We start from the raw sequence: 288,358 nt of genomic DNA, 5'->3' as shown, positions 1-288,358 counted from the left end.
GGTGAGTTGGTAAACAGAGGCCGACTGAGTGAGCCTCCACTTCTGAGGTGCAAAGTTTGAAGTAGGCAGCATAAAAAAGCCACCATTTACTGAGCCCCTACCATGTGCCAGGCGGGACACTGGGCACTTTACGCACATAAGCTCACTTAACTTTCACAGATATTATTCTCCCCCATTTGACAGTTGAGAAAATGGATTTTACAGCGATTAGGTAATTTACTCTAGGAATAGTCAGTGCTTCCCAATCCCTAATGTGCAAAAGAATCCCCTGGGGGGATAATCTAATGCATATTTGCATGGAGCAGGTCTGGGGTGAGGCCTGAGAGTCCGCATTTCTAAGAAGCTCTCAGAGGCTGCTGATGCTGCTGGTGTGCAGACCATGCTTTGGAAGGCCTCAGTTCCACCCCTGAGATTCGACTTGCCTGTTCTGAGATGGAGGGCAGCATCGCTACTTTCTAAAAGCTCTAGGGATCTTTTATAAACAGAGTGGAGATGATGGGTAGCTTGGACCCCAGCGAGGGCAGGAAAGTTGGAGAGATGAACTGATACAGAGATACTCAGTTTTGAATACTTCAGCTAAAACAAACTTTTTAAAAAGAAAAGAGTAATAAAATTTGAAATAATATAAAAGTTTATACAATAGAAGAGAAAAATCCTTCATTCTTCACATAGTATGAAGAAGTTTTAAAATATCAAATCAAGCTATCCCTGCACACATATGCAACAATTTCCCAACTCGGTGACGGGCCGTGAACTTCGTTGGTCGTCAGTACACGCAGCTCTATTTCGTCCTTATTGACACTGCATTGTATTCCACAGCACGGTTAAACCATAATTCATCTCGCCAATCCCTATGGGTGGACACTCAGTTGATGCTAATTTTTCAGTTCTACAGATGATGCACATATCCATGGGTATGTGTACAAGTTGGTCTGTAGACTAGACTTCCAAATGCGGAATTGCTGGCTTATTTAAATAGTTACTCTCAAATCGTCCTCCAAAGGCTCACTAAATTAATGAGACTCCTACTAGCATATATAAAAATGCCTCCTTTCCTCACCACCTTGTAACTATTAAGCATTATCAATCTTTTTTTTTATAAACGGTTTTTTTTAAAGATTTTAGTTTTTTCCTTTTTCTCCCCAAAGCCCCCAGATACATAGTTGTATATTCTTTGTTGTGAGTCCTTCTAGTTGTGGCATGTGGGACGCTGCCTCAGCGTGGTTTGATGAGCAGTGCCATGTCCGCGACAGGATTCGAACCAACGAAACACTGGGCCACCTGCAGCGGAGCGCGTGAACTTAACCACTCGGCCACGGGTCAGCCCCCATTATCAATCTTTTCGATATTAACCAACCCAAGAGATGAAAAATGGCTCGCGTGAATGTTTTAATTTGCAAGTCATGATGAATGCATGAGTTTGAATGTCTTCTAATATATCTATTAGACTTAAGCGTTTCTTCTTTTCTGGGTTGCCTATCTATATCTTTTGCCCTTTTAGCTATTTGGTTGCTTACCTTTTTATATTAATCTTTTGTCTATTATATATGCTACTAAGATTCTCCTCCCAGCCTATTGTTCATTTTTCAAGTTGTTTTACAATGTTTTACAGGAGTGTTCCAGTTTGTATAGTGAAGACTGTCATTTTCTTTTATGATTTCTGAGTTTTACTTCTCATTTAGGAAAGATTTCCTCATCCCAAGGTTATCCCTGGTTTTTCCATTTACTACTTGCATCGATTCGTCATTCATTAATCCATATGCACAGTTATATGTTACTTATGACCTGAAGTACAGCTCTCACTTTGTTTTCTTTACTTTCAATACCATTCTCGGCATGATTCATCTGATAGGCAGGCGTTACTCCAGGATTGGGAACGCCTCCTTTATCACCGAATCAGTCCTGCACCTACAGTCCGATGTCCTCTTTCATCTCTTTTCTTTTTTCTGTGACTTTTTTCAAAGCTGTTATAATTTCTGCAGTGTTATAGAACTTTTGGAAAGAAAGTCTTCCCTCATTATTCTTTCATTTTCCTTTCTTTTTTAAACACATTTCTTCTCTACTCTTTTCCAGATGGATTAAAATTCCCATGTCAGGTTCTTAAGCAAAATCTCAATGGAATTTTTACTGAAATTATTTTAATGGTCCACTAATGTGGGGAGAATCGACATTTTTATAGTATTTAGTGTTCCATGCAGAAACAAAGTATGTCTCTCCATTTATTCACATATATATATATTTTTAAAATTTTCTTCACAAACATAAAGCTTGCACATTTCTTGTTTATTCCTGGTTAGTTTGGGTTTGGATGAGTTGATTCGTTTTCCCTTATATAATTTATTACATTATCTATTATATATGTGTATATATATATATTTTGACATGTCTTTCCAAATCATTCTAATTGGTTATTGATGAAAGTATGACAGCCACGGTCATATATTTAATAGATGATTAAATGTATGATTTAAATATATTTATCTTCTACTTAACCAGCTTACCAGACTCATAAGTCCTAAAAATTTAATTGTTTGTCTTTGGAGCTATGGAGCTTTGACTTTTACAAAATTCACTTATTACAGTTTCCCTTTTAAACTATGAAACTAATAAGTATGCAATAGAGAAAATTAGAAATGTAGGGAAAATTTACCCCGACAACCAAGGACAACTATTATTATCATTTTACTTGTATCCTTTTCATTCTTTTTATATTTGCATCGCTTCTTCTACATAACTGTAATCACGCAGCGTAATTACCTGGGTATATTTTTTAAAAGAATAAATGCATTCAATATGGCAAAACCGTTTGGCTGGAGGTTTATTTGTTTTTAAGGAACCATGCGCTCCTCTCTAATGGGCAGAGATGCTAATGTAACTTGTGTTACTGAGATTCCTGACTTCTGTGCCGTCCCTTGTGCTGCTGCCAGCCTGGCCGCTGGCGTCGTACCACCCAATCATAGTTCAGCGGAACGAAGCCGTCTCCCCCTCGTACCACACACAGCTGCCGAAGTCACGGCACACTCAGCTGGTCCGTTTCAGGCTTCGGCCGCATTCCTCTGACAGCGCAGGTGATGTGGAGGTTGCTAGGGGTTAGACCTCCATTGAAAAGGCTGACTACTTCATGACAGAATAGAGATTTCCAAAGAACGTTTTCAAAAACCATTTCTCACAGGGCTCCCATTTATAGAAAGGTGTATATGGTTTGGGTTTGGATGGGTGGACTTGCTTTTGCTTTTTCTTCTGTTACTCTAAATCTGATTCCCTCACTGGTTCATTCGGTCACCTATGTGGATTGCTCTTTCATTCCTTCAGCTTTCTACTCAGTCACCTTAACAAAGAGGATTTTTTTGGCCTACTTACATAAAATAGGAATCCCCACCCTTATCCCCCTGCCTAGATAGTTCCAAGGATTTTAAAGGCCTAGCAGGGCTTCACGCGTACACCGTGAACACCCCAGTCAGCCTGTTCCAGCTCCCTCCCGGCTCCTCCCCAAAAGCTACCTTTGACCTCTGCTTGGGCCTAGAGGTACACACATGGGTGGCATGCTCCATTTATGGAAGGCTGAGGCCCACGTGGGCCCTGCCTTCCAGCAAGGAATTCCAGGATCCTGGGCAACCTGGAGTATCATGGTGGGGGAGTGCCGTGGGCTCCAGGTAGGCATGACCCCTTGGTCTCCAGACTCCCAACCTCTTGGGAAAGGGTGTGGCTGAAGGAAGCCAGGGAGCCCTTTAAAGTCAGGGCCATGGGTGTCTCTTGCTGAGCCTAAGGGTCGTTGTGCCCCTTGGCACTCCCTATCTCCTTTATTCTGTGGAATATTTTTCCATTGTACTTATCCCTCTCTGAGCTTATATTTTTAGTTATTTATCTCTCTTATTATAGTCAGCTCTATGAGGAAGGAACTTAATTTTGCTCGCTGCTTTATTTCCAGCACCTAGAAGTGTCCTGAAGTAGGCAGGTGCTTAATCAGTATTCGTAGAATGAATGAATAAAGGTTGAACTATTTTGAATAACATACATGGCATTAGTGGAGGGGCTCACACATCAATCATATGATGTCTGAAAATTTACTTCTTTTTGTGAGATGGCAGAGAACAATACAATTGCATAGAGCAGCAAACGGGACTCTGCACTGTCCCCTAGCTGCCCATCTCTGTCAGCCTTAGTTAAATGTCCTGTCTCTATGTAACACGTAACTGTGAAGTTGTTGTGAGAGCTAAATGAGACACCATACAGGTCTAGTCTGATTATTTTCCAATTGTTCCAATTCGTTTGCTGAAAAGCCCAAGCTTTCCCCATATATTAGAAATGCTTCCTTATTAACAAATATTAAATGAATGTAAACTGATTCTCATAAATACAATGCTCTATCGATCTATTGATCTATTCCTAAGCCAAATATCACACTGTTAACCATAATGGCTTTAGAGCATGTTTTCATATTTGTGGTGGCAATTGCTCCCTCGCTGTTTTGTCACAAGTTCCTTTGTCTATTCTTGCCAATTTGATCTTCCATATGAGTTTTTTAACAAGTTTGAAAAATTCTGTAAGAATTTTTATCAAACTCTTATAAGTTTGATTGGCATTGTATTTACTTTATGGGTTAATTTGGGAAGTACTGACATCTTTGAATTCTGAGTCAATCAATGCCTTCATTTAGGTCTCCTTTTTATCCTTCAGGAAAGGATCTTGACATTTTTTCTTTTTGGTACAGTGATACACATTTCCTAGGGGTATTATTTTTGTGGCCTTTTAAAAAAACTGTCATATCTTTCTTCCATTACCCTATCTAGTTGATTGTTGCTGGTTGTAGTAGATATTTCTAGTCACCTCCTGTTTCTTCCTTTCTACCTTCCTTTTTCCTTTCCAGCTGAAAACTTACCTTTTCCAAATATCCTTGGTCATGTGGGCACTCAACTAAGCTCCGGCCAATGAGCTGGCAGGGGAAGTTTGATGTGGAATTTCCAGGAAGTCTCCGTCCTGGGAGGGGAAGAGGGAAAGAACACGTCCTTCATTTTTAGGAGGATGTCTGTACTGGAGGTAAATGAGCTATCGCTTTGTTTTCTCTGCTGAATACTACATTTCTCTAGTCAGGTATTCCAAGTCTTTTTGAACTAACTTACTTTATGTTTTTCTAGAAAACTGTCTTAAAAATTATACAGATCTTTAAGTTTATTGACTGTAATATGCTCTTATAATTGTTTTATTCCCCCCTCTATTTGTCGCTATAAACTCTTTTATCCCTAATCTTCCTTGCACATTCTCTCTTTTTTGTTTTGTTTGCCAGATTAGACTTGCCTATTTTATTTCTCTTTTCAACATTTGATTTTTAAGTGCTCTTCATTTTTTCTTTAGATTTCCCATTTGGTTGATTTATGCCTTTTTTCCCCTTCCTTCATCATTTTCTTTCTTCGATTTTCTTTGTTGTTATCTTTTCGTTTCTGAGTTTTGTGCTGGATTCACTTATTTTGTTTTCCTTATTTTCCAGTTGTGATATATACAGTTAAAGCTGTACGTTGCACTTCAAGCAGGATTTTGGCTACATGAGACGGCAACCATGAAGCACTTAGAAAAGTCCTGGCGCACAGCAGGCGCCCCCTTTTTAAAGTGTGCTTTCACATATCACATAACAAGTCTTTCAAATTAAGCTTCCTAAAGTAACATTGTCTTATCTTGACTGAACATTTTCCTAGTGATATTTCCATGTTTATTTATTTATCACCAAATTAAAGAAGAAATTCTTTTCTTCCCGTGATTTTTATTTATTTATTTATTTTATGTGCATTTTTTTTAGTACTAAAGACTTTATTTTTTTAGAGCAGTTTTAGGTTCACAGCAAAATTAAGAGGAAGGCACAGAGATGTGCCATATGCCCCTTGCCCCCACACGTGTAAACCTCTTCCATTGGCAACATCCCCCATCCGAGTAGTACATTTGTTACAATTGATGAACCTATATTGCCATGTCATAATCGCCCAAAGTCCATAGTTTACTTTAGGGTTAACTCTTGGTGTTGTGCATTGTATGGGTTATTTTTGTTGTTTCTTTTTTATTCCTTCCCAACCTTGGCTGCTCTTTAGAATTACCTAGGCATGACCTGGCATACCTGATACCAATGTTTCAAACCAAACCAATTATATCAGAATCCTTATATCAGAATCTCTAGGCATGAAACCTAGACATCAGGTATTTTAAAGTTCCCCAGATGATTCCAAGGTACATCCAAGGTTGAGATTTACATTGATCTTAATTCCCCGTCCCATCTCTCCTAATCATAAACTATAGCTATTCGGAACAGCAAACAGTCTAATAAAATGAGCGTAGGTAAATATAATGCAGACCTTTTAATACTTTATGTAACACTCTGGCAGTGTTTACTCATTGACATTGGAAATCCATAATATGTAATTGAACATTATTCTAAAAGTATAAGTCAGTTTCCTCAGGAATTTGGCAGACTTATTATGGGGAAAAGAAATTGAAAGGGTGGATAGATTTTCAGGCTAGTTCAGGGAAGCCTGAATAACCCACACTGTAGCTGAAATATTTATTTAAACAGAAGTTTGTTAGGCACAACCAAACTGAAAGACATAGTTTATTTTCTCAAAGGGTAGTGGTCAAGGACAAGCAGTTTTAATTAGAAAACAAATAGGTAAAGAGAGAGCTGGATTTTCCAAGGTACTTTGTTGTATAATTATTTTCCTAGTCTTTGAAAGGTACATCTTGGTGTGGTACAAGCAGAATGGTCGTCCAGAGCTGGGGAAGTCCAGGATTTTAGGTCCAGCTTGATTAACTGCTGTTTAGATGAACTTGGCAGGTGTCTAAATTCTCTGAGCCTTGATAACTTTAAACATAAAATGGGGAAAATCTACCTTGGAGGATTCTTTAGAGGTTAAATGGCACTTAGCAGATGCTTCGTAGAGTTTCCATAAGAAATTGATAGCATTGTTTCTTATTTATCATTATTTAAACCTAGGACATCGCCTTTTTCTTTGCCATAGTGATAGCTCCGGGACCATTCACCAGCCACGATGACCTGTGTAGCCAAGAAGAAAGAGAAACGCTGCATTGGTTGCTGTTGAATTCAGATTATCTAGGGTTTTGCTAAGCCTTGGGGAGGCATTGTGCAACCAGAATTTCATATGCGCAAGCTTTTAAAGACAAAAAGTCGAGTTATACACCTTTGTGATTGCTTTCTTTGTAAAAGCTTGTATATATTATATAAGGCATTTAGAGAGGCTTTCCTTTCTTTGATTATTTTTCTGGCCAGTTTGAATTCAGAGCTAAAATATACCTAGAGTAGCTTTTTTCCTTGTTGCAACAAATGGGAGTCATCCTGTGAGGAGTAGAAAACTATTATATGTCAGCAACTCACTAAGACTGTGAAGCCGGACGGATTTGAGGAAGGTTGATGCCATCCCAGATCCACTGTAGATTTCCCTCTAAATGAAAAGCAGAATGAGGTACTAAGGAACTGTTTAATTTACATTTGTACGTAAGACTTACAGGAGAGACATAAAGAGTTAGAGACCTTATAACTGAACTATAGTAATTCTAGTATTGGGCTGCAATTTGATTGTGGAATGCAATACTCTTCTACAACCCTGGCCCAAATTTACATAGCTTTACTGGCATGAGTGAGTAGTTACGACAGAGTCTGAACAGGCCACCAAAGCCTAAAATATTTATTCTCTGGTCTGTCACAGAAATAGTTTGCTGACCTCTGGTCTAGAAAATCATGCAGGCAGCTCTGAAAAAAAAAAAGGCTAAGATCACTGAGAGCCCATAACGTCCCAGCATTGCCACAGACCATTATTCATTTGTCATTTCATTTAGTCCGAAGAATAGTGCAGGATAAGATGCATTTTCCCTATGTTCACAGGGTAAAAAACTGATTCTCAAGACTGAGTCAAGCTTGCATGGCTAGTGAATAATGGGACTTGAATTCCAGTCCAAGTCAAGTCTAATGCCAAAGTCCTTTTACTTCTTTCAACAATATTTCTTACTTCTGGGTGTGCAATGTCAAAAAAAAAAAGAGTCCAATTTCTGGATTTATGTACAGTGAGATGTGGCCCAATGTCAAGAATACCAATAGCAGGCATTCAAGCAAAGGGAGCCATGAAGAACTGAAGGTAGGATTCTGGGCTGATGTTAGAAATAAGGATACTGGAATCTTGGTGAAGCAGGAGGCAATCAAAAGGATATGAGTTCAGAGGCTCTAGGGTGAAAGCACACTAGGGCTGGGAGGCAGAGGAGGATGCATTTGGAGTTCTCCTGGGATGCTCCAGCTTCTAACCAGACTGGTCATCAATATGACCTTTGCATGCCTAGCCAGTCAAAGGATCTTTCCGTTAGACTATTAAGGGTGAATTGACATGTAAGGAATTCAAATTCTAATCACTGCATAAAAAGATTTTTGGACCATAACTACATATTTTCCAATCGTCTTTCTTGATTTCACTATCAGCTAACAAAAACCAGCCGGAGAATATGGAATGTCTTATCAATGTCACTGACCCTACAGCTGAGATATGGTGACGGCTCTGTCTTGGCCTCAGGGGGAAGCTTGGTGAAGTCACTTTGAGTCCAGGGTCTGCAACTGAACTTTGGAGTCTGACGAATGGTATTTTCACCAGTTTTCCTAGTGGTCATCAGGATTTAATGGGCAGATTCATCTTAAGTAAAGTCAACTGACCGACGAATCCTACTTCAAATTTACAGCAGAGTGGAACAGAAGGCGCACGCCTATGGGTCATGACCCTCATCCCCTGATCCCCTGGATGTCATTCGTATTTTGCATTCTTCTAGACTGCAGGTAGACCCCCATCCTTCTGTGACACGTTCACACTGGATGTTATTCTAAAATGCTCTGTGAGAACTCTGGAGTCAGATCCAGGGTTTACATTCTGGTTTCCTTACTTTCAAGCCCTATGACCTGCAAAAGTGGCTATCGAATCTCTTTAAGCCTCAGTTTCCTCATCTGTAAAATGGGAACAATAATAGTAATTACAGCACATGACTATTGTGAGGCTTAGGTGAGAAGATACCCGAAAACAATGCTTAACACAAAGCCTGGCCCATAGTAAACACTTAAAAATGTTGGCTTTATTTGCACATGTATTTATCCATTTTAAAGGAGTTGAGAGGACCCTTCTCCTCCCACCTTAGTATTAGCAGCAGCATTAGAAGTTCTCTCTTAGGATATGAGCTCTGATAGTGGCTATTTTTTCTGATGGTGACTATTTTCTACAATATTCATTCCTATAAACCTCTGAAATTGGAGTTAAATTTTTTGATGATGTCGCAAAATTAGAGAGTATTTCCCATGTGTCTGGAGGTAAATACATGCTGGTCTTCCCTCTAGATAAATAACAGCACCTACGGGCAGTCATTTCCTACAGAATAGCTGTTGTACTCTCCATTTCTCATGTATGGAAACTGAGGTCAGAGGTTAGGGGCTCTATACTAAAAATGTTAACAACTTTTGGGAGTTGGGATTACATATTTTTTTAGTGGTTTTCATTATTTTTCTATATTATCTGAATATTTCATAGTGAACATATATGTGTTTTTGTGATCAGAAAAATAAAAAAAAACTATTCCCAACTTAAAAATGAGAATTTTCCCAGGTCACAACAAGTAAGTGGGGTAGATTGGTTTTGAACCTGTCTCGGGTAATAAAGCCCATGTTCGTCCTTTCTGTCACGAATTCAACAACTACTCACTGGTTGTCTCCAGTGCAGCATGCCAGGCACTGTCCTTGGAGTAGGGGAAACAATGAACGAAACAGGCAAAAGTGTCTGCAGTCATGGAGAGCATGCAGGGAGAGAGAGACGAGAAGTCACACGTACAGACCATGTATCAGAGGGCGGTCAGTGCCATGTAGGAAAAGAAAACAGAGCAAGGGGATAAGGAGTCACGGGCAAGACAAGATTCAGCCAGGCCTGTGACTGAGAGTGACTGCACCACGGAATCTACTTTGTTTGACATGGAATGTCAGATAAATTAGTAGTTTGTATTGTATAAAAATGCTTGCATGGCTGCCATGCAACTAACAAACAAACAAAAAAGTATGATATTCAACATTTTCTCCATTCATCTACAATGAGCTTAAGAATGCTTTTAGGAATCTGGTCAATTCTAAATATATTTTTAAATAAATCAGACACGTGTACTATCCAAATCTGCTTTTGGTTTCCCTTGCATTACAAATAAAATCTAAATGCCGATATCAAAATAATAGTCCATGCAACAGATTGACTGTGAAACTCAAAATAGAACCTAAATTCTGAATTAATGCGTATTAAGAAGGGCCAAACCAAGACACTAGCTATTGAAAAACTGAGGTAGGCACGCTCAACAGTCTACCTCTAAGCATTTCTTCTAAGTCTCTCGTGCAACGGACTACATCCTCTCTATACAAGTGTTGATGGCTACTTTTGAGTTTACACAAAAGAATATATGGGGGGAAAGTTAATAAATTAAAAAAAAAAAAAGACTAACGTGTCTTACTTGTAGAGCCGGCATTATATAAGGTAAACATCATACTGGCCCATACCACAAAGTCCGTGTGAAAACTTCACATTTGAACATGTTGGTATGCGTTATTTGCTAATCTGTATTTCTGTAAACATTTCCAGACACACTCATGTGATCTTGACACACTGAACATGGCTTGCCTTCCTGCCTCCAACTCAAACAACGTAAGTGATATATCCAAACTGCTTTGAATTGTCCATAGAAACTATACGATGAACGTTACTGGCATTTGTGGAATGCAATAACAACATGATGATAGTGATACGATTTGAAAAGAATACCAACTTGTACACAGCATTGTATGTATATGGTTGAGAGAAGATAAACATTTAAGGAAAAGGTCTTTTTCAGTGGGACTTATCTGATCTTTTGACACTAACCATTAAAATTCCAGTAGCACAGGGCCATTGTCACCAGGGAGATGAGAGCTGAAAAGCTTACCTTCAAAGTGCAAATTTTAACCCCAGAGTGTCCTTAAAGAGTTAGATGAAAAATACTAGGTTTCACTTGTCTAAACAAAATAATGAGCTTTAAGAAGCATTTTACCCTGGTAAAGGTGATTTCAGTTTCTTGGTAAGAAGAAAAATTCTTTAGCAGCAAATATCACTTGCCCTTTCCCATGCACAAAACCACTGGTGGTGGGAATGGAGATGCCCTTATCTATGAATTATCTAATAATCCTCACCACTTTCTTTAGTATTTAAATTAGTTGAACCATCTAATTGAAATATCAATAAGTACTTCCTTTATCCTAGTCACTCTCTGCCCTCCTACTTCCCAGACATCCTGGAGGAAGCCCAATAGTCTCATACTTACGTTTTCTAGGCCTCAAAACAGGCCATTGAGGACTTGCTCGACTGTGATAAAATGGACACCTAAGGTGCACTTTCCGATGCTCCATTTTTTCCACCCAGATGAATGAATACTCTTGCTCTGGAGCATCAGATCCAGAGGGCAGAGGCCTCTCTGAGGAGATGACATTTGAACTGAGCAATGAATGACAAGCAGCGGTGCTGAAAGGCGTGTTCCAGGCAGAGGAAGCAGCACTTCCTCCTCCAGCAGGTGGCTCTCTCCTGGGCGGGCTACGAGATAGACAGTCAGTCCTAGTGACCTTCCATGGTCCCTTTCCCCCAAGGGATGTTTATGCCAAATGGTGGGTGTATAGGGTACTCCTCTACTGCCCCTTCTCAGCCCTGCCCTCTCTCTCAATTCTCCCTTCCCTTGTTCAGCCTGACACAGATCTATTTAAAGAGAGGAAAAGAGAGGCAAGACTCCCTTCCTGTCCAGAGTTTGGGGAGAAGAGACTACTTCCCTTCTCCCTCCTGGTCATCTTCCTACAGAAACTGAAGTTAGGAGCGGGTGGGTTGGGGAGCAGAATGGCTTGCTCTTGAATTGGAGCTTCTCCAGCAGCCCTGCGGAGCGGTGGCTGGCTCCAGCTGCTGGATGTGGTGGTGCCTTTTCCCTCTTCTTTGCGTCTTAGCATAATTCCCTACAACAGGAAAAAGTGTTTACTTGATACCCTATTACTCTGGTATAATAGCTTTCATCTTGGGAGTATTGAGACGTTGGGCGGGTGAGATCTAGGGCGTGAGGAAGATTATATATTTGTTATTCTGTGAGCCGCTCAAGGTATGAAAATTAGATGACTTTGCCATGTGGCTGCAATCACACGAGTGGCCGATGCTAGGAGTGAACTTGGGACATGAGCTTGGGCTTCTATCCTTGCTCAAGTGGAAATGAGCAGAAATGTCTACAAACAGCAGCTGAAAATGTTCTAAGTCTAAATGAGGCTTTTGCCATTTGGAAGTGAGCCACCTGTTTAGCTGAAGAATCTTAAAAAGATAATCCCAAGGGAGCAGAAGTATTTATACATTTGAATAAGTCAGGGTTCATGGGTGGAATAAAACAAACAAATTTGTGAGTTTTAGAGCCACTATTTATCAGGAGTTGGTGGAGATTTCATTTTTTTTTTCCCCTTCAAGCCATTTAAACAGGCTTCACTTCTCTTTTGCCTCACTTATAAAGGGTCTCACTTAATTCATTAGCATAACTCCATCTGACTGGAAGTTTTCTAAGTGGTGATCTCAGCTGCAGGTTTCAATATTTAAAAACACTGTGTGGAGCGTACTCAGACCTGTGCCCACAAAAGCAGCAAAGAGGACAATTGGTTCTAAGGAGCTGATCAGACTGAGGACATCCCCTACTAATAGACACAGTGGCAGACGCCAGAAGAGTCCTCTGAACGTGTGCCCTTCCTCGCTGGGAGATGAAATTCCAATTGAGAGAGCCGAGCTGTGCAGCTGGACAGAGTTTGACAAGGGCAAGACATTCCCAAACCTTATCTTGGCTATCTTCTATGGATTTCTAGAATATTACAAATGGAGAACCAAAATTATTTGCTCACAGCTGGCATGAAGCTGAGGCATCTTCATTTGTTGCAAATAGCTTGCCAATGCTAAAAAAAGAATTCGTTTCATCGGTAGCTTAGATTGCTGATTAAGGAGACTCCAACTTAAGCTGTTTAAAACAGTCACACTAAAATTAACCAAATAGCCATGTTACTTTAAAAGTAACATGTAGTAGTAGGCAATCAATAAATATATGCTGAATGAAAGAACAAAGCTGTCTTAATTGATGTTTATAAGGTGAGCAAGGAGATGCAAGAAGATGGGAAGCCTGTTGGATTTAATCCTTGTGATTCGAGGGTTTGCTGACGCCAGCTCTGTGACACAGCATCTATTCAGTTCAATCCGAAAACCCAAGAGTGACTCTGGATTGCTGTTCCCCACCCCATCCTGTTCCTTGCAATCTACCAGCAAGTCCTGCCAGGTCCACTTCCAAAATATAAGCAAATTTGCCTCTTCCTCCATCTCCGCTGCCCCAGCCGACTCCAGGAATGGGTCTTCCACTCACTGCGTCCACTCACACTGCTCTTAGCAGTCATATAAACAGCCCCATGTCACTTCTCTGCTCGGAGCCCTTCAGTGGATTCCCCTCATCAGAACCCACAGGGCCCTTCATGATCTGACCTCCGCCTCCTTCTCTCACCTCTTCTCGTACCTTCTACCCCCTTGCTCAGTGCCCTTCAGGCACATCAGCCTGCTTTGTGTTCTTCAAACAAGCCTTGTGGCCTTTGCACTTGCTGTTCCCTCTGCCTTGAATGTTCCTCACATGGCTCACTGATTCTTCTGACTCAAGTCACAGCTCAAATGTCATATCCTTAGAGATGCCCTCCTGGACTCATTAGTCACTACTCAGGCATTCTTTATCAAGATGCCATGCTTTATTCCCTTTATAGCATTGATCTCAATCTGACAGTCTTTGTTTATCTGCTTACTGTTGTCCTCTAATGGAAGCAGTGATGTTATCGGTCTTATTTACCGCCGTATCCCAGCACCTATAACTAATGTGTTCACTAAATGAAATGGATGTTATTTTCCCCTGCCATTTTCTTCTATTTGGATTGTGACCCAAAACACCCACAAAAGTGTAACACGTGATGGGTGATAGGAGATCATCTCCTCCCATGCCTTCAAGTTGGGATGGGGAAGTGGAGGTTGGAGTTCCAAGGCTACTTGCCCAGCATCACACAGCTTACCAGGGGCAGAGGCCAGAATAAAGCCAGGTCTCATGATTCAATCTGGCACCCTCTCTGCAAAAACTATGGACAGGGAAGGCTCCAAAACAACTGGAGCCTGCACTGGAGTGAATAGTAAGAAGGAATGTATGATGAAAGGTAGAAGGAGAGTCCAGGAAGAAAATATAAGCTCTCTTAAAATAACAGGGATAGGTAACAAGATCCCAACAACAAAAAACGGAAAATAGGTGTGTGGGGAAGAGTAGGCATTATTATCAGCAGTGGAAGTAATGACTACCTCTGCTGAGTTCCATACTGGGGCTCCATCACAGGCAATGTGTGTGTGGAAAGGGTGTGGCGGCTTCTCTGTAAGACAGCAGAGAAGGGGGGCACCGTGGCAGGCTAGAGGGCATACCCTGCTGGCAGACAGTCACATTCACTTCTTGAATGCTGTTCTGGACAAATATAAACCTCTTATGAGGCTGGATTCAGCCCAGCAACAGTCAGTTTGAGTCCCCTGATATAAACCCTCAGAATCTGGTTGTTCTTGGGTTATACCAAATAAACAATGAACTTGAAGAGTGGTCCAGCGCCGAGCAGATCTACTCTATGGGAAAAATGATAGAAAAAGCCATTGGGTTGCTTCTAAATCTAAGTCATCTTCTCTTTCTCCCAAAGCCATGCCCAGAGTGTGACAAATAAGTGACTGTTCCATCTGAAAACGACTCAGGCAAAGGAGAGAGCTAGCTTGTTGCTAGAGCTCCATAGTTTGCACTCTCTAGACACACGCCTGTGCACACACACACATTCTTTTTCTTTATATGGCTCCAGACTGTGACAGATTGTGTCAGGGCCTTGAAGATTGTCAAATAATCTGGAAAGAGGTCATCCCCTGGCCCCCGGGGCGAGATCCCAGAATTTGTCATGAGTTAGGAAGGAAATCAGGATTGGGTTGGAGAACAAGGGCAATGAAAAGATCAGGGGAGGGGCCTAGACATTAATATCAAGGATGGATGTAGCGAAAGAACTCAGAAGGCTAGCAAGTAACTAAAGGGAGAACTCTTTACGTTCAAGGATCTTTGGAAGATGAGAAGACTATTCAGGGTTTCATCAATTAGTCAACTTGAGTAAGGTTTAACTTATCTTCCCTCTGTAATAGGATGTGGGAGGGTCTGGATAAAAATAAAACAAAACTAGTCAACAAAAAATCTTTTCAAGGAACCCACTGAAGTAATACCCGCTTTCTTTGCAGGTCAACCTGAGCTCAGAGGAATTTTCTGAAAAATAGCAATACAAGATCCTAAGCCTTGGCTTATTTTTGGTGGAAAAACATTTGGAGTACAAAAGAACTTCCTCTAACTCATCGTATTGATAGACAGTCATCGCTGCTGTTAAGTTTCAATTCAATTCATAGACGATGAATGTCTTTAATAAACTCGGAAGGAGGAAAGTTAGAGTAACGATTGCTTTACAGCAGGCGGAGCTCCTCCTGCAAATCCTTCCTCTCCTGCCCTACCCCCTAACATAATACATATGGTAGCCTGGTGGTCTCTGTTCTTCACTTTTACTGCCCATTTGACAATGTAGATAAGACCCCAGGCTCCCAAGCCCAGTGAGGAGGTTGTCCACGTGGAGGGGTAGCCTGTTATGGGGTTCACAGCCCAATCAGGGTAAAGAGGTCTATCTACCCTGAAGCAGCATGAGCTGGGGAGTCGGAGCCCAGGGGAAGGGAAGAGGGCATAGGCTTGGCTCTGGGTGCTGTCACCCAAGCAGAGTGAGGAGGGTGGCCATTCAGGGGGTGGCTCAGGGCAGGCTGGTGAAGCACAGGCAGAGTGAGGAGAGCTCCCACTCGCCAGTGGGATCCAGCATGGGAGTGGAAACAAGGGTAGGGTGAAGAGAGCATATGTGGGGAAGAAGGGGTGGCAACAATGAGGACTTACAGAGAGGGGGTTGATTAGATCAGTCAACATCGAGAATAATGGGCATGCAGTTTCTCACTGTCATGAGGGGCACTATACATATGGAAAAGGAGAAAAACAGAATGAATCCTGTGGCCTTTGATTGGAACTGGCATTATTGGTGTAAACTCATTGTATGTATCCACATAACTAGCTAGAGAGGGCTCTGTCCATTGAGAGCCTGGGAACAGCGCAACTCCACGAACAATAGGACTCTAACTTCTAAACACCATTTTCTGCTAAAAGGAACTGAGGTTCATTGGAGAAATGGCTGATTCCAGGGCCAGGGCAAGAAAAATACAGCCAGCAATTACCATGTTTTTGTATTCACTTTTTTTTGGAGGTCTTCCACCATTATAATATTCTTGTTCTAGAACAGCCTATATTCTATTGTTCTCTCTTCCTCCAGCCTAGCACACAATAGATTCTTCAGTATAAATATCTGTTGAATGAATGCATAAATGGCACGTTTACTTTCATCTTTGGGATGCCTATTTTTAAAATACAGAAGGCTTCAGGAAACATTTACCTTAAATTGTTGTGAATTAATACTTCCTTGTTCAATATTTGAACAGGAATATTATTTTCAGCTAATTCATTACTTAGAGTATGACGCAGACGTTGGATCAGAATGCATACCTATTGAACACTTTGGGGGAAGAGGGAAATTACAGAAGTCAAGATTTTCTGTCTTTACAAAAACTTAGGGAAATTCTCCAAAATTTTAATTTCAGTGGTAAGTTAAAGAATAGTTTAGTTAATTTTCATTTCACTCAATTATCAGTCTGGGCCAAGAGATTTTCATGGGATTTTTCACATGCTCAAGTCTTGCATATTATTCAGGAAACTTTCCTTTTTCTTTCAAAGTCAACTGCCATTGATAATTCAGGTCTATTGGGAGAACAGGCAAGTGGAGAACGCCAGACTATGAAGCAGTCGAACGGAGAAGCACACCTGTTCCTTCTTGCGTCTCTCTCTTGGTTAATGGCACTGCCATCTGCCACCTAAGACAGAAAACCATTGGTTGTTTCAGGTTCCTCCTTCTCCTTTCTGCCTCCCACAAAACACCCACATACACACAATGGAACCTGTCATCTTCTCATTCTCACCTCTTAAATCTCTCTCCTCTCTGCCTGGGGCCAGTTCATCGGCAGGCAGCCTGCACAGTGGTGCAGGACCCAGCTCTCAGCGGGCCCCGTACTTGGGGTTTAATGCTCTGCAGTGTTGTCTTGAAAGTCTTAATAATTTTATCTCCGAATTTCTGTTTTGTACATGAAGTCTATCAGGACAATGGAACATGCTCCAGGGGCCGTGGAGCTTGGGTGTGCGAGTGGTCCTGCCCCTGCTCTCTCAAGCCCCTGGTGCACAGCCTGTTCCGCCATCCTCACTCTGCCCAGGGTCCTGGGTGCGGGCCCAGGGAGGGTCAAGGTCAGGCATGAGTGAACTGAGGCATCTTGTGGGGGGTGGGGATGGGCATGGTGGTTGTTGTCCCTGACTGGGGCTAGAGGCCTATGGTGCATCTGGGAGGTGGCCAGTCAGAGGCGGTCTCTTGGTGGGAGCAAGTTTGCTGTCCACCCCACCCAGTACCGAGCGCCTCCCGGCGCAGCGGGTTAAGATCCCTGAGTTACCTCTCTTTCTGAGTCAATAGCAACTTGAAGGCAAGTTCTATTTATTTCTTAATAGTCATTAATTTATTTATTCAAATACTATTTGTTGGTTGGCCAGCATGTCCTAGGCACTTTTAGGCTAAGAATACAATGAGTAACAACAGAAAAATAAGTGGGTTCATGGAGCTACAATTTAGTCATGGAGATAGAACCTTACTAAGAGAATCACATAGTAGATTAAATTCCAACTGAGGGAGGAGCCTTGAAGGGAGCCTCTTGCGGGTCTGATCTAGTTAGAGGAAACAGAGGTGGCATTCCTAAGAAAGAGACGGTGAAGCACGGAGCTGAAGGATGAATAGGAGTCCACTAGGCAGAGCCTGGGGAGAGAGATTCCAGCATGTGCAAAGATCGTGTGGTGGGAGGAGATGTGGAAGGAAATGAAATGAGACCTGTGTAGCTGGAGCTGAAGGCGAGATGAGAAAGTGTGAAAGGAGATCAGAGAGGCAGGTGGGGCTAAATTTTGTGCAATGCACATGCAAGGAGTAAAGAAAAATAGACTAAGCAGAATTCCAACATACTTTCCAGCGATAAACTTAAAAAACATCTGGATAATACCAGCATGGATGAGAGTGTGGGAAACGTGTTCTTCTAGAATGCTGGGGGACTCCTTTCTGGAGGATAATTTGGCAAAGTGTCTTATAAGCCTTCCCATAAAATCCTTTGACACAGAGTTCTATGTCTAGGAACTTAACTAAAGAAATAACCAGCTGAAGGCACTAAGATGGTGGTATTTAGACTTTGCATGAAAGAGAATTTTACAAACGGGAGGTTGCTGCTTCTTTTCTGTTTCTGAAGGAATCACTCTTAATTTTTCTTTCTGACTATGCAAATCCATTTATCTGAATAGATATTTTTTTCTGCCTGTGTCCATAACAAAGTAAAAATAAAAGAAAACGTTAGTTTAGTTGGTATCTTCGTTGATTCCAAATATGATAAGGCCATTAGTTAAGAATATGGAGATTTAAGAAAAAAAGAATCCAAACCACCAGTCTTGGTGGATCTTGCTATTTCAGGTGCTGTTGGGGACTCACAAATCACTGCCGGTCTGTGGCAACTGTTTTAAATAATGTGATTTGGCAGCTTAGGCACTGTGTTGCTTATGCTTGCAAGTAACATGGCTCAGTTTTCCTGCCTCATCTAATATGGGGCCCCTGGCAGACGGATTATGAGCCTTCAGGTCTACAAATATGACTTCTTAAAGTGATTGAAGTGTGGCTCCGCACCTTTTGGAATGCTGGCAAGAAAGAGGGTTGTAACTATCAGCCTGAGTAGACACAACCGTGTTAATATTCAGCATTGTGGGTTTCTGCAGGGCTCTAGTAAACCGTAAATGAGCCCTAACTCGGCTCTAGGATTCAAGAACACGAGTCTGTCTGCTTCTGACATTTACCTAACCAGGAAACAAGAGAGAAATTAACTTCTCTGAGCCTGTTTCCTCATCGCAACTTGGAGATTAATAATGATATCATCCCATCAGGTTGTTTAAGGGATTAAACAAGCTCATACAGATAAAGAACCAAAAGCCATGCCTGGGTCACCATAAGCTCCAGACAGCGTTAACTATCCCTATCCACAACAGCGAGATGCCATGAGAGATGAAATTTTGCAAGCTAAAAGAAGTTTTCAATCTCCTGGGAGAAAAATGCTGTTACTGAAGAAAAGGGAGACACGTCTAAGTGTACCCTTGAAATTCCTGCTTCAAGCAAGCCAGTCTTTTTGTTGTTAGCCAAAAAAGGACAGAAGCAGAATTGCTAGTTTCCAGGCACGAGAGGAAGGAGGCCCACGTGGCAGACGTGGGGGTATGAGAAGTGGCTGGGACTAACCATATGGTCCTGGAGGGAAGGCCGTGCGCGGAAAGTTCGTGGAGGCAAATTTAAAGGAAGGAAACTTTGGCTTGACATAAAGAATGAATGGTTGCCTTGGAAGAAGTCATCTCCAGGTTGCCACAGGTGACATGATTTGCCAGTAAGCACAAAATCCTCAAGAGTCTTCTTTCGTGTTAGAGGGTCTATGTCTTTTCCCTGTGGTTACTCGACATCTTTCAAAGAGACCATTTGTGAGGTTCAGTGCACAGACCCTGCAGTCAGAAATGCCTGGATTTGTGTCCCACCTCTGCCTCTCTCTTAGCTGTGCTAAAGAGAAAGGCCACAGGCCCCTAATGGCGTCACTTGTGCTAAAGCCCATGATTCCAAGCCTAGATTTAATATTAAACTTAATTGCAGTGTCGACCTTCCCCAGAAATGTAATCTTAATCAACCGGTCTGGAATTTTCTGGTCAGTACCAATGAGGTAACCTGTCACGTGGGCCCTCTCCATCCCCCAGAGGAAAGAGAGGCAACCTACCTGATAGAACACTTGCCCGTCCTTCCCCGCAAAGGGAAGATGTCCTGGCCCCAAATAATCCTTTCTTTGCATTGGCTAGTAACTTCCTTGTCCCACCCTTCTTCCTATGAAAGCCTTCCATTTTGTGCAACTCCTTAGAGTATCTCTATGCTTGCCAGGTGAGATGCTGCCCAATTCATGAATTGCTTAATAAAGCCAATTAGATCTTTAAATTTACTCGGTTGAGTTTTGTTTCTAATAGATTTGTGACCTCAGGCAAGTTAATTAACCCCTCTGTGCCATGGATTATATTAACTTCAATGAGCTGCGGTGAAAATTGAGATAATCTACATAAAGTGTTTCAATATTGACTCTCACTTGCCAAAATGCTAACTATTATTATGTGTATTGTTATTTTTTTTCATCTTCCAGTCCCTGGATCCCTTGCTATTTTTATAAATACCCAGCACCTTTCTGGGTTCTCTTTTTTCCTTACCAAACTTGGGGCCCATTTACTGTCATTTTACAGTAATAGCCTCCAACACTCTGGATCCTCTGCTATCATGACTCAAAGGTTGGTTGCTGAAATGGAGTGGGTGCCATGAGAATTAGACTGCATGTCTATGTTGTCAAATGAGACATCAACATTTCTGCCATGATGTCAAGCTAATCCTATTTGAGAGCACCAGCTCATCAGATGGACCTGGGTTCAATGCTGGCTCTGGTGTTTGACAGTTTACGTGGCCTTCGACAACATAGTCTCTCTCTGCCTCAGTTTGCTCATCCGTCAAACTGGACTCGATATCTGCTGTGCTGGACATCTTCCGTGTGTTCCTCCACATGTCGCTCTGTGCTTTTCCACTCTGTTCTGTGCCCCAGCAGGCATCAATAAGCTCCATTGCCCTCTGGCTCCCTACGGGTGTACCCAGAGATCAGTTCACACATCCGCCTCCCAGGAAGGCACACATCGGTTCAGACTTCTTCAAACACAGCTCTAATGTCACTACTGTGCGCAAAAAAAGCTTTCCCATGGAGTAAGTCTAAATTTGTAGCATGTAATTTTACATAGTTCCTGATCTGACAGAGTCTAACTGTTATCCTCTTGATGTGCCCTCATGCCAATGAAACAAAACTCCTCACTCACTATTTCCTGAACACGTCCATGCAATTCCCTACCTTTGTGTGTCTGCCTTTGCTGTTCCCTGCTGGTTCCTGACTGTCCATGACTAACCCTACCCTTTGCTCAAGGCCTGGCTCAGATGCCTTCCAGGCATTCCCCGCTCCGCTCCCAAACACGGGAACTGCTCTCTTGCCAGAACTCTCGTATCACTGTGTGTAGCCTTCTTTCCGCACTTGATCACTTCCTGCTTGTTTTATTTCTCATATTGTTTTATTATATATTTTTTATTTATAATTATATTTATAATTGCATGTTTTATTTACCATGTTGTTTTGTAAGTTCCGTGGGGGAAATGTCCTTTATTTTACTCATCCTGAGCACCCCACCATAACTTGCCCATGGAGGCTGTCTGACAAACACTTCATGAATGGCATGTGTGGTTTTGCCGAAAGAGTGATGCAAGCTAGCGTTATGAATTTACCTATATGTACAACACTTTTTAAAACAAGTACTTCTTTTGGGTGCTGGGTTCTTCAGCTATCTGAGTGTTGTCTTTCCTTACAGTACTGCCCAGGTGAAGGAATAAATACACCTCTAGTCTCTCTTCTGGATCATTGCTACTTATAGTTCATGACAAAACACTGTCTAAAAAGGCTCGCCAGGGGTAACCCTGTGTGAATGATGATATTCCAGAACAGATGGTAGGCTCTGGGGGAGGGGAACGTGTGAAAGGGAAATTTTCACTCTCCACCTGCTGACCAGGAAAAATAGAATACATCCTCTGCATCACTGTCTTTGATCATCCTCTTAACGTTAGGACACACCATGATGAATTAATGCTTGTGATTCAGCGATAAATTCAGCCAAGATGTATCGGACTTGTACTATGTGTCCTGACACTGCCACAAGCTTTGGAGGGGATACCAAGGACTGGAGGCAGGGTCTCTGCTCCTAATTTATTGCTCAAGCTTACACGGGAAGATCTAAACACTACCATCCATGGCAAGAAGGCAAAGGGATGGGTTCATTATTTGACAACTCTCTGCCCTAAAGTCATCCATGAGTTGAAAGTATTTTAATATAATTTGAGGTCACATTATGTGAGCTAGATTCCCCATGACTGACTTACTCTCTGGGAAGAAATAAGGTTCCTTTAAGGTGGCCAGGGGTAAAAATAGCTTACCATGGACTTTAAATTTGGGCTAAATATTTCATCTTTTACAAAATAAGCTTCAGTGGTTACCTGCCCTTCTGACTCCAGCCTGACCCTTTACTTCTATCCCTCAGCTCAGAAACTCAAACTGTTGGGGGCCAGCCTGGTGGCGCAGTAGTTAAGAGTGCACGTTCCGCTTCTTTGGCCCGGGGTTCTCGGGTTGGGATCCTGGGTGCGGACCTTCCCATCGCTTGTCAAGCCATGCTGTGGCGGCAGGCGTGCCACATATAAAGTAGAGGAAGATGGGCATGGATGTTAGCTCGGGGCCAGTCTTCCTCAGCAAAAAGAGGAGGATTGGCAGCAGATGCTAGTTCAGGGCTAATCTTCCTCAAAAAAAAAAAAAAAAAGAAACTCAAACTGACACCGCTGATCGTGGCCAGTTGATGGAAGTGCCTGGAATGGTCTTGGATCCTGTGGGGAGACTACAGAGGCAAGGCACCCTTCTAGGGCTGCTGCTGCTGGTGGGAGAGAGAAGCCAGTTGGGCTATCGAATACCCAGCGAGTGGACCACACGTCCTCCTTTCCCCTGAGCTTCCATTTAACTGGCATTTAAAATTCGTTTCCATCATCTCTGCCTTGGAAATGAAGAAATGAAATTTCACATTTTTATTGTCCCTTAATCTCCTGGTAACTGCTTGATTCTTGCTCTTTTTTTCTGTTTTCCCACAATCTACTTCATAGGGTGGTTGGGAAGATGAGCTAAAATAGGTTAAAGTGCTTAGTATGAGAGCACACAGTCAGCCTGCAAAAATCCTAGATGTTATATGTGAAACTCATCACCTGTCCCTCTGTGTCTCAGCTCATTAGCTCCTTGAGAGCAGAGCATATATGTGAATCCTCCTTGTTAAAACCCCGCACGAGGCATCAACGAGTTCTTCACTTCCTAGTCTTTAAGACTATCTGATGACATATCCTAAAAAAGTACTTTTTAATAATAACTGCTAGAAATTAGTCCTCTTCCTTTTTTATCCCCACACGTTTATGGTGAATGCCCCTCAATCCAGCACCAGCTGGCTCAGGGGAGGGGACCCTTGAGTTCTCCACCAGCAGGGCCGACCTGCTCAGAGCTGTGTTTGCGTGGCTCAGGCAGGGCCTTGCCTTTGTCACAGATGAACAGACATCAACTCTTGCAGCTGCTCTAATGGCCCCGTCAAAGGAAAGCCATCCTAAAAATAGACTCAAAGGGAACAAATGGCCGGCCTGATAGACTATTTTGAGGTGCAAGAGTGGAATCAAGTAGATGAGAAGCATATAGAGTTTGGAGAAGTTTGGGGGTGTGATTTTTACAACAAGGCTCAGTTGGCCAAGTTCATGGCTCCAAAAGGTTAGATTAAACACATAAAGTTGCCAATATTAGATACAACCTAGTGTTTTACAGGATGCTTCCTCTACACAGCCAAGTCTTCGGTGTCTTAGGGACACAATTTTAAAAGTTTTTGTAGTAAACCTCAGCCCTTTAAAATGGTGTCAGGGGCCTGCAAGTGTTCTCTTGAGAACATTTAGCTCCCTGAGCTCTGTTGGGGCCCAGGGCAGGCCACCCTGAGATATCCCACAGTGGCATATTGATTATTTTGAATTAATGCCACTTGAGAAGCAAAAAGGCCATTCTGACCACCCATCTCTGCTCTGTCTGAAAGCAGGAAATCCATCTCCCCTGTGGAAGGTGCTCTCCCTGCATCCTGATCTCCAGGGCTGGGGATTCAGGGCCGAGAGCCTGTAGAAACAAACCTTGCGAATTCACTAAAGTCTGCTTATAGTAAATTCCTCACTAATTACGTACCTCAAGCCTAAGTTTCTTTGTCCTGTCATTCTTCACGAATTTATCATTTCTGTGTTTAAAAGATACATATATATACTGCCTGCTTTGTTCACTCTCTGAGCATCGTTTCTCTATGGTCTCCAATACGTAAGTATTAAACTGGGTTTTTCTCCTATTCATTGGGTCTTGTGTCAATTCCATTATTAGCCCAGCCGTAAGAACACAAGAAGAGGAGAGGGGAATATTTTTCCCTCTCTGACAGCTCCTAGGAACTCTTGATATGACCATGATACAAACTGAGCTCTAGCCAAATGCATCACACCACCCTGGACTTTACCCATGAGCTCCCAGCCTAAAGCCTTGCCCAGGAGTTCCTCTCATTTCTGTGGGTTTCCATTTTCCCTTCTCCCTCAGTAAATTGGAGGAAATCTAAATGAGAGGTAAGCAAATCAAATAGAGTCAAGTCCATTTGCGTGGGCTGACATTATCCGCAGAAGCCCCTAGCACCATGTCTAGAACCACTGTCATAACTAGACATCCTGTCTTACTACAGATGGGTTTCTGTATCCACACATTTAGTTCTACTTCTGTTTCTGTAAGCAGCTTCTGCTTGTTTGTTCCACATGCCAAAATGCAGCCAGGCAATATCTCTTGGCAGTAGAATTAAGGGTCTTTTTTTGGAAGATTATCCCTGAGCTAACATCTGCCACTAATCCTCCTCTTTTTGCTGAAGAAGACTGGCCCTGAGCTAACATCTGTGCCCATCTTCCTCTACTTTCTATGTGGGATGCCTACCACAGCATGGCATGCCAAGCGGTACCAAGTCCTCACCCGGGATCTGAACTGGCGAACCCCGGGCCGCCGAAGCGGAACATGGACACTTAACTGCTGTGCTACTGGCCCGGCCCCTAATGCTCATTTTTATCGTCTTATTTGTCACCATCAGGAGTCTCTCCCTGAAAGTGCCTTATCAGGAGAGTGGATCCTGCTAACTGGATGGCCTCTTTGTCTGTGGAGCACCATGATTGATGGGCCATGGAAGCCTGGGAGTGAGAATGTGGAACTGTCCATGACTCTGCTTTACAGAAGACCCCCCAGGGAAATCCAGAAGGAAGTAGGGGAAAAGACCAGTCCAGCACCTCAGAGGTGCTGCTCTGGCAACTTCCTCAAAATCACCTGAGTCATCCTCCTGTGCCTGGGACTGATGGGGTTGGCAGAACATTCCATGTGGGGTGTTCTGAGCCTGGACCAGGACTAGTGTAGAACCCCAGCTTCCCTTGGGCCCTGGCCCCTCTTTCTCACTTTTGGGGCACTCTCTCATCCTCTACCTCACATCTTGCACGTGTGGAGTTAACCACATGCCCTGAGGAGCTCAGGGACTGCTTGCCTGTGGGGTCTCCTGGGGTTCCTGAGGTCGGGCCCTGGTTCTAGAAGGGAGGCTTGGTGAGTGGGTCATCTCCACTGTCCAGCACAGCATTTCTCTCATGAATTGCATGAGACTGGACGGCCAGCATGGGGCTGACATGCTGATTTTGTGTGACTCCAATTGTTTATACAGACAAGGCCCCTGCAAAAGATATTTGTCCTCCCCCCCAACCTCCCTCCACTCACCCTAGGGCTGGTCCTGGGGAAGACAAGTGAGAGGAAGGAGAAAGGAATGGGAAAGCCAGAAAAAGGAGGGTGCCAAGTTGACAAAGGGCCTGAGAGAAACCAAGAAACTCAGCTGAGAAGGAGTCTAGAGACTGCCTGCTAATAACATACAATTAATGATAGCTAATATTTACGCAGTATCCTTATCATGGCCAGACGTCTAAGAACGTTGCATTTACTGACTTGTTCAATCCTCACAACATCCCTAGGAGGTAGGAGCTATGACCACCACAATTTACAAAAGAGAGAGGGCGAGGAAGGGAGGGAAAAAGGAAGGAAGGAAGGAAGGAAGGGAGTGGGAGAAGAAAGGAAGAAAGGAAAGAATTGAGGCCCAGAGAAATTAGGTAACTTACCCAAGATCACACAGCAGCTAGGAAGTGGCAGAGCTGGGGTTTGGTTCATCGGGTTGACCCCAGAGCCTGTGGTCTGAAACACTTGGCTATATGTGTACAATATGGATTTTTAAGTTGTTGACTGTATGGCGTGTGATACGACCACTTCCCATTGTCCCCACCTTTCCAGTAAATTCTACTATACTCTTGAATGACTTGTTATTTTTTAAATTTTGCTTTGTTTAGAAACCAGTAAAGAGGCTTTTTCTTGTTTAGATCTATAAAGTGAAGAAGCAGGAATGCCTGGGCAGCAGTGAACGTGCGACAATAAGACGTTCTGGAGTTCAGAGAAACCTTTGGGAAGACCCATGTAAAAGGGAAAGACAACACCTCAGAGAGTTTAACTGAGAAGGTTTAATGAAGAAAAAGGGTGGGGGAGGCAGAGCTCAGGGAACCCCCCAGGGAAAGTGAGGCCCCCAGGCACTGGCAGTAGAGAGAAGGCTCTGTGCTCCTGGGCCTTGGGGCAGGGGGAGATAACTGTGTTACCCAAGTCCACGGAGCCCTCGGGACCTGGCAGACAGACTGCCTGCCTAGAGCCATGACTGTAGAGTGCAGAGCCCTGGGAACACAGGAAAGAAGTGGAGGGAATAAATATTCCTTCCTCTTTCTCCTTCCACGCTCTGATTTCCTGCAGGTGTTTCCGTTGGCCAAACCCAGCCAAGAAGCCGGAAGGTGAGAGCCCTGCTGATGCAATTGCAAAGGTCAGCCTCCGGGGACACAGGGCAGGCAGAGGAAGATGGAGGAGGAGACCCAAACAAAAATAACTCACACTGGAATTGGGACTTCCACAAGCTCTGGAATTGGAGGTTCTAGAAAAGTTCCCTATGATCTCGAGGGGGGGACCCCAGCTGATACCTGGGTATCCTTGTCTTCCGATATTTCTATAGTGAACAAGTGTGTGCGTGTGTATGTGTGTGCATGTAGAAAGATAGTAGTTTGGGTTTGGGTTCATGCTCTGTCTAGGTTGGGTTTCAGACGTTCTTAGATTTCACCAAAAGTGCAGCTATATCCTAGGGAGAATGGACTCTGTGAAGGGATGTGCTTGGGCTCCCAGGAGTCCGTGTACATCCTGAGGCCTCTCTGTGACTGAGAACACCACTTGTGGCTGTCTGAGGCAGTGTGCCAATCCCAGGGCTTGGCCAAAAACATCAGCTTCCTGAGGCTAATGGCCAGGCATCACGCACCTCTCTGGTGTCCCGCCACCTCTGGACCAGACCACTGTCAGAACAGCTCACAGCACTCAGATGCAGGTGATACTGATGAGCATGGCATCTGCTGACTATTTCTGTGTCAGCCAAAGTGTTCTCCAGAACACCGCTCAGCTCATATAAGGGAGACTACTTCATGATTCATTATTTTTAAAAATTGTATAATGTTGTCTGTAATCTTAACATGCCATGTAAGTGACGCATGATTCTCACTTGACTGGTTATTTTAGGTGAAATCTTCATTGGAAATAGGGGTTGCTTTTACATTTCACTAGCCATTTTTTTTAAACTGAGGTAACATTGGTTTATAACATGATATAAATTTTGGGTGTACATCATTATATTTTGACTACTGTATAGACTACATTGTGTTCAAAAGTCTAGTTGCCATCTGTCACCATATACATGTGTTCCTTGACCCCTTTTGCCCCTCTCCCTCCTTTCTTCCCTTCTAGTAACCACCGAGTGCCCACTGATGGATGAATGGATAAAGTAGATGTGGTATATATACACAATGGAATATTATTCAGCCATAAAAAAGATGAAATGTTGCCATTTGTGACAACATGGATGGACCTTGAGGGTCTTACGCTAAGTGAAATAAGCGAGAGGGACAAAGTCAAATGCTGTATGATTTTACTCATGTGAGGAAGACAAAACAAAAACAACAACAAACACATAGATACGTACATAGATTTCACTAATCCGAAGACAAAGAGAACTTTTGGGGGAGGAGGAGATTTTCTTTCAGAATACATTTCTCCTGCATAGACTTTCATTTATTATCCTAAAAGCCTAATAAGATCTAATTGTTTGGACTTTACTTAACATCATTTGAAATCAGAATTGCTACCTTTTGAAATAGGGTCAATATTATATTGATCACAATAAAATGTGGCTGCCATCTTGTGGTTTTCTCTCTACTCTGTAAACCTGAAATTTAGAATAGGGAATATAGTTAACAGTTTTTAGCAAGTAAATTGTTGTTAAAGCCATAAAAACTCATTTGCAAGAAGTTATTTTACCAGAAAATGCCAGGGGGCTGTTGCCCATCCTTTTGTTAGAGTGAGATGATGATTCGCTCCTTGAGGATGGAGAAATGATGGAGTTAGATTGTTGATCCGGTTTTGTGGAGTAGGCTTCGTCCAGACTCCAGTGGCAGTATTAAAATCTTGTGGTTTTGCTGAAGCCTTCTAGCACTTTCTGCTATTATTTCAACTAAACCACGTAAGTGAGTGTTTCACTTGATTCTGATCTTACTTCTGCTTGATATAGTGAAAAGTCCCTGATAACGTGGCTAAGGAGGTGTTCCACGATTCTGTGGTGTAATGCGATGCCGCCCTGTGATCTAGGAGATTATCTTCAAAATGCCTGGAGTGTTATTTCATTCTTACTTTTTCCAGAGAAGGAGCGTTGGCCCTGGATGCTAGGGTTTTCTTGCCTTTTTTTATCCATTTGTTTTTCAGTGCTACTTAGCATCTTGGCTTTGGCTCTGTGGTTATTTTAAGGCCACTGTTGTCCACATGCCTCTCAGTGAACTCACCCAACCTCTTAGAGTCATCTCCCAGCCCCAGAGACTTCCCAGAGGACGGGGCAGTGCAGAACAGGCCGGAGAAGCCGGAGGAGAGAGAATGAGAGGACCAGGTATTCTGCAGTGCCATCCCACTAAAACCATCCCTGTGAAGGATAAATTCCAGCAAACGTGCCTTTCAAGGCATTGCTGAACTTTCAAGATATTAAGGTAATCCCTACAGGCAAAAATCTTAGCCATAAAAAACAAACCAGAAACTAGCACGGGAGCCAGGGCCGTCCTGGGAGCCAAGGCAAAGCTGGAGCTGGTCTGTTGTGCTATTGTGCATGCTTCCTACACCCGAGTCATCTCAGGCAATGTCCGCAAACAGAAAAATGTCAGTGAAAAGTAGCAGTCTCTCTGGCTTATACGTGATGATCCCACCCCTGAGTGTGAAGGCTTTGTGCCACAAGGAGCAGTAGCCTCCCCTGACACCGTGGTGGAGGATTCCCCAGCATCCATGAAATGCATTCACCACAAATTCTCACTCTTGGCTTAGTTTGGTCCTTTGTTCTGTCCTAGAAGTCCTAACTGGATGAGTCTCCTCCATGTTTGTGCAAAACGAAACATCCTAGACAATGACCCAGAGCGTCTGCCCCTGGCACCACTGCATTTCACACAGAGCCTGCAGCTGCTGCTCCACTGGCAACTTCCGAGGACGCGGGCCCTCCGACCCTCTCTATAGACTCGGCCCACCACAACCCTTCCTTTCTCTCCTCCATCAAGCTACTTTTCACCTTGTCTATACGTAAAGGTCTATATTTACTGGCATATTTCTTATTTGTTTGGCATTTAATACGCGGTTCTGTTCATATTTTTATAAGAATTTGTATTCTGTTTGTTCCCAGGTGATGGAGTCTCACTGATTGAGCTGCCTGTCTCTTTTTTCCCCCATAAGCCATGTTGTTTTTAATGTATGATATTACAGAATGTGAGGTGCTTATTGTAGGAATATATACATACATCAAGTCTTGGTGAAAGCCCTGGAGCACTGGGGGTGAAGGACCATGGGCAGGGGATGGGAGGGCAGACTGGGTCTCCACAACGTGGGGAAGCTAAACCTGAGACCCCCCCACTCCCCAAACAGCCAGGATACCTGCGGAGGCCACATTCTCGGTGGAAGGGAAAATCCACCTTGGCACAAAGGCACCAACAAAGAAAACTGTTGGTGAGAAAAAAGTGATGATGACAACAATAGTAATTTCCTCTCCAAGGATCTGTAGGCCAAAGCTTGCTCTTTCAAGGATCTGGGATTTCAATTCACACTAACCACCTAGTCAGAGATACCCAGAACCTAGAAATGAAGTGACCCCAGGAGAGTGGAACCCCTGGTACCCAGGCACATCCTCTCTGGAGAGAAATATCCTCAAGCACGGTCCCACAGGTTATCAAAATATGACCCATAAGGAAAAGATTATCAAATGCTCTAGGAAACAAGACATCATGAGTGAGACTCAGCAGAAACACAAAAAACGGTTCTAGACCCCGTAGGATTTCAGATATTGGAATTATAAGATTTAGAACAGAGGAAAATTATTCACAAAATACATACTTACAGAGGGTTTACACATTTTTTGTATTACATTTTAAAATAATTATTTTTTTCCTTATTTTTTGAGGAAGATTAGCCCTGAGCTAACATCTGCTGCCAATCCTCCTCTTTTTGCTGAGGAAGACTGGCCCTGAGCTAACATCCGAGCCCATCTTCCTCTACTTTATATGTGGGACGCCTACCACAGCATGGCTTGCCAAGCGAGGCCATGTCTGCACCCAGGATCCGAACTGGTGAACCCCAGGCCGCCGAAGTGGGACATGCAAACTTAACCGCTGCGCTGATTATAAAGACAAAACCAAAATACTAGACAATAATAGTATGTCAACTGGAGTGATTGGACTTAAAGCATTTTGAGACCCTTGTATTGTTTGGAAGCAGAATCAGTATATTTTATTTTACTTAGAACTTTGTTAAATTATGTATTAAATTTTAAAGGTAACCACTAAAAGAATAAAAGTAGAGTGTACAATGTATAAAGAGGAGAGTGAAAAAAAAAATAATCCAAAAGCCATCAAGTAGGAAAAAAAACACGAAAAGAATAACAAAGAGATTGCATAAAAAGACGGCAGAAATAAATATAAGTTCATCAGGAATCACAGTAAATGGACAATATACCATTTTTTTTAAACCTCAAAAAAGAATGCTTCTAGTTGTAAAAGTGCCTCCACCCTCCCGTGTGTGGCCTCAGAGCAGGCCCCTCGCATGGTGCTGCAGGAGCAGGGGTAGTAACCTGGCCTGTCACCCTGGCAGTTGCTTAAGGACCAACCATCACCTCAAGGTGTCTGGCTTGAGGTGGCCGTCAGCCAGCGTCTGCGTGTTCATCATGGCAGTAGAAGACAATGGCAGTGTTTCTCTATTACAGTATCTTTTAGAATGCTTGTTTCTCAGCTCACTCTGTATTCAACATAAAAAAGGAAACATGCCTCTGAGGAAAACAAGGAAGCGGGGAACTTTGGGTTCCAAGGAGGAGAACATCCAGAGGGATGCAGAGCAACCGCCAGAACACCCAAAGAATGTGAAGGATGCTTCAAAATCTGAGAGCAAATCTTACTCTAGAGCAGATGATAGAAATGAAGGGACAGTAAATCTTGAAAAAGTGGGAGGATTTAAATGTTGGCTATCCAGATAGTCAGGACAAAGGAGAAATTTCTTTTAATGATTTTTTTTTTTATTCTAAGTTACTAAAGCAAAGAGAAGACAGAATTAATATTCTGGTGAGGGATGAGGCTTTGAGCACTTAGAAAAATATTCCCCGAGCTTTCATGGATTTTAAGACAAAGAAAGCAAGGCTTTGCTGATACTTTTTCTTTTAACTCCTACTTAACTTAAGATAATGTTTCTAATAAAACAAAAAGGATAGCTTATCCAAGTTTAAAGCAGAAATGAGAAGTTCAGTCTATCCCATTTTAATGACTTCGCTCACCTCGGTTCCCAGAGATTTCAGCCATCACCATGTACGTCCCAGAAACAGCCTGAAACACATGGTAAAGAACTGGGGTGCCACCAAGTGGGGGAGCCTGTTCCTGCTCTGCTCTCCAGGAAGTAGAACCGATTTTTGTATTTCCAGTGCTCAACCTTTGGAAATTTCCTCTTTTTGACATGAAAGCTCAAATCCAAAGTCATACTTTAAACATCCCAAACTGGCTTTTCCTGTTGCTATTTTCCACCAACAAATAGGTGTTGGCACTCACTGGTACTCTGCTGTGGACATCTTGAGAGTCTTGTCATGCAAGAAATTCATCTCAAATTGGCTTACATCCCAAATCTGCATTTATTTGCTCCTTCATCTAGGAAGTCCAGCTGTGGAACGGGTCTCAAGGACTCCCAGCACTGAAGTGATGCGTGGTACAACGGAATCTGAGCCACAAAGCAAGCCTTGCTCTGCTGCCTCCTCACGCTCACGCTCCGGGCCCCGTACACAGGTACACAGGTAGCTCCTCCCCAGGGAGGGACCAGCATTGTTACAGGAGGGAGGCCAGGAGAAAGAAACAGTCAGCGTTTATCTTTTCAATATTTTAAAATTGTAAACATATTTTAAAATCTCATAACAGAGATTTTGAAAGACAGAGCTTTTGATCTGCAAAAGCAGAGATTTTTGAGGAAAAAAAGGCTTTTGAGTATCAAAAGAGCTAAACCCTGAAGGACTCATCAGGGGTTAGGGTCTGTGCCTTAAACAGTAGCTAGGAGAAGAAATAGTTGATCCTGACCCTGTGGACTAAATCAGGATTGTCCAGATGTAGAGGCGGAAGGAGGAAGGATGGAGCGTGATCTGGAAGGAGGGTGGGGATCCTGCGAAGGCAGGGTGCACCTGGAGGGACTTCCCCAAGAGGAAATGGAGTCAGCCCTCAGACACCGCCAGGCTTCTGCTCCAGCAAGATTTGAGACTCAGCACCTGGATTGAATCTCCCACTGAAAAGAAAATACATATACTTTAAACAGTCTTCTCAAAAGCATTGATGACCTGGAAAAAGAGTAAAAAATGCTCAGGACAAAAGCTACAATAGAAACATGGAGTGACAAGAACATAGAAGCTGCTCTCGCCAGGGTAGTAAATGTGAGCTTTGAGTGTTAAGGGATTTGCCAGTTATAGGGCACGCCAGGAAAAGCCTCATAAAATAGGCATCATCACCCTATAAAGATAGGATTCCCAAAGAGCCATACCCCTTCCAGGACCAACTTCATACTTTCTGGAGCCCAGGGCAAAATGAAAATGTGGGGCTCCTTGTTCCAAATTATTAAGAATTTCCAGATTATGACAGCAGAGCATTAAACCAAGAATGGGGCTCTTCAAGCTCACTGCCCTGTATGAACCCTTGTGAAAGGGGAACTGGACAGAAGCTGGACCCCACCAACCCCAACAGACCATCTTTCTAAACATCCACAGCCGAGCACGCATGTGGGTTTGCAACCTAAATTCATACTATCAGAGTCATCCCAAAATACCTCCAGCCAAGAATTTCATGTGAAGGAGAACTGGGTTGGTAGTGCCACAAGGAGTTGGACAGAAGCAAAGGCAAGTCATCTCTGGTGAAATTCAACTTCAATCCAAAGACCAAATCAATCCCCTACTTAAAGTTTCAAGTAAAAACCTTTCACAGTAGCACTCATGAAATACACAAGCAAGCAAGGCATCATGAGAAGGACCCAATAGAAATAAGGAGACAGTGAAAAATACGTGCAAAGCCTTTTCTATTGTTAGCCTTATCAGACACAGAATATTAAAAGGTAGTATAATTTTTTTTTTTTAATTAAGGTCCTGGTATGACACTTCACTATAGTTTTGCGAGATGTTACCATTGGAAGAAACTGGGTAAAGGGTACATGAGATCACTCAGATTATTCCTTACAACTACACAAGAATCTGAAATGATCACAAAATAAAAAGTTTAACTCTAAGTTTAAGGAAAAACTAGAAAATATGCACAGTGACTAGGATTATAAAACAGACAAACAAGTGCCTTTGAAAAAAAGTAAATATAGAACTTCTAGAATGAAAAGAAAAAAGAAAATAAAAACTTGCAGGCTGAAGAAAGAACTAGTGAACTAGAAGAATGTTTCAAAGAAATTTTCCAGAATGCAGCAGAGAGAGAAAGCGATGGAAAACCTGATAGAGAGGATAAGAGAAAAGTAGGACAGAGTAAATAGATCTAACACATCTAATTAGAGTTCTTAATGAAGAGGAGAAAGTTAGAATGGGCAAGAGGAAATTCCTAAAGAGATGACAGCTGAGAATTTTCCTCCACTGGGGAAGGACACTAATCCACACCTAACATGCCCAATAAAAATATGCAAGAACACAGCCTCCACGGTAAGGAGAGGATTACTTCCAAAGAAACAAAATTAGGTGCGGACTTTTGGATGATACATTTAGAACCTTCCCACACAAATTGAAAACCTTTCAATGGTCTCCTATCAGATTTTGGACAGAGACCAAAATATTTTGCTTGGTCCACAATGCCACGCCTAATCGTCTTCTTCAGGAGCCACGGTCCCTTCAGCAGCCTGTGCTCCATGGCGTTCTTTCAGTTTCTTGTGTAACTGCTCTATTCCCTCCTGGCTGGGGACTTGAGACAGGACATTCCCTCTGCCTGAATCACTTCCACTCTCCCCTCCTTCACCTGGTTAACTGCCTCTCAGCCTGCAGGGCTCAGATATCATGTCCGTTCGTTGGGGAGTGTAGTGTCTAGTCTAACATTTGTTAGATTTTGTGTCTGTTTTTTGTTTGTTTTACAGCCCAACATCTGACCTCCACTTCCGACTCAGGGAGATTCTTATAAATTATATCCTTTGACTGATAAGGCTTCAAACTTAATATTCAGAATAGCTATTAGAAAGTATTCAACATCTGTGATATGACTACATACAAATGAAACTTGTTTTCTGGTGTGGTTTAACGAAATGTCTCATTACTGAATAGTGAGGGTTTTGTAACTTTTTTTAAGTCAAGAAAACATATTTTTCTCATGTGAAGTACAGTCGGTCCTCCGTATCCTCTGGTTCCCCATCCACGGATTCAACCAAGACGGCTGCGTCTGTACTGAACACGTACAGACTTTTGTTTCTCGTCATTATTCCCTAAACAATACAGAATAACAACTATTTAGAAGGCATTTACATTGTCTTAGGTATTATAAGTAGTCTAGAGATGATTTAAAGTATACAGGAGGATGTGCATAGTTTATATGCAAATACTATGCCATTTTATATAAGGGACTGGAGCATCCTCGGATTTTGATACCCTGGGGGTAGAGGGATTGGGCGGGCAGTGGGGGGTGGGGTCCTGGAACCAATTACCCGCAGATACTGAGAGACTACTATACTCTATCTTCAAATATTCTAAATTCCAATGTAAATTCAGTTGGAGTGAAGTATTCATGTGAAATACCTTTATATGGCTGCAAGGCCACTTAGGATCAAGAAGTCTCTCTTCCTTTTACATGTACAAAGAGTGGAGAGGTATTATATCCCGGAAGCATGCCAGCATCTTGTTTCTCAGTGTTGAAGTACCACAATCAATCGTTCCTCTGAATTTTCAAAGCAAGATCACTTAGTCTCCAAATACCTATGGGTTTGGCTCAAGAACAAAGATCTTTGTTTGGGGTACTCTGGGAACATTCAGTAAGTTTTCAGGTGGAGAGTGAAATGCAGAATTATTAATATAAATAATGCTTTTGATCAGAAGCCTGAGATAGGGAAACAATCTGAAATCCTTTTCACTCTTTACCTTTTCTACGATATCTGTTGAAAAGGCTATTTGTACAAAAACCCTTCAAGAGCAACTTCTAGAAGATAGTTTTTAAAATAATGAATATTTATTTGATTTTCAATCCAGAGATGTATAAAAACAAACCAAAACATGGACCATGATCTCCCCATGCATTTAACCCATTTATAAATTTAATCTGTACAGAACCGCACAAAATGAAAAGTTAAAGGATTCTCCCCAACCTCACTCTCTTCTCTCTAATATTCCACGATAAAAAAGCATGTATCCTAAAACAGGTCTCATTTATAGATATATACATATTTTTGTACAGAAGCCAGTATAGTATGCTGTTCCGCAGCTTGCCTTTTTCATTTAGCAGTATCCAAGAAAGAATTAATACTGAGCAGTTCTAACTGTATGAATCATGGGTTTATAATAAAAGAGAATAAAAACTTTAGGACCATTAAAAAGAATGATATTTTGGCCCAGCCTGAAAAACACTAGAGGGAAACAGCATTTTCAGATAACTTTTTGGACTGCCTTTGTGGCAAAAAAGGGCTTGGTTCAGAGTACAGGTTTTGGAGGTAAATCTTTCCATATTTGAATTCAAGCTGTAGAATCTATCAGTTATGTGGCCTTGGGCAAATAACCTCCCTTAGCCAAAAGGTTCTTACCTAAAAAATGGAACAAGCAGCCCCTAGATTATAGGGTTGTTGTGAGCATTACTGAGACCATGTATATAAAGTACTTACTGCTGGGATCACATAGTAATCCTTCCAAAATTGTCATTTAAAAAAATATAGGCACATGGGAAACCTCCATTTTCCACACTAGCCTTAATTCCATCTTCCAGGAAAACCATGTGGGTCTTCAGCAGTAACTCCTTTCAGACTTTGCATCATGATTTACTGTCAAGATAATGTCTTGTCCACTATAGGGCAGTTTCCTTGCACTTCAGTCATGACTAAGTCATTCTCATTTACATCTGAATCTTCTTTTTTACATTTTTTGCAAGAAGCAATTCCTCTGGTTTGGCAGAAAACAGATTGTACCCATTAGTATGCCTTCAATGAATGGCAAGTCACAGAGGAGCCCAACTCCAACAGGTGTCTGACTGGGCACGGCTGTGGTTCACGCTGACCTGTCGCACATGAGGAAGTGCAGGTTTGGAACAGAGAACATGGAAGCAGAGTGGGGAGATGGTGAGTTTCATCTTAGTGTGCAGAGTTCAATGTACCTGCGGGAAGATATCCAATAAATGGGTGGACTCTTGGTTGTCAGCCTAGGAGAAAGACCTAGTTGGGGATATGAATTTTGGAGTTATCAATACACGGGAGAATACACCCAGAAAAAGATACCTGGAGAACAATTCTTGATTCAAAAAGATAGGGCAGAGTCTGCAAAGAAGGCTGGGAAGACATGGTCAGAGAGTGGGGAGGAAGATCAGAAGTTTAGTTCCCAGAAACGAATGGAGAACGATGAGTTTAGGAATGAAGAGTGCTCAGCAGTGCCAAATGCTGCAGAGAGGGTGGGTAAGTAAAGAACTAAACGATGTGGGATTTTCATCACCCCACCAAGATCCCTCATGCTGGATCTCGATAATGGTGTATACGTTCTGACACCAATTCTCTCACACCATCTTGGTTTCCAAGAGTTCAATTCAATTCTGACACTAAATACCCAGAGTTAGCACAGACCCCACAAGTTAACACAAGCCCCCCTTCAGATGCCAGCTGAAATTCTTAGGTAGCATCCTCAAGCTACCTGCACTTCTGCCTACAGCTGATACAAATTCAGGAGTTCCCATGATTCCCCTCAGGTTTGATAATTCGCTAAAACAACTCACAGATCTCACTAAAAATGCTATACTTCCTAAGACAGTTTTACTATAAGGGATAAAACTCAAAGACAGCCAAATGTAAGAGATGACTAGAGAAAGGCATGGGGGTAGAGGGACGGATATAGAGCTTCCATACCCTCTCTGGGTGTGCCACCTTCCCAGCACACCTGCGCAGCACACTCCATCAACTTGGAAGCTTGCTGAGTACCATTTTGCAGGGTTTCTGTATGGTGTGTCATTAAGTAGGCATTACTGGTTGAACCACTGGCCACGTGATTGAACCCAATCTTTAGTCCTTCTCTCCTCCTCCTGAAATCAGTGGGGTGATGCTGAAAGTTCCAACCCTCCAAACACGTGGTTGGCTTTTTTGGAAAGCAGGCCCCATCCTGAAGCTATCCAGGGGTTCTGCCCTGAGTCACCTCATTAGCATAAACTCAAGTGCCATCAAAAGCTTGTTAAGAACAACAAAAGACACTCCAACCACTCAGAAAATTCCCAATTCCTGAGCCTTGTGCCAAGAACAGGGGGACACAGACTTTTTTAATACCACAGAGTGGTTTATGAATATCTATGTGCAGGGTCAGTCATTGGAGCATTGTTCGACAGCAAAAGATCGGGGAAAATATTATCTGTCCTAACAGGAGACTGGTTAGAAATTATGGCATGTCAAAGAAGGGAATAACATGCAGCTTTAAAAAATAGAATGAGGGAGCTTTCAATACGCTGATATGAAAGATCTAAAAGCTATATTGTAGCAAAGTATGAAAACTTTGTATATTATAGTATGCTTTGTATAGTAGGTTACCTTTTGTACAGAACTGGGGAAAATGGTAATCTGTGTTTGCACTCGCTTGTGTCTGCATAGACAGGATGTAGAAACAGTGGCTACTTAGTGTCTGTGTGTGTGGAGGACTGGGCAAGGGGGAGAATTGTAGGGAAGAATTTCCACTGGATATATGACTATTTTTATTTTTTACTGTGGTTTTATAATCATATAAATATATTGTCTGTCCAAAAATTAATTTTAAAAATTAAAATAAAAAAATACTTCCTTATTGAAGAAAAATGGTATAGGCAGAGGATGAAGTGAGGATGGTAGTTTTGACCTCTGCAGGGTATTAGAATCATATGTGGGGCTTCTGAAAATAATCTATGTTACATCTGAGCTTAGTTAAAGGACCACCTGTTTTAGACATCATAGAGCTGCGTGCTGGGCTGTTGGTAGGCAAACTGGCACTACCCCTCCTCAGGTCAGGGCCGTTTCCCAGGATCCTCTCCACTCTGTGGTTCTGGGCTAGAGCTGCCAAGAGAGGAGCTTGAAGGAGGGCAGATGTGGGCAAGAGGCCATTACTCTTGGAGGTGATGCTGAGACACTGACCCACAGACCCAGAGGGGACACCTTGTCCTGGCTATCCTCTCCTCCTCGTCCAGCTTGTCTTCCCAGCTGCCAATCTGACCACCCAACAGCAGCTGGCCCTTGGCTGAGGCCCACGCCAGCGGGAGTTTCCATGGTGGAGGAAGTTTCCACAGACCTCTCTGTGAGCTCTTCCTTGGTGGTCCCACCTCCGTGGCTGACACACAGCTTCTCACATGCTCCCACAGGCTGCGACCCACGCGCCCAGCTGGTGCAGCCGCCTGTGTTGGTTAGTGACTGTTTCTGTTCTCCACCAACTCTCCATCCAGACCTCGCTCACCTCCCCAGCTCCTCTCATCTTCTGGAGGCCCCGACGTCAATATTAAACCCAACATCCCTGTGAGACTTGCAGTGGCTCTGTTTGCCTGTCTGAACTGTGATACCTGCCATTTTAAGTTTGACTGTGGTAGGAAAAAACCAAAAGAGCTTGGTTGAGTTCTTAGGGACAAAGACATCTGCTAATGTTCACTAGACAATCTCCAAACCTTTAAGACAGCAGTCATAAAGCTGTGTTTATTGGGAATAAAAGCTTGAACTTGGCCAGCAGACAAACTGGCTTCATCAATTAATAACTATGTCATCCTGGGCAGCTTATTTAATCTCTCAGAGCCTCATATTCCCCCTCCATAAAGTGTGGAATTGATCATCCCTTGCTCATAGAATTGTTTTAAAGCTTAAATGAGATAATTCATGGAGTGTTTAGTCCCTGGCACAAAGTTAAAACAAACAAACAAACAAAGAAAAACTACCATCCTAGGTCTGAGAGTTTCTGGGAATAGTGAAGAAAAATATCCTAAAAATATCTTTGCTTAACCTAACTACACATGCTTGATCAAGAATTTTTAAAAGACCTTTACAAATGGACAGTTAAAACTGACAACGGAATAAAGAAAATCCTTAAAGGAGATGCATGCACACATACAGCACAGACGCAGAGAGGGAACTGGGCACCGAAGCCACGGGCTGCTCTCAGGACGTCTCTCCATCTACTGGGGCCTGAATTTTAATAGCATCCTGGGAGGCAGGGCTGCATGGAAGACAGGGGCAAGGACCAGGGACCTTGTAAGGTGAATATTTGGATGAGAGAGCCCCAGTTAAGCCAGAATCCCAAAGGGCTGCCCCACAAAGGTTAAAAGTAAGGAACCTTGCTGGTCTTCACCTTTCCTCTAAGTAAAATGGAAAAAAAAAAAAACCCTCTCCTAAAAATGTAAAACAGGAGCCAGCTCCCAAGCGGGTCTGGAGCTCAAACTCACACTGCCTGCATGGCCCCCCCCCCCCCAAATCCCAAGCCAAGGATGTGAAGTTGCACCAGGCTAGTGGCACTGCCATGCCCTGTGTTCCCAGCCAAAGCAGAAACAAATCCTTTTTGGAGACACAACCACCAACCCAGGCATCAAAGCATTCCCGCAGATAATGTTCCAAGAACTATGAACTCACAATGAAAATAATTTTTTTAAAAAAATAAACAAGAAACACAGCCCTATATGCAAGAGTTAGCTGAGACAACCTGCTCAGCAATTAGGTCGACAGAGATTTCAGATACTGAAATTAGTGTTTATAAAATAGAAATGTTTTAGATGTTTGAAGAGAGAAATTTGGAAATCAAAATTATGAGTAAAAGAAGAGACTATCAACTGACAAGGTAGATTTAAACAGGCATATTGTACACCTGCCCACTTGCACGCAGGAAACAAGTGAAAATAAATTCAGTGGATGGATTGAACAGCAGATTGGGTGCAGGCAAAGAGAGAATTGGTGTGCCGATCCGAAGAAATTACACAGACCGCACTCCAAAGAGACAAAATAAATGGAAAATATCACAGACAGGTTAATAAAACAAAATAGATCTAACACCGAAGTCCAAGAAGGAGAAAAAAGGGAACGGGGGAGAGGATATTAGCTAAGAATTTTCTAAAAGTCATGTGATATGTGACATGATGGGATGTTCCATAGATTCAGGAAGCCTGAAGCACCTCAAGTTAAATAAATAAAAAGAAATCCTCACAACGCACATAATAAAATTTTATATTATCAAAGATAAAGAGAAGTTCTTAAAAGCAGCCAGAGAAAGACAGATTACTTACAAACAACTACACTTAGACAGAGAGCAACTTCTCAATGCCATGGTTGTTGTGAAGACACCATACCCACGTACCAGCCAGCAGCCCTTGTCATTCTTTGGGGACCGCCCACACTGGACTGCAGGGTCCCCAGGTGGACCTCTGCACACACAGTGGGAAGGATTTTCAAATGGCTTGTTTCAGGCGAGTGTGACTATGTTCAGTCTGATGTCTTCCCTGGAAGTCTGACCAGAAAGCTTTCTATCAGCTGATTCCCTGGCTCTCTGGTTTCCCATTGGGCTCAGCCAATGGGGAACCCAAAAGGAGCCTGGAAGGTGGGAGAAGAGTAGAGTCAGCATTGTTGTTCCCCTGGGTCCCTGTGCAGTCACCTGGGGCTGGCTGCAACCTGAGGTCTCTGCTCCTCAGAAGGTGGCCTTCTCTCCGACTCTCTCCTTCAGTGTTCCCATTACTACTCCCCGGCTTCGCCCTGGCTTCAGGGGTAACAACTGCTCTGCTGCTAAAGCTCTGTGTTACCTCCTGCCCTGTCTCTTGTGGGTCCCCCACACCTTTCCCACACATTAACAAAGAAACCCTCCTGGAATTATGCTAACTTGGGGGGCCACCTGTTTCCTGTTGGGACCCTGCCTGAAACCCTTTCCAGCTTCTTCAGGGCACTGTGGACACTCTTTCAGAGTCAGAACTCACTTTTCTGGCTTTTGATTCTCTTTTACAGAGCTCTGTGCTCAGGGGAGAAAGGTTCAGTAGAGGCTGATGGAGGTGCCAGCCTTACAAAATATGAATATACAATATGTGCTGACTACAAGCCTGCCTTGGACGTACTCTATTTCCATCCGAAATGAAATGAAGAAGGTTGAATACTGCTATAGCCCTTCTGGAGCCACTGTCTGGGTGGTCCACACGTAGTTGGTTTCTTGGGCTAGTTCTCATGGGAAACAAACCCATCTCTGGTTCCCTTTGAGCTTGCGGCATGAAATCAGGGCAAGTGTGGGGAATTATTGCAAGTGTTTCACGGGACCTAGGAAAGCTAGCGTACCCCGTGAGTAGCTAACTTTACATCCCTGAAGCGATGTGTGCCATGCCTCTGTTGAGGTAAACCGCTTTTTCAAGTAACCTCAAAATTCCCTTCTTCTCTCCTTATCTCTAAAGGAGTCTAGCGTCATGTTCACTGCGGGAAAGTCTCCTCACTCAAGTTGTTGAAAGCAAATGCTACCTTTTCCTTTGGTTTCTACTCTTTTCCTCCTGGCAAAATTCCAGAGGAACTTCCTTGCTGGAGACTTTGTTCCGTGCCTGCTTTCTTAGGAGCCACCGGGCTCCTCGACAGCTGCTAAAGTACTGAGCTGCCAGCATCCTGCGCTTGTGCTGCTGCTCTGCCCCGCCCTCTCGTGGCGAAAACGTGTCAGAGCAGTGGCTCCTCCTTGAGCGGCACCAGGCTGCCAATGATGCCTTCAGCCCTGGCTATTTCTCAACGTCTTCCTCCCTGTCCGTCGAGTTCTTGCTTGATGCAGCTTTCTTGCCAGAAGAGGATCAACTTTAATGGACAACAGCTGTCTTGGACCCTAATTTGAGTCAAAGTGCCCAAGAAATGCAGGATGTCCTGCTGCATAGACTGTGCCACTTTGGAGTAACCATCGTGGGATCTAGCCCTTTTGACGGCAGCCTCCAGTTCAGCACACCGGAGGAAGGACTGAAAGCTGTCACAGATATGGCAGGGCCAGATCCCCCTCTTCACCACCACTGTATCTTTCTCTATCCTTCTCTCACTCTCTCTGCTGATGGGGAGTGTATTAGTCAGTCAGGGCTCTCCAGAGAAGCAGAACCAATATAAAGAAAATGAGATTTATTATAAGGACTTGGCTCATGCAATTATGGAAGCCTGAGAAGTCCCAGGATCTGTCATCTTCAAGCTGGAACCCCAGGAAAGCCAGTGATGTAATTCCAGTTTGAGTCCAAAGGCCTGAGAACCAGGACCGCTGATGGTGTTAGTCCCAGTCCAAGGGCAGCAGAAGACCAGGGGCCCCGCTCATCCTTCATGCAGAGAGAATTCAACCTTCCTCTGCCTTTTCATTCCATTCAGGCCCCCAGTGGATTGGATGATGCCCACCCACACGGGGAGGGCCACCTGCTTTACTCAGTCCACCAACTCACATGCCGATCTCCTCACAGACACACCCAGAAATAATGTTTAATCAGATATTGGGCATTCCGTGGCCCAGTCAAGTTGACACATAAAATTGAACATCACAGGGAAGAATTATTTGGAAAGACAAGTAACATGACACAATAAAGTGATGCGTTAGTGTGATAATGAGAGGAGGTAAATGGTAGCAAGAGAAAAGTTTGTCAGGTTTGTAGATGCTCTAAGATGAAGAATTCAAAACTGCTAACTGTCCCCTCACATACTTCATAAGATAGCACAGTAGAGTCTGCCATCGAAAGTCCAGGATGAAGCTGACGGGGAGCTTCAGAGACGGGGGCATCTCGCACTGTTGTTCAGAGACGAGGCTGGGACCCCCAGGGAAGGGCAGAGAGGTACCCAGAGCATCCTGAAGGGAGGACAAAAGAGAGACCAGCAGGAGGAGCTGTCAGATGTCCATCTGAGGGGGACTCTTGGGAAATTAAAAGGTGACTCATGAGAAAAGTGAAAATAAATATTTTGCAACAGTTTCTACCCTCTGTGCACTCATTTTTATTTTAATGTTATTTTCTGTGTGATAACAGATTTTACCCACAAACCATTCCAGGTGCTGAAGGTGCAAGTAAAAGTTACGTAGAAGGAAAAGGTCCAACTCATTCCTGGTGCTCGAGAGGAGCGTGAGGTTGCCCATATCCCCGACTGGAAGTTTGTGTTTTCCCTATGAAATGTTGCCAGCGTATAACTCAATGGGCCTCTGCCCTGACTTCATGTTAGAATAATCTAGAGAATTTTCAAAAATTAAATCAGAATGAGGGAGGGCCGGTGGGGCTGGAGACGTGCGTGTTTTAGAAGATCCCTGAGGGGCTGGCCCCGTGGCCGAGTGGTTAAGTTTGCGTGCTCTGCTACAGGCGGCCCAGTGTTTCGTTGGTTTGAATCCTGGGCGCGGACATGGCACTGCTCGTCAAACCACGCTGAGGCGGCGTCCCACATGCCACAACTAGAAGGACCCACAACGAAGAATATACAACTAGGTACCAGGGGGGCTTTGGGGAGAAAAAGGAAAAAAAATAAAATCTTTTAAAAAAAAAAGAAGATCCCTGAGTGATTGAAGGTGAGGCTGGGCCTGAGAGCAGGAGCACTTGGCACTCCCAGCACATTTGGTGGATGAGGTAGACGTTTTGGTGAAGTGGGGACATGTTCTAACACGATTCCTCCGAGGACACCATCCCCACATACCAGCCAGCAGCCCTCCTCATTCCTTGGGGACTGGTGGGCGGGGTTCCCAGGTGAACCCCTGCACACATGATAGGAATGATATTCAAATGGCTTATTTCAGAGCAGTGTGGTTATCTTGCTCTCTTCCTAAGTTATTTTTAATCCCAAACCTTCTGAAACCTAGATAAGTTCATGGTTAAAAAACAATGTGTTTTTTGGTACTAGCTGTTGGCTTTTTGCTCTTACTTTGCATTTGGATTTTTTTCTGTCATATATTGTTATACTGAAAGCACTCTGTCAAAAACACATCTCTCTTTCTGCCTTGTCTTTCTCCATCACCCAGTGATCTCTGACTTGGTCTGTGAGCCTCCAGCACACTCAGTCATGGGGTCTGTAGGAAATACTGCCTGCTCACCCCACCCCCAAATCATTGCATTTAGGACGCTGAAGTCTCTTGATTAATTCGCTTGTCTGCCTGGCTGCCTAGACCGTAAGCCTGGAGAGGGAACCGATGAGGAGCTACTCGTGTTTATTTCCCCGGTGCCCAGCACAGTCTCTGGCACACAGAAAGGGCGGAGATATTGTAATAAATGAAAGTTATCAAAGGCAAGAATCTTGTGTTCCAATGAAATACTAACTTTCAATGCAATTCAGGTAGTACTTACCTGCCTGTCCCTCTGCCCTGAACCTTTAGAAGCGATTCACAGGGTGATGAAGTTAAGGAGGGGAGAGATTTTAAAGTCTGCTCAGCATTTAGCCCTGAGTTCTTTGTAGCTTTTTCAACTTCCCCTCTGGAGAAAGTGCTGGAAAGCTGAAGTGGTCTGCTCCGCCCTCTAGTGGTGGCCATATTGCAGAACACCGTCAAAGGATATCTTCAGGAATTGATACAATGTAAAAGCTCTCCAGATGAGTATTGTAGTATAACAATCTGTGTATTACACAGCCAGTTATTATCTCAGCCTCCTTTTGCAGTTTTGTTGTTGAGGAAGATTGTCCGTGAGCTAACATCTTTGCCAATCTTCCTCTATCTTTGATGTGAGACGCTGCCACAGAGCGGCTTGATGAGTGGTATGTAGGTCTGCGCCCAGTGTGCAGGCCCGGGAATCCCTGGCCACCAAAATGGTGTGTGCAAACTTAACCACTATGCGTGGGGCCAGCCCCCTTTTGCTTTTTTTTTTTTTTTTTTTTTTTAAATAAGAGATTGGGGGTTCTTTGGTCAAGGGTCTGTAGTCATACTCAACAGGAGGACCTCCCTGGAAAGGAGTTTGTGTTTAAGAAGACAGTCCTCACCTCTGTAAATGTTGGGGGCCCCAGCAGCATCCCACAGGCCACTTCAAATGTTTTCCTTCTTCCGTACCCCAGATATTTTCCCACATGGTAGGGGGGCACCTGTGCAGATCAGGCTTGGTAAAGCTCCAGGATTATAGGCCCTTAGGGTAAATATTCATATAAAATTCTACAGTAATAGCCCAGTGTAGCCCAGTACAACCCACAATGCATGCTGAGTATTTAATCAAGGCTCATTGACTTCGAGTTGTTTCTGAGTTTTATTGTTGTTGATAGTGGTGGCAGGTGGTAATTTTTTGTTTGTTGGATTTTTTAATTCAATCAGGACAATACAAAGCTGTTGCTGGGGCTTTGGGGAAGAAATGTAGAATCTCACTGAAGCCAGCAGCTTTCTCGAACCTACCATGTAAAATCTGTAGATAAGGGAACAGGACATTCTGATTCTGATCCGACCTTTTTAAAGATAGGGACTCCATGGAAAATGAGGGACAGAAGGGGAAAGAACGTAGAATCTGCAGAGTGAACAGCGCTGTTGCCTACGGACTGCATGTTTTGGCAAGTTGCAAACACTTTCTCCGAATTGCAGGCACGTTTTTGAGTCCCGACAATGTGGTTCATGATGCAATTTGTAGTCACAGTTTCCTTTAGAAAATGATGATGTTTAAGGACATCTTGTAATTAGGTCAAAGGAAAACAGTGTTTATACTCTGAGCTGAGGATAGGCTGTGGGTCTGTTCTCATTAGCCCAGTGGTTGATTCACCGATGCCAAGTGTCTGTTGTTAAGGAAGACATTAGAGCAGTTCCCCAGGTAACAGTCGACAAGGGGTTTCTTTAGAACAGCAGTTCACTTGGGCAAATGAGGATGACAAACTACAGCCTAATCCCGTCTGATGAAATATGTACCTGATTCTTCTCACCTTAAAACCCATTGGGAGAAAATAGAGATTTTCCCAGCAAATGTGTACAGTGAGGCCCCTGGAAATATGCAAGTATTCACAGATAAAAGTATTAGACCATGCACTTTGAGCAAGTACCAAAAGCAAGGTTAAAGAGAGAAAGCTCTAATTGCAATGTTAGATCACAGCCGACTTCTCAGAGCCGGAGGCTAGAGTCACAATAGGCTGCAGTGGGAATTCTGGCTCCATTTTTTGCTCTCATTTTGAGGAATTAAGGCTTTGACCGAAATGCTAATTGTGAAACAAGTCTCCTTGTGAAGCCATAGGGTTCCACTTTCTCCCTGGCCCAGGGAGATTAAAACGATCACATTTTAATGTTATGAAGCACAGTTAGGAAGCCCCTTTCTGGTAAAGCTCCACAATCCTGTGAAAAGTGTCAAAGGAGATTAACGAATGAAAAAAGGGAACTTCACCTTGTATCTCAAAGTTGAAGGATGGAGTAGAAAATTAACCTAACTGCTGCATATTCCTGCTGCACAAATCCCTCAGTCCATTCTTTTTTGAGAAAGACTAGGCCTGAGATAAGATCTGCCACCAGTCCTCCTCTTTTTGCTGAGGAAGACTGGCCCTCAGCTAATATCTGTGCCCACCTTCCTCTATTTTATGTGGGATGCTACCACAGCATGGCTTGATGAGCAGTGCTAGGTCTGTGCCCAGGATCCGAACCAGCAAACCCTGGGCCACCAAAGTGGAGCGTGCAAACTTAACTGCTACACCACCAGGCTGGGCCCCCTCAGTCCATTCTTGATAACACACACGCACACACCCCTCTTTTTGTCTTTCTAGCAGAGTATGTTTCCTTTCTGGTGTTTCTTTATGTGGGAGGCATGTAAGGAGAGAAAGGATTGTCTAAGTGGAGCGAACAGGCTGTATTTAATAACTTCAATCCTTTTGCCAAAGGCGTATACCTGGATACAGCATGACTCTGACCTCATAGTGAATCAGTAAGCTCAGACATGAACCCAAACCAAAGCTCTCGTCCTCAGTGCCCCAGTGTCCCTCCCGTCCAGCTGCCCACCCTCGTTCCTTGCTTCTCTTTACTACCCTCCGTTGGCGTCCTCCTCCTGAAGGAAAGCTGACTTTGGGATCACTTCCCTTCTCTACCTGCCTGTCTTGGCTCAGGACTGATGAGAAAGGGCTGGAGAAAATACCACATGGATAATCCAGTTTTGAGTCTGGAAGATTCTCTCTAATGCAGTTTTCTGCTGCCCGTCGAAGAATCTCAAAAGATCCCCTATTTCCTGCCCACCTTTAGTCCTGTTGTGAGAAAGGGGAAGGTCAAATGAGCTATTTCCCATTTTAAAATGTGGGTTCCTGAGGGTGAAAATCTGTACAGAATTGGCCTTAAGTGAAATTGTGAAAAAGGCATTTGGTGTCTTCCCTCACCTTTTAGCATCTCCTCCCTCCTTTTCGCCCCTCCCTCCAATTCCTTTTCTTCCCTGGTTTATTCACTGCAGAACCTCTCAAGAGCAAGTTCTCAGCCAGCTCTCAGCCCTTCCACCTGCCGGCTCTTTAGACCCCGGTAGGGTCCTGAAGCACACTGCATTTCAATAAGGGTCTTAATTCCCAGCAGTGACAAGCTGGTGGGTAGGTAGAGACCCTGTCTGTCCCCTGGGATCAAGCCCGTGTAAAGCCTGCCTTGGGAGGAATACGGTCAAGTTCTCCCTGGAAAGGTCAGTTGCTCTGAAAGCCTGTTCTAAGACTCTGCTCCACCACCAGCATAACCTGCAAAATATGGATTTTCTTTAAAGAGAAGATTGACAATAGTTACCCATGTGAATTTCTCGTTGTCTTTTTGGTCTCAGAGGGATTTATTATTTTTTATTAATTTTTATTGAGTTTCTGATAGTTTACAGCCTTGTGAAATTTCAGTTGTACATTATTGTTTGTCAGTCGTGTTGTAGGTGCACCCCTTCACCCTTTGTGCCCACCCCTCACCCCACCATTCCCCTGGTAACCACTAATCTGTTCTCTTTGTCTACATGTTTAACTTCCACATGTGAGTGGAGTCATACAGAGATTGTCTTTCTCTATCTGGCTTATCTCACTTAACATAATTCCCTCAAGGTCCATCCATGTTGTTGTGAATGGGATGATTTTATTCTTTTTTATGGCTGAGTAGTATTCCATTGTGTATATATACCATATCTTCTTTATCCAATCATCAGTTGATGGGCACTTATGTTGCTTCCACGTCTTGGCTATTGTAAATAATGCTGCAATGAGCATAGGGGTGCATAGGACTTTTGGAATTGCTGACTTCAAGTTCTTTGGATAGATACCCAGGAGTGGGATGGCTGGGTCATTTGGTATCTCTCTTTTAAATTTTTTGAGAAATCTCTGTACTGTTTTCCGTAGTGGCTGCACCAGTTTGCATTCCCACCAGTAGCATATGTGGGTTCCTTTTTCTCCACAACTTCTCCAACATTTGTTACTTTTTGTTGGGGTTATTTTTGCCATTTTAATGGGTGTAAGGTGATATCTTAGTGTAGTTTAGATTTGCATTTCCCTGATGATCACTGATGATGGACATCTTTTCATATGCCTATTGGCCATGCATATATCTTCTTTGGAGAAATGTCTGTTCATGTCTCCTGCCCATTTTTTGATTGGTTTGTTTGATTTTTTTGTTGTTGAGTTGTGTGAGTTCTTTACGTATTATAGAGATTAACCCTTTGTTGGATATATGACTTGCAAATATTTTTTCCCAATTAGTGGGTTGTTTTTTTTGTTTCAATCCTGTTTTCCCTTGCCTTGAAGAAGCTCTTTAGTCTGATGAAGTCCCTTTTCTTTATTCTTTCTATTGTTTCCCTTGTCTGAGAAGACATGGTGTCCAAAAAGACCCTTTTAATACTGATGTCAAAGAGTGTGCTGCCTATATTTTCTTCTAGGAGCCTTATGGTTTCAGGTTTTACCTTTAGGTCTTTGATCCGTTTTGAGTTTATTTTTGTGAATGGTGAAAAAGAATGGTCAATTTTCATTCTTTTACATGTGGCTTTCCAGTTTTCCCAGCACCATTCGTTGAAAAGACTTTCTTTTCTCCATTGTATGCCCTCAGCTCCTTTGTCAAAGATTAGCTGTCCATAGATGTGTGGTTTTATTTCTGGGCTTTCAATTCTGTTCCATTGATCTGTGCACCTGTTTTTGTACCTGTACCATGCTGTTTTGATTACTGTAGCTTTGTAGTATGTTTTGAAGTCAGGGATTGGGATGCCTCCAGCTTTGTTCTGTTTTTCTCAGGATTGCTTTAGCATTTTGGGGTCTTTTGTTGCCCCATATGAATTTTAGGATTCTTAGTTCTATTTCTGTAAAGAATGTCGTTAGGATTCTGACTGGGATGGCATTGAATCTGTAGATTGCTTTAGGTAGTATGGACATTTTAACTATGTTTATTCTTCCAATCCATGTGGATGGAATGTCTTTCCATCTCTTTACGTCATCATCAATTTCTTTCAGGAAAGTCTTGTAGTTTTCCTTGTATAGATCTTTTACTTCCTTAGTTAAATTCACCCCAAGGTAGTTTATTCTTTTTGTTGCAATTGTGAATAGTATTGTGTTCTTGAGTTCTTTTTCTGTTAGTTAGTTATTAGAGTATAGAAATGCTACTGATTTATGTAAGTTGATTTTATACCCTACAACTTTGCTGTAGTTGTTGATTATTTCTAAAAATAAACCCCAGTGGTTCTTTGGGGTTTTCTATATGTAAGATCATGTCATCTGCAAACAGCAAGAGTTTCACTTCTTCCCTCCCTATTTGGATTCCTTTTATTCCTTTCTCTTGCCTAATTGCTCTGGCCAAAACCTCCAGTACTATGTTGAATAAGAGTGGTGATAGAAGGCATCCTTATGTCATTCCTGTTCTCAGGGGGATGGTGCTCAGTTCTTGCCCATTGAGTATGATGTTGGCTGTGGGTTTGTCATGTATGGCCTTTATTATGTTGAGGTAATTTCCTTCTATCCCCATTTTGCTCAGAGTTTTTATCATAAATGGCTGTTGGATCTTGTCAAATGCTTTCTCTGCATCTATTGAGATGATCATGTGGTTTTTATTCCTCAATTTGTTGATGTGGTGTATCATGTTGATTGATTTGCAGGTGTTGAACCATCCCTGTGTCGCTGGTATGAATCCAGCTTGATCATGATGAATGATCCTTTTGATGTATTGCTGAATTCGGGTTGCCAAAATTTTGTTGAGAATTTTTGCATCTATGTTCATCAGCGATATTGGCCTGCAGTTCTCCTTTTATTGTGCTGTCCTTCTCAGGTTTTGGGATCAGAGTGATGTTGGCCTCGTAGAAGGTGTTAGGAAGTGTTCCATCCTCCCTAATTTTTTGGAAGAGCTTGCAAAGGATAGGTATTAAATCCTCTCTGAAAGTTTGGTAGAATTCCCCAGGAAAGCTGTCTTATCCTGGGGTTTTATTCTTTGGGATGCTTTTGATTGCTGTTTTAATCTCTTTCCTTGTGAGTGGTCTGTTCACATTGTCTGTTTCTTCTTGACTCAGCTTTGGGAGGTTGTAAGAGTCTAAGAATTTATCCATTTCCTCTAGGTTATCCATTTTCTTGGCATACAGTTTTTCGTAGTATTCTCTTATAATCCGTTGTATTTCGGTGGAGTCTGTTGTTATTTCTCCTCTTTCATTTCTGATTTTGTTTATTTGAGCTTACTCTCTTTTTTTCTTTGTAAGTCTGGCAAAGGGTTTGTCAATTTTATTTATCTTCTCAAAGAACCAGCTCTTTGTTTCATTGATCCTTTCTACTGCCTTTTTTTGTTTCAATAGCATTTAATTCTGCTCTGATTTTTATTATTTCTCTCCTTCTGCTGACTTTGGGCTTTGTTTGTTCTTCTTTCTCTAATTCAGTTAGGTGTAATTTGAGATTGCTTATTTGGGATTTTTCTTGTTTGTTAAGGTGTGCCTGTATTGCGATGAGTTTCCCTCTTAATACAGCTTTTGCTGTATCCCATATGAGTTGATATGGCATGTTATCATTTTCATTTGTCTCCAGGTATTTTTTGACTTCTTCTTTAATTTCTTCAATGATCCATTGTTTGTTCAATAGCATATTGTTTAGTTTCCACATCTTTGTCCCTTTCTCAGCTCTTTTCTTGTAATTAATTTCTAGCTTTAGAGCATTATGATCGGAGAAGATGCTTGTTATTATTTCAATTTTTAAAAAATTTACAGAGGTTGCCTTGTTTCCCAACATAGGGTCTGTCATTGAGAATATTCCATGCATACTTGAGAAGAACGTGTATTCTGCTGTTTTTGGATGGAGTGTTCTATATATGTCTATTAAGTCCAACTGGTTTAGCTTTTTGTTTAATTCTACTGTTCCTTGTTGATTTTCTGTCTGGATGATCTGTCTAATGATGTGAGGGGAGTGTTGAGGTCCCCTACTATTATTGTGTTATTTTTGATATCTTCTTTTAGGTTTGTTAATAGTTGCATTATGAACTTTGGTGCTCCTGTGTTGGGTGCATAGATATTTATAAGTGTTATTTCTTCTTGATGTAGTGTCCCTTTGATCATTATATATTGCCCCCTTTGTCTCTCTTTATCTGCCTTATCTTGAAATCTACTTTGTCTGATATAAGTATCATGACACCTGCTTTCTTTTGTTTGCCATTTGCTTGGAGTATCATCTTCCACCCCTTCACTCTGAGCCTGTGTTTGTCATTGGAGCTGAGGTGTGTTTCCTGGAGGCAACAAATTGTTGGATCTTGTTCTTTAATCCCTCTTGCCACTCTGTGTCTTTTTATTGGAGAGTTCAATCTGTTTACATTGAGGGTGATTATTGATGTATGAGGGCTTAATGCTGTAATTCTGTCACTCGTTTTCTGGTTTTCCTGAATTTCCTTTGTTTCTCGTCCTGTGTGTTTTGGTCTACCCATTGACTTCTGCAGTTTCTTATGCTGTGTTTCTTAGCTTTTTCCTTATTTATTTTTTGTGTCTCTGTTCTGCTTTTTAGTTTAGTGGCTATCCTGAAATTTGTATTCAGAATCTTGTGCATAATATAGTCCATTTTCTGATGGCCTCTTATTTCCTTAGTCTAAACTGATTCAGTCCCTTTCCTCCTCCCCTCCTAAGTTATTATTTTCATATCTTATTCCCACTTGTGTTGTGAGTTTGTGGTTAAAGTGACAAGATTGTCTTTGTCTTTGGTGTTTTCCTTCCCTTTATCCTAATGCTATAGTTGAATATTTGCTATCCTATTCTGATTCTATCTATTTGTCTCCTTACTCTGTGTTTTGTGACCCCTTTCTCCCTTTTTTTCTTTTTTCAGGTAGGAGGGCCTTCTTCAGGATTTCTTGGGGGGGGGGGTCTCATGGCTACGAAGTCCCTTAGCTTTTGTTTGTTTGGGAAAGATTTAATTTCTCCCTCATATCTGAAGGATATTTTTGCTGGATAGAGTATTCTTGGCTGCAGATTTTCATCTTTTAAAGTTTTGAATATGTCATTCCATTCTCTCCCAGCTTGTAAGGTTTCTGCAGAGAAATCTGCTGAAAGTCTGATAGGGGTTCCTTTGTAGGTTATTTTCTTCTGCCTTGCTGCCCTAAGTATTCTTTCTTTGTCATTCATTTTTGCCAGTTTTACTACTGTATGCCTTGCAGTAGGTCTTTTTACACTGACAGATCTAGGAGAGCTGAAAGCTTCCTCCACACACATTTCTCTCTCATTCCCTAGATGTGGGAAGTTCTCTGCTATTATTTCTTTGAGCACGCTTTCTGCTCCATTCTCCTTCTCTTCACCTTCTAGGATACCTATAATTCTTATGTTGCATTTCCTCATTGAATAGTCTAATTCTTGGAGACTTTCTTCATTTCTTTTTAGTCTGAGTTCTCTCTCCTCCTCTGCCTGGAGCCATTCAACCTGTCTATCTTTGATTATGCTGATTTTCTCCTCTATGGTGTCCACACGAACATTCAGCAAATCTGTATTTTGTTTTATCTTTTCCATTGTATTTTTCATCTCTAGTATTTCTGATTAATTCTGCTTTATAGTTTCAATCTCTTTTGTGAAGTAGCTCCAGAACTCATTGAATTGTTTCGCCATATTTTCTTTTACCTCATTGAGTTTTTTGACAATAGCTATTCTGAATTCATTGTCATTTAGTTTACTTATTTCTGAGTCTTCAGGACATAATTCTGGGTATTTATTGTTTTCCCTCTGGTCTGGAGATTTGATGAATTGCTGGATGCTGGAAGTACGATTTTTCTGCATTGTGAGATTATTTGGTTGCAGTTACAGCCTATAGCCACTAGATGGGGGCCGAGAGCCACGTATTCTGAGCCCTCCACCTTCAGCCGACATGGCACGGCACAGCGCTGGTGGGGGAGGGGGGCATTTTCTCTTGCACTGAGACCCAGGTTTCCCCATCAGCTCTTGCTATCTGGTCTTCTGGGGTCTTGGCTTGATGAGGTCACCCCATCTGAAAGCTTTTGCCTGGTTAGAGGGCTTCTCTCTAGGCTGCAAGGGCGCTAGGGAGTCCTGGGTGATCTTGCAGATGCATGACCCCTCCCCCACTCCTTCCCTCATGGAGTCTACTGTGGTGGTGATCCCAGTCTTTAGGGGAGGGAGCGAAGTTCTCTCTTACCTAATTCCAGCTCCTCTGAGGGGGGCTCCAGCCTCTCCGCCCTCTGTCGTTTGGCTGCTGTGACTCTCCGAGGATGCCTGTGCTATTAGGATATTTTTTGTTGGAATATGGTTGCTCCCTTTTGTTGTATGTTGGAGAGGAGAGAGTCCTGGGCAAGCTCATTCTGCCATGATGCTGACGTCACTCTCAGAGGGATTTCTTACTGATTTAATCAAGTAGCTACTGTTTCAAGGAACACAACATTTTTTTCAGACACAATTCCCTCAGATTGGTTTAAATTAAGGAACAAGCCTGGGCGTGCAAAGATCTGTATTCTTATTCTTATCTGCCACTTGGTCGCTGTGTGACCTTGAGCAAGTCCATTCATTCTACAAACATGAGTGCCTGCCGTGTGCCAGGCCCTGGGATAGAATGGCGAGGAAGGCACGGAAAATCAACCCGAGAAACAGGCATTTACAATTGGCTCTAAAGGATGTTTGTCAGTGACACCCAAGAACAGAGAGGATGAAGATCTAAGTTTGTCTGGAGGAAGGAAGGCCTTTCACAAAACAGGTGGAATTCCAGCTCTCGTGCTGTGCAATCCTCTCTCAGCTGCACCAGACCACGAGTTGTTTTTTTAAAGATTGGCACCTGGGCTAACAACTGTTGCCAATCTTTTTTTTTTTTTTCTGCTTTATCTCCCCAAACCCCCCTGGACACAGTTATATATCTGAGTTGCATGTCCTTCTAGTTGTGAGATGTGGGACGCTGCCTCAATGTGGCCTGACGAGCAGTGCCATGTCCGCGCCCAGGATCTGAACCCTGGGCCGCTGCAGCGGAGCGCGCGCACTTAACCACTCGGCCATGGAGCCAGCCCCCAGACCAAAAGCTTTTTGAGAGAACCTACTGATTTGAAAACTATACATTTCACTTCTATTGGTGAAGATAGTTACAATTTGATCATGCACATGTGACTTCCAAAGTCCAAGGTAACAAATGTCAGTATCTCCCAACTAATGGAAAGACTTTAGAACACTCTAAGCCAGTACTCTTCTCCATCTGGTTTTAATTCCACCCTACTTTCATAAACACAAGTCAATCATTATTATTAGGTCACTTCATACAATCAAGGCCTATTTAGAATGATCTAAATCTTCAGTAATTTCTTTGCTTACTATATCTTTTTGCATTCACTCCTTTCTTTGGAGTTCATTCTTGTTCTTCCTGAAGTAGAAGGCTCTGTTAGGAGTGCACTCTCAATTATTATTTCAAGGAGAGTTTAGGGGGGCATAGAATTTCAGGTTGATGACTATCTTCTTTCAGCACCTTGAAGATAGTGCACTGTCTTCTGACTTACTGTGTTGCTGTTGAGAATTCTTAAATTAATCTAATTATTGTTCATTTTGTGTAATCCAACTTTTCTCTCTTTTGCTTGGTAAGATCTTTGTCTTTGAAATTCTGCTGTTTCGCTACAGTTTGTTTAGGAATGGATTTGTTTCTATTTGTCCTGGTCAGGACTTCTTGAACTTTCTGAATCTTATGTGTTTCATACATTTTGGAAAATTCTTGGTCATTCTACCTTCCAATGTTGCCTCTTCCCTATTTTTATATATATTTCCCTTCTGAAACTCCTGTTAGATACCTTTTCATCTTATCCTCCATGTCTCTTCATCTCTTCATATTTTTCATCTCTTAATCTCTCTGTGATTCTGTCTTCCAGCTTGCTAATACTCACTTAGCTCTTTCTAATCTGTCTATTGAGTTTTTAATTTTAGTGCATACATTTTTCATTTATCTGTATTGTGTTTATTTTGTCATCTTTGCAGGCTTATTTTTCTCCTGTTTTCTACTGTTTTATGTCTTTAATTCCTAGGCACCCAGAATACTGTTTACAGCATCTGCTGATTCCTGCCCAATATAACTTGGGTGTTTTACAATTTTAGATTGTGAATTTATATCCCACGAGCCTTTATCTGTGACGGTTCTGTGAGGCCTGGATGAGAGGCGTGGTCCTTCAGCAAGGCTGTACATTTGCCTCTGTCAGATGCCCCAGGGGTTAAAAAAACCAGGATCAATTTTCACATGAATCACTCACATTGGGGGTTCCCAAGCCACAAGTGCGAGTACCAAACCCCTGTGCAGGCAGGTCTTGGTTATGAATTCTCAGAGGAGACTTTCTTCTTCCTCACTCAGAACCCAACTGGAATAAACAACTTTCTATCACTTCCCAGTCAGTGAGGGGGTTCATTTAAGGACCTCTCCCTCTCTGGAAATAGAGTTAGTCGAGTCCCGTTCCAACTCCCAGCCTTCTCGGAGCCAGGGCCTCACCTCCTGTCTCCAAATGTATTTTACACGCCAAGCTTTGCTGCTGGGATGGACACCTTCTTCCCTCTCCTGCTTCCTCCCAGGACACCCACAACCTCCCTCCTCTGAGCTGTTAGGTTTTCAGTTCTCTTTTCAGCTTTACTCCTGAACATTTCCCATACTCTCTTGTAAACTCAGCTATGTACTTACAAGTATGTTTGGTATAATTCATTTTATAATTGGAAGCTCCACCATTTCCTATTTCATTAGAAATGTGCATCCCTGTATACTCTAAGAACTAGATCACAGAAGAATTTTTAAGTAGGTTAAATCATTTTGTTATGTGACAGTCTGGCCATATTAGCTGGCATGTGTGCTAAAGAGAATTAGTCATGGCTAACACACTACTACCTCAAAAACTGAGAACGGGGGACTGTAGTGGATAGAGAACTAAACTAATGCCTTTTGAGGAAGAGGTTAGCAGAGAATTGTACAGCTGAAGGGGGCCTTGGAGATTAATGTATTCATTCATCCATCAGTTATCTGCTGTATGTTTACTGTGACCCAGAAACTGCTGGGGGTTCAGCTCCTCCTCTTATAAATCTCCCCTTCTGGTGGGCAGCCATGGACACAGTGAACAGCACACAAATGATTAGTTAACATAGTTGCAGATGGTGATAAGAGCGTGGAGAAATTGCGAGACTGGGAGGTATTCACTCCCATGAAGAATTAACAGTTGGGCTGACCCTAAACAATGAGAAGGAGATGGCCATGAAAGGAGCTGGGGAATTGCTTCTGGCAGGAAACCTGCCTGCAATTCAGTGTGCAGAGAGCATAGGGAACCCTGAAACCAGAGCAGACAGAGTCCCAGGAACACAGAACCCAGCCTGGCCAGAGTGGGCCCAGTGTGCGCTCCGATCATCCCTCTTTTATAGTCCCCAGACTTTCACATGCCACTGAGCCTCTGGCCAGCTGTCCTGCTCAGCCTCACCTTTAAGCAAGCTTCCATCTACCGCATCCCATAACTGTGAGCCCATACGAGCCATGAGGATACCGCGACACCTGCTTCTGGGGCGCTCTGGACCTCTTGCTCCAAATCCTCCAAGCCTCTGCCATTAATGACTCCATCGCTCAGTTCTCACACCTGCTGTTTTTATATAATTCTGTTTGTGTTCACTCAAATAACCACTAACTATGTTCTGGTATCAAAAATCTGAAATTCCCTATTATGGTTTTAGAAAACAAAGAAAGTGCTTCATAGGTTGATAGAAAAATCTCTAGCTTTAAAATTGTAAATTTGTAAAATTGTAAAATTTCCACACACTTTTGTTATGCATAGATCTATACAGCTCTGCTTCAAGTTAACGAGAACAAATACATACACATATATGCATACATACATGTACTTATATGGTAGTATTAAAAGAAAAAACGGGAATGTTATCAAGTCTTCCTTCTCTTATAATATTAGTGATTAATAACTGTATACTCTTAATAGTTTTAAAATTATTATTTCCTTGATTTCACTTTATTTTCATAATAATATGTGAGGTCAGCAGCATTATTTCCCTTCTTTTAATTGTAAAAGAAAATTGGTTGAAAGCTGAGTCCACAAGGGGGACTGATGATGATGTCGCAACAGAAAATATTCCTGAGAATGGAGTAAGGGTGGAGAGTGCAGTCCATCTGGCTACTAAGAGAACAGGATCAACATTTACACCTTAATTTGCATTCACTCAATATTTTAAATAGCTATGTAATTTCCTACTATTAGTAGGAAGGCTGCCGTGCATGAGTTTTCTTTTAAAATAAACATTCATTGACCTAGATTCATTATTGAATACCAAAATAAAAATTTCAATTTTTATACTTAGTCACATATGATTTTATCTTCCGAAGTCTTTCTGTAAGGAATCAAGGTCATTTTTGAATTCTACGATGGGATATATTTCTGGGACATTAATCACATTAGATGGAGTTATTTTCATTAATCCTTTCTGCAGCAACTGAAAATAGACCTAGAGATGAGTATTGAAAACCTTAAGCTTAGACATGACAAACAGTGGGAGTTCATGAAACAGTGGGAGACATGAAAACCAGTCCAGTGGGAGAAGCATCCCAACATAGCGGTGTCTTCCCAGGGCACCGTCTTCACTTAACCTCAGTCTCAGGGCCGCCAATGGAGCAGCTCTTTGCAACGTTAGCATTTGTCAAGTGCCTTTTCTCAGTAACAGTGTTGCCTCCGTGCTGTCACCGTCCTGCCCATCCTGTCACACTCCTCAAAACACACTGCAGGACAAGTTAGAAGGTGGGGAACTGAGGAGCTTTCTGATGTCTCTACGTTGCATTTCGAGTTCACTCTAATTGAGTCTCTTTACATTTAGTCCTTGATGGCAGTGTGTTCAGTTCCAGGCTAGTTGCCCATAAAATATATCAGTCACGAAAATAAATTGCTATGGAATCACACATATTTGATTTCTAACCATCCTTTGTCTAGCCAAGCTTTGGGAGGGCAAAAAACTTAAAAGAAAAATTGCTGTTAGAAGTAAAGTAATGATCAGAATATCAGGTCTCACAATCATCCTCTCCTCATTTAGTTTTAGGTGTCACGGAGACAGACCAAAATCCCAGCGGCCATTGCCATGTTGATTGGACAAAATTTTGGAAACAGAGACAATGTCTGTCACAAAGAACTGGGGAGAGCAGCGGGACGGGGTATGACCACTGGGCTGGGTTGGCTGGTAAACTTCTCCTATACTCACACGCTTCTCCTTTAGGGCAGAACTTTGAATCTTGAAGAAGGAAAAATATTATAGAAGTTAGGAATTTTCTAGATTGATAATAGCTACTGTTTACTGTGGACAAGTGCATGCCAAGTGCTTTATATGTAATCTCTCCTCTAACCCTCACAACCGCCCAGCGAGCCTCTTTTTACCTCTCTTAGCCCCTTTTACAGAAGAGGAGATGCAGGGGTAGGGAAGTGGAATTTGTGCCTCAGGTCATGCAGTCAAGAAGGACCTGGGGCAGGGCTGGAACCCAGGCACTTCCCCCCCAGGGCCTGTGTGCTGAGTCACCAGTAAATGGAACGCCGTGTGCCCATTACGTGCAGGGCATCTTTCTGGGTATGCCCTGGGGAATCTTATATTCTACTAAAGAAGAAACTCAAGAGTCTGGGAGGAAGAGGCATGACGCCAAGTCCAAAGTCTTTTGTCTAGTCCTCACAACCCTTTATTTTGTGATTCAACTGACTTATCGAACCTAATCACCCACCACCTACCATTTCCTCATCTGAACCCTGGACTCATTGTGATGCGTCTAGAGAAGCCCGCACTGTCGAACTGTCGCAGCAGCTTCCTGCCTTTGTTTACTTGACTATAATATGCTCTTCTCTGTTCCCCACACAAAGCAGTTTTTCTCTAGGAGAATCCTATCAACTCTTCACAGAGCTCTCCCTACACCTAAATTCACAGTGCTCCTTCCCTCCTTTTTCCTTTTGTGAGGAAGATTGGCCCTGAGCTAACATCTGTGCCAACCTTCTCTGTTTTATGTGGGATGCTGCCACAGCATGGCCTGGTGAGCGGTGCCAGGTCTGTGCCCAGGATCTGAACCTGCGAACTCTGGACCACCAAAGCAGAGGGGTGAACCTAAGCACAACACCATGGGGCTGGCCCCCTTCCCTCCTCTTGCAATAATGACTGTGAGCCAGGCATTATTCTGTATGCGTTACATCTATCTCTGCAGCAGGCCTTCAGGATACCTAGAAGATGGGTGGTCCAGGGAGAGGGAATGGAGACTTCACAGGCCCCAGGGCAGGAGTGTGTTAAGCGTGTACCAGATCACATGGAGGCCAGCAGCATCTAAGAGCAGTAGAGCAGACATGAGCTGTGTGAGTCTAAGGCCGGCAATCTTTCCATCTCTCAGGCTCCCTTGATAACTCAACACACGCACTTGCCCAGTGGAGTGGGTCTTTGGAATCTTAGCACTCTGGTTTTCAACATCACATGTAACCCAAACTGGCCATGGTTGCCATGGAGAGTAGAGGGAGCTTGCTCCCTCTAGGGCTGGCAGGAAAAAGATGGGGAAAAGTGATTGGGACTCAAAGGGAGAGTATGAGTGAAAAGGAGAAAAAGGAAAAGGGACAGTTTTATATATACATGCACAGAATAAATGGGAAGTAACCAGCAGAATCCTGATGTAGATCTATTCAAAATAAAGGGTCAAAGAGAAGACTCTACCAGGAAGATATAACAATGATAGTTTTGTGTGGACCTAATAACATAGCCTCAAAATATACACACAATATTTTCTGAACTAAAAGGAGAAAGAGACAAATCCATAGTCATAAAAGGAGGTTTTAACACACTTCTTTCACTAAAGGATATAAATAGAACGAGCAGACAAAAAAATAGTGAAAATGTGAGGATTTGAACATGATTAACAAATTTGATGTAACTGATATATACATATTGAAAAGTGCACCCAACAACTGCAGGCTACACGTGTTTTTTCAAGTACATATAGAACATAATAAAAAATTTCACCACGGGGGCCAGCCCTGTGGTGTAGTGGTTCAGTTCATGTTCTCAGCTTCTGTGGCCCGGGGTTTGCAGGTTCTGATCCCGGGCACAGACCTACACACCACTCATCAAGCCATGCTGTGGCAGCATCCCACATACAAAATAGAGGAAGATTGGTACAGATGTTAGCTCAGGGACAATCTTCCTCACCAAAAACCCCCCAAAATTTGACGATATACTTGGCCATAAAGGAAGTCTCAACAAATATCAACTGAAATAATGCAGAGTATGTTCTCTGACCAAAATGTAATTAAGCTACTAATAAATAACAAAAACATCAATACAAAGATCCTACAATTTTAGAATCTAATATTACATTACTAGATAACCCCATCTATCAAACCAAAAATCACAATAGGAATTCGAATATATTTTTAATTGAACACATTAAAAATATGACATATCAAACCTTGTGGGCTGCATCCAAAGCTAGGCTTCAGAGGAAATTTACAGGCTTAAATGCATCTCCTAGAGAAGTAGAAAAGCTGAAAATGAATGATCTAAGTGTCCATTTCAAGAAGTTAGAAAAAGAACAGCAAACTCAAAGAAAGTAGGGAAGGTAAATAACAAAGAACAAAGCAGAAACTAATAAACAGAAAACAAAGGTAATACAAAAAACCAAACTTTTATCTGTTCTAAAAGTTCTATCTTTAAAAAAAAAGACCATTAAATTTACAAGCACCTGTCCAGTCTGATAGAGAGAGAGAGAGCACGTGTGCGAGAGAGCAAATAAACAATTTCAGGAATGAAAAAAAGAGTCATTAAAAAGATCATAAAATGTCCATGTGAATAATCTTATGCCAATAATTTTGAAAATTTAGATAAAATTGACAAATTCCTAGAAAATCCATTGTATCAAAATTGACACAGTGGGGGCCAGCCCCGCGGCCAAGTGGTTAAGTTTGCGCGCTCTGCTGTGGCAGACTAGGGTTTCGCCAGTTTGGATCCTGGGTGCGGACATGGCACTGCTCATCAGGCCACACTGAGGCGGCGCCCCACATGCCACAACTAGAAGGACCTGCAACTAAGATATACAACTATGTACGGGGCGGGGGTGGGGGGGCGTTGGGGAGATAAAGCAGAAAAAAAAAAAGATTGGCAACAGTGTTAGCTCAGGTGCCAATCTTTAAAAAAAAAAAAATGGACACAGTAAGAAATGGAAGAATTTGAATTGTCTTATATCTGTTAAAGGATTTGAGCCTATAATTAAAATCTTTCCAGCCTAGAGCTTCACTAGGGAATTCTCTCAAACATGTAAAGAAGTAATAACATCAGTCTCAAACAAACTTTTCCAGAGAACAGCAAAAGAAGTACTTTTCATGAGAGCCACATAACCTTGATACCCAAACCTGACAGTCACAGACAAGAAAAGAAATTACAGGCCATTCTGTCTTACGAATGTGCACATAAAAATTCTAAAAAATAATAATGAATCAAGTCCAGTGATAGATAAAAAGAATAATATGTCATGGAAAACTGGGTTTCCTTCAGATATACAAGATTGGCTTTAAATTCAATGTACTTCACCACAGAAACAAAACAAAAATCACATGATCATCTCAATAGATGCAGAAAAAGCTCTTGAGAAAATTCAACTAATTTGTAATAAAAACTCTTGCCTTCCCAAAAGCATCTAGAAAAACCCACAAGAAAAATCATACTTATTAAATATTCAAAGCTTTTCCCCTAAAATCAGGAACAAGCCAAGGATCACTAGTTCTATCTGATATTATGCTGGAGGTTCTAGCCAGTGCAACATGATAAGAAAAAACGTAATAAGCCTTATTAGATTGGAAAGGGAGAAATAAATCTCTCACTACTCATATAATTTCATACGTAGAAAAACCTAAAATATCTACAGATAACCTATTAGAATAAGAGAATTGAACAAGGACACTGGATACATGTCAATAAACAAAATCATGTATTTCATTTCTATACATAATTAAATCTCCATAAATTAGCAACAAGCAATTAGAAAATATGTTAAATGCAATACCATTTATCAACAGTATACAAAAATCATATGTCTAAGAACCAACATAAAAAAAGTATGCAAGATCTCTCCACAGAGAACTAGAAAACAGGAGAAATTGAAGGAGATCTAACTAAAGGAGAGATATAGTATGTTCATAAAGTAGATTAAAATTTTAAAATGTTGTTTTGTTACCACTCCATGAAGTAATGGCGCAAATCGCAACAATTCTATCATTGCTCAGGACTCTACAGATTGGCTGGGGACTCAGATGGACAGTTCTGAAGGTCTCACTTGGGGTCTCTCACTGCCCCCCAACACACACACATACACACACTCAACATACATTCACAAACTAGGGATAGGATAACCAAAACAGATAGACGCTTGTATCCAAAAGGAGGGAATGAATAGGAGGCACAGAGCAGTCATTGATCCATAGCAATTCCAAAATCCACTGAGCGCATGTTGCCAGCATCTCTGCTCCATAGCTCTTTGCTCCACCCTTTAGAGAGTCCTCTGAGACATCTGTCTTTCCATTAGAAATGACCTATGTTTGTAGTTGAGAAAACTTCTCATCCTGCTTCCTCCCCATAGAAGTTTAAGGACCCAGAGGCCTCTTTCATCTTGAAATGTCTGTGTCTGAGCTAACACAGCTCTTTAAAAAAATTTGTGGGTTTCCAATGTATCAAATGATAAACTGATTCCCCAGATAAAAGTTGCTCTCTACTTTTCTGCTTCACTTCCCTATTGCTCTTTAACACACTCCCAAAACTAAATGGCTTAACATGACAAGAGTTTGTTATTTCTTATGATTCTGTGTGCTGTGTGGAAAATACTGATAAATTTGACCACATTGAAGTTATAAAGAAGTCTTAAAAATGAGTAGCAGACAACCTTAGAAAAAAGAGGAGAAGTATAACCAGAAACTTCAGAAAACAGGATGTCTAAATGCTTAATAAATAAATGAAAGAAAGTTCAACTTTATTAGTAATCAAAGAAATTAAAATTAAAGCCACGATGATAGGGGCCAGCCCCATAGCAAAGTAGTTAAGTTTGCGTGTTCAGCTCCAGCAGCCTGGGGTTCGCTGGTTCGGATCCTGGGTGCGGACCTACACACCACTCATTAAGCCATGCTGTGGTGGGATCCCATGTAGCAGAACTAGAATGACCTACAACTGGGATATACAACTATGTACTGTGGGCTTGGGGAGAAAAACAAACAAGCAAACAACAAAAAAACTACAATGATACCCAAAAGGACAGCTAAAATAAAAAACCCAATTTTAAGCAAAATTGCTGGTGGGCATATCAATTTGTACAACCACTTTGGAAAACTGTTTGTCAGTATCTATTAAAGCTAAACATATAACACAATTCCACTTTTAGGTCCACGTCCACCAGAAATTCACATGTACGTCTGCACAAAAAACATGTGCATAAATTTTCATAGAAGAATTATTTTAGTGCCTCAAAGTAGAAATGACCCTAATATCCATCAGCAATTTAAAAGCACAAATCAACACATGTGATATAGTCATAAATGAGCTACTGTACAGCAAGGAAAATGAGTCACTGCTATACACAACATGGATAAATCTCACAGACTACAGTAAGCAAAAGAAACCAGACACAGAAAGTACATATTGTGTGATTTCATCTATATAAAGTACTAGCTAGTGGAGAAACTTCTCACGCTCTATTTCTTGGCCAGGTGATGGCTACACCAGTTGTTCTTTCAGTAACAGTTCACTGAGCTATGCACCTTCAGCAGAAGCTTATTTTAAAAAGGAGATGTTTTAAAGTTTTAATTCAGTACAACATACAAAGGGGAATGATCTGTTCTCCCTGGGAGAGGCTTCCTAGCTAAGTTACAAATGAGGAGGACATGTACCAGGCCAGCCAGGGGGAAGGAAGGATTCTGGGAGCAGGGATTCCTTGAATCATGGAATGAAAATGCGGAACGGTTTGCCATAACTGGGGCTCCGCAAGAAATTTCATACAATGGCCTAGAAGGAAGGGAAGATGAGATGAGATGGAAGAGAAAGGAAAGGTCCATGCCAAGTAATTCAGATTTTATCAGCTGTAGGAAGACAGAGAGGTTTTGAGCATGGAAGCATAGGTTGTGATTTGCATTTTTTTTTTTTCTTGAGGAAGATTGGCCCTGAGGTAACATGTGTGCCAATCTTCCTCTACTTTATGTGGGATGGTGCCACAGTGTGGCTTGACAGGCGGTGCTAGGTCCATGCCCAGGATCTCAACCTGCGAAACCCCTGCCACCAAAGTGGAGCACAGGAACTTAACCATTACACCACAGGGCTGGTCCCCCTGATTGGCACTTTTAAGCAGCAGGCTGACTGCAGGATGGACTGGCAGGGAATGCCTGGTTAATTGTGTGCACCACCATGCCCCTCTTTCCTAGTTCTCCTTGACTCAGCTCCAAAGGCTGAGAGGTCAGATCGTGGCTCCAGAACACAGTGAGGCAGGCTCACAGAGGCACTCCGTCTCACCCTGTGTCCTCGAGCTCATTAGCACCAGAAAATCACAGGGTGATCAGAAGTGGGTGACAGGTCTCAAATTCTCAGTGAAAATTGCTTCACTGAAGTGTCTTAATGGTGATGACTGAATGATTGTCCAAAACCCCAAATACCAGAAAAGACACGTACACGCTAAAGGACCTGCCTCTGCATTAATTTGCTACGACTAGCTTTTCCTGTCCTTCAGGTCAAAACTAGCTATCCTAGGCTTTTCCTCCTCAAAACTAGTTATACCTGCTAGAATACTTTACCTCCTATAGCTGGATTGTTAAAGACATGCTTTCCCTATAATTGCAGACTGAGAAAATCCACCCTGTCAAAGTCACGCAACTGAGAACCCAGCAAAGATAGAGATGTTCGATCTCACTTTTCATCAGAGGAATGCTAATGAGGATGAAGTATTACTTCACAGAAATCACGTTGGCAAAGATTTTAAAGGCTGATGATGCAACCATGGGAAAAACGAAACTCATTACACTGCAAATGAGAGTGGAAATTGATTTGACGGTTCTGGAGCGCAATTTGTTAACACCTTCCATAGCTAAAGATGCACCCACTCATCAAGCCAGAAATGGCACTTCTGGGTAGAAACTGCAGAAATTCTCAACCTCTCTAATGAAAAACCAAGTATTTAAAAAAAAATTTCCAACCTGTTGAAGATCCATATTCTTATGAAATACAATAAAAATTAATTCATGAAACAAATGAAATTTAAAAGCAGACATTCAAAATACAAGCCTGAATAATTTTTTATTACTAGATTCAGTAGACATAAAAGTACTCAGTTGAATCACTTGAACAGTTTCTAAATGCTTATTCTCAATTTCTGTACTGTCTGTCAGGAGCTGGTAACAGTCCGCAGTCCACAATTTGAGGAGTGCTGCCCTCAGTAATTCTAGCCCGCAGGAACAAGGAGACGCATCTAAAGAAGAACGTTCTTTGCAGCATGGTTTTAAAAATTAAAAAATTTAAACTCACCACCATAGGGGAAAATAACCATTATAGTCATACAATGAAATACAACACAGCAATTAAAATAAATAGACTGGATCTACACATATTAACATGAGTAAATCTTGAACCAAAACATGGAGTGAAAAATAATTGTCAACAGAATCTATCTTCTATGACACCATTTATATAAGGTTCAAAAATACTCAAAACAACAGTATACAAAGGTCTTATAGAGATGAATATATTTATTAAAATTAAGGAATGGAAGATTATACACAAACTTTAGGACAGTAGTTTTCCTTTGGGAACCGTGAGAAGGAATAAGAGATTAGGAAACTTGATTGTATCTGTAATGTTTTATTTTTATAAAAAATTGAAACAGATATTGTATAATGTAAATATCTGTTAAATCTGGGTATTAGGTACATGAGTGCCATGTTAGTTCCCTTTAAAAAAAAGTGTTTGAATTATTTCATAATTTTTAGTTTAAAAAGGCAATTGGAAACAGTTCAAGGAAATTCACTAATCTTTGAAAATTGAAAAACTTTTAAGTGTCATAGTTTATTTGGCCAGAATACATTAAAACCTAAAATCAGTTTTAGGTTTACAACAAAATGGAGGGGAAGATATAGAGATTTCCCATATGTCCTCGGCCTCCACACATGCAACCCTCCCCCGTTATCAACATCTCCCACCAGAGTGGTACCTTTGTTAGAACTGATGAACTTAATACTGACATACACAGTCCATAGTTCATTCACCTTGGAGTATGGACAAATGTATTAATTGTGTACTTTTCGTTTGAAAGTTCTGTCTTAAAACTGGAATACTTCACAGACTTGGTAGGGATAATGGAAAAAGCTGCCCCCTTCCGAACACAAAATCTGTGTCCCGGTCCCAGCTCTTCCCGAACTAACCTGCGTGAATATCAGCTAGTCTCAAATCACAGAAGGAAACCGAGAGCTCACCTGCTCCAACTTCCCCATTACAGAAGAAACTAGCTCAGAGAGGCAGTGAATTGACCACGGGGTTGGACATTTTCTCCGTCAGAAACATTTAGAAACAAACAAACAAAACCACAGTATTGTAACTTCTCCTTGTTTCTACAAGTCTTGATTTCAGACTTTTAAAATCCAGGGGGCCCTCGCTGCTGCTTCTCTAAAACTCAGCTGAGGAATCTCTGCTCCACAGGAAGCAGGAAAAGAATGCTGACTTCCGCCGCCTTTGAAGGCGAGCAGAGCCTCGTGTGGATTCCAGCTTTGTTCTGTGCTGTGCACTGTGTGACCTTGGGCCCACCGTTTGCTCATCTCTAAGTATGGGGAAGAATAAGTTACAAGTCCCATGTAGTGTCCCTGGCACATGATGGACACAATGAGTGTCTAATAAATGTTATTTTCTTTCACCTCCTTAATGGCTAAGGCACAGAGCGTAAAATGACTCCATGCCTGCCTGGGGGTGGTAAGACAGACATGTTACAAGTAATTGCAATAGAGGGAGACAAGAATCAACCTAGATACATTCGGAGTACTCTGAGGTAATTGAAAAGCAGCAAGTTATTACACTACGGTATGTTGCCATTTAACACATCTGGGTTTCAATGTATTCACTTACAAATTGGTCCTGTTTACTATTCTGCTGATTTAACAAGTGAGAGCATAAAAAGTGGAAGTCTAGGTATGTCACAAAGCATAACAGCAATATGAGGCATTGTGCGTCACCTTGTCCCTCAGAACTGTGTGGTAGGCAGAATGCCCTTTCAAAGATGTCCACCTCCCTATGATACACAGCGAGGAGGAATTAAAGTTGCACGTAGAATTAAGGTTGCTAAGGCTGTTCTTAAAATAAGGAGATCATTCTGGATTATCTGGTTGGGCCTAATATAATCATAGGGTCCTTTAAAAGTAGACGAAGGAGGAAGAAGTTCAGAGTCAGAGAAAGTTTTGAAGATGCTACACTGCTGGCTTTGAAGATGGAGGAAGGAACCACAACCAAAGGAATGTAGGTAGCCTCCAGAAGCTGGGGAAGGCAAGAAAACAGATTCTCTCCAAATTTCCAGAAGAAATGCAGCCCTGCCAACAGCTTGACTTTAGCCCATTAGACCCATTTCAGACTGCTAACCTCCAGAACTGTAAATAATAAATTTGTGCTGTTTTTAAGCCAGTAAATTTGTGGTAATGTTTACAGTGGCGATAGGAAACTGATATAAACCACAACCCCAATACTTTGAAGACAGCAGCATGAAGAATGGGCTAGTGCAGGAGGCAACATAGAATGAGTCCTCCTTTTCTTCTTTTAAATTTCACTGTCATCAAACTGGAGACACTGGATTAAAATGGCCCTTTCATGGTCAATCTGGGCCTAGAATCAGCAGGATAAGGCCTTTCATTAAATTTCCTCCAGATCTATGTAGCTCTGGTATGCATAAGGCTGTGCTCATCTCTGTACAATAATGACCCCAGTATGTTCCATGACAGACACTGAGCATGGATACCCCAGAACAGCCCCAACTCTCATTCCTCAGAACATTTCCTTTAGGCCACATATTGTGCACTAAGGTTCCTTTATTTCTCCTGATCCTTATTTCAGATGTTTAGATCCAGCTCATCTACATTCCATTTCTTGGCATGTAGATCAAAGGTCTATCTCTCCCGTGGAAAATTGAATTTTGGGTCCTAGTTCTTCACTTCCCTGTAGTAGCATCCCCACCCACATCATGGAAAGGTGGAGTATGCGCCCCTCTCCCTTGACTTCGGGCTTGGCCATGTGACTTGCTTTGGCCAATGGAATTTTAGTGACTGCAGCAAGCGCAACACTTGAACTATTTTTGCACAGTTGGACTCTCTTGCTCTGTAGTGATCCACTATGAGAATATGTGGTCCAAGGGGGATGAGAGCCAGGTGGAGCAGATCTGAACCCAGTCTGCAGCTTAGAGCATGGAGCCCAAAGCCTGGAGTCCAGCAAAGACCAGGGAACCGGCCATCGTTTTGCAGACCAACAGCCTGAGGATTATCTTAAGTCACTACATCTTTGAGTGATTTGTTGTGCAGCATTATTGTGGCAACAGCCGACTGATAAATCTCCTACATAAAAGCTTTTCTAACAATTCTCAAGTAGAACTGACCATATCCTCTTTTGTGCCCATTTTACTGTTACAGATTTATATATCTGTCTCCCCAACTGGACTTAAGCTTCTTGTGGGCAGGTACCAGGTGTTATTTGACTTTGCATTTATGATCCTCAGCATGATGCCCCAAATACAGCAGGCCCCTCCATTTGTTTGGTTTTTTTTCATGGAAAGATACAATTAAACAATGGACAAATGAATGAATACAAGGAACACACTATTCTAAGTCTGTGACCTTGAAGGAGGGGCAGTGAGAAGAAGGAGAAAATCACAGAATTCTGGGCTGCTGCAAATGTCATCAACACATAAGGGGCCAGGCTTTGTTGGTAGACTGAATAAATCATATTTTTTAAACATATGTGTTCTGTTTTTCAGGTATTTATAAATACTAGTGCAATTAATGAAACAAATTTATTTCAAAATAATAACAAATGTGTAGTTGCTTATCATTATGTATTTCCTCAAACGATGTATAAAAAAAAAAAAAGACCAACTCACCTCATATGAGGAATGAACAGTTTTGACATTAAAAAGAGGCCTTCATATTCCAAAATGGTGGGAACTGCTGTGCTAGACTATTCCTTTGAAAGATGTCATGGAGAATTCAGGACTGTGCTGTCTTTCTTGCTTGTTAACTGGTAGTCCACATGGCGATGATGTGGCATGTCTGCCCGCCTTATTCTCTCCTGAACCTCCAGGTCACTGCGCATTTACATCATAAGGGCAGGGCTGCTGTCAGACTTCAAGACACCTCAAAGAAAATTACAAGCTTTCATTCTTTCTCCACCTTCCTATCACAAAAGCTTTCACATCACTGCATTTTCCAACTCAGCCTTGGGTTGTAATTATAGTCATTGCCATAAGAATTCTTCCAAAAGAGGGGCTTATTTACCAGGGAGAAACTCACATACACAAAAGAAAAGACTGCCAGCACAAGAATACTGATTGAACAGTGATAGTTTAAAACATGAAAACTACACACTGAATGTGGCAGTGAGTTGACTTAAACCATGTGCCTTCCTGTCCTAAATATTTATAGTAGCAAAGAGGTTTCTGTGCAACTGGTGAAGCCCTTTCTTTCTCTTTGTGTGTTTATTTCCTTTCATTCTAATTCATTTAAAAGCAGACATCTCTAATCTATGGCTAGAATACTGGATAGAAACATTTAGGGGTTTAAAGCATCTTATGGGGACTGAGAGTGGAGGTTGAGGAGGGCAAAGCAACAGACAAATAGTGACTTCACTTAGAATCTTTATCTACTCACAAGTGATTTTCATGGTCTTGACTTAAGCCATGATGAAGACATAGCTCTCTGGGGCTGATAGAACTAATAGGAAATTCTGGAAAGGATAGTAGATAAATATTTGTTGAGGAATATGTGAATGAATAAGTGGTTGAATGAATGAATGATTAAATGAACGATGAATACTTCAGCCTAACCTTCTTGACTCTCATGCTCCCTTAAGCATCCTATACAGTATTATGGAAATCAACTGCTTGCTGGTTCCCAAACATCATGCTTCCTCCCACTGTAACTTCTGGCTCCTGTCTCTCCCCAGGCAGCCCAGCAAAGCCTGGCAAGCTCCTACTCAACCTTCATGTCACAACTCAAGCTCCATGCTCTGGCAATATTTTATACACATATAATGGCACAAAACTCATTATGTTGCAATTTTCCCACCTCAAGTGCAGGAACTATGCATTTTAATCATTGCAGCTAAGCAATTGGCCTGGTGCCTGACACATCACAGGTATTCAATTAGTGATCAGTGAACAACCTTTATACTATTGGACTCTTCCAGTGGCTTCCAAATCAGACTATAAATTACTTCACTGCAGAATGATCTCGTCTACAATTCTTCATTTCTGTCTTCCTTTCCTGGCACACATTAGTCCCCCACCCTGCCCCAGAACTGATCAAACAGCAAGAGGAGTCAGAACAGTTCTGGGTGCTGGGGTTAAGAGAAGGGAGGGAAGCCCACCGGAAGAATTTTAGCTGGGGATGACATCATCAGATTTACCTGTGAGAAAGAAACGTCACAGTTGAGTGAGAATCACGTTTCGAAGTTACACAAGAAGGTCATTGTGCTATTCCAGAAAAAACTATTAGAGATTATTACAGATCTTAACTAAGATTAGGGCAGTGGGAATAGAGTTAGAATATATCTTATGTATTTCAGAGATACAACTTACAGGATTTGATGGCTGACTGAAAATGGTACAAAGGACAGAAGGAGTCTAGATTGACTTCACAGTAGTTAACTTTGGCAAATTGTGTCCTTTAATACAACGGGGGACTACAGGAGGAACAGGTCCACTGGCAGAAGGGAGGAGGGCCTTGAGTTCACTGTTGCTTTTATTGCAAAAGAGGAACCCATGGATCGTCCGGAAGACAACTATCCACCAGTGGCCAGTTGTCACAAAGCTCAGCAGAGCAATCTGGACGGAAGATACAGATTTCAGAGTCATTAGCCAGCAAGTAGAAGTAGAAGGTTAGGTGATGACCCACTTTGCTCAAGGATATTGTACGGAGCAGAAGTTCTGGTGGAGGGCTGCGGTGGAAAGGAGTTAGATGGGAATTTCCCTCCCTGAAAATGTCAGGGTTCACTTAGATGCCATGCTTCCCATTGCTACATATTTGCAGTAGCAGTTTCAAAGATGTGAGAATTATTGGGAGTATAGCACCTTCCCCATAGGGGTGGCTGTGTGCAATCTGAAAGCTCCTTACGTGTGTCTGATATAATCTCCCATCTTGAGACCCACTGCGGAACACACTTCTATAATCACACTGGACACATCTATTGACATAGTTGACTCTCCTACTAGATTCGGCACCATGTGAGGGCAGGAATGTCATCTGGGCTCAAATCTATATCCCCAGTACTTAGCACAGGGTCTAGCACACAGGTATTCAAATGTTTTATGAGTCAAATGACCTCATTTATTGTTGATTTCATGAGGTCTGGTTTGTCACTGACATTTCAAATGTGAGAAAAGGAGGTTCCACAAGATTAAGTAATGTGGTCATGTCACACAGCTAATAAGTGGTTCAGCAAATACCTTGCCCCGGCGTCAATCCAGTGTACTTCCACCACAGCACACTGCCTCTGCTCACTCCTAAATTGGCCACCACCATCACAGGGCAGGACAGGAGGGTGACTTAGCAGCTAGCTGTAGCATTTCTGGAAAGACTTTTCTGAATTAAACTCAAAGTGCCCTCTAAGATTTGTGCAGTCTGCCTTCTCTCTCTCTACTAACAGGCCTCTTAAAATACCAGGTGAAGAGAAGAGGAAGACAGGGGCTATTTCAAATTGGACTCACTGTAGAGAGACACTCAGGCTAGCTGGGAAAAGAGAAGAAATGACGAATGGAAGAAGTATGTGGCATAATTCTTGATACGCCTCACCCTTTTATCTGATTAAATAGGAGTTTGTTTTCACATGTTTCTTGTATGAACAATATGATTTTTCAAACAGGAAATTAAAACCTTTGCTGCTCTTTAGCACTCTTAACCAGAAAACTGATACGTGGATGCTGTATTTAACATATAGGATATATACTAAGAAAAAAGAAGACAATGCTGAAAAAGGAGTCGGGGCTGGAGAGGACATTTTATGATTGAAAAGTATAGAGTGGAGCAGCTTGAAGACCCAGCTGTTCTGTGGTTGCTGAGCAAACAGCCCCTGACTTGGAAACACCTCACACCTACAAGATGACTTCGCCTCTCCGCTGCCTGGAACTCCTCCAGGAAAGCGGCTGTGAAAGACCTGGCAGCTTCCAGAGAGCCTGCAGATCTAAGAGTGGTGGAAGGAAGACCCTTTCCTTTCTCAGTCTCCTGGAGAGTGATTCTGATCTGAGATCTGTCTTTCTGAAATAAGCTTCAATTAGGAAGAAGTATAAGCCATTAGGAGGGTAAAAGGCCAGTCATCACTCAAACTTGATTGGCATTAGTGTCATCAATTTGCTTTCTAACAAACAGTAGAGCCTCCAAGGGCAAGGGGGTGAGGTTGGAGGTGTGCGGCCCACCCTGCCTGCTCCTCCAAGTCAGGGAATGTGGGTGGGCATAATGCTACCTGAGGATCTAAAGGACAGCAGTAACAATGAGGCAGGAGAGGAAGACACAAAGAAAGAAGGGTGCCACAGGCCAAATCTGCCAGTATAGAAAATTCACTAAGGGTTGACCACGCACCGAGAAATGGGAAGGGACCCTCTTTCTCCTTTAGTGCAGACCTGGAAGCCTTCCCGAGCTCCCTCTGCTCCAACTCTCCTTTCCCTTCTCTGTGCTTGAGGACTCCTTGTTCATCCTTTTCCTATAATGGCTGTTTTTGTAGTTGTCTGAATGGACCTCTTGATTTAGGCCCAAGAAGGGAAATAACACTTCATGTGAATCAAACTACTGGCTGCTTTAAAATGATCTCATTTCAATCTTATAACAATCCTGTATGGCAAGAACTATTATCATTACCAGAAAACCAGGGCTTAGAAAGTTAAAACACTTTGTTCAAACTCACAAAGCATCAAGGAGCAGAGCAGAAATTCAAATCCAGGTCTGTCTGAATCCACAATCTTTCCTCCAGAGACGGGGGCCCAGAATAAAGTCTTGCACATTGTTTTCCTCTCAGAGTACCCAGCATGGTAACTTGCATATGGTAAGTGCCCAACACATATTTACTGAATTGATTTTGAGTTTGTCAATCTTTTTTTTGGGGGGGGGTGTCAATTTTTACAGAATTGACCTCATGGTCAATGGGAACATATGTTAGTCGGATGTACCAGTCACTATTCTTGTCTACCTTCTCAGGGTCTCTCAACGGCCTCATCCACACACTATGCTCTACTCTACTCCAGATATGGATGAGAGCCCACATTTCAGGACATTGGACCTGGCCACCTGGGGCCTCTGAAGGGCCAGATGACATAATACTGAAATGTAGGGGAATTCGTCCCTGTGGGATAAAACTCAGTCAAGGGTAAGTGGGGGAGAGGAGAGAGCGGGCAGATAAACTTTGTCCTTCTTTTCTTGCAACCCTCGTGGAGAAAGCCCTGATGCTGGGGGGCAGAACCACGTTCAGCAAAATGCTGGGCTTTCTGAGCTCGTGGGGAAGTAGCGGCCAGCAGGCAGCTCATTGCCTCCCCTGGCCTTGCATTCTCCCTTATCTCCCTTCCTTTTTTTCTCACCTGCACTGCCCTGGGCTTGTACCTCCCAAGTAAACTGTCAGCACTAAGACAAGAAACAAAGAGAGACAATATATGTCCTAATAAGAATAATCCAAAAAACTCTAACAAACACGTTCTTATATGGACCTAGTAAGAGAGACATCAAATCTATTTATAAAGGAAAAAATTGATGCCACATGGAGAGATTGGCAAACTCTAAATCAAAGTGGGAGATTTGCATACACCTTTCTCGGAGGCTGATCGATTTCAATACTCCTCCCTTTGAAGCTGAGAGAGCAAGCAAAAGAAAATAAAAGGTAAGTCTGTACCAGATTTAAATGAGAAAAAGGATGCAAAATAACTTTGAAAACCCAAAGGAGCCTGGAAGCCTGTTGAACAACCATAACATAGTTTTTATGGAAATATAGGTTTGGAAATGTGAAAAAACACCTGTATTTTAGGACATGACAACTTCATAAGTAGGGGAGAGCGCAGTCCTCAAAGTCAGGGTGCAGAACTGTGGCACCTATGATTCCCATGCCCAGCTCCTCAGCGGCCCCAGGCTCATGATTCACTCTACAAGGAAAATCTCCCAAGAACCTAAACCCTGCAGGTCAAACCACACGGTGCTGTCGGAATAGAAGGCAGGGCTTCGCAGACGTGGGGTCTTTGCCCCCAGCCTCCCACTTCTTTAACTCTCTCCGTGTGATGAATCTCTACTTCCCAAACAAAGTCAACTCAGAGTGCTACCAGGGAGCTGTGAGAAAGTTGTTTTGATGCTAATACTTTTACAGAGTCGTGCACTGGAAAGTCTTGTGCTCTTTTACAAGTGAACAGCGTAAAATTTCACCCCATTGTGGGGGATCAAAATTGGCCACCCTAAAATTTGTCTCTTTGGCTTGATTATTTTTCAGAACAAAAGACTCTGAAAGAAACTCTGACCTTTTCCCACAACTGCCTAAAAGAATTTAAGATAGAAGGCCTGTTCCAGGAAGGAGCTAATACCATAAGTTAACCGTAATGTAATGTAAAATGTGTCTCTCAGGTCACATTGTCTCTAGTTGGTCCATTTGCATTTCCATCCCCATGTAAATTGCCTTCCCCTCCTTGAGGTCCCAAACCACTACCCACAACATCCTCTTTTGTCTTTAGCTAAAAATGGTATGTAAAGTGGCTGCTTTGGCCATTCTGTGAGTTGCTCAGTTTTCCTGGGTTTCTCCCATGTATACATGTTATAAAGCTTGATTAGATTTTCTGTTATTCTGTCTCATGTCAATTTAATTTGTAGACCAGCCAGAAGGACCTAGAGGGTAGAGGAATTGTCTTCCTCCCCTATACTGTCATAGTTTTTCTCTTCTACTCTATATTGTTGCTATTAATTTAAATTCCTTTCTACCTGAACTTGTTATATGGAGTTTTCCGATGACACATTAATTTAAAAAACACCTGTTATTTTTTCCTCATTATGAAAGCAATACTTGCTCACTGCAGAAAGCTTCATAAATACAGAACAGCAGCAGAAGAAAATAAAACTCATTCATTATCCTACCACCCAGTGGTGGCCCCTCTTACATTTTATTTGAACCCTGTGCCAACTTTCTGAAGCTTACTGACTAGGTTCGTAGGCCTGGCCTTTTCCTCTCACTTCCATCCTTTCTTTCTGTCCTTCTTGTCTCTCTCCCTTCCCCATTTCCTTTACATCTGCTATTCATCACTAAATAACAAACAGTTTGACAATATGAAAATTGTAAATCTCATTATAAATATTGCATTAACTCAGAAGATTTAGGTGTAACAGATCCACAGTGAAGACACGAATTTGTCAGTCAGATTTAATATTAAAGGTAACTACTAGCACAAGTCATCTGAGCTACGAATTGGATGAGAATCAGGAAAGAATCAGTTTCTGGGGTCACCCCCAAAGCTCGCTTTTCCCCAGCTCTACAAACAGTGTTGGCAGTCCGGACCTCTCTAGAGCAAGGCTCTCTTGTTTACTGTGTCCTAACAATAATGGTACAGAGCAAATAGCACTTACTATGGGCCCCACCCTGTTAGAAGTGCTTCATATGTGTTAATTCATTTCGTTTTCACGATAATCCTGTGATAGAAGTACTGGTGCCATCACTCCCATTTCGAGTGATGAGGATAGCCAGGCACAGCAAGATTAAGCGACTTGCTCAGTGTCTCAAGGCTGATAAGAAACAGAGCTGGGATTTGAACCCTGGCAGCCTGTTTCCAGAATCTGTAGCTTCAAACTACTATGCTGTGCTGCATCTAAAGTGCTTTCATATCCTTTAAGTTGTAATTTCCACAGCACAGGATGTAAGAGATAATTTTAGGTGGTTCATGGAGAAATTTTTTAAAGTACCATGTATTTACTTTAACGTGTGTTAGGAAAACGATTCTTGCACAAGGGGGATGTCACAAATGTTTTCAATTTCAAGAAAAATATTAAGTAAATAACAGTACAAATAGTATGTAAAGGTTGCAAAAATAATAAAAGTTGGGGCTGGCCCAGTGGCGCAGTGGTTAAGTGCGCAAGTTCCACTTCTAGGCAGCCTGGGGTTTGCTGGTTCGAATCCCAGGTGCAGACATGGCACCGCTTGGCACGCCATGCTGTGGTAGGCATCCCACATATAAAGTAGAGGAAGATGGGCACGGATGTTAGCTCAGGGCCAGTCTTCCTCAGCAAAAAGAGCAGGACTGGCAGTAGTTAGCTCAGGGCTAATCTTCCTCAAAGAAAAAAAAAGACAAAAATAATAAAAGTGACATGCTAACGAAATCTGGGAAACACTGTTAATTTAAAAACCAAACCAAGATCCCACCTCCATGCAGCACCTGGGGGAGATTTCCCACCAGCGGAGCGGATCAAAGATGGCGGGTTCTAGTTCTTGGTCAGTATGTATCCTGTTAGCACTGTGAGTGAGGCCTCTCTGATTGAACTTTTTTTTTAAAAAAGTAACATCCTTTATTCTCCCATAAATTATAATCCTATTAATTTATTAGATATTTCCTGCCTTGAAAAATGGCCAGTCCAGGTTTCCTAGACGGAGATTCTACCCAAGGAGCAGAAGAAAGCTGACAGTTATTTCATTACTATCTTTACTATACTTTCATTGACTTTCAGAGAAATCAGTCAGAAATCATACAAGGTTGTGTGTGGTTTTTGTAAGCAGTGCCTCGGCTGTGGGCTGGGTTGCACGAGAGGCATATAGCGCTGCCCTCTCTGAGGGCATCTGCCCCAGAGGAGTGAGGGCCAGGAGGATGGTGTCTCGGCAGCTCAGATGACCACTTGCAGTGGATAAACTACACACGTGTTTTGTCTGCCCTGCCTTTAAATTTACGCTTTGATGACTTGATGCCATAATCCTATGAAGCTCTGGGCTACATAGAAGTTGAAGACGGTTTTTCAATTTTTTACAAAGTCCGCTTTATGACAATGCAGGAGGCATTTTTTTCTCTAGTCTCAGTTACAGGAACAGACTTTTATTTTAGGAAATTGTGAATACACTCATTGTTTTGATACAACAAAACTTACAGCCCAACTAGTAGCCTTCTGTCTTAGTAATTAGCAGCTTTTATGTCTCAGATATACAGAACCCATAACATGCAGTTTTTGACTTCTGCTTCATCTCATCATTTTTCCACTTATTTTTCATTTGGCTTATTTTCGTTATTCTTTTATTCAAAATTTTATTTTCTTCTGTGGCACGTATATCCATATAATCCATTTTATATCTTGTGTGGAACAAAACAGAATGTAAATAATAAGATTATTATTCCCCAAATACTAAGTATTAAATAGATTATCACTTAAATCAGTAAAGGCAGAAAAACTGTAGAAAACTGTAGAGAACTCTTTTTTACTGCCAAACTCAATTAATTTGGCTTTGTGGGCCAAACCTAATTTACAAGTCTTTCCCGATCCCACTCCCAGAGGTACATATTCCCAGTGCATTTGACAGCATGCTTGTCCCTTCTCTGCTTTATGTCTTAATAACTGAACTAATTGCCTGGGTGTGGAGCCACTGTAAGCAAACTTATCCATTTCTTTTCTCTATCACCGCCTGACCTATTTTCGACGGTGTCTGGGTATTTGTAGTAATATGCATGATTCTCTTGTTCTATTAAAGTTCACGGTCATTCTAGATCATAGATCTATTTAAAGTTTAAAGAAATAGTTGCTAAAGAAATTCACAGTGCAAAGAAAGAGGTAGAAAAACCAGAGTGCTAATCCCAACACTTGCCTCAGACTTGTGTGCGAAGGCCTAAATAAACATCTTCGCCATGTCTTTGCAAGACTATTTTCAGCCTTTTAATTAAACTGTCAGCGGTGCTTTTTAAAAGCCCTGCTCCACCCTCTGTCCATTCTGAAATGAAGGGAAGTTGCATATACACCTCGAGACTTCAGGGACTACGTTAGACTCGAGTTTCAACAGTTGCGGACATGGGGAGTTCATTTGTGAGCTTCCGGGTATCTACGAACCACCTCCTATTGTATGCAGAAACTTTAAGGATAGAAAAATAGGCCTTAGCTTTCATTAGATTCTGAGGGTACTGAGATCTAAGCATGCATTCGCTGCTCTAGAGCAATTGAAGGAATGGTTATGCTCCTTCAGTGAACAATGCCCTGAACATCTCATCCTTTGACATGGAACCAGCAGTACTCTCTCTCCCAACTTGATTCAACCAAACAGTTCTTAAACTCCCTCATCTTCAAGGCACTTGTATGTCCATTGGGAAAACAAGGATAGTTCTGGTCCAGCCCAGGCCTTCCAGGAGTTACAGTCTGATCAAACCTTAATGTGCAAGAGAATCAACTAGGGATCTTATTCAATTGCAGATTCCGATCTAGTAGTTGTGGAGTGAGGCCCAAAATTCTCCATTTTCTTAGAGAGAAAGAATAATTATTAGTAGTATCAAATAATTTATATGTGCGCCTGACTTTAAGCAAAAAAACTCAATGTTGGTCAGTCTAGATTTATTAAACAGGTAAACCAGGAGCCTATCATTTGTTGTATTAAGGGATGTACCATTTAGCACGTGGGTTCCCATACTTTGCTGCACATTGGAATGTCCTGGGAATCTTTAAAATCTGCTGACCCCTCGCCTCCCCACCCCTAGACAGGCCGATTTAATTGGTTAAGGGCGCAACCTGGGCAGGGCACGGGGACTTTGATTAGCTGCCCAGGTAATTCTAATGGTAAACAACGTTTAGGAGCCACTGATGTAGCAGCTACCACCACTGTCTTTGAATGTCATAACATCTGAAAGTGATTAGCAAGGGTATGATAGAAAACTTACCTGCCCGAACCCTGAACCTTCTACTGGAAGGGACTGTCTGAGCTTTCAACAAAGACATTTCATGCTATCTTCTGGTGATTTCTCCGAAACCTTTTCTAGGACTTAACTGTTAAACTTTTCTACTGTGATAAAGGCCAATCTTGATAGTCAGGCAAAGTCAGAAGAAATTAGTTGTTTAGGGTAACATAAAATCTATCTTATAAGTAAAACCCTAAATGGTACAAAAGACCAAAAATACATATTAAAATAGGTAGGATCCTAAAAATGTGTTCTGGACCCAGTTCCCAACTTGTGGAAGTGGTTTTTCCCCACACCAACATGCAGTTCTCTGGACATCAGTTGGGTATCCTATAATTCGACTCAATTCTGACACTGTCTATCTGGAGATAACATCAGATGGCACAGGTTAAGGGCTCAGCCCCACAAGACAGCACCCCTGCCCCCACCCCACCCCCAACTTCAGATGCCAATTGACTGCCCAGGCTTCTAACAGACCAGCTGTAGATCAGAGGTTACAACAACCCCAGCCTCGGGTTCAATTAATTTGCCAGAGTTGCTCACAGAACTAGGAGGAACATTTTACTTACTAGATTACTGGTTTATTATAAAAGGATCTATCTCAGGAATAGACAGATGGAAGAGACACACAGGGCAACGTATGGGGAAAGGGCACGGAGCTGCCATGCTTTCTGAGCATACTGCTCTCCCAGTACCTCCAAGTCTTCACCAACCTAGAAACTCTCTGAATCCTGTCCTTTTGGGTTGTGATGGAGGCTTCGTTACATAGCCATGATTGATTGAATCATTGGCCGTTCACCATTGATTCAACCTCTAGCCCCTCTCCCCTCCCTGGAGCTGGTGGGGGGAGGAAGGGGGTTGGGGGATGGGGCTTAAAGTTCTAATCCCCTAATCAAATGATTGGTTCTCCTAGCCATGCGCCCCCAACCTCAGGTGCATTCCAAAAGTCATTCATTAACCTAACAAAAGACATCTTAACAGTTCTCATCACTTAAAGAAATTCCAAGGGTTTAGGAGCTCTGTGCCAGGAACAGTGGATGAAGACCAAATATGTATCTTATTATAAATCACAATATCATAGATCCATATGAAAAAGTAATAAAACTTCATTGAGGTATACAACAGAAGATTCAAATGAATGAAACAAGATCGTGTGTTTCTGGACAAAAGGACTAGAAATATAATGTCATAGTTGACTAGAGGGACTAAGGAGTCAGACTCCTGTTTGGATCCCAACTCTTCCATTTATTAACTGCATCCCAGCACAAGGAGCCCTGCCCGTCTGGAGTGATGAGATTTCTAACGTTCTGGTGTATCAGTGGGTCCAACCCTGCACTGCAGCTTTGGGGGCACACTATGGAAGGGAGTGGGAGAGCTGTGTCACTCTACAACTGCTTCCTTCCTTAGCAAGCTTGCAACCACTCTGCTGCCTGCCATGCATGGTCCATTGTCATGTGAGCACAGTTAAAAAGAGTAAGAGAGGCTTATCAGAGAGTGGACACAGAAGCTTGACTCAGCCTGTGGGCAACCAAAAGGCCTAACAAACATTTCTGTAGATTTACGCTCATTACTGGCTCAGGGCTTAACCAGCACAAGATGGCATGTTTTACCAGCCTTTTTTATTTTGCACTAAGTAACATCATCAGAGAAACAAATGCCTAACATAATACAGTTGGCTGTAAAGCAACTTGCAGCCTTCCCCTTCTGTGGAAAGCTCCAGGGTTTGACCGAAAACTGCTTCATAAAATGGCTCAAAGACCCGCGGGCTTCTTAGCTGCTCAGAGCTGAAGTGTGCTTCCGCTTTTGCCAGGCTTCTGACCTTGTTTCAGTAGAAGAAAGGGGCTCTCCTCAGCTTGCGGCCTTCCCCTCCCAGAAGGTCATTAGCCTTTAATAGTGAAGCTGGGTACCTGAGGGGTGCTGTGGATATTAAAACAATTTGCTGTTTTCCTGTTTAACCTGAGGGGTGACTCAGGGGTCTCGAGGATTTGTGATTCTGTTTTGCAGAAGAAAGAGAATGCCTTCAGGGAGGTTGCAATCACTGTGGCCAGCCCTGCGCAGAAGTTGAAGCCCAGAAGTCAGATTGCCCAGGGGCTTATCGGGACGACCCCTTTGTTTCCCTGAAGCTCCTCCTGCCAAGCCCCTTAGCTCTATAAACCCCCCTGCTTTTTGTTCTTGGGAAGGCAGATTCGAGCAAACCCAGGCTCCTGCCTTACCGTTTTGGCCAATTTGAAGAAACCTTTCTCCATCTTCAAGCACCAAGGTCTCAGTGTTTGGCTTGCTGCGCATCGGGCACACGGACTTGAGATTGAGAGGTTTGGTATCAATTTTGGTGAACCAGCCAGGAGTCTTGTGCCTGTGGATGGATAGCCCTGGTGGGGGTGTGAGTGGTCAGGGATCCCAGCAGCTGCCCAGGTGTCTTTGCCCCGGGGGGACTTCCCCTGCTGCTCCCCCCACTTCCCACTGGCATTAACCACCCTTAGTGCAATGCTCACTTGGAGTGGGGAAATGCAATGGACTTTGGACCTTGGTCTACTTTTTGTCCTTGTGTGGATGCATTTGTCTTGTATGTGAGTACTTTTGGTTTTGCTCTGCTGGGTGAGTCATCACGGCATGCGAGGTTGAGAGTTCAGTGTGTCTCCATTTGCATTTTGTGTGGTGAGTGAGGAGGGACCCTTGTTTGGGAAAGATTCAGGGAATTGTTGGACTTTACCTTCTGTTTTTGTCCTGCAGGAGACGGATTTTGTCTTTGTGTAGGTGTATTTACCTTGAGGGTGTGTGCATAAGTTTGTTGGTTTGATTGAAATGGGCAAGTCCTTAGGGTTATCGGTAGCGATGGTGGTGCAGAGGGGAAGGTGGCACGGATGTGGCTTGGGCTGGCCCGGTGCTCCCTGCCCCATCACAGCAGCAGCAGCCTCAGCCGCAGAAGTGATGGTGGTGGCGGGGATGGTGGCCTGAGGGCAGGTGGGTGCCTCTGTGCTTGGCCTGGCTCAGCTGAGGGGCCATGAGTGGTGGTTGCAGTGTCAGCAGTGGTGGAAGAGGCTCAGCACCCAGTCACTTCACTGCGGACTGGACACCGGGCTGGAGCCAGAAGAAATATGTCCCCGGGTCAGAAATTCGTGGGCCTAGTGGGAGGGCTGTGCCAGGGACTGACCATGAGTGGAATCCCAATGACCTTGAGGATTAAGAAAAGCTAGGACATTTTCAGGGTCTGTGTCTGAAATTGAGGTCCAACAAAGCCCTGAGGAAAACCCCTCCACCTTTTTAACCAGAGGTTATGGGACTGCTTTGGGCGATATATCCTGAGGCCCAGGGTGGTACAGTGCTTCTTAATACCTGTTTCACATCTGTAAGTGCTCCAGACATCCGTAGGAAACTCCACAAGTTGGCTATAGGTCCTGATACTAATGCTGCACAGCTAGTAGAGGCTGCTTTTGGGGTGTTCAACTGGAACGAAGCTGAGGAAAAGAAGGATAAGAAGATGCAGAGACAGGCAGATCTGCTCACAGTGGCCTTCCAGACTGTTCAAGGTAACCCTGTCACTGAATAATTGCAGCCAGGAACTCAATGGTGGGTTTGGAAGCATTTAACTGTTTAAAAGATGCAGTCACCCACCGCTCTGAACCAGACCAGGCCCCACCACAGGAGCCGAGGCCTATGACCTTTGCCTCATTTTTAGTGCTAAGATCTCCACCCCAGGAGGAGCTTAGGCCTTATTACCATGACCTATCTTACCACAACCTGCAGTGTCTGTGGAAGCAGCTTTGCCAGCTGAGCCTGTGCAAGTGAATACCTACGGCTCCCTTTTGAATATTCATTCGCCATCTGAAATAAAAGGCCCTGCTGTCCTGTGTTCAGGGCCACCATGACTTTGGCTATGATTCCACATGGCCTCCTATTTGCTGCAAATAAGTTCTACTTTGTGTGACAACTACGTTTGGTGGGGAGTCTGATTTTAACTCTGCCAGGAGGCGAATCCACTTCTGGCTCAGTAACAACCTGAGGGAGAGGAAGAAGATGCGTGGGTGAGTGATCCCAGCTTCTACTGAGGGACCAGAAAGCCAACAACAAAGTTGGGGGTTAATCGGTGTGCATACTGCGAACAGGAAGGGCATTGGCAGGGGGACTGTCCGAACCGTCCCCAGAGAGGGAAGCGATTGAACAGGACCAAGCCATGGCAACTTCCCTTGACTACGGACGAGATGTGATGGGGCCGTGGGACACCCTAGTTGGCTCTAGGAGCCCTGGGCGACCCTGGCAGGAAGAGGAGAGCCTGTTGACTTTTTGCTCAATACTGAAGCCACATTCTAGGTGTTGAACACCCAAAAGGGAAACCTTTCTGAAGGAAAGTGTGACATAAAAGTGGTCTCAGGAAAAGGAGAGATTGAAACGTCTCCGGAGCCCTTGACCTGTGAAATAGGATAAAAAATGCTGAAGTATTCTGTTCTGTATGTACCAGAATGCCCTGTTCCCCTTCTAGGGAGGGACATGCTACCTAAGTTAGGGGCATCAATAAGCTGGGGTCAAGAGAAAATAGAGATCCAAGTTCCCAAAAGTCAGGGAGTGGAGCTCATGGCCCTGTTACAGGATACAGCAGCACCTTCTCACTGTCCGCCTCCCTCCACTTCTTTCTATCACCAAGGTCCCCCTTATCTTAAAGGGCCTACTTTCAATTTTCTTTCCCGTTTAAGCTGTCACTGTTTTTCCTCATGCCTTCTCCAGTTTCTACTCCCTTACCTCCATTTATCACTAAACTCTTTGCCATTTGACTTCTGCTGAAATGTCTCTTTTCCAGTGAATCAGGGACCTGCTAGGGAGCCCTGGACCCCTCCACCACTTCCTCCCACCTGGGACTCTCTCCTCCTGGTTCCTCTCACATTCCTTCTTTGTTTTATGATTGGCTCCTCTTCCCATAGTCTGTATGTGGACAAGTCCTAGGATTCTGGCCTCTTTCTTCCTCCTTAACTTGTGCTTTCTCTCTGAACGAGGGTAAAAGCTTCCACTACTTAAGCCCTATACTCTGCACAGCACCAGTCTAGTTCCACAGCTCCAGCATGAACTTGTTCAATTCCAGCTCTGCTCTTTCAGCTGGGGAAATAACTTAACCTGCCTGTCCTGATTGGGCCTCAAGGTACCCATCATTCTCTGATCGCCCTCCTTCCCAACCCTAGATTATAATAATTATTATAGTTACAAGTTAATGAGCACCCACGATGTGCTATAGATCACCTATTTAATGCCAATGATATCCCAATGAGGCAAGTGTTTTTATTCCTGTTTTATAAATGAGGAAACTGATGTCAGTGACACAACTTGCCCACATTCACCCAGCAGAGCTGGGACTCAAGGCCAGCTCTAACTGAACCAACCTATTAGCTTTGATGCTTTTAGAATACTTGAGGATAATGGTTAAATGCCATGACAGCTGATGCTAGATCAACTGGGTTCCTACCCTGGCTCTGCCACTTGCTAGCTAGTGATTTCAAACCCGATCCTTAACCTCCTCTGTGCCTCAGTTTCCCAATTTCTGAAATGGAGATAATACTAGTGCTCACCCCTCAGGGTGCTCTGAAGTCTTAATGAATGCAAAGCACTTAGAACAGTGTCTGGCACAGAGTAAGTGCGACGTAAGTGTTAGCTATTAGGTTCTTATTCAGCATTGTCACTTCTTGTCACCCCTGTTTCTTTTTAATGAAGTGACCATTCTTGCATTGATCTTTTGTTGCATCCACAACATCCTTTTAACAAATAATGTCAATATTTTGGTGAAAACCAGTATTTGGTTTTCAAAGACACCTCCACCTCATCATTGCTTGTTTATTACTTCTTGATTGGAAAAAAGTAGAATAGTTTCCTAACTGGTCTACTCTCCTATAATTTAATATTTCTCGAAACAGTGCAAAGACCACCTGCATCAGAATTAAAGGGAGGACTTGTTAACAGTGCAAATATTTGGATCCACACTTACAGATAGTGATTCAGTGAGTCTGGGGTGAGGTCCAGTAATCTGAATTTTAACAGAGTCCTCAAATGACTTTTATGTATACAATTTTGAGGACTACTGCTGTTCATCCCCCCTGCAGAGGGACATGTGGCTTATTTCCCAACTGCGTGCAGCTTGTGTCAGTGGTTGATAAACCCGGCTGGATGTCAGAATAACCTGAGACTTTTCTAATTAAATTTTCATGTTCATCAAAGCAAAATATGCTCGTAAATTAAAAAGTCAAACAATACTACATGGCATATAATTTAAAAAACCACAACCCTTGATCCATCCCCACTCTGTCTGGATTTCTACTTCCCATAGGCAATCACTTTCAGCTCTGTTAGCAGTTTCTTTCTAGATTCTTAAGTGTGCATATATGGCTATTTCTTCATTTCCCAATTTTGGACATTATCTACATCCATTGTGTTATGGTAGGTGAGGATACAGCTCGCCTGCCTCCACCTGTCTCCCTCCCCCACCCTCAACATCCACACACACGCTCACCCCCATCCCCCTCCACACAACACTCTCCCAACCCCACGTCTTCTCCTGGGGGTGATACCACGATTTTTGGTTGAAGCTTTATTTGAGTGGTTGCATCGTGATGACATTTTTGTCTTCTCATGAGCCATGAGGCCAGATGCATTGGGCCAGTTACCTAACCCCTGTATGCCTCACAAATCTCATCTTTAACATGGGGGCGATAACCACAGCACTTATCCAAGAGGATTGTTGTGAGGAATAAATGATTTAATACATGAAAAGCACTTAGAACAATAACTGGCACATCGTAAGTGATTAATAAAATTTAGGTATTTTTATGATGTTTATTACCTATAAATAATTAAGGCCTAAACTTTCCAATGGAAGCTTAAGCCTTTGTAATTTAGTCATTCATATCAGGAAAAAGATCAGTTTTATTTCTATATCAGAGTCATTCCCCCTGGTCCCCCCCAGGGCCCCTCTCTCCCACCCATCTGAGTGATTGCACCCAAAGCCGGCCACAGGGCTGTTACCCTGGCACTTCCTTTCATCATCATCCTGAGAATTCTCTTCACCTCCCCCGTAACCTTATCTCCCACCAGGGATGGGGCATGGGATCAGCCAGCAGCAGTATGTGGGTTTAAGAGGCTATCAGGAGGGAGCGAGGATAAAGGTGTTGGACCTGCCAGATTTAAATGAAGCTGGGAAGCTCTTAAAAAAGGTTTCCAATGCCCCAGCAAAGACATTCTGGGTCTACAAATTCACAGATGGGGCTCAATAACTTGTATTTTAAAAATTTCTCCCAGGTAATTTTGATGTAAAACAGAAAAGACCAGATTCCTAATAATGCAGCTCCCATTAGAGGCTCTCAAGTCGAGACTAAAATCCTGAAATCACTTATTTCAGTTATTTGTAAGACTCTCAAAAGAAAAGAGACAGGAGCAATAGAAGAGTTTGTTGTTTGTGCCGTGGAATGGATTCCCACTCCTAGCGCCCCTGCGTATAGCAGAGAGGAACCCTGCCCCGTCTTTCTGCGCCATCCTCTCATCTTCCAGCACCGTTTCAGACAATGCTCTGCTGCTATTCATAGGGTTTTCATGGCCACTCTTTTTGGAAGTGGGTGGCCAGGTCCTTCTTCTTAGTCTGTCTGAGTCTGGAAGCCCCGCTGAAACCTGTCCACCATGGGTGACCCTGCTGGTATTTGAAATCCTGGTGGCAGAGCTTTCAGCATCACAGCAACAGTACTTGCCACAGTATGACAACTGGCAGACAGACGAGTGGTGTGGTTCCTTGACCAGGAAATGAACCTGGGCTGTGGTGGTGACAGCGCTGAATCTTAACTATTAGACCACCAAGAGAAGACTAAATCATTAGAGAAAGGTTAAAGAGTCATAACCTAATAAGGAAGGGGAGAGGTGCAATTACTCTAAACATTCTAGGGTAAGGAAAGCTACTGAATTTAACCATGATACTTAGCTGTGAGCTTCCTTGCAACCAAAGGAAAGAAAAGATTACACGAATAGACTAAGTGACTAGAAATTAACAGAAGCATGCTAGTTCATCTGGAAAGAGGTCACTTCATCCATGTGTCTGCTCACAAATTTTAGCATGTCTTATTTCTACCAAGATCATCTTTAAAATGAAAAAATTAAGGAGTAGCTCCAGAATCCTTAACGGTTCTGGGTTAAAAATTTTCCTGGACCTATACCTATACAGAGCTCCCAAACTGCCTTACATCAAGGGAGACTCTTGGAAGTTTCCTTTGAATCCTCAAAGTATTTGACCAAACAAGAGAAGCTTCTGGCAACTGAACCTGTATTGATTGTCAGAGTGAGAGAAAATCAGAAATACCCTCTGTGGATTTTCCTTTGGTCTTTGGGCGATCTTCCTCCTCTTCCTCCATCCTTGAGCATCTGCACTGCTAACCCATTAGTTATCTATCAAACATCTATTGAATGCTGACAGTGCCCCAGTCACTGGGCCAGACACACAATGACATCAATAGTGGACTCTCAGATATAAATAAAACTGCTTTATGAGAATGGGATATATTAAGCCTGAGTGAAATTGCAAAATGATGAAGACAGGCTCTGTGGCATTTCCTTCTCCTTTCATTATCCTTCTTGGCAGGAACCCCACCTCTCTGCCAAAGGCTTAGGTCTTTGTTGCTGTTCCCTCGATTTCTGAAGCAGCTAGCATGTTAGATGAAGACCCTGCCTGATACTGCCACTGTCTGTCGTCAGTCAAATTGTTTTGCCACAAAGGGTTTCAGTGTCCCCAGCTGTAAGTGAGGAGTTGTGTTGAGGTTGTCTGGAAGATCCCATCAACCTCTATCAGTGTATAAGGATCTTAAGCCCCGGAGTAATCATCGTAGAGGGAACTTTTGAAATAAAGCAGTCTTAATGGTAGTTGACTTGCTATTAAATATAGGTTTCCAAAATATCTTACTCTTAAAAGCAAATCAACAGGTGAATAATGTGGCATAATGGCACAACTTCTTATTTTTTATCAGTCTGCTTCTAGTATTTTTAAAGTTACCTGCTGTGAATTAATTGGCATTGTGTAGTCTATTATACAGAATAAAAGCATTCTCCTCTCCATTTTCCCTTTAATTGGTTAAACTCATTAGGAATCTCTTTGGATAACTCTTTAGAAAAATAAGTAAGATTAAGAACTTTATTTCTATTATACATTCAGGCAAGGCAGAGATTTGGGGAGGCTTTTAAACGACAGAATGAAACAATGGAATGTAGCTACCAAGCTGAACACAATCCATATCGGTACGTTATCATTTACAGCAGTGATTCTCAACTGGAGACAATTTTGCCCCTCACCCCCTACCCCAGGGGACATCTGGTAACGTCTGGAGACATCTTTGGTTGTCATGGCTTGGGACAGGGGTGCTATTGGCATATAGCAGGCAGAGGCAGGGACGCCCCACAACAGAGTTATCTGATCCAAAATGTTCACAGCGCCAAGGTGGAAGAACCCTGATTTTGAGATCCAGACAGGGTGGTTCAAACCTGCCTTCTAGTTTCTAAACTGAAGTGCATCATGGGTGTATGGACTGAGTTCTTGTTAAAACCAAATAAAAATAAAAGTCACCACATGGAGCCTCTCTAAATTTCATAGGGATAGAGTTGGTGGCATTCAGCTGATGGTAATGTAATCACCACTTCTGACTTTATTTTGGAACACAGAGCTTAATTATATACAAGAGCACCCATGGTGAGAAAAGAAAATTGTCATGATGGTACAAGAAGAAATAATCACCCCCCACAGTCCTGGAAAAGTTTTAACAACAAAAGTGGTAGCCAGCGAAAATCAAAGCAGATAACTGTCACCCTGTTCCTAAAACAGCTGAACCCTCCTGGAGGCAACTGCCATCAGCAGGCTGTGTCAAAAGGACCTTGTCAAGTCAAGGCTGTAATTGCCAACAGGTTCCCTGGGCAAGAGGGGGAGAGAAAGAGCTGAAAAATTTCCATCACCCTGTGAATTGCTCTAACACAGAGCACAAAGGAGAGGAGGATGTGACAGCTCTGAAGCAGACAGTTGCTCTAGGTGAGCCAGGAACAGAGTGACCCTGCGGATGTTTAATGAGCCCAGAAGAGGACACTTTGCTCCACTAGATGTAGACTGTTTTCCCTAAGAATTCGTGACTCGGTGTGCAAATGTTTTTGAGTAAGATGTCTTGCAATTTCTGTCGGTTGTTTATAAATACATTGCAAAATGTACAGCTTTGTAGAATTACGGCCTGTTAGAAATATAAGGAGATAAAGAAATTAATGGTGGATGCTGTTCATTCTTGCATAGGACAGAAGAGGGAAGATCATGAAATGTGGTGAGCATATCTAACATTAGGGACCATTGGGTCAGCGAATGACAGGTACCTTCCCTTTCTTCCTCCACACCGGAAAATGCATCAAATTACTTAGTGTTGCCTCAATGCTCTTCCAGGAGATGAAAAAGGATGGGAGGTAAGAAGCTAAGAATGGAGGAAATGTGGCTGGTGGTACAGAGTTTTTGGGGGGAGGCACACACGTGGGGAACAGACCAGACCCTGGAATGGTTTCCAGATGCTGATTTCCCAGGTTCCCTGGTGAGAGGCCAGGAGTGGGGGTACATATGTCCCAGCCATAGCCCAAATGCAACTGTGTCTAAATTAGAGAAGAGGCCCCTTCCTCAAGACGCTTTTCTGCTGTCTTCCAGAAAATTGTCATAACAGTTATACAACTACAGTAACCACCATGTCAAGGGCCCGCCCCAGAGCTGTGCAAAGAATGATCTTCAAAATCATAAAGAAGGAGCTCTGGTGAAGGTACCAATGGTCATCAAAAGCAGAAATTTTAAAACCAGTGGTCCTAGTTCATTTCTAGTTCATGAGAGAGAGCTCTTTCTTTATAGAACACAGCCAACTAAACAATTTAGAAGGAAGGATAGAACTAGGAAAAGAATATTTTTCAGCTCCCATTGAAATAACTGATGGAGGCAAGGATCATCAATGAACGCGAAAACTACTAGATAAAGGGTTAGTGAGAACAAAATTTCTGCGGTGCTTTAGTTTCACCCTACAAATTATTATTTTTTTAAAGAAACAAACATCTTTTTTACATTTAACTCAATATATTTTTACTTCTTTATACACTGTAATCATATACCGCTGAACTAATGTTATTTCTAAAGCATACACACAAAAAAATAAATCTAAAACAGTGAAATAAAAATTAGAAAGGTAATTATAGATTTTTCCCCTCACATTCCAAATTATTGTCTTTCATGCACACTTTTGAAAGCATCAATTTAGTCTATCTATTATTTTGTGCCTGGAGAAGGTGCAAAAGACCAAGCATTTCTCTGAGTATTGAATTTATTGGTCAAAGCAGAAGAAATAAAAGACACGGTACAAAAACTAGAAAAGAGTTCAAGTCTTCCAAAAGCAGCTCCTTCACACCACCACCAAATGGTGAAGATCAATCTTTCTGCCTTGAAGAGAGCTAAATGTGTTATTTCCTCTGTTTCTCCCCATTTCTAGAGACACCAGATGTGGTTATGACTTTTACGCTTTTCTCTCCATTCCACATGTTCCATGTGCTGCTCATTTGGACCATTTGCTTTGGGTTCATGCCGTTCTGTTGCATCTCCCCTGCATTCCCTCTCCTGGACTTCTGCTCCCACCTCAAGCTGCCAGTCCATTTCAGAGCAACTTGTTGCATTATCAAGACAGAGAAAGTGGGCCACTCTTCAAAGAATGGGGACAGAGAGGACCAGAGACGGCATCTACACGCTGTAATGTACTTAAGGAGTGAAAGATGGGTATTTGGGTTTTTTCCAAACACATCTTTATAAAGGAGGAATCTGGTGGTCACCACCTTAACCAAGTAACCACATTCAGCATCACTAATCTCCTGAAGTGTTGCAAAATGAAGTACACAGCATCACTTAGGAAGTACCCTTACCAAAAATGTCTAACCTGAGTCTAGTCTAGCCTTTATACCTACTCTCCTTTTCATAGGAAATACAAGAGATAAAGAAACAAATATCATTAAGAGGAGTCAGATCCAGAATGTAGCTCCAGTCTCTGACAAAGTTGTTGCCAAAAGTAACGATAATAACAACTTAATCACTTTGTTGGCCCAAATTAAAGAACATACTGTTAATATGTTTCTGCAGTTGTGACGGGTGAATGGCAGCACCTATCTTGAAAAGTCTCCTGGCCAAAATGCTATACATCTTTAAATATTTGATCATCATTTTTCAGATTATTTTTTCTTTCCTCTACATTCATGAAAGTTCAAAATACATTTACTTTGTTAAAAATATATATCAAACAATATAAAAGCTTACAGTGAAAGACAGCCATTGCTTATACTCATCACTACCCATCTCCCAGAAAGAAGGGACATTTTAACTAGGTTAATTCTTCCAATCCAAGAGCACAGAATATCTTTCTGTTTCTTTGTGCCTTCTATTTCTTTAGACAATATTTTATAGTTTTCAGTGTACACATCTTTCAGCTCTTTGGTTAAGTTTATTACTAGGTATTTTATGCTTTTTGTTGCAATTGTAAATGTGATTGTAGTTTTAATTTCTCTTTCTTCTACTTCGTTGTTAGTGTATAGAAACACAACTGATTTTTGTATGTTGATTTTGTATCCTGCAACTTTACCGTATTCATTTATGATTTCTAAGTTTTTTGGTGGAGTCTTTAAGGTTTTCTATATATACAATCATGTCATCTGCAAATAGTGACAGTTTCACTTCTTCCTTTCCAATTCAGATCCCTTTTATTTCTTTTTTCTTGCCTGATTCTCTGGCTAGGACTTCCAATACTATGTTAAATAAGAGTGGTGAAAGTGGGCCTCCTTGTCTGGTTCCTGTTCTTATAGGGATAGCTTTCAGTTTTTCTCTGTTGAGAATGAAATTAGCTATGGGTTTGTCATATTTATTATGTTGAGGTACTTTCCTTCTATACCCATTTTATTCAGAGTTTTTATTATAATGCATGCTGTATCTTGTCAAATGCTTTCTCAGCATCTATTGAGATGATCACGTGATTTTTTATGTTTCATTTTGTTAATGTAGTATATCACATTGATTTGCGGATGTTGAACCGTCCCTGCATCCCTGGAATAAAGCCCACTTTATCACGGTGTATGGTGTTTTTAATGTATTGTATTTCATTTGCTAGTATTTTGTTGAGGATTTTTGCATTGATGTTCATCAGTGATATTGGCCTGTAATTTTCTCTTTTTGTGTTGTCCTTGTCTGGTTTTGGTATCAGGGTAATGTTGGTTAGGAATGAGTTAGGAAGCTTCCCCGTCTCTTCAATTTTTTGGAAGAGTTTGAGAAGGATGGGTATTAAGTCTTCTGTGAATGTTTGGTTGAATTCACCAGGGAAGCCATCTGGTCCTGGGCTTTTATTTTTTGGGAAGTTTTTGATTACTGTTGATCTCCTTACCGATGATTGGTCTATTCAGATTGTCTATTTCTTCTTGATTCAGTTTTGGAAGGTTGTATGATTCTAAGAATTTATGATTTCTTCTAGGTTATCCAATTTGTTGGCATATAAGCTTTCATAGTATTCTTTTCTAATCTTTTGTATTTCTGAGGTGTCCACTATAATTTCTCTCCTCTCATTTCTGATTTTATTTATTTGAGCCTTCTCTGTTTTTTTCCTTGGTAAGTCTAACTAAAAGCTTGTTAATTTTGTTTATCTTTTCAAAGAACCACCACTTAGTTTCACTGATTTTTTCCCATTTTTTTTTTGGTGTGTGTGAGGAAGATTGGCCCTGAGCTAACAGCCATGCCAGTCTTCCCTACGTTATATGAGATGCAGCCACAGTGTGGCTTAACGAGTGGTGCTAGGTCTGTGCTTGGGATCCGAAACTGTGAACCCTGGGCCACTGTAGCAGAGCACATGAACCGAACTACTATGTCACTGGGTTGGCCCCATTTCTAATGTTTTTTTAAGTTTCTATTTCAATTATTTCTTCTGTGATTTTTATTTCCTTCCTTCTACTGATTTTGGGCTTTGTTTGCGCTTCTTTTTCTAGTTCCTTTAGGTGCACTGTTAGATTGTTCATTTGAGATTTTTGTTATTTGTTGAGGTAGGCCTGTACTGCTATAAACTTCCCTCTTAGAACTGCTTTTGCTGTCTCCCATACATTTTGGCATGTCATATTTTCACTTTCATTTGTCTCCAGATATTTTGTGATTTCTTCATTGGCCCGATCATTGTTCAGTAGCATTTTGTTTAATCTCCACCTATCTGTGGTTTTTCTGACTTTCTTCCTGTAGTTGGTATCTACTTTCATACCAGTGTAGTCAGAAAAGATGCTTGGTATTATTTCAATCTTCTTAAATTTACTGAGGCTTGTTTTTGGCCTAATATGTGATCAATCCTGGAGAATGTTCATTAGCATTTGAAAAGAATGTGAATTCCATGGTTTTTGGATAGAGTGTTCTGTATATATCTTCCAAGTCCACCTGGTCTAAAGTGTCATTTAAGGCCGCTGTTTTCTTATTGATCTTTTGTTTGGATGATCTATCCATTGGTGTAAGTGGAGTGTTAAAGTGCCCTCGTATTATTGTGTTGTTGTATATTTCTCCTTTTATGTCTGTTAATAATGCTTTATATATGTAGGTGCTCCTATGTTGGGTACTAGATATTTACAAGTGTTATAACCTCTTGTTGGATTGTTCCCTTTATCATTATGTAGTGCCTTTCTTTGCCTGTTGCTATAGTTTTTATTTTGAAGTCTATTTTGTCTGAGATGAATATTGCTATCCCAACTTTATTCTCATTGTCATTTGCATGGAACATCTTTTTCCATGCCTTCACTTTCAGTCTGTGAGTGTCTTTAGATCTGAAGTGTGTCTCTTGTATGCAGCATATATATGGGTCTTATTTTTTTATCCAATCAACCACCCTATGCCTTTTGATTGAAGCATTTAGTGCACTGACATTTAAAGTAGCTACTGATAAGAATTTACTTATTGCCATTTTGTTACATTTTTCTGGGTGTTTTAGTAGTTCTTCTCTGTTCCTTTCATCTTCTCTTGCTCTCTTCCCTTGTGATTTGATGGCTTTCTTGAGTATTATGTTTGGGTTCTTTTCTCTTACTTTTTGTGTATTTATTACAGGTTGCAGGTTTGTCATTACCATGAGTTCATATATAATAAACTTAAGGGTTCATATATAATAACCTACGTATATAGCAATCTATATTAAATTGACGGTTTCTGTAGTTTGACTGCTTGCTAAAAGGTCTACTCTTTTACTCCCCTCCTCCCACATTTTATGTTTTTGATATCATATCTAACTTTTTTTGTGCATGTGTTTCCATTACCCTCTTATCATGGAAACAGATAATTTTAGCACTTTTATTAGCATATTAGCATATTAGCTTCACAGGTGGTTGATCTGCTACCTTTACTGTATATTTGCTTTTACCAGTGATTATATATATATATATTTTTTTTTTTTGATAATTTCCTTATTCCTATTTGTGGTCTTCCCCTTTCCACTTAAATGAGTCCCTTTAGCATTTCTTTTGTTTGTTTGTTTGTTAGTGATTTTGCTGGTTTGTTAGTGATAAACTCCTTAAGTTTTGCTTGTCTGGGAAACTCTTTATCTCTCTTTCCATTCTGAATGACAACTTTGCCAGGTAGAGTATTCTTGGCTGTAGGTTTTTTCCTTCCAGCACTTTAAATATATCATGCCACTCCCTTCTATCCTATAAGGTTTCTGCTGAGAAGTCAGCTGATAGCCTCATGGGGTTTTCTTTGTATGTCACTTCTTGCCTTTCTCTTGAGCTTTTAGGACTCTCTCTTTAGTTCTTGACATTTTAATTATAATGTGTCTTGGTGTGGACCTCTTTGGGTTTATCTTTTTTGGTGCTGTCTGTGCTTCCCATACCTGGATGTCTGTTTTCTTCCTTTGGTTAGGAAAGTTTTCAACTATTATTTCTTCAAATAGATTCTCTGCCCCTTTGTCTCGCTCTTCTCCTTCTTGGATACCTGTAACACAGATGTTAGTGCACTTGATGTTGTCCAAGAGGTCCCTTAGACTGTCCTCATTCTTCTTCTTTTCTCTTTTATCTGTTCAGCTTGGGTGATTTCCTCTAGTCTTTCATCCAGCTCGCTGATCTGTCCTTCTGTATCATCCACTCTGCTATTGAGTCCCTCTAGTGAATTTTTCATTTCCAGTATTGTATTCTTCATTTTTGACTGGTTCTTTTTTATATTTTCCAGTTCTTTGTTGAAGTTCTCACTGAGTTCATCCATTCTTCTCCCAAGATCAGTGACCATCCTTATGACTATTAGTGTGTATACTTTGTCAGGTAGATTGTTCATCTCAGTTTTGTTTCTGAGGTTTTGTCCTGTTCCCTTACTTAGAACGTATTCCTTTGTCTTCTCTGAAATGTAGTTTCTGTCTCTCTGAGGTGGACAGGGAGAAGGAGTGGGTCGTAGTTCAAATACCACAGACTCTTTTTGTTCTCATCAACTTTTAGTGGGTTTTCTTGAATAAATGTGTATTCATTTGCTCTATGCCCTTAAGACAGTCTCCAGAGAGTGTCAATGGTTTTTTTTTTTTTTAATATTTTATCTTTTTCCTTTTTCTCCCCAAAGCCCCCTGGTACATAGTTGTATATTCTTCATTGTGGGTCCTTCTAGTTGTGGCATGTGGGACGCTGCCTCAGCATGGTCTGATGAGCAGTGCCATGTCCGCACCCAGGATTCGAACCAATGAAACACTGGGCCACCTGCAGTGGAACGTGCGAACTTAACCACTAGGCCATGGGGCCAGTCTCTTCAATGGTTGTCTTTTGAAAATAATTTTCACAAGTTTTGCTGAGCAGCATGTCTGTGGAGCCCTTTACACTGTCATGTCAGAAGCCAGAAGTAGAACTCCAATTATCATCTTTTCTTATTGCCATTAAGGCTCTTTTTTTTTTGGTTGTTATCTTGGTTTCTCTACTTAAAATTGGAGGACTTCCTGAAATGTCTTGTGATCTTTGATTATCCATTCGTGTTTAAAATTGAGGCACTGAAAAGCTGATCACTTTACAGAAGGGCAAGTGCAGAACTGGGGAGACGAATGTGAGTCACTTACAGAATTTGCCTCTAAGTTACTGCACACTTTATGCATTCAGGATAGAATATAAAACAAAGCCAAAAGCCAGAAGTCTGGAGGAAGGGTAAGTGTGATAATCACTTCATCTTTCCTAGTTGGAACAAATCAATACTGTGCAACTGGGAAAAATATAGCCATCTCCCACCCCTAGTATTCTCCCTGACACTCTCCAAACCTGAATCATTTCAATAACCATTTTTTCTTAAATTTTAGAAGGGTCTTTCAGGAATCAATATCTTATGAGTAAAGAAACATTTACCTGAGTTTCAGTAATTCCTTTAATTTCCCTCTGGTTAAGTTAAAACAAAATCACATTAAACTTTTTTCTTAAAAAATATTATGGGTAGTATTATCCTACCTTTACAAAATATTTTCCATCCAGATATGTTTATCTATCTATCTATATTGCTAATATATCTATCAACCTTCTGTCTCTATATACGGATAGAAAGAAGTCTGTAATAATGTTTACCAATTACTAACGCTGGTTATTTCTCAGTGGTAGGAACTGAGGTGCTTTATTACTTTCCTCTTTTTTATTTTTTGTATTGATTGACATTTCAAATAATAAGCATGCATCATTAAAAAAAGCCAATACAGGGGCCAGCCTGGTGGTATAGTGGTTAGGTTCTCATTCTCCGCTTTGGTCGCCTGGGGTTCATGGGTTCGGATCCTAGGTGTGGACCAGCACACCGCTCATCGGGCCATGCTAGGGTGGTATCCCACATACAAAAAATGGAGGAGGATTGGCAATGGATGTTAGCTCAGGGCCAATTTTCCTCACACACACACACACACACAAAATGAATACAAGAATGGTGAATCTAATCAAGGCATCCTCTACCAAGATTTAAAAAAAAAAAAAGTCAATACAATGGAAAAGCAAAACTTAACCCACTAACAGAGCCAATTGCCAAAGAATCAGGGCTGGGCCTGAGGTGAAGCAAGTGAGGAGCCTTGGGTGCAAAATTGTGGCAGGTCCTCCCTCGCAGGGTCATATAAGCACACCCTTGGCTCCTCACTTGCCTCACCACAGGCCTGCATAGCCAAACATCAGGAGCACCAGCAGATCAACGTAGGTGAAAAATAGTGTGTTTGGAATTCTGGGTAGATGAGTAAAGCATACTCTCCCTTTCTTATAAATGACCTTTTAGTATTTTTTAACAGTCTGCAAAAGAAATCATAGGCTTTACACTTCAAAAGTTAATTGATCAGACACTCTGAAACTAACCAACACCTAGTCTTCCCATTTCTTTCCTCTTCCTCAATTCATCACGAGTGAGTGTGTCGCAGGCTCTGGCCATGGAAGGGCACAGAGGGGCGTGCTGCTGTCTGTACCCACATCTTCATTTCCTGATCAACCCAGCTGAAACAGCACAATACCTTCCTTTGTCTTTCCAGCCCATTTTCCTGCTTGAATGTCTCCGTAGCAGTTATCACATTCTGAAGGTATTCAGACTTTATGTATGTGGTTTTATTTTGTATGAGTTGATTGCCTGTCTTGCCTTACTAGAAAATAACTCAGCAATGCTACCCTCATGGAAGCGTGATGGTGCACAATAGCTTTCCCTAGGATTTGCTGAACGCAAGAGTTAATGAGTTCACTGTACCTTCACTGAATGACTGTGGACCTGATGCTGTTAGGACAACATGAAGAGGAATAAAATGCCCAGTCTTTACTTCCTACGGAGAGTCCACATGCCAGCCTTCCTCCCCGCCTCTGCTCCCAGCAGTGTTCATTTGTCTCACAAAATCACTATCTCACAAACACATACCTTTTGTTTTTATTCCCCTTTTCCTTTTCTCATATTCTGTTTCTTTTTTTTTTCCTGCCTTCAACTCTTGCCCAATTACTGCAGGGAAATATTTTTTCATCCCTTAAAAAAATATTCTGACCAATGAGCATAAAATGTAGTATCAGTAATTACACATTTATTAAGAGAACGTCAAATTTGAAGAGAAAACAGTGACATGGTATTAATTGTGAACAGCTATGAAGTGTTTGCTCTAGACCTGACTCTCTGCCAAGCAATTTATGTGCATAGCCTCATCGAGTAAGAGCAGATAAGGAAACAGTGACGGCAGCAAGAAGTAACTTGTCAGGTCCCAGAGTCAATAACTGGTCTGAACCCACGTCAGTCTGATTCCAGAGCCCGAGCCCTTCCAGGGGAATCAGAGAGGCTGTGCTGTTCATTTCTGATGGAACCCTTCTGTGAGGTTTGCCCTCCATCCCATTCCCACACTACAGGTAGCTCTCTTCATGTTCCCACAGTGCTCTGCTCATTCCTTCCTTCAGCTCTTATCACATAAAATGTTAGGTATGTGTCTGAAAGGTTCAGCTGGTATGTTATCACTCATTACCAGTGTTATGAAGTATGTGCTCTCCTTGTTCATTGCAGTTAGAGTTGTAATAGAAGCAGGAGCTTCATATATATATATACACACACATATGTATATGGTGTGTATATACATATATATATATATATATACACACACACACTAGAGTTCTGGTGTCTGCTACTTACTAGCAGTATAAAGTTGAGCAAATTATTTAATCCTTCTGAACCTTTGGTTACTCACATGGAACGTGGGGATGATGATGCCAGTGTTACAGTGTAATGAGAACAACCTAACATGGACCTGTGAGGTGCCTGGCATAGCGTCTTGCACAGCAGCAAGCTCTCTTCTCTTTCTCTCTCCTGTTCAATCCCTGCCTACCTTGATTCTGACTCTTCCACTGCACCTTATATGGCATTTTAGCCATGTTATATATTAACTGTTATGGTTTGTATTAGTTATCTATTACTGTGCAACAAATGACCCACATGTAGGAGCTTAAAACAGTAAATATTTATTATCACAAAGTTTCTGTTGGTCAGGGATCTGGGATCAGCTTAGCTGGGTGGCTCTGGTTCAATCTCTTATGAGGCTGCAGTCAAGATGTCAGCTGGACCTGCAGTCATGTCAAGGCTCAACTGGGGGAGAATGTGCCTCCAAGTTCACTCATGTGGCTGCTGACATGCTTCAGGAGATCTGCCTCTAAGCTCACGCATGGGGCCTCTCTATAGGGCTGTCTCAGGCCATGGCAGCTGGCCTTCCCTAGAACAAGCAATCCAGGAGACAGTGAGAGACAGCACCCAAGATGGAAGCCATAGTCTTTTTATAATCGAGTCTCGGAGGTGACAGCCCATGATTTTTGTTGTACTTTTACTCATTAGAAGCAAGTCAATAAATCCAGCCAACACTGGAAAGGAGGGAATGATACAAGAGCATGAATACCAAGACGTGGAGATCACTGGGGCCATATGAGTCTGCCTACCACATGGTTTAAATGGTCTTACAGAGCTAGCCTGGGGATTGCGATATGTCTAATCATATTTCACTACTTTTATAAAGAAGTTAGTCTTGTCTTTATATAAGGGACTTAGACACTTTAGGAACAAAAGCATTGCTAAGCAGGGTAACTGGCTATACCAGGAGAGCTTCAATATACTCCACAAAATAATAATAATAACAATATGACTTCTTTTTCCTAGTCTTACAAGTTATCACATCATCTGTAACTTTCAATTCCCACTCTACGAATAATTACACTTTCCTCTGAGTCGGTTTGTTGTTTCTTAAGAATCATTTCCCCTTTGGCTGTATCCTTGTTATATTTTCCACTTCCTCCTCTTTGATCTATACACACACACACATACAGACACATGCAAGCATGCACACACACTCCAGCTTCCTTCCTCAGGGAGCGCCAAGATCAGGTAGGCAGTCATGGGGAAACAGAAATACCACTCCCAGCTACATTTAAAGGGCGACTTGTTTATTAGCCCCAGCTCAGTCACAGTGTGCTCCAGCAACTCCCCCAGGTGGAGCATCCTGCCTCTAGATGACCTGCTCCTCTTTCCCCTTTCTCCTCCTGCCGCCCTTAGTCATGGCTCTGCCTACTTACATTCGCCTCCCAAGAGCGATGACATAGGTCAAATGCGATATTGGTATCCTTTCAGGTTTAAAAGAAAGATGATATAAATACTAAAATATGTATGATTTAACTAGTAAAACGTCATAAATATTAAAATTTCATTGTCTAAATATTAAAACACTTATTTTATATAAATATTACCTGCTTGGAGATTAAAAAGGTAGATCCAACAATGGAGGTTTGACATTTTGTGTTTTTTCATTTCTATGAATTATTGAGTATTTTATTGGAGACAGTATTTAATTACTGGGTTATCTATGACTGCCAATCACTCTACTAAACACAACAATTTCTGCTTTTGAAGTATTCTTTCTCTTTAAAGTGGAGAGAAAGGAGAAGCAAGATGAATAGATCAAGAAAGGAATATAAGAGGCTCTGGTCAAGTGAATATTCTAAAGCAAACAGATTTGATGATGACAGTCACACGGGGAAGGAGGAGAGAAAAAGTGATAATGGAAGAACTGAGGTGCACTGGCTGTGAATCATGAAGGAGAGAAAACGTTTATTACAGAAATGAGAACTGATAGGATCATTTATTGTGATGGACTTTCCGTCATTTACTTTTGCTAACAGGTATAGTAAGAGAACATTTTTAGGAAGAAGAATCATAGACATTTTAGAGTTGTCAGAGACCTCATATACTGTCATCCCATCTGCTCTGGTTAGAGATGAGAAACCGAGGCACAGAGGAGGTGACTCTTCTGATATCTGATGTTATTTTGTTGAAGAGCCAGGACCAAGAGTCTCAAGTGTTGAGACTCACTTAATTCCTAACTTGGTGACTTTTATTCATAATTGGACTTTACGGTCTAGAAGAGAATTGGTTTAGGTTTTTACTTATAAACATGAAGTTTCCTATTTTCTATATCACTTAAGACATTTAGAAACTGAAATAAATCTGTTAAGTGAAATTTCCTTATATTCTATGTGTGCATGGATTTTAGCAAGTTGTGCTTTTAATGTGAATTTTCCCCAATTCTAGTTACACAGCATGTCTAAGAGAGATTAAAACTATCTGGTGAGAGTTCATGTTCTGATTGATTCAGGACTTTCAAAGATTGTGTCTTCACAGCTGTTTGTCAACTGTTCTCAAAAAACATAACGTCGTATTCAAGACTAACACAGTTACACTTAGCTTTGTGCATTAGATTTGTACCTACAAAATTGCATGCAACTTAATATTTGGTAAATAAAATTCAATTTCAATGAATTAAAATAATGATCTATTTAGACCCTGCAGTAAACCCTTTTGGCAAAGTAACAAATCCTGAGGCAGCAGGGATCATCTCCCCATTGAAATTTGCTATAAGACTAGGTATCCTCATGCTTGATTTTCTTAAAACAGGACAATCTGTGGTGTTGTTCTCCTATAAATTGACTCAACTTATCCTAATGATAGACTTATGATAATATCAGATACTGATATTTCTACCCAAACACTTTAATGTTTGCCTCTTTCAAGGTGTTAGTCTAATTAATAAAAAGAAATGTATTTGTTTACAAGTTACTCACATATTAAGAAACTAAAATTTTTACAAATTGATGCTCTTAGAAAACATTTCTCCCTTGTGTTTTATGGAGAAAAAAAAGAGAAATAAACAAGATTTTTTAGTTGACCCAGTAATGGAAAGTAGTAAGAATATGTTGGAATTGAGGAGACCTCTTGGTGGTCTCTGAAGAAATATAATTGAATAAAATCTAAGTATTGTACTTAAAAATATATATATTGATCTTATCCTTTTAAATTTTTTAAATTAATATAATTGAGAAATGAAAAATAAGCCATCTGGTACTCTAAAACAGTTAAAAAATTTTTTTGTAATTGTCTGCCTGAAAGTTCAGTTTTCTTTCTTTCCTCTAAGAAAGCTTTACTGGGGGGGCCAGCCCTGTGGCCGAGTGGTTAAGTTTGTGTGCTCTGCTTCGGCAGCCCAGGGTTTTGCCAGTTCAAATCCTGGGTGCAGACACGGCACCATTCACCGAGCCACGCTGAGGGAGCATCCCACATGCCACAACTAGAAGGAGCCACAACTAAAAATACACAACTATGTACCGAGGGGCTTTGGGGAGAAAAAGGGAAACTAAAATCTTTAAAAAAAAAAAAAAAGCTTTATTAGAATTCCGATCTAAGATGGCAACATAGGAGGCTCCTGAACTCACTTCCTCCCCTGGAGACACTAAAACCAAGTAATTTCCTCTTTAAAAAATCCAGAAACTAGCTGAGCAGCTCCTTCATACCAGGAGAACAAGAAAATACCACATTGAAATGGCTCTTGGCACACCCTCAATTTCTGAGAGCCAGAAAGAATAAAGAAGGTGGCTTGGACAATCACAAAGGTTTGAGAGGCAACCAAGAGCTCAGGCCAGGCTGAATGATAATGTTAATCTCTTACACAAGACCATTCTGTCAAGACTGAGAAAAGCAGCTGTTTTATCTAATGCACAGAAACCAGTACAGAGAGTCAAGGAAAATGAAGAAATAGAGGAATATGTTTCAAACAAAAGACAAGATAAAATTCCAGAAACAGAACTTAATGAAATGAAGATAAGTGATTTGCCTGATACAGAGTTCGAAATAATGGTCAGAAATATGCTTACTGAGGTCAGGAAAACAATGCATGAACAAAGAGAGAATTTCAATAAACAGATAGAAAATACAAGAAAGTACCAAAAATATAACATAGAGCTGAAGAATACAACACATAAAGTGAGAAATTCAACAGAGGGGTTCAACACAAGACTGGATGAAGCTGAAGAAAGGATCAAAAAACTCGAAGGCAGGGCAGTGGAATTCATCCAATAAGAGGAGTTAAGAAAAGAAAAAAGAAGGAAGATAACTTCAGGGACTTATGTGAAAACATCAAGTGGACCAATATTCACATTATAGGAGTCCCAGAAGGAGAAGAGAGAGAGAAAGAGGCAGAAAACCTATTTGAAGAAATAATGGCTGAAAACTTCCCTAACCTGGGGAAGGAAACAGACATCAAGATCCAGGAAGACCAGAGTTCCAAAAAAAGAAAAATTCAAAAAGACCCACACCAAGACACATTATAATTAAATTATTAAAAGTTAAACACAAGGAAAGAATCTTGAAAGCAACAACAGAATACCTACTTGTTATGTACAAGGGAATCCTTATAAGACTATCATCAGAATTTTCAGCAGAAACTTTGCAAGCCAGAGAGAATGGCAAGATATATTCAGAGTGCTGAAAGAAAAAAATTGTAATCAAGCATACTCTACCTGGCAAAGTTGTCCTTCAGAAATAAAGGGGAGATTAAGAGTTTTCCAGACACGCAAAAGACAAAGGAGTACATCACCATTAGACCAGCCTTACAAGAAATGTTAAAGGGATTTCTTTAAGCTGAAATAAAAGAGCGCTAATTAGTAAGGGCAAATGTATGAAAGTATAAATCTCACTGCTAAAGGTAAATATATCATTAACTTTAGAATAATCTAATGTTGTAATGGTGGTAGTTAATCACTTTTAAACCTAGTATGAGGGATAAAAGACAAAAGTATTAAAAATAACTATGACTATAATAATTTGTTAAAGGATTTATAAGATAAAAAGATGATATTGTAACATCAAAAATAAAAAAGGTGGGGGGTGGAGAGTAAAAATGTGGCACTTTAGAATGTATCTGAAGTTAAGTGGTTATCACTTAAAAATATAGTGTTACAAATACAAGATGTTTTATGTAAGCCTTATGTAGCCACAAAGCAAAAACCTATAGCAGTTACACAAAAGATAGAGAAAAAGGAATCTAAGTGTACCACTACAGAAAATCATCAAATCACAAAGGAGGAGGGCAAGAGAAGAAGAAAGGAACAAAGGAATTACAAAAGAATGAACAAAATGGCAATAGTGAGTCCGTACCTATCAATAATTACTTTAACTGTAAGTGGACTAAATTCTCTAATCAAAAGACATAAAGTAGCTATGTGGATAAAAAAATAGCACCCAACTGTAAGCTGCCTACAAGAGATTCACTTCACTTTTAAGGATATACACAGACTGAAAATGAAGGGATGGAAAGACATGTTCCATGCAAACGAAAACCAAACAAGCAGGGGTAGCTATACTTATATCAGACAAAATAGACTTTATTTTTTATTCTTATTTTTTTCTGAGGAAGATTAGCTGTGAGCTAACATCTGCCACCAATCCTCCACTTTTTGCTGAGGAAGACTGGCTCTGAACTAACATCCATGCCCATCTTTCTCTACTTTATACATGCAATGCCTGCCACAGCATGGCTTGCCAAGCAGTGCCACGTCTGCACCCAGGATCTGAACCAGTGAACCCTGGGCCACCAAAGTGGAATGTGCAAACTTAACTGCTGCGCCACTGTGCTGGCAACAAGACAAAACAGACTTTGAGACAAAGACTGTAATAAGAGGCAAAGAAGGTCATTACATGATGATAAAGGAGTCAATCCAACAAGGGGATATAACTTTTGTAAATATTTATGCACCCAACATAGGAGCACCTATGCTTTAAACATAAAAAGCAAATATTAACAGAACTGAAGAGAGAAGTACACAGCAATACAATAATTTTAGGGGACTTACATTTAACAATGGGTAGATCATCCAGACAGACAATGAATTAAGGAAACATTGGACTTAAACTACATGTTAGATCAGATGGACTTCGGCATTTACAGAAAATTCTATCCAACAGCAGCAGAATACACATTCTTCTCCAGGGAACATGGAATATTCTCCAGTTTTGATCATATGTTAGGTCACAAACAAGTCTTAATAAATTTAAGAAGACAAATTATAGCAGCATCTTTTCTGACTGCAATGGTAGGAAAGTAGAAATCAATTACAAAAAAACCCTAGAAAATCCATAAATACGTGGAGATTAAATAACATGCTACTGAACATCAGCATGGGTTATGGGTCAAAGAAGAAATAAAAGACAATTAAAAAGTTACTTGAGACCAATGAAAATGGAAATATTACATACTAAAACATACGAGATGCACCAAAAACAATTCTATGAAGGATGTTCAGAATAATAAGTGCCTACATTAAGGAATAATAAAGATCTTAAATAAACAATCTAACTTCACAACTCAAGGAACTAGAAAAGAAAAACAAACAAAGCCCAAAGTTAGTAGAAGGAAGGAAATAACAAAGATCAGAGTGGATATAAACGAAATAGAGACTAAAAACACAGCAGAAAGGATCAATGAAACTAAGAGCTGGCATTTTGAAAAGATAAACGAAATAGGTAAACCTTTAGCTAGACTTACCACAAAAAGGAGAGAGAGGATTCAAATAAATAAAATTATAAATGAAAGAGGAGACATTACAATTGATATCACAGAAATAAAAAGGATTTTATGAGACTACTATGAATAATTATACATCAACAAATTGGACAACTGAGAAGAAATGGATAAATTCCCAGACACATACGACCCACCAAGACTGAATGATGAAGAAATAGAAAGTCTGGACAGACCAAATACTAGTAAGGAGATTGAATCAGTAATAAAAAACTTCTTAACAAAGAAAAGTCCAGGACTACATGGCTTCATTGGTGAATTCTACCATTTAAAGAAGAATTAATACCAATCCTTCTCAAACTCTTCCTAAAACTGAAGAGCAGGGAATACTTCCAAACTCTTTTTACAAGGCCAGCATTACCTGGATACCAAAACCAGACAAGGAGACTATAACAAAAGAAAATTACAGGCCAATATGCCTGATGAACAAAGATGCAAAAAACCTCCACAAAATATTAGCAAACAGAATTCGACAATACATTAAAAGGATTATACACTAAGATTAAATGAGATTTACTCCAGGGATGCAAAGATGGTTCAACATCTGTAAATCAATCAATATGATATGCCACATTAACAAAATGAAGGATAAAAAATCATATGATTTTCAATAGATACAGAAAAAGCATTTGACAAAATTCAACATACATTCATGATAAAAGCTCTCAACAAACTGGGTACAGGGGGAACATACCTCAACATAATAGAGTCCATATATGACAAGCCCACAGTTAACATCATACTCAACAGTGGAAAACTGAAAGCTTTTCCTCTAAGATCTGGAATAAAACCAAGATGCCCACTCTCACCACTTTTGTTTAATATAGTACTAAAAGTCCTAGCTAGATCAATTAGGGGAGAAAAAAACCAAAAAGCAATCAAACTGGAAAGGAAAATGTAAAACTGTCTCTGTTTGAAGATGACATGTTATTATATACAGACAACCCTAAAGACTCCACCAAAAAACTGTTAGAACTAATAACAAATTCAGTAAAGTTGCAGAATATAAAATCAATAGATTAAAATTAGTTTTGTTTTTATACAGTAATAATGAACTATCAGAAAGAGAAATTAAGAAAATAATCCCACTTCAATTGCATCAAAAAGAATAAAATACCAACGAATAAATTTAACCCAGGTGGCGAAACATTTGTACACTGAAAACTACAAGACATTGATGAAAGAAATTGAAGAAGACTCAAATAAATGGAAAGATATTCCATGCTCATAGGTTGGAAGAATTAATATTGTTAAAATGTCTATAATAACCCAAACGATCTACAGATCCAATGCAATCCCTATCAAAATACCAATGGCATTTTTCACAGAAATAGAGAAACAATCCCAAAATTTGTATGGAACCACAAAAGATCCCAAATAGCGAAAGCAATCTTGGAAAGAAGAACAAGGTCGGAGGCATCACACTTCCTGATCTCAAACTATATTACAAAGCTATAGTAGTCAAAACAGTAAGGTATTGGCATAAAAACAGACATGTAGATCAATGGAACTGAATAGAGAGCCCAGAAATAAACCCATGCATATATGGTCAATTAATTTACGACAAAAGAGCCTGGAATATACAGTGGGGAAAGGAAGTCTCTTCAATAAATGATGTTGGGAAAACTGGATAGTCACATGCAAAAGAATGAAACTGGACCCCTATCTTACACCATACACAAAAATCAACTCAAAATGAATTAAAGACAAATTTAAGACCTGAAACCATAAAACTCCTAGAAGAAAACATAGAGCGTAAGCTCCTTGACATTGGTCTTGGCAATGACTTTTTGGACTTGACACCAAAAGCAAAGGTAACAAAAGCAAAAATAAATAAGTGGGACTACATCAAAGTAAAAAGCTTCTGCATGGTAAAGGAACCAATCAACAAAATGAAAAGGTAACCTACACAATGAAAGAAAATATCTGCAAATCACATATCTGATGAAGCATTAATATCCAAAATATATAAAGAACGCATACATCTCAATAGCAAAAAAGCAAGCAATCTCATTAAAAACTGGGCAGAGGAACTGAATAGACATTTTTCTAAAGGAGACATCCGAATGGCCAACAGGTCTACAAAATGGTACTTAACATCACTAATCATCAGGCAAATGCAAATCAAAACCACAATGAGATATCACCTCACACCTGTTAGAATGGCTATGATAAAAAAGACAAGAGATCTAAGTGGCGAGGATGTGGATAAAAAGGAACCCTTGTGCACTGTTGATGGAAATGTAAATTGGTACAGCCTCTATGGGAAACAGTATGGAGGTCCCTTAAGAAATTAAAAACAGAATTACCATAAGATCCATCAATCTCACTTCTAGGTATACATCCAAAGGAAATGAAAACAGGATCTTGAAGAGATATCTGCACTCCCATGCTCATTGTAGCATTACTCACAATAACCAAAATATGGAAACAACCTAAGTGTCCGTCAATGGATGAATGGATAAAGAAGATGGGGCATAAATATGCAATGGAATATTATTCAGCTACAAGAAAGAAGGGAAGCCCGCCATTTGCAACATGACAGACCTTGAGGGCATTAAATAGCTGATACCACAGGGTGGCGGAGGGGTTAATTAACCAGATGATTGAATCCTTTCACAGTGTATATCAAATCACTACAATTTACACTTCAAATACCCTATAATTTTCTATGTTCATTATACCTCAATAAAGCTGAAGTTTAGAAAAAATCTTTATCAATAACTTCACAACATTCTATTTTGACAGGGCTTAAAAGGTGTTACTTCTCCAATCAAGTTTGCACCAATTTCAGGGATGGTACAAACTTGACTGGGGAGACAGGACATCTTCTAGGGTTATTTTAGTTAACTGATCAACATACTTTTATTAATAGCGGTAACTGAATTGTCCGAACGGCATTGCTCATTAGAAGGAGCGCAGTTCTGTTTACTGATACCTTTTTCTCTTATTTTTATCAAGCAGGGCTTCGCCTTCAGTGAAGACGTAGTGTCTATACTGATTTAATTTATATTGTAGGAACCATAAGTATAAAATAAGAGTGATATCAGGCTGATCTGTATGATCTTCTTATATCCTTTGTGGATCAAGGTGGAAAATAAAACACCCGTGTTTATTTCAATGAATAAAAAATACATTTTGATCAATTAGGATGATGCATATTATGGCTGTTTTAAACTAAAAGGTATTATACAAATGCAAAGCATTGCACAACCTGAGGCAAGTCAGCTTGTGAGCCTCCTCTAGGCTTCACCCACCATGTTTCTATTCTGTTGGAGAAGGAGACTGTCCAGCTGCAGCAGAGGCCTGGAAAAAGATGGATTCTGTGGCAGGTGCTTGTTTCGATTGGGCTCCTCTGGCGTAACCTCTTTCATGTTGAAATACTTTGCAGTCTCATTTCTACCAATCCAGTAATTTATATATAGTTTATCCAAACAGCGTACTCACATGGCAGGCTTTCTTTTGGCTGGTAATTGAGAAAAGAATATTGACAGTGACTAATGCCTAATGTGTAGCTTTCTGCAGTACAGAAAGCTCTTTCCACTCCATTAATCCACAATTTTCTCAATAGCTTTTTGGGGCAGGCAATTTTCCATCTCTTTTGTAAAAATAAAGAAAATAAATATTGGAGTTAATATGATTCATCAAAGATCTCATCGCTAGTAGTGGCAGATGCAAAAATTCAACACAAAATTATGAGTTCTAACACCACTCTACACAACAGATAGTGTTTGGCCTATTTCCACCAAGGCAAGATGCTGTTCAATGTTTGACTCATCATTAGCACATTTATTAGGAGATTGAGAAAAACAGAAGAGCAGAGTAAACTCAAACTGCTCATTTGTAACTTCTCTGAATGGAGGAGTAGATTAAAATCTCCATAATGTGAAATTTTGGATTGTTCACATACTATTACAATCTGAGAAGCTGAATAAATAAATGATTATAATTAATAAAAAGCAGAGAAATGAAAAGGGAACCTACAGAATAGGAGAAAAATTTTCAAAAAATTTATTGGATAAGGCGTTAATGTCCAAAATATAGAAATAACTCATACAACTTAACAAAATAACAAACAATCTGATTACAAAATGGGCAGAAGATCTTGATAGACATTTTTTCAAAGAAGACATATAGATGGCCAAGAAGCACATGGAAAGATGCTAAACATCACTAAGTATGAGGGGAATGCAAATCAAAACCACAATCAGATACCACCTCACACCTGTTAGAATGGCTTTTATCAAAAAGATAAAACATATGTGTTATTGAGGACGTGAAGAAAAGGAAACTCTTGAACACTGTTGGTGGGAATGTAGATTGGTTCAGCCACTACGAAAAACAGTATGGAGGTTCCTCAAGACATTAAAAAGAACTATCATTTGTTCCAGCAATTCCACTCTGGTATTTATCTGAAGAAAACAAACCTGTTACTTTGCAGAGATATATTCACCCCTATGTTCATTGCAGCATTTTCACCATAGCCAAGATATGAGAGCAACCTAAGTGTCTATTGATAGAAACACAGATAAAGAAGATGTGGTATATACATACAATGGAATATTACTCAGCCATAAGAAAGAATGTAATCTTGCCATTTGTGACAATATGGATGGACCTAGAGGCTATCACGCTAAGTGAAATAAATCAGACAGAGAAGGACAAATAGTACATGATTTCACTTATACATGGAATCTAAAAAACAAAACAAATGAACAAACAAAACTAAACAGACACAGACTCATAGATACACAGAACAAACTGGTGGTTGCCAGAGGGGAGGGCAGTGAGGGTGGGGTGGGGAAAATAGTGAAGGGAAATAAAGGGTACAAACTTCCAGTTCTAAGACAAATAAGTCATGGGGATGTAATGTGCAGCATAGGGAATAGAGTCAATAATATTCTAACAACTTTGTATGGTGACAGATGGTACTAGACTTATCATGGTGATCATTTTGTAATGTATATAAACATCAAATCACTATGATATACATCTGAAACTAATAGGATATGTGTCAATTATTCAATTAAAAAAACAAAATGAAGTTGTATTTCATATGGGCTTAATGGTAACTTGAGATAATAGAAGAACCAGTAAACTTGAAACTAGATCAATATATATTACCCTAGATGAACAACAGAGAGAAAATAACAATGCAGGGGAAGCAGAACCACAAGGATATTGGGACAATACTAAAAAGTCTACCATTTTTAAAATTGGAGTATCAAAAGGAAAAAAGAAAATCGGGCAAAAAAAATTGAGGGAGCAATGGCCAAAAATATCCTGAATTTGGTGAAAGTTCTAAGTTTATAAAGTCAAGAAGCTCAATAAACCCCAATCGGGATAAAGAAAGACATATAATCAAGTTGCTAAAAACCAAAGAGAAACAGAAAAGCTTGAAAGCAGACAGAGAAAAAAATGATACATTCCATACAAGTTAGCATCAATTTGAAATATTGCTGACTTCTCATAAGAAACAATGGAAATCAGAAGAAAATGGATAATTTTTAGAGTGCTGAAAGACTGTCAACCTAGAATTCTATATTCACTGAAAATGTCCTTAAAGAGTTAAGATGAACTCAAGACACTTCAGATTAAAGAAAACTAAGAGAATCTACTGCCAACAGACCTTCACTGAAAGGTGAAGAGAAATGATATCAGGTAGGAATGAAGAACACTGGAAATAGTAAATATGTGAGTAAATATATAAAAGACTTTTTTTCTTATTCCTTTAAAATGCATATGACTGTTTAGAGAAAAATTACAAAATTTTGTTGTGGGATTTATAACATATGTAAATATAATACATGTAAAAACTATAATGTAAAGGACTGGAGAGGTGGCAAATGATCCTAGACAACTGAAGGCCCCAATGTTTTACAAGAATTGCTATATTTACTCCAAGTAAACTATGAAAATTTAAGGATGCGTAGTCTAATTCCCAGAGCAATCATGACAGCTAGAAAGCCTACAGAGAAAATGAGATTATAAAATAAGTTTATTTACTCAAAAGATGGTGGGGAAGGAAGAACAGAGGACCAAAAGTCAGATGGTACAAACACAAAACAAATAATAAAATAGCAGACTTAATCCAACGATATCAAGTATGATATTAAATGTAAATGGGCTAAACCTTCCAAATAAACAAGGAATGGGGGATAGAATTTTCATGTAATAGTAATGGGAAATCAAAGAGATTTTAGGGTGGCGACTTTGGTTCTGATTTCAAAGGTTGTTGAATTCTGAACCAGATTGTGTAGGCTCTCAGGTTTCTCAGTTTGGGTGTCCTTTCCTTACAATAGGGATATATAATCTCTATAAAATACCCTTAAATTCAGGTTTGGAGAAGCAAAGGTTGGGATCGGAGTTCTTCCTCTCCTAGAGGGCTTTAGGATTCTTGTGCAAGTTTCTTCCTAGTATCCCGCATTAGTTATAATAAGATTTAATTTGCCTATTTGACTTGCATATAAATACTTCAGAGGGTCACTCAAGTGATCCTTTATTTTTCAGAAAAGATCAGCTTTTCTAGATGAAGAAGAAAATAGTACTATGACTGTTCTAATTTCCTTGATAATTGCCTTTCTTCCAGGAAGACCGAAGACTCTGTCTTGTTCCTTTTTGTCTCCCCAGCAAATTAACCCAGTGCTTGCCACATTACAGGTGCTCAAAAAGTAAATAATACAACATGACTCCTAGTCCAGAAGTAATTTACAACTGCCTGTTGGGTACATTTACCTGTATACTGTTTGTTAACTTTTAAAATTAATTTTATTGATATATAAATTTTATATAATAAAAGTTTCCCGTTTTAACTGCACAGTTTGATGAGTTTGATGAATGTATATACTCATGTAACCACCACTGCAATCAAGATATAGAATACTTCTATTTCTATTATCCTAAAAAGTTCCTTCATGCCTTTTGCCATTAGTCTTACCCCCAGCATCTCCTCCCAAACCTTGGCTGCAGGTTCCCACTGATCTAGGTTGTGTTACTTTATATTAGCTTACATTTCCTGGAATTTCCTAGAAATGGAATCACACAGAATGTACTCTTTCGTGTCTGGTTTCTTTTGCTCATTATAATGTTTCTGAGATTCACCCACATTGTTACACGTATTAGTAGTTTTTTCCTTTTTATTGTGTTATTTCATTGTTTCGATATAGCACACTTGGTTTATTCATTCATCTGTTGATGACTATCTGGATTGTTTCCAGGTTTTGGCTATTATTAACAAAATTGCTGCAACATTTGTACATTAGCCTTTGTATGAGCATACGTTTTCATTTTGTGTGTGTGTAAATACTAGAGGTAGAATGGCTGCATTATTAGGGTAGGTATATGCTTATAAGAAACTTCCAAATTGTTTTCCAAAGTGGTTTTAACATTTTACACTCCCACCCACTTTCCACTTCCAGTTGCTCCATATCTTCACTAACACTTGAGACTGTCTGTCTTTTTATCTTTAGTCCTTCTAGTGGAGATGTGGTGGTGTGTCACTTTAAAAGGCACATGCTCAGACCTCTGAATCCCCATTCTACCCCTATCTTACCACTTTAAAGTGGACTTACACTTTAAAAAAATTAATGACAACATTATGCTAAGAAAATTCAAGCTAGACTAACAACAACAACAACATTAATTGGGCATTTATCATTCTCCTAACCCTAAAGTGCAAGCTTCACAAGAGCAAGACTTACCTGTCTGGTTCTTTGTATCTTGCACAATGCCCGGTGCATAGCATGTACATTTATTAGTTATCGTTGTATAATAAATTATTCCAAATCTTAGCAGCTTAACAACAAAAAACCATTGTTTCACAGTTTCTGAGGATTATGAATCCAGGAGCAGCACTTAGTCGGGTGGTCCTGGGTCAGGGTCTATCATGAGGTTGCAATTAAGCTATTGTCTAGTGCTGCAGTCATGGAAGGCTTGACTGGGGCTGGAGGATTGGCTTCCAAGATTATTCACTCACTTGGTATCGGCATGAGGTCTCATTTTCCAGCTGGCTGTTGTCAGCAGTCCTCAATTCCTTGCCATGTGAACCTCCCCGTTGGGCTGCTCAACACAGCAGCTGGTTTCCCCAAAGTAAACCAAGTGATTGGGCTCTCTTGGAGTGGTCCAAGAGAGACAAAGATAGAAGCCGATTACACAGACCACCCAGGAGACAGGAATGGTTGGGGGCCATTCTGAAGGCTGGCTGATACAATGCATAGTGAATATTTATTGATTGAACTGATGTGTACCTGACACTCTACTGAGCACTTGGTTTACGTTGTCTCATTCAATCCTGACAACAACCTATGGACCATTGTCCTCATTTGAGAGATGATAAAACTGAGGCTTCTAAAAGTGAAGTAACCTGTCTAATTTTACAAAGCTATTAGGTGGCAGAGCCAGAGTTGAAGGCCAGACCTCTGTAGCACCAAAGGCTATGAAAAATGGTTCACAGTGAAAACGAATGAACTGTACTATCCCCCAAAGAAATTGATTTAGATGGTCTTTTAAATTTTGTTGATATTGAGTCAAACTCACTTGTACATGGGGTAAGGAACTAGAAATTATATCAACAGGGAAACCCTAAAACTCTTCAGGATGAAGAATTGGTTCCCCATTCTCCAATTGATAAGGTGGTGTTTTCATTTTTTCTCTCTTACCAGATTAATGTTTTAAATTCTTGGCGGATCCTCGGAAACAAGGAAGGTCAAGAATTCTGCCACTGACTTTCTACAGAGTCAGCACAAGTTTGATGACCATTTAGTGCGCATATGGCGCTGTGGTAGTTACAAGGATCTACAGAGCAAGCGAGACAGTACCTGATGCCCAAGAGGTCACAATCTCCTTGGGATTGGTGATAACACGGGCAAGCGTAAGTGCCATGGAGAGGCACACAGGGAATGCTTACTGAGGCTTGAATTCTTAAAAAGACCAGCCACATCTTTAAAACACATTTAGTGTTTCACTAAAATAATCTAGCGTGGAGGAAGACTGGCGCAGATGTTAGCTCAGGGAGACTCTTCCTCATACACACACACACAAAATAATAATCTAGTGTGATAATCTCTGGAAGTCAATCGAAGATTAAGATGAGGGAGCCAGGCCTTTATTTTCATTTTTTTAAAAAGCAGTTGGAAAGCTTGCAAAGAGAGTGACTTGCTTACCATTCTAGACTCAATCTCTCAGTCAGGAACCAGTTTTCCATTAAAAGTGGCACAAAATGGGTTTCTGGAATGCAAGAATGAAGGAAGAGCGGCTAAGGTTCAAAGTTCAGGTAGCCTTCCGTGAGAATGTAGAAATCAAGCCAGGCAGGCCAAATAAAAGAGAGGGCGGAGGGGGCAGAGCGACGGAGTTTACAGATTGACGGGAATTAGAGAGTTAAGGTGACAATGCTGGGGTAGAAACCAAACGGACAGGGCAGTGTGGTACTGAGACCCACCCTCACCGGGAAGAAAGGAGCCCCTCCAGTGGAGTTGAAATGATGAAGCACGCCACTCCCCACTCATCCGGGAAACTGTCTTGTGCACAGTTGAAACTCAGAGGAAAGTCTGCGGAGCCACATACGCCTTGCATAAACTAGTTAAAGATCAAAATTTGCCTTGGCCACTGAGCATGCTCAGATTTCAGCCTTCTGCAGAAATGTGGGTTCCGTGGCTCCAGATTTTAGCTTTGGCAGCTCGGGGGCAGGAGAGGGAATGAGAAAGCCCGAGTGTTGTCGTGGCAGTGGCCACAGGTGGAATCTGATGTTTGAGTACACTTGAAGGAAAAGGTGTGAGGACTAGGCGGCGGCCGGATGGGGCGTCAGAATAGACCTCGAAAAAACACTCCCGCAATGTGACTGGCTTTGACTTGGTCGGCAAACCTCCGTGAAGGAGCCAGTTTGGTTATTCCGAAATAGGAAGTCTGATACAAACAGTTCCAGGAGAAGAGGGGCAGTTCCGTTCCGGCCCTAGTCCGTGGATATGAATCAGGGTCGAAGGAATGGTCGTTATCACCCAATAGCAAGCCTCCTGGGTCCTCTCCAGCTACTCCTTCTTAGGCTGCAACCTACCCTTTGTAAGAGACTGGGTGTTGCTGCAGAAACGCGAGCCAGATGAAGGATGCTCACCTGGCAATCCCCGCGCGACCTGCCCCACCTCTCCCGCTCCTCCCGCCTCCCCAGCCCAGACTAGTCGCCCAGGGCCAACATCTGGCCAGGCTGAAACAGGCTCACAAACTCACCTTTGCCAGCTCGTTTCTGCGTTTGGGCTCCTGAGAGGGTGCATCCACATCTAGGAGAATCTCGCAGACTCTCTGACTCCTAGGCTTTTGGTGGCATGGGGAGAGGGATTTCCTATTATCACGCACACACACAATGAATGATTCCTGAAGATGTGCTCCAGGTCACACAGCCTGCAGGCGGTGCCCGCGGGCCGGGGGGTCACGGCCGGACTGGGCGCCGCAGGTGCTGGGGGCGGCGCGCCCACGGCTCGGGCTGCTGTGCAGCGAGCGCGCAAGTGGCCGAGGAAGCAGCGGCCAGGGCGGTGCAGACACCTCCAAACCCCGCCGAACGCCCTGGCTCGAGGCGCCCACGGCGCGCGAGGTACGCTTCGGGGCGGTCCTGCCTGACCCCGGAAGAGAAAGTCGTTTTGGGGAAGGGGAGCGAAGGGAGGAGAGCGAGTTAAGTACAACTAAAAATCAAAGTTGTTTTGCCCCGCTCAGTCCGCCTCTCCCCCGCCTCCTTTTTGGCCCAGACTCCTTCCGAGGCGGGCTTCCTCCGAGGGCCCGACGCCCCCTCTGTCCCAGGCTGAGTTGGCGTACGGGAGCGCCCGGCCCCAGGTTCCCGGCCCCTCTGCGGATCCAGGTCTCCGGGAAAACCCGGAGCGGAGCATCCCCCGGGCCTGGAAACGTCCTCGGCGCGCGCCCACTGGAGCGCATGCTCAGTCGCGCGGCGGCCGCGAGTAGGAAGCTCCGCGCGGCAGTAGCGGCGGCGGCGGCGCGGCTGGAGGGCAATCGGGCCGGCGGGCGGGCGCGCTGGGACGCGGCGGGGTTCCCGCCCGAGGTTCCGGGGGAGCGTTTCGGAGCGCGAAGGCCGGCGCGAGGAGCGAGCGAGCACCGGAGCCCACGAGCGCGGAGCGGGCAGCGGGCGGAGCGGAGCCGCGGGGCGGAGCGGGCTCGGAGCCCGGGTCTCCGCGGCTCGGACCGGGCGGCGGGGGCGGCGATGTTCCACTGCATCCCCCTGTGGCGGTGCAACCGTCATGTGGAGAGTATCGACAAGCGCCACTGCTCGCTGGTCTACGTCCCCGAGGAGATCTACCGCTACGCCCGCAGCCTGGAGGAGCTGCTGCTGGACGCCAACCAGCTCCGCGAGCTGCCCGAGGTGAGCGTCCGGCCTCACCTGCGCGCCGGCCGGCCCTCGCCCCCTCCTCTCCTCGCCTCTCCTCCAACCTCCAACTCCCCCCTCGTCCTCTCTTCCACCTCCAGACTTTGGCGCGTGGGTCCCGCGGGAACCACCTCTACTTGTATTCACCTGCTTCTTTCTCCCCTTCACTCCCCCAGACCCCACCCCCGCAGTGAAAGTTCCTTTTCCTTTTGTACAAAGCGACTTAGTTTTATCTAAGTGGTCACTAGAGCTCGTGCGACTGGGGAAACGTTCTGGGCTGATAAGTAGTTTAGATACCCGTGTAGGTACCAACACTTAAGTGCCGGGGCGGCTGGGGAGCCGGGTGGCTGGGCTGTTCCCAGCTGGAAGGACCCAGCGCGGCATCCCGCTCCTGGGGCCGACCCCTCGCCGGGGCCCTCTCCGCTTTGGCCAGGGCAGGTCCGGGAGGAGGTGGGCAGCTCGCAGGTGGGCAACCTCACTGCATGGGCATCTTCCGAGGAATTTGCTCCGGGCCTTATCGCTGGTGAGCCTTGCTCGGAAGAGCTGGAGCTCGGCCGGCCTGCCTTGGCTCCCGGACCGGCCGCGAGGTGGAGAGGGGCCAGGAGGTGAACTGTGCCCCGGGAGCCGTGGGCAGGTGCCCAGGTGTCCGCCCCCCCCCCCCCCCCCGCCCCCTGCCTGCGTGGACCTGTTGCGTGGAGGGAGCCGCGGGGAACGTCGGCAGAGGCTCTTCGGGGGGCGGCCAGCCTTGCAGCCCCCTCTCCCGGGGCGGCCGCGTTCAGCCTGCCGACTTCTGTCCCTGCAGTGATGCGCTGCCTCTTGCCAACTGTTTACGTAAATTCATCATTGTGCTGCGGGGACACATGCTGATTGTGCTTTAACCGGAGGGTCGGGGACTCGAACTCTTAACGTGCGAGCCGGCCTCGGGAACCTGGCCTGAGTAAACCCTTCAGGAGGAAGGGCTCCCCAGTCCAGGGGCGTGGAGGAAGTCTCTGTGCGGTAATCTACAGGTGCGCAGGAAGTAGGGAGCCAGCTGGGAGCGAGTGGGAGAGGACCTACAGGCCTGAGCATCGGAGCTCAGATAGCTTGCCTGGCCTTTCAGTGAACACAAAGCCAAGAGCTTGTCCCAGAAACACTGGTCAAATGTTCTGGCTTGTTAGAATGACCTGAGCCATTCTTCAGCGCTGACAGAGTGTCTTCAGAAGCAGAACGGTGTGTTTTTCTCAGCATTTCGAGTGTTGTTATTCTTCTTGGATTTACTTTCCCTGCTTCGTGTGGAATTGATTGGATGGTTTGCTCTCTGTAATCAGGGAGATTAACCTCACCGGGATCTTTGCAAAGCTCCCCAGGCTTTATTTAGCTTAGAATCAGAAAAGCCATCCAGTTCCCTCAGGCATTTATTATTTTACAGGCATTTTCAAACATGGTTTTGTCTGGCTTTCAGCTTCCTTAAATTTGACTTAAAAGTCATAAGCTTATTTACTGCCTTAGGTTGGAATAAGTTTTAGGTATTGCTACCGCGAGAAATATAAAATATGTAATTTAATGCTTTTCAAAGGCTTCAGAATGAAGTTATTAAACATTGAGTGAAAAGCTATTAAACTAGAAATGTTTCAGTGCTCTTTGTGGTGTTTTTGTTTGTTTTCTTTTGTAGAACTGGAAGATTGCCTTTGCTTTGGCTTTTCACTCCCTTCTGCAGAGTTTGTGGGTTTTCCTGTAATGTGGGGGAATTCAGTTTGGTATGGGAAATTATGGGTTTTAGATGTGTCAGGTATTTCTACTGATTCTAGATGGAAACTTCTCAGAAGCTCAAAATAGTGTGATAGCACTCTCTAAAAGCGGTAGGTAAACAAGCTTTTCAAAGGCTGGAGGTGGTCTTGCTTATGGGTAATTATTGCTCTTACAGCTCTTAAATTAGTTTTATAGATTTTAGGTTGTGTAAAGTCTATTTCTGCCTGATTTATGGTGCCTGGGTGTGTATTAGCCAGACATGAACCACCACCTCGAAGGCACAGATATTTCATTCACAGTTAAAGTCTGTCCTTGGCACTCCGTGGTTTCACCTCTGAGATCTGTGGAACTCATTAGCACGCTCACGTCTGTCCCTGCCACCTCCCCAACCCTGTCTCCTTACCTGCCACATCCCCAGTGGGTCTCTTTTGCTGACAAACCTCCGAAGCCCTTATGGGGGTGGCCATACTGGCCGGCTGTCCTTTTTCTGTCATTTATTTGGAAGCAGCCAAAGGGGAAGCCGGCACCTCCCACTCCTCCAGCAGAAGCTCTGTGCAGGCTTCAGGCTAGTGAAAAGCATCTCCTCTCCACTCCAGGAAGGTCTGCAACCTCTGATTTGCTCCAACCCGCTCATTTTACAAATTGTGGCTCAGAATTGAAGTGACTTTTTAGGGCTGTCCAACTGGTTAGAGGCAGAGTTGCCGGTCACCCCACTGTTCACGTGTCCACCAACTTTAACAGCTTTGGGCACCCAGCAGGAGTCTGGCCTTTTGGGCTTTTCACACCCATCAAAACCTGAGTTATTTAGCTGTTCCTGTTTTGCTCATGCCATTCAAACTTGGCCTCCGTCAAACCTTTACTGACCGTTCATTATTTGCTAGTTGTTGGGATGTAGGGATTAAAGGGGCTCTGATTCGTAGGAGCTGTTCGCGGCTTTGCAGGGAGACAGGTGACTGTAATACCGATGTGAGTGTGGGTGGAGCGGGCACCACAGCTATCAAACTTGCTGGTTACTTACCTAATCTAACCTTTTGCTGAACCTGCACCCCCATCCTCCACAGTGACTCCGCCTTGTGGTAGCCTCTCCACGCTGCGCTTGTGCAGGAAACGCTCCGGCCGCTCACCTTTAGCCTGGCCCAGGTGGGTGAAAGTCTCATCGCCCCTTTTCCATCCGTCTACCCCTCCCACCTTCCCCCAGCTCCATCCCTTTGGGATGTGTATTAAAGACAGTCAAACTTCAACCTCCTAGAGATGCTGGTGTGTGTACGCTCACCCTTGTGTGCGCAGAGCCTGGCACCCAGTAAATCCTGCTCCACACACAGCCATTTATCTGTTGAATGATTGTTGCCGAGTCAGATACAAATCTTCCTCCTCTGTTTCTTTCTCTTACGTAAGCATGTCACTGCTCCGGCATCTATCCTTTTCTAAGTAATCAGAGAATATTCAAGTTGGAAATGATTTTTCAGGGCTCTGTAGCTGGTTAGATGCAGAGTCGCTGGTTGCTTCAGGTTAGAAGTGACTTCAGAAGTGAAGATCAGCTACGTGGGGACGTTGTTTTGTCTTCCCCATGATCCCTGGCTTTCCTCCGTACTTCTTAGCGTTTCTGACATCATCGGTTTTCCCCTTGACATGCACTCTTTCTTGAATACCTTCAGATATCTGTGTTTTCCTGTGATCTCTCTGGCACCAATACCGTGCCTAGTCTATTGGCAGCAGATATTTTGTTTGAATGCTCTCCAGCCTGTATGGCTTAAAAATTTGAGTTTCATCTTGTCACCTCCTCTTGATTAGAGTTCAGTTGATCTTTTGATGATTGCCAGATGACGTTACTTCAAATATCTGCCCCACCCGTCGTTCTTTCTCATATCCTGCTTTAGTTTTTTTCCTAGCCCTCTGAGCACTTATCACATCCTAATTCCAGACTGTATATTGCTTACTTGTTCTTTGACTGTCTCCCAGCTAGAACACAAGCTCCCTGAGGGCCGGGATGCTTTTGTTCACAGATGAACCTAGGACAGTATCTGGTCCACAGTGGACGCTCAGATGCTTGTTGATGAAAGCATCCTCACGTGGGTTGTCATGGGTTGGTTGCTGCTGTTTCTTAGCCGTCGTAATTGCCCTTCCTACTGTCTGACGTCCGCTGTACACCCGTCTGTTGAAACTAGTCATGAGACAAAGTCATTCAGAATTCAGTGGTCTTGTCTTGCCAGTCTTTGTTCTCCATCTTCTCTCTGCTGGGCACCTTTGACTGTCTTATCTTTTTGAAATAATTTTTATGAATTGTAAACATAATTTTTATGACTGTGACTTCAACATGTCCAGCTGTGATCTGTTGAGAGGCTATCCACCCACACTTGGAACAAGTCCCTTTTGTCTGAAACCCACCATGTTTCAGTTTAGGTCTTGTCTCCTGAACTGGCTTCTCTTCCCAACAGTTCCATTTCTGCGGTGGGACAGCCATTCTTCCTGTCTTATTGGTTCATGGATGTACCTTCTCCTCTCCATCTGTCCTGTCACTAAGTCCTGTCATTTCTTCCATCAAAGTGCCATCTTTTCTCTTTCTCAGTCTCTTGCTGCCACCTGGCTAGTTTCCCCTGGATTCACACTGTCCATTGCTGGTTGTCTTGTGCCAAGGCCCTTTGGGCTTGTCTTGAAGGAGCAGAGCAGGGCAGCTGGAATTAGCTCAAATGCTGCTCCAACACTTGGATACTTTCCTCGGGCCTCCATGTTGCCACGTGTTACAGCAGAACCTGTTTTATAGGGCTATTATGGGGACTAAAGGGATAATGCATGCGAAGCACTTAGAGTTCGATATAAGATATCTAAGATCTTTCTAGATGCTGTGACGAGACACTTTTATTATTAAACAATGTTTCTTGAACTGGAGTTTGAAGACATTGTCCTGGGAGTTTGTAACTTTTTAAAACCAGAGTTAAATTTATAATGTTCTTTTTAATAATAATTTTAAATCACAAGTTTCATAACATCTAGATGAACTTACAAATGAGTCGTGCCATATTAAGGTTTTACTATGAGTGTTTGAGCCCACCTTTAGTTGTCTCGAGCTAAGGGGGGAAAAACAGATGTGGACCTATTGCAGAAATCATGGGTTTGGGTCAGCTGGTGGCTGGAAGTTGCATGAGCAAAGGTTTCACGGCAGTTTGTTAGAGAAAAGTGACGGGCAGCTAAAGGGATCACAGAGCCCAGGCTGGTGCAGGCATGTAGGATTGCAGGCATACAGCACTGCTGGGCACTTGCTCCGAGGTAGTGTCGTACCGTTGAGAGCAGCCATGCGGTGTCTGTAAAATTGCATCATCATCATCTGTCATGTTAAATTACTGTTGAGTTCTTGTTTATTGGTATTTATCAGATTTTTAAATCTTTCCACCTTATAGTTTTATAAGAGCTAAAACGTAGGGAGGACATTCCTAGTTATATCTTTGGATATACTTAAATAATATTAGAATGAAAATAACTTAAGTCAAAGCTTAGGAGGAAGGGAGTCCAAGAGAGTATTTTCCCTTTATTGTGGTGATCTACACTTTTCTCAGGTTAGGGAAACAGTTCTCATTTCTCAGATATCCTGTTGTGCTACCCAGTTTAGCACTTAATTGTTTGTGATTCTTTTATGTGCGTGTCCAAACCCCCTTCTCCTCCAGCCCTCTTTTACAGGCGAAGAAATGAGACCTAGAGAATTTGTAGTTTGCCCAGGTTAGCGGAGAGTAGAGCCTCTGATGATGAAACATTTAGCGAGTATCTGCTACATATTAATAATGATGATAATAGCCACCACTTACTGAGACTTTACTGAGCTCCAAGCATTGTATTAAGTGCTCGACAGAAATTATTTCTCTTAAACTAACAGCACGGTTTAGCCATTATAATCTCAGTTTTGCAAATGCAGAAACTGAGACGTGTTTACAAAACTTATTGAAGAAGCTTGTTTAAGAAACTTGGTCATGGTCAGTTCTGGAGCAAGTATTTGACTCCAGCTCCGTGTATGCATTTACCGCCTGGGAGCCGGGAGGCCTGGCGGTGTGACAGTCTTAGGAGGGAGCCTCTGCAGAATGCTCGTGACAGCTTTGAGGAATCTCACACTCTCTGAGGAGCTGAGGGAAGACGTTAGAGTGGTGACATTCACACTAGACTGGAAGGGGGGAAAAAGCATATTGTTGCTGAAACCAATCCTTCCCAGGTGGCTAGAATGAGGGGTACAGAGTGGCTAGACAGGGACCTGGGGCCAGATCACAAAAGGGCCTTGTTAGTTTTGCTAAGGAGGTGAACTCTGCCCTGTAAGCAGAGGGGGGCCATGGACGGTGTGTAAGCAAGGATGCAACACAGCTAGATCCTTGTTTTAGAAAGATAATTCTGCGGCAGAGTAAAGGATGGAGTCCGGGAGAATAGTTAGGAGCCTGTTGCAGTGGTCTAGGCCAGAGGAAACGACACAGCACCTGTGGGGATGAACAGGGGGAGATGGCTCCATCAAAGATGTTAACACTGGGTGTTTCCTGTCCTCGGGTCCTGTGCTCTGTCTACTGTGCCACCTTCCAGGTACTGACCATCAGAGGCATTTCATCAACACTTGTAGGACTCCAAATACAAAACATTTTCCTCCTTTCTGTGGACATATATTCCTCGATTGTGGGGTGTGTCTGCATTTAGGTTGTAAATTGCTCGCTAAGCAGTGGGAAGCTTTGTCTGTAGGCCTTGGCTTAGGGGACAATGAGCAGCCAGATGTGTTATGGATGGGAAGAGTTTGTTATTTTTGGGTTTCAGATAAATTTGGTCATCAAGTTTATAAAAATGCACCCACAATAACGCTGGTAACCCTGGGTTTTATTTTTCTGAGTAATATGAATGCGCACTATGTGTGTTCAGCACCGCGCTCTTGAGTTTCATCATCTTCTCCTGATGCTTGAAAAGACTAATATTTGGAGAATTTTTATTAGTCTAGAGTAACTTGGAAGTAAACATGTTCCTGGCGTGTCTTTTTTAAAAAGTAGCTCAAGGCTTTGAGAAAAAGTAAAACTATTCATTTAGTAAGACTTTTCTAGAGTTGACTAAGTTGAGTCATGCCTTCAGTCTGGTAAAATAGCAAAGCGAGCCTGCTTCCCCAGGCCCCCTCCCCTCTTTGCAGGGCCTTCCGGTGAGACGGCGGCCCCTGGAACCCTCCTTACAGCCTTCCAGTGCCTCATCCTCTCGGCCAGACTTTGCAACTTTTGTACTGTGATAAGTAGGTACTTGGGATTTCCTTAAAAAGGACTCTTGACCACAGGCTTGAAATTTTGGGGGTAAAACATAGCTGATATTTACACAAGGGGGTCAGAAATAGCAGTGTAAACATTTCTTAGCCATGATGACAAAAATCCCAACCGTCTTCTTGCTGTGCCGTGGAACAGAAGCGTTGGGTTCTTGTAGGTGAGGATCCGGTGAGCGTCGCGGGCTCTTTGCTCCCAGAAGTCCAGGGAAAGTTTGCCTATTTTAAGACTCAACTCGGAACACAGGATTAGAAATGTTTGTCCTGGGCTTCATGTGATGGTTATGAGGGATGATGAGATCATGGCCAGATCTTAGTAAATGCATAGAAGAAACTTCTGGATGTCTGTTTACTTTCTTTTGGGTGTTATTTAGTGGACAGGAATGGTAATTTACTATTGCATGTGGTATTTTAGAAGATCTAATGTTGTATGTTTGTGTGTGTATGTGTACATGTATCCAGTGTAAAATACTTTGAACTCCTAGACGTACGGTGGAATGTTTAAAAGTAATTTTTTTGCTCATCATTATTTTGAAGAATTTCCTTTTCTAGGCTGTAACGTCTAGATTCCAGACAATTTGACTCAGTTGGAAGAAATTTGGTGTTTTACTTTCCAAGAACCGCAAGGAATGGATTTGTCTTGTGGATAGAAGGACTGAAGGAGGTGTTACACCTGCTTATGGTGTGTGCCAGCCTGATTCCTGGATAGTGTGGCCAGATGGAGAGAATTCTGTCTATCCTCACCACTCTTATCACCTTTCCTTCTGCAGTCCACACCCGCTTCTTGGGAGAAGATAATCGGGGGGGCTGTCAGCTGACTTGTCGTGGAAACTAGGAGCTGGAGTCAGATGAGCAGTTATGAAGGCTAGAGGCTTCCGACCCCCTGAGCATATGATGTGGGCCCTGACTGCTTGACTTGAGTTAGAAGATGCTGAGACCTCTGAGGCTCATGCTGTTAGTGCAGCCGGCCTGACTTTGGGCCATAATGTGGCCTTGTTTTTACCACATTACAGGAGTAATATCTGTTGGATGCTTAAAAGATTTCAAAGAATTGAAAAAAGTGACAGTTTCATTGATTCCCTCAGAGTGATACCAGCCATTAGCAATTTTAGAATATATTCTTACAGATTTTTTTTCTTTTCACACACCACCATGTATATTATTATTGTTAAAACAAAAAGAGGACTCTTACTATATAAATTGCTTTGTTGCTTGCGTTTATTGCTTAATACTGTGTCTTGGACATCTTCCGCATCAGTGTGTATGGATGTATTTTAGCATTGATTCTGATGCTGCAGTATTCCATTGTATTGGGTAGAACATGATTGGTTTATTTAACTGTTCTCTGATTGCTGGACATGTAAATTGTTTCTAATTTTTTGCAACGATGAACTATGCTGAATTAAATGTTCTTATATGTACCATTGTGCATCCCTTAACGACAGGGACACGTTCTGAGAAATGCGTTGTTAGGCAATTTTGTCATCGTCTGAACGTCATAGAGTGCACTTACATAAACCTAGATGGGATAGCCTACTACACACCTAGGATACATGCTACTAATCTTAGGGGACCACCTCGTGTGTGTGGTCCGTCATTGACTGAAGCATCATTGTGTGGTGCCTGACTATATTACTTTGTACACCTGTGCAAATGTTTCTTTAAGATAAATTTCAAGAAGCAGAATTGTTGAATGAACGTATACACTTGATGAATTTTAATAGATGTTGTTAGATTGTTGGAGTTTTTTTAAAAAATCAGAGTTGGATGGAGGCCTAGAGATTGTAGAAATCTCCTCACCATAAGCTAAGGAAATGAAAGTCTGGGGAGCTAACGTGATGTGTCAAAGCACAACGAAAATAGGTGCTCTGCATCTCCAGCTCCTGACTACAAGCCCTGTGATCTTTCTGGGGGCTGGAAAAACAGGCCTAGAGATTGGTTCTGGCATCTCTGCCCCCTTTATCCTTGAACTGTGACTCTTTCCCCTCGGCCTGGAAAAGCCGTCTGGTCGGCTCTAGTCAGTGAGTCAGATATTTGTTCTGGGTCTTTGGCAGATCTTCAGGTAGCCCACCCACTTTAGTCGGGAGGTGAGGTTTAGTGTCTTGGAATTCCTGACGGAGCTCAGTGTCGCACAGCTCTGCACACCAGGAGTTGCCGTGGACCCCTGGAGGAGGCTCGGGGTGCCCGGGGAGCAGGACTCTTGTTTTCACTGAAGGTAGGTGCAGATGGGCTGGGGGCCAGGCCGTGCAGACAGGGAGCTTTTGTGAGGCAACACAATGTCGTGTTGTGGAGTGGAGACCCTCACTCTGGGTTGCCTTGGTCTGTGTCTGGAGCAGAAGGGCAGGATGGTGTGCAGGATGTGGGGGGACTCGCTGGTTGGGCATTAACTTGGTGTGATCTTGCCTCCTCCAAATCCTTTCTCAACACTTGGCAGAGTGATCTTTTTAAAACACAAATGTGATGAGTGACTTCCTGATGCAGTGGCTTCTCACACCTGCAGGATTTAACCTGGCAGCATTTTTGTCCTCTCCTGCCTCTTCCACCTTATCTTCCATCTCTTTCCAGCTTGAACTTTGTGTTTCAGCAGCCGTTATCTGCCCTTAGTTACCGACGTATCATTTCATGCTTCTGAGTCATCATTTTTATTACTCTGTCTACCGTGAGTTACTCTTTCTCTACTTCTTTGTCTGGCTCATTGCTCTTCATCCCATGGGATACAGCTCAGGAGATAACAGTCCTCCGGGAAGGCTTCCCGTCCCTCCTCTCTGGTCTCTGGGGACACCTGGCTCATTACTCCTACCTCTTTGTAATTATCTCTGTGCCCCGTCAAAGCAAGTTCCTTAAAGCTACACACCTTTTCTTCTTGCATTCCTGCTGCCTAACTGGGTGGTTGGCACAGAGCAGACGTTTAATACATATTTGAGCAGCATTCTTGGGAAAGGTTTCAGGCCTGTTGGGAGTGGATTTAGAAATGGATTTGGGCCAGACCCATAAGTGAGAGCTTGAAGACTGTTCCAAGAAGAGCTGGGCTTTCTGCAGCCCTTGCATGCATGGGTGGTGTCCTGATGGAGTGAAATCAGCACTGGCCTGGTAGTCAGCCCTGGGTTCTTGTCCTTGCTGTGTTCAACACTAGCATTGTGACCTTGGGCAAATCACATAATCCCTTGAGCCTCAGTTTCCTTATCTGAGTGACGAAGGGATGGTGTCAGTGAAGTTCAAGGTCTCTTTGACTTCTGACCTCCCTGGATGCTAATTTTATGAAATTCTATGACTTGATGCTACAATGCTACCCTTAGGAGAGCAGGCCCACAGTTGTGCGCATGCTCTGTGAGTTTGCTCACTGAGGGTTCATAGAACCACAAGCCTGGGCTTAATCATCATAATCAAGGATTCGATAATAAGGAGAAGCTGTTCCAAGTACTTACCCTGCTGTGGTCAGTTGCTGATTCCCAGAACCAATTAAGGGAAAAAGATCAGCAGATTTTCTTTGGTTAAAACACACACACCCCCAACAACCTTTGAACACTGAGTTTTTTCCCCCGTGTCAGTTGCATTTTCCCAGCTTTTAGAAGTGAGGTAAAAGGGGCAACTTGGCTGGGACTTTTTGTCTGTGTATTAAATGAACTCAAGCAATTCAGAGGTGATTGTTTGAAGCTGCACTTTGGGTTGATTTGAGTACCGGAAAGACTGTATTTTGGGAAACTTAGTTTGGGGACTGGTGATTAAGAATATCTGTTTGTTAATATCAGGCTGAGGTGGCTTTTCAAGGAGTGCATTAGGATCAAAGGCTACAGCTTTCTCCTCTCCTGCTGAATGGTTGGCTTCCTGTCTAGATGTTGGTGCCAGGCTGCCCAGGCAGCAGGATCCAGGAGTGGGGCCTGGGGACAGAGCTCTGCCGGCTCCTGGCAGACACTCCCTCTTCCATCCATATTTACTGAGTGTTGGCTGTGCTTCCGGCATTGTTCTGTCTAGCAAGGCAGATATCTCTCCTTGTCCTGATGGAGCTTCCATTCTAGGTAAGGGAGACAGCCAGTAAGTGGATAAGCAAACGAGACTTTAGAGAGTGATAAAAGCTGCAAAGAAATAGGGAACTGTGGTGGAGAGTCAGTGACCCCAGGAGGTGGCCTCTCTGAGGAGGTGACATTTGCCTGGATCTGGAGAGGCAGCTGTGTGAATATGGCAGAGGTCCTTGCATAGGCTCAGGGATGAGCTTAGCAAACTAATTCATCTGTGTCCCAGTGTCCTCAAAATAAAGCTATTTATGTAAAATGAAGTTACGGTTGTTGTGAGGAGTAAATGAGTTAATCACAGGAAGTGTTCAGAACAGTTCAAGGCACAATGCTCAAAAAATGTCTGCTGTCTTTATTATAAGCATCATTACCCATAATGCATCTCGTAAGTTCCAGGTCCCATAAAAACTTCTGACATGCCCCAACTCAAGCACTTACTACTTCCTAAACTGCTCTATTCCCTTTTCTAGTCCTCCCTAACCCAGTAAATGGCTCTGCCATCCCCCCTATGATAAAACCAAAAAACTACATCCAGTACATCAGCAGGTCTTGTTGACTTACCCCCAAGATCTGTCTCATTACTCATTGCTGCCGCCCTAGTCCAAGTCACCGTCAGCTCTTCTCTAGAACCTTTCAATAAGAAACCTCCTCCCCAGGTCTCCCCACTTCCTGGAGCTCTTCCTCCATGCAGACTAATCTCTAACCAGCAGCCGAGTAAACTTTCTAAAAGTGTTAACTACCTTACGGGCTTATGATCTGCCATACTTGAACTGACGAAAAAAAATCCACACTCCTCATGGGGTCTCCGAGCTCCTACATCCATGAGCCTCCGCCTTGTCATCTTCATCTTGATTTCCTGCTCCCTCCCTGTTATACTGAGCCTTCCAGCCTCACTGGCCTTGATTCTGCCCAAAAACTTGCCAAGCCTTCCTTCCTCAAGATCAAACACGGGGAGATCATGTTATCTGCGCCAAAAGCCACCTGATGGGCCAGGGGTTGTGTCCATTCTGTGAAAGGGAACAGAGAGAGACCCATGACCCCTGGGTTATTTTTGCCTCATTAAGAAAAAGAGCACTGAGCTGAAACATCGTTTTAAGAATTAGGTCATCAAATATTAATGTGCTCACTCAAGCATAATCTTTAAAAGAAGATTAGTGGCATGCATTCTTTGGTACTGGATTCCTTACCTTCAGGAAGTCACACAGCTGTATCCTTACACTCTCTTAAACTAAAAGCACATCCATTTGGGGAACGATGGGAGTCTTACAGAGCATACTGAGCTCTGGTTTTATCGTAGCGCCGCCCCCATTATAATTCTGCTCGTAATTATTCAGCGATTGTACTGTTTGTCCCTGTTCTCAAAGCATGATATCAAGTGATTATCTTATGGGGCAGTTGTTAGTCTTGACTGTGAAGGTCAGTATTATAAAGAGGTTCTGACGTACTTTCTGGAATGGTATGTATTCCAGTGCTGCTACAAATGGATGCTAATAAGATCAAGTTAATAGAAAATAAGCATTTTACAATAGACTCACCTTACCTAATAGCATGTTTTCGTTGTGCACATACCTCGATTCTTGATAAGTTGGCTCTAAAATGGCAAGAGGAGGGAGGGGAAGGCGTTCTGTATGCCCCGCGTCTCTGCTGGCTGTAGTCACCGAAGATGCATTGAGGCAGGAGAAGAGCTGCCCCCCGCCCCATGACTGCTCTCCACGCATACCCAGCCCCGCCCCTCTTCAGGAACTTGCTGCTTAAAAAGAACATTTGTCTGAAGATGTTTTTCTAAAGTAGATGGAGCAGAGGCTTATTGCTTGTGAAGTGTAATTTCTGTAGTGTTTTAAAATTTGTATATTCTAAAATGTTTGATTTCCATTTTCAGGTTTAGGTCCCAAGTAAATCTGGCCCCAGGGAGGTGTCGGGAAACTTCTGTGGTTTAGTTCACAGGTCGTTTCCCCTTGTGGGGGGGTTCAGCCCTGGAGAAACAGGAGTGTGTCTGGAATACCCTTGACTGCAGACAGCGGACAGCTCAGCCTGTGCTGCGGGTGCATGGAGGAGGCGATTGTGACCCCCCACGTCAGGAAGCCCGCAGGAAGGCGTTTGAGGATCGATGTGGCAGGCCAGCAGTGCCAGCACGGGTGTGGCTCCAGTGGGACCTGCTGGGTCTCCTGCTGCAGCTCTTCCCTGGTGGCATCGCCAGGAAAGGCACAGGCAGAGTCTCGGGCCAGCCTCTGTCCTGGGCAGCAGGTAGGCAAGGAGGGCGAGGGCTAGGAATATGGGGTAGGGCACGGCTGTGGGGTGCAGTGTCGGCTGGAAGAAGCAGAGGGCAGACAGTCCTGCGAGCCCACCCGGCTCCTGCGGGCCCCTTTCGTCTGTCCGTACGTCCGAAGACTGGGTAGTTGTCACGTCTGTTTCCAGTTTAACCCTGTGTCTTCTGCCAAAGACACGGGGACCGTCCGCTCTGGGAAGGCCTCTAGCAGGAAGGATTTCTGTTTCAAAGTAGTCTTTACAAAAAGCTTGTATATGCAGACATTTTTCCTAGATTTTATTCTCACTGTGTATGAGAGAAGTTTTGTGAGAGAAGAAAGACGTAAGTAAATAGGGTATTATCAAGATTAAATTACAAAATGCACTTATTTTCTAAACTGTTAAATCCTAATGTGCTTTCTGAGTACTTTGTAATTGTTAAATTTCTATGCCTTCCTGGTCTCGCATTCTCCAGACCTCTGTGCCTTTGCCGGTGCCGTGTGCTCTGCTCGGAATGCTCTTCTCCAATGCAGATACCGCCGCCTCTGTGAAGCCCTCCCAGCTCTGCAGTCACATCCATGTCTCCATGCTTCCCCCATCCCCTCGCAGCTCACTTCTCTCAGGGTCAGTCTTAGCTGTGCCTCTGTTTGTTCCCCTCAGTTTGTCATCAGGGACTCATTTTATGTGTCTCTGTCCCACGCATTGGGGAATTCAGTGCCTTATTCACAGGACATGCTGAAAAAGTGTCTGTTGCATTGAAAAAAATATTTAGTTTTTTTTTTGCAGTAGTTTAGATACATAAATCCTCAGATATTTCTCGTTGTGTCACTACTCGATGATGCCAGCATCCAGCCCCAGTTTGGTGGCCATCCGTATCTGCTGTCTCGGAGACAGGGCGGGTGCACTGGTGTGCTGTCGACCTGAGAGGGAGGGAGGTGGTGCTGGCTGAGTCAGCACATCCTGCTGGCAGAGGGTCAACAGTAGCCCAGAAAGATAACACATCATTAGTCATGTTGACAGAAGGACAGTCCCCTCCCTCCTGCTCCTAGTCGAGGTGTTAATGAGGAGTAAAATGGCCAAAAGGCAGGAAGCTTTGCTGAAGCCAGGGCTTGGGCCGCCCACACCCCGGATAACCTGCCCTCACCTTGAACGGTGTGCAAGCAACCTGTTACCATTTGGAAAAGACCAGTGGCGGCTCTCTGCTGCCTGCCTGCAGCGTTCCAGATGCGCGACCAGGCACCTGCACAGAATTTCTTTGGTCCCCAGTCAGCCTTATGTGGGAATGTTTTTAAAAGTTCTATTTTCCAGATGAGAAAAATGAGGCCGAGCCCTTGCCTCAGGTCACTCAGGTGGGAAATGACCAGGCTAGGGTTAAGTCCAGGTCTGCCAGGCTCCAAAGGCTGATGCTTTTTCATGCAATCTGCTGTTGGCACACCTGGTCAGGTGGCAGCCTGAGATCATGGTGCAGCCAACATGCATTGAAGGCCCACCGAGTTATTAGGCTCCGGGATGCAGGAGTGAGTGATGGTCCCTGCCTCTAGGTGTCAGAGTTGAGTGGTGGCATCAGACCCCTGAGCAGATGGTGGTGAGACTGGGGTTGTGGAGCTGGGGGCAGAGGCTTCCTGGAGGTGGAGGGCAGGGGGCACAACACAGCCCAGCGTTGTTGGAGGCCTGGGGTTTAAGGAGGAGGTGTCAGGGGCAGGCAGAAGTCCCATCATGGGTGGCCATGAATGCCAGGTTAAGGAGCTTGGCCTTTTTTTTGTGGGTGGGTGTGTGTTGGTCAACCAAGTTTGAGCCCAGGAGTGATTGTCAGAGTTGACTTCAGAGAGCTCAGCCTGGTGGCAGCTTGTGGATGGGTTTGACGGGGAACAAGACTGGAAACAGAATATTTCAGAGGCCAACGGGCAGGATTCGGTGACTGACTGGATTGGAAATGGAGAGTCTGTTGGTCGCAGGGGTCAAGGATAACATCTGAGCTTTGAGTTTGAGTGACTGGCTACCACCCTCAGGATTGGAGGAATGAGGGAAAGGATGCGTGTGGATAAACAAAAGATCAAGTGGTGGCTTTAGTTTTCTCAGTGAAGGACAAAATAAGGCAGTCAGTCCGGTGAGGGAGGTGAGGTTGAGTAGCGGGTACCTCTGGGGTGGTGAAGGTGGCGAGGGAGGGCTGGGGGAGGGAGCTGACAGGCTTGGCCAGGGTTGGCATGAATTTTTGGTTCATGGTTTTTTGGGTTTTTTTCCCTGTAGAGTGCTCTTCTCTTCAGGCCTTGAGTAGAGAAAGGTGGATTGTAGGAGCCTGTCCACCTACGGAAGAGAGGTTGGCAGGATGAGAGGGTGTGAGGCAGTCGAGGTTTCTGATGAGAAAGTATTTGGGATGCTGTTTAGAGAAAGAAGGGAGTTCTAGCAAGGGGTGGATGGTCAGAGAGCAGATGCGACAGCCGGGATAGTGGGAACGAGGGCGTGGGAGAGGTCGTGGCCAGGTCCGGAATATTGGAGTTGAAGATGTGTGAAAGGAAGCAGCTCTGGGCGAGGTCACTATTCCAGGGTGTGACCAGGAGTGGACGGTGATTCACGGTGGGTGTGAAGGTCATCAGCCTTGGGGACGCCCAGGAGCTGCAGGCCTTGCTTGTTGGATAGATCAGCTCCATCAGAGTCTACCGCGTCAAGCACCTGCGGCAAGGGCACGTGGCATCGTAAGATGAGGGGTCTAGCTGTAGACAAAGCTTCGTCAAGCCAAAGAGCACGTGCCTCATCTGAAGAGGACAGTGTCACCTGCCACAGCCCAGCACTGTCTGGGGGGCATGGGTCTTACTGCTTCACTCAGCGCTTTTTTTTTTTTTTCCTGGAAATCAAAATTTTTATGCGAAGCCTCCTGATTTTTAAGTGTTGACATCTTATTCAACAATTTAAAAAACTCACTGTGTATCCAGCATATAGGTAGGCTTTGGCTGTGTGGGCTGCCTGTTCGTGCCATCTGCTGTACAAACCCCAGGACAGTGGCCGGAGATGGGTGGGAGGCCACTGTGGACTGGAGCCCACTGTCTGGCTACCTTCCTGGTCATCTCATTCCTTTTGGAGGATGGAGGTTTTCAAGATAAAGAGCTAACTAGCTAATTAGTTTTTCAGTGGGAGCTAATGGGAGATGATAGTAATCTGAAGCCTGTGGCTCAAGTGAGCTGTAGATTGTGATAAAAATTTGCTAGCTCCTTCTGAAACTCCTGCAGCCTTACCATCCTTTTCTCTCCAGAGAGCATTTCTCTTTGCGGCTCTTAGTTTTTTTCTTGGTCCATACTTCCTTGTTTGCTAATTCACAGCATTTTCTTTCCTTACCCTTTTTTTCTCATCTTTCTGTCTTTACTCGTCTATCTCCAATTCATTTTCTTACATGGTTTAGCTCCAGTCAGTTGGTTAAAGTAATGGATAGATCAAAAAAAGTTTTTGTATTGGTTCAGCAAAATTTTATATTCTATTTTTCTTAGTTTTTAAACTCAGTGAATTAACTATGTGAGTTGCAATTACAGGGAGTGAAACTTCAGCACTTGCACATCCAAATGCCTCTTTTGCCCTTCAAATTAATCACTTTGTGGGTTTTACTCAAATTTCAAAACACTCTTTGTCCTCGGGCCATCTGCACATAGCTTTGACCATCACCAGTGTTTGCAAATCTTTGTCCCTTTGAAGGGACATTTGATGGTTGAGACAGGCTTAGAACTAAGTCTAGAGAATAAGGTTATGGCTCGGCCCGGGAAGTACCGTAGTTCTGTGTACAAAGGGGATGTGGCCGTGAAGCGGTGACACAGTGTCTGCTGTGCTGCTCAGCGATCCCCAGGGTGGTGGCTCCACACGGGGAGGCGCACAGATATCTGAACAGCGTGGCCTGCGTGCAATCTGTGCCATTATCTCCCACTTTTTCGGCATGGCTTTAAAGACTTTGTGTCCAGACACACTGAATTTGTTAAGTGACTAACAGTTAAATTTTCCCATTTCCAAAGACGTTTTAGTGAGACCTTCAGATAGTCTTTTGGAGATAGATGTACAATTTCTATTGGCCTTTGGAACACTGAGATAAGACATCGAGACCTGCAGTACTGTCTTTCTGGGCCTGGTGAGCTCTGGAACCTCTGGATTAGAAACCCTTGGGATCTGGTTCCCTAAATGATGGTTTTAATGAACGATGTGTGTGTAGTTGAATGTCGATGTGACTGTTGAGCAGCACACGCACACAAGTCAAGCTCATTGCCAAACCTGTATGTGTACGTCTGTTGTGTATCTGTGAAAGAACCAGGCTGCTTGTCCCTGGAGGCGGCACCACAGAAGCTTGGACGTGGGTCTTTATCGGATGGCCCTGGTCAGTCCTTTTAAAACATGTGGATTCTGCAGCTCCACCTCCAGAGATTCTGATTCGTTCTGTGGGGCTGGAGTAGGGGTGGGACCAGGAATCTGTAGTTGGAGCAAGTGCCCCTGGTAAGTGATGCTGGTGGTCCTGCGGCCACACTATGAGAGACAGTGGTGTAGTGGGCTTTGGGGTTGAACGGACTTAGATTCATGTCCTGCCTGTCCACCCCTTGCTGGTTAAGTGATCTTGCAAAGTCTCTGAGCCTCAGATTTCTCATCTTTTAAGTGAGAATGGTGATACTGTCAAGGGAGGGCGGTTAATACACATAAAACCTGAGCTCTGTTTGGCATATACGTTATGTTAATTACCTCTGGTTGGGAGTAAAGGGTCCCCACCCCTACTCTGAATTTCCGGCGTATTTGTCAGAGGGGGTGTGTAACCCCTGAGGATGAGGATCGCATTTTATACTTTTTCCTGTGTTCTAGAGTCCAGTACTTTGTGGGGCGTGTGGATGCTGGGGGCCCCTTGGTTCTGTTTATCGCTCGTGTTTATGGTGCAGCATGTAGTTCCAAGTCCTGAGAGTCACCACAGGCCCCATAATTGGCCACGACGTGAGATTTGCCTGCCTCTTCTCCTTCTCTACCTCGGGGCTTCTTCCTCCCACGTGCTTGCATGCACACACACACACACACACACACACACACACACATACATCTGTGCTTGTTCTGAGGAGCTGCATCTGAGGTCTAGCTCAGGTCCAGTCCTCTCCTCTCAGGTCACTGAAATGTGGTGACATTTGTCTGTGGACCTGGCCTGAAAGGACTTTCGAGTGGGCCTCTGCTTGTTACACCTTCAGGGAAGTTAGGGCGTCAGTGTTCGGTGGGCTAACGTAGGTCACGTTCTCCTTGCCCCGGTCCGCAGGCACACGGGGACAGGGTTCACTGTGCCCAGACAGTCGTCCCTGTGCCACTTTTTGTCTTGGCCACGTGATCTTGATCTTCCTGGAAGACAGGCGATTCAGTTTTTACACAATGTTTTATTTTTATTTGTTTTTAATGCTAGCTCTGAAAAATAATGCCTTGGTTTTGGCCTGTGGTGCTGTCAAAACAAAACACTTCCTGTATCCAGGACCTGAGCAGGTTTAACGAGTACCGGAGCATGCTGCTGCCTTTGGTTTTCATCTCCCTTTTGTAACTTTTGAAGTGGAATAGCCCTGCATTCTTTTCTTGCTAATCATTTAAAGTTTTAATTGAAAGTTTTGCTTTTATAACATGAGCTCTTTGGCAAATGCACGAAGGTGTGTCTAATGTCATTCTAATTTCAGAAGCCGTTTTTAAGTAAGAGGCTTTAATCTTCAATGCTTTTGACAGTGGGCTATTGATTAATATTTTTAGCATGTAAATTATGGTGAGGACAGTACCAAAGGGCACCCTTTTTTTTACTTGTTTGGTATGTTTCCTCCTTCTTGGCTTGGTAATTATATTCGGTATAATTCAGGCTTGCACTACAAATAGATGTCGAGTCTATATTCTCTCCTTATTATGCAGTAATAATTCTGTGTTCATTACCTGATGGAATATATAGATGGATTTTAGGAGTCCATCCCCTTGATAGCTCCCCCAACGGGCCCTTGAATGTTATACAAAAGAAACACGTGGGGAAAGAGAAATCACTGGGATGGAAATTCTAAGTGCTTGGTGATTATAGAAATCAGCAAAAAGCCTTTTTGTGTTCGTTTTGAGTTACCAAAATCAAAGGAGAGCTAAATTTGTAGTCATTGCTTTTGAATATAGCTTCATTACAATAGAATATATAAATAGTATATTAAAGTTCTTTATTCAAGATTTTAAGTATTTTCCCGAGTACTTTGTATGCTAAATATTTCTTTGGAAGTAACCTCATGAGGACTAGAGGGAAGCGGAGTGGGCAGGGATGACATCCCTTCTTTCCTGTTCTTTCTGACCCCTTCCACTGCTTCTTGTGAATGCTTTCATACACGGCCAGCAATCTGAAACAGTAGGAGCGCCCTCTAAAAATCCAGCTCTCTTCCCCTTTAAAAGCGTTTCAACACACTAGTTTCATGTTAATAGATTAAGACAGAGAAGATAGAATTTTAGTTAGTGCTTCAACTTTAAGCTAAAAAAATTCATTTGAGTTGATATTTTTGATATTGGCAATAAATTTTGGAGGGGGGGATACTTTTCATTTTTTCACCCCTGATTACAGAAATGGTTTTGATGCCCATTTTGGAAACCTTGACAAATACAGAAATGTTTAAAGAGGCAGAAGAAAAGTTTCCATAATCCCACCTCAGATTGTAGCCCCTAATTTCAGTCAGAGGTAGCGATTGTCCGAGCCTTGCCTGCACGCCAGCTCCCGAGGGGCCCAGACGGCATCCTCCACCCTCCAGCATCTTTGTGAAGGAAGCCACACAGGTCTTTTTCTCTCTTGGGCTCTGAGCTCCTTAAAGGAAGGGGCTGCCTTAATTTTATATCCCTGGAATCTAGGGTAATGTAGGTACTCAAAATGATTAAGTTTAAACTAAATTCCTTGCATTTTAAGTTCACGTCATTTAATTCTGTAAAGCCAGTGCTCTACGGTCAGGACTTCTTTTTCTGAAATGTCTACAGATATTTTAAAGAACATTTTATATTTTCAATGTGTAATATATAGAAATGATAAAACATTAAGAACCCACAAAAAGTGTGTGCAGTGAAAAGTGGGCGTCGCCTGCGTCCGCCCCCCAGGCCTGCGCTTCCCTTCTGAGGAGAAAGCCCTTCTTTTATTACTTTATATCTTTCCAGAGAGTCTGTGCATATACAAACATTAACACAAATTATCTCTTAAAAAACCTGCCTTTGGGGTGTGGGGCAGTGGTGGACATGTGAGTGACATGACCCTTTTGGAAGCCATTCCAGCAGGATCTATTAAAATTGAAAATCTAGCCCAGCAATTCCAGCTCTGGTATTCTGTTTTAAAAATAGGAATACCAGTGGGTCAGGATATACATGGGAGCATTTTTATTAATGCATTTTTGTGGTGGTGAAAAAAAAAGGAAAAAGAAGTAAAGCGAACGCCTGTCAGGGTAATGGTTGGCTAAATTGTGATGTGTACATGCCTTGGCCGGGGTACAGTCTGTACAGAGATGAGGTAGAGCTTTACTAATTGGTTGTCATGGAGGAACTTTCTTGATGTACTTTTATGTAAGAAAAGGAAGATGCAGATAAGATTGTACAGTGTCTCCTTTTTACAAAACAATGATAAACCTATGTGACTATGCGTGTAGGTAAGTTTATGTGCGATGTGATGAGAAGAACGAACAGGAGTTAAGTCAAAAATGCTTTCTAAATTGTTTCTTCTTCTTTTTTGCTGTGCCCTTGAGTCTTTCCCGGCACAGACATCATGGTCATTGAAGTGATCTGCCAAATCTACTTCCTTTCGCTTCTAGGAAATGGCAGTGGGTACTTAAATCCTCACTTTTCGTGAGTGCTTTTATCCTTTGAGGTGTGAGTCATCCAAGGCAGAGTGTAAGAACTCACGCAGAGCAGCTAAATGCTTTGGTCCCACACGGATGTCTTGAGTTTGAAGTTGTCGGGGAGGGCAGTGACCCTGCCAGTAGCTACGAGTGCAGGACCGCGGAGGACTCGACAGTTAACTGCGTGCAGGCTGAGAGGCTGGAGAAGTGGCATCAGTGACCCATGTGGGGGCTGATCAGAGCCTGGATTAAAGCCTGTAGGATCAGAAAAAGGAATTGCTGAGTGCTGTGGAAGAGGGACACAATGAAGGGTCAGATGAAAGCTGGGCTGTCTTGTCAGAAGGGTGAGTGAAGTGGCAGAGTGATGAGATGATGAAGATTAAAAACGGAAAGACAGTTCTGAGAAAGGATGCTCAGATATCTGTTCCAGGTTTACGTCTCAGCACATCCCTTTGTTGCCCTGCACGTTTATCTTCTCCTCCTTTCCTGGATTTGTGCTTCTGGCAGGCAGCACTAGGAAGCAGTGGGAGGTAGATGTCATTCAAGGGGGCCTTGAAGAAGATGCATGTGCCTACTCTCTCTTCATAGAAGTGCCTAAACGTTTACTGAGTGAATACCTAGTCAGCCCTGGGAGAGAACTCTAAATTGTTGTTAGCACAACCCTAAATTATTTAGTCTTGGATTAAGAAGGTACCTTATCTGCTCAGACATGTGTATAGGCGTCCAAAACCTCCACTCTGGACCAAAGAAATGTCAAGCCAGTTGGAAGGAATGAGGGCAGTGGGGGCTCTGCATGTGTTTGAAGGAATATTTGCCACCATCCTCTCTGCCCTTGAATCTGTCCTCCCCTCCCTTCTATATAATCTCGTCTTCAATTAAAAAGTTCTACTTCACTTCTTCTGCTTAGTTATGCTCCTACAGAAATGCTACATTTCACCAAAGTCCTTTTGAGAGTGCAGTACCCTAAATGAGATTTCCCAGCCAGGGCACAGAACCATCACCTCCTTCATTCTGGACATAGTGCTTTTATGAATAGAGTCTTAGAGCGTGCAAACACATGTAAACTTTTGGATTCATACTGAGCTTCTAGTTTAGTTAGTATGTATAGTTTTTGGCATATAACTTTTGGACTCACATTTAGCTTTATACTTAAATCTACCGCCAAGTCTTAGTCTTGCATGTCGCCTTGGGCCAAGCCTCCGTTAGTCTGTGCAGAATTTTAGGTTTGTGGATCCAAATGCAAGACTTCACAATTTAATCTCCTTCGATTAGCACATTAGCTCTACTCTAGCTGCCTTTAAAGAGATCTTTTTCCACTTGGTTTTCATGTGACTTACTGGTTAGTTTCAAGAACCCTGAAAATGAAATAAACGTGTCATCAAATGGAGAGAAGGTAGGAGCTGGAGACTGAATTTAGACTACTGTTCAGCTATTGGCTAGTTGTAGGACCTTCAGCAAATTACTCACCCTCTCTGAACTTCCATCTCCATTCTGTTTCCTTGGTATAAAATGGAAAAATCTCTCTCACACAAGCTTGTTATAAGGGTAAGATGAGTCCATGCATGTAAAGCAGCTAGTAGGGAGCTTTGCACATAGTAGGTACACTATGTGATGAATGTCAGTGTCTTAAATTCATTAGTTAAAATATTGAACAGTGTGAAGCCCTGCATCATACCCCATAGTCATTGCAGCAGGTGGATAATGAGCTTACTGATCGGCATTCTTGAGTTGACTTTGTTCAACCAGTTTTGATTTTCCCCGTTTTATCCTTCAGCCCAGGCCCTCCTTTTTGTCCAAGATACCATAAGAAGTGTTATTACATACCTTGGTGAATTCAAGATGCTCTATTTAGGATGTAGGAAATTGTTCACGATGTAATATTATATGAAAAAGGCAAGACATTGAAATGTACATAAAGTAAAATCACAATTTGGTAAAAAAATTTTTTTAAAGTCAAGTCGCTATGACCAGGGGAGGGAAGAACAAGGCAGCCCACTAAAGTGTCAACACCGTTATTACAGGCCCTGTGGGCTCTTGTCTCCCACAGCAGCAGCCACCTAGAAGGATCTCCTTAAGGATCTGTTGACTAGTTCATTCTTTCTCTAGGTGTCAGAGCTTGTTTTCTCTCTCTCATTCTGAGAACACTTAAGAATCTGTCACCTGCACCAAGCTTTCTTTGAAGAACTGAAAGCAAAGATGATTATTTTTTCCTTTACTTTGTGCCTGTTGTAATAGGCAGAGATCACTGTTCAGCTTTGACTGCAGAAAATCCTTTGTGTTAATGGCTGGGCATCATGTGAATGCCCTGTGGGTTCCCGTGTGTTTGTCTTGGACCCGGAGCAGCTTGCTTTGCTAACATCTGCTTTTTCTCTCTGGACAGAGCCGAGTACAACTCTCCTGGTCCCTAGCATAGGCATTTGGCCTCCATGGGCCCCTTCCTTCATAAAAATATTACCAGTTATATTTTATGACTGAGTTAGACAAATATAGTTCAGGCAGGATTCATTATTATTATGTTCATGTTTTTCTTTTGATCTTAAAATAACTTCAGAGCATCCTGGACCTTTGGTACTGTGCCTTCCATGCCTAACAGCTAAGTGGCCGGGCTCAGGGACTCCGTCGTGCTTGTCACCGAGGGCCCCCACTGCACATGAGGGGCACAGGGTTGATGACGGCGGCCTCTCACCAGTTTGTATCCTCATTTACCCTGAGAATATTGGATGGTCCCGATTACTATCTGAGAAGTAATCACTTGCTTTTCTCTTCTTAATACATTCTTTCTACTCTTTCCTGGGTTATGGTGCCTTGGTAGCCTTCCACAGATTCTGTGCAGATTCCTGCACTATTAAAGATGCCTGTAAAGGGGGCATTCTTCAGTAGGTGCTCTGGCCCATGTTATCAGTGCTACATCGCGAGACTGATTTTATAAAGTCTTAGAAAGGTGTCAAGGTTAATGCTTTGCCTTCTAATGCTAGGCTTAAAAATTTATGTATGTATTTTTTTATGTTGTGAGATTGTTCTGTTCTTTTCCTTTTTGAATGGGACTGGTCAAAAACATTTAGGCTTTGTCAGTGATTGTGTTGAAATAAAACTTGTTAAAGAAAATACAATTACTGCACTCACCGTGAACTGAAAGATGGTTTCTCTTTGTTCTTACCCCAGCTGTATATTTCTCGGTCCTATAAGAACTGCTTGTCTGTTGTTCAGGTGTCGGGTGGCTTGTAGGGAGCACAGATCCTTGACACAGAGAACAGGGCGATCAAGGGAGGAAAATTGAAGAGGAGCTGGGGAGGATCCAGCAAATAGCCAAGGCTCAGATGCCAGAAAGAGACCACGGCATGTGGTTTAAACTTGCCTCTTGAGTGTGTAAGCAGATGGGCCACACTAAAAGAAAGGCCCACAAAAAGCCAGAGAAAGTACGCTTGAATGAAGTACACTTTTGGAGTGGAAGAGGTCAGGGAGCAATAAGGTGAGGTTTATTCCATCAGTCCTGCTGTAGCCTAACCTGGGAAGGCAGCTTCGGCGTTTTGAGAACCAGGAGCACTGTTGGCATTTCCGTTATCCTCGTAAGTGCCTTTGAGCACCGAAATGTGTCTTCCTAAAGGTTGCAAGTCAGGGCGAGTTTTCAGGGCTCATCTATATGGTTGCCAGGCAGGAGCCGGGTCTGACCAGACACGTGGACAGTGGAGCGGTTGGTTCACATTTTGATTGTGGTTCACTCAGGATTATCAGACAAATGGCCACCTCATCTCTCCTAGGCAAAGTATTGAAATCTCATTGACTGTAACTTAATTCTCTCTCCAGTTTTTCCATTCCTGGTCCTGGTATCTTATGCTTCTTCATAATGTGAGGGAAGAATGGCCACACAAAGAATTCATTCTCTGTGACTTCTTGTTCTTGCAGACATTTAACCCGCATATGTATTCCTGGGAGATGCAAGCTTGTTCCCATCAGCAGGGAAGGCTGGGCACTGTTAGGGTGTGAGTTCCCGGGTGCTAGAAGGGGTGTTTGGGCAAGCGCTGTCATGTGATGCATCCTCTGGCTCTCCCAGCTCCGCCATCACAAATACACACAAATAGATTGGATGCTGGGCTGCATCTCCCCAGTTCAAACAAAATTTGGAAGGTTTTCCGAATTCTCCATTTCCCCTGATCTTCACTGTGATCCTGTCCTGCCAGAGTTAAAGCCGTGGTGGTCTGTTCTTGGTCTGAGACATCATAGCACTTCATTCACATATGTCATTGCCACTCATAATGCGGTTCTCGTCTCTGAGACTTGTTTTTTAAATTTAAAAATAGAACAAGAAGATTCTATTAGCGTGGAAAATACTGATAGGAATCAAAGTTCTTTGTAACTCGTGAAGGAGGCCGTGAATCCTCTCACGAAGAACTCAGTACGTTGCAGCACACAACCTCGGGAAAAAGCCAAGGTGTTGATAATGTCTCGCCAAACTCTTTTTTCTCCTTCCTTCCAGTATCCACGAAAAGTGGTGCTGTGGGTTTGCGACCTGACTCGGTTAGTGCTTCCTTCTTTTCTTCTGACTCACCAACGGATGCGCCTTCGTGTTCTAACTGGAATTTTGGAATGCCATCTTCTGACCCCAGATAACCTGTAGATTGCTTTGCTGCTTCTGACAAATACTGTACTTGGTGCTAGTTAATTATAGGCCAAGTGCATATCACAAGCTGTTAGCTGAGAACCTTGGTAAGTTTTGAGCGGGAGGAAGAGAATATGCAGGGAGATTAAACTTGCCGAGTCTTAGGGTCAAGAAGGCACTTTCTAGATTAACCACCCATATGATTCATCGGTTCTCTTCATAAAATCGTACTCAGTAGTCATCTGGCCTGAGCTGGAACAGAGAAGTCACTGTATACCCAGGGGACTCTGTCACGTTTTAGTTCAACAGATAGAAGGACATTTTTCTTTCTTTAGTTTCCCGTTATTGGGCCACACTGAGCACATCTGGTTCTTTGACCATGTGACAGGCCTTCAGATATTCATAGGGCATTTGATGTTCTCTGCAAATCTTCTCTCCTGACTCCCTTTCAGTTCTTCACGGGGTCTGCCCAGGTCTCGTCACTAGCCGTGTTGTTCCGGTTATTCTGTACCGAGCGTGTTCCAGTGTCCTGTGCAGTACTCATTTTTGCCTGGCAACCATACATGGGAAGCAGTGTGAAATTTTCCTTGGACGTTTGATTTGTGTGGTTCTTAGGTACAGTTCACAATGACAGTAGGTTCCAAATCCTGACTCTGCCATCGGGGAGGGATGCACTTTTGATGTGGAGTTTTGTGGGTCTATGTAGAGGCAGAAATCTTTGAAAAGTGTCCAGCTTCTAAAATTTGGCTGCCTTACCTTAAAAATGTGACTATATAGAAGCCTGCTAATTTGGGCACCCAGTCAGTCCTCTTAGGCTGGGGAACAGGGATGCCATGTTGGCCTCTCCCTCTGCCGTTCCGTGAGCTCTATTTACGCTGTTTTGAAAATTAACACTAGGAGTTGGCAGACAAGCCATTGGTGTGGAAGATAGGGAGTCTTGTAAATATTACAGATGTGCTTTCTTTTCCTGGAGGTCCAGAAACAGGGTAGGGAGCTCTCCAAAGTTGATAGTGGCTTCAGAAAAAAAGTGTTCTTTAGGCAGTAGCGCTAGAAATTGTACAATGTCAGCATTCCGAAACAGAGAGAGAGTGGCAGTCAGTGAGGAGCTGGCAGACCGTCACATGAGGAGGAAGGGAGCTGGGTTCTGGTGTCAGCGCTGTCCTCTAACCAGCTTGTTTCCGTAACTCTGAAACCAGGTCTAACACTGTGTCTCCCAGACTAGGCTGCTCCTCCGAATCACCTGGGGAGCTTTATAAACCGACATTCATCGGCCCCGCTGCATGCCTGCTGGGTCAGACATCTGAGGATGCTGTCCAGGAATGTGATGCCTATGCAGCAGACTAAGAAGCAGTTTGCAGGGGCAAGAACTGGTTTGCAAGGGGACACGGGATGGGCCAGCCTTTAGGAGCATAGACTAAATAGGCTTTAAGCTATTCTCCAGCTCTCAAATTATGAATTCGCTATTCTTTTGATTGTACTTTCTGTGATGTCGTGGTGTGTACTCATCTGTTGGCTTCCTCCTATGTTGCTAGGCTCTTTCAACTTTCCTTCTCTGGTCATTGCTGGCTTCTGCCCATCCTAGTAACTTACTGGCTGAGTGTCCTGAAGGGTTTTTCAAGCAGAGGAAGCCCAGTTCCCTGTCCTCTCCTTCATTGCCTGTGATGATCATTCTCTCCATCAGTGTCAAAGGGCACTCCAGATCGGGGCCTCCTTTCTCATGGCCTCTGGGGCTGCCACCGCCTCCTGCCAGCTCTCTGCCTACACCTTTGCTTGCTCAGGTATGTTTGTTTCTCTTCCAGGTTACACATCCATCTCTCTTTTGGCACTCCTGATCACCATAGCTGGCCGGTCCATGTGCCTTGGGAGGGGCCCACTTGTGAAATACATCTGGATTTAAAAAACCCTAAAGAGACCACACCTTCTTCCAACCTAGAGCCTCATTTTGATTTATTTTTAGGATTTAAGAACCTCCCCTGTCCTTGCAAGTCAGCTTGAAATAAGGAAGGCTGTCCCTCTGCACCCTGGCTCAAGACTGCAGAAGGAGAATAAAGACCCCCAGCAGTTGCCGGGGGCAATAGTAACAGTTTGTGTTTGATAAGGCGCATTGTTCTGAACGGTCAGGCTCCGACATTCAGGCCCCTGCCATGTTCGACCTGCTCCTCAGCTAGCAAGTCTTTACTCTGTTCAAAGCAGCCGTAGGACCAGCATGTGGGGGAGCAGGACTCTTCCTTGGTGCAAATGTCAAGAGTTACTCACTTTGTCACTTTAACCCAGTGCTCCTCAGCCTTGTTTTTGTGATCACCACCTTGCATGCCCCGCCCTTCCCAGACTCTTTAGGCATATTTTTCCTAATTGCACCTTCCCTCATGAAATTTTAATGCCGCAGGTGTGTTGTGGGCCACAAGCCATCGTAATAACTGAGACCCTTTAAACACCGCTCCATCGGTTTTCACCCGCTTGTGGACTGTGTCCCTCGTGTTAAGAATGCATGCCTCAACCCTGGCTCCAGCCCAGCTAAGGCATACCTGGCTTCTCCCTGGTGATTCTGATGTGCTGCCAGGACTGAGACCCAGTGATCAAACCCAGCATTTCCCAAACTTGCTTGATCAAGAGAATTAGCTGGGAGCCCTTGTTAAGCAGTCAGACCCCAAGCCCTTCCACCTGGAGATTATGCATTGACAGGTCTGCCGTGAGCCTAGGAATCCATATGCTTAACCATTGCCCCAGTAATTCTTAACGCTTATGGGCTTGGTTCTCTCCGTTCTGACACACAAGCTGCTCCCTCCCCTCATTTTCCTGACTGGAGGTTGTGGGAGTAGGGATGAGGTTGCTTCCAAAGCATAGATGTGCTCTACATATCCTGACTTGAAACTTTGAATCATTTTCTAATAAAAAGCAGTTAGAATAGGGTCATGCTGCTTCGCCAGACAAGTGCACATGGAGTACCTATTGTGCAGCAGAACTGTGGTGGGTGTTCCGAGGGACACGAGGGTCCCTCAGATGGTGAATATTGTGGTTTATTACCACAGGGGGCTTAGTAATCTAGTGAAAGAGCAGAGACAAAATGCTTTGGAGAAGCAGTTTTGATTTTGCCCAGGTAGTGGGTGAAAGGGCTTCCGAGAGTTGTGGCATTTGAGGCTGAGGAAGACGTTGATAGCCAGAGAAAGGTGCTGGGCACAGTGAATGCCTGATGCAGAGCCATGACTCACCCGGGCTGGAACATGGGTGCCCGGGCCTGTGGGTGTGGCACCTGATGTCAGAAAGGCCACTGGGGCGGTTGTGGGGCAGGGCTTAGACAGAGTATTGGACTTGCAGCCAGAGAGGCTGGGACCGAAGGTGTGGCTCTGCTGCTTTACGTGGTGTGTCGCCTTTCTAAAGTTCAGTTTGCAGTAGCTGATTGCTCACTGGGCAGTTGTGTGGGTGGCATGGCAGACGAGAAGCACTTTATAAGCCGTCAAAACCTACAAAAACGTTGATGATGTTATTACACTATGCCCGGGTTGGGAGAGCCCCGAACCCAAAGCGAAGGAGTTTGTACTTTGTTCTGTAACAATGGTCAGCCGCTGGAAAGCTTTGAGAAGACATGTTTACGCTGTGGACTTCTGTAGGCTTTCTTGAGAACTCAGTCCCAACATGGAGTGTTGCTCCTGTGCTTGCAGAGATGCATTCTGAGCTTCCAGCTCTGACTAGCAGGTGAATGTGTGCAACATAACCCATCTGCAAGGCAGAGGCTCTCAGTTCAAAGGCCAAGAAAAAGAAACATTGGTCCTTTGTCTCACCTGCCTTCCTTCCTTTTTCATAGTTAAAATCACAGGCTGTTGGCATAGGAAGGGAACCTCTAGTTGAGTCCGTTTGCCATCCTCAGCACTCAAGCCTTTGCTCTTAGTTATTCACAGGGCCAGGATGAGAGGAGTCTTGCCACAGGGCAGCACCCTGTGATTCCAAGCCAGGCGGCCATCACCCACAGGGCCAGCTACCCAGAATGGTCTCCAAATTCTGGCGCGCCAGCCGTTTCTCTTGGGCAGACACCCAGCCATCCCTTCCCACCTCGTGTTCTTGTTGTGTGCAGGTCAGACCCACCCTTAAGTCTTGACTTAATTATTTATATTTTTCATTAATCTTTGTTTTGCTGAGGAAGATTTGCCCTGAGCCAACATCCGCTTCCAATCTTCCTCTTTTTTTTGTATGTGAGCCACTGCCACAGCATGGCCACTGACGAGTGGTGTAGGTCTACGCCCAGGAGCCAAACACGGGCCGCTGAAGTGGAGTGTGCCGAACTTAGCCACTAGGCCACCGGGGATGGCCCTTGACTGACTTTCTGCTCTCTAGATTACTGAGCTTCCCTAAAATTCTTCCAGCCTTTTCATATATATTTTTGTTCACTTTTTTGCTTTATTTTATTTTTGATGATTTGATGAGTATGAAATCCTTTTAAAAAAATTTACTTGCTTATGTTAGGATAATAGCTTGCGTACTTGATGGAGTGTGGGTTGCTGGACTTGCTGACTGATATTTAAGGTCTCTTCTTGAGGGTCTTAAAGCATTTTGTCCCGGCACTCTGTTGATTTATGCCTGTGATGTCTTTTTGTTTGTGGTCCTTCTCTGCTTTTGCAAATGAAACACTTAAAGTGTATTGGCATGATTCTTGTTTAGCACTCAGCTTCATCCTAACAGTGTACTCCAAGGGCAGCATGATGCTATAACTCGATCTAAATTTCTTCCACTTCAAAAGTGTTAGTAGCTTGGATATAGAGGAGTGTGTATTACATGAAGTAGGTCCTGTGATTATTACCCCCCTTGGCAAATGAAGAAACTGAGGCATAGAGAGGTCACACAGCCAGACAATAAATTAGGGGGCAGAGATTACAGACTTAGGACTCCACAGTGCTTCTTTGCCCTGTTTATAGTAGACAGGCAGGAACTTTGGACACCAGTCTGAATCCCGGCACTGACATACCTGTGTAAACTGGGCCCACGTGTGTCACCTGTCTGTGCTTCGGTTTCGTTATTTGTGAAATCGGAATAGCTGCCTGGCTCAGGGCTGTTTTTAAGGTTAAATGGGATAATCTGTGCAGAGCCCCTAGCCTGGTGCCTGGCACATCAGAGGCATTTCTCATTATTTTAGAGCTGCTTTTGTAAAAAGTAAAGTGTTGGAAAGTTTTTGAAATTACGCTTTCAAAGTCTACTCTAGTAATGTAGTATTTGAATGTTAAATTGCTTTAACCTGTGTATACGAGATATTCTTTCTTAAAAGAAGTCTTTGGTGAGTTGTCAACCAGGAGTTCCAGGCTGTGCAAGATGCTCTCCAGAGTGAAAAGGAGGCAGTGGTACCAGGTCAGGGTCAGCCCATGCTGGTGCTGATGTTAGTGAACCGTGACATGGATGGAGGAAGTATCTCCTTTCCTTTTATTATACACATCTGGGTAAAAAGCCGGACCCTTGGCTGGGAGTAGGACGCCGAGGAAGTGGTAGCACAGAGGCTGCTGGGACCGCAGAGCTACCTCAGAAAATTGCCCTGGGAACTTAAGGGAATGGTTCATGCCATTTTGTGTGGACGCTTGGGAGCTGTTGCTTGTTTCCTGAAAGTCCAGGAACTGAAGGAATGCTGTTGTCTCTCATGCTGAACTTTGGGATTCGTGTTTGGGAGTATCCTATAGGGTTCCTACATTCCCTTTTCCTTGAGTGTTCCTTTTGATCACATGTCACAAAGAGAGATTTCCGACTCTGAGAACTCTTGAGGTGATGCACTGAATAAGTACTTAGCAGGTAGTGTTTATCCCAAGGAACCAGCTAGTCAGCAACACAAGCACACTGCTAGAACTTCTTTGAAGAGCCTAGTCACAATGAAAGAAGAGTGTCTTTTGTAGGATGCTGTGGTTAGCGAGTGGAGTGGCTCGTGTGTGACCCGCAAGCCACTGCTTGGCATCGCTGTACATTCCCATATTAAACAAATGCTAGGAATGTCAGTTCAGCCTCTTACCTAGGTTGCTGGTAAACAGTAAAAATAAAATTTAAAGAATGTCGAAAAGAGCAGCTTAAAGAAGTGGCTCTGAGAGAGCTCTGCCTTTCCTCTTCACGAAGAGGGCAGACTCCTTAGACTTGAGCGTTTAATCAGATGTAACTGCAGACCATGGGAGCCGAGCGTTTTGTGTTGGGCACTAATGGTGTCTCTTGTTCCTTAAACAGTAGGGCGATTCAGAAAGTTTTCAAAATTGGCCTTGTACTTGTAGTTCTTCATCTGGATTAATACTAGATTTTAATATTTAGTTCAGTTTGTGGGGCTAAAATGTGGCGATCAGCATGAGCTCTGTTTGTTTTTGCACAGCTGTTTGTGAGTTGCTAAGGAATCTCCTCTCAGTTTTTTCCATCTTGCTTCTCACTTAAATTTTTGGTCAGCCAGTTGGAAACAGTGTGAATTTCGTATGTGTGAGAAATCTAAATGTGAGAGAGGATTTATTTGGAAGATGTAAGGCTGCTCTTACAGGAGCAATCAACACTTTGGAATGCAGGCTGATCTAGGTGGAGACACACACTTATATGAAAGTCACTAAATTACACAATTTTAATCTGAAAGTGAACACATGGAGGCGCTGGGAGAGTGGTGCACCTGGCGAGGGCGTGGAAGCCCTGCGCCCCTTTCCTCACACCTTGCCCTATACATCTCTTCCGTCTGGATGTTCGTCTGTATCCTTTATCATATCCTTTAGTAAACTGGTAAATCTAAGTGTTCCTTTGAGTTCTATGAGCCCTTTTAACAAATTAGTCGAACCTGCAGGGGGTTGTGGGAACCTCTGATTTCTAGCCAGTCTGTCAGAAGCACAGGTCACAACCTGGACTTGGGACCAGCATCTCAAGCAGAGGGTGGTCTTGTGGGACTGAGCCCTTTACCTGTGGAATCTGAGTCTGTCTTGGGCTAGAGTGTCAGAATTGTGTTTGATTCTCTGACACCCTGCTGGTGTCTGAGAACTGCTTGTTCGTGCAGGAGCGCCTCCACACACACGTTGGAAGTGGGTCCAGCACCCCTGTGCAATCTGAAGCTTGGCTTATTTATTCTTTTGGAGTTTGCTATATCCTCCTGCTTGCCGTGCACTCCCCCCGCTTTTGGAAAAGTGCTTTGGCAGTTCCTTGAAACGACCTCTCCAAAATAAATATAGTAACATCATGACGACCACTGCAGGGCTTCACACTTTGTAAGAGATGGATTCTTGGCTGTGATGTGTCGTATTAACTGGTTAGTCAGGTCCCTCCCCTCCCCTTCACCATCTCTTCACGATGGTTTGGTCCTCTTAAGCGTTACTGAGAGTAAGAGACAAAGTCCTTTTCTTTCCCCTTTAGTTTGAATTAGTATGTACTAAAACTGCCATTAAATGTTGCCTTAGAAGGTTATGGGCCATTCGTGAATGATCATAATCTGGTAACTCAGATTAATTTTTTAAGTGCTGTGTCAGTGACTGCGTTCCTTCATTTCTTGCTTGCTATCCAGAAGGACCAAACCTTGACTGGGGTGGGGCGGGGAGGTATCACTTTGTTACTTCAGGAGATGAAAAAACATTGGCGATCAGGGAGTCGAGGGAATTCTGTTCATCCGAGGTAAGGACTCATCAGTGTTGCCCGTATCTTTTTTCTTAGCTGAGCCTGTTACTTAGAAGAACTCAGAGTGTTGATCCAAATGTTGGTGTATTTCCTGTGAAAATTCAGAAACAGTCTTCCTAACACAATTTCCCTGAATGATCCATTCTTATGTGATGTCTCATAGGAACCTTTGATCTCCTTGGTGTGGTGTGACTGACCATAAAACAGCCGAATTGACTTTTTTTTTTTTGAGGAAGATTAGCCCTGAGCTAACTGCTGCCAATCCTCCTCTTTTTGCTGAGGAAGACTGGCCCTGAGCGAACATCTGTGCCCATCTTCCTCTACATTATGTGTGGGATGCCTGCCACAGCGTGGCTTGCCAAGCAGTGTGCAGGTCCGCACCCGGGATCTGAACCAGCAAACCCTGGGCCGCCGAAGTAGAACATGCGAGCTTAACCACTGCACCAATGAGCCGGCTCCCCATGACTCTTTTTTTTAACCAGAAGGAGCATAACAGATGTAGTTTATGATGATGTGTATATTATCCTTTCATTGCATTTTGTGCCTCATTTATTATGATTTCCACTTTATCCCTGTATTTTAACTACTGATCCACCTGTCCTGTGTCAGCTCCTGGATGATCCTTGAGAGTGGGGACTGCATCTTGTTTGAACGTCTTTTCCTCCATTTCATAACCCTGCATGTAGTAGGCACATTATATATGTAGTGCTTGTAAGTGCCGTTAGCTGGATAAATTGTATTGAATCTAAGACAAAATGTCCACTAAACAAATTCTTACTCCATTTGAGCCATGTAATGCTTTCCAACAACAATTTTCACAGAAATAGAACAGAGAATCCTAAAATTCGTATGCAACAACAAAGGACCCCGAATGGCCAAAGGAATCCTGAGAAAAAGAACAAAGCTGGAGGCATCACACTCCCTGATTTCAAAATATACTACAAAGCTGTAGTAACCAAATCAGCATGGTACTGGCACAAAAACAGATACCCAGATCAATGGAACAGAATTGAGAGCCCAGATATAAACCCACACATCTGTGGACAGCTAATTTTCGACAAGGGAGCCAAGAACATACAATGGAGAAAGGAAAGTCTCTTCAGTAAAGGGTGTTGGGAAAATGGACAGCCACATGTGAAAGAATGAAAGTAGACCATTATCATACACCATACACAAAAATTAACTCAAAATGGATTAAAGACTTGAATGTAAGAACTGAAACCGTGAAACTTCTAGAAGAAAGCATAGGCAGTAGGCTCTTCAACATTGGTCTTAGCAGCATATTTTCAAATACTCTGTCTGACCAGGCAAGGGAAACAAAAGAAAAAAATAAACAAATGGGACTATGTCAAACAAAAAAGCTTCTGCACAGCAAAGGAAACCATCAACAAAGTGAAAACCACTGTGTGGAGTATGGAGATTCCTCAGAAAATTAAGAATAAAGCTATCATATCATCCAGCTATCCCACTGCTGAGTGTTTATCCAAAGAATATGAAACCATAAATTCTTAAAGATGTGTGCACCTCTCTGTTCATCGCAGCCTTCTTCACAATAGCCAAGACTTGGAAACAACCTAGGTGCCCATCAAGGGATGAATGGATACAGAAGATGTGGTATTTATACACAATGGAATACTACTCAGCCATAAGAAATGATGAAATCCAGCCATTTGTGACAACATGGATAGACCTTGAGGGTATTACGCTAAGTGAAATAAGTCAGAGGGAGAAAGTCAAATACCATATGATCTCACTCATGAGTAGAAGATAAAAACAACGACAAACAATCACAGAGAGACAGAGGTTGGCTTGGTGGTCACCAGAGGGGAAGCGGGGAGGGAGGAGGGCGGAAGGGTGTGTGGCACATGTGTGTGGTGATGGACTGTAATTAGTCTTTGGGTGGTGAACATGATGTAATCTACACAGAAATCCAAATATAATGATGTACACTTGAAATTTATATAATGTTATAAACCAATGTTACCCCAATAAAAAAAAAAAAGAGAAATTGTAAAGAGAAATGTTTCAAGCCAAGTAAATGTAAACATCTCTGTTATGAATGCTCAAGTGTAGGCACTCACAATGTGGGAGACTGACTTGCTTCCCTGAGATTTGGCTTACCTGTGGCTTGTTAGGGCCATGTAAAGGAAAGAGTCATCCCCCTTTTCTTTGTTGCATAAAGAAAAGGTTCCTTTGCCCCTGAGTTATGAACATAATAAAAAGTTGTATTTTAAAACAGGAGATTTTTCTTGTGATCTATTTCATTTTTTTGTCTTGTGGGCAAATACGTGGGCAAGGAAATACATTTCTCCCTGCTTCGCATATAGGGGAAGTGGTTAGTTTTACTGAGGGGTCAAACCTCTTCTCTCATCTCACATTTGTGATCTGTTACCTGGCCCATGCAGTAGTGAGGGGATATATAAGCTTTTTGTTTTGTGAATCATTATTCCAAATTCCTAGGTATCTGTGACTCTTTTTTTTTTTTTTTTAAGATTTTATTATTTCCTTTTTCTCCCCAAAGCCCCCCGGTACATAGTTGTATATTCTTCGTTGTGGGTCCTTCTAGTTGTGGCATGTGGGACGCTGCCTCAGCATGGTCTGATGAGCAGTGCCATGTCCGCGCCCAGGATTCGAACCAACGAAACACTGGGCTGCCTGCAGCGGAGCACGCGAACTTAACCACTCAGCCACGGGGCCAGCCCCAATCTGTGACTCTCTTTTGAATTCCATTCTACGTCTGTCTGAAAATTGTTCAAAAACTTCGAGTTCCCAGTTGAGTGGATAGTGTAGTCGTTTTTGAATTTCACCAACTTCCCTGCTCCTGGGTGACACCCTTTCCTTTGCCTCTCAAACTAGACCAAGCCCTTTTTCTTTATATGCCTTTTTGCTAGATCCTATTATAAACTTGTATCGAATTTCTGCTACTGCTTTCCCAGTCTGCTTCAGCCTTCCCCTTGCCTAAGGCTTTATCTGGAGTTACGGGCTCTGTGCCCATGATCCTCTGGAAGCTGATTCCATTTCTTATCTGTCTAGCTTTCTTTCCTTTCAGGCCTGCTCTCTCTGCCTGGATCGATCTGGCAGCCACACCACTTCTGTGCTCTTACATGCGTGCTCCTTTCTTTCCCTCTCAGCTCATTCTTCAAGATGGATTACAGCATTGGCACAATTTTACTAGTTACCCCTTTTCTAGCCTAAATCTCCGCTCCCCGTGACTTTGCCTCACTTAGCTAATTAGAATACAGTTTCACACATGGTTCTTGTTTCCCGCGTAGTTACCTGAAAATTTCTTACTCTGAGATGCTCCAACATGGTTGTGCTTTGGGATTTTCCCTAAAGAATGTTATTAACTGGCCGCAGTGTCAGGGAAGCCACGAAATGTTGATGCACCTCAGTTTCCTCATCTGTTAACTGGAGGGAAAAACCTTTACCTGACTGGTACATATAGGGATTCAGTTAAATAAAAGTGTCCATGTATCCCCAGCAGTCTTTCCACACCAAAAGGGATTCCTTCTTCAGTGATGCCTACCAGTTGTCTGTGTGACCGGGCATCTTTATTGAGCTATAACCCACATACCGTACAATTCAATCATTTAAAGTGCACGATTCAGTGGTTTTTACTATATTCACAGAGTTGTGCAGCCCTTACCACAATCAATTTTAGAACATTTTTATCACCCTAAAAGAAATCCCATAACCATTAGCAGTCACTCCCCATTTCCTAGGCAACCACTAATCTATTTTATGTAATTTTATGCATTTTTGACCCCATGCTTATTATATCGTGTGCTAATGGGATTCTCACTTTTTTTTATGGTACATTGAAGGTATTTTGAAATGCAACCCCATAATTTTTAGAACTAAAAAGAGCCCTTCAGTCATTTAATGCTTATTTTTTATGCAAAGAAACAGGACCAGAGAAGTCAAGTGATTCATTGGCCAAGGACATTCCCATTCCACACCTCTTTACTAAAACACACTAAAAAAAAGTGCCTTATTAACATTTATTTCATCAGTAGTTCTTATTTTTGAGTGTTTGCTAAAACCCTTTCAAATTCAAATTCTGGGATGTGAAATATGATGATTTGAACCAATCCTTTCAGTATCCTGTGAATATTTCTTGGGCTTTTCCCCTTTCTTTATAAACGTCTCATCTATCAAAAATCATATCTTAGCCAGAGTTTATTCAGTATATTTTCTGTTTAATTTCCTTTAGTAAAGTCATCACTCCGTGATCAAGCATGGCATTTTCTAAGATAATCTGTCTGGCTTTAATATCTGTTCTTCTGTGGCACGCCTGAGGTCGTTCCCTCCTTGTGTGGTGGACTATCCAATCTACCAGATTGCTCGCATCCCATGCCTCTCTTCAGTGTGAGCTTTCTTGCTGCTTCCATCCATCAGTAGAGACTATTTCTCCAACCGCCTGAACGTGGCAGAAATGGCATCAGGCACATTTCAAGGCTGAGGCCCCAAGAGTCCTTGCAGCCTCTTCATTTGCCTCTTTTGAATCCTGCTTGGAGAGCTTCATGTAAGGAAGCCACCCTGTCATAAAGGAGAGGACAAGAGGCCTTGCTGGGAACAGAGGAGCTCCAGCTGACAGCTGGCACTAAATGCCAGACGGTAAGAGTGAGGCCAGGGTGAATCTTCCAGCCCTTCTCACTCTCCAGCTGAAGGTAGTGTGTGAGTGAGCTCAAGGGAAGCAGCAGAGGAATTGCCGGCTGACCCGCACAAATGTGAGGGGAAAAAAAATCATGCTTTTTTTTTTTTTGAGTCACGGAGCTGGGGATGGTTTCTTATGCAGCAGAGGCTAACTGATAACATGCGGGTATCAGCACTGTGGCAACATTGAGATGATTAAAGAATCTAATCCAGGTGAAGTCTTTGGCTCGTTGCCAGGCGTAGAGAATCCCTCAGTCAAGGTTGTCTGCTGTAGAGTTATCATTGCTGATGCTTTTAGTCACTGTGCTCTCTTCTCCTCCTCCTCCAGATATAGTACTGTTGTTTTCATTATCATTCACTCTCTTGAGTTACAGAATTGGACGTCCTTGGTGCTAATTGTCTGGTATTTTCCTTCCTGATTAGTAAGTACTTTAAAACTTGAAAAAACTTTTTCTTATGTGAAGCACATACGTAGAAAGTACATAAGGTGTAAATGTACAGCTTCTAAGAAATTATAAAATGAACACCGGTAACTACCTGTCAGGTTTTGCCGGGATTCCGAAAGCCTGTTGCATGCCTTTCCTGATGACAATCCTCTCCCGCACACCTAGTTTATAGTAATCACTAACCTGATTTTATTCACTTCTTTGCTATTCTTTATACTTAACCCACCTCTGCATGCATCTCTAAGAAAAATAGTTTAGTTTTGGTGATTTTTTTTTTCAACATTATATAAATGGAATAATGTATGTATTCTTTTGTGTCTGGTTTCATTTGCTGAGTGTTATTTCTAAGATTCCTCCACATTATGACTAACAGTAAGCTTTCATTTTCACTGCTGTTCAGAATTTCCTTATGAGACTATTCCTCTATCAGATCTACTATTGTTGGGAGTTTGGGTTATTTAGTTTTGGGCTGTTATGAATGATTCTATCAAGCACATGCTTGTCTGTGTTCTGGAATAACGTATATGAGAGGTTTTGGTTTGTTTTACACTGTATACCTATGGGTAGAACTTCTGGGTGATAAAGTCATAGTCACCTTTTATAAGTGTTGTAGAAAAGAACATTGCCAGATGGTGCAAATAATATATACTGTAATAAGTATTAGTCTTACCTCGAGGTTAGAACCATTGATTTACCATGTCTTTACCAAGGAGGCTGAGCAAAACGGCACTTCAGGTCTCTGGGGACAGGAGTAGGACTGTGATGAGACCTGTGTAGGGTGGAAGGGTGTCAACAGGTCATTGAAGGGCTAGAATCCCTCCAGAAGGGAAAGCTGAGTAAAGTCGGTGTCATTATGGCTCGGAGTTTTCAGGAGTTTAATGACATTCTTTACACTGTTGTCCTCCAGGTGAACCTGTAACAGTGGTTTGTGTTTCCTCTACATTGTGGAGGAGATGTTTGGGCAGTGGGGGACACTTGACGGATCCTTGATCGTACGGCGATAAAAAAGGGCACAGTGCCTTTAGGACTGAGATTTCCTACGTCCTTTTCAAAGCAGAGGGGAGGTACCAATACCCTACCAGAAGAGAAGGAAAAAGAATCTTTCAAAAATGGAGAATGAGAAAAAGAAACATTTTGTGCAGTCAAATTAAAGACTCTGTATCTACTAAAAACATTGGTGGCTATAAGAAGACTGGTGTAGCGTGACAAGCCAAGGCAATTTGGGTTTCTTTGCATATAATTGTACAAAATGTGCTCTGAGCGGGCCAGTGTGCTATTATCAAACATGGTATAGTTGAAGAATGGTGTCTGTGTGCTCCATCACATGATCAGTCTGCGCTGAGGCGCGCTGCCAAGACAGCTACACGAACTGTTCTTCATGTGCCCTGGCTAATCGCAAAGAGAAGGCAGAGGGTTTGTGGCTTGTGGAGTATTTTCCCTGACTACCTGAGGAAGTTGGAAACGTGAGGATTTGATCAAGTATTAGTGGCATTATGTCTGTCTTATAAAAGAGCAGTTAATTCAAAGCATTTGGATGCCAAATTAAGATCCCATCAGGATAATGAAGGAAGGATTGAGGAATGACTGTTTTCATCTTGGGATCCTGTCAGACAGGGTTGTTTTTACATCTGTGTGTGCTTCCCAGGTTAAGTAAAGTAGTATTTGTGACAAGCTCTCTTTGAGGATGCTTTTGACAGGCAGAACAAAACTTATTTGCTTGCTGTTCAGATTTCTAACGGATGTGGGAATTTGCAGGCTGTCGTTTCCACAGACTTGAGACTAACTTATTCACCGTAGATCGAAGTACCTTATTGACTTGATTTCTTGTGTTGTTTCTGAATGCCCTGAATGTATGGAATTGGTGATGGTTTCTGTGCTGTTGCTATTATGCTTTTCCTGGAAAACAAAGTGAGCTTTTTCATGCTTGAGTAAACACATTGATGCATTATGAAACTGTCAGACTCTTTGAACAATTGGCATAAGCTCAGTTATTCAAATATGTGACTCTTTTGAATGGCTTTTGTGTCAGCTAATGCTTTAGTACAACCAGCATCAAGAAATTTCAATACCTTTCCTTAAGAAATTAAATCTCAACTGTATGAACAAAGAAATCCAAAGAATTAGTCCTTTTGCTGAGCACTTTCATTATTGCAGATGGCTAATTGGTAGTGTTCATTTGCTCAGATTCATAGGTCAATTTATTTTAAAATATCTTTCTTTATTTGTTAAAAAAAAGAAATAAAAGTTGTTCATGCCTTTTCCTTATCACCTAGCATAACTTCTTTTCTCGTCTTCCCTTTCTGTCTGTCAACATCCACATATACATAATGTACCTGCAATTTTTTTGTTTTTGAATTATATTTGCATTTTAAATCTTTTTCCAGTTCTGGTCTTTATAGTAATCGTTTTTGTTGCTTTCTTGATATTGGCTGACTTAATAACATACTAATCATTTTTCCTGACATGTATATTTTCCAGTTTTTCATTTTTACTGTTAATAATGCAAAGACATGCTGTGCATTGTAGCTTGTTTTTCCTATTTTCAATATTACAAGGACAGGTGCTCAAAAGTATCATTATTATGTCAGTGAACTTGAAAACTTATGTTTTAGGTATTGCCCAATTTCTTTCTAAAAGATGGTGCCTTCTTTGTGATTGTATAGGTCCCTTTTACAAAAAAAAAAAAAGATATTTATTAAATATTAGCATCCTTCAGAATTATCATTTGGAGTACCCTGCAATCTTAGCAGAGACTTCTTCCTTCGTAAATTCAATTTCTCTTTTTAGCAAAGCAGTATATACAGACAGTTTTTTAAAAATTCAGTAAGCCATGCAGTGTGACAGGGAAACAGCCCCCACCCCTGCTCCTTCCACACTCCACTTTCTGGCTTTTGAGACCCCTCAGCTCTTGGCTATTCCCACTGTTTTCCTCCACATTGCTAAATGGCTTGCTTTTACAATTTGATTTTTTTTTCACTTTATAGTTAGCTATTGATTTCCTTCTGTGAAAGATGATACTTAGCACTTACACTTTCTTTTCCATCCTGTCAATATTGACATAACGTAATTTTGGTTTTATCAATATATAGATATGAAAATTTTATGATGTAAGTATAACCAAATCTTATATTTCTAGTATGATTCTTATACTTTGTTTTTCTGGAATTAACTCCTCCCTCCTTTTTTGCTTGCGTCGTTTTCTCTGTTCCTCTTTCTAATTTATCCCCAAACAGATCTTCTCGATACTTCCGCACACACCACATCGTCCCTCAGATGTGTTTTTCATTCTTTTGTTCAGGACTTTCCTCTGGGAGCCTCATCTTTGCTCCTCTGTGGACTGGTTGCTCTCAGGGTCTGCTGCTCAGCTGACGGCTGGCAGGCCCCTGGAGTTCCCTTCACTGTTTTGTCCTGGCAGTTTCCTTTGTCTCTCTGTTTTGTTGATTGTCTGATTTCTGGGTCACAGATCCTCCTCCTTTTAGATTTGCTTCCCCATTTTGATGGATTCCTTTGAAATGTGTAAGGAAGATAAATTTTTGAGACCACGCATATCTGAAAATGGCTTTATTCTGTCATCGTATTTGCTTGATAGTTTGGCTGGGTATGTAATTTTAGGTTTGGAATAATGTTTTCTTGGAATTTTGAAGGCACTGTTCCATTGCCTTCTTACTTTTGAGGTTGCTGTGACTCCAGTGCCATTCTGATTCCCAATTTTTTAAGACTCCCCCTCACCCCCTGCCCCCCCCTCCCAAGTCTCTGGAAGCTTTTAGAATCTTTTTATTTCTGGAGTTCTGAAATTTTATAATATTCCTTAGTACATATCTTTTGTCATTCATTTTATCGGCCACGTAGTGGGCCCTTTCAAACCAGAAATGCATGTTCTGCAGTCCCTGTGTTTTCTCTCTTTGGATTACCTATTAGTTGGATGTCATACCTTGTAGACTGATCGATCCTCTAGTTTTCTTGTCTTTTCTCTCCCATTTCTCCATCTCATTGTCTTTTCATTCTACTTTCTGAGGGATTTTCTTAATTTTATTTTTCACCCTTTTTCTGGGTTCTTTTATTGATGCTGTATTTTTTAATTAATTAATTATTCTCCCCAAAGCCCCAGTACATGGTTGTTTATCCTAATTATAAGGCATTCTAGTTCTTCCATGTGGGACACCGCCACATGACCTGATGAGCAATAAGTATGTCTGTACCTGGTATCTGAACTGGTGAACCCTGGGCTGCTGAAGCGGAGTGTGTGAACTTAACCACTACACCATGGGACCTGCCCCTATGTTTTTTAATTTCTAAGAGCTTATTTCTTCTTTGAACCTTGCATTTTATGGCATGATGTTGCTTCATCTTCTCTTATTTCTCTGAGGGTATTAATTATATTTTTTGGTTGAAGTTTTTTCTGCTCCCTGCCTCGTATTTTTTTCTTCTGAGGTGTGTGCATGTGCACACTCTTTCTTGTGTGTTAGGAGTTTTCCTCAGGTGTTCAGAGAACCGTGGCTCTGTTTAAATGAGCGATCCAGACTCTTGAAGAAAACAAAAGATGAGTGGAAGCTGTGTCCATGGGTGGGGCTTGTAACCTGGGGCTTCTCTGGAGTGTAGTCTAGTCTGCAGGTCTCTTCTTGTGCCTGGGAGCCTGGCTGCAGGGAGAATGGTGGGGTCTCACTGTGCAGGCTTTGTTTCCGCCGCTGGTTTTAGTATGGTGACTCACCCCTGCCCTCAGCTGTGTTTAGAGTCAACTGTTCTAGAGAGGAAATTTCCAGCCTCCTGCCTGGCTGTGCAGGGTAGAGAAGAGATGGGCACCTAACTCTTCTTTACATATATTTTTTTGACCAGTTCTCCTTCCTGCGGAGGTACCTGGTTCTGATTTCTTACTGTCTCCTTACTCCTCAGGCTAAAATCTCCGCTTTATTTCAATTCTTTTGTTAGTTACCATTTGCTTATCAGTTTTCTAGCTTCCAGGATTTTGTTGCATATCTAGTTTTCTTTCTTGCCCCCTCTGATTTTTAATTGTCTTTGTGCACTTATTCCATATTTTTACACCCATATCCATCTCTCTATAAATTCCCTTAGTGTCTTTCTAGTAGAGTTATTAAAGGGTCTGGGGGAAAAAAGTACGTGCTCATGGTTAGTGGAAGTATCCAGGGCAGGCTGTCTTTTAGATTGGTTAAAATACTTTTTTCTTCTCCACACATCTTGGGAATATTTATGTATTTTCTTTTTTTTTTTTCCCGAGGAAGATTAGCCCTGAGCTAACTACTGCCAGTCCTCCTCTTTTTTGCTGAGGAAGCCTGGCCCTGAGCTAACATCCCTGCGTATCTTCCTCTACTTTATATGTGGGACACCTGCCACAGCATGGCTTGCCAAGGAGTGCCATGTCTGCACCTGGGATCCGAACCGGCAAACCCCAGGCCGCTGAGAAGCAGAACGTGTGCACTTAACCACTGTGCCACTGGGCCAGCCTCAATATTTATGTATTTTCTGACGCACAGTAATCCCTTTAAAAAATGTCTTTACTAAATGTTTTATTCTAATTTTCACACGTTTATTTCATGTTGCAGATTTAACATCAATTTCCATAAGTAGAAAATGAGACTGCCTACTGCATTGCTTAAAGGAGTACTTATTATTCTCATTGAGTTACTAACTCATTTTTAAAAACTTTTAATTTTGAGATAATTGTAGATTGATAGAGAGTTGCAGAAGTAGTACAGACTTCCATTTTATCCATTTATCCCAGTGGTAACATCTTCGCATGACTATAGTACAGTATGAAAATCAGGAAATTGACATGGTGCAATTCTCATTAATTTTTAAAAGGCATTTCTTTTTTAATTTTCTATTGGGCAAAATATTTACATTGCAAATATATGTGAGACTCATGTGAACTGTTTTGTCTTTCAGCAATTTTTCCAGCTGGTCAAATTACGAAAGCTCGGACTTAGTGATAATGAAATTCAGCGGCTCCCTCCAGAAATAGCGAACTTCATGCAGCTGGTGGAGCTTGATGTGTCCCGAAACGGTAAGAGTCTCTTCTGATGCTCGCAGCGATTTTTAGTAAATATAGCTGGATACGTGTTGTGGGCCGTGCTTTTCCTGGTGATTGTGGGAAAGCTATGTATAAATTTTGACATGAAATTAATGCCATTATTGAATAGTTTAGTCCACTTACAAGTATTTACCAAACAATTTTCATAGCACAGTTTTTAGATGATAGCTTTCTCAAAGTAGGTTCCATCTGACTTAGAGAGTTTTCTGGGAAATCATGTAATCCAGCCACTTCACTTTATTTCTCGTGACACTGCGGGCTGGTGGCCTGGTCATCTGCCCAGTGCTTGGGGGCTGCGCAGGCAACGGGAACTGCCCTAGGGAAGGGTTGCTGTCTCCTGCTGAGGCTCAGTTGCCTGCTGTGCTCCCATGAGAATCTGTCCCCCTGCTCGCTGTTCAGGCGTCTTCTGTCAGTTTAATTTATTTCTAATTAGGCCACTGGTGAATCTGCCCACTTGAGTTGTGTGGTGTATTTGTGGGTTTATTTTGATTTCCAGATTTCTCTATCGTGTGGCTGCCTTCTTGTTGAGCATTCTAATAGGGTATTTATATCCTATTTAACCCCTCCTGTTTAAATGGGTTCCCTGGTGTAACCTTGTGTTTTGTAGCCCTAGGGCACTCCCCCGCAGGCTGGTGCCCTGCTGATTATAGCATATTTGATCAGTTACTTTAAGTGGCAGCTCCCAGTGGTCCTGTCTTCAGTGATGGAATTCAGCTCTTGCTAGGACTCTGGTATGGTTTCCTCAAGATAGGCCCCCATATATTCTGAATTACTTATAAAAGTGATAATCCTTTTCTCTCTCTCATATTACATACCTGTTTTGTTCTGTGTTTTTTTTTTTTTTTTTCCTACAAAAATCCATACGTTTCTTCTCAATAAGCCTCAGGTCTGGATCTTTCAGTGTCCTGTCTTCCACAGACACTGCATGGCCCAGGTGCAGTAGTTTTCTGAGGGTTATTATTATAAGGCAACAGTGATAATCAGTACTTGATTGAAAACAAGATGAGGAACAAATGAGTTTCCCCCCCTACTTTTGACAGCTTTTAAATTGCTGTCGTCTATCAGATCCCATAAATTGCAAGTTGTCTTTAGACCAAGCCATGTGCTTGACATAGGGTCTACTTTTATTTTTCATGAGAATTATTTCTTACCTTGAATGTACTGGAAAAAGTGAAAAAAAAAACATTTTGGGGGACTTGTTTTACCGTGGCTTCTCTGGTTGCGGGGAACCCAGATCTGCTTAGGTAAAGAGGCGTTCATTGTGAGGATAGGGGTGGAACTGACGTTCCAAAAGCATTGGCGTGGAGCTCACATCCGACACCACCTCGGGTTTCATGGCCTATGTCTTATCGTGTATCTGCTTCTGATGGTGGAGAGCAGGTCTCCACTGACCTCTCTTGGAACTGGGTGTTCCAGAACCAATTTGCTGTGGTCTCTTCCCATGCGCTTTTTGGCTTCTGCCCCTGCTGTGGCATCTGTTTGCCAGTGACAGATATCTAAGTGAGGAATGGTTGACCCAGGTCATCTTTTTAAGCCAACCATAAGCCATAAGCTACAGGTCGCCGGACACCCTTAAGATCTGCTGCCCTGGGACAGGGGAGGCACATAGTGTAAAGCATGGCGCAGGCCCTCAGCACAGACGTCTGTGGGCAGCTTCCCTTACACCGAGTGTAGGATGGGGCAGGTGCTTGAGGCCAGAATGCCTCTGAGGCTACCCTGTATCTCACTTATCTAAGGGGTACATAATTGAAGCTTCTCTCTCTTGTCCTAGGAGTTATCTTAGTTCTGAAGACTGGCTGGCTGTTAGCTCTGCAAGGAAGCAGTGACTTTGTAAAATGGTCACTGAAATCATACAACCCGAAGAAATAAAATAGCAATTTTGAAATTGGCATTAGAAAGGAAAATAAGCAGGAATCCAGAAATACTTGAGAAAGAGGAGAAGTATTGGCTTTAATTATTTGGGAGGAGAAAAAACACAGAGCTTGAAAGTTCCTGGTCCCGTTATTAACTCTAATGGGACGGGATGCTCTATGGGAAGTCGGCCTTGTCAGCTGCCACTTTTGTCAGTTCCCATGTCAACTATTTCTTTTCAAACATTTGTAGCTAGAAAGAGGGGCTCTGTGCCTCCTCCCATGTGTCCGTGTACCTCCCAGCATGTTGATAAAAGAAGCTAGGCTTTCACCTAAGTCAGTGTCAGGACACAAAGTTTCCTCTCCTTGGGGTACCTCTGCTCCTCTCTTTTCTTTCCCATTTTCTGCCTTTCCTTCTGCAGGTGTTGGAGTTTTATGAAGATCTTTCACCTTCTTATCAGGCTCCTTTAGAAATGCTGAGGGGGAGTTAACTGCCCCCTTTCCTATTGGCAGAGCTTCCTCTGGCTCAGTCACGTGAAAGGGGGTGTGTGTGTGTGGTGGAGGGGGCAGTGGACAGCACGGAGGAGGGTGGCAGGTTCAGGGCTTTCTTTGAGGTTGTGGAAAAAACTGCACAGATGACAGAGCAGAACAAGGTCACCGTTGACTATAACCGACAGGAACGTGGGTCTTGGGCTCCTTCCAAGTCAGGCACATCTCACTGTGCTTCCTCTCTCATTTTTTTGCAGATAAAATCACATTAATATGAATTTCCTAGGTGGCTGGGTAGGTAAATAAAAGCCACAAAGTCTGCAGCCTGAGGGGCAGTGTGAGAACCCCACTTCTTTGTGGCTGCAGGCATTGGTGGGGGTGGGCTTGTGTCTGGGGTCCCCTGTGAGCCTCTAGACTTCTGTCTCCCCAGCTGAGGCTGCCCTGTGAGGATCAGAGGCTGTTCCTTTGAGTCTCTGCCCAGTCCCTGGGTGGTAGCAGGGCCACGGCCCGGGCTGGCCCCTGTCATGGTAGGACCTTTACTGGCTTCCTCAATTCCTGATTTTCCAGAGAGTGTTGCTTGACCGTGGAGGAGGAAGGTAGGGTGTTGGTACCAGACCATTCAAGTCCATGGAATCAGTGCCTGTCGAACTTGAACATGCAACGAATTACGTAGGGTCTTGTTACAATGCCGGTTCTGATGCAGGAGGTCTGGAGTGGGGCTTGATGTTCTGCATTGCTGAGAAGCTGCCAGAGGATGCCAGGCCTGCTGGCCCACCAAACACGCTGAGCAGCAAGATCTGGGGCATCACCACCCACAAGCCTGCTACTAGTATTCCTGCAGCAGCTTCCTGTGGTTATGAGCACACACTCACTTAGCTTTTGGCACCCCGGACCTTCCCATGTGGAAGATGGGAAACCTCCGGGGTATTCCTGGTTAAAGGGTAAGATGCTGGAGCTCACTTACACTCAAGTTGACTTTGATTCCAGGAGCAAAATTAGACCTTTCCTGAGGTTTCCTTGCTCAAGTGAGGGAGAAAAGACAAGTTTAGTGTTTCTCTCCAAAAAAAAATCTATAAGTGAGGAGGAGAGACTCTGGTTTTTACAGGCTCATTTCCTAGGCCAAGAAGAACTGCCAAGTCTTCCAACCCTGACTTTTGTGGCTTTGTTTGCTGATGTTTCAGGCACAAAGTCAAGGGAATCATATGTTGTGTTGGAAAAGAGAAGAGTGAGCTTAGGGAGAAAGAGGGCAGTGCTTATGGGTTATATATAGGCTGTGGGGCCTTGCTGAGGTAGAAGTGGAGAGACTTGGGTTGGGCACCGTGTGTACGGTTTTGTCCCCAGAATGGCTGGATGTGCTCAGCAGAGAGGACTCTGGGTGGGGGCCGGGCTCTGCCACTCAGCACCCGGCTGACCTTGGGCAGGCTCCTCCCAACAGTGCCGGGCCTTGTTATGTGAAGGAGTGGGACGAGGCCCTGCTTCCCTACAAACCCAACGAGAGGCGAGGAAAGTGACAGATTTCTCAGGTCCTAACTTGATAGATTATTTTTTTTAATCAGACAAATGGCTAAAATATACATGGGATAAAAGAAACTAGGTGTTTCCCCTTGGAGTATATGAAATTAGTATCAGAATATGCTGTTAAAATGTTGTCTAAAAATAGCATACAGGGCGTCGAACTAAGGTGTGAAGCAGTTTTCGGTGGTGAAATGCATATGCTGTAATGCCTGGACTCCCTGTCTGTTTTCTCTGCTCACTGATGCACAGCTGTTCGAGGAAAATGATCTCTGGGTATGTGAGAAGATTTTTACCCCATGGTACTATCTTGCTATCCAAGAATCTAGGGCAGACTTTCTTAACATCACGACTCTTGCCCGAAGGGTTAGTCATTTGAAATTTATAGTCTATGTTGTAATTTAACTTACATCATAGTACTATATCATTATCCATTTAGTTGAGTTTTTCCCAAAGTGTAGGCATACACCACTGGTACCGTTAGAGATGATTTTACGTGGTACTGCAAAATAGCAGTTTTTAATATTGAATTATGATGAGAAAGTTATCCTTTTTCAAAAAAATTTTGTTCCTTTTGGATTGCTTCTGTAAAATTGAATAACATTATTACTGTATTTCTTGCATACATTTATTTTCCATATCTGGGGGTGACAGCTTTATTCATGTTAGTCATTTAAAGAAGTTTTCTTCCTTTACAAATAAATCTTACTCAAATTTAAAAAGATGATTTAAAAGAATGAGGTAAGTAATAGTGGTTGCAGGTGCTGTACCTGTGTGGTGAAATTGTGAGGTGGAGCAGGGATGGCTGAGGTTAAGGAGCCGCTGATGAGTATTAGCAGCCATGCCAAAGAGGTCATGGGTTTATTTCACTGATGAGGCCAGTGATATTTCACACAGAAAAAACGTGACCAGAGACTGCACACCCTGGCTAGTTGCTTTGCAAACTTGAGTTAACAAGAAACCCAAAGATACTTTCAGTACAGGTCATCACTAGCTCCAGGACAACACTTCAGAGGAAGTGGGTGAACAGCCTGTCTACCCGCAGTGTCATCTTCCCACAAAGTCTAGAGACTAGACTTTGGTTAAATGCTTGGGTTAGTTGTCCTCTGTCCAACCATGAGATGCTCATCAGCGTCTGTGGTCTGTAGCTGTGAGTTTGTTTAATGACATCGAAAGCCAAGAGTGAAGCCTGCTGAAATGACCTTGTATAACTTCAAGTCTTGGTGCGCCTGAGGATGCCCTGAAAAGCAATCAGTCCAGTGTGCCTAGAAGTTTCCCTCCTTGGTGATGAATAGTTAGCCTTTATTTTTTTTTCTTTGCAAAAACTACACACAGCCACACCGCAAGTGTGGCAGAAGCCAGTTTTTACCATGCAGACTTCAGACTCGCCACAGTCAACCATTGTTCCCTCTGCCCTCTCTCACTGATGAATTTGGGCCCACGGTTAGGGTTCTGTCTAACCACTGCTCCAGTGGCTGGACTTCATGTTACAGTGGGTGAGTTTCCTTGTCACCGTCAGTGTTCAGATATTACAGGAGACATCCAGGGAAGAGAACCCCCCGCCCCCCCGTGCTCCCCTCTGCCTTGTGGCTGGAGAGCCAGACGTTTCCAGGCAGAGCTCGCGTTCCTCCTTTCTGAGTACTGCCGCTTTCCTTCTGTGAGCCGGTCTCTGTCTGAATGTTCACCTTCCCTTTTATCAGCAAGAGGGGTTAATAGAGAAAAAGTCTAACTGCCCTCTCCTCACGTTTTAATTCCAGATAATAATACTTATTTTTAAAGTGGAGGTGGAAAGAAATTGGCCTTCTGGGATGTTTTCTGCTCACCTTTCCATGCTACTAACTTTTTTTCAGGGAGTACTGTTTAAAGGTGAAGACGTGTTGGAACCATTTTAAACACTGAAAAAGTTGGAAGAAACTTCACAAATAGATCCTCCCTCTCTTTTTTGGACTATACAGGAACATCAGTGATGAATAAGCAAATCAACCTGAAAATCCAGTATAACTCACTGTTACAAATTGTTAGATCAGAAGGGCGATTCATACAATCATGCCTTTGCTCAAAATGTTTTTGGAACTCTTTCGGAATTTGTAGTGTATTATTTTGCACATCCTCAGGTCAGCAGCTTCACTTTTTAGAGTGGATCGTTTTTAAAAACAGCCAAACATCATTTAATGCCAACTTAGGTAAATAGACAGATACCCTAACAATCTTATGTTACTCAAAATCTGCTTCAGACAGCAATTTCAGAAGGGTTTCATAAAAATTTTGGTCAATGGAAACAGCTCTGAGAAATGTGTTAAGGACTGTGTTGGCTACTGCAAAGGGCAGGCACACCTTTAAATGTATTTTCCAGTCTATCTGCTTTAAAAATACAAAGACAGGGCTTAGAACTTCATGACCATGTGTCTTCTATCTTAAGAGTCCATTGTAGCTGCAGACAGATTTTTAGAGTTTCTCTTTCAGTATTAGCTGCCTCAAAAAAAGGTCAAAACTTGCTTATAAATTATACATGAGCCAATATGGAGATATCCTGCACAATAATTCCACTGGTGAAGTGAAGTCTGAATGTTATATTTTCATATTCAGGTAATCTACAGAAATTAAACCTTTGATGTTACAGATCCCCTTTGCTGAGCGTATTTGACTTTCTGCTTGTTTTTCCTTACCATTCCCCCAAATATCTGAGTCCTCTTTGCTCTCATCCAGAGGGGTCTCTCCAGGTGGCCTACCTTGTACTTGCTTCGCCAGGATGTATAGAAGAGTAAACTGTTGTTATTTATTGTGGTTAATTTCCTGTTACTAGAAAAGTTGTGATTTTACTGAATAAGTTGTAGGTTTATATAACTTTCTTTCTCTCTTGCTCTTTTTTTTTTTTTACATAAGCAGTTTTGTAATAGAGATGGTAACCTCTGAATTTGAGAACAACACCTCTGAATATATTTTTTAGGTCACCAAGCTCTTCAGTTAGTCCCAGGTTCTCTAAATGCTTTGTCTATTTTAAGCAGCTCCTTATCTTCCCTCCGTGTCCCTCCCCACTTCATTCATTCATTCAGTGTTCACATGCTATGCTCTGTGTTAGATGCTGAATTTCTCAAAACAATGGTGGTTTTATGCAGAACCGGCCAAGTTAGAGAAGCAAAAATAATTGAAGTGGTTTCTCTTGAAATAAAACACAACCCCAACACGTGGGATGACAGTTGGTGCTCACTTTTTAATTAGGCAGTTTATGTAAGGTATCGTTTTGACAGTTTCCAGCTCTAAAAGTGATTGAGCATGAGTGGCCATGTTCCTTCATTTTGTTTTGAGGTCACCTGTTTTGTCATGTGAATCTGGCTTGACGCTGAGCCTCCAGGCAGCGGAAGGCTGGATGGCCTCCCTTTGTCAGCGTCGGGACTGCAGCACGCTGTCGTGACTACAGACAGTGCCCTGAGCTTACTAAACTAGAAAAGACCCATCTTGGAACGGGATGAAGGAGCTGAGAAGGAAAAAGTGAATGAGGGGCAGTATTAAGAACTTGAGGATTATGTATAGAAATGACTTTATTTTTAACTGAGCTTTTATAAGAGTTGAATAAATCCTCAATCTAACGTATCTACTCAATGATTGTGAATTCTTTTTCAGTTTGAAAAAGGCTTGGACCATGGCATTAAAAAAAAAAATGCTTATGGTTCTCAACTCTAGCCCATATTATCACTAGTTTTTGCTTCAAGCAAAATTTTTTGAGTACCTACTATATTTGTGTAAAGCTTTTTGCTGAATTCTTCTATCCCTTCAGCAGGTAAATCTACAGGCACAGCAGACATGTAAGGAAATGCACATTAACATCTGTTACAGTAGTATATGAATAAAGTGCTCGGGGCATGCGGAGAGGTGTCAGTAACTGTCACTGAGGCTTGAAGGAGGAATGGAGCACTTTTGGTTTGAGGCTGAAATCAGGCAGCCTTTAAAAATTCTCATCCTTTAGTTACAGATTTGGAGAGAGTAAATGAGTAGATTCTTCCGCTGAGTGTCATTGTTATTTGTTGGAAATTTTTTCAAATGTTTGTTGTAGACTTACAGACTCAACGTACCATTAAAAATGTGAATATCTCTGATTATTGTTAGATAGTCACTGAAAATTTTAAGATTCATCAAAAATCAAAGCGGCAGCACCTGGCACAAAAGGAGAATACCTGAAACTATATGAGTTGTCATGGGATTCTTTCTGTTTTTTTGTACAGCTGATTACTACTGTGTCGTAAAGGATTTATAAACCTCTGTGCATTAGTCAAGGTAGACTAACTCCTGATAAAAAAAAAAAAAAAGCCAAAATCTCAAGGGCTTAACACAGTGAGGAACTTTATTACTGCTTAACTTATAGTCCAGTGTGCATGTTTGTCGGGGAAGGGGTGGGCGTAGAGTGGGGAGGGGGCTGGTGAGAGGCTCTGCTCTCTACAGTCAGGGATCCAGGCTTCTTCCTTCTTGTGTTGCTACATCTTCATTCAACTAGGGGCCTCCAAGGTCCTCATGGGAGGAGGAGAAAAGGGGGGATCGTGCATGGGCGGTTTTTATGGGCCGTGCCAAGCGTGCTGTACATCGTTTGCATCCATGTTCTCTTGGCCAATTTTATGTCCCCAACTTAACTGAAAGGAGCTGGGAAATACAGTTAGGTATTTGCCCAAGAAGAAGAGAAATCTTGGTGTTGGTAAACATTAGCATCATCTACCACAACTGGCATTAAATTGAATTCTGGAATTATATGATTTTATGCCACTGATCACATGCAGGCCTAGTACACACACATGATTCTGTTGCACTGTCACAACCTTCCAGTGAGTGCCACATTTATTGGAAATTCAGATGCATGCCCAAAAAGGACAGGGTAGCCTTCCTTCCCACATCTGCGTACAATGTCTAAACCCAGGCATGGATGAACATGACTGTTGGCCACCGATGCTAGTAGTTAGCATAAAACCTATGGAAGTATGCACAATGTTTTCCAATTTGAATTTTTAGTAAATAGTTTAAAATAGATTTTGAAAATTATAGTTTTATGTTTGAGGAATGTTTGAAGCACTTGATATAGGCAATATGAGATCATTAAAGGTTTTCAAGCCAGGGATCACATTCTTGGATAAGTTTCTTAACCTCTCTGTGCCTCAGTTTCTTCATCTGTAAAATGGAGGTTGTAATAGCACCTACATCATAGAGGTATTGTGACTCTTAAAAGAGGTTATGTATGTTAAGTGCTTAGAACAGTCCCTTGTAGATAGTGAACAGTCGGCATTAGCTGATGTAATTAATCCTATCATTGACTTTCATTCCGGATCTTGAAGATCTGAACTAGGATTGCGAGAGTAAGAATACGCTGCAGGAATTAGGACACAGCAGGTTTGAAGGATAGAGTGATACAGATGAGGGAGCTCTCTGCCTGAGGTGGTGTCTAGGTACTGTGTACCATGTGCCAGGCATTGTGCTGTTTCACCGTCCTGTATTTCATCTAATCCACACGCTAATGCTGTGAGACGGGTGGAAGCATCTCAGGATGACTGGTGAGGAAGCTGAAGCTTGAAGAGGTGTGATGTGCCCCCAAATTACACGTCTAGTTAGTGATGGAACTGAAATAAGAAACCCAGAGGAGTGGCACTTTTAATTATTTTTGGAGTGTGTTGAAGATAATAAAGGTAGGGCTGATAGTTTTAGTCTATTTTGAGAGAAAAGATGTAGACAGTATTATGACTAGGTACTCTCTGAATTTGGAGATAAAAACAGGAAAAAGTCATCCTAAGACATTTAAACGTGTAAAAATCTAAATACTGAATGAATTCAACCACCTGTGGAAGTGGTCCACCCTAAGAGGTGGTTTGTAAGTTTTTTATGGCCAGAAATGGAATATCATCTAATGAAAGATACTAGAACTTTCTCAGTAAGCTCTGATGTAGCACTTCCAAGGTATAATTTGCTGTCTTGGTAAGAGATTGCTGTGTTGCCAGAAGTGTAGAACAAGGAAAGCCAAAAACTAAGATGGTAGGGCATTTTCTCTTTGAAAGAAAAGTAAAGAGATGAGACAACATGAGTGTCTCAGGCTCTTGGAAGCAGCTGTAGGCCTCTCCGATGGAGATGACTTTGTCGTCTCTAATTGTTAATGGTTGGGATCATCCCATGTTCTTTTCTCAGGGTGTGAATATTCACCAAGAACTGCGATGGAGCATTTAATTCTTGCTATGGACACTGAGGAGAGGTGATACATGTTGGCATTAGTACCTAGTGTCATTGGCATTCAGATTGATCACTTGGTCCTGTGTGAATTGTCTTAGCCTGGCATGCATTTTCATAGCTTTGTCTTCTCTGAGCAAACTGTCACTGACCTGGCAACTGATGACTCTCACCTGATTGATCCACCAAGGTTCCTCTCACCCATGGTATGCTACATGAAGCTCTGCCTGGAGCAGCCAGTGAGTTTCCTTCTTTGAAATTCTTCTTTGCAACATAGAGTAGCACCAGTTTAGCAGGTTCCTTTTTTTTCTTGCTATAGATAAAGTGAATTACATTTGACCTATCCCTGGGAAGACTAGGAAGAGCACCCTTCTCTGAGAAGGGTAGAAAAATGAATTATTACTCATTTTCCAGCTTATTTTTTAAAGCATATGTTCATTGTGGAGAATTAATAATAATGAAGTGTAAAGAAACATTATTGAAAAACCAAGAGAACCGTGTGACTCTTTATTATGAGAATCTTTATTGGCTGCTGCTAATAAAGTACTAATAAAGTAATAGTGTACCAGCTATGAAGCTGATACACTTGATGTGTATTATGTCACTTAATCCTCAAACTTTCTTCAGGAAGTAAGCTTGCATCCTTTTTTGACAGATGAGAAAACCAAGTGTCAGGTTAAAAACTGACCTTGGTCACATGGCTAACGAGTAGTGGAGTTGGTATTTGACCCCAGGTTTGTTAGACTCCAAAAATCACAATTCTGTCTCCCCATGATAAAAATTTTATGTTCTACATCCCAGAAATAATCATTATTAATGTTTTTATGTATTTTATTTATCTTTTTTCCTTTTCATTACTTGTTTCACAAAATTGGGATTTTGCAGCACATGGATATTTGTCTTGCTTTTGTTCGCTTAACATAGGTTGTGAACATTTTCCATACCATTATTGTTAAACACTTAAGTGTTTTAACAAGGCACATTAATCAATAATTAATTAATCTTGCCTTTTCATCTTTCTGGAGAAAATATGAACTGATCTGTGACCTTAATACCAACAGGAAGCTATAGGAGGTGTCAAAGGTAGGATTGGTATAGGATAGATGACCAACAACACGGGGGAATTTCCAGAAGGATGTCATAGGTTAAAAGCCATCCAGACAGAGTGAAGAAAGAGGTGAGTAAGCAGTTTAGTAGTCTCTACCTGATTTGGGATTCTTGTGTTGAAATAAGTGAGGGAGGTGCAGTTACCCTCTAGGGCCATGTGGTGACAGAGGGACATCCGGAAGGAATGTGGGCAGAGCAGACCAAGCATAAATCCTCACCAAATTTTGAGGTACTGTGGGGCAATCAGTTCTCTGTTTACCTAACATATGTTTTGTTTGTGAATGTGCTCAGTGAAAGTGCCATTACACATTAATAGTTGATGTCTTGAAGTATTTAACTTTGTTGTTCAACCTTTGTTTGATGGTGTTGCAACATGAATAGGTGTTCTTGCATTCAGCGGGCCTGATGAGTAGTGGGTCAAGATTAACAAGTGGGTCTGAGCAAATTAAACAAAAGTGGGAGGACCAATTGCCAATCACTTGACACATGTCCAAAACAAAAGGGAGCCCAAAGCTGGGGGGAAACTGAAGTAACACCAGAGGGGCCGAGGGGGCTGAGCTCTGTCAGCAAACCTAAGTTGGGGAGGCAGTAAGCACCTAAGGGAACTGAGTGGGTCACTGGCATTCCTTTCTTCCTCATCTAACATGGACTGTGCTGTCTGCATTGAGGACCTGGGGGGACACAGCATGGCAAGGACCTGGACGAATCTGAAGTTAGCCATAAATTGCGTCAAATGCCACAGGAATGTGCTTTATCACAATCACAGGGAGCACCCTTGCTTCAAGAAGTCCCTACTTGCCCTGTGCCTCCTCACTTTTTAGATCCCCACTCATGCAGGGGCCTTGCACGTTGGTAATTAGAAAAGGTAACTGCTCTTCCTCTACATCAAGACTCCTGACTTTGGCTTTTGTCTTGGACTGGTCAGCCTTCAGATTTGACCATTTGGAGCATGGCAAAGAGATCTCTTCCCTGTGACTCACTGGCATTTTCGGAGCAGAGGGTTTGGTCTTCTGGAGCCCTTTCCTCCTACCAGTCGAATTTATTCTTACCTCTAAAATCCCTCTTTGCTGTGCTAGCAACTGTTGTGCCCTTCCTTGGGATCCACACGGGAAGAGAGAAACTCAAAGAAATGTTCTAAATAAAGTTAGCATATTTCGTGATGAAAAGCACAACAAAGCGCTAGTGAAGTCTTGGCTAGAACATATGTTTCACGGAGATAGGGGACCTAGGAGCAGGAAGAGAGTTTTGTTTCTTGAATATTTGACCAGATATTTGAACTCTGTGCTAGGAGCTAGAGATAGCAAGTCAGTTTAGTAATGACTCTCGAGGGATTTAGGGTACAAGAATAGAAGGACCGTGTCTATCTGTGATGACAGGACAGTGTGCAAAGTCCTGTTTTGGGGGCTGCCTGAAGGAACCCAGGGAGGGAGGTCTCCATCATTCTTGTGGAAGGGAGGAGTATTAAGAAGGCTTCCTGGGAAAGATGACATTTAACTCAAGCTCTAAGGAACAAGTAGCAGTTAGAGACGAAGAAGGACATTTCTGGGCAGATGAAATAACATGAAGGTTTGAAATAGTGTGATGAATTTGGGAAATGCAAGATGATATGGAGTGCATTGCAAGAAATGAAGCTAGAGAAAGATTGATAGCAGCAAGATCATGAAGGGACTGTGTGCTCGGCTAAGGAATGTTTTCTTTAAAGCCATGGGGAGCTAGGAAAGGGTTCCAGCAGGGGAGTGGCTCATGTGTCACCCTGCTACTAGCAGGGAACATGGAGTTGATTGAGGGGAGCCTGGATGCAGGAGGCCAGGCATCCACATTGGGGGTGGAAAGGAAGGAGAAGGGAGCAGGAGAAGATACTGGACCAGGCATGAGGGTGACAATTGGGAGACTTGCTGGAGCGGGAGGGCGAGGGAGAGGTCTGGGTCTGGGATAAACTCCCACTTCCCGTCACAGGAGAGATGGCAGACGCTGAAGAAAGGATCAGGTCTGAGGGGAAAAGATGAGTTTATTTTTGGGATGTGGGGGGTGAGATGTCTTTGGGATATCTAAATGGAGATGTTTAGTAGGAAGCTGAATATAAGAGTCTGAGGCTCAGAGGGGAAATTTAGCAGGAGATAAAGGTTTGGGAGTTATCCACATGTAGGTGATGGTTGAAGCTAAGCTACAGGATGAATGAAGTCGCTCAAGGAGAGTGAGAGGATACGGAGTTGGAAGGGCAGATGAGCATGCAGAATATCACTGTTTAAAGGAAAGGAGAGGAAGGTGGGCCCTTGTAAGATTCTGAGAAGAAACAGCGGCAGGATTTGTCAGCAGCGTTGACTGGTATTATAGAAAAGGCTGAGCAAGAGAAGGCAGAGGAGTGTCATCACATTAAACGTCATAGAGGTGCTGGATCCCATGGGCTGGAGTTACAGCTTGCAGGTTCAGGGGTGAAGTCGTTGTCCTGAATGAAACAGGCTGTAGAAAGGTGGGACCTTTAGGGGCACAGTCATTAAGGAACTGATGTAAAGAAACTGGGAAGGAACAGGCGGAGAAACAGGAGACTCACAGGAGCTTAGCGGTGGAACCAAAGGCAGGGAAGCACCTCCAGGAAGACTGTGGGGCAAAAGGGGGCGAGGTGGCCGATGAACGCGGACTGAAGAATTTCCATTGGATTTGGCGTCTGGGAGGTCATCTCTGACAGCAAAAGCAATGTCAAAAGTGGTTTACGGGACACACTGCTTGTTGTTTTATGCTTTTCATTTGACTCTCTTTGAGACATCAGAGGAAGGCTTGAAAAACACCAGCAGTCACCATTTCCTGGAGGAAACAGCAGCCATCACTGCTTCCTGCTGGCTCTGCCAGTTCTAAGGGATGTGAGCGATCATGATGTTGATGTATGTCTTGGACGGCTAACCATGATATAATTAATGGACAAATTTCATAACTCTCTGGTCACGGTGTGTACGTGTTTGGTCGTTGTCTGGCGTGGGAATGAGCCATCCAGGCATTGCTGCTGCCACAGAGAGGCAGACCCAGAAGGCAAAAGGTTGAGTAACCAGTCACCAATATTCTTTTTCTGGAGTCTAGTCATTAGCTGTGGTTCGGACCAGTGTAGACTCTGGGCATTTTAAGCCTGGTTGTTCCATATTAAGCGCTGAGCACCACAGACAGATAATGTTTCCCTTCTTCTTCTAAGACCCTTTAATAATTGCATTTACCCATGGTGTTTCCAAGTTTATTTCACCTTGTGATTTTTTAAAAAAATTATAAAAGCAGTATATGGTCATTATAAAAACTCAGTGGAGGCAAGTGAAGAAAAAGTCAACAACCTGCCCTTCTTACTTCCAGACCCTCCCCGCCATGTTGGATGTCACACCTATTTGGCTTATTTCTATAGTTCCTCTCTCCCTCACTGCGTCATGAGATCATAGTGGGCAAAGATTGTGCCTCTCTTATTCACCTTTGTCTCCTTACCTTCTGCCACATAGGTGGTTACTTAAATAATTGGATAAGTGAACAAATGAATGAATACGGTGATCTCTTTGGCTTTACCCTTGGGACCATTGCTTTCATCCCTTACATTGTAATTTCAGAGAGAAACTGGATATGAGAGGAAAGCACCTGTTTTTGTCACTTTTGGATTTGTAGGAGTGCTTATTATATGGATGGTGCTGTGTAACAAGGTACAGGGCCTGCAGCCTCTTTATCCAGCCTAGAGGTGCAGAGTTCTTGAATTATGTGAATAATCTATTCGTAAACTGGTAGATGACTGACAGAGGATACATCAGAGATGACAGGCTTAGCACTTCCATGAAATTATAAGGTGTGATATTTATAATGCATTGTAAGTTCGTGAAAAGAAGCACATTGGAACTTCTACATTAAGTTCAAATTGTCTAGAGACTGTGCGTTCCCTCACGTCAGGCACCGGGGTGTTATCACAAGGAAAGCAGACAGAAGAATTCTGTCCAAGACATGACGAGCTACCATCTGCCCCCGGAGAGGTCAGACCATGTAGGCAAAACGCTTTTTGTAGGTTTGAAAGGGAAGATGGAGAAAAAGATGACAAAGGCCGGCAAATCAGAATGTCCTGCTGATTATCAGACCACCGGAAAAAGGGCCTTTCAGGAATGAATGATGAGAGTAAGAATTATTATATATCTAGGTATTCAGCCTTTGGATTATGGTCTGTCTTCCTTCAGTTAGAGCGGTGTTTCTCCAGGTGGGCTCTGGGATTGCCTACATTAGAATCCTTGTTAAAATTGCATATTTCCACCTTGTCCAAAGACTGCGCAATGAGAATTTCCAGAGCAGGATCCCTGGAGTCTGCATATTAACCTCCAGGAAGACTCAAGTCAGTTTAAATGGGAGCTAGGAGCCACTTACGTAAGAACCTAACAGAAGAGAAGCAGTTCCTGATGGGGTCAAGATCCTAAACGGGGGCCCGGCCCCGTGGCCAAGTGGTTAAGTTTGAGCTCTCCTTCGGCGGCCCGGGGTTTTGCCGGTTCGAGTCCTGGGCATGGACGTGGCACCGCTCATAGGGCTGTGCTGAGGTGGCATCCCACATGCCACAACTAGAACTCACAACTAAAAATACACAACTATGTACCGGGGGGCTTTGGGAGAAAAAGGAAAAAAAAAAAAGGATCCTGAACAGCATTTAGGCCAAATGGATGCCTTTACAATCGGACCTTTCTTGCCTTCAGCTAAATTCACAGAATAATGGTTTAAGTACCGAAAATGACTTTTGCTCAGTCCAAAATTCAAGTATCTATTATAATATCCCATATTATAATCCCTCAGCAAAGCAAACATTTCACTTTCTCCCTCCCTTTTTGCCCTAAACTTGGCTGAGGGGAGCCTGTGAGGATTGCTCTAGGACATGGAAATAGAATGAAACTTGCCATGATATATCATCTTCAGCGTGAGATGCAGCTGAAATGCAGAGTGTGTTTTACACTGGTTTCCAGTCTTGAACTTACTGCAATTCATAGAGACACAGTTGATTCTGCAAGATTTTCTCAAAACATTGAGTTACTAGAAATACTTATTATAATTCTAAGAAAGAACTCCAAAACATTCATCCAGTGGCAGCGCCAGAAGAATATATGTGCGTGCCTCCTGTGATGAATGCTCCAAGGGGATAAGACCAATTTTAATGTATAAATTCTGATATGTTTCTTTTCAAGAAGTTAAATGCATTATAAATATCATACCTTTTCATCTGTCGGTTGATAACTTATAATTTTTAAGCCCATAAGCTCTTTTTCTACAGTATTTCTTTGAATAATGTAGACAGATTTTTGAGCTCTTTTTAGAATATCTTTTATACCCCGTTTCCTGGTTTAACCTCTTTTTTCTTTTTTAAGGGTTACTTTTGAAAAAGTGTACGTGTATTATGGGTAGAGGATTTCTTAAAATTGGTTTTATTTACAAATGGGAAGGAGGCAGTTAAGTTAGATTCAAACAGTCCCCCTTTCCATCCTTGTCCCACCTCTTTCCGTGTCTTCAGCTAAACAACACAGCGATTTCCCCTGATGCATGGCTGTCTGCCTCCCCTTTGAGGCAGTCTGACAAAGCCTGCACGCACCCACGCAGCCTCTCAGGGTTGGCTCTGCTGCAGTTGAAGAGCAGAATTATTCTGGAGTAGTTGTCAGATACCCCACTAAAATGGCCGGGGCCTCAGGGACAGTGGTTCCTCACCTGGCTGCATGCTGGATTCACCTGAGGTAGTTTTTGGTTTTCTTTTTGTTTGTTTGTTTTAAATACTGCCAAAAGCCCACCCCAGGCTGATTTATTGCAATCTCAGGTGATGATGGCCCCAGGAGACTTTGATATGCAGTCAGGGCTGAGAACCCTTTAAGTTAAATTTCTCAGGCCCTTAAGACCCTCTTTATCTGAAGCTCCAGGAGTGCTAGGTTAAAATGCAGATTCCTTCTCCAGGCCCTAGACTTGGCGAGTCAGTTGCTGCAGGGGGGCCAGCCCTTTCATCACATGTCCTCCAAGTGATCCTTCAGTACTCTGCAATGAGAATACCTGGCTTCTGGGGTGCACAATGGTTTTATTAGACCTGGGTTAGGGACGTGCATTGGAAAAAGCCGGTGAGGGCTGTTGAGAATCGGTGTTCTGGCTGGTTTATCTGGACCCTATGGCTTCTCCCTGTACTTCTGGAGAACTGTGTTATTCACTCCCGACCCTGCACCGTCTCATCTATTCTCTGTTGCCCAGAGAGTGTTTTTAGGAGTCCAAATGACTCAGTCTCGCCTGTGGTCGAGTCCATCAGTTGACAAACACTGTGCATGGTATTGGGGTGTGAGAGGCCAACACCTAGTTCAGTAGGACGTTTATCCCAGCTGACGAGAATCACAGATTCTAATAGGAAAGATAAAGTATCCTTAGAGAGATAACAGGAGACAGCACGGAATCAGACCCATAGAGTTCCTGCAGAGGAGTGGGCCTGACCCCAGTGCGTATTTGCAGCTGAGAGGAGGGAAAGAGGAGGAGACTTGGGGAGAGTTGAAGACTTAATTTCTGGATCAAAGCATTCATCCACTGGAAGACTTCATTTTCCTAGAGAATTTTGATGCAAATACCAGTAGTTGTAATTTTGTCCATAATGAATGGGGATAATTAACATGAGCTGTAATTTTGAGTGAATGTTGAAGTAGCTGATGAATACAAATATTGTTTTTTAGTTCTTGATAACTAGTTGCTGTTATCTTGTAGTTTAAGTAGACATTATTCACAATCATATTTTGTTTAGGGAGGAGGGTAGGTAAAAAGAATGCCAAACTTCACGTTTTTTCCACCTCTACATTATTCTAAGTGAAACCTGACATTTCCTGTTCTGTAATTCTTTTTTACTTTTTGGTTATTTAAAATTTTTGTGAATCGGAATCTTGTATCTCAAGACATGTTTGTGTTTATTTAGCCAACTCTGCTGGGGAGGAAAAGCTGAGGCGTAAAGCTTATTTTGATAATTGTGGCTGGAATTAGGTGAAAACCTTCTGGGCCAGGAAAGTGTTTTGCCAGCACAAATACCAAGACTCTAAAATAAACCTTTGACAAAGGGTCCCTGTGTCCTGCCTTCCCTCCTGCCCTGTGCAGAGCCTACGTCAGCCTTCCTGCCCTGCATTGTGTCTGTGCCCATCTTCCCTTCCCAAACACTGGAGATGCTGCTTGGGCGCGAATTATGCCCTTGCCTACAAGGCTGGCTGCCTCCTGGGTGAGTCTGTGGTGCTTGGAATGATATGATAAATGGGATGATGCCTTTGAAATAAATCTCCATTTAGCATTTATTTTTTTTTTCCCTGCACACCCAGAAGAACAGCTGTGGCAGCAAATGCAGACTTGAATCGTGCATTCATATTTAGTCTTGTTTGACAATCCCAGATATTTTTAAGCAGGATTGAGTCAGGCAGCCAACAGCACAGCATTCAGACTGTCTTAATCAGCCATCCCGTTTGGCACACAAGGACCTTGTTTTACCCGAGTAGTAAATAATTCTAAATGAAGCAATATGATGTACAGAGTGTGCTCATAGTCACAACAGGCAGTATTTACTACAGGCTGTCAGCATCTTTTTGTACATGCTTGCTCTGTTCTCTGCTGGTTGTGTTTTCCTTGTAGTGTGGATTCCCTCTTTGGCCAGGTCTCCCTTCATGGTTTTCATACGTAATATAGGATGCTACGTTCCATGCCAGTGTGGCCCTCCCGGTTCCCTTCCTGTCTCCCTGCAGCATTGCCTAGTAGGTGCAGCGTTCATGTTTGCTGAGAATGGTTCATATTCTGGCACCTCATTTTCTTCTTAAGATACGAGTTTTTTTCATTCCCCTCTGCTGTGGGTGGCTGGATCTTGTCCTGTAAGCCTGCTCTCGGTTTATGGGCCTTCTGACACCGTCTGCAGCCTGCTGCTCCCAGGCCCCTCCTGTCCCTCCCACGTCGCCCGGGCTCTGAAGACTCCACTCCCCAGTCTTTGCCTCATATCCTGCGCTGCCCTCCTTGTTGCCTTCCGAGCAAAGACAGGAATGAGCTTCCACAGCTTTCTTCCATTCCTCTTCTAATTGCCTCTCTGCTTACTCCGCAAATTTTCCAAACAAACAAATCAAACCCAGACACATTAAAATGAACTTTTCCCTTGGCCTTGATATTCTCCTCAAGCTGTAAACCCCTTTTCTCTCCCCCTAATTGCTAGGCCTTCTGAAGACGTACTGTACCCCAGGTTCTTAGGCGTTTAGATTTAATGGAGCAGTATAATTTTTTGTAAATGGGATTGTGACACAGGATTGCCAACTCTTTATTTTCATAAGAAAAACTGTCAGTGTCATTTAGTAAAAGACAAAGAGATTTCAAGCCCCCAGTCAGGATGTAATCTCTGATTAAACACAGGACAGAGACGAGGGGACAGCAGTCCTTTTAAATAAATAGATTTAGCTTCATGATCATAAAACTGTATCACGTTCTCCCCATTTTCCTCGTGCCACCGTGAATACTGTGTCTCAGACTAGAGTGCGGCAGCTGCTGTCTGACCCTGCCCTTCCCTTTATCCACAGAGGCCAGTGGATAACGCTGGCTACTCAGCCGTTGCAGGTTGGCTTCCCCTCAAACTGCTCTGTCCCTGTCCTCTCTAAGATGACAGCACATTCCTAATGGCCTGATCCACTTCTTCCTTACCTGTTTGTTGGCTGCCACGTTGACCAACCCTCTTGGGGATACTCTTTGCTCCCTTGACCTCCTGGCTCTGCTCTCACAGCAGTTCTCTTCCTCTCTGCCCGTTGGGTGCCCCCTACCCCATACCAGGAGTTCGCTTGTTGCCCCTCTCCTCAGCCTGCTCCTCCACCCCATCTCTGTGAAGTGACTGCCAGAACCTCAGGCTTGGGTTTCTCCGTCCTCTGTGTCTCCAGATGCATCTGTTAGTCCAGCACGTTGGAGCTGATCCTGACTCTCCAGATCCTCAGCTGCTGCTTCCCAGTCTTGCTCGGCCATAAGGCAGATGGACTGGAATTTTGGAATTTTGAAGCTCTCTGCTCTTCCACATGTCAGCAGAGTGACCTTGGACAATTTAGTTAAGGTTTCCACGCCTGCTTCTGCATCTGTTAATGGGACAATACTGTCTGTCTCAGTATTTGTGGTAGGATTAAAGATGATGCATGTAAAATGCCAGTTGCAATACCTGGTGCGTAAGAGGCCCTCAAAAATGGCAGCTCTTCTTATTTGAAGCCACGCAGGCAAATGGTATGGCAGGGCTTGGAGGGGAGTAGTTCCTCTTTTCAGAGGCATACCTGTCACTTTTCCTGATCTTAATGCTGTCCCCTGCTATTCTCTCAGTGCCTAAGACTTTTTCACTTGTGTCTAAGGAGCAGTGACAACAACTGTTAGGTGACTTATTTCAAAAGAGGCTTCTCTGAGCTTCAGGTAGTTGGGTAGCAATTTCAAATCTTCATCTAAAGTAGACGTATTGTGCTGAAAAGTATGGGGTCTCTCTGGTTGAAAGGAGGAGTAGTGTGTGTGTCTATGTGCACACATGTGCGTGCACTCTTGATACCATGGGGGCCAGCTGGAGCATAAGTGTCAGCTTGTCGTTGGCCAGAGTGAGCCATGGTGCACATTTTCTCACCGGAAGTTGCTCTAGCATTTGGAGGATTCAGTGTGTGAGCAAGAATATTACGCCACTCATTAATTCCTCTCTTGTACGAGGGGACAGTGTTAGCTGGGAAGAAGATCAAGTTCTTTATAATCTTGTATTTTGCTCTTGAGTCATCCCCAGTATTTTAACATGGTTAAATATAGAAGGTGCTCAATATAAATGTTGACAGTTTCCATGAGGAAGAAAACCCAAGTGGGTTTACCTGTGGGTCACGTCTTATACATTTTCTTTTTATAGACCGGTTAAACTCTAATTGGGAATTTGTTCATCTTGAACAAGTCTTGAGGTGGCTTATGGAAGGTCGATGCAGGGTTTAGGGAAGGTTAGCAGTCTCTGATACCCATGTACACACTTGTGAATTGCTGGGTTCCTGTTAGAGTCGCCTCTGCCCCTGCACCTCTTTACAGGGCAGTTCATGGGACGGCTTTCTGTGATGGTACCATTTATTTTTAAGCTTTATTATGTTTTGATTGTGTCTGATTTGGTTTAACATCAGAGACCTGGCATTGAGGTACTGTCCTCAAATTCTTGACTCTTCGTGCAATCACCCATTCTTTGTCTAAGATGGGATACTAAGAACAAGAGACTTATTTGAAGACTCAGTTCTGTCTATATTGACAGAGTTCTTGATGCTATTTTTTCCTTTGGGCAGAGTGTATGTTGGGGGTGAGAGGAGGACAAGAAAACGTGTGCCCCAGACCCCACAGGCTGATGTAAAGAGTGACCCACACTTAACCAATCTGTGCCACTTACGGGGAATTGCCGTCCTCTCCCCTCTTTGAGTCCTTTACCTTTGTGTACTTTGCCAAGTCATCCTGCACCTTATCTCATTTTACCTCTCAGTAGACCTGTTGGTGGATGAGGCAGAGCATGCAAACACCCCTTTTATGAGGAAACAGAGGCTCAGAGCAGTTGAAGATACCTCTGTTAGGTGAGGATGCTGGTCCTGGAATCTGTCTTCCAATTCCGGGCCCAGTGTGGTTAGTAAGCAAGTATCATGGAATGCCTGCTGCAGGCCTGCACTGTGGTACTGCACGGGGAAACATAGATCTGATCCCTGAGCTTGTAGAGGATACATCCAGTGGGGAAATGAGCTACAGTCGTCCCTCAGTATCTGGGAGGGTTGATTCCATGACCTCTGTGGATACCAAAATCTGCGGATGCTCAAGTACCGTAGTCAACCCTCTGTATCAGTGAGTTCCACGTCTACAGATACTGAAAAATTACTGTTTTCAGTAAATTTTTATAGCTAATCGCCTTTGAGCAGAGTGCTCCATCAAAGGGCAGATGGGATGGTGCACTTCCCTTGGGGCCCTTCCATCGAGCTGCTGAAGCTTCAGAGACAGCGTCATCCTTGGCTCCCATGAGTAGCACGTGAAGGTGGCTTGTAGCAGTTGAGCACGTGGGTGGAGTGTACGTTTCTCTTGACTTCACTCCTTCTTGTTGGAGATGGGAGCACGTTGTGGGAAAGAGCGCAGGCTCAGGGTGAGAAGGCCTGGGTTCAGTCCTGGCCCTCCTGCTTACCAGCTGTGCAAACCTGGCTGGCCCTTACCTTTGCGGTGCCTGGTTCCTCACTCAGTGTGCAGATGATACCGCACTCTCTCAGGTGGTTGCAAAGGTTTAAATGAGTCAGTTTGTGCAAAGTACTTAAAGTCGTGCCTGACACTTAGTAAGTGCTCAGGGAGGCTCAGGTCACAGTTTCTGGGGAAAGTACAGCCAGGCTGGAACCAGGGGGAAGAAACTGGTCTACCCTTGGACCGAAGCCAGGACCCTGACCTTGCTAGCACCTTGTGCTGATGTTAAGCCGGCACAACCACCCTGCTATGGGGACACTGGTGCTGATGCAATGAGTGTAGATGATGACTTATATAGCTCTTGCCCTGTTTTCAGTAATAGTATTTCAACTTAGTGACTTTCTGTATATGTCCTGAGGTTTAAAATGTTATTCTTTACAGTTTTACAAAAAGAGAAATTAATAGAGGATGGTAATAATTTGCTTTCTTAAAGCATTTCTAGTCTCCTTTAACTCTATTTCCAAATGCTATCAAAAGGAATTAGATAATCTTAGAGACTAGCCACAAACATGTCTAAGACTTGTTTTATTTAGTATTTCATGGTACCCTCAATGGAGAGAATCTAGTGTTAAAACTTACTAACATCGGCTAGGTCTTGAATTCAGAAGGAGAAGAGATGCTATTTATATAGAACAAGAAGAAATGACAGTAATTAATTTACTCAGAAGGAACTTAGTGAGCTGTTTGTGGGGGCTGTGATCATAGACAAAGCAGGCTGCCTGCACACAGGCCTCCGTGGACAGAAGTGCCCAGGAAGTTTCTAAACTCACCTAGACGTAGGAGGAGCCTGAGAGGTCACCTAGCCCCATCTGTCTCCACCACAAGAGGGGCCCTAAAATGACAATAGCTTTCCGGGAAAGGGTGTGGTCCACCTTGAGGATTCTGGGCATGTGGGGAGAGAGCCCTGGTTCCTTCTAGAAGAATGTAGACTGAACATGTGTATTATATATGCCGGGTGGAGGTAGGGGAAGGTGGAGGCTCCGCTTGACGTGTTAAAAATGGATGTTGAGAAAAGACTATGAGTGCCAGGAACGGCAGGGCATTTCCTTTTAAATCACTTTTTAAATGACAGTATCTATGGTGAGATCTGGGTTCTGTCTCAGAAGCTCTTGGGCTAATGGTGCCAGGGGTGTTGTCTGCCTGCTGGTTTTGAAGGAGATTTTTTGCACTGACAAGAGTTTAGGGCTGACTATGAATTTCCTGTATGGTTATATTGGTAAACTACAGAGTTGGTGTTTTTCTTTTTTCAATACTACTGTGTCTCATTAATTCAAAGCAATTCTAATTCAGAAATAATGACAGCTTAGAGTGGATCTGAATTAAAGGTTATCTTAAAAAAGTTGTAGGGAAAAGATTGCTTAATTTTATAGTCATTCTCAGACATTTTGTGAATATAAAATGTTATGCTTTTTTTCTTGGACACGTATGAGACAAGTCCAGTTTAAATTAATAAAAAATATGATTTTTGTTTGTTGTTTCACCTTATATAGAAGCTTGAACTAAGCTGAATATGGGCCGGTAGAAGTTTGAGGTACATTCCTTCATGATTAGATGAAAATCTCATTAATTGTGTGTAATATTTGTACGTAAATAGATGTTTATTCAGGGTTTAATCATTATTGCTTGTCATATAGTTAAAACAACAGCAAAAGCATCCAAATCCTCTCATCTCTATTAGTAATGCTCCTCTCCTTCAAATTCTTCGGCCGTGATTGGAAAACAGTGGTCCTCTCTACTGATTCCACTCCCCACCCCACCCCTGTATTAACAGAAGAGGTCGAGTAGAGTGTCCTTGTGCTTCTGTTTGTGTTACTCCCCTGTATCCGTATAACAACCCTAAGCCGGAGGTCTGATTATCCCGTTTTTATAGAAGAGGAAGCTCCTCGTCTAGCAAACAGCTCCGCCTGGCATTGGGTCATCTGCTGTCAAGAGGTCGTTCCAGCCTTCTCTCCAGACACTCCCGTGTTGATGTCCTGAAGTTCAGGCTGACTGTGCTGTCATTACAGAGCTCACCCTCCCCTCGCTTTACATCCAGTGTCAGGCGCATGCCTGTCCTTTTCCTCGGCTCTTATTTATTTGGTTCCAAGCATAAGTGTCCTTCTTTGTCTACTTCTCTCCCTTCTCTGAACTTGTGTAGCACTTAAGGTATGATATGCTGGCATGTGATTGAGGCATGAACTGGGTTAATATAACAGGAGTGGACAAAAAAGATGGCTAGGAAAAATAGAGAATCTGAGAAGGATTTGAAAAGTGGATGTGAGTAAGAGAGAGGGTGCAGGGGAAAGTGGTTGGATTATATTTTTTTAATGAGGTAGTTCGTTAGCCTAGGCCTCGTTGGGAAGGTGATTTTATGATATTTTTTATGTATTTTATATATATATATTTTTTTTTTTTTTCATATGGTTAGTCTTAAAGCTCACATTTGTCCAAAGCAAAACATTTGGGAAGCAGTTAAAGGGGATTTCAGCTGGGAATAACCTGCAAGCTTTATACCTTCTCTTTTAAGAGATCTGGGACTAAGCAGTTTTCTTACTGGTAAAGTGAGATAATACCTACCCTGTGGGGATATTTCATGACTCACTCGAAAGAACAACTGTCCTTGCAGAGGCTTGGTGATGTATTCCTCATTCATTCATTCAGAACCTACGAATGCTTATGCTTAATAGTGGCAGCTTTGGAGAAGCAGCGATGCACGAGACCAACGTGCTCTTTTTTCCCAACGAGCTTAGAGTTTAGTGAGGGGGCTTGACTGTCAACAGGCAATTATTTGATGAAAACCATGACAGATCTCACAAAGGTGAAACCCCAGGAACCTGAGAGCAGGGGAATCCAACCTAATCTGGGGGCCTGAGGAAGTTGTCCTCGAGGATGTGACATTTTAGCTGACATTTAAGGATGAGTAGAGATTTCCCTTCCTTAGTTTTCTCTTCTGATATATTTTAGTAACTTGCCTAGAGTGAAACTTAATGTTAATCAGGACTCTTCAAACCACACTCTTGCCTTCCTTGTCTAAAGCTCTGATTTTTTCAGGCAGATGCATACTTTCTGGTCAGGTTAGGAACTTGCACGTGGTGGGAAGAAGTGGTCTTTGGGGCCAGGAGTCCTGTGTTCTGTTGTTGATCTGTTTCTCCCGCGTATGCAGGTAGGCTAGCCTGGGGGAGAGCGCCTCCCTAGAGCCAGACCTCCCAGCGGCTCTGCGTGGACCAAGGCAGCTGTGTTCTCTGGCGGTTGGTTTTGTTACCCTCAGACCCCTGAATGCCCCCCAGCCCTCTCTGAGCTTCTTGTAGCTGCTCTGCCTGTGTGCCCTTGTCAGCCCATCTTCCCAGCTTCAGTGATGTCTCTGATGCTCTGAGAAGTATCAAGACTTCTACCTGATTGAAGTACTTTTCTTCTTCCTCTGTTTCCTCGGTGTTTTTCTTGGATAGAGCAGCAGGCTGCTGTGAAATTTGTCTTTTAGTGTCAGCTCGATCTTCTTCCTTGGCACTTTTGAGGGGACTGGTGCGTCACTTGCACTTCTTTTCTCAGTCTTATGAAAACTGCTCACCAGGCCCTGAAGTAGTGGCAGAAGAGGGACCATCGTGGAGTGCACAGGGCAATGACCAGCACCTTTCAGACCCAGGCAAGCCCGTGGCGTGTTGTTGCCTCACTTGCCTGGATGGCAGTGCTGATTCTGCCATGGATTTATGTGTGTTCGTTTGTTCTTACGCATGGCCGTGCCCTGACCTCAGCGCGGGAGGGCCAGTGTCAGTGAAACGGGCCTGTTACCACGTGCAAGTCACGGCATCTCTCCGAGCCTTATTGTCCATTTCGCAGAACGAAAGTTAAAATTATTTATGCTGAGATTGCATAAAGGAATGTGTGTGAAAGGGCCTAGCATTGCGGTTGTAGCTCAGGGCCCACAAATGTGTGTGTGTTTTAAAATTCCATTCCAGATTCAACTGTGGACAAGCTCTCTGTATATTGCTATTATATTTATGAAACTAGGATCATAGTGTTTGTTCTTCACTCCCTTATATGACACTGCATAGTAGAGAATAGTGTGAGGAGAATGTTGCCCCAAATTTAAATGTGTTTGGCTTTTAAATGTCAACTAAAAGCTTTTATGTAGCTTCTGCTTACTTTGTGGTTGTTGGACCAGGGCATCCATTTTTCCCTTCATTTCTCTCTTCTCCCTGCCACCCCCAGTTTAGAAATATTAGGTATGTTTTGGCTCAGCTTGCGGTTGTCAAACTGGTAGGAGAAACAGCTTGGGGCCACGAGAACCTTTTCTATCTTAGCCCTTCTTAATGTTAATGTGTCCAAAATAAATGTATTCTTGAAATTAAATGCTGTGAACCAGCCTTTTAAAGCCCTGAAAGCTGTAACCTCAGGTTTCGTACTGAGAGAGAAGAATTTAAAATAAAAATTTTGGTCATTTCAAAATCACAATATTTAGTGGCCGGTAAACATGGCGAAAAATATTCAGCCTCATTAGTAATAAAAGGATTATAAAACAAAATGTTGCCAGATTATTTTACCAATAACACTGGCGCTTTTTAAAATGTAAGAGAAAGAAAGGAGGGGGAGAGATGTTGAATTGGGCGCCTTGTACGTGCTGATGGAAATATAAATAGGTATAACTTGCCCCATCTGAAGCAATTTAACAATATTTGTCAAGTGCTGTAGAGATGTTAATGCCTTTGACATGGTAATTACACTGCTGGGAACTTAGCCTAAAGAAGTAATCAAAAATGGACATAAATATAATTGTAACATCAGGAACTTGGAAGCAACGTAAATGTCCAACAACAGGGGATTGATTAAATGAATTGTGAAAATGTATGCAGTAGGCTTTCTGCCATTAAGAATGACAAACTATATGGAAAAATAATGACAGGGAAAAAGGTATGTAAAATAATGTAAAGTAAAAGAAACCAAATCAGCATGAATCTAGTATTTTGAAATATAATCTATTTATACATATTCTGTGTGTGTGTGTGTGTGTGTGTGTGTGTGTGTATGAGTGACAATTAAAAAAATAATCACAAACGTTATCCTTAGGTGAAGGGAATGTTGTTTGTTTTTATTTTCTTCTTTGTACTCTTCTGTTATTTTCCAAATTGTCATGTTTGTAATCAGAGGAAAATCCATAATTTAAAAATGCGTACGTTAGAATACTTTGTACTGATACAACTAAATGAAAACATAAGGAAAAAAGCCTAATGGGAATTACAACAAAATGCCATCAGTACTTTTGATAGGGTGATGGGACCTGCTAGTGGTGGTTGTTTTTAATATTTTTCTTTAATGGGCTTCTGTTAGGAATGTATCTTCTTTTAGGAAAGCAAATATAATATAAATGTAGCAAAATACTTTAGAAATCCATGCCACATGTGAATGGAGGTAGTAATTTCCAGATATTCTTTTGTGACTGTGGTCCATCTTGAGGATGATGAAAACTGTTAGCAATGGTGGTAAATGATAGACGTTTTCTTTACTCCTACAGATATTCCTGAAATTCCAGAGAGCATCTCATTCTGTAAAGCACTACAGATAGCTGACTTCAGCGGGAACCCACTGACTAGGTAAACTTTCTGCTTGCTTTTCTGTCTATAGTACTAAGGATTTCTTTTTTGAGATCCAAGCAAAGAACACAATCAAGATACCCATCTTGGAGGTACCGAGATGGATCGCTGTCTCTTTCAAGGATGGCCAACCTTCACAGGCAATTATTTATAAGTGGCACTGCACAGTGAAAGGCACACTATTGCTGGAGCTCTGAAAGGATGTTGTTGGGGGATAAGGGGAGGCACAGGAGAGTGTACAAAGCAGAAGTGAGGAGTGTGTTTCTGAAGCAATATGAGGAATTGGAGTAGTTTGTAAAGCCCCTGTTGAACCCTCCTTCTTGTGGGGTAAGACTGAGTTCTAAACTCCCAGAGGGCTTACCCCATAGTTATCCAAGGAGAAGTCCTATTAGAGAGATTTTTTCCACTCTAGTATTGAAACGTATTTACTCTCTCACCTTTTCTCTAACTTTCCTTTTTAAAACAAAAACAACAAAACTCTGCCGACCCCATTATTCCTTACTTTAGCAATAGCTCTGAGGATTTGTTTGGTTTATCCTTCCAAATACAGCCACCTGTCACGGTTTTATCATACTGCTGATTCCAGCTTTGTCCTTCGTGATATGACACAGCACACTGCCTCGGCAGAACTGAGCGGTCCTGTTGAGTGCCCTTCTTGTGGCTCCTGGCTCAGTCATGAGCCCGCTGGCCACTGGCTTCCAGGCACCTGAGTTGCCGGGATCACTGAATTGGTGCCCACTGGCCACGCAGGGACAGCCCTCGGGAGTCTGTTCCAGAGGCCTCTCTGGGCCAAGTGGTCCGTTTCTGAGATTTCTCAAGATGCTGTAAGTAGCCTCAGAAGAAAGGCACATTTTCCTTCCGCTTATTTCCCTTCCCTTTTTAAAAGCTTTTATTTATGTATTTTTTTAAGGATCTGTTAACATTGAGATTAAATTTGGATTCATCTCACCCATTTCAAAATTGCTTGGGACCTCTTGAGTGTGGAGTGCTTGGGAATGCCCTATTTAGGCTTGTTTTTCCCATATCTGCTTATTTTGGAGAAGTAAATATGTTTTTAAAGATATTTTCTGGTTTTCCTCTTTTGAATTTCAGTGATTGCATTACTAATAACATTTATTTTTGTGAAAAATAGTAATCTAGTACATTCTAACCCCGTGGCTTTCCGAGTCATCCCCGTCCTCTAGTCTTGTCCTCTTTCTTAGCCGTCGTCCAAACCTTCCCGTCGCTCCCTGTTCCTAGAAGATAAAGTCCAAGTTCCTTCATGGGCTGCACGAGCCTCCCCACCCCATCTGACCTCGGCCTGTCTTGGCGCCTTCATCGCCCTCGGTTGCCCGTGTCAGACATGGCGCTCTGCTGGACTAAGTGCTCATAGGTGTGCATTTATTTGAGTCCCTGCTCTGTTCGACTGTGCCAGCCCCTTCGCCCTCCTTTGCAGCTCGAGCACTCCGTTTCCTGACGACTCCCCACCGTCCCCTCCTGGGCTTCCATAATGCTCTGTGCCTGCTTCTTTCATAGCACTTGAAATGGACATTTAAGTTATCGCTCTGACCAAGACTCCCCGACTAGACTCAGAAAGTTAACTTATATTCCTCTGTTATTTATTGTTGTATCTCCAGCCCTCCTGTGCTTTCTGGAATGGACTACGTGCTCAGGAAACGTTCGTTGAGGGAACCAAGCTCTTCATCCTTGAGGCAGCTCGTAGGGTTAGGCAGCTGGCAAATGCTCAGTTTGCTGCCCTTGAGTTTTTTTATCCATTCAGTTGCTTTATCTCTTTTCCTACTTCTTCAGTTTTCCTTTTCTAGTGTCTGCTGACATATGATTGCACTGTTATCTCAAAACTCTCTCCACTAGAACACACTCACATTGTGTGAGGATTTAGTCACTTTTTACCCTGGCCTCCTATATGGCGGGTTTCTTAAAGTCCTTTTAATTTGGCAAGTGTGCTATTTTTAAGAACTAAGATGATATCTGTGAGTTAAAGGGACCTTAAGAATTATTTAGCTTGGCCTACTTATTTTGTGGTTGAAGAAACTGAGGCTCATAAAGGTTAAATGCCCTTTCGAGGTCATGCAGCCTCTGAGTGGCAGTTCAGACTAGAATTCCTTCCTCCTGACCTTCAGTCTGTGCTTCCTTTTCACATTCTACTAGTTTGGCTCTCCATGTTAAGGACAAGTGAAAAAGCAAATCAGCCATTTAAAAATACATTTTCCTTATGTTTAAGATCATTTTAGCTAGTTTTAAAATTATAAAATGCTATATACTTTCTAGTAAAAGCTCAGACAGAAAAGAGAAGTTGCATCTTTTTAATTAGCAATAAAAAATCTTACCGCTCTTACACTATGTAAGAGGTTTGAACTTTGTAAAAACCATTCCTAAGAATGTCTTTCAATGACTTGAAAATTCCAGTTAATACTCTCGTCTTGCAGGGCCTGGATTTGGATTTGAAGTTTGGAATTAGCTGTATTAAATGCCAGACAGTAACGTAGGATTTGTTTTTTAAAAACGAACCTGGAAAGAGGAAAGAAATGAAAGACTAATCTAGAGACTGTCACTATGTCACTAAAGCAAGAAGTCCTCCCCCGCCTCCTGAAAACTGAGTTCTGTGTTCTGTTGTCAATAATGTCAGATTTATGTAGAAGTACCTTCGGCATTTTAGATGCAAGGAGATCTTTTTGCCTTCAGTTGGTGTTTTCTTTTTTCTCTCTCTAAATATTGGTAACCATAGAAATATTGAAAGTAAACTTTGTAAGTTTTTCAATAATTTTATTTTGAAATGTGGCTTTTCAGTAGGATTTTAGGGAAAGTATCAAAAATTTCCTTTTGTGTAGAACATAGTGAAACAGAATTATTTCAAGTGATTGGCATCTTAAATTGAATTAAAAAAAATGTTAAGAAAGTAGAAATTGGCTGTCAACTGATCAATTCTAAGTAATCCATAGCTTTGCTCTGGGATTATAAGCTACAGGAAAAAATTATTGAGCAGCTGTCTTGTGTTTTATTGTAATCTTGTGGGCTGACATTTCTCTTTATTTTCTGCTAATCAATATAGTATGTTCCCTCTTAGGCACTTTAACTGCAGCAACTATTTATCTTTTTTTTTTCATTGGACCCTCAGTAGTCTCACAGCAATTTTTCCCCTTTATTCTTAGAGCTTGCATAACTTTCCTCTTTCGTTATTTCTGGATCACCCTATCAACAAGTATTTATCAGGCCCTTGTACTTATAGGCGGATCAAGTCCTTATTTTTTTTTTCCTTATAAATGTCTTATATATAGGAAGACAAGGCAGACATGCCATATCTAATGTGATTTTAGGAAGTTATTTCAATTAGCGTATAGAAGAAATCATCATAAGTATGTTTAGTATACACTACTTAGACACTTTACTTTTTCAGTTAACGTTTTATTTTGTTTTGTTTTAGGTTACCCGAAAGCTTTCCTGAATTACAGAACTTGACATGTCTTTCTGTAAATGACATCTCATTGCAGTCCCTGCCTGAAAATATTGGCAAGTAAGTTTTTATGGGAAGTTTGTGTATATCAGGGCGAAAGGGCATTTGTCATCAGCTCCACTCCCCTTACCTTTTACAGCTCTGATTTTTCTACTCGGAAAGCTGTCTATTCAATCTTCAGTGTCGCCCTCAAGAAAGATCATAGCCAGCCTCCCGCGTTTTTGCCTCCAGTTTTGCATCCTAAATTTTAATGGTTAAAAAGGATGCTGCTGCTTGTTACTAGTGAAAAACCTAATTTGTTTGGAAGCTCTCTTTAAACTGAGGGATTCCAGAGTAGTTAATTTAAGCAAAGTAGCATGTGGTGTACAGGTGTTGTAAACTGCCACTCAGTAATTTAAAATCATGTTAGGGAGGAGAGCCACCGAACGGCTCCACTGAAAACCTAGTGTATGTGCCCCTAAGCAACTGCTGTGTCTGCCAGTGTTTGTGCGCCTAGACCGGAGAATAGGGAGTGAGAGTAGTGTGCTTGGAGGGCAGGCGTGGAGATGGGAGACTGGTGGGGTGGGGTGGGCACACTTCCACATCGCTGGCTTAGAGGTCAGAGAGGACAGCACGGCAAGAAATAAACTCCCTCGAAGGAGGTGTATGCTGGTGAGTAAATGTTCTGTTATACCTTTGCACAGACGAATGAATTGAATTATCCTAGCAGATCTTTTCCATGCCTCCAGGACGTACAGTGGGTTAGGTCAGGCTGATGGCTAGTGCTTAACCACTTAACCACCAGTGTGGCCGGCCTAACCTGGTGGACCAGTGTTGCCTAGTGTCGTAAAGGATTTCCCTTGTGCTTACCTGTCCTGCCCAAGTTCTAAGACGAAACAGAAACTTGCTTTTTGAGAACTGCAGCGTGTCTGACAGATGTCTGTTCTGCAAAGCTTCTCTTTCCTAAGATCTACTGGAGTTTTTAACAGACAACTTTACCCCCTCAGTTCCCTGCTGAGCAGGCAGAGGACAACTGGCTGACCCCTGTTTCAGCAGCAAGTCCTTCCTTGTCTTTCTGAGGTTTACGCTGACGTGTTAACGCTGTGCCAGTAGACCTGCTGATAGGAAGTGCCCTGTCTCCTCCTGCCTTTGGAATTGAATTCCCTTGCTTCCCTCCCTCCCATTCTTTCTCAGCTACCACCGCCCTTCTATCCCCCCAGCCATGTCTTGTTAAAAAGATTTAATGCTTTGAGAGAAACTATGTCCTTATTCAACCAGAGTGCCTCCTCACTCCCCACTGCATTGTTTCAATGGAAAATGTTATTTAATAATCATTTTAGAATAAATTACAATATTTTTTATCGTATCTTTTCAGTTAATATCTGTACCTGTTTTTGTGAATGTTCAGGATTTCTTGTGTATCTGAATTTTCTATCAATAATAAGGGTAGTGTTTTTTTGTTTATTTGTTTTTATTTTAGACTTTATCAGCTTGTGTTACTATTACAGCCATATGTATACTGATTGTTTCCAGAACAAAATGCCACTTTGAGCTTGAACCCTGTAGTGAATAATCACCCAGGAAGTAACACTCTGGGGATCAGATAAGTGAACCGACTGATTCTTATAAGTCAGTTTATGAAATTAAATGGGAAATAAAGAGTTTCCTATGTCTAGTTGCTGATAATTTTTGTTACCATAGCAAGAGACCCCCTGGTTTCTGCCTGTGGATTTAAGGTTTACGCAGGCTGAAGTAACAGCCTGTCTGCACTTAGTAGAAAGAAACCATCAAAGAACAAACTCCTCTCTGGAGAAGATTGGGCACCTCTGGTGTCCTAGACCGTGCTGAAAAGATGCTCGAAACAGTTGAAGTGGTGAATTGTTGAGGAAATCTCATATATATGCATACGTATACTATAGTTTAAGCAAACTATTCTTTGAAACTTGCGAACTTTCCTCATGGAAAGGATTCTTCAGTTTCCCAAAGGATTCCCAAATGTTTTCTTTTTAGAGCTTTTAACCAAATATTTGGTAACTAAACAACTTCTCAGAGATAGTAGGTTTTGTAAACAAGGCACAAATATTTGACATTCCAAAAAATTTGAGAAAGACATGAAATGGCCATTTGAGTGATTGATACTGTACCTTGTGGATTCCAAAGTGGAGGTTTTTGCATAAATTAACCCTGCTTATTTGGTCAGATGGGTCAGCCACCGCAGTGGCGGCCTTTTGAGCATCAGGGAAACCAGCACCTCTGTTTCTCTGTTTGGCACCAAGCACAGTATGTGGTGTTAACTGGGAAAGCTATGGATTTCTCAAGGACTCAGGCCTGCTCCGGGTGGACAGGAGTGTGCAGCCTGCAGGAGAGAGCCAAGCCTTTACCTAGGGCAAGCAGACTCACAGCAGCTTGGAGCTGGGGACACCTGCAGACACCTTCCCATGATGGGTTTGATTTGCCCAGTCAGTCAGTTTTTGAAGAGTGTTTGGGAACTGATGGCAGCGTTGGAGCAGGAGTGCGGCTCTCTTGGTCCCAGTCCTCTGTTTTTCCACAGCTCCACCTGCCGTCACTGTAGGACCGTGGTTCCCAGGGCTGTTAAGGACTCAGTAACGTTTTCTTACTTCCCCTAGTGATACCTAATATTCTGTTTATTAAGTAGTTAGATCCAAACTACTTCACGAGTGTTTTTGTCCTAACAACCTAGTAGCTGTTTGAAAAAGTAATATGTATACATTGAGACAATTTTTTATTTCATGCTTAAATAGCCCCAATTATTTATTATGGGATGTGGGTACCTGAGCAGTACCTGGGCACTGCTCAACTTTTCAATCTGCACCTCCTTTCGTTTTCTACATGGATTTTTCACTTGCCTTTTATTGCAGCAGTCGCTGAAAACCCATCTTGCAAAGATACGTCCTTGAAAGGGCTGTAGTACTGTCTAATGCTGAGTTCACATGTTGGCTCACAGAGGTTGAGTAGTGCTGTGTCCCTCTCAGATGTAAGATGCTCTGCGGTGCTCCCTTAACTTTGCTGCTGCCTCCCTGGTGCCTCCGTGCACAACAGCCATAAGCTGCTGCTCTCTTGAATACTTGAGTGCACAATTGTGAATACTTGAGAGCGCACAGCCTCAGCCATTGGTGTATGGGAAGAAACTGGCATCCTGCCTAGACTAGAAAGCATTGCAGCTCACGTCCTATGCTATGTGGCTGCACGCCAGGTACTCACCAGTATGGCTGCTGTCATAAAGCAAGTCTCTCAATTAGTAGAGTCTTTATAGTACTTTGTAATGAGATGAAGAATGATCATGAAAATCTTTGGAACCACACAGAGGTATACTGGCTACCTCATGCATAGGCACAGATTTTTCTTTTACTAAAATAAAAGCATCCCAGATTTGGTGACCCTTTTCTGTGATGGCTCATCACTCAGCCTTCCGAAGTAAAGGTGGCATTTAACATTAAGTGAGAAACTAACTCACCTTATATGGATTTTTTAAACACTTTTTTGTTAAAAATGCAACACCTTCTTGTTAGCCTTCACGAACAAGTGATTGACATCCAGGACGATGGTAATTGATCAGCTGGGTTTCAACAAAGACCTTCCATAATCAGAAGTTTTTAAAAATTAGTATGATTTAATACATGCCGCTGATGATGCAGTTCTTTTGGTTCAGTGTGACTTTGTGAATTATCTTTTTCATCGATTACAGCCATTAAACCAAGCGTCAAACACAACAATTTAGAATCAATTGTTTTCTCCCCAAATGTAAAAGAAAGGATTAAGTGCATAATGTAGCATTTTCAATCCTGTTGCTCACACTAATGAGAGCCAAAAAGATTTTTGTGTCTTTAATGAAGTATTTTTAAATATTTTTCTTTTGTTTTATCTTCTACTTAAAAATTTTTCTTTCTGGTGGCTGGCCCCATGGCCAGATGATTCCTGTGTTCCACTTCGGCAGCCTGGAGTTTGCTGGTTCGGATCCTGGGCACAGACCTACACACTACTCATCAAGCCATGCTGTGGCGGCGTCCCACATAGAAGAACTAGAATGACTTACAACTAGGATATACAGCTGTCTACTGGGGGTTTGGGGAGAAAAAAAAAAAAAGGAAGATTGGCAACAGATGTTAGCTCAGGGCCAATCTACCTCACCAAAATAAATAAATAATGAAAATTTTTGTTTCTACGTATATTTGATAGTATATGCAATATATTGGTACATAGTACTTAGTATATTTTTAAAATAATTATAAGGCTTTTGAAGGTATATCCTTAAATGTGTGGGGACCACCTTCTAGAATAGGATGTTTGGGAACCGGTGCAGCTCCAGACCAGTGGTTCTCAAGCTCTGCTTGATTGGACCCCTGGGATTCCACTGCAGTCCCTCCAGGGCGCTTTGGAGGGTGAGAACAGTGCTCTGGTGGGTGCCTCTGCTGATCCCTGTTTGTGCCAGCACAGCTCTGTTAATTAGCTTTTTGTTTTTGTTGTATTAGCGTTGCATATAGTATTTGCTTTAAAAAAGCCTGCTGTTGGGGCCCGTCCTGTGGCGCAGTGGTTAAGTGCGCATGTTCCACTTTGGCAGCCCAGGGTCCGCCGGTTCGGATCCCGGGTGTGGACATGGCACTGCTTGGCAAAAGCCATGCTATGGTAGGCATCCCACATATAAAGTAGAGGAAGATAGGCAGGGATGTGGGCTCAGAGCCAGCCTTCCTCAGCAAAAAGAGGAGGATTGGCAGATGTTAGCTCAGGGCTAATCTTGCTCAAAAAAAATAAAAAATAAAAATAAAAAAGCCTGCTGCCAATATTTTTCAAGTTCAGAGCCCACTGTTTCAGACGCTCAGTAGCACGTGCTTGATGGTTGCAGCTGCCTGCATGGTGGAGGTTTCCTGTGCAGTTGATCCCACTGAGCTTGGCGTAGGCCAGGCAGAAAGCTTCCGAGCCTTTTCAAAGTGAATGGTAAACGTTTGTACCTGCGTCCTCTCTTTCCAAGAGGCTGAGATTTTTCCTCACTTAATGATTGAACTTCTAGCTCTTCCATCAGGCCTCCTCCAGTGACTGGAGGAGGTGAAACAGGTTCCCAGGTTCCCCAGCCTTCCCCTTTACTGCCCACGCCATAAGCACTGTAGTCCTTTGTGCACAGAAGTCTAGTTGTTCAGTGTTTGATTGTGTGCATGTAATTAGCGCGTGCACCTGGGTCACCTTGTTCCCGAAACAGTGGGCGTCTCGGTTGTTAAACTCTCTTCGCGTCTGTTCCGACCCTGGCATCGCTCTGACATACTGAACAAACACATGGGACAAGGCACACAGTGTTGCCTCCTTCACTCTGCTGGCTTCCAGCCTGACATCGTAGGTAATCCAGGTGGGTTCTGAAAGCTTTGTGCCAGGACCACGTTAGCCTGTTCTTGCACAGTCTCTTTTTTGTCTTAATGCTGCACACTCAGTTTCTATAAAAAGTTGATATAAAGAAACAATTATGAAAAAAACCTTCCATTGCTCTAAAACCTTTTAATAGGAGTATGTATTGTCCATTAATATTGCTTGATTCCCCCCATATAAGGAGCCATTAGGGAGAGATTTTAAAAATATGTATTTTTAGGGAAAAAAATACCTCACCAGAAGAATCGGTAAGCTTCTTCCTTTTAATAACAGTTCTGACATTTATCACATTTCCTCTTCTGCTTTTGTTGCCAGAAAGCACAATGCTCACTGAGAGAGGCTGTGTTATTTCCATGTGATGAAAGGCAATAAGGAACCCAGGGAGAGGGTTGCTGACCCCTCTTTATAGCGGGTGGGTGCTCTGTTAGGCACATGTGCTGTCTCATTACGACACTGTCCTCATAAGGTTAGCACGAACCATCCCAAGCCTCACTGGCTGTGTCTGTAAAATGGGCATCAGTCCCCTGCCCAGGTTGGGGCCGCTGGTGGGTGGTAGAGCTGGGATTGGACCTTCGGTTCTTCCTTGAAGAGGCTGCTTTTCCTTTACCGTGTGATGCCTCACGATGAGCACATCAGTTTCTTCCTCCCTTCCAAGGCCCTGATTTTCCGTTTCATGAAACTTTTTGCACATTTGCATTTTTTTCAAGACTTCTTTAAATCCCTTGTAGAAAAGTTGGGGTCACATTAAGTAAATGACTTTACATATCATTGAAGATACCAGTTAGCCTGAAGGGCAGCAGTAGGGGAGGGGACCTCCAGTAGGCTCTTAGAGAGGAGAGTTGCAAGTCTTCGATAGGCTTCAAGAAAATTTCAGATATGCCCTTGAAAACGAGTGCCTAGTGAACATGGCCTTCTGCTTTACTATCGCTGAAAACACTTGGAAGATTCCACTGGTAAATCTAAGAAGGATAATTTTGCTTTAAGGAGTTTTCAAACATTGGTACAAAGTGTGACTGAGTTTGTCTTTCAAAAGAGCATGTTAATATGAAAATATTTTCCTTGAGATCAGTTGTATCAATTTCTACTCAGATAAATTACACACTGCATTTTTTACTTTTCAAAGATGAGTTAACCTGCAGCTGGACATGATCTTATATATGGAGAATCCTAAGGAATGCACAAAAACCTATTACCGCTAATAAATGACTTCAGCAGGATTACAGGATGCGAGATTAATACACAAAAATCAGTTGTATTTCTACATACTAGCATTGAACAATCCAGAAATGAAATTAAGAAAACAATTACACTTATAAAGCACCAAAAAAGAACAAAATACTTAGGAATACACTGAAAACTACAAAGCATTGTTGAAAGAAATTAAACAAGACCTAAATAAATGGAAAGATATCCTGTGTTGATAGATTGGAAGACAACATTGTTAAGATAGCAATACTCCCCAAATTGATCTACAGATTTAACTTGGTCCCCAGCAAAATCCTAACTCACTTTTTGCGGGAATTGACGAGTTGATCCTAAAATTCATATAGAAATATAAGAGATACAGAATAGCCAAAGCAGTCTTCAAGAGAAAAGAGGAAAGTTGGAGGACTTACATTTCCAATTTTCAAAACTTAACTACAAAGCTACAATAATCAAGAGTGAGTGAAACAAGCTTAAGGATAGACATATAGATCAACGGAATAGAATTGGAAATTCAGAAATAAACCCTTGTACTTATGGTTAAATTATTTTGACAAGTGTGGCAGAACAATTCAATGAGGGAAAATAATCTTTTCAACAAATGATGTTGAGATAACTGAATATTTATCCGTATGCAAAAGAATAAAGTTATACCTGACATCACACCACATACAAAAATTAACTCTGAATGGAGTGGAGACCTCAATGTAAGAACTAAAACTCTTATAAGAAAACAGGGATAGGGGCCTGCCCGGTGGCGCAGCAGTTAAGTTCATATGTTCCGCTTCTCGGCGCCCCGGGGTTCGCCGGTTTGGATCCCAGGTGCGGACATGGCACCGCTTGGCAAAAGCCATGCTGTGGTAGGTGTCCCACATATAAAGTAGAGTAAGATGGGCATGGGTGTTAGCTCAGGGCCAGTCTTCCCCGTCAAAAAGAGGAGGATTGGCAGTAGTTAGCTCAGGGCTAATATTCTTCACGCACACAAAAAAGAAAACATAGGGCTAAGTCTTTGTGACATTGATTAGGGAATGGTTTCTTAGATATGACACCGAAAGCTCACGCAACAGAAGAAAAAATAGTTAAATTTGACTTCATCAAAGCTAAAGACTTGTGCATCAAAAGCTACTATCCAGAAAGTTAAGACATCCTACTGGTGGGAGAAGGTATTTGCACATCATGTATCTAACAAGAGTCTTATATCCAGAATATATAAAGAATTCATACAACTCAGTAATATTAAGAGAACCCAATTAAAAATGAGCAAAGAATTCGAATAGACCTTTGTTCAAAGAAGATATACAAGTGGCCAATAAGCACATGGAAAGATGCTCAACATCATTAGTCATCAGTAAGTGCACATCAAAACTACAATGATATACCACTTCACGCTCACTAGATTACTGTAATCAAAAAGACAATAACAGATGTTGATGAGGATGGGGAGAAGTTGAAACCGTTATACATTGTTGGTGGGAATGTAAAATGTTGTAGTCCCTTATTTGAGGGGAGCAGGTCCTTCCTCAAAATGTTGAACACAGTTACCATATGATCCAGCCATTCCACTTCTAGTCACATATACCCAAGAGTAATGAAAACATATGTCTACACAAAACTTGTACATAAATGTTCATAGCAATGTTATTCATGGTAGCCAAAATGTGGAAACAACTCAAATTTTCATAAGTGGATGAACTGATAAACAAAATGTGGTATATCCGTTTAAGTGAATGTTATTCAGCCATAAAAAGTAGTGAGGTACTGATACTTGCTTCAACGTGGATGAACCTTGAAAACATGTTAAGAAGCCAGATAGAAAAGGCCACACACTGTATGATTCCATTTTTATGAAATGTCTAGTGTAGGCAAATCCATAGAGACAGAAATTAGGTTAGTGGTGGCCAGTGGCTGGGGTGGGAGTGGGTGGGGGTGGGAAGAGCAGTGCAAGGATAAGGAATGACTTCTGATGGGTATGAAGTTTCTTTTTGGGTAATGAAAATTTTCTGGAATTAGGTGGTGGTGATGTTTATATAACCTTGTGAATATACTAAAAACCACTGAATTGTCCACATTAAAGAGGTGAGTTTCATAGTATGTGAAATGTATCTCAGAAAAAGAAGAGAATGGACCTTAGGCAAACTGGAAGCCTAATACTGCTGAGGGATGATACTCTACCTGGGAAATTGACCTAGTTTATTCTTACGGGAAAAGCTGGTAACGTCGCCTTATGAGTAATGTGCTGAGGTCATTTTGTCTCAGTTACTTACACCTGGTGATCAGGCAGGTACACACAGCCGGAGCCTCCAGAACATTCAGGTGATACGGAATGGGAGTGGAGTTTGGGAGGATACGAAAACCCCAGTGGGAACGCATGGAGAATTTGGGCTATCTAGGAAGGGGAGCATGCTGCTTTGTGTTTACTTTGTGTAGCTGTCGCCATGAGATTCCATATCCTTTACCATTTAAGAAACTGATACCCTCAAGAAAAAAAAGTAAATTTGCCTAAATATATCTGAACATCTCTGCTTTGTTCGGTAAAATTTTCTCCTCAAAAAACAGCATTCTTAAAGGAGAAGGAGGAGTCTATGTAATGGACTGGCATGGTGCCCAAAACGTGGTTGGCAGTCACTAAATGGTTATCATCAATAAACATCTAATTATGACGGCTTGCTAAGAGAAACAGAGCAAGTAGGTAGACTCTGGGTCCTCTGCAGGTTGACGCGGAGGGTGTGGGTCTGATTCTGTCTGCGACCCTTCCAAGCTGACCTTCCCTTGATTGGGCTTGTACTAGGTAAGCCACTGCCCTTGCTAACAAGACCTGGGGCTGGCCTGCTTACCTGTGTTGTATTAGGAGTGCATGCCATCGAGAGGAATAAATCTTCTTTTTGAAAACTGTTACCATATTTAATGCTCTTTTTTGAGGGCTAGGAATCTCTATAAAGTATTATTTCAGAAACAAAAATATTTTTAGAAGAATTTCTAGGACAAGCCACCATAAGGAAGTTTGTAACCAGATTCTTAAATACGAATTTGGTATTGAAAAAGCAGGAATACTGTGAATGTGAAAGCAACTCCCCGATCCCCATCAATATTGTTTTCCCTAGTCAAACGTTGTCATAAATGTTTGTAGGTTTTATATTTCACTACCATTTGTTTGCTTGGGCTCTCTTAATTTATTTTATGCTTTATTTTCTTAATGATTTTGGCCATCAAAATGGAAAAAAAAAAAATCCAAGAGGATTAAAAGGGTTTTTTTAAAATATAGTGGAGAACAGATGTAAATTCTTTAAAGTAACCACTCATCCAGTCCCTGAAATAGAATCCTAAAAATACGGCTAGCCTGCATTCTGACTTACAAGAGTAGAACTTTTGTCCCTGCTATCATGAACTGTGTGAAAGCTTAAGCATTAGTGTGCTGAGGAGAAATGCTTCAACACACTCTCTTCCTGCAGGAGCTTGTTAGATTTTTTTTTTAAACTCCGTTTGGTGGTAGAAATGGTGGGAGTGACAGGGAGGCTAGAAAGTCATGTTTTATGTAGGAGGAGGATGAGGTCATTCCAACAGTATTGCACAGAAATTTAATTTGCTGGAAATTGACGTGTAAGATGTTTGTTAAATAGGGGGGTGGTTAAAAAAATTAAGGTATATATAGACAGTGAGATACTATGCAATTATAAAAAAAAAAGTGCTGGTATATACAGCTAGTAAATGAGACAAAAATCTGTTAATTGAGGAGAGCAAACTTCCAGATGTATACAGAATGCTGTCTTTCGTGCAAAAAAGGGGAGGACGAGACTCTGTCTTCATACCCGCTCGTCTTTACATAAAAGAAAAGTCTAGGTGAATGCATAAGTAACTAACAAAAAAGGTGATTTTCCATGGGAAAGGTTGCAGTGGTGGGAAACCAGATAGATGAGGGACAAAGGTGGGAGGAAAACTTGTTACTTACTACCTAAAAATAGATATTAACGTATTACCTAGTCACAGAGTTGACTTAACAACTCAAGAGTGAGAGACAGAAGACAGTGATTAAAATGCAGGTTCCCTGGTGAATCCGGGCCTTGCCACCCGCCAGTCGTGTGAGACCTTGCTCACATCCCCCTTTGTGCCTTAGTGTTCTCACCCAGAAAGTTAATTCTGGTGAAGCACTTACAACACTGTGTCGTATAATGAGCTGCTTCTGTCAGTAGTAGTAGTAGGAATATTAAAGACCAGTAATTCTTACTGTGTCTCAAGTGTCTGGCTTTTTGTCACATTTGTAAAAGTATTGGAAACATCCGTTGCTTTCTTTTGTCTCTATAACAGCATGTTTTAACTGAAGTGTCTAATAAATGTATGTGGAGTTGGGGTCTCTGTGTTTCTGTTGGCCTGGTGATGAAGGGCCTGACCTCTGAAATGGACAGAATTGGGATCACATCCCCCACTGCAGCACTTCTCAGCAGTGTGTTCCTTGTTAGGTACTGTAAGAGATGCAGAGATGTTTGCGTTGAATTGAATAGGTTGCCTTGATGGGGAAGGCACTGTCCTGAAGTCTCCATTGAAGATGCTGTCTTCTGAAAGACTAGGAAGGGCGATCATTCGTTCTTTCATTCATTTTAGTGTTAATATCTCTGGTCTAGATCTGCACTCAGGCAGATCCTGGTTTACGTCGCTGTTACTAGAACAGTCTGGAGAACCACGTGCTCGAGTGGGCTTCTGCACTGGGTCTGGGACTATCCAAGGCAAGCTCCCCGTGAGAACCAAACCCATGGTTTCATTCTAGAATCAGTTAATGATTCTCTGAGCTGAGAATGACTAGTGCAGATTATCTGCTGAGGTTTGGGCTCATATGAGAGATGGGAGTCAAAGCTATCCCTTTGTTTCCTGTTCCTTGTTGTCTAATTGGTCACCAGTTAGGGACAATATCTGATTAGTTAAAAGTTGGCCAGTGCGAGCAGCTCACCATCTGTAGGACCTGTCCTTTGAGGAGTGTTCTGTGATGGGGATGACTCCTGTGGTTGATTGCGTCTTGTAGCAATCTTCCAGAATACCTGACTCAGGTTACATGCACTTGTAAGGTACCTGACTGTGCCTAGGGACAGGGCCCGTCTCAAGGAAATAAGGCACAAAACTGGCTCTGTTAACTTGAAGGGAAAATATATTATGCCCTGATCGCCGTGGTAGAGATGATTATATTCATTTGTAGGTGAAATCGAGGTATGGTGGTGAAGGCCCTCAGCCGAGCAAATCCAGCTGGTCAGTGAGGCACAGGCGGGGTTTGAGTCCAAGCCTCAGGCCCCTCTCGCCTCAGACTCCGGGGGCTCTTTTCCGAGTGGCATCAGTGGTCCGTGGAGTCTGATATAATATCTGAGTGAGTTCATTTTAAATAGTTTTAAATGCTGGGGAAGCATCAACTCAGAAAGGCTGCTATTCTGTATGCCTTGTTTTACATTAATTTTTGAATTTTGAAAGGTTACAAAAATATGATATTTGTTGTTGTAACACCCATACGTTCACATTTTCCCCTGCTCTCTAAAAACAATAGAAACTAAGAGGTTTTGTAGTCAGAACTTTTTTACTTAACAGGATGTTCTATTCGGGTGTTAGTGTGATAGACTGGGAACTCTGCATTTAATCTAACATGACATTATCATCAAGTTCTATATGTCCATAAGTCTGTTGGCATTTTTTGCTCAAGCAGTATTTGCTTTTAATAACTGTGGCCTATGCCTTTTATCCTCAAGACAGCATTTAAACATACCTTTAAAATGTGTATCATATTTTTAAAGTGACATAAACCAATAAAAGTCCCAGTGTCCTTGGTGTGGTTAAGAAGGTAAGACTTATATATTTACCCAAAATAATATGATTTTTAAAATGTAAATTTTAGAGAGAGCGTTCCAGAGAATGGAGGGCCCCAAGGTGCCTCTAGGCAGTGTAGGGTGGGGGCGGGAGTTCTGGCTTTGGAGCAGGTTTGAATGGTGGCTGTGCTGCTTTCTAATGGACCTCACACAGAGCCTGCCTTTCCTAATCATGTCATCATGGACTGGGCTGTTACTGATCAAGCAATGACCTGTGTAAGGACATTGCACAGCGCCTCCTGCCACAGGGAGGGGCAGGTGTCTCCCCAGCGCTGTTCTCTGTTTCAGGCTGCAGGCCTCGGACCAAGGCTGCAGACAGCATCAGGCGTGTGTAAACTGCTTTTTAAGGTGCTTTTGATGGTGCCCAGCAAGTAACGTTTGTAAAGCAAAGAGGGACTTTTCCCTCCTTTTATTAGTGGATGTCTTTAGTATGTCAGAATAGGTTTTGAAAGTAATGTGTTGAATAGATAAAAATGATAATTCTCTCAGTGATTTTTAAAATATAAATGTGAAAATAGCCAAATGAGCACCACTTCTGCAATCAAACTGGCTTGGGGTTACATGAAAATTTTAAACTGAAAGCAAAGCCTTTTGTTTTTACATTTTTACTCTTACGGTTACTGTTAAACTGTTTTCACCCGTATGTAGAGATGCTCTGGGGAGTAGATGCGGGGTGGCGTCCTTCTCACCTCCTTCTCCTTCCCACTGTTGTTTCTTGAATATTTTGCCCAGAGGAAGTGGAACTAGGAGCTACACCCACCTGACTACAGTTTTTTGAAGAATGTCGCTGTTAAATGTGTAATTACATGTTAGTAGGGATTTTGATTTTTCTTAAAAATATATTCTAAAGAGTTTTATTTATTTGCTCTTGCTTTAATTGTGAAAGCTATTCAGTTTTCAAGAATTGGAGAAGGAGTTAGAGAATTTGTGCATTTCATAGTATAATTAAAATACATTTTCAAGCAAATGGGCTTTAGTATGTATACATACTGTTCAGGCCGATCGAATTTACATTTTCTCGTGTTGTGAAACCAGCTTCCTTAGTCCCCATGATTCTGGCTTTTATGTTGGAAGGAGAATACAGGATTAAGGCGGATTACAGTGTTGGGATGATGTCTGACTCCTTGTGTCCTGTGCGCTCCACTTAAAAGTCCTCCAATTCTGGATGTCACTATGGTGACGTTCGCACAAGTTTGAGTTTGCAGTTGGTGTAGAGCTTAGTGCAATGCCTGTTGGAGTGACAGATGAATCGGTTATCTCCTGAGTCGGGGTTGTGCGTGTGCCTCTGCTTGGAGGTGTGGGGTTCCGGGCGAGGCAGCAGTGCCCCCGCCTGTGAGAATCCCTCCCAGATAACCAGTGTCTGCGGAGAACATCTGTCTCCTTTCACCGTGCCCCCAGAAAACGTGGATTATACCTGAGAGGCAGGAGAGTCTGCTGAAAAGAGCGCCATCCTGGGGTTTAATAAGAATAAAAGCAACGTTATTATCGCTACCATCTATTTAGTCAGCCTTGTGTTCCAGGCACCGCGAGAGGTGCGTTACTGCCTTATCCCTGATGCCTGTGACTGCAGTTCCTTCCCTAACGCTGCTGTCACTTGCTCTGTGAGGGCATGAGCTTAAGCCGAGCACCTGCACTCTCTGCATTGAGATGCACACTCCTTTCAAAGGGGGTGGTCTCCCACTGCTGTCTGGAAGGAGAGCTCTGAGCTCTGTGAGATTAAAGGCATCACTGTCTGATGGTAACGGCACATTTTTGACATACTAAAGTCTGGAAGCACATATCCGGCTTCTGTCTTGGTCCCAGGAGTGGTTGTCTTTCAATGACGAGTGAGTTATTTTCACATGTCAAACGTACAAGGTATTTGAGTGAGGGTTTTCATTTTAACAGTAAAATTCAGGAGGTAGAGACTGTTGTTTTTGGTGGGAGTGGTGGTCATAAATATTTTTCCCCTGGGAGGTGATGTGCAAGGTTTTATTGCATTGCTGCTTGTGGAGTGGGTGTGTGGGGAGGGGGATAGGAAGAATCTCAGGAATTTTCCTTATACTTTTTTCTTCTGTTCATTTCTAGTCTTTATAACCTGGCTTCACTGGAACTGAGAGAGAATCTTCTTACGTATCTTCCTGAGTGAGTCTCTGGGGAAAATAAGAGGAGGTTTTGTACCGAATGAATTTCTTTAAACATTGAAGAAGGAAAAAAAAAGAACTACAGTATTTTGTTAAAAAGAGATTGTGTATCTTTTGGAAAGTTTGGGAGATGCCATTCTTCTCTTAATAGTCCTCCCTATGCAATGTTTACTTCCGTAAAGTCCAAATGAATCTTATTTTTGGAAACTAGTCCTAGTGAGGAATGTCATATTGCTCAGCATTTCTAAGTACTGTCTAAGACCTCCCCCCCCCTTTTTTTTTTTAAATAGCTCTCTTACCCAGCTACGGAGGCTAGAAGAACTTGATTTAGGAAACAATGAAATATATAATTTGGTAAGTCTGTATTGAAGAGAGATTTGGATTTAACTTTGCCCTTTGTTATGTTCACAAAATCAAGCCACACTGTGACAGGCATCTCACATATAAAGTAGAAGAAGATGGGCACGGAGGTTAGCTCAGGGCCAATCTTCCTCAGCAAAAAGAGGAGGGTTGGCAATGGATGTTGGCTCAGGGCTAATCTTCCTTACCAAAAAAATTATATGTTTTTGGGGAGATCTGTAGGGATGCTATAAACCAGCATTTCCACAGATATAGCTTGGCAACGTTAACGAATGTTCTTCAGTTCACACAGGTTAGGAGTTATGATTCAGGGGTGGGAGGATCGGGACTAGAGATGATGGGTGTACGTGGAAATGACTGGCGTTCTTGGAGAGTGTTGGGCGTGCTTTTAGGAAGGGGGAGAAGTACCAGCAAATTATTAACTGTTGAATTAGGATTCTTTGTTTCTTAATGGTACCCAATTATTAACTGTTGAATTAGGATTCTTTGTTTCTTAATGGAAGACTGAAAATTGGATCTTTGTTACCATAACATTGTTCTTTTTGTTTTAGCCAGAATCAATCGGAGCTCTCTTCCATCTGAAGGATCTCTGGTTGGACGGAAATCAGCTGTCAGAATTACCTCAGGTGAGTGGTTGTCTCACGTTGTCACCCCCAAAACATAAGACAGCAGCCACTACCACCATCATGTATTTCCTGCTTCTACATGAGACTTTATATAAAATGGATCTTGAAAACCAAAAATATTGGTTGGAAAAGCACCTGTGGAAAAATATATTGCTACACTCACCGTGCTGTGTTGCCGTAGAAAAATTGAAAGCCTCCCCACCATTTCTACAGAGAGTAAGCAGATCCTTTAGTTCGTGAGGTCCACTTTTTATCTCACCCTTGCCACCCGTAGGCCTTACTGTAAGCCCAGCAAATTTGTAAATTATCAGCCCCTGATTCTGATGGTGTACATTTCTGCCATCCTTTGTCATGTACCAAGTGCTTTGGGATAATTTGGACCACATTTTGTCCTGCAATTGTTGATGTAAAAGCAAGTTAACAGCTTTTATTTCATGTTTCTTCCAAGTATTGCTTATGGTTTAGATAGAATGCCATGGTGTTCTGGTTTTTCCTGTGTGAGAACTATGTTCCAAATGAAATGGAGTCTTATATAGACTTCTGAATGCATGGTTTTCTTGTGGGATCTCAGGAAGCAGGCCTGCCTTCTCATTGGTTGAGAGAGAAACCTAAAGTAACAAATGAAACCAAAATAACAACAAAAAAAGGCATTTTCCCTGTATTTTCTTTTGCTCCAGCTCTTAACTGAATTTTATTCTTTGGTGTATCTTACAGCCAGTCTTTAAAGTCAGGATATATTTCATGATGGTCTGCGTGCTGGTATTTTAAACTAATTCAGAGGCTGTCTCTGCTCAGCAGTGTTGCGATGGGGCTGTGTGCTTGAGGTGGGGAATGCCATAGTAACACAGGGAAATCCGACATTAGAAAAAAGTACTTCAGTACACTCTTGTTTTATTTATTTATTTATCTTTAATATACTTTATTTCCTTAAAAGGAGAAAAGGTGAGGAAGAAGGGTTATTCTCTAGCTATGAGAAATCATTCTGTCAGTTTAGAATTATCCAGCCCATTTATTGTGCATTAATAAGGTTAAAACACCATTAAGTCAACCCTTTTCCTAGGTGTGCCCCAGATAATTTTTTCTTTCTTCTTTTTTTTTAAATTTAATTATTTTCATTGAGGTAACATTGGTTTTATAACATTGTATAAATTTCAGGTGTACATCGTGGTATTTCTATTTCTGTATAGACTACATCATGTTTACCACCCAAAGACTAATTACCCTCCATCACCTTGCTCGTGCCCAGTCACCTCTTTCCCTCCTTCCTCTCTGGTAACCACCGATCCAGTCTCTGTCTCTGTGGGTGTGTGTGTTGTTGCCGTGTTTTTATCTTCAGTTTATGAGTGAGATCATATTGTATTTGACTCTCTCTGACTTACTTCACGTAGTATGAGAATCTTTATCCATTCCTCCCTTGATGGGCACTTCAGTTGTTCCCAAGACTTGGCTATTGTGAATAATGTCACAGTGAACATAGGGGTGCATATGTGCACATTTGTGTTTTCATGTTGTTTGGACAAATACCTAGCAGTGGAATAGCTGGATCACATGGTAGTTCTATTCTTAGTTTTTTGAGGAATCTCCGTACTGTATTCCGTAGTGGCTGCACCAGTTTGCACTCCAGCCAGCATTGTATGAGATTTCTGTTTTATCCATATCCTCTCAACGTTTATTTATAATCTTGTTAATTTATAGCCATTCTGGCAGGCATGAGGTAATATCTCATTGTAGTTTTGATTTGCATTTCCCTAATAATTAGTGATGTTAAACACCTTTTCATGTGCCTGTTGGCCATCTGTATCGCTTCTTTGGAGAAATGTCTGTTCAGATCTTTTGCCATTGTTTCATTGGGTTGTTAGTCTTTTTGTTGTTGAGGAGTATGAGTTCTTTATATATGTTGGATCTTAACCCTTTATCAGATATAGGGTTTGCAGATCTCTTCTCCCAATTGTAAGGTGGTCTTTTCCTTTTGTTGATGGTTTCCTTTGCTGTGTAGAAGCTTTTTAGTTGATGTAGTCCCATTTGTTTATTTTTCCTTTAGTTTCCCTTGCCTGATCAGACATAGTGTTTGAAAATATGCTGCTAAGACTGATGTCAGTGAGCTACTGCCTATGTTTTCTTCTAGAAGTTTTGTGGTTTCAGGTCTTACATTCAAGTCTTTAAGCCATTTTGAGTTAATTTTTGTGTATGGTGTAAGATAATGGTCTACTTTCATTCTTTTGCATGTGGCTGTCCAGTTTTCCCAGCACCATTTATTGAAGAGACTCTCCTTCCTGCATTTTATGTTCTTGGCTCCCTTGTTGAAAATTAGCTGTCCATAGAGGTGTGGGTTTATTTCTGGGCTCTCGATTCTGTTCCATTGATCTATGTGTCTGTTTTTGTGCCAGTATCATGCTGTTTTGGTTACTATGGCTTTGTAGTGTATTTTGAAATCAGGGAGTGTGACACCTCCAGCTTTGTTCTTTTTTTCTCAGGATTCCTTTGGTTATTTGGGATCTTTTGTTGTTCCATGTAAATTTTAGGATTCTTTGTTCTATTTCTGTGAAAGTGTCTTTGGAACTTTGATGGGGATTGCATTGAATCTGTAGTTTGCTTTAGGAAGAATTCTTCCAGCCAAGAACACAGAATATCCTTCCATTTCTTTGTGTCTTCAGTTTCTTTCAACAATGTTTTATACTTTTCAGTGTAGAGGTCTTTCACCTCTTTGGTTATTTTATTCCTAGGTATTTTACTCTTTTTGTTGCAATTGTAAAGGGGATTGTATTCTTAATTTCTCTTCCTGCTACTTCATTGTTAGTGTATAGAAACACAACTGAGTTTTGTATGTTGATTTTGTATCCTGCAACTTTACTGTATTCTTATTATTTCCAAAAGTTTTTTGGTAGATTCTTTAGGGTTTCCTTTATTGAAAATCATGTCATTTACAATTAGTGACAGTTTTGCTTCTTCCTTTCCAATTTGGATCTCTTTTATTTCTTTGTCTTCCCTGATTGCTCTGGCTAGGACTTCCAATACTATGTTAAATAAGAGTGGTGAAAGTGGGCCTCCTTGTGTGGGTCCTATTCTTAGAGGGATAGCTTTCAGTTTTTCTCCATTGAGTATGATATTAGCTGTGGGTTCGTCATATATGTCTTTTATTATTTTGAGATACTTTCCTTCTATAGCTATTTTATTCAGGTTTTTATCATAAATGGTTGCTGTATCTTGTCAAATGCTTTCTTAGCATCTATTGAGATGATCATGTGATTGTATATTTTTCATTTTGTTAATGTGGTATAGCATGTTGATTGATGTGATGATGTTGAACCATCCCTGCATCCGTGGTGTAAATCCTACTTGATCATGGTATATGATCTTTTTAATATATTGTTGTATTTGATTTGCTAGTATTTTCTTGAGGATTTTTAGATCAATGTTCATCAGTGATATTGGCCTGTAATTTTCTCTTTTTTGTGTTGTCCTTGTCTGGTTTGGTATCAGGGTAATGTTGGCCTTGTAGAATGAGTTAGGAAGCTTCCTTTCCTCTTCATTTTTTTGGAAGAGTTTGAGAAACATAGGTATTAAGTCTTCTTTGACTGGTAGAATTCACCAGGGAAGCCATCTGGTCCTGGACTTTTATTTTTGGGGAGGTTTTTGATTACTGTTTTGATCTCCTTACTGGTGACTGGTCTATTCAAATTCTGTACTTCTTCTTGATTCAGTTTTGGAAGGTTGTATGATTCTAAGAATTTATCCATTTATTCTAGATTATCCAGTTTGTTGGCATATAGCTTTTCATAGTATTCTCTTGTAATCTTTTGTATTTCTGAGGTGTCTTTTATAATTTCTCTTCTTTCATTTCTAATTTTATTTATTTGAGCCTGCTCTCTCTTTTTCTTGATGAGTATCACTAAAGAGTTGTCAATTTTGTTTATCTTTTCAAAGAACCAGCTCTTAGTTTCATTGATTTTCACTATTATTTTTTCAGTCTCTATTCATTTACTTCCACTCTAATTGTTATTATTTCCTTCCTTCTACTGATTTGGGGCTTTGTTTGTTCTTCTTTTTCTACTTCCTTTAGGTGCACTGTTAGATTGTTTATCGGGGATTTTTCTTGTATGTTGAGGTAGGCCTGTATTGGTATAAACTTCACTCTTAGAACACCTTTTTCTGTATCCCATAAATTTTGTTAAATGTGGTGTTTTCATTTTCATTTGTCTCCAGGTATTTGTTGATTTCTCCTTTGATTTCGCCCCTGACCTAATCATTGTTCACTAGCATTTTCTTTAATCTCCACATATTTATGACTTTTCTAGTTTTCTTACTGTACTTGATTTCTAGTTTCATACTGTTGTGGTCAGAAAAGATGCTTGGTATTATTTCAGTCTTCTTAAATTTATTGAGACCTGTCTTGTGGCCTAATAATGTGATCTATCCTGGAGAATGTTCCACATGATTCAAAAAGAATGTGTATTCTGTGGTTTTTGGATGGAATGTTCTGGATATGTCTACTGAGTCCATCTGATCTAATGTGTCATTTAAGGCCAGTGTCTACTTATTGATCTTCTGCTTGGATGATCTATCCGTTGGTGTAAGTGGAGTATTAAAGTCCCCTACTGTTACTGTGTTACTGTCTATTTCTCCTCTTATGTCTGTTAATAGTTGCTTTATATATTTAGGTGCTCCTATGTTGGGTGTGTAGATATTTACTAGTGTTATATCCTCTTGTTGGCTTGTTCCCTCTATCATTATGTAGTGCCTTTCTTTGTGTCTTGTTACAGTTTTTGTTTTAAAGTCTATTTTGTCTGAGATAAGTATTGCTACCCCAGCTTTCTTTTCAATGCCATTTTCATGGAGTATCTTTTTCCATCCCTTCACTTTCATTTTGTGAATGTCTTTAAGTCTGAAGTGTGTCTCTTGTATGCACATATACGTGGGTCTTGTTTTTTTATCCAATCAGCCACCCCATGTCTTTTCATTAGAGCATTTAGTCCATTGACATTTATAGTAGCTATTGATAAGAATGTACTTATTGCCATTATGTTAACTTTTTTCCTAGGTGTTTTAGTAGTTCTTCTCTGTTCTTTTCTTCTCTTGCTCTCTTCCTTTGTGGTTTGATAGCTTTCTTTAGTATTATGTTTGGGTTCCTTTCTCTTAATCATTTGTGTATTTATTATAGGTTTTGGGTTTCTGGTTACCATGCGGTTCATATGTAATAAGCTGTGTAAATAGCAATCTATATTAAGTTGATGGTCTCTTAAGTTTTACCTCTTGCTAGAAGCTCTTCTCTTTTACTCCTTTACTCCCACATTTGATGTTTTTGATGTTATATTTAACATGTTTTTGTGCATGTGTATCTGTTAACCTCCTATCATGGAAATCTATAATTTTGGTACTTTTGTGTTTTGACCTTCATGTTAGCTTCATAGGTGGTTGATCTGCTACTTTTACTGCATATTTCCCTTTACCAGTGATTTTATTCATTTATTTTTTTATAATTTTCTTATTCCTGTTTGCGGTCTTTTCTTTTCCACTTAAGTAAATCTGTTTGCCATTTTTTGTAAGGCTGGTTTACTGGTGATAAACTCCTTTAGTTTTTGTTTGTCTGGAAAACTATCTCTCTTTCCATTCTGAATGATAACTTTGCCAGGTAGAGTATTCTTGGCTGTAGGTTTTTTCCTTTCAGTACTTTAAATATATCATGCCACTTCCTTCTAGCCTGTAAGGTTTCTGCTGAGAAGTCTGCTGACAGCCTTATGGGGTTTCCTTTGTATGTAACTTATTGCCTTTCTCTTGTAGCTTTTAGGATTTTCTTTTTATCTTTAATTGTTTTTTTTTAAAGATTTTATTTTTTTCCTTTTTCTCCCTAAAGCCCCCTGGTACATTGTTGTGTATTCTTCATTGTCGGTCCTTCTAGTTGTGGCATGTACCTCAGCGTGGTTCGATGAGCAGTGCCATGTCTGCGCCCAGGATTCGAATCACCGAAACACTGGGCCACCTGCACCGGAGCGCGCAAACTCAACTACTCAGCCATGGGGCCAGCCCCCTTTTAGCTTTAATTCTTGATATTTTAATTATAATATGTCTTGGCGTTGTCCTCTTTGGGTTCATCTTGTTTGGTGCTCTCTGTGCTTCCTGTACCTGGATGTCTGTTTACTTAGGTGATGAGAGTTTTCAGGCATTATTTCTTCAAATAGATTCTCTGCTGTTTTGTCTCTCTCTTAGGTGTATAGATTCTCTGCCCCCTTGTCTCTTCTCCTTATCGGACACCTATAATACAGATCTTAGTGCACTTGATGTGGTCCCAGAGGTCCCTTAGACTATCCTCATTCTTTTTAATTCTTTTTTCTTTTTATCTGTTCAGCTTGGGTGATTTTCTCTAGTCTTTCGTCCAGCTTGCCAATCCATTTTTCTGTATCATCTGCTCTGCTATTGATTTCCTCTAGTGAATTTTTTATTTCCATTATTCTTCATTTCTGACTGGTTCTTTTTATATTTTCCACTTCTTTGTTGAAGTTCTCTCTGAGTTCATCCATTCTTCTCCCAAGATCAGTGACCATCCTTATAAGTTAGTGGATTGTTTATCTTTGTTTTGTTTGGTTATTTTTCTCAAGATTTGTCCTGTTCCCTTGTTTGGGACATATTTCTTTGTTCCCTCATTTTGTATCTTTCTCTGTGATTACAGCTATGTATTAGGTAGATCAGCTGTGTCTCCTGATCTTGGCGAGGTGGTCATATGTAAGAGATGCCTTATGAGGCCCAGCAGTGTGCTTTCCTCTCATCACCAGTCCCCAATGTTCCAAGAGTGTCCCCTGTGTGGGCTACATGTGTCCTTCTGTTATGGCTGGGTTGCTCTTGCTGCAGGTCCCTGGGGAGGCTAGGCTGGCTAGCTAGTTGTAGCACTCAGCTATGTGCAGCTGCTACAGTCCCTTCAGTCACTTTATCTGGTTTGGGGAGTCCCAGCACAGTTGACTACAAGATCTAATAGCACGTTCCTGTTGCAGTTATTCTGTTGAATGAGTACGTCCCCAGCGTGACTGGTTGCTAGGCTCGGGGGCTCACAATTGCTTAGACCTCCAGCCTGCAAGGCTGTTGTCAGCTTTCTCAGGAGTGCAGCTGGGTGGGGCTGGCCCCGGGTGTGGCAGCACACAATTGTTTCAGACTTTGGAAGGTAGGGCAGATCGCCTATGTGGCTGTTTGAGAAGCACAGATCAGCTGCAGCTGACAAGCCCCCCCACCCACAGGGCCACACACCCCGTCAATATAGTCCTGCCCTGTGCACCTGATTGGACTCACTGAAGTGGACCCACTCACCCCACTGCAGAGGTCCCCCACATCCCACCTATGCAGGCCCACAAATTGCCCAAAGGCTTGCTGGTTGGTGGGGCCAGTCCCTAGCTCTGGCTGCCTGCTCTGGCTTCACTGGATTAAATCAGTGCTCTAGTGGGCAGGGAAGACTCTGGGCTAACAGGCCAGGGAAGAACTCTAATGGCATCTTGCAGCATCTATGTCAGCATGCCTGTACTAGGTCACAATAATGGCTGCTGCCAAAGACTCAGTCCCTGGGGAGGTGGTCCCAGCAGCCTTCTACCTCCCTGAGATGTGCCTAGAGCCCATCAGGTGAGTCTCTTTTCACCAAATGGTTATGCACCTTTCTTGTGATTTTGTTTTGCTTTCTGAAACAGGTGAATTTGTGCATGTGCCCTTTAAGAACAGGCTTTTCTTTCTCTTACATTCAATAGCTGTCCTGGGGGTATTTCCCGTTATATTTAATAGCCAGCAAAGCTAGATATTGTGGCACTTGTCTCAGTTGTGTTGAGTTCAACAGCTGCTTATTGTGGTAACGCTCCCCTGCTCAGCTCCCCCACTCCTCCAGGGAAGGATTCATACCTTAAGATTGCTCCCGGCCATGAAGCGCCACGGCTAGCATGTAGTATTTTCCTCTCCAGAAAGGTATTTCTGCCTCTTCCACCTCAGTCAGTACTGTTCCTTGTTGTAGGAGTCCTTTTTATCCAGTTTCCAGTTCTTTCTTAGGGGTAATTATTCCAAGGGTAGCTGTAAATTGGTTGTGTCCGTGGGAGGAGGTGAGTTCAGAGTCCTCCTACACTGCCATCTTCCGAGCAAATAGTAAGTACAGTTTCAGTTGTTGTGGTTATAGCCTGGCGTTATCATGACATCGCTTATGACTAGTGGAACCAAGGAATAGTTTCAGTCCATTTCTGAGGTCTTGGCTGCATTTGGGAAAAGGAGAGGACAGGTCAGCAGCTGATGTGGGTGAGGGTTTGATTAATACTTAGATTTCTCCAGGAAGTTATGAGAAATCCTGATTGAGAGAATTCTGGTTACTTTAGGAGTCAAAATATGGGGGGGAAATGCCAGGAAGTTATCAGGAATTTAATAAGATATCAGCTGTTAGACATGATGGGATAAGAGTATATATACAGTTGTGCATATGTGAGTATGTGAAAAATGCCACATCCTAAACACAAAGAAATTAGAACTCCAGTGATCATGTTATAAACAGTTATTTAAACATCTCATTTGCCCCCCTAGATAAGCTTCTATTAAACCAGGACTAAACACATTAAACAGTCTCAAATAATAATCAGAATTATCTTCCTGTCTTCATTCATGAAAGAAAGAAAAGGATACAAAGACATGTTAGAAGGAATTAATCAAAAAGTAGAACAACTTCAGGGGTCTTGCCTGAAATTAGTAGAAATGTAGTCTGGTTCCCCAAAGACAGGAAATACAGGAGTGGCATCATAGGATGCATCTTAGGTAGGAGGTAGGCTGGAAAGAAAAGATGAGACCAAATTAAATACAGATTGAGGAATGTGTACTTATGTAGGCATCAGGGAGCCACTAGACATGTTTTGAGTAGAAGGGTGGTCTGATTCCATGACTAGAGTGAGCTGTGTTTCCAGGAGGGAAATATGGAAACAGAGTTTGTAGAACAGACTTGGGTACTGAGAGTCAAGACCAGAGCCACCCGTCCAGGTGAGAAGGTAATGAGAGTAGGAATTTAATGTAGTGGTGGTGAGAATGGAAAAGTGGAGGCGATTATAGGAGAGAAAATATGCATTTTGGGAATGGAAGATAACTCTTGAATAGAATGTTAAACTCATTGAGGTACTTTCCCCAACCTGGATAGGCTGTTTTCTTAAAAGCAGTATGCCTCTCTCTTCTGTTGATGTTAGAGGTGTCAGTGGGTCTGTCTGCTCCAGTTTTGCTGGGGAGCAGTTGCATCGATATTTGTTGTGACAAGAACCACCTGCCGTGGGAGATAGAAAGTAGATGATTTCTCAACAGAGAAAATCACAGGTCACCCTGAAGTGTGAGCTGCTTGCTAAGTGATTGCTTCCAAACTAGGAGAACTGGATTCTAGATTCTTTTGTTCCCCTAATTGTGTTTCTTTAAAGTCATTTGTTCTCTCTTGGTGCCAGTCTCTTCATCTATCAGTGAGAACGATTCCATGCCTGCCTGGAGTTGGAGGACTTGGCGTCCCTCCCAGCTCCACGTCTGTGATTCATACAGTTTCCCGTTTTTATTGGAAGGGGGTCTGGAAATTTACTCCAGCCTTCGCATTTAAATGGACGCTAAAGAAACATCCTTAGGACTACTTTGGGATTTGATTGCGAAAAATCACTGTAACAAAGTCCTCTGTGCTATGACAGATTTAAGCATGAGTTTCTTTTTCTGTGTCATTGATGTAGGAGATAGGAAATCTGAAGAACCTGCTGTGCTTAGATGTCTCTGAAAACAGGTTGGAAAGACTTCCTGAAGAAATCAGTGGCCTGACTTCATTAACGGATTTAGTCATTTCCCAGAACTTATTAGAAACAATTCCGGATGGCATTGGTAAGTATTGACAGTAAGTCACTACTAACGGTGCTGGCTGTTGGGGCACACTCTCGTCTTTTGGTCACCACTCTCAGGTCCTGAGGATGTGGCTCTTTCAGTCATCTCATTGTTTGTTTTAGAAGAAGGACTGCAAAGAATATTTAATACAATTTAAGCTTCTCTATACGCAAGTATTTCTGTCGTTCTGGTTTGGTAGCAATTAAAAGGTATTATTACTTATGAGTGTTGACTCATATCTCTTTCATCTGCATCTTATCTCAGTGATTTCAGTAGAGATTGGCCCCAATAATAGAATGTGTTTCAGGCCTATGAGCAATCACTAAGAAATGTCTCACTGAGCATCCTAAATAGTTTATGAGAAAGTAACTTTGACCTTATTGCGTGACTAGGGAAGGGCTGTTAAAGGGAGAATGGTGTGCTTGGGTTGAACCTTTTCTAGCACATTGAGAATAATCTTTTCCTTTAACCATTCTATGCTATTTCCTTTAACAAAAAAATTTAGTCCAGACGTTTCCTTTACCATCAGGGAATTCAGTCCAGTGTGAGAAAATAAACACAAACTGAGAAGATGTAAACAGACATGGACTGGCAGCTCCATGTCTGCAAAGCCGCTTAGAAATTGTAAGAAACTATATTTAACTATATAGTTGTCCTAGGGTAGTTGTCTTTGACGTTCATTTAACTTGTATTCAAAACTTCAAAGGAAGCTGTTGAAAGATTTTCAGTAGTCGGCAAAGCTGTATGACAGAGGACCTCTTCCTTCCTGGTGTTTGGTCGAGATAAAAGTGGTAACTGATCATAGAACGCAGCAGGAAGACGGACTCTGCCTTTTGGTTCAGGTTGCCTGGAAAATTGATGAGGATTTTGACTCTAGGTAGCAATGTTCGCTGACAATCATATATGGCGGCTGAAAGCAGCTGTAGGAACTGGGGGTGTTTTGTTGCCTGGACTAGGGAGAAGGAGGAGGCCTGAGATGGCTGACTTGAAGCATTGGAAGGCTATTATGTAGGAGGAAACGAGATTTATTACATCTTCTAGTTCGTTTGGGTGAAATGAAAGGGCTGTGAATCTCAACTTGATTTAAGAAAGAGCTTTAAAAAAAAAATTTGTTACCAAGTAGTTTGGGCTGCTTAGAAAAGAAATGAGTGCCCTGTCACTAGAAGTATTCAAGGAGAGGCTGCAAGATGACTTGCCAGTGGTATTGTTCAGGAGACCCCTCTGTTGGGGTGAGGTGTGTCGGGTGTAGATTCAGCATGCCCAGCCCAGTGGGGAATGCTCATGTGGCTCCTGACCCTGAGGACAGGTGGAAACCCTCTGGGGACCGTGGTAATAATGGATTATTGATTGTGCTAAGTAAGGAGCTTAAGAACCGGTTGGTTCTGCCTTGCCCTGTGACTGCACAGGAGGCAAGTTAATCCTTTCAACATTTCCCTTTCTCCAGCTTTAGGTCTCTTAAGTCGGAGGCCATTTTCTGATTTTACTGGGAAAAGTGTCATCATGCCAGCCACTCTCAGTGTATAACAAAGGCCATCTGCTCTGTGGACTCTGTCCCCTGAGTTGCAGTTGAAAACGAGGATCTGAATGGTGTAGGATTTTCTTCACTCACCAGGGACTCTGAGGAGCCTGCAGTAAACCGTTCTTCATTTCCATGGCCTTAGGGCATCACCGGTCTGTCCTGTCCAGCCCACTCTTCTTGCCCTGCGTGAATTAGACCCAGTCCTTAATACGTCTTTCAAAGATGACAGTCTTATTCTGCACATGTAGATAGACTTCACAATAGGGATCGTCACTGAGTCACTTTCATTCGTAGGTGATGTAATAAGCTAAACTTACTGTTTTGTTTTTAGTAAGGATGCTTCTTGGAGTAAAACAAAAGTCTCTCCTCTGTACACGAGACATCTCCTGTCCTTAGAGCTCCATCAAGAGCCAGATGTTGGTTTTCCTTTGAATTTTCTGGCTTTGATATGATATTTTTGGGTAGTGACTTTTTAAGTGATCTGCTTCTAATTTCTGACTGTTTTTGATGTTCTGAACACATTATTTTAACTCTCAATCTTTAGTGATCTAAATGAGAATGATGTAATTTCATAATGCGGAAAGCTAGTTGAAACTGTTAACAACAAAAAGAAGAGCAGATAGGAAAGGAAAACAGTTCCAGCTAATGAGGTTAAATACCGCTTTTGCAGGAAAGCTGAAGAAGCTGTCGATCTTGAAGGTGGATCAGAACAGACTCGCCCAGCTGCCTGAAGCCGTTGGGGACTGTGAGAGCCTCACAGAGTTAGTTCTCACCGAGAACCGGCTCCTGGTGGGTGTGGTTTGCGCGTTCAGATGGGTGTTGACAGTGTGGTTTCTGGATCAGCAAGGCTTATTTGGGTAGATTCTACTTGTTTGTAATTTGGGTGGACTAAATGGAAATTTCCTTACGTTATGTCTCATAAAGGGACTGGAGAAGCAAGTGCATGATGTAGAGGTGATCAGTTTTTATCCTGTTTAAGCTCCCCTGTCAGGGTGTGTCTCCCACTTGTGGTACTTCCAATGCAGGGGCTGAACTGTCACTTCTCTGAGGTCCCCGTGAGAGGTAGGGATAAGCCACGGCCAGAGGAGGTGCCACTATCTCTGCTGTGGCGTCCAAGGACCACCGGAGGAAACACTGTTCTCTTTGGTTTCTTCGAGCACGTGGGGAGAGCGAGAGAGAGGGGGAAGAAACGGTGGCCGGCCAGGGAAAGCCTTGGTGGGATTGGGGAGGAATGCTCTCTTTTGGGGACTGGGCTTCCGCATCCTACCAAGGGCCAGGCCTTGGCCTGCCTCACCTGCCAGGGGTACGTTAGCAGGTGATAGCCAGGCTCAGCTGCCTGCTCCCCTCCTGCTGCTTCCTCGGTCTTTCCTTTATCACTTCGTCGTCTTTTTCTCCTAGTTGTCTTGTAGCCGCTATTTCTTTTCAGTTTACCTTCCCACCTTTCTCTTTTCTTTTCTCTATCTTCATTTTGTCACTTTATTTTTTATCCTACTTTCTTTCTCCTTTTTCCTCTTTCTTTTCTTTTCTTCTTTCTTTATAAAAAGAGGAAGTAATGCTCTCTAAGTGAAAAGAGCAGATAAAGACCCCAAGAGTGGGTCAAGGGCACAGAGTCCTGGGGAGCCCGGCAGCATCTGTGCTCAGGCAGCTCCAGCCGCCGCCTCTGGGAGGTGTCGTGGAAGCGACCAAATCCGCCTGTCCTGCTCTGTGGTTTGACGCTTGCAAGTCATAATCATAACAATTTTAAAAATAACCATCACCCTCGGATTCCGTGAGGGTGTTGAAGACCCCCTGGTGACTGTGGCCTGGCTCCTGTAGGCCCCTGCTCCCCACGGCCAGCCCTCTCTCTTCCCTTGGCCTCACGGTCCCCTGCCCAGGGTTCTGACTCCCGCCCCAGCGCTGGCTTCCCCGTCATCTGACCACTCCCTCAGTGTGGCTCTTGAGGGTGCAGATTCTCCCTTCTTGAGTTGAAGAGCCTTCATTACCTCTTTACCAGGTGTTTCTTTGTCCCTAGGTTTGTGCCTTTGACTTCACTTCATTGAAACTTACTCTCATTTCAACAAAAATGCAAAATATTTAATTCCACATCTCCCAAGTGAGTTTTAAAAAATCGGATATTCTTGAAGAATTATTATGTCTCTTGCAGGATGAGATTATATTCTTTAAATCCTTGAAACCATCTGTTTTACTGTGAGCCGTGTTAAAAACATATGTTAAATTAATAATAAAAATGTTATTTTAACAGACCTTACCTAAGAGCATCGGAAAACTTAAGAAACTGAGCAACTTGAATGCAGACAGAAATAAATTAGTGTCTTTACCAAAAGAGGTACGTGCTTTAAAAAAATCTATATAATAATAATTATAAAGAAATAAAAAACAGGATCAAAAGTGTGAAATACTTTAAAAGGCTTATGTGGTGCTTTTTAAAGATCTGAACTCTTACGTGTGAGTATAGGGATGGTTGGAGGAATTACACCAAAGAATGATCATCAGTAATGTTAACGACAGTAGGTGGCTCAGAAGGGTGTGAGCAGTGCTGGGAAAGGTGAATCGATAGGGTTTTAGGTGGGAAAAAGAGAGAGATTGGCGCTTTGGGCTTGACATACAATGAACGGTGATATCATTGACAGAAATGGGTAATTTGGGAGTTTGGCAGAGGACGTGGACGACTTTGGGTTTGATGGAGTTTACTGTGAAATTAAACTGTCCCGTAAGCCATCAGAATTGTAAAAATGGGTCTTGATGCAACCCTGCTCCTGGGTGGAGACTGACTCCGGGCAGCGTTCTGTCTGTAACAGTGAGTGAAGTCTTCATAAAGCCTTTCACGTAGAGGAAGGTGATAGGGAAGCGATAGCCAGATTCTTAGGATTTTTTTTTTTTGCCACTGCTCCAAGCAGGAGAAAAGAGACAGTCACCATCCATTGTGGAGAGTAGCTGTGCTGCCTTAGAGGCATTTAAGTTCTGGGAAGAGAAGTGAAAATGCCGAGGCTGACGAGGAAGCCTATCGCAGATCAGACAAGGAGGCTTCTAGTGCTTTGTCTAAAGAGAAGCCTTGCTTTCTGTTTGGAGCTAGAAGAACTTGATTGGAGCGGGGTAGTTCTGAGCAGCCCCTCGGCCGCCTTCCCCACCAAACGAGCTGTTAGTGGGGCCGCCTCCTGTCTACGGGGCCTTAACTACAAGAGGTGTGGTGTTGTATGATATGGTCACTGGCCAGGGGTGGTTTCCTCTGTATTTCCCTGTTTTGATCCTTTCCACCATCTGTCTTGGAATAATTTCAGAGCTGCCATCCAAGCAGCCAGAACCTGAGGGCCTCTTATCTCCCAGGGCTCTTCTCAGGGTGTCTGAACTTGGCCTGGTTTCTTCTCTCCTTCCGTCATCTTGGTGCTGTGCCCTCGGTATCCCAGTCTTCTCCCTGGGGAAGACGGCCGGCATTCCTGAATGGCAGCATGAGCATATTTATTATAAACCTGACAATATTCTGACAAATCTTTGATCTGGACGCTGGCATCTAAAGAAAACTGTTTCCAGCAGAAACACTGAACTATACGTCTCAGCTAAATTGGGCCGTGACTGAGAGACTCTGCTAATCAGAACATTTTGGCTCCAGTCTCTAAGTGATAAGCCAAAACACAGAGCTGACCTTATTCTGAACATTAATTTTCCTCTTGTTGAATAGCACCTGTAGATGGATAATAGATTGGACACAGAGGAGTGGAAAAGATTTACGGCTTTCTCTCTCAATGCTGTGTCCTGTACGAGGTACTTTCATGTATGTTAACTCATCGAGTCCTCACAGCAGCTTTTGGGGTCATGAGGATTTCCTCATTGTACAGATGAGGAAACTGAGGCCAGCGAGCAGATTTCCTTACCAGGGCTCACACGGCTCGGAGTCGTTAGAACTAGGCTCCAAAGGGGTGTCTGTCTCCTGACAGCCAGCCTGCTGCTCTCTCACTGGCCAGTACAAGCTTGACCGCTCGGCTAAAACAGATTCAGCTCGACCTTTTCATCTCTGTGACCAGGAGGTAAGGTAAAGAAAGGTCAAATTATCTTTAGTTTGGATGTTTTAGAAAATTAATACATTTGGGGAACATTTTCAAGGTAAATGCCCAAGAGAGCCCTTTTAAATGTAATGTTAATCCCTGGTAAATTTCACAACCCTCCCCGACTTCGTTCTCCCTCTCTTTTGATTCTGTCAAAGGAACACATTCTCCACCAGAGCTTTCGAATCCCATTTTTGTAAAACTATCACCATCGTTTTAGCACCAGTTGTCCTTTCACTTGAAGAGAATGAAACTTGTGCTCAGTGTTTCTGTTTAGAGGGTTATGTAGTGCATGCTGTGTGTGCCCATAAATTTATTAGAACAGCTTTTCACGATGCAAAAAAGGAAAGCATTGTGAAAATATTTCTAGCTTCCAGGCATTTTAGTTAGCTATCAGGTTTTTATCCTTTTCTGAGAAATTATGATTGGCTTTCTGGCATCTAGAATTTAAAAGGAATAAAGTCGGTGCCTTTTCCTTCAGCTGCCTGACAAAGCAGGGAATGTGTGGGTTTCAGGAATCGGATCTTTTCTAGCACACACACCCTCACTCCCACTCACACACACTCAGCTCCCAGAGTGGGAAACGCACTGAGCTCGTGCCTGCAGGTCTGCTGAGGGTCGCAGCTCGGTGACCCAGCAGAAACGGCTGAGTGCTTGCCTCTGACCATCGGGCCGAGCAGCCAAACCACCAAGGGCCTCCTGACCCCGACTTGTGTCATGTCCATCTGGGCAGCACCGTTGTGCTGTGAGTGTGGTAGGCCCTGTTGAATGCGCGAGTGTGAGTGTGTGTTTGTGTGTGGAGGGGGATGCCCAGTGACTGTGTATGTGGCACGCTCTGCCTCCAAGCTTGATACCATTTGATCAAATCCTGCACTTCCCCTGATTGAATTCTTTTCTTTCAAAACTTTATTACTTTCTCTTGATCCATTAAATTGCATGCATGACATATCTAAACTGAAATGCTGACCAATTCGATTTATATGCCCAAAATTCATAGTTGTATTAATTGCCATTGGTCTGGTGTGCTGTGTAGTTTTTCCTATTTTCTGTCCTTTTTTTTTTAATTTGATATTGTAGATTGTCAGTTTTATAGCACAGCTCCTTGCTCTATAGCATTTATTTGCAATTTTTTTTTTTCCAAATGGTTGAGGGGAAAATGTTTGTACTGTGTGGGTCACGATAATAGATTCTGTTTGTGTTTCGTGGTGTTATTTGTAGTAAACATTTGCAAATCAACGAATGTCTCTTGTTTTCTTAATTGTTAGCTGCTTGGAAATTTAGAAAAGTCAGGTAAACTTGTTATCTTGTAAGTATTGTTCAGACCACAGTTGCATCTCTAACTTCCATCTTGCTTCTTAAATGCATGAAGATTCACGTTGGCTGGCTATGTGTGTACTTCATTGTAAAATACTGGACATTTTCCTCTTAACTCAGTTGTTTTAAAATGACTGCATGGCCTGGAAGCTTATTTTGTTATGTGTTTGTCAGATGTTCAGATTCTTCACTCCCTGCAGAATGCTTTTCTGTGAATTGCATTTTAAGTTGTTCAGGAATTCTGAAAGACGTAACTTGGCAGTTCATCTGTCTTCACTAAATTCTAGCGAATTTGAGTGAATTCTGAGTTTGTTCGCATGATTCTCTCTCTAATGGAAAGGGTAGATGTGCTGTATTTGCTACGTGTGGCATGCTTCTGATTTTTCAAGCCACTTGTGTCTTTTATTTCTCATCCTGTTGCTTAAGTGTGTGTGCTTCTGGGAAAAGGAGGCTTCCTAAAAGACTCATATTTTTGGTGGAGGGAAGAATTAAGCAGAAGAGACTATTGTGGTACGATCTGTGGAGGAGGCAGTCCATAGACGTATGATTCTGGGTATGATGAAGGAGAGCCAGTAGCTTCATACTAGTCCCCTGCCAAATCTTAGATTTAAACAACTTCCATCAGAAAGAGTTTCTGGCTGGAAGAAATTGAGCATATATCCAAGTTTGGAGTCCAGACTTTTGTCTCCACTGAGTCACAATGAAAATGACCCTAACTCCCTCCCACTGCATCCCACCTGTCCAGTCAAATGGCACAGTGGGTTTGCAGACCTTTCCTCAAAACTTTTATCCGGCAATATGTGAACGTTCATTACCCATGAATATTAATTGCGACATTCAGAAATGCCTATGGTGAGAGAGTATTCCTTTTGTGGGTAGCTTTCTGCCTTCTTCTTATTACATTTAAAAATTTAGTGTCGGTTCCCATCATATTCTAAATTGAATTATTGATAAATGCGATAATAGAAAACCTAAAAATATTAGAATAAAATATAGTTGGCCATTGGATTTCAAGATGGAGGAGGCAGTCCTAAACTAGAAAGAGGATAGAAGTTATTAAAGACACAGTTAATGGGTTTGTCTACATGAAAATTAGATTTCTGATCTTCAAGAAGGGCAAGACAGCAGCGGGCAGGGGCCATTCACAGCATCGACGACGGAGGAGGTCTCTCCTTACTCTCCTAGAGCGTCTTTCACTTCACTCAGGAAAAGAGGCGCCCGCTGTAGAGAGCCGAATAAAAAGAAAAGCTGAGAACCCCCCACGAGAACCGATAACTGAGTCAGAGGAGAAAAAATGGAAATAGCTATTAATGTGAAAAAATTTTATCCCTATCATTATTCACAAAAATGTCAATTAAAGCACTTTCACCTATCAAATTTTCAAGATTTAAAAAAAATTAATGTACCAAACATTGGTGAGAGTACAGGAAAGTGCGTATTATCATGGCAGTATAAGTTATTTGGCTTCTCTGGAAGGGGGTATGGTAATATTATTAAAAGCTTTAAAAATGTGCATACCCTTTGATTCTGCAGTTCCACTTCTAGGAATTTATCCTAAGAAAACAATTATGGATATACACTGAGAATGATGCCTGAGAATATTTTTCTCAGTACATATGGGAACAGCTCACATGTTCCAGGCACCAGGCCAAGCATGTACAGGGGCCGCTAACATGTGCCAGGCACTGCGCCGAGTGTTTCCTGCTTATTCTTGTCTAATTGTCACAACAGTTCTGTGAAGTATAGGTAAATCATTATCAACATTTAACAGATTGTGAAACTAAGATTCAGAGTGGTTAAGTAACTTGCCCAAGATCACACAGCAAAGAAATGGTAGAACCTATTAGCAGTGTCTAATATGGGCAATTTGTTAAGTAATCTGTGACACATCTGTAGAATGAAATAATTATATGGTCACTGAGAATCCTTTGAGAAACATAGTGACATGGGAAAACATTTTTGATCATGAATAAACAAAAGTGGTAAAGATTATAGTGTTGGTCCTAATTTTGTTAAAGTGTATATGTATAATCACAAATGCCTGGCAATAATACTGAAAGAATATACCTCGAAATGTTAATACTGATGTCCCTTTGTGGTAGGATTTGGTTTCAGTTATTTTTTCATTGTGCGCGTGTGTGTGTGTGGTTTTTATTTTTCAATCAACGTAAGTTACTTTTTTAGTTAGAAAAGAATGCCATAGGTATTAGTGGATATTTTGATGTCAGTGGCCCAACAATTCAGAGTCCCAAAGCCACATGATTTCCAAAATATTTATCAACTAGGGAGCATTTGAGTAATTTGCCGCAGATGATGATGGGAAAGGCAAAAATAGTCTTTGGTTTCTGAAATTACACATCAAATTATTTCTGTTCAAGTTATATTTTGACCAGATTTTGCTTGGATGTTTTCCTTTTTGCCAATGAAATGTGGGTTCAGTTTTGTTACAAATAATGTAGAAAGGCAGATACTGAAGGAAGCTGAAAGTTCCTTTACACTTAGAGCAGACATTCTCAAATTGGAAGGTAGGCCTTCTCTTTGAATCGTTGAGTCTGTCTGATTATCTCCTCTGGGCTGATGTCACCTGCAGGCTGTTAATACTTGGGAAAGTTGACCTGACTAACAGTTTGTCCAGTGACCTCCAGGTCCCGTCTCCTTGAGCTGGGTTAGACGAGGGCTGACGAGTTAAGGACAGTATCGTCTGGAATTGAGAGAGACAGAACAGCCAAACAAGGCTTCTCAGCCACTTTCTGTAATTCTCAGAGAATCCAAGTCCAGCCCCTTGTGTTCTGGGAAGGTGCTATTATGTGGTTTAAGGGAGTTTAAAAATATCAGCTTCCTACGTAACCAGTAATAAGTTATTTAAACAGTGACCCTTCTTCCCAGAATTTCTGAGCGATATAGACATTTTATCCTGATGACCACTAGGGAACCTGTAAACTCTGCCTCCCGAACCCAAAAGAGAGCAAAAATACCTGCGATGGATAATGCAATACTGAACTCAGCGCACTTCTTCACGATTATTAACTGGAAATGTCACTGTGGTCCCTTGTCAGGAAGACAGTGTTTTCAAAGCAGTTCAGGTGCATTGAAGGAAGAGCTCGCTGGCGTCAGCACAGTTCCAGCAACATCACAGACCGTCGAGTGTTGACTGAGCTCATCGTTTCCATCTGGGATTTTCACTTCTTAGGAAAACAATAGCTACCACATTTATTTGGCAGCAGCAATAGGCCAGGTTCTATGATGGGCACTAAATTATGTATGTGGTTTCATTTAATTTAATCCTTATTGTTACTTTTGGTTGAAGTAACATAGCCGAACCCGCAAAACATATGACGGAGTGTAGCCCAGGTCTGTGTGTTTTCCAGGCGTCGAGTCCCTCCCTTGCACCGCATCCTCCTCTGCCGTCTGTGAAGCGCTCCATGTTTGGAGTGACAGTTTCGACTGCGTCATCATCTTTTCTAAAAGCCAAAGGTCCCAGCCATCCCTTCCTGGCTGGTCTGTTTGTGTGACCGTTTGCCTGGGACAACGCGTGCTGTGACGGGTGGTGAAGGCATCTGCAGCACACTCCGCGACGACAGCTCCCTTGTGGGCGTTGTTGTCCCACAGCCACGGCCGGTGGAGATCAGGAGGGCGTCTGCCTGCTTTGACAACCCGGAGCGCCTGGGCGGCTCTTGAATACAATTGCTTTCCACCCCTTGGTGTCTCAAATGGGTGTGAGATTAGAGTGGGAAAGGAAAAAGAAAATAAATAAACGAGACTGTAAGCACGGTCGACAGCTCACAGGCTCCATGGGGGTTCACATTATTCCCCCCAAATACTTAAGGGATGTTAACTTGTCCAGAACTTTTATTGCTCTGACAACTTTTGAAGCTCTCTTTGAGCTGCTTGAATTAGTTAATTAATTAATTAATTTTGAATAGATAGTGTATGCACATGATACAGATTGAAAATGCTCACATAATATAGTAGTAGGGCCCCAAAACAGATATTCTACAGGTGGCTGGGGCAGTGGACAGCTTCCTGGCATAGTGCCCAAAATCGCGATGCAGCCTCGGCTCTATGCACCCACCCTCCAGGAGCCTGCTGTCCTATCCTGAGGGTCACGTGGGTGAATAACCGGTATCATCTGCTTTGCCTCCCTGGAGTGCAGATAAATCTTGTCTCTGCAGAGCCACGCCTCGATGTCAGGGTTGAGGCTCCAGCCTCAGCCACCGCTGACCTGAAGGGCTGCCTCGTGGCTCACAGGCCTGTCACTGAGCCCAGACCCCCATGCAGGTTCCCCTCCGCATGGGGTGGGTCGGGCGTGGGTCCCCTCCATGGGGACCTTAGGTATTCCTTCTCTTGAGTAGATCTTTGCTGGGATCATCTGAGTTTATCAGAGAATCTAATGAGGTCAGTCCTCAACACTCTGGGTTTCGATTCCTCTCCTTCCATGCTATTCCTGAGCACCTGAGTAAAACTGATGATTCCCTTCCTCAAGGGAAGGAAGAATGCCAAGCCCCGCAGAAGATCCTGTCACACATCTCTTTTAGGACCTGATTTTGGGGCCCTATGTTTACACAACACGAGAGGCCATTCTAGTGATTCTCACTAGAAAAGAGGAGAGTTTTGTGGTCTCCACTGATACACATAGCAGCAGATAATAACTTTACGTAGCAGGCTTTCACTAGTAAGTAAGTAAATAAATAGAAGTGTGTAGACACACCTAAATGAGCAGTGTTGGTAGGTAGTAGGCTTCACTGTGGGTAGACAGGATGGGTCCTGTGCTTACCAAGCACCCTAATTATGTGTAAGCATGCGAATTAAACAGGAGCTCAGGCAAACGATCTGTCAGAGTTTGTATAGACCATCATTATGAAAGAAACTCAGAGAGCAGTGTATCACCGTGGACCAGCGGGTTCTGGCGAGACTTCATGGGGTGGAGGATGTTTAGCTAATTTTGGACGATTGGTGAGATTTAGAAAGACAGAAGAGCATTTCTGTAAGAAACAGTGGGACTGAAAATACAAGATGTATTTTAGAGGACAGAGAATAAACCAGATTTGCTGAAATAGGAAACATGAATACTGAGAAGTAAGGGGACACTACATATCTGGGTGTTTTCCGGGTGACTAGAGACGAATGTTAGTCGGTATTTTCTTATATGTTTTTCTTTTACATGCATTATGGTTAAATACTGTGGTTAAATATATTATTTCCAAATCTTTATATTAAGCCCTAAGGGAAGACATAATAAGATTGAGCATGAAGGTAATTATGTAGCAATTTCATAAATATAGATTCTGCTTTTAAAGATAGATACATATATTAAACAGATGTATAAATAGCAGAGGGCAGAAGACACGTTCAGATATTCCTGAAGAGTCAGGCCTCTTGCCCCTGCTCGCCGGGGTGGCTCCGGGTGTCTCTCCATGTGTCAGAGAGCCGTCAGTGGGTTCCTTCAGGAGCCTTTCCCGGCAGTCGCTCGTAGTCAGGGTAGGAGGGCAAGAAGAATGTGGGACTGTGCGGAGTCCTGCAGTGTTGTGTCTGCGATCAAGTTATTTTTCCACCCCCTCGGTTCAGCTTTCCTGACTGCAGGGACGACAGCCAATTTGTTCAAGAGAATCGTTGAATTCTTTTGTGTTTATATTCTTTTTTGACGACCAGACTCATACCTTTGAATTGCTTACTTAAAAGAAATAAAAAAAAAAAAAAGAAAGAAATGGTAATCGAATTTGGTGTGGATGCAGCTACTGACACAGGCTTTTACCAGCAGGGCACAGCTGAGGAGACTAGCATATGTGTTTACCAAATTCACTTTTTGCTACAGTGTTGTAATTTTGTATTTGTCAAAGGAAAATGAATTTACCAGATTAAGTTGTAATGAAAAAGCTATTAAAAGATGTACGATGGAAATTTGGACACTGCATCCTCTGTTGGATGGTGCTCTTTTTTCTTTTAGATGAATTGAAACACTGAAAACACTGAAGTTAATATAATATGCAGGTCTTCACAGGTGTGTGCACGCATGCGCATGCTCACAAGAGAGATCAATCGATCTTTGGCCTAACTTTGGAAACCTAGAATTCTTAACCTTCCATATAACCAAGTAATATGTGTCTGGCCCTGTGTAGCTTGGTGAACATATTCAAAAGATGCAGTTGCATTAGATAGCAGTGGACAATGGCTTTCTTTTCAGAAAGAAGTTTTTGAACTGTATTGTTTATTTTCTTGGTGTAATTTAGAACATGAATATTTTGCAGAGATTTTTATGTTCTTACTGGGCCACTCTGTTTTGTGTGATCTAAATAAATCTTAGTTGGTCATCAATGAGACTTGAAATCATGTGGTATAATTTTATATGGCATCCTTTTCGTGCCATTTGATAAACAAGATGCTCCAGTCCCGCCTCCATCTCCCAAAAAACCTGGGAAAAAGATGTGGTTTCTTTCCTGTTGCAGATTGGCGGGTGCTGTGGCCTCACCGTGTTCTGTGTGCGCGACAACAGACTAACCCGGATACCTGCAGAGGTGTCACAGGCCACAGAGCTTCACGTCCTGGATGTGGCAGGGAACAGGTAAGCATGGTCTGCTCACTTTGCTGGAGAGAGAGACATGTGTTCATCCCCTCGCTTTCGCCATGCGTCTCTGCTGTCTTGCATTTGCTGCCTCTTGTAGCATAAACACTGATGAGTCCAATGACCTGGCCCCAGCAAGTTCCTAGTCCAGGAGCTGGAGTGATTGAGCCCGTGGAGGGGGAAGGCCAGAGCAGCCCTGGCGGGGGGTGCCCTAAAGGGCAGGGGGATGCGTGTGTGGAAGTGCTTCCCCAAATGGCAGCAGAGTGATGTCGGACGTGAGGGAAGGAGCGCAGCCTGAGACCAGAGACTTGGGGTTCCTCTGAGCTTGTCACTACCTTTCCCACATCATCATGGGCCATAGCATTTCCCCAGTGAAGAATGAGCCTGAGGGAGTCCAAACTAGCTTTTTTAAATTTAAACATTGGCACCTGAGCTAACATCTGTTGCCACTCTTCTTCTCCTCTCCCCCTCCTCTCCCCCTCCCCCCCCACCAAGCCCCCAGTACGTAATTGTGTGTTCTAGTTGTGGGTCCTTCGAGTTGTGGTATGTGGGACGCCACCTCAGCATGGCTTGACAAGCGGTGCCATGTCCACGCCCAGGAATCAATCTGGTGAAACCCTGGGCCACGAAAGCAGAGCCCGCATGCGATCTTAACCACTCGGCCATGGGGCCAGCCCCCGAACTAGCTTTTAACCAGGGATCTTGATATGCTCTGCTGGTGACTCAACCCCTGAAACTGTAAAACCAAACTGTGTTCAGGGACACTTTTCTGGTGAGAGGATCGACAACTAGTGTTGGAATTGCCGAATGATTCATAATCCGAAATGAATCAAAGAGCCACCAACCTGGCATCTCCAAGGTCACAGCAGCGCCATTTTTCCAGTCCTGGGGTCAGAGGTCGTATTAGACTGCCCCCCAGTTTCTAGATAGGCCTTCCCTTCACCTTTATGCAATATGGATTCGTTTCAGCCATTCCGAGCTAATGTCACCACCTCTGATGTCATCTGCACTTTCTTCTGCCTGAGCCCACACAAGCTCTTCTTTCTCCCTGGGGACCCTCTATCTCCCGACTTTTGTTCTTCCTCACTCGCTTTTACTGTCTCCAGGACGCCCCTTCTCTCTGAGTCTGCGTTTTTGAATTAGCCCTAACCCAGCACCCACAGCACCACAGGATAACCGCCTATTCAATGTGTGTCACCTCCTAAACCTGAAGTCACCGAAAGTCAGACGTTATGGTTTATGTGTCATTGTGTAATTTCTCCCTTCCCAGTGCCTGACATATAATTGATGCCTCGTAAATATTTGTCGGCCGAATGAAAATGTTAAAAATGTTAGTTTTGCCGAATGAATAGCAGGCCACTGTGAAATGCCTTGTATTGCAGGTTGCATTGCCAAAGGAATTTTAAAAATGCTTCAAGTGTTATATAGTTAGAGAGGAGAGAAAGTGCTCGACCAGGGGAGGGTGAGCAGTGACTGTGAATGGCACATTCTACTGCCAGCAGTCTGCAGAGCATCTGGGGACTGTGACCCAGTGCCGAGTAGCTGGTCACCTAGGTCAGGCACAAGCCACCATTTTTCATTCTTGCTAATGGATTACGGACAGCAGTGCTAAATGAACAGCAGCACTCGGCTGGAATCTGGTGATGAGTTATGGCCTCAGGGAATGCTCACCTTTTTAATGCTTTCAGGACATCTTGATAGATTCTTAAGACCACTAACTGCTTCCTGGGACTCAGGATTAATGGGAGTTGGATGTGGAATTTCTGCTGGACTAAGCCTAACAGGATCCGGCTTGAGCAGGGTGGTTCTTGCCTGACCTCTGACCTCCAGCGCCAGAAACTCAGGGACTCCAACCCCCTGGTTCTTGCCACACTGGCGAGCATGAATTTGCATCCCGAAGTCTGGAGCAGAAAGATGGTTCTGATGTCGAAAAACTTTTTTTCACATGAATGAAAGCCCCATTCTCCAGTTCTCGGAAGAAGAGAGAGTTAAATGTTTATTATGTTTGGGCTGGGGTGGAGAAAATCCAATTAAAAAGTCGAGTTCCACAGCTCTCATCTGAGTAAGTTAAGTGTGGCGTTTAGTTCATGTATATGTAGATTCATAACTAGATTTTAAGCTTACTAAAATATTTAATTACTGCTTGTTTAAAGTATCAGTGTAGAAACTAATAAAAGAGAGGCTACCATGTCAGCTTTTTAGCTTGTAGAAATGCCACACCAAGGGAAGTCATACCAAATACAACAGAAGTTCCTGCCTCTTCTCTCAAGCGTATAGCAATAGCAAATGGCACAGGGAGGCTACAGGTTAGGTTCCAAAAGCTTTCCTTGCCATGTTTGGTAGGATGCATTATAGCCAGGATAACTATAGAATGCCAGGTGGAAACTAAGTATCGAACCTTCTGGTACAGTGACAGAGTTAGTGTCTTGTATGATCAGCCACCCATGATCACAGAAGACACGTTTACTTAACTCGTGGACTCTCCTGTCGGAATAGTCACCAAGGACACAAAATCGGGTATTTGAGGATCTTCCCTGAAGTATCAGTAGTACCAGATACTAGAAACAATGGCTGTCAATGTGGAAATAGTTTATACCTTTGAATTTTATGACCCAAAGAATTAAATGAAAAAGATGTTGAAAGCTATCACCTCACACCTGTTAGAATGGCTATCATCAAAAAGACAAGAGATAAGAAGTGTTGACTAGGTGTGGAGCAAAGGGGACCTTTGTGCACTGTTGGTGGGAATGTAAACTGGTGCAGCCACTATGGAAAACAGTGTGGAGCTTCCTCAAACAATTAAAATAGAACTACCACGTGATTTGGCAGTCCCACCTCTGGGTATTTATCCAAAGGAATGGAAATCAAGATCTCAAAGAGCTGACTGCACTCCCATGTTCACTGCAGCGTTATTCACAACAGCCAGGATAAGGAAGCAACCTAAGCATGCATCAACAAATGAGTGGATAAAGATGTGGTGTGTGTGTATGTGTATAAAATGGAATATTATTCAGCCATGAGGAAAAAGGAAATCCTGCCATTTGTGACACCATGTTGGACCTTGAGGGCATTATGCATGAAATAATTGAGGCAGAGAAAGACAACTGCTATATGATCTCACTTATATGTGGAATCAAAAAAGGAGAACTCATAGAAACGGAGACTAGTATGGCAGTTGCGGGGGGTTAGGGGCTGGAGGAAATGAGGAGATGTTGGTCAAAGGGTATAAATTTCCAGTTATAAGATGAGTAAGTTCTGGGGATCTAATGTACAGCGTGGTGACTGTAGTTAACAATACTGTATGATGTCCTTAAAAGTTGCTAAAAGAGTAGATCTTAAATGTTCACACACAAAACATGGTAATAATGTGAGGTGATGGAGGTGTTAACTAAGCTGACTGTGGTAGTCATTTCACAGCATCTAAGTGTATCAAATCATCATGTTGTACACCTTAAACTTAGCCTATGATCTGTGTCAATTATATCTCAATAAACCTGGGAAAAATAAAAAATATTGAAGGACAAAACACGACACAGCAGCGTAGCCATGCTGTGCAATACCAAGCAGTTAAAGAATGAGATATTTCTCTGCCTCGTGACACAGACGGAGGCCCATGATGCCACGTGAGAGGAGCAAGTGTTGAACATTTGTCGTACTCTTCTTATTTTTGTTTTTAAAAAAGCTTATCTATGCGGTACACAAAATATTTGAGGTAGTTCTAGAGGAGGGCTAGAGATTTGAGGTTACAGGCGGCTTTCACTTCAGGTATTTTGGTATTGTGTAAATTTGTTCACTGATTATGTTCTCTATTTGTATATATCTTTAAACATTTTTGAAAACTTTTCTTAAACCTGAAAATTCTGGTTAGGAGGTAAAGAACAGGGGGAACATTCGGTTGTAGGAAGTGTTCAGCCATAGGAGACGTGGGCATCACATTAATCGGTAGGCCGTGCACAGTTGTTAAATGAACCTGCCGGCGCCGTGCCTGTGATCGTTCAGAGGTGCGGAGGCCACTGCAGGTCGGGCTGGCCGTGGATATAACTGGAAACGAGAGGCTCACAGTTTGCTTACTCATTTGCCTTAGTCCTTGTGCCGTTGATGTAAACAGTAACCACAGGCTTTTTATTTCTGGGGGATGTGGTCCTAAATAGATCACGAAGATGGGTACAAATGGGGCTGTGGTTTCTTGTGTTGATTCTGTAGTGTACAGAAGCTACCAGAATAAACCAAAAGTGTATTATTAACTCCCCTGGAAAGCAGGAATATAGATATTTTTATCTGTTTTCCGACTTGTATCTGGGATGGTTCACCCAAGAGAGGCAGAAGAGTGTGTGTGTTTTTCCCCAGGCTCTGGTGAGGTCAGGCCAGCCTGCAGAATCTCTGTGCCGAGCGGGCAGGGAACAGGGCCTTGTTTCCTCTTCGACATGGTTGGGAACACCTTTGTCCACGAGGCGCTCGTGGACCAGCTCACTGTGGGGTGTGCTAGGTCGGCAGCAGCCACATTCAAGCTGGCACTTTAATTCTTTGCAGGAAAACTCGTGTTTTAGACAACTCATTCATCTCGTGTGGCTTGGGTGAATATGATTATGAGATCTGTTATTGTAGAGTCTGGTAATTTATTTGAGCTTTTCCCATATGATTTGTCATCCTTAGAAGCTGGTATTTATTGTCGATGCTCTGGTTAGCCTGTTATTTATCCCTTCGCCTTGGCATTTAGCTGAGAAACCAGTTATTAGCCTGAGAAAGCACGATGACCATGTTGGAGTATCTGTGTTTTGTGCCAGCTTTCAAATCTTGATTTTTTTTTTCTTTATGCTCTCATGATTGGGAAAAGTAGAGATGCTGACTGTAGATTTCTTGCCCAAGACCTTGAAACTTTACACATTCTGGAGGATGTTAGCTTAACTCCTTTTTAAAAAGAAATAAGAACAACTTTCAAAAGAAATTATCCTTTTCTTCAATAAAATGAAAAAGATACTTTTTTCTTGTACTTCAAGCTTTCACAGTGTATTAGAATATTCTTTGAAAAGTCCTTGTCACGGCGCCTGGCAAATACATCTCATGTCTTGAACTCCCTTGCTTTTGGGTATATGTGTGACAGCCTTTGGGAAGAGGGAGAGATTTCAATTGCTGTCCCGCTCAACCAATACCTCAGAATAGGGAGACGTGGCGTCGTGAATCTGCTGTTCCCTCGCATCCCCTTGGGCATCCTTCTCATGGTATGAGCGCGCCCACTGAGTGCATTCTGAGATTTAAAAATATGTATTTCTCACCCAATTTGGTTTTCATGAGTGAAATACTGTAGTGTGCGATGCAGAGCATCTTTTCAGGGGGTATTAATGTATGCTGTTCTCGTGGAAGCGTTCACTGATTGTAGAGCCCAATGCCCACGGCAGGTGCACTTCCCCTGTCCTTGTTTCCGCGATGCTGCACCCAGTGCCTGGTGTGACGGATCAGCCATCACTGAGCTGACTGTTAGGAAAAGAAAATATTTTCTCATCTCCGTAACTAGTACTTTGGAAATCTTTTGCAAAGCACATTAATTGTTCTTATGAAAAGTTTGTTAACAATGCATTTATTGTTAATACTCTGTATGCACTTTTGATAAGTTTTTGCTTCATTTGTTAAAGTGACTTAACCAGTGTGTGCTTACGTTTCACTTTGATTAGCTTTACAATATTGGAGTACAGCTTCTTTTTCGTATCTCTGCCTAGAATTCCAGCTTATTTCTCCTAAGTCTGTCAATTCAAAAGGGTGTATATATCTGATCGTGCAGTGTGAATCTGTTGGTAAGATGTGTAGGTGGATCTCCCACATATGTTAACTGGAGACAGGTGTACAGTTGCATAAAAGAAGAACCTCAGGAATATATGTTGTAATGTAATTTCTTATGGAATTAATGGACCAGAGATTTCTTTTAAGAAAAACAGAATGTGATTAGTTTATTATTATCTAGCTTATGGAGTCACTTCTAAGATTAATCCATAATTTAATACATGAAGCCATCCTTGGAGTGAGAATACTGACCAAATATAACCTTAGGTTCTTTAAAACTTAAATTTCTGGTATCTACAGAGGTTTGACTGTTTTCAAAGTGAATTAGTAGCCTTGTGTAAAGCATTGGTTTTTACTAAAGCGGCGTTTCACCCTCCGCTCTGGGAGCATCTTGGGCCGGGTAATTCTCTGTTGTGGGGGCTGTCCTATGTGTTGTAGGATGTTTAGCGACATCCATGGCCTCTACCCACTAGAGGCCACCCCAAAAATGTCTACAGATATTGCCAGATGTCCCCAGGGGCAGAATTGCCCATGGTTGAGAACCACTGCACTGAGTCGCCTTTGGCAAATACCATGTATGTATGATTTCCAGAGGTGGCTTTTACTAAATAGATTCAACTGGTCACAGCCAATCTGTCAAACATCTGTGCAAACAAATATAAAACTGATCTTTAGGTGTCACATTACCGTTTTTAAACTGCTTTAACATGTACTGTCTCATTTGAAACTGAAACACTGTGATGTGGATATTAATTATCACGTAGGAGTCTGAGAAGCGGGAGCGTCTAGAAACTGGAAGATAAAAGTTTAAAATGGAATACCTAAAATAACCCCCCTAGAGAAAGCAAGCGGAGTCCATGAAAAAAAATCCTTTAATCTTTATTTTAACTGCAACTTAGACTTTTCGGCACCTCAGGCGTCTCCTTCCTCTTGGCTGGAAATGGGTGATCCCACGGCCTCGTAGCAGCCCTGTCAGCAAGGCTCTTGCTGTTGACTTAGTAAGGACTCCAGCTTCCAGGTCCTTCCACAGTTGCACTGGCTTTTTTTTCCTCTTTAAGTTGAACCCTCCTAGTACAAGACTGAATGATACGTTCTGTAATTTCCTCCGTTTTTGCCTGCGACCTGGAGGTGCTAATGAGAGAGGCCGCAGCAGAAAAGGGAAGCCCGGGAACCTGCTGAAGAGTCTGCTTGCAGAGAGTAAATCAAGGACCTGATAAACGCAGCATCTTTTTCATATTGAACACAATCCCGGGAGGTCGTTGTTTTGATCTGTTTCCTGTTTTTATTGACAGGAATTGATTTAATTGCAAAGTTTGAGGTTCTGATGGCTCCTTTTGTTTTGAATTAGGTTGTTGCACCTGCCATTATCCCTGACCACCTTGAAGTTGAAGGCTCTGTGGTTATCTGACAACCAGTCCCAGCCCCTCCTCACGTTCCAGACAGACACAGACCACGCCACAGGAGAGAAGGTTTTAACCTGTGTCTTACTCCCTCAGCTGCCTTCTGAACCCACTTGCCCAGGTGAATTTAAGGACAGTATTCACATGGCTGCAGGAATGAGGAGCAGCTTGTATCTATCCATAAGACCTCTTACTCCCACATGTGACTGTATTCTGTGTAATCTGCCCGAAGGGCCAGCCCGGGTGAGGTCATAGTGGGTCTCCTCTGGGAAGGCTGCGTGCATCTTTGCAGAACAAGTGCACTCAGACCTGTTTATCATGTCTGAAAGTCCTCATGCAGCCCTTTGGTTTTGAACTGTAGCTAAGGCTGAAAATACAAATACTCCTAAAAAAAGATAATAAGGTCGCTTAAAATCCAAACTGATCATTTAGAGGATTAGCATTGAACATCACTGGCAAGCTGTTTTTAAGCCAGAGAATTGTTTTGAGTCATTGTACCTTTGTTTTGTAAATTATATGTAGTTTTTAAAAATATTCACACTAACATCAAATTGCTACTGTGGGTCGTTTTTGGAGAGCTGGGCTTGATAGAAGAGAGCTAGAGTGCTCTGGGAGAATGGGAGTCCCCAAGTGGAAGGGCTCCAAAGCCACCTTGCTGATCCCAGCTTTGTTAGATGAGCTTTTAAGAAACTGAAATAAAAATGTGGTAGAAAGTATTACTTAGAAAAGTGCTAGTATATAACACGTCCAGCCTCATCACTGCCATGAGTTAGTGTATAGAGAAAAAGGATTCTGTAAATTATTATGACATTCTGTAATGAAATATTAAACATCTTTAGCAGATGTTTTTGGTATGACCTCAGAATTATGCATCATTGAAAAGAATGGCACCCCCGTCCCGGGCCTTTTTCATGTTGTTTTTGATTTTTTAAATTACTGCCTAGCCGTTGCCAGTCACGGGAACCCACCTGCCTTCCCTGCTGATGCGCTCTTTGTCGTGACAGAGAACCTGGCTCGCTGTGGTGCCCTGGAGAGCTTGGTGAACGATGTCTCCGATGAGTCCTGGAATGAGCGCGCGGTGAACAGAGTCAGTGCCATCCGATTTTTGGAAGATGAAAAAGATGAAGAAGACAACGAAACGGTATGGAAAGGGGGATTATCGGCCTCCACAGAAGTTCAAAATTTAAAAGCGTTCCAAGATGAATGGCATCTAAAAAAGAATTTCTTTTATTTTCAAATAATCTATTCTCTGTTTTGCCTTCAGCATTTAAGAATTTTTTTGTAGAAGATAAAACTAGGTACTTCTGGGTACCGATTCAGCAAACGTATATAAGGCAAATGGCATTTCTGGTTTCTTTGTTTGAATAGTTTATGCCACTTCTTTTTCCTTGCTTCTGATAGTTGCCCTCCTGCCAACACTGTTTTCTTGAAATTGATGGGAAATTTTTCCTTTTCTGTTGTTCCCAGTGAAATAAGTCTCTTCTCGTCCTCCATCTGCGTTTGTAGCTGTACCACGGGGACTCCATTCACGATTCGTGATGTGACTTAGCTTGCCTTCTCTTGCGCTGGACTTTTCTCTCTTCCTCATGTAACCATTCTTCTCGTCACCCCCATGCAGGGTGCTTGTGATCTTAGTTGGGTTATTTCACAAGTTTTCATTCAGAAATCAGAAATAGATTTGAAAGAGCCGCTCAGCCTTCCTTTCATCCACACTTGAAAGTGTCTCTCAGCCGTCCCACATCTCCAGGGGTCAGTGACAGCTCTTGAAATCTTCCTGGAAGTTGACTTTGGCTTCTTAAACTCCTTGCACTAATTGAGATTTTCATAAGCAGAGCTTAGAGGGAGTACTTGCAGCCCTCAAAACAAAGGGTGGTTTTTAAATTACCGTCTGTAGTCTTTGTTGTTCCAGCTGTTTCCAAATGGGATTCTATCCATTTATAATAGGAGAGCGGGAAATAGGATTCAGGTATGACGAAATGACTTCAGCATGAACGACTCTTTAATGCTTACCTCACGGCTTCTCAGAGTGCGAGTATTTCCCCAGTTACTTCACTGCTTCAACAGTGTTCTTATTTTATTAACCTACTTTAGCTCCTCCTGAAACTCCTGGACAGACCATTTAAAAGATATAAATGCTGTTTTATGAGCTAAACAGCATGTAACTTGTTAAATAATGTAATTTAAAAAATATTGCCCATATTCTCTGACTTCACTTCCAGCACCGTGGTCTTTATGAGAAGAATGTGGACTTTCTTCAGTAGGTCATATAAATAGCACACACAGCAGCAAAATAAGAAAAGAAGTCCTTGGTCTCTCGCCTCCCCTCTCTTCCCCTCCCATGCCTCAAGGGTTGAAGGAAGCCAGAACCACTTGTAGAACGTTATAGTGATTTTAATTTAGAATCTTTTACCCTTTATCTTTTTCTTCCTCCACACCCCATAATTATATCTTGTAAATCATTTATTTTTTTTCTTACTGTTCATGGAACTTTATTTTTATCTTACACTAATCTCATATTTTGAAAGGTATTCTTTTATTCTGAAAGTAATCCTTCTGTCTTGACTAAATAAGTTATGTGCAACACTTTCATCTTCCATTAACTAGGGAGCAATTGATAAATGCCTGTAGCTCCAAAGAGAGCTTTTCCACCCCCCCCCCAACTCGTAATCTCTGAGCAAGTAAGATTTGTATTGCAACGTTACCACCTCGAAGCTGTGCGCTTGAAAGAGTAATGGACTAAAACCAAAACACTCACTCCACTGTTTGTTTTTAGAGAACACTTCTGAGGCGAGCCACTCCACACCCAGGGGAGTTAAAGAATATGAAAAAGACAGTGGAGAATTTACGGAATGACATGAATGCTGCTAAAGGACTGGATTCAAACAAAAACGAAGTCAATCATGCCATTGACCGAGTGACCACTTCTGTGTAAGAATTTCACCTCCAGGTTTTACCTCCTGTGTCTTCCCCTGCTGTTGAGATGTTCCCATCTACTTCTGAGGAGCCTCCTGCAGTCCTTGGTCTTCAGCGGAGCCTGCACACCGTGTCCCCAGTTGGCGCGTGGGGACACTGCTCTCTCCAAGGAAGTGCCTTACTCAAATCCGTCAACCAGACGTTGCAACCGTGGTCTCCCGGCGCAGATTTTTTTTCCCCTAAATCTCAGTTGTTTGTAATAAGTAGAATACACTACTGTAAACATCTGACCTTTGTTTTGTCTTGTGTTGGGGTACGGGAGAGCAGGACGGGGAATTCTCCTCTTCCCTCCCATCAAATGCTGGGACATTTTGAACCCAAGTTCTCTTGGACCTACTGGTGAGAGAGAGTTGTATGTATGGGGAAAAATTGATACTTTTTTAAACCTTTTTTGGCAGCTCAGATGGTGTAAATTTAAAAATTTTTGTATAGATATTTCATAACAAAAAATATGTATTTCTTTTTTGTTATTTTATCTTGAAAACGGTACATATTTTAGTATTTGTGCGGGAAAAAAAAACCAGTCCTTAAGTATTTGTTTCTATTTGTACCATCCACTTGTGCCTTACTGTATCCTGTGTCATGTCAAACCAGCTGTACACAGCAGCGTCCTTGGGCAGTGAGATGAGACCAGGAATGTGGTACTTTTAAAGCAGTGTTGGATTTTAATCAGTGATCTACCTGGTGGATTTGTTTTTAACCAAAAAGAAGAGTTACCACCGAATTGTAAATTATGTCATTTGATTTTTTTTTTAAAAGATGAACCAAAGGATTAGTCTGCTAATATTTCATTTCTTACACTTTAACTTTTCATGAATGAGTCTTTTATAATGAGTACAGTGTCTGATTGTACCTACTTGGAAGGTATGTGCCATTTGTAAAATAAAATAGAGCAGAAAAGCACAAAAAGACAAAAACTGGTTCAGAAATTCAGTGGGTAAAATACATTATGTAATGCAAAAGAAACTGATTTTTATTGAAGAAAGCTTTAAAAGTTTTATATCGAAATATAAAACCACAATAAAGCAAAATAACCTGCAATCATATTAGAAACGTTGCTATCTTTACAAGTGCAATTTAATTTGTAAATGAAGTTGGAATCAAAGTGTAACAAAATATTGCTTCAAGTTTTAATTTTAAATCTGCTAACTTAAGGGGTGTAGGGTGTGTTCTGGTGTGTTTCTGTTGATTTCCTGTTTTTGTATGACGTGTTAGAAGAAATGAACAGTGCCAGTCACTCTGTGGTGTAGAGGGAAACCACGCGGTTGGTTTCTTGTTTTCTCTCCATGAAATAAAGTCACCCTGGACATTAGCCATATAGCTCTTTAAAATTAATTATGACCTTGTGTGTTCTAATGACAGCAGGCGGCTGAGTTCTTTGACAATGTGCTTCCTTCCATTAAATATCAAACCCCTGGTCAGTGTTGAGTGACCTGCCTGTAGGACTCGCCTTCCCTCGTCCTTCCAGCTGACAGGACAGAACCCAGTGCTGCCTTCGGCTCTGGCTCATGACTTTGGGTTGTGGCTGTCTGCCTGCGCTGGAAACCTGCTTTCAAACCAACCGAATATGATACCTCCTCCTACTACTACTCAGTTGCTCACTGAGTCTGCTTTGCCTTTTAGGTGGTGTGTATATCTCGGTCTATTTTGAAACTATTTATTTATTTGGAAGGACATGGCACAGAAGCGGTTTTTGGCCAGTCAGTTTATGCCTTCTTCCCTAATCTGTGGGAACCCATTTTCTTTTCTCAATTTTAAGCTGTTAGCATACTCTGTTTTGTTTTATAAAGATGATGCCACTAACTCATGGGCTAGTAGATGAACAAATTGCTTTTATTTAAGGAGAATCTTGACCCTGAAGAAGAAACAGAACTTCCGGTGTTTTTTGTTTGTTTCCATATATAAACCCCCTCTTTACCGCTCAGTTTATCACGGCTTTAGTGGACTGGAGGCGGACACAAAAGTGTGTGTGTTTAAATTTTTCTAGGAAATTTTAGGTACCTGATTATTTGTTTCCTTTGGCCTGTCTCCCTTCCTTCGCATCCACCTGGGATGTTTTGTTTTGTTTTTTTGTTTTCGGTTTTGGGGATTTGGTTCATTCCCCTTTCCTTGAGAGGGCGAAGTTACTTTCCTCTCAGTTGTTTATTCTGGGTGACCCTGCCATGCTCTTTACCTTCAGGATGCTGGACCCGGACGTAGGCTTCACGAACACGTGCCAGCCTCTCCACAGAGGCCCCTTGCAGTTACCTGGAAAACTAAATTACATGAAAAGATACCTTTCCCTTGTGAGCCCGGTGCCAAAAGTTGCCGACCTTTTCCTGGGGGAGCGTGTTACACAGCGCTGTCAGCCCTGGACCCCCAGGCTGGCCCCTCCCTTAGGAAAGCGGGGAGCACAGTGCCCGGCCTGTTTGTCTTTGGGGGTGACAGGTAAAAGCAGGAAAGATCAGTGTGACCTTTCACTCTTTTCACAGCCCCTTATTTCCTCTTCTTAGCAAGGAAATTATGCCTGAGGGGTAAAAGAATTGGAGGGGGTGAAATTATGGAAGTCATTGATGATTAAAAGAGGGACAGGGAGACAAGTAAGAACACTAGAACTTTTTGCCTGGATGTTCTGTTTTTTCTGGAAATTTTGGAGGAATGGTCCTGAGCAACCCAATCTTTCCATCTAAAAACTCCCCGCTAGCTATCACAAAGTAAGGAAGCTCAGAGGGAATCAATCGCAGCCTTTCTCAGCGGTCCTTCTGCCATCGCTTGTGAAATCTACCACACCTGAGAAGACACTTAATGGGTGGGGTGGAGGCTGGGAAAAAGGCTTTCCTTGTCAGAAAGTTACCCTGAACAGCCAGTTCTAACCTTGTAAAAATGACCGACACCCCTGCTGTGGGCACACTGGCGGGTGCACAGTGAGGCCACGCAGACACCGCCGAGGGACGGCACTGGAGCGGCTTATTAACTGCAGGTGATCTGGGACGCTGCAGCGCAGTGACGTCCGGGGAGATGTGAAACCTCACGTCGGCAATGAGTGTTGGCTACCTCCCCAACTTTCCAAAGAGCCAATTTAAAAAAAAACCCAAAGCTTTTTATTATGGGTGATCAAAACCATACAAAAGTTGAATTATATAACGAACCCCCACATACCTATCACTTGGTTTCAAGAATTACCAACGCAAGACCAATACTGAGCCATTTTAAAGGAACCAAATTATGGTTTAGAATACATCCGTAAGAAGAAGACTGCACGAGGAAATCAGGGAAAAACTCAGGAAAAGCACAGAGCACGTGTTCCCTTTCAGCAGTGCTGTGCATCTTTGCAAGTCAGCATAGCACAGCCACGGGAATCACCTGCATGTAGGTCCAAACCACAGCCCCGGCACGTGCCTTTGGATGAGCTCCTTAACCTCCCTGGGCACCGGGTCCTCTGTCTCTGAAATGGGCCAGTAGTACCTCTTACAGGCTTGGCGTGAGGATGAAGTGGGATACACAAAACAAGCTCTCAGGAAGCAGGCGGCTGCCCTTGTGACAAGTCTTGCTGTTGTTATAATCATAGTGCTCTTAGTGGCTCTACGGTTCCTACCATAGAGCCAGCAGTGGGTGATCACGGGGTGGCGGTCAGCGGGAATGGGGACACATGCTGGTTCTCCAGCAGAGAAAACTTCATCTGAAAACTTCCTTACCTGTGGTGTCAGAGAGAGAGCCCTTGAGCTAGAAACAGGTGGGGAAAATTTTAATTTGTCAGGTTGGCTACTTAGTGGTAAGGTTAGCAAGGATCTCGCCGTAAGCCCCTCGTTGTAACTGGACTTACTAGCTAGGTATCCGCGAGGGAAAGCTGGTTTCTACCAAGAAACCATTGAGCACCTAACTGAGAAAAGCATCTGGATTTCCACACTAAGTCCTCCTCCTTGCCATGTCCTCAGTTTCCTAGGTTTGGGTCTGCTGTTCTCGTTTACTGGGTTATCTCTATTTCACCCTCGATTTTCATAACTTCCTCCTTTTCCACCTCGTGCTGTGTTCTATCTCCTCTCAAAGGCTTCTATGTGTCATGAGGGGCAAGCAGATTTCAGAAAGGGGTTACCCATGGAGAAGAACCTCCGGGATGGAGCAAGTCACTGAAGCCTGCCCAGCACCCTCCCCTCTTGCCGGGGTGCTTGCTTTTTTAAATGCTGACAGCTGGCGGGAAAGGGAGACGGAGCAGAAGAACCTGATCTGCTTGCTTTTGTTCCGAGGGCTGTGTGGAAGGCTAGAGATAAGTTCATGTGCCTCCCAGTTGGCCATAAGGACGGTGTAATTTTAAATTGTAAGAGTGGGCAGTCATCGAGACAGGCCAAGGCTCCTGAGTTCTGAGTGGGCAAGAATCTGATTGGGTTGATCCCCCAAGGTCCTTTTGAGGCATCAGCGTTTAATTTCTAAACAAATAACAAGCTGCCCCTTTGGGAGAGTGAAACAGTAGTTACAATGGCTCCTGTTCACTGAGCGCTTAGCATGTGCTACACACCCAGCTAACCGAACAGTCTCAATTTTCCAGAACAACCCCATGTGGTAGATGGTGGCATTTCCATGTTGTAAAGGAGAGAATGAAGATTCAGCTAGTCTTAATAACTTTTCCAAGATCAAACAGTAAATGACAAAGTTGGAATTCAAATTGGCATCTCTGTTGACTAGAGTCTGTGATCCTGATTACCCCTTTATTTGTCTTCGCCCTCTCCCTCGGCCAAAACGCTGTGGACATGTAATTACGTTTAGCGTTGTTATTTATCGTAGAGGTGATGGTTCTGTTTTAATTACTGAGCTTATTTAGGCCTGGGTTATGGGCAAAGGCTGGCATGGAACTGAGGGAAATTGATCAACCATTTGTGCAGATTTGACCTTCATTTGCTTCTAGTTGTGGTAGCAAATGCTGTGACTCGACGTTCCTCCAACCCTCCCAGACACCCCCTCCCCCTGCCCACCCTGTGTCATGCTGTCCTATGGTAAGTGCTATGAAAATGTTCATGGGATCTCTGTGCTGCCCTCTCAAGAAACTTGAGGAAACTTGTGCAAATCTCAAGAAACTTGGGAGAGAAATTGTTTAGTGGGTGACCAGAAAAATATTGAGATGTTTTTAACATTGACTGAAGTGACAGTTTAATAACCTGCTCTCTGGGAGCGCTTTATTGGCAGGTGGCCCTAGGGTGAGCTAATGGGTTAGGAATGGTTTTTATCCTCACTCCCTTTAATAGCCTCCCCTTGGAGGAGAGACAGATAATGAACCCTTGGAAATCAATGGTGCTGCAACTTGACCCCAGTGCAGTTTGGGGGAAATAAGAAAGATGACTCATGATTCATTATTTAAGATCCTCCTTTTAAAAAGTGTTGTTGTGAAAGATTTGACAAGTAATGATTGCTCCCGTTTAGGAACTATCGTTTAATTGAAGCGGAAAACAGGAAGAATCCAAAAGCTTGTGTGACTAAGCAGTGTTTCATTTCGTTTGAAACTGGCCCTTACCGCCCTGGCTGTAGAAAGAGGAGGCCCCATATGCGGTCTTCACCTGGCAAGAAACCCGGCTTACACCAGGGCATAGTAGAGGACGCCCCATACCTGATGGCAGGAGAAGAGAATTTACGGATGCTTCTCTTTAGGAGCTTTCTCAAGGTAAGTCATAAATGAGGTCTTGCTGCTTGTAAAAGGATGCCCAAGAACTCTCTGGGACAGCACTTCTTGTACTCCTAAGGGCACTGGGCTCTCCTGGGACACAGTTTGTTCCTGCCTGGCCCCCGAGGGTCCGGTGTTCACCGTCACATACCTGGCTGCTGCTTCCAGCCCTTCCTCAGTTGTAGGTCTGAGCCTTGTTTGTTTAAACATCCATCAGTACTGCTTGGAAAAACAAAACAACATGCATACTTGTCTGGGCACTGAACGTTCTTCCTGAATTTTTGTCCTGCCCATTGGCCCGGAGGCATAATGGGTAGGGCAAGTTTCGGCGTTGGTTTGGGAAGTTTCGAGAACAGCTGTGGGCTGGGTCTGTTAGTTGGGGTTGCTCTTGGTTTTAATCATTTTGGAATGTCTGAGGGTCAGGGAGCATTGCCATAGATGGACTATGGGAGTTATGTCCTGGCTCTGCCTCTCTCTCACATGAGGGCAGATGCGCTGGGGAGGCATTTTATAGGGCCCTGACAGGTGTTAGGTAACCCACATCCACCGTGTGTTCTCCCAGACACCCAAAAGGTGTGCAGTGTGAAAACATCACCAGGTAGATGAGACACCTGATTGCTTTTGACTCCCTCACATCAGTGGCTGCCAGTCTTCATTTCCTTCTGTGTGGTGTCCCCCATCGGATCAAGAGCGTGTGCCCCCAGCACCTGGGCAGAGGCAGTCCTTTGGAAACCCAGGGTTTGTCACTTGTGGTAGCTTGACCCTGGGCCAATTACCTAACCTCTTATTCCCCATCTCAGTATAGCAATTCCGTGTAGCATATAGATTGTGAGAGGAAACGATGTCACAGAATATGATGAAGCTCTCTTAGAATTCTTGCGCTCTCTTCACAGCTTCTCGTGATGGGGTTGCCTTGCTCTGTAAAGAGCTGGGCATGGGGTGGCCAGGAAATCAGTTCCCGGCTGCCTTGTCTGCTCCCTTCTCTCCTCAGGTTTGTTTAGGGCTGCTCAGTGGGGTCAAGTCTATTCTTGCTTCCTGTCCTATAACCTGGCACCCACCCCAGAATCCTCTTTTTCTTGGAGGCGGTCTCTCACGGTGGTTTTCAAACGTGAGAGTGCATGAGAATCCCCTGGTGGCTGTGTTAAAGCAGACTGCTGCATCCCACCCAGAGAGTCTCTGATTCAGAAGCTCTGGGTTGGGGTGAGAGAATTTGCATTTCTAACAAGTTCCCTGGTCCTGCTGTTGACCCAGGGACTCTATGTGGAGAACCGCTGCTCTAGTGTATTGGAGGGAGCGGAAGCTTTTGAGTTAAGGAGAGCTGGATTTAAATCCAGCTTTGGCACATACTTAATTTTGCAACCTTGAAAGGTTTTACTTAATTTCCCCAAGTCTGAGTTAACTCATCTCTAAGATGGGAATATTATCTACTCCAAGACTTTTTAGAGAATTAGATGACAAAGATGACACATAGTAGGGCTTTCAATGATCACCAATTCTTTTTGCTCTCCTGAAGTGTGCACACACTTGTTCCACAGACAGGCATAAGAGCATTTCGTTCTCTTCAGCTGAGCCCTGGGCTTTAGGCTCCTCTTGTCAACATGTACAAGCTGATGAGAGTAGAGGAAGTGCTGACAGAAGTCGGAACTGTGCCTACCTGTGGGGGAGTGCCCACGGGGAGACTGGAAATGCTGATGGCCAGACGTGGTCAGAATACATTAACGCTTCCTGACTTGCCCGATGGCAGGAACCGTGTCTTACTCATTTGTGTATCTGTGCCTGACACTCCTGCCAAAATCTCCAAACTCACACTCTGCTGTTATCCCTGGGCTGTGGAGGAAATCTCCCAAGTGTGATGTTTCCCAAAGTTTCAGGATCCCAGACCCCACTTGTGTTTTTCACGCAGCGCAACCATCATCTCAGGGTCCTTAGGACACGAAGTCAAGGGGCTTTATTTCAGCTGGTCTGGGTTTTCTTGACTCTCCCCAAATCCATTATCCCTCCTTGTCTCCTCAGGGATGGCCCTCAAATGGGACCTAGTATGAAAATGTACAGTAATATATAGATCAATACATAAATTTTAAGTGATATCCCTCTTTATCATCTAAAGCAAAATTATATATACCATAAAACAACTTTCCTAGAGATCTAAATAGTAGTGCTAATCATTTATCATATATTTTTGAAAGAAGTGCCTTTTTAAGACTTGTCTAGTGTAGTGATCGCTATCTAAATGATGCCCTTCTCTGAGCCACGATTTGGTTTGGAGACAATATCAAAATTTTTTATAGTATTCCTATTAAAATACTCAAGTGCAGGGGTCCTTACACTATGGCTCACTGCGTATGTTTTCGTAAATAAAATTTTGTTGGCACACGGCCATGCTCATTTGTTTATGTACAGAAACAAAATGGTCCTCACAGCCTAAAATACTTACTATTTGACCCTTTACAGAAGAAGTTTACAGGGGTGTCTGCTTCTGGTCACTAGGCCCCGCTGGTACTTTTTGCCACCAGAGGGCGCTGGACATATCACCTGCTTATCACAGGCAGACGCTCCCCTGGATGCACTGGCATCCCCTGTGGGCTGAACTCAGACATCCTGCTCCTTGGTCCCCACTGCCGACAGAAAAACCTGTCCTACCACTTACTCTGTCAGCATTGGGGTCGTCTGCCACACATGCCCAGGCCCTCCCTTCTCAGACAGCTCAGGGGCCAGGGCATACCTTCGGCACCCCTCCTGGGCTCCGCTACAACTCTAGACCTGGCTGGGCAATATCCTTACCTGACTCATAGTCTCCATAGTTGAAGTTATTTAGCATCTTGTAGAGAGAGCTACAATATTTACAAAATTAAGATAGCACATTTAGATCCTGTCTGAGTTGCCTGCCTTATTTTATGAGGGAAATGCAGGCTTTCACGTGTGAACCGCCAGAGTTCCCATGCCACGTGTGTCCTGTTCTCTCTCCTTTCCCCAGGCTTCACTTCTTGGTCACAACTAGCTCTTCCAGCCACTCTCTTCACCGTTTCTCTCTTAGAGCTTGCTGCATCAACAATCCACTTTGCCCTATATCTTCAGCTTTGTATAAACCTGTTCAAATCCCATCTTAACTAAGCAATCAACCTTGATCTTCAGTCCCCTCCGTAACTACTCGTTTCCCTTATTCTCTGCCAAGTTTCTTGAAAAAGAGGTCTGTTCTTGTTCTCTCTCCTTCTAAATTCCCACACAGTTCTCTACCCAGTACTGTGAGCACTCTTCCTCCAATACACTGTGGAAACTATTCTGGCCATGTCACCAGACCTCCATGTTGCCATATCCGAGGGACACTTTTTTCCAGCTTTATTGAGATATAATTGACATATAACATTGTGTAAATTTAAGGTGTACAGCATGTTGATTTGATACATTTCTATGTACTGCAAAATGATTACCACCGTAGTGTTAGCCAGTGCTCCAATGGACATTTGGATTCAGTTCTTGCCTTTCCGGTCCTGTCTGCTGCATTTGGCCCTGTGGACAGCTCCCTCTCGCTTGGAACTTCTACCTCAGTGGTTTTCCAACTTTTTTGACTGCAACTCAACTTAAGAAGGAAAGTTTTACATAGCAACCCAGTAAACAGGTATATATACACAGCCAAAACTAAAGTTTCCCGACATACTACTCATCCTTAACTATATGCAAGGAACTCTGATGTTTCCAGTTTCATTCTTTTCCAGTGCTGGTCACAACCAAGTGAATTGATTTCCTGACTCTCTGATGGGTCCCGTTCTACAGCTAGAACCCTTCTGCCCTCGCTTTCTCTGACACTGTTCCCTGCTTCTCCTCGCATATCTCTTCCTATCCTCCCTTATCCCCGTAATTTTGATAATCCCCAATATTCTACCTTCAGCTTTCTGTTCCTCCTGTGTGCATTTTCCCTGAGTGATCCCATCCTTCCTCTGCATGCTACCGACTCCAAAATCTGTCTCCATTCTGGAACCTTCACACTGTACTCTTGCAGCAAATGAGGTTGGCTCCAGGTTCCATTCCCAGAGACCTGCGTTGGGTCAAAGTCAGGGGAGACTTTGGGAGCTGAGTTGAAACTCACGGACCTGATCTAGGACAAAGCCAAGAGCACAACCAAAATGAAAGCCAGTTGGGTTTTTGTGCAAGAGTCTCTGACAGAATGAGCTTTCTCCATTGTAAAGTTCTGACATTTCCTCTTCTGATGTTTCTCTTTCAATACTCAATTGTTAGAATGAGTCACTAAGCCCAGCCCACACTCATGGGGAATTGCCTGGCTTTATCATCAATATGAGAAGAAGAGATAATAGCTCTCCTTTACCGAGTGCCTGCTGTTATGTGTCAGACACTGTCCGGGCTTCAGTATGTACACTAGTTCAATTCAGTTTTAATTCTCAGAACACTAAGAGCTTGGTGGTGTTATCCACATGTGAATGATAGGAAACTAGGATGTAAATAGGATAACTGACTTGTCCACAGTGGCAGCTCTTGTGCTTGGACTGGCCTGTTTAACTCTTCCACTGGCCACTTCCAAGGAGTCTTGGCCCCAGTGTTTGCAAAACTCTTCAGATCAAATGCCAAATGGGGGTGGTGATGGTAGAGAGAAGTACAAGCTCCTCCAGCCTCTTGGGTCTGTAGCAGGGAGTAAGGTGGGAGTAGACAAATTGAATAAAACAGGCAGAGGGTTGATGAAGCCCCTAGGAGGCTTCTTAGCAGTTGATTGGCGTCTATGGTATGGTTCAAGTAGTGAGAAGTTGTGTTGTAGGAAACTCATTAACGAGGTGAAGCGGGGAGGAAAAAAGGGAAAAGTGAGATGTGTTGGGTGTTTGTGAGTGTTGATGGGGTGAGGAGGGGTGGTGATGAGAGGAGAATGGATTTAGAGATAGGACATGTAGGGAGGTAAAGAGGATGGTTACAAAAGAGGGGCAAAGATGTTCGCCTACTTCCAGGTCTATGGTGAAAATTAACTTTTGGAAGCGGAAATACAGTTTCACGGTACCTATTGCACTTTTGGAAGAAAGCTATCATTATGGAATGAGAGTCACATTCGGGCTTTCTCTGCCCTGTGAAAGATCAAGGAAGAAGCCTCACCAAAACCTCTCCATCTCAGGGGAGATCTCCGTGTTCCTTGCCACTTGGTCATCTGTTTGGCCTAGGTTCCTCCATCACGTTTATGCGTGACGTCGAGTTAATCCCTGGAGACGTCTGCCTGCTTCTCAGGGTGACAGCACTTCGGGTAGAATAGAGTCAGCCTACGAAACTGGGGATTTTTCAGAACTACGGCTGAGATAAACTTCCCTGTTAACTTTCTTGACTCTCAGCCCTGCCCCTCTTCTGAGGATTGCACAGCCTTCTTGTGGCTGCTCGTTGCTCTGCCTGCAGCCATCTGAAATCTTTGCTTTGCAGTCTTTGACTGGCAATAGGGAAGTTGTAGTTTCCGGATTACGACGTGAAGACTTATACTAAAACCCACTTTTCTTCCAGTTTTTGCTTTCTTGCTGCCAGGTGAGGCCCCGGGAAATTGACTCTGAGTTGGAGAAATGCATGCAGAGGTTTACTGGGGAGTGTTGTCAGCAGCAAGGCTGATGAGGGAGTGAGGAAAGCAGGAGTGGACGCTGGGAGAAGCTGAACTCAATGCAATTGCCACAGAGGCTGCAGCCCATCCAACTGGAGGCTTGGGAGCCCAAACGAGGCAAGAAGCAGCTGCCCCTGGAAAGCAGGCATAAACGTGGGCAAGGCAGCTCCCTTGAGCGGAGTTCAGTTCCTGGCGGGGACTCAGGGGTGAGCAGTCGGCAGCCAACCCACTCGACAGCTGGGCAATGAGCGCCTGGTTCTGCAAGGGGCGTCTGGGCTGTACATGGCAACGCCCACTACAGATATGGGGTCTACTCCAGTGATCTTAAACATTCTGGTTATTTCTATTTGTTCCATTTTAAATAATTTCTTTTCTGGGACTTTGTTTTTTTTTTTTTTTTTTCCATCCCCCCACTTTTTCATCTTAGAATTGAAAGTTTGTGTCTTTAGGGATTCAGTTTTTCTTAAACTCACTTTTTATTAGCATTTATTGTATGTCTTGACAGGAGGTTAGGAATCATTGATTTATTAAACTGTATCCTGACTTCGAATGCCCTACATTGTCTTCTCAGCCTGAAGTACATAGTTCATATTTTTCCTCCTCTTTCTGGTTGTTACATAGTCTAATTTCTAATCCAGTGATCAGAAATTATTTTCCACCTATTTTTTCTATTTTCCACTTCTTAAGTCAGGACTAAACCACTGATAACACATTTTGTTACTAATAGTTTTAGCTAATCAAGGGGCTGGAGAGGTCGAATTGTTTTAGTTTTTCTTAGAGACTGTTTAACAAGTAGTTTTGCAAAATGGCAGATAGTTGCACCATTTTCTTGATTCTCTGCAGCCTCTGTTTCTCCATCATCAACTTAAAAAATACAAAGTCAGTAATGCAGTCAGCATTCAGCTAGAGATATGCCAGGAGAAATAAATGATCCTTTTTACTCTGCTAAAAAGTTCTAAATGGCATGGCCTCTTTGATTTTTATCAAATAGCTACAGTTACATTTTATGTGCGTTTCAAACAATGCCACATAAAATTGTCTCATTTTATGCACAGAAAAAATTGGGCAATTCTAATCATCCCCCAGGCCCATCCAGAAAAGCGTGCTGGCGGAGTAAATTGTAGACTAGATTTGGGCTATTTGCATTTTGTGGCAAAAGTTATCTTGTAAACAGAAATAGCCGCTCTCCTCATCAGGATCATGTGAACCACACTGGTATTTATGAGCATCCGTAATTCTGCAAGGAATTTCCCTGTAAGAAAAGTTTAGCATTTTTTTTTTGACGTCGTGTAACAATGTTTTGCAAGCATTTACTACTTGCTGGTGCTGCTGCTGGAAAACATGCCTCCGGATCAAAATGTGGAACAGAGGTGTGATCAGGCAGTGCAGAGAAGACCAACAACTGCCTCGTAATTGAGAAAATTCTCTGCGAAATATTAGTGCTGATGCTTAGAAAATATAAGGCAGAGTAAAACAGGCATACTGTGAAATGAGCAAAAACTTGTGTATAACCAGAAAAGCATAATGGAAAAATGTTGGAGATGCAGCTACTGTATCAGTCCCGTCCTAATGAGGCCCTGAGCTTACCATGTTCGTACTTTTACTCTCTCTGGGAACACATCTCCCTAATTTAAATTTATTGCTATGGAAAAACTAAACTTGAATTCTGTGAATCTGGAAGTCTATGAATCTTCGGGAATACATCTCTCAAAATAAAGCAACGGTCATTACTTTCCAGGCTTTGGCTTTATTGTTTTATTTTGTTTTGATGTTTTAGTTTTTCTGACTGTGCTAATATCTTGACTTGTGATTGATTTTAGGCCGTTCGTAAGAGGAGAAGATGCAGCTGATCAAGAAAGGGATACAGAAGCAAGAAAGAAGGATGGGAAGAAAGGGAGAGTTGTGAAGGAAAAGACAGAGAAGCTGCAAGGGTCTGAATGGTGAGGAGATGGGCTGGAGGGCGAGAAGAGAAACGGTGCCCAGAAAGCAGTAGCCGACTCCGGAGGAGGTGGGCCGGTAGGCGGAGAGAAGTCTGACCCAGGTTCAGATTGTGGCTTAGCGCCTCACGCACCAGCTGAAGTTGTCAATGGTTAACTCCTATTTACTGAGTTCCTGTTATGTGCTGAGCACCGTGAGACCCAGAAGATAACTGCAAACAGGACAGACAGGACCTTACAAGTCACGTTATTAGACAGGATTTGATGTTCAGAACTGCAGAAGAGCTGTGAGGGAGAAACAGGGTGTTATGGGAGAATCAGAGAAGGCTTTATTGACTGAGTGACAATTAATGTGAGACCCAAAGAGTGTCCTTGACTACTTATCCTTGAGCCTCATTTCTCCATCTGCATCGTGAACACAACGGTGCTTATGATACAGGGTTCTCGTAAGGATTAGCAATGATAGATGTATGTTTTGGTAGCATTTTATTTACAAAACAGGTGGCAGATTTGGCTCCCAGGCTGCCACCCCCTGCCCTATACCGTCCACACATGTTGGTTGTACTGTGTGACAGATGGAAACGTTGTATCATTTGAGCCTCCGTACAGCCCCTGATGCAGCTGCCCCATGTCTACCTCTTCAGCTTCCGCCACAGGCTCTCTTGACCTTCTGAGAGGTTTTTGTTGGTGCAGCTCCCTCTGGCTGGCGTCAGCTCTCCGACACAATGCCCCTGCTGCCCCCCATCGTCTGTCACAGCTTAGGCCCAGGGTCTCCTCTGCTAGCGAGCCTTTCTAGGCTTCCCCTGCTAAGAAATGAACTGCTCGTGAGCAGGGCCCCTATGCTGTCGGTTTCTGTTCCCCCAGGATCATGCCTGACTCAGTGAGTAACTCCCCTCTTCTGTCGATACCAGTAATTAAATTAATATCTTTACCTATGAAACATAATCTTTATAAAATCAGAGAGTGGCATAGAACACTTCATTTAGAAATGATAAAAGGAGGACCAGGGGCTGGCCCGGTGGCACAGTGGTTAAGTTCACACGTTCTGATTTGGCAGCCTGGGGTTCACGGGTTTGGATCCCAAGTGCGGACCTACAGACTGCTTGTCAGGCCACGCTGTGGCAGGCATCCCACGTATAAAGTAGAGGAAGATGGGCACAGATGCTAGCTCAGGGCCAGTCTTCCTCAGCAAAAAGAGGAGGATTGGCAGTGGATGTTAGCTCAGGGCTAATCTTCCTCAAAAAGAAAAAAAAGGAGGACTGCATGCTAAGTATATAATTGCTCAAGTGTATTTATGTTTAACTTATTCCTCTTCACATCACACCTGTTGTGAAATCCTATCCCTGAGAATCAGCTGCTGCTTCTCCCTGTATCTGCAGTTAACATCTTTTCCTGTGTCTTGACTCAGGCTTGCACTGACACCTGCAGTGCTCTGCCTTGACACACGGCTGCTCAGACCACCTCCTGCTGGGATTCTCTTACTCTCTCATTTCTTTTCTGATGTTGTCTGCCCCGTTACCCTGCATGCATGTCTAGGTTCCTTGCTCATTACCTGGTGAGATGGGCTGTTAAGTGACACTTTTGCCTGAGATCCTAAGATGATCAACGTGAAAGTGAGGGGTGAGAGAGAGCATCCTCTTTTGTAGGACTTGGGAAAAGTTAGTGGCTCAGAGCTGGACTGATGATGTCTAAACCTCGTTCCTGCGCCAAGGGTGTGAAATGTCAGGAGATCAGAGAGCGGGGAAGGATATGTAGAGAGTTGCGAGTGTGCTGTGAATCTCCCTTTCTCCCACCAGCACCCGCCAAGAGGAGGGGTGCAGGATGTCTGCCCTTCTCTTCAAGTCCTCCAAGAGGGGCTTCAGCAGTACCACCCTGGAGAGCTAGATGTGTGCCTCTTAGAGTTATAGGCTCAGAGTGGACTGAAGATGGACACCCCTTTGAGAAAGCTAATGGTCCAGAGACTAGCTGGGCAGCTAAGTGAAGGCTACTGCTCTGGGGTTGGGATGGACCAGACCTCCCAGAATTTGTCTTGAGTGTTCTCCTGGATGAGATCTGGTTGCAGGTGAGAGATGGAGCATGGGGTCACCTCAAGTCTTGTCCAGGGGACCACCTGGAGGGGCTCATACAGGGAAAAGCTGAAGATAGGACCAGGTTTTGAGGAACTTCAAGCAGCCAGCCAGGATAGAAATGCATATGCTTGGGTCAAGACAACCTCAGGATGAAGATCTACACTGATGATGGGGTTTGCCAACACACCCACGAAAGCACCGTGAGAGAAACTGTTGGCTTTACCCCGTCGCCAGGTCCAGATGCACGAAGCCAGCCTACAATAGTGCCGGTTGGGGGGAACTTTCCTTCCTCTTTCGCTCTTCCTCTTCCCCTCACACGTCTCTCTTCAGCACCACAGGGATCGGCTCAACACAGTTGAGCAAGCTGGCAGAGGAGGAGGGGACAGGCCGGGGGTGCAGGAGGAGAGCCCCTGACCTGCCCTTGCTTCTGCAGGGCTGGCCACCCGCCCAGGGCCAGGCCTCCCTGGAGGATGGGAAGGCGCAACGTGACATCTCATGCCCTTTTGGACTCTGAGAGGGGCCTGGAGTGTCACGTCTCTGGAGTGAGGACGTTTGCGTTAGCTATGAGTGACTAGAGAAATCGTAGGGACAGCCTGAGTTTTCAAGGGCCTGGGAGAGGCGAGGGAGAGAAACTGTTGGTGTTGGTGTTTCCCCATGTCAGTCTTGTTTAATAAATCAATCAAAATGTTCCCACCTATATTTTTAACTTGTAAAGACTGTGAAATATTTATTATTCCTGGTGATGTTTTGCCAAAATCAAAGGAAAGAAAATGGAGGGGTTAAAACAACGTGCTTTTGGAACTGGAGGACGAGGGTGTATTTGCTAAAAGTGCAAAAATACAACACAAGGAGATTAAGAACTGAGCCTATTTCCTCGTTAACTACTTTCTCACGCGCTTTAATAGTATCTCATAAAAGCGTCGTTCACACCCCAGCTGTCTCTGGGATTAGGGATCTGTGTTATTTTCCACTCCTGCTCTGCGGCCTTGGGAGAGGAAAGCCAACAGAGTCACTGGGAATCTCTTCGGTTGGGAGAATCCTGGAAACACAGAAGACTCTCTGGTTAAGATCAAAACCTCACTGGCGCTGGCTTTAAATTCCACATTCTCCCTAGGGAAGCATCTTGATTTAAATCCTTTTTAAGCCAAAATGCCGCAGAGGATAAAATATCTTCAGAGTTCGCTTTAGCTGGGCTGCTCAGCGGAGCCAAGTGGAAGAACACGGGCAGTCTGGAATAGTCCAGCTGAGGTTTGCAGAATCCACAGGTGTGGGAGTGAGGGTGATGTCAGTGGCTGTGGCATCACCTTCGTTTTGCCACAAATCATTTGCAGACTGACTTTCTTTCACAACAAGGTCTGTGTGGAATAAATACTCCTGTTGCTACGGAATTAGAAATGGGGCAGCCTTGGTTTCAGGGACTGAGGTCTTGATTTTAGAGGGGAGCCTCTGTAGGAGCGAGCCAGAAGGGACTGGCTCTGTGAAACGGCTACGCACTTGGACCATGTGTGAGGCCACCCCCACCCCCAGCCTCTGAGAGTGCAGTGGGGGCCTCTCCTCTCTCTAGGATGCTGCTGCTGGGACTGGCCAGCATCCATCCTTTACAAGGCAAACCCCTTACATCTAAAAGTATTTGTATATCAATAAATATACAATACACACAAAGAATATATGTGTGTATATTTAAAAGAAGAATACTAGAAATAAAATGAGCATCCACATGTACCATCAAGCTCAAGGAACAGAACCTTGTCAATATTTTTTAGTTTCTCTGTGTGCCCTAACTGACAATGTCCTTGCCCTGCCTACACTCTAGAGGGAACCCCTCTCCAGAATTTGTGTTTATCAATCCCCTCTCTTTTAAATTTTACCACACATGCATATATCACTAATCAACACATTATTTAGTTAATTTAGTTCTGAGCTTTATATAAATGGAACTATGGTCTGGTTTCTTTTGTATCTTGTTCTTTCACACAATTGTACTTTTGAGATCCGTCCATGTTGACATGTGTAGCTGTCTTTCTTTCCACCACTGCGTGATGTTGCATGGTATGAATATATCAATGTTTGTATATTAGTTCTGTTCTTGATTGGCATCCAGACATTGATGTTTTTTCTATTAGGAATACTGCTACTATGATCATGCTTGAACATGGCTTCTGCAGTGCATTTTCGATAGTTTCTCTTTGGTTACAATCCTTGGAATAGCGTTGCTAAATGGTAAAGTATATCCATGTCCAATTTTACTAGGTGGGCACCAAGATATTTTCCAAAGTAGTTGTTTTAATTTAATAATCACCCTGGTATTATATAGGAGCCCCCACTGTTGCATCTCCGTGATTACTGTTGGTACTATCAGACTTTAAATTTTTATCAATCTGGTGGGTGTGAAATGATATCTATCTTTTACTTGCATTTCCCTGGCTAATGCCATTCCTGATCTAATAGAGCTAATAAAGTTGGGCATTTTTTCGGGAATTACAGGTATTCTTTTTTCCTTGTCTATGAAAGCCCTGTTCCTATCTTTTGTCTGCTTTGTGGGGTTTCTTATTGTGTCACAGGTGGTCTTTATTTGCCATCTTTTGTTAAGTGTATTACAAATGTTGCCTCCCAGTTTGTGCCTTGTCTTTTCACTCTCTTTATGGTGTCTTTGATGAGTAGGATGAACAGAAGTTTTAAAAATTTAATGTAGTCAGCTATACCAATGCTTTCCTTCATGGTTTGCATTAAGAAATCCTTCCTTACTCTGAGGTCATATATAGATTCTCTTCTAAGTGTTTAAAAAATTTACCTTTGACATTTCAGTTTCTTAATCCGTGTTGTGTATGTGTGTGTGTGTGTGTGTGAGTGCGTATATGTGTGTACATTATGCTTTACCTGTTAGACATTTCATGCCTGAATAGGTAAGCTGGCACCAGGATGCAGGACAGGAAGCATAGCCCGTCCATGCATCTCTTCAGTGAGAGTCCACCCAGCACTCCAATGGCCATTCTTTAGCCCCACAGTGACAGTGCAGATATGGGGAAGGACACCACACTGGCTTAGAAGGCCTAAGTTCTGTAGGAATCAATATCTCTTGTAACTATGGGCATAGCTTTCAAGAGAAGCTGGCAAGAGAAGTGCCTAGTTGTAAGCAGGTGGTGTCAGGGAAGCTTCCCATGAGAGAATCGTAGTCCTTTGCTAGTCTTCCAGGAGCAATACAGTTTATCAAGCAGGAGTCATATTTATTGTAAGTGTTGCTGCCTCGCAACACAGCTGACATTCTACCTTCATCAGGTTTCAAAGGAAACAGAACCGAGAAGCAGTAATCCAAGGCCAATTTCCTATGTTGACGGAGAAAGGGTTGTGTTAACCCTTTCCCTTCCCTCACTGTGTGTGTGTGTGTGTGTGTAGAGGATGAACAGGGACCTATTTTCATTATTTTCTATGTGGATAATGCGTTTTCCCAGCACCATTAACTAAATAACCATCTTCTCCTCACTGATCCACAGTGCCGGCTAGATCATTTTTCAGGCTTCACCTTATACGTGAGTTTGTTTATTAACTTTCTATTCTGTTCCAGTACCACCCTATGCTACTTCCTACCACAGAATCCTAATTAAAATAGCGTCATAATAAGGCTTGATATCTGCAAGGTCAAGTCTGCCTATTTCTGCAGGTAACTCTTGTCCGTTTGTGATAGCTGTTTTCATCTGTCAGCTTAGCCAGGCTCGTCCCACTTATGCAATGCAGCACTAATCTAGGTGTTGCTGTGAAGAAATGTTGCAGAAGTAATTATAGCCCCTCATCAGTTGACTTTAAGGAAGATTTTCTTGGATTATCTGGGTGGGCCTGACTGAATCTGTTGAAAGGCTTTAAATACAAGACTGAGATTTCCCCAGGAGAGAGAAGAAATTGCACCTGTGGATGACAGCTTTGACCAGTCCTGTGGAGTTCCACTGTGCTGATGGCAGCCTTTGCTATGGATTTTGAATTTGCTTAGCCAGCCCCTACAATCACGTAAGCTGATTCCTTATAATAAATCTCTGTCTCTCTCTGTCTCTTTCTGTCTGTGTCTCTGTCTCTCTCCCTATAAATATTCTGGTTCTGCTTCTCTGTTTGAACCTTGACTTGTATACTATTCTTCTCTTTTTTATTTCATATAAATTACAAAATCAACTTGGCAAGTTTCACAAAAATACATGTTTGGGTTTTAATTTATACTACAGTGAAATCTATATGCTAATTTGGGTGGAATTGATATCTTCAAAAAGTTGAGTCTTCCTATCCATGTTTTTCCACTTATTTAGGTCTTTTAAATATCTTTCCATTAAGATTTATATTCTCTTTAAAAAAATCTTATTTTTATAGTTGTTATAAATACTATATTTTAAACTTCTTTCTTATTAAATAAAACACATATATAAAAATTACACAGCTTAATGATTTTTGTGTGTGTGTGTGTGAGGAAGATTGGCCCTGAGCTAACATCTGTTGCCAATCTTCCTCTTTTTGCTTGAGGAAGATTGTCCCTAAGCTAACATCTGTGCCAATCTTCCTCTATTTCAGATGTAGGATGCTGTCACAGTGTGGCTTGACAAGCAGTGTGTAGGTCCACGCCAAGGATCCAAACCCATGAACCCCAGGCCACTGAAGAGGAGTGTGTGAACTTAACCCCTGGGCCACCAGGCCAGCCCCTGAATTATTGTAAAGTAAACACCCATGTAATACTACTCAGGTCAAGAAATGGAACATTGTCTAAGCTTGCTGAGTGCCCATCCCTGTTCACAACCCCCCTTCCTCTACTTGAGACGTAATCATCATTCTGACCTTTGGGGCGGTCTCCCTCCCTCCCTTCCATAGTTTTCCCACTTCTGTAAGAATTTCTAAATAATCTGGTTTAGACCTAATATAGATGGAATCATGCGGCAGGTATACTATTATGGATACTTGATTTATGACCCAGTGTGAGACCGTGTTGTTATTCACCCTGCACTCTTCCTGGTGAAATAAACATTCTACCATTATGAAATGTCCTTCTTTTTCTCTTAAAGTCGACTTTGCCTGATATTAATACACCATCCTTTAATTTTCAACCTTTCTGAATTCCTGTGCCTGGTGACCTCTCTGGTTCACCATGTTTTCTTACATCTTTGTCCAGAAATTCTTTACTATTTTATTACCCTCCAAGCTATAAAGCATTATATATTTTGTATAGATTTTCACTTATCCTAAGTGGGAAGGTTAGTGCAAGTTAACCTCATCTGCCATTATCAGAAGTTGAGTCTTTTCTTCATGGCTGGCTTGTAAAATTGAATACTTTTTGTGTGTTGATCTTACATCCGGCAGACTGCTAAACTCTCTTACTAAGTCTAGCATTTTATGTATAAATTCTTCTGGATTTCTAGATAGATAGCCATGTTGTCTGCAAATAATGAGAGATCTCATTCTTTCTAATCCTTACAACTTGCATTTCTTTTTTTAATCTTGCACTGGCAAGTGCCTTCAATATAATGAATAGAAAATAGAAATATTGGACATCTTTGCTCATTCCTGATTTTAAAGGGAATCAACTTAATGTTTTACTATTAAGATGTTTGCCACAAGTTTTTTACAGATAAACTTTATTAGATTAAGCAGGTTCCCTTTTATTCCTAGTTTGCTAAGAGTTTTTTAAATCATGAGTGGTTATTCAATTTTATTGCAGGTTATTCTGCGTCTATTAAGATGATCACATGGTTTCTGTCTTTGAATCTGTTATTGCGGTGAATTACATTACTAGATTTTTGTAATGTGAACCAGCTTCACAACCTTGAATAAATCCAACTTATCATTATGCATTATCATTTTTATAGATTTCTTGATTGGATTTGCTAATGTTTTGTGTAGGATTTTTGCATCTATGCTCCTAAGTGAACTGGAATTTAACTTTCTTATAACGTTCACGTCTGGTTTTGGTATCAAGTTTATACAAGCCTCATGAAATGAGTTGGGAGTGTTCCCTGCTGACCTTTCTTTGCAAGAATTAGGATAAGCTTAGCATTGTCTGATCCTTGAATTCTCAGGAGACCTCGCTTCTCAGCCATCTGGGTCTTGTGTATTCTTTGTGGGACGATTGTAACTACTGATTTGCTTTATAGGCTGCACCTACCATCATTAAAGACTCCTGCCACGGGGGAGCCTGCTGTGCCAGCAGAGCCTGAGCTGTCTGACCTCTGGCAGGTCCTGGCTGTCCTCTCTCTCCCACTCCTGCTTTCTCAGAGGTAAAAGCCACATGGGATGCAGCTCCCCCCAGTGGCCACATATGGGTGACTCTGAAGGAGAGCTTGTTAATGGTGAGCAGCCACACCTTGAGGGAACCAGCTCGGTGCTGGACAGCTAGGCACTTGTGTCCCAGCACTGTTGAAGGGTGCCATCTTCCCCAAAGGGCTGTAGGCTTGCTCTGGTCAGGAGAAAATGATAGGACAAGGAGTGACAAGTGGGAACCAAGGAGGGTTGGCTGGTGGGTGAGAGGACTGATGGGTTCCCTGGGAAGGGTGGGAACGTGCGGAGAGCCAATGGTGGAGTGTGGGTCCTGGAGGCTCGCTGCTGGGCCACACATTGACATTTAGTTGCCAGATTGGGGGATGTCCCAGGAAAGGGGCTGTGGTGGCAGGGCCAGGTGGAGGGATACCTGGGCAGGGGGTGGAGCTCTGTGCAGGAGCTCTTTACCAACAAGTAAGGAAGTTTTTCAAAATTTTCATGACTATTAAAGCTGTTCTACTATGCACCAGCTCTGATCACTGGATAGATGTTTCTAGATTTTCTTTCAGTTCTTTGAAGGTATTATATCATGGGCTTCTGGTTTCATCATTCTCTGAGAAAGTAGCTATTAGCCAAACTGTGAACTCTTTGTGGATAATTTGTCTTTTCTCTCTAACAGTGTTTAAGGTCTTTTTCTTCTGGTGTCTTGCAGTTTCGTGATGCTATAGCTAACTGTTGTTTCTTTTCATTCTGCTTGAGTTTTCTGATCTGAGGAGTAGAATCTTTCATGAGTACTAGAAAGTTGTCAGCAGTATCTCTTGAATATTCCTGTCCTCATTCTCTCAGTTACCTCCTTCTGGATTGTATATTGTGGCTTTTCACTTTTTCCCCCATTTTTTTCTTAATCACTTCATTTCTCTATGATGTCTTCTGGGTAATTTCTTCAGGCCTAAATTCCACCTCATTGATTCTCTCATCAACTATGTCTAATATGATATTTAACCTACATATTGAGTTTCATTTCTCTTTGGTCTTTTTTCAGAACTGTATGGTATGGTAAACTTTCATAGTCTCTTGTTTCTTCATCATATTTTCAATAATCTTTTATTTCTTTGAAATCTTAAATGTGTATTTTAAATTGTACATGCTAATTCCATTCTTTGAAGTGTTTGTGTGTCTACTTCTGTGATTGATTATTTTTCCTTTTCTGACTCAAGGTGGCTTGTTGCCTCTGTGTTTGCTGAGTTTTCACTGTAAGGTCTGATTCTTTATGACTTTGTGGGAAATCTTTGAGATTCTGAGTTTGAAGTGCTTGAACTGGGACCTGACCTCTTTAAGCAGAATATTCATATTGGGGGTTTGGAGGTATATAAGTAGTGTGAATTCCAGACCCAAACCCATTTATTGTGAGCTTGTAGTTAATAATTCTTAGGAAAAGATTGCCCCCGCTCCTACCAATCTACAGAGGCAAGGCCAAAATAGCCAAGTAGAGTATTACTACCCGCTTTCTCTATGGGGGAGGGAGGCTGGAGAGGCTCCATTTACTCACTGTGGGGGTCATTCTTTGAGAATCTCAGCATTGGGAGTCTTGGTTTTCCTATCCAACCTCCCAGACTTCCCACCTGACATGGACCCAACATTCTCCAAGCACTTGTTCTTGGTCAGATTATCCAGAATTTTCTATGTGCCGTATCAGGTAAGGTTTCACCTCATGTCTGACAGTCATATTGCCAAGAATGGGTGTATACTTTTAAAAAAAAAAACCTCTTTCTTTATTCTCCCCTCTCCTTGTCCTCCCTATGCCCCACATCTCCCTTTATCTGGCAGGTTCTAGGGCTCTCAGCTGGGGTGCTGCCTCTCTTCCTACTCCACCAACACTTACTTCAAGAAGAGTTCAAGTAGCTAAAATTGAAAAGACAGCTAATCACCTGTAATTATTTAAATTTCCAACAGACTCCAGAGATCCTGTTCAGTGCAATTTATTATAAAACACACACACACACACACACACACACAGCATCTTCTATATATTATACATTGTTCTAAGTGCTTTATGAATATTAATTCCGTCAATATTTGTAATAACCCTATGAGTTAGGTACCATTACCTTACCTATTTTACAATAAGGAAATTTAGGCCATGAGAGATTAGGTAACTTACTCAGGATCATAGAAGTAGTTAAGTGGGGGAGCTAGGATTGAGATCTGAACAGCCTGACTCTAGTGTTGGAGCAGGTCATCGAGAGGATGTGACCGCCAGTTGACCTGCCAGATGGACCCTGACAATTGGAGGCTCCTCACCTCCTTCCTTGTCCTTGGAATGTACATTCCACTCACCATTCCCACAATGGGAGCCATTTTCAAGGATGCATTCTTGAGAGAGCAATGCACTGTTGTTGAGAACATTTGGATAGGATACATGACTGAACCCAGTAAAGGTCTCTATAGAAACTTTTAAGATTCTAGCAGATGGCTGCGGAGATCTTGTCTTGGGGCTACTTAGGACAAGTATCATATGTAAGTTCCTTGCTTATTAATCCTGCCACCTGCCAATCTGGAGTGGTCTGCCTCTTTCTTCACTCTCTACTTGTCCTCCATGTATGGGGAGCCAGTTTGTGAACCAACACTAACCGCTTAAACCAAACACAGTGCAGTCCTGGGGTAATTCTTCGTTCATTTTTGATCTGCCTCCAGCCTTGTTCTGTTGGATTTCCTAAACATCCTTCTTAGGTATTACACATTTTTGGAGATAATCTCAGAAACCTCATTATTTTACAAATACTCTTGGTATATTAGCCAGGATTAAGTCACCTCATAGGAAATGGCAAAGGTGTGAAGCTGGGGAAAGGGAAATGGGATTCTGGTGATGATTCACTTGAAAAGGACAACACTGTCAGAAGGTGACGAGGAGGCCTCCTTGCCAAATGTCTTGAGAAGTTTTCTGAATGAATGCTAGTTAATGGGGGAATCTCAGCGGAAGCAGAGGGGCAGTCCCTGAAGCTTTATAAAGGTGTCCTCTCTCTTTAACAGGACCTGGAGCTTACATGCTCCAGATAACTCTCCATAGTCTAATCCCTCCTATGCTCCTTTTTTAAAAAAACTTAGTTTCTACAATTGCCTGACTGTAATGTTGTGATTGTATGGAAAAATTTTGGGGTGTGGTTTTAGAAGACCAGTGGTCTAATTTCTAATTTTCACTAGCTATGTAGGTTGGCAATTTAACCCTTTTGAACTTTAGTTTCCTCCTCTATAAAGAGGAAATTACAACAGCTGTCCTGCTTACCAGCAAGACCTGTGCTTGTGCTATGCAATTATTGTTAATAACAGTAGTAACACTTTCTGGTCACGGAGCTGTAACCAATGATAAGTAGAGTAAAGGCAAGAAGAAAAATTCAAGTCAGTATGTTTTGCTGTTTATCGAAAGCTTGAGTGAATCTTAGATTCAGTGGTTTAGTTTTATTCTTTATGTTTACTCCTATTAAGCCCACTTGCAGTGTGTCACTGAACTTGCCTTTAGGGTGTAGGCTTTTAATTTTTATGGTAGTTTACTCATTTAGAGCTTCCCCAGATAAATATGCATTGGTCCCTTATGGATTTTGCATGTAGTTTTAGGTGTGTCACGGACCTCCTGCACATCAGCCATCTACTAAGGGTCGTGGACCTCTGGTTATGACCCATTTTTAAGGTTCACAATGTTATACCTGGAATGGACCAATGTGAAAAGAATCTTCTCTGAATTTGCCAGTGAATGAATTAGGTCAGTAGCTGTTGGGCATCCAGCAGCCTGGAGCTTCACAGATTTTAGAGGAACAGCTTTTTGATCATTTAGATAAAAAATATCTTGAACTGTATGATCTTTTCTTTATTTGCCATGAATCCTTTCATTAGCTTCATAATATTCTCCAAAGGATTTCTCTCTGGGCTGGAGAAGCATGTTTGTGAGTTGATGATGGTTAAGAGTTCAGCATTTCAGGATTTGACATAAACCTGTAAGTATTCCATTCTTTGGAATTGCAAGAAATATAGGTAATCATATTGGCCAACCTGTAAAATGACACAGAACAACATAATTCCTGTTTTTAGGAATTCTCCTCCTCCCAAGAAGCTGAGATGCAAGTTATATGATTAGTAACTTGTTCATTTATTGTACAATGTAAGTCTGAAAACAGTTTCTAAAAAGTAGCAAGAGTTTTACATGGGTGGGCGTGTTTGTTAAAACCGATCAAATGGTAAGCTTAGAATTTGTGCATTTCACTGTATGTAAATTTTACCAAAAAACTGTGAACAAATACTGAATTCTAGTGGATGATATATATGTGAAAGCCTTTAAGGTGAAGTGTACTGATGTTTATAACCTACTTTCAAGTATATCAGAAAAACACGTGGATTGATGAAAGGCCAGATGGGTAGGTCTGTGATAAGGCAAACAAAGAAACACGTTCACCATTGGAGAATCTGGGTCGTGGGTATTTGGTGTCCATTGTAAAATTCTTTCAACTTTTCAATATGTTTCAACATTTTCTTAATTAAGTGTAGCCAGGACGGGGAGGAAAGTAGCCAAGGGTAGATCCTTACGTCATTGTCAATTCTTTTTGAATATCTTACTTCTCCTTTGTCAGCAAATACACTGAATATAGAAGTCTGCACCCACAGCTAGCCCATGAAACACGGAAGACTAACACCCAGACGGGAAACAGGAGCTCCCTGAGTCACCGGCAGTGGAGTTAAAGTCGCAAGCCTAAAATAACCCTCATAAAAGGTGCAGCTATTCATTTGGTGCTTACACGTGTCAAGCTTTGCCCTAAACACTTTTGAATGTCACTCATTTTAATCCTTACAGCAATCCTTCAGGGAAGGGAGAAGGGGGAAGGGAGAAGGCATTATTTTCACATTACAGATGAAGGAACTGAAACTAGGAGAGCAGGATTTTAGGAGGAGAGAATGACGAGAAAGAGCCAGAAATTAGGTAACAGCAATAGCCCAAGTTTCATCAGCGTTTAAAAGTGTTTTCACACCTAGCCTGTGATTATCTTTCAAAGAACTCAGACAAGAAAGAGAGAAGGGTCACAACTTTTAGGTGCCTGGGTCTTGGAGCTTCCTAAGATGGTCAAAGGATTAGCAGCCATTGATTCATTCATTCAGTAAATACTTAACAAGCACCCACTATGTTTCAAGTACTGTTCTAGTTGCAGGGGATACAGCTATAAACAAGGCAGATGAAGTCCAGTGCCTTGTGGACTTACATCCTAGTGGGGATTTGAAAAGCTAGTGATGAACCAGCTTCAACTCCAGGAGAGAACTCTTTGTGAGGTCACATAGGAGAAAAACTTTCTCATCCAGCAGGTTATCTTTGTATCCCCAGGGCCTAGCACTGAGCCCACATAGATGGTTTATGGAATGGAATAGGGCCTTGAAAGGCTCTAAACATCTTAAAGATCATAGTGCTTCCCATCCCCATTTGCCATATGTAATTCAAAATAAAACAGTACAAAACTGAAAAATATGGGTGAAAAATCTATCCAACTTGCGATGTTTTCCTGTGATGATTATATTTCTGTGAAATACTCAATCCTTCTCTACTGCAGTCTGACCCATGTATTTCTGTATTGTCCCTGTTTTCTTTGCTGGTTCTCTAAGCTTGGGCTTGCTATGCCAGTTGGGTGGTCCGGCAATGGTAGGCACTCATGCCCATCTGTTAATTATAGAAAAAGTAGTTTTAGAGGAATTGAAGCTCCTTCAGCCATGGAAGTGGTATCTACCTAATTTCGTCTCAAGCTAGAGTATTTTTTATCATGATCTAGACAAATTTAGCATCATGTCTCATGGAAGCCCATCCTTGCTTGAGATAGGATTACCTTCTGTATATTTAATCATTTTAATATTTTGTATTTTTATTGCTTTGTTCTGTTTACCTTAGTCATTTACTAAAATGACTCTTGCAAAACCTCAAGTGGCTTGTTCGTTTCCCGGGGGAAGAGGCAAGTCTTTCCGTAACATGGAAAGAGGGAAGCGCCTCCCTCTTTCTTCCTCTGTCTTGTATCTGGTTTTCTGCCACCTTAAGCTGTCAGCCATGTTCTAAAAAGCTATATTTTCAGTTTGGGTCTTTTACTTTTCTTATTAGTTTTTAGTATTCCTATTTTGTCAGAATGCTGTTTCAATATTTGACTGCTATTGCTCCAGTGTGGTCTCGATAGGTATGAGGTCCAGTGTAGTGGGTGGATCTTTTCCTCCCCATGCCTCTCCTTTCCTGGGAACTGCCTCCCATCCTCTCAATCAAATCATTTTACAATAGGAGGAGCCATGTTCTTTCACAGGGTTCTAGTTGCCTGGTTGTAACAAAGCATGGCCAATCAGAGAAGGAACCAAAACATGCAGAGATCTGTAGACCTGTTTTTTCGAATGACCGAGATACAAACTCAGTGTGTTGGCTATGGCTGTTTTCCTCCCAGGGAGCTGGGAAGCAGAAGAAACCTGACTGCTCGTGTCCATCGGGAACTTTTCTGTTAGAAGCTGTGAGGGCCCCTTCAGTGTATCCTATTTCAAAACCCCAGCGGGGTCATAGGGGCCCATAATTGGTTTAATTTGGGAGGTACCAGGAATGAAACTGCCTGAAGAACCCTAGCTATCAACTTTACCCCCAGCTATTTTTCATCAACGTTGTCTTTGATAGAGAAATCACATTGTTTCCCCAGAAACTAGAATATGCTACCTTCCTTATGCATGATGTGAGGTATAGGGGATAAGAAATAGCTGGGAAAAGATTTTTTAAATTTGAGTGGTACATACAACTCTTAAAAAAAAATTCTTCTTCACCCATGATGACTAAACAATATATATATATATTTTTAAAGATTGGCACCTGGGCTAACAACTGTTGCCAATCTTCCTTTTTTTTTTTTTTAAGGATTGGCTCCTGGGCTAACAACTGTTACCAATCTTTTTTTTTTTTTTTTCTGCTTTATTTCCCAAACCCCTGATACATAGTTTTATATCTTAGTTGCAGGTCCTTCTAGTTGTGGCATATGGGATGCCGCCTCAACATGGCCTGACGAGCGGTGCCATGTCCGTGCCCAGGATCTGAATCCTGGGCCGCCACAGTGGAGCGCGCGAACTTAACCACTCGACCACGGAGCCAGCCCCTAAACAATATTTTGATTTAAGTTTAATTAATATATAAAATATTTATTTTGATTTAAAATTAATTAATAGATAAAAAATAAAAACTTATATACTCCTTATGTTTATAAATGTTATATAACGATAAAACCAAACCAAATTTATAATATAGTTAGATAAACAATACTGTGTGAAATGGATAATGATCCACTTGCAAAGCTTTTCCTCTGCGTGGGTATGGTCTCCGTGCTTTGTATCTATTAGCTCATTTAATGATCACAGAAGCAGATTTTACTCTGATTGCATCTGGTTTACAGAGGAGAAACTGAGGCACACAGGCCACTCAGCTATTAAGTGTCACAGCTTTACTTTGAGCCCAGGCAGTTTGGCTTCAGAGAATGTGCGCTTAATTACACTAAGTTGCCTGTCTAAAAGCCCGTGAATGACATTAAGGTGGCAGATGGTGCTGATGAGTTAACATTCAGTGGCAGGTAGTTGGTTTAACTCGGGGGAGAGATGTGTATGTGTTGACCTGATTCTTTTGATTTAGAGCATGGTGGACCATCCTCCACGTCACCATCATGATTCCTGCCATTATTTTCTCTTTTTCAACAATAAGTGTTTTAACCACACATCTGTTATTTGTATGAGCTAATTTAGTAGTGCACCAAAAACCACAATTCCGTAAAACTGAAAAAAAAATAGGAAAAGAAAAATTAATCCACTGAATATTTACTTATTAAACTGATTGTTAATGAACTTTTGCAAAATGATAGGAAAAATACAAGATCTAAGGAATATGTTCTGGACAAATGCTGTGGGTTCTTTTGACTTCAGAGGTTTAGACGAAGACAGCTCAATTCTACCATTGTTTCCCTCGTTGAACTCAAGACAGACCTTCATTTGTTCTGATGTTTGGCCTTCCCTGGGCGTCCACATGATCATAAATGTAACTGCAAGAGTGAGACCGCTCAGAGCATACTGGATTTTTAGGTTGCCATGCAGATTCTCTAGAGTTGACTTATGTTAAAAAAAATGTTACTTTTGAGACAAAAGCTCAACTTTAAATTTCTTAAAGTGTTGTGATCTTTCAAAAACACATTCACAGGGGTCTTCACTTTAAAAACTACTGGGCTGGGGGGATGTCTTACAGACTGGAATTCAATTTGATGCTGAAAGGAATGTGGGCAAGCAGAGCGGGCTGCCTGGTGGCGACCAGAAGCGCTGCATACTGATGGTGGCACGACCGCACCAGGATGTGGAACACTTGAGCGTGAACCGCCAAGTGCTTCTAGTTCCATCAACAATCTCTTTTAGTGATGATGACTCTGCGCCTGTTGTTTGGGGTGGCTCTTGTTCTGCCACAGAGTGGCAGAGTGCTGTTGCTGAACTCCAGGCTTCCTTTGTACTAATTTAATGTAATGAATCTGTGGGTCGGACTCTGCCCGAGTGTTTACCATTGGAGACCCAACTTCAGTGTTTCATATACAAAGAGGGGTGTCAGCTGGTAAGAATGCCCCGATGTGGGGTTGTTGGAGGATACTGACCCACACAAATTTCCCAATGTCCTTGTCACCACTGTATCACCAATTCTGGGCAGGGCTCAGCAAACAGTCAATGCTCAATGACTTCAGGTTGAGTGAAGAAATGCCATTAACCCTTCTAAGGTCGGGGAAGACATTTTTAATTCCTCTATTGCACAATATAATTTCAGGTATTTTATAACTATTATCAAGGGATTAAATGGCCATGAAGGAAATTTTCTAAAAGATGGCTTCTGAAAAATGGCAAAATGAACTTTTTTGTGTGTGATCAATGAATTCTTTTCCTTTTTGCCCCTTCTCAGAGTAAGAGACATCAGACATCTCCACTTCTATTAAGTAGGCACTTCTTTGTAAGCCTTCTAAACTCTTCCCGGCCCTGTCCTCAGCTGGGACTGGCGTCAGTACACTCCCTGTAGGCCCATATTAGTGAGGAGGTCAATCACCTGGTCCCGTCTTTCCTCTCAGGAGAGAAGAGGCTGCTGAAATCTAAGAGCTAACTTGCCAAGCTCCCAGTGGGGCTCATTACAGGAAAAGGAAAATTTTCGTGTTTTTTTGGACAAGCTCAGCTCAGCTAGTGAAAAATGGCAGGACGAGTCAGTCTAGAGCAAGATGAGGAGCTAGAGCTGCTACGTGAGAATCTAAGAGAGGGTTTCCTTTAAAATAAAATATACTAGGTTTAAAAATAAGTAGTTTTAGGCTTTTCTCTTTGCAGCTATAAAATTAAATACTAACTAAAGAAATGTGCTTCTAGTTCTGGTCCAAAAAAGTGAGCTATGAAGGTGATAATATTGCCCAGCTATCACTTTGAGTTCTTTTCCCCCTGGCTGGTGGGTTGCACTGCTTCCCCTCATACTCTCAGGCCCGGTTCCCTTTGTGTTTGATAGCGTGTTGCCATGGTACCATCCAGACGCGCTTTCCTGCAGATAGACTTGTTAAGAGACTTTTCTATTCTCAGTATCAGGAAGGGAGTGGAGGGGGGAAAGGATATCATTTAACCGCTGGAATTAATTGAACAAGTCCCATGAATGCCAGTGAAATAATGGCAAAAATATTTGTATGCAGAGGAGTTAAGAATATCCCTTGATAATATACTATTTGTGCGTGGTGTGCTCCTCTTTGTGCCTTTAAACAATTTTGTATTTATATTTTAAGTTTGGTTTGCATTTCCAGTGCTTGATCGAATACTGGAGCGTACCCTGGAGGATTTGCTCAGGAGATTATCTTCTTCTTCTTTGATCTTATACAGCCAGTTGATGTAGTATTGTTTCTTACAGGACATTGCTTTTGCAAATAAAAGTGCTTTCTTTATAGTGATTTAAAATTTTTTCTATGTATCCCAAAGAAATTTTTTGCTATAATTATTCATTATTCTCACCATTGCCTCGCTTTTAAAACTGTTTACTGATTGTTTTTGTAGATTGCCTCTTATTTTGGTAACTCTAGGTTTAAAAATTTTACAGACAGAGTCATCAGAATCCCCCCAAAATCACTGTCTCTTTGAATGGTTTGAAGGAACAATAAGTTCTATTTATAAGAAGTTTACCTTTTTTTCGTTTCTTTGCTTCTGTATTCTAAACTTTTTAAAAATCCAGGTAAACCTTTGAACTCGAATGTGTTATGGAAATAGCTTCACCTGCATCTCCACTCAGGACAGGGTGAAGCTATGGCAAGGGGACCATTTGGGAGGGTTGCAGTGCTGGCAACTTCAGAATGGCTGAAGAAAGGGCAGAAATGAAAATAGTCTGTTAAAGATATTCTCCAAAAGGGTGAGCGATACATTTTAGATGAATGTTATCGCTCTGCTTTAGCCTCATTTTAGAGGTTCTTTGTCATTTATTTTTCCTCTTAAAATCCAAAGCTCTCTTGGTGATCTCTTGGCTCTTGGAGTCACCTGCAGTGACCAAAGAAATCCCTGGAAAGTTGTTCATGAGAAACTGAAGAAGTTACATGCAAAGAGAGGATTTTGGTTGTGACTGACAGAAGGAGAATGATTTCTCTGATTTCTACTTTCAGCAGGGTCGCATTAGGTTCCAGCCGCAGCTCTGGAGACACTCGAGGTCACTTTCATCCCGTGAGTGACAAGCGAATGTAGCAATCCTTAAAGGTGAAGCAATCTGTTTGGAAATATGTTGCCATCTTGCCACTTAGAAGCATCCTTGGATGTGGCAGATGGCCTCATGGGGTGTTGGTGTATGCATGTGCTGTGGTGTGTGAGTTTAAATATATAATTTACCCACTACGATTGATTTCTACGGACCCACATATTTAGAAACTGCTAGTTATTTTTGGTCTTCAAAAATGAAATTTTCTTAATTGGATGGTGTCATATAGAGAATTTTATGTTGAGGTTATTGGCGCTTTGCCTCCACTTATACACGGATACACATCATTACTTGTCTATCACTTGGCGTGCATCTGTCTAATCTGGAGATCGTAAGGGTGGAACTGGCTCAGGAGACGGTGGGTACATCTTTGTCTGAGATCTATTACTGACTGGCTGTGTGTCCTGAGGTAGGTGGCTTAGCTGCTCAGGACTTTCGTCTCTAAATCTTTAAGAGATTTATATCTATATGGTGTCTAAGTCCTCTTATCCTCAAGTTTCATAGATCATTAAAGAAACTGCAGGAAACAAGGATCTTTCTCTCAAGTTATTCAAGCCCTAGAACTGGCAATCATTTAAAGGAGCACCATATAAATATAGAGAACATCACTGTATTAGTAAGTTTTATATAAACCTTTCAGAAATCCATGCGTGGGCTGACTTACATGGTGGCCTCACTTCTATAGTGTTTGTTTTCTCCTCTCAGGAATAAACTCTGGACACAAGGACCTCTGCAAAAGGCTTTAGGTTGCTTAGAAAAATGCTGACTTAACTACAAGGGAGAGAAGAAAAGAGAGAATAACCGTTTGTTACTTCTTTATGAAATTCTTAGTGACCAGAGATGAGAGAAAGAGAGAGAGAGAGGGAGAAGGAGACGGAGGGACAAGAAGAGGGAACAGAAAAGGGACAGCGTTTTTGTTGCTGGAATGAAACTAAACTAAATTTTTTTGTGTTACAATTTTAAAAAAAATTTTGGTTCAGATTTTCCTTTGAATGAAGTATTTACAGTTACTTGAAGGATTTTGAATTGAAATGTAATTACTGCCTGTGAAAAAGGTTAATTTCTACTGAATGAAAACTAAAGAAATCAAGAAAGAGAGGGATGCATGGGTAGGAGATCAAGGAAGTGTGGGAGCTATTTGCTCAGTTTTAGAGACAATGAAGTTTCAATATCAATCAAACCTTCTCCTTGTAGATTATAATGCAGCTGCCTAGAGCTTTTGCAGATTGGCAGTGTGATACTTTGTTGATCAGTTTAAGATGATATAAGCTTTTTGGAAAGCAATTTGGCAAGATGCATCGATAACTTGAAAAATTCGTACCATTTGACCTCATAATTCTACTTTTAGCAATCTATCCTAAGGAAAAATTATAAAAATGTGGAGAAGGATTTATGTGCAAAAGATGTTTATTGTTGGGCTATTCTGAATGCCAGACAGGCCCCCAATGTGTTGACTTTGTTCCCTTCCGGGCAGATTCCATAATCCAGTATTATAATCATTCTCTTGCAAATACCTTCCTTCCTCTCACCCTGCCTTCTTTTATCTCATTCATCTGGCCAACCCTGACACTGAAGGAACCCAACTGTCTCTTTACTTTCTGTCTGCACCTGACCTTGTTGGAGGGCATCACAATCAGGCAGAATAGCAGCATTATAAATTGATGATTACCAACCCCCAACACTATTTATTAACATACTTGGTACATATGCCAAATATGGTGACGATTCCTACTCTTCTTCCTGGTGAATCTAAGAACCAATATTCTTTTTTCATGAAATACCCTGAACCTTCCTTTGGCTTCTGGGCATCACGGTTTCTTAGTTTCCTCCTGCCTCTCTGATGTGGGCATCTTCTCTTTCATCTGACAGCTAAGTTTTCCATTTCTTTAGCCCTCAGTCTTTTGGAATTTTCTCTCCTCTCTGTGTTCTCTCACTCTCGATGACCGGATGTATCCCCTTGGCTTTCAACGCAACCTCTATGATGCTGACATCCGAATGTATATCTCCAGCCCTACCCTCTCTGCAGAGCCTCAGATCCCCATATTCAAATACCTACCTGGCAGAGCCACTTGGCCATTCACAGCATCGCACTCTTGACGTCCCCTTCCCATCTGCTCTCATTTTAGAACATGCCATTCTGCACAAAGAAAATAATTTCCTTAATGTTTTGGTGAATTTCATTCTAGGTAAATTATAGCTATTTGTAAAAAAAAAAAAATACGTGTTAAAAAAGAAAATAACTTACAACCAAAAAACCTGAGAACTTTCTTACCCAAATTCACGACTTGGTTGTTTACAAAGTTCATTAAGCTTCTCGTTTAATAAATGCAAATGCTAGAAAATACAAAACATGGCACAGTATTTATTAAGAGCAAATGTGTACCTAATGGTAATTTGAATATATTTTTTAAAAAACAGAAACCCTTGCCAGTTTCCTAGGTTTTACATCTGTTATGTAGACAAGCAGAAAGCACAGCAGGGGTGAAAAATGGCTGTTTCCCAGAGGAATAGATTCACAGATATTCCCATTTGCAGAAATTCATCCGGGATCAGTAGCATTAGCACAGACATTCCACTTATGTAGATACATTTTCAAAACGCCCCCAGGCTTACAGGAAAATAACTGCCTCTGCTTTCTGTGGTCGTCCTTGGGGAGAAGCAGAGCTGATATGCGAACATTAACGACATAAATTCACTTTTCAAAAGTAGATCAGCTCGAAATTGTGAGTCAGAAACAATTTTCTAGCTCAGTGGTTCTCAGCTTTTCAAAGTATGAGAACACCTTTTTAACATCTGAAAAGAGTTACAGACATCTCCTTCCTGCAAAACAAAACAAAATTAAACAAAAACCCTGCACAAAATCATGGTAGCTGTTATGTTTTCATTTCTTTCAATTGAGGAAATAAAGTGACAAGAAAGCTACCATAGATTTGGTAATTCTTTAAGAAACTTGTATTCCTTTTTCTCCTTTCTCTTGATTTTTTTCTATGTTTGTATTTATTTTTTAGTTTTATATATATATATAATTTTTTTTTGATATGTTACCTCAAATTCTTTGTGGGAGGAGTATGGGTATTAAAAAAGAAAATCAGGGGGCCGGCCCTGTGGCCGAGTGGTTAAGTTCGAGGGCTCCGCTTCGGCGGCCCAGTGTTTCACCTGTTCAGGTCCTGGGCTCGGACATGGCCCCGCTCATCAGGCAATGTTGAGGTGGCGTCCCACATAGCACAACCAGAGGCACTCACAACTAAAAATACACAACTATGTACTGGGGGGCTTTGGGAGAAAAAGGAAAAGTAAAAATCTTTAAAAAAAAAAAAAAAAGAAAATTAATTTAGTAATTTTTTATTAGGTAAGTTATTTTTAAAAATTATGAATTGTTTACATTTCAACTATTTAAAGCTACACATGCACATCATTTATGAAGTCAGACAATTCTACAGGGCTTGCAATAAAAAACAGCAGTCCGCTGGGAACCTCTATCCAGCCTCTCAAATTTTCCACTCCTCAGCAACAACCGCTTCCAACCAATGGGGCAATTTCTTTTGATATTTATTTCCATGTCTCTATATGGTAGACTTATGTTGCTACTTCTTTTGCTGCAACTTTATTATTACTAAGCTTTTGCAGTTTTAATCATAATATATTGACTGATACCCTTGCTTGATAATTTCTCTTTTGACCCACCAGACATGTTTACTTCCTGCCTCCTCCCTCCTGCCCCCCTAACACAGCTAGAGCAGAATTTTGGTTAGATCAATATTCAGTATTATTATTTGGACTATAAAAATGCTATTTTATAGATAAGGCAAGCGGCATTCTATGGTTACTTTTTCTCTCTTGTAAAATGCTTTATTTTCCTCACAGTTAATAATTGTTTGCTTTGTTATTTTATGTGCTTGTCACCAATTCAATCCCAAACTCTCTGCTCTCTAAATTTAATCAGTCGCATGAAGTTCTATCTAGTCACCGTCTTGAAGAAATCCATCTTCGTGCTTTCCAGCTGGTTCTAAACTCTCCTAGTTGCTCTCAAGATCAGCTTCAGAATAATCTTGGGAGCTCCCTGTACCATCTTCCTAGTGATTTTTTCACTCTTATGTTGGATTACTTGGTTTTTGGATTCCTTGTCTTCCTTTTTCTTGGTTTACTTCCTTGTTTTGGTGGAACATATCCTTTGGTAGTTTTCTGAGAAAAGTGTATTTCAGAAAAGGTTTTTTCAGACTTACATTTCCAGAAAATATTTTTTATTTCACTCTTTTTTTTTTTTTTTTTTGAGGAAGGTTAGCCCTGAGCTAACATGCTAACATCCACTGCCAATCCTCCTCTTTTTGCTGAGGAAGATTGGCCTTGAGCTAACATCTGTGCCCATCTTCCTCTATTTTATATGTGGGATGCCTGCTACAGCATGGCTTGATGAGCGGTGTGTAGGTCTGCGCCTGGGATCTGAATTGGCCAACCCTGGGCCACCAAAGCGGAATGTGTGAACTTAACTGCTATGCCACTGGGCCAGCCCCTATTTTACTCTAACTTTTAATCAATAGTTTGGATATGTAATTCTAGGTTGGAAATCTTTTTCCTTAATAATTTTGGCTTCTAGTTTCCAGAGTTTCTGTTGGGTGATATAATGCCATTCAGATTTTTGATGTTTTGTTTGAAAAAAAATATTGAAGGTTTTAGGATCTTCTCTACTTTCATGTTCTGAAATTTCACAAGGATATGGCTTCATGTAGGTTTATATTCATCTATCATATTAGGACCTGGTGCACCTTTCAATGTGAAAACTAGTTTCCTTCAACTATGGGGATTTTTTAAATTATTATTATTATCTTGATTATTTGCTCTCTTTTTTTCTTTCTTCTCTCTTTCCGGATTTTCTGTTATTTGGATCTTTGACCTACTGGACTTTTCTAATTTTCTTTTTTTTTCCATTTCTATTTTCATCTTTTTATTTTAGTTTCTGGAATATTTCTTTTTCCTTCTAAGTTTTTCATTTCTGCTATATATTTTTGGTTTCTCAGAGCTCCTTTTTGTTCTCTGCATATACTTTTAAAAAATTTATTTATTTTTTTTTCAAGGTTTGCTTTTTGGTGAGGAAGATTGGCCCTGAGCTAACATCTGTTGCCAATCTTCCTCTTGGTTTTTTTGCCCCAAAGCCCCAGCACATAGTTGTATATCATAGTTGTAAGTCCTTCTAGTGCTTCTGTGTGCATGTCTCCACAGCATGGCTTGACGAACAGTATATAGGTCTGCGCCTGGGATCTGAACTGGTGAACCACGGGCTGCCGAAGCAGAGTGCGTGAACTTAACCACTATGCCACTGGCGCAGGCCCCATATACTTTTTAAAAAATAGTGTCCCGTTCTTACTTCATGGATACAATATGTTCTTTTCTCTTTTTGAGGATGTTAATAATAGTTGTCGAAGAGTTTTTTTTCTTCCTGCATTATATCTGTCTCCTATAAATTACTTTTTTCTTATTATTTGCTTTGGTCTCTGTCTTTCCTATGAGATACTTCCCTCAAATGTCTGATGATCCTTATCTGACTGCTCATTTATTAGTAGGGCATTAAAAGCCTGGTTGGAAGCCTACTAAGGAGGCTGGTTGCCATGGTCTGTCTTGTAAGGCAATCTGGTCATGTCAGCATCTTTAGAGCTTTTCTCTTGGGCTGGTGTGAATTTCTAGAGTACTTACTTCTAATTTTCTTTCTGGAATATCTGTACCCAGTTTCCAGTAGCCTGGAGTGGGGCATCTCAAATTCCATATGTAAACTTTTACTTAATTCTACCTATACGGTTGCCTAGGATGATTTTTCATAGGTTCTCTAAATGTAAAAGGAAAAGGAAGAAACCTTCAAGCCCTGGGAGAATTGTTATGGTCACCCTGCAAAAGCAGGAGCGGCCCCCACTCAAAGTCTGGTTCAGATGTCGAGACTGATGACGCCATACACACCAAAGGGGTATGAGATGGTTTATTACTCACATATTGGGGATTTCTGTGGGGAGCAGGGCAGCCTCTTAAGCAGGTCCAAAATGCTTTGACAGAACAAGGAAAGGAGCCTGGCCGGGTTTTTATTGTGGTTAGGGGCTGGGCTGGGGTGAGGGTTCATGTGCAAAGAGGATTGCATGATTTGAATCTCTCTCCTATCCTGTTTTCTTATCGTCTTGCTCAGGCGCTGGCACGGGGGAAGAGGGAGTGGTGAGGTTTGAGAGCTGCCAGCAGTCAAACATCAAAAGATGGAGTCAGAATCCTCAATACAGGAATGCTCTGAACAGAGGGCAGAACAATGTTTTAAGGATTGCTTCCCTTTTCAGAAAATGTTACTAGGGAAGATTGTCCTACCCAGGTCCAAGATAGAGAAGAACTTCAATTTAAACGTTCAGTTCTCCCTTTGCATGGCTAATGATGAAGCCAGGAGTTCGTGGGTGATTCTATTATTAGGAAAACTTGTTTAAAAGACTTTAGAGCAGTGATTTCCAGAGTGCGGCAGATCACCAGCAACATCAGCATCTCCTGGGAATTAGTTACAAATGCACATTCTCAGGCCCCACCTCAGACCTACTGAATCCGAAACTCTGGGGGTGGGGCCCTGCAGTCTCTGTTTCAACAAGCCCTGCAGGTGATGCTAACACACGCTCAAATTTGAGAACCACAGTTGGAGCATAGACAGGTTAAGACAAGCTCGGGAAGGAGCTGAAGATGAAATGGCTCAGTGTAGTGAAGAAAGAGGACTTTTTAATTTTACACTGGTAGGTAGAAAAAACAGTTCACTCTCCCTGAGAAGGGCAGGCAGACAGGAAGTTTCGGCAGAGAGGAGAGGAGCTCAGCTGCATGGCAGAAGGTGAGGGCTGAGGGGGAAGAGATTGGCGAAAATTCCCAAGAGATAGTGATAACCGAAGAACTAAGAATGACGATGTGTGATATTCTGTTGTGAGTTTTCTATGTTGTAATATCCCTCCCTCAGAATCCTCATACAGTGCTCGTGGGAGTGCAAACTGGTGCAGCCACCATGGAAGAGTCCTCAAAAAACTAAAAATAGATCTACCATATTCCACAAATACCCAGCTATTCCATTGCTGGGTCTTTATCCAAAGAACATGAAAAGACAAATGTGTAAAGATATGTGCACTCCTATGTTCACTGCAGCATTGTTCACAATAGCCAAGACTTGGAAGCAACCTAGGTGCCCGTCGAGGGAGGAATGGATAAGGAAGATGTGGTATATATACACAATGGACTACTACTCAGCCATAAGAAATGATGAAATCTGGCCTTTTGTGACAACATGGATGGACTTTGAGGGCATTACGCTAAGCAAAATAAGTCAGAGGGAGAAAGTCAAATACCATATGATCTCACTCATAAGTAGAAGATAAAAACAATGACAAACAAACACACAGATTCAGAGACTGGATTGGTGGTTACCAGCAGGGAAGAGGGGCAGGGAGGAGGTACAAAGGGGCGATCAGGCACATGTGTATGGTGACGGATTGTAAGTAGTCTTTGGGTGGTGAACATGTTGCAATCTATACAGAAATCGAAATATATAATGATGTACACCTGAAATTTATATAGTGTTATAAACCATTGTTACTGCAATAAAAAAAGAATAAAAAATTAAAAAAATATATCCCTCCCTCAGTCACGAGTCTTCAATAGAAGTCAGTTATACATAACCAACTTGTGCAGAGCAGTGGAGAACGAAGAAGAAGATGCCAAAGGAAAACAAATCCACCATTACTCTGTGTAGAGACAGATGTACTCTGTTTTTCCTTACCGATATATTCCCCAACACATTTAGTATTCCCTGACTGGCTGACTAAAGAAATGAAATGTCTGAGTATTTTTAGAATTTATGGAAAGAATTTAGGCATTTTTTTCCAAAAAGGAGTAATTTGTTGCTTTAGGCATCCTATGTATTAAAAATAGAAATGAAAAATATTGGTATGCATTTGATTTTTCTCCTTGAAATATGTAAATTCCTCATAAATAGAATATACTTGTATTTATAAATATCTATATAAATTACCTATAATATCTACGTTTTCCTTGAAAATTGTTAAAATGAAGGCTTTCCCTATAGACAGATGTCTTAGAAGCTTCTTGAATACATTTTCCTATACTTTAAAAAATTAAACTTTTTTTTAAGGAATACTAAATAGTAAAAATAATGCCAAAGGAATGACTAAAGTTTTCTGCAATGACACACCTAGAGATGAGCAGAGTCATGGAGAATTGTGGAGCTGGAAGGGACCCTCTGTTGTTAAGATGGTACCCCTGCTTTACGGGACTCCCTGCTCTCCTGACTGTCAGTTCAGAGTCTTTCCCTGACACATTCCTTTATAGATTTAGACCAAAGCTTCAGCATCAATTGTCATCCGTTAGCATTTTGAGTACCTCTCCATTGTGGCCGATGTGGTAGGGAAAAAAAGGACAAAACTCCTTCCTTTAAGAAGTTGTGCTCTTTCTTCTGTGTCTCTTTTTCTCAGTATCCATTAATTTTTAGTATCTGTTAATCCTGCTCTGTGAATCCATCCTTTCTTCTGCCTCCCATGATCTGAGAATCCCCAACCTATTTTTCCAGCTCAGATCTCTTTTCTATAACAATTTCATATCTCCATCTGCCCTTACAAGATTTCTTTTTGGATGTTGTCCTGTTACCTCAAAGTCTTTATATCTGGAAGGGAATTCTGGTCTCCTCTTCCTTGGTCCAAAAAAGGATCAGCCCTCCTGATTTACCTATTTGTGTCACTAGCACCATCATTCTTTTTGTCACTTATACCATCAACCAACTCCTTCTCTCATCTCTAACCTGTCACCTAGGCCAGTTGATAGTTCTTTCAGGAAGGCTTCTCTGTTGACTCTCAGCCTTGTTCATTTCTCTTCCCCTTGCACCCAGATCATTGCAGTTGTTCCATGAATGGCTTCCCTGCCTTGAGTCTCTCTTCACCCGCAAGCCTCATTTCCGAGTGGTGCAGAATTAACCTTCTCAAAGACTCTCCTCTTATTCTGTCATTCTCTTGCTCAGGAAGCCTCAGGGGCTTCCTGTCATCCAAAGGGTAAAATCTACGATCCTTGTTCAGGTGCTAGGCCCTTCCACAATGGGCTGTCCATCCTTCAACCTCATCTCCCCGTATTTTCCAATGAAAAAAATATTGTTCTCACTAGGTTGTCTTATGTCTGGTTCTTTGAATTCTCCTCTTCCTCTGGCTCTTATCTTCTTCTTCAAGTCTTGCTTCAGATGCCAATGTTTCCTCTGGATAATGTTTTCTGATCAACCAACCCGCAGCAATTTCTCCCTTGTTTGAAATTTTAATTTTTAAAGTCTTTTTTTTTTCTTAAATATTTTCTGGGAAAGATTTGTCCTGAGCTAACCTCTGTTGCCAATCTTCCTCTTTATTTTTCCTTCCCCAAAGCCCTAGTACATAGTTGTCTAGTTGTAAGTCCTTCTAGTTCTTCTGTGTGAGCTGCTGCCACAGCATGGCTACTGACAGACAAGTGGTACGGTTCTGCACCAGAGAACTGGCCTGGGCCACCAAAGTGGAGCATGCTGAACTTTAACCACTAGGCAGTCAGGGCTGGCTCTCTCCCTTATTTGAATTTTGCAAGCACTTGCTGTTCCATATATTTGGCTGCTAATTATATAACAGCTACTCTCTATTGAGCTGAGCCCTACTCTGTGCTCAGCAGTATTCTAAGCCATTCTTAATTCATTTTTTCATCACACAATCAGACGAAGTAAGTAAAGTGACCACCTCCATTTTACAGAGAAAACAGAGGCACAGACGGGTTAAGTAATTTACCCGAAGTCACAGGATGGTAGACCCAGGATTCGAATCCAAACTGTCTGGCCCAGAATATGAACTCTCATCCACCATTACTGCCTCTCAGTGTGCACTGACTTCAACTGCTCTCTCTGTGTGTGCACATTTTTACAGGAGTTGCCTTCCTAATTAAATTGTGTGCCCCTTAAAGGCAGAGTCCATATCTTCTATGCATGCTCCACAAGGCTTAGCAGACAGCTGTGTGCTTAAATAAACGCTGAATGTATGAGATGAATGGATTATGGAGGCTTTTTTTCTTCCTGAGATGATATAACTAATTTTCATTAATTGAAAAGATAGTTTCAAAATCAGATTTGACTAAGTCACAACCAAAGGAAAGGTCCACATCAGGAGGTGAGCCAATGTCCTGGCCCCACTGCTCAGGCTCAGTGGAGTCTGAGCATCTCACAAATTGTGCCATGTCAAAGTCTGAAAAGCGAAGAGGGCTCAGTGAGCCTGCACGTCTCTCCCGGTTCTCTGTGGTGGGTGGAAAGTGAACCTGGGTAAGGCCCGCGTGTCAGCAAATGAGAACTAACCAGCCTTGATGCTAGAAGTCGCAGCTGAATGACTAGCGTTGAAAATGCAATTACTCTTCCACTGTTTTTTTTTCTTTTGAAGTCAGGTGTGAGTTGTGGGAGGAAAGTTTGATGAAATTTTTCTGTGTTCTCGGACTGTTCAAGGAAAATTCAACAAAAATGCCTGGCGTACCAGGAAGAGGCCAAGAAGCAGAGGTGTGACAGAAGATGTCTTTAACCCGCTGACTTATATCACACGCTCACTTACAGCTGAGTCACGACTTGGAGCTCTTGATTTTTTCTCTTCATTGAATAAACGTCTTCAGAAGCTTTTGGAGATTACTTTATATTATTTTTAAGGCTATGCAAAATGAGTATAACTGTCTTTCTTAAGAGCCATTCACTTTTAAAAAGTGCACATGGGTCTCAAATGATAAGCCAACTGAGTGTCTAATAGCATTTTCTGGTATTTTTCAAGCACTTTATTAAGTAAAACGAACTCCTCGTACTTATTTCACGATTATTATGAACCCGTGTAAAATTTGCCTCTTGCAAAGCCCTTGGAGACATACACAGACTTTTAAGGAAATAAATTACTATTTATTTTTGGCAATGAATTAGACCTATTAGGGCACAGCGTTGGGTGTAAAAACAACCTGGGCCTGGTTCCTGCCCTGGAGGCATTCACCCTCTAGCTGTGAAGGCCAGATCCACCGAGGCCCACCTCCTTCAGCCACACATTCTTCTTTCAGACATCTTGGAACTTTTGATAACAGTCAGCCTTTGTTTACACTCTATCAGACCTAGATTTGATTTCCATGGTTGTTTTCCCTGTCTTGACCTGGTAGGTAATCACCTCCAAGGCTGCCAGGTGTGGTTTGCAAGTTGTACACCCAACTGACACTTGCAAGGTTGTACAGTGCCCAGCCTGCCCATCAGCACATGATGGCCCTGATCACTGTGTCTAGATGATTTTTGCAGATTGTCAATCTTATTTGTTCTGTATTGGCATCAGTGGTTTAATACTCAGAGTTCTGGAGGAGTTGCCTTACTTTTGTCCCCATGTACTAAACATATCAGATCCAAATTAAAAAGCCAGCCCTGATAGACTAGTGGTTAAAGTTTGGCATGCTCCACTTTGGTGGCCTGGGTTCGGTACCTGGGCGTGGAACCACACCACTCATCTGTCAGTAGCCATGCTGTGGTGGCGGCTCACATAGAAGAACCAGAAGGACTTACAACTAGAATATACAACTATGTACTGGGGCTTTGGGCAGGGAAAAAAGGGGGAGAGAGAGGAAGATTGGCAAAAGATGTTAGCTCAGGGAGAACCTTTCCCAGCCAAAAAAAAAAGTTAAAGAAAAACAAGAAGCAGTTCATTTTAAATACAAGACAATAATAAACTAAAGATTAGATGACTTGGAAAATGTTTTCTCAAAGGTCAGCGGTGGAGCCATAATAAGAGGAACATGTTCTAAGAGTCAAAATATTTGGCTTCTACTACTGGTTCAGTTACTTATTAATATTTTGACCCTCAGTGGGTTATTAAACTTTTTGGAGCCTAAAGAAGGGGAAGCAACACCCAGATGACCTGCTTCCCTGGGTTGTTAAGAAGCTCACAAGAGTGTGCAAGAGAGAGTGTGGTAGACGGCAATGCTAAAGGCATCCACAAGGCGTCCATTGTCATCATGAATGCTCCGCATTGGGCTAGTCTGGGAAGGAGAGTCCAGAGCTGGGATTAAACTTTGAATTTTGTTGTGCATTAGACTGAAGGCAGGAGCCATATTTTGTAAACTTCCCTGCTTCAAACACTTAGCACATAGATTTAAGAACTCCATGTTTTTAAATGAATGAAAATAGGTGAAACTCACAAGTCCAGAGAAAAATGGTACATTGATCCAAACTTTCAAATTTTCCAGATCAACAAATCTACTCTTAGAATGCTTGGCTGTGCCAGCCGTCAAGATAGGCCCTGAGGGTATGACAATGACCGAGAGAGAGTGGTCTTTGTCTTTAGAGAGTGGTCTGTGCTAGCAGGGTGAGAAGACAGTTAAGAAGTGATTAAAAATGTGTTGAATATTATAGCAGATATCTGAGCACATAATTAGGAATCTAACAATTGCTAATTTCAAGACAATTATTTAAATAGGTTGAAATACATTTGTATAAAACTTACCTCTAAAAGGAGTCTTTAGAACAAAAATTGGCAGTTGACATGATTTTCCAGACTCTTCTTCTTTTCTCCTACAGGAGAGACTTGTTTGTAGATTCTTCGTGACATTTATTTACGGAGGTCGAATGAGTGACATACAGAGGGCAGATTTTCCCAGTGAACATCCAGTGGCATTGTTAGCTTAAAGTTACTTATTTCTGAAGCATTCATTGAATATTTACTAAGTGCCAGGAGATGCCAGACCTGCATGTAGAAATGCGCTGTTCACTACGGTCCACTGGACACATGTGGCTGTGGTGTATTGGAAATGTGGCTAGTCCAAAGGGAGATGAGCTGTAAATGTAAAACGCATCCCGGACTTTGAAGACTTAACATGAAAACTAAAGAATGGCAAATATTTCATTAGTAATTTTTTACATTGATTGCACGTTGAAGTGATAATATGTTGGGCATATTGGATTAAATATAATATATTATTAAGATACATTTTACCTGTTTATTTTTACTTTTTAAAGTGTGGTTACTAGAAAATTTAAAATGATACATGTGGCTCATATTATCTTTCCACCGGACAGTGCTTCTTTAGAAGTTAATAGACTAGGGAGATGGACGTGGAAGCAGATCATTAGAAGTCAGCGGGGCTAGCGCTCGAAGGGAGGTAGGTGCGAAGTGCAGAGGAGGCTGCAGCCATCTCGCCGGTGCGCTCAGGAGAAGCGTCCAGAGGCAGGGAAGGCAGGCCGGGAGAGAGAAGTATGCACCAGGCGGGGAAGAAAGGCTGGTGGCTTTATGCACATCTACCTTTAAGGGGGACTGAGGAAAAGAGTCTAGAAGCAGCTGCAGGAAACTACAGAAATACGCTATCATAGTTTCCCATGATAGAGTTAAAACCGTGTGTAACTTATTTAGAATGTTATTATTTATTTGTCTTATGAACTGAATGACAAGAACATTTTTCTTACAAAAATTACTGAAATATCCTGAATGCATTTTCTCAGACACCACTAGATGGCACTGTGCTCTAGGATAGAAAAACAGGTGGGCAAGGAAAAGGGG

At 42.4% G+C, this 288,358-nt stretch overlaps 1 protein-coding gene and 2 long non-coding RNA genes across 3 annotated transcripts; 1 reads left to right on the top strand and 2 right to left on the bottom strand.

The window, feature by feature from the left end:
- Nucleotides 1-80,765: 80,765 nt before the first annotated feature.
- LOC124226234 (uncharacterized) lies at nucleotides 80,766-117,332 on the bottom strand. The gene is made up of 5 exons (XR_006885252.1): nucleotides 116,783-117,332; nucleotides 115,726-115,789; nucleotides 83,517-83,638; nucleotides 82,397-82,552; nucleotides 80,766-82,100 (listed from the first exon to the last, which is right to left on the bottom strand). It is a non-coding gene; the product is annotated as an uncharacterized LOC124226234 (long non-coding RNA).
- A 129-nt stretch (nucleotides 117,333-117,461) lies between these two features.
- On the top strand, nucleotides 117,462-243,917 carry LRRC1 (leucine rich repeat containing 1). Its single transcript, XM_046639220.1, has 14 exons — nucleotides 117,462-117,920; nucleotides 162,167-162,284; nucleotides 190,155-190,233; nucleotides 193,655-193,744; nucleotides 208,144-208,200; nucleotides 208,490-208,553; nucleotides 209,111-209,185; nucleotides 218,881-219,025; nucleotides 221,215-221,333; nucleotides 222,787-222,870; nucleotides 232,342-232,457; nucleotides 239,581-239,753; nucleotides 240,637-240,773; nucleotides 242,406-243,917. Exons 1-14 carry the CDS (start codon nucleotides 117,477-117,479, stop codon nucleotides 242,562-242,564), a joined length of 1,860 nt encoding a protein of 619 aa, XP_046495176.1. The 5' UTR covers nucleotides 117,462-117,476; the 3' UTR covers nucleotides 242,565-243,917.
- A 12,513-nt stretch (nucleotides 243,918-256,430) lies between these two features.
- Nucleotides 256,431-287,395, bottom strand: LOC124226184 (uncharacterized). Its single transcript, XR_006885226.1, has 3 exons — nucleotides 287,309-287,395; nucleotides 276,856-276,936; nucleotides 256,431-256,552 (listed from the first exon to the last, which is right to left on the bottom strand). It is a non-coding gene; the product is annotated as an uncharacterized LOC124226184 (long non-coding RNA).
- Between the last annotated feature and the right edge of the window lie 963 nt (nucleotides 287,396-288,358).

This window comes from Equus quagga, chromosome 15 (genome assembly GCF_021613505.1).
Source record: "Equus quagga isolate Etosha38 chromosome 15, UCLA_HA_Equagga_1.0, whole genome shotgun sequence".
Taxonomy (NCBI): Eukaryota; Metazoa; Chordata; class Mammalia; order Perissodactyla; family Equidae; genus Equus; species Equus quagga.
This window is presented reverse-complemented; position numbering and strand designations above follow the sequence as displayed.

Bases quoted from the DNA above. Each gene is read 5' to 3' on its own strand.
- LRRC1 (XM_046639220.1), top strand. From the start codon at position 117,477: ATGCTCAGTCGCGCGGCGGCCGCGAGTAGGAAGCTCCGCGCGGCAGTA. The intron at 162,285-190,154 runs GTAAGAGTCTCT...TTACTCCTACAG, and splicing joins GCTTGATGTGTCCCGAAACG to ATATTCCTGAAATTCCAGAG. The intron at 208,554-209,110 runs GTAAGTCTGTAT...TTTTTGTTTTAG, and splicing joins ACAATGAAATATATAATTTG to CCAGAATCAATCGGAGCTCT.